Genomic DNA, 225,044 nt, shown 5'->3' with positions numbered 1-225,044 from the left:
GTAGTTCATCTTTGCCAAACCACATGTACTCTGTGCACAGAACAGTCAATCCCCTGCTCTAACCTTAATGGGGCAGTTTCTCTGGGAATGGGGGAGGGAAGGGAGAAATACCCTCCACGTGATTACAGCAGCTGTTTCAGCAGGTGCTGTGTCTTTACTTTGCTATCCCATCTGCTGATCGCAAAGGTGCTAACTTGACAGACAGACTCTGCATCATCTCCAACCAGCATTTTGAAGACTTTCTTTGGGGTTCTGGCTGGAACACTGGCAGGATGCTGGCAGCACCACATGCACCAGGATGGAGAATGTGACACAAAGCTCCCATGGGTTTCCCCAGGAGCACTTTGGTTGCAGAGCCGTTCACCTGTTCTGTATGTAAGATACCGAGGTGAAGTCTCAACTGATTTATGGGCCAGAAATGCACTCAGACAGAAGTCTATTCCATTTTAGCTCTTGGCCAGCAGGACATAGAGCCCAGTGAAGTCTGGGGGGTAACCTGGGATGGCTGAGGGAAGGAAGAGGGAACACTTCTGAGAATTAAGTGGCGTGTGCTTGATGCTGGCGGTTTAAGGTAGCTTGAACTATTAAGTATCCCTCTTCTTGCATGAAAGAGGTTCTTCTCCAAGTCATGAAAGGATAGGACATCAGAGACCATTCCCTCTGACAGCTGGAGTCTAAAGTGATTGAGGACTAAGATCAGATCTCTTGACAACTACAGAAACCCCATGCAAGATGGGAAATGGTCCTGCTCCCAAGTACGGATGTCTGTGTAAATTTTAATGCACCCTTGCAATGGACTTCCACTAAAAAAAAAAACCCCAGGTGGGTTATGAGGAAGGGAGGGATGAATAGGAGCAATACAGCCTATTTGGGGGGCAGTATCATTCTCTATATGACACTCTAATGATGGACATATGTTGTTATGCATTTGTCCAAACCCACAGAATGTACAACATCAAGACTGAATCCCAAAGTAAACTATGGACTTTGGGTGGTAACGATGTGCCAGTATAGATTCACCAACTATAACAGATGTACCATCTTGTGCGGGATGCTGACCATGGGAGAGACTATGCATGGGAGAGGGCGTACGGGAAATCTCTGTACCTTCTGCTCACTTTTGCTGTGAACCTGAAACTGCTCTTTAAAAATTGCCTTTAAAAAAAAAATCCAAGGGAAAACCTCCATGCACTAATTCAACCTACAGATGTCTTTTGCTTGGAAAACCACATTTTTTCTCCTCCCGTCTCTGTATACCTAGCCTACTGCTTCTCACCGCCACACCGTGGGTGATACGCTAAACCAACCACATTTTCCTCTGTTCACTTAGCCCCGAGCATGAGTTGCCTCCCGCATCCTGCTACTGTAAGCGCCACAGTAACAACGCCCCCTACTGGTTAGTCGTCAGTACCTCATCCAAGTCAGGACAGAATGAGTAACAACCACTTCGTAATTACACCGGGATAAATGGCATAAACTCGGAGGGATGGATCTGTGCAGGAATTTGGCTACACACCCAGGAATGGAATTATTCAAAGTTATACACAAATCTGATCACATGAAGTGCTGCCAGGTACTACTCCAGAATGGCTGAGCAGACTTACAGTCTCACTGGGACTGCTCAGGGGTTCCCACTAGGAAGGTGGGCTCTCCTTGACAATCTTACTAACCACTGAGTTCTCATCTTCAGGAAATTTCCTGTTCATAGACTTTGCTCATTTTCCTGGTCATTTTTCTGGTTTCTCTCTTTCTTGTTGATTCACACAGGCTCCTTTATTTTGCTCGATATTCATTTAGACCTTATCGGTATCTTCTCCCAGTCTGTCATCTGCTGTTAACTTTGCCCATGGTGTCTTGTCTTTACTATAAACACTCCATCTGAATGCGGTCAGATCCACTGCTCTTTTGACGTACAGTCTGTTTTGAAGGTCTGGTTAAAATAGCCTTCCCTACTCCCAGGCTACAAAGAGGGCCTCCTATATAGCTTACCCTTTACACTTAGGCATTATCCATCTGCAGCCTACTTTCACATCTGGTATAAGGCAGGGGGTCCAGTTTTGCTTTTCTCCAGATTATGAAACAATTTTCCTGACTGTGGCCTCACTATTATTATCTATTAGGTTTCCACAAACACGGATCTGTTCTTGATTCTTGCCCTCTCCTCTCTGTTGATTCCCCCATACTATCCTGTCAATGTTAACATTTTAGAATTAGTGACCGGCATTTTAAGAAGTCTGCATTTCAAATTTTTCAAGACAAGTCTGATTTGACGGTGATGAGCCCACGTGTCTTTGGCCAGCAATCAGCTGCAGCAACAGATTCCCCCTTTGTAGGGGACACATGCCCTCCTGTTGCAGCAAATCTGGTCTGCATTCATTTACAACACAAGCCTATTCCTCTTAGAGATATGTCAGGTATTAAAAACATATCCAAAGATACAGGCCAAAAGAAAACCGCACTAAAGAAGACATTAACTCACTTCCAGATCTTTAGTTACATCCTTGCTAATGAAGATCACTTGCTACTTGATACCTGACACCATGTTAGCTGCAGTTAGAACAGGAATGGGGCATGGGAAGAGGTAGACGGAAGGAATGGGGAGATAATGAGAGAAACAACACCTAATCTATTTGCTCCTGGTAAACACAGGGAATGACTACCCAAACAAGTGGGAAAACATGCCACATTGTGAACTATAGATCATAAAAGGACTTGTCACATTCCAGTACAGGTGCAGGCTAGCACCTGTGGGGAACCCTTTAAGGGAGGGAGTATTAGAGCCCATCTAAGAAGAGAAGTGGGCTTTGCAGCAGAAGGAAAAGAAAGAGTTGGGAGTGGGGAAGGTCGGCACAAATGAGTCATTTGGGCAAAGCTAGTCTAAATATTCTGTTATACTGGAAAGGTTTTAAAGTCCACTTCGGGCTCTCTAGATTAGGAAGGATATAAATGTCCTCTACTTCAAATCAATGGTCATAACTGTATCTTTAAGATCTCTCTTGGTACCTTTTAATCCTATAGACTCTAAATTGACCTGCCCCAGAGGGCTGCCTTGACTTTGCTGAGACTCATACTTCCAGAAGACTTAAGAGCCAACTCTCTGCCACTCAGGCTCAACCTATCCACTGTTACCATCCACAGCTCCCAAAAGACGCAAGAGAACCCAGCCAGACATTACAGACGGGCAGAGACAAAAGAAAGAACAATTTGGGAAAACATGGCATCGAATCAGAGCGACTTGTTTTATGCTGTTCCATGTCTCCTAGCAAAAGACCACTAAGTAGTGGCTGCATGTGCCATGAGCCGTACTATGAGCCCACAGGCATTCTCGTTCTCAACAGATTCTAAATGCCCCCTTCCCAGATGAAGAAACCTGGGCTTAGGGAAATTCAGGTACTTTGCCCAAGATTACACAGCCAGAAACTTATACAGCCATTAACAGGAAATCTGCAAGATGGAATGGCTCTACTGATTCTTTGCTTTGTGACTACTACCCACCTATTTCATTGAAAAGTTGTGCTGTTGCCTCCAGTTCCATCAAGGTTTCCATATTGACTCAAATTTACTAATGAATGTCCTTATTTTTATAAAAGTTTTGAACAGTTTTACTGGGATACAATTCACCCATTTGAAGTTTACAATTCAACAGATTTTAGTATATGCACTAGTATGCACAAACATTAGCACAATGCTAGAACATTTTTATGACCTCAAAAAGAAACCTATACACTTTAGCTATCACCCCTTACATGCCTATCCCCCCTCAACCTAAGCAACCACGAATCTTTCTGTCTCTGTAAATGTCCTTATTCTTGACTTTGATCTGAATGGAATCATAGAACACTTGTTATACGACCATGTCTTGATGCAGAAATAGTATTAAGATTTCCTAGTAACCTTAAAGGTAGCAAAAACTATGATAATAATTGGCTCAAAAGGAGCTTAATTAAATTCCTGAATAGACTCATTTAGAGTGACCCCTTATTTTACTAAAGAAGTTACTGCTCAGTAAATTCAGGCCAGGAAGAAATAATATTGTCCTTTTATTCTGTCACACCAAAACCTGTAGAAGTAAACATAACATTTCTCTGGAGGAACAGGTCTTAGATTAAATCTCATCAGTCCTAAGTCTCAAGTTATTTCTATAACTTCATATACTTTCCAGTATATAACCTGAAATAATCTACTTTCCTTCCTTCCTTTCTGAATAATTCAATTCGATCCAAAAGATGGGGCAAGACACATAAAAATTCATGCCTAAGGTGTGGGTGGTAGAGCCCAATGCTGAATCAGAACCCATGTGAGATGAGGGGCCATCCATAAGGTAAGAAGGGAAGGCAGGAGGGTCAGAGCCCAAGTGAGGCGAGGGAGGCACCCACATGGAGCAGCAACAGGAGACGGGGGGAGGGAGGGGAGCAACTAAGTAATAAACATGTTGAAAATAATGGGAATCAGATTTCTCACTATTAGAGAAGAGGGGGAACGTAGCATGAAACCGGTGTTTAATAAGAATAAGTATAGGTGCAAACTCATGGTTTTCTACACACACACATAAATGGTAAAGAAGTGAATCTAGATTTAGGGGTGTGTGTGTGTGTGTGTGTGTGTGGTATATCAGTATATATATACTTTATATTCCCTAATTCTGTCCACTGGGAGGGCCTGGGAACAGAGATACCCCAACAGCAATGAGATCTCACAGAAACCAAGATCTAGGTTCTAAATACAATTCTTCTCTGAAAGGAACCAGAGCCGCTTGGTCCAGCACTGAGGGAAGGAAAACAAGAAGAATTTGATGTCTGCTTCAACCAGAAAGTAAGGAAATACTCAAGATAGATGGAGACATCTTTATATTATATGGCCGTTAACAGGAAAAGACACATAAAAGCCAGCTGTAAGGGGCCCCCACTGGCCAAATCAAGGATAATTCAAGCATAAAACATGATAATATTGAATTTAACCTATTGAATAGAAATCTATGAGTCCAGATGGACAGATGGATGGATCGATGGATACATGTACGCATGCATGCACAAATGCATGGACAGATAAGAGAGAAAAAGCTCTTCTTTACAGTAAAATGTCAAGCAATAAATATATTCAAAGTGATGTAATTAGGAAGTTGCTATCTGACAACCATTCAAAGTTTTAAGTCAGGCAAGAAACATCAATAATACTAGACATAGTAGATAAAAGTTTGATGAGAAACAGTGGACTTAAAGTCTCAAACTATGTCCCTGTAAAACATTTATTAATTGCACAGAGAAAAGGGAGTTATTTCACAAGGTTGAAACCTAATTAAGACACCATCTTTATCAAGTGACCGAAGTTAACATCATTAATAATAGAGTAAATCAAAATCGTGTACCACTGAATAACGTATTATTCAAGATGTACTCGGCATGGCTTCTGCAATAGTCCCAACAAAGCTCTGTTATGTGAATCTAACCATAAGGAAATCAGAGAAACCCAAACTGAGGAACATGCGACAAAACCTGGTCTGTCACCTTCACAAGTGGCAAGGTCATACAAGTTCAAGAAGATATGAGGAATATTCCATACTGAAAGCAACTAGAGAAAAAAGGCAAAACCAAATACAAGCCATGACCTTAAATTATCCCAATAAAACTTGAATGGGGCCTGTAGATTGTATGGTAATGATGGATTGGTGTTAATTCCTTGAGAGTGATGATTGAACTGCAGTTAAGCACATGAAAAGAATGCCCTTGATGTATAGGAAATGCACCCTGAAATAGTTGGGAGCAATTGGAGCATCATGTCTGCAACATATTCTCAAATGACACATGAGGGAAAAGCTCTTAGAACTATTCCTGCAGCTTTTCTGTAGGCTTGAGAAAAATAACCTGACACAGCAAAGATAACATGATCAAAAAGCAAAATAAAGAGATGATAGAAAGAGACCTATGGGTGACCCAGTAACTCCAGTATGACACAGACTATATGCATAACATGTTTGCTTAATGTGGTCAAGGAAATGGGACAAGGTAAAGAATTTTGGCAGAGAAACAGGAACTATAAAAAGGCACCAAACTGAATCAATGAAAGCAAGAGTTGGTTCTTTGAGAAAATAAACAAAATAGATAAATCCCTAGCCAGACTTATCAAAATAAAAAGAGAATCTACACACATAAACAGAATCAGAAATAAGACAGGAAAAATCACTATAGACACCACAGAAATACGAAGAATTATTAGAGAATACTATGAAAAACTATATGCTAACAAACTTGATAGCCTAGGAAATGGACAACTTTCTAGAAAAATACAACCTTCCAAGGCTGACCCAGAAAGAAACAGAAAATCTGAACAGACCAATTACCAGTAATGAAATTGAACTGGTAATCAAAAAACTACCTAAAAACAAAACACCAGGACCAGATGGCTTCACCACTGAATTTTACCAAACATTTAGTGAAGACATAATACCCATTCTCCTTAAAGTTTTCCAAAGAGTAGAAGAGGAGGGAATACTTCCAAACTCATTCTATGAGGCCAGCATCACTCTAATACCAAAACCAGGCAAAGACACCACAAAAAAAGAAAATTACAGACCAATATCCCTAATAAACATAGATGCAAAAATACTCAAGAAAATATTAGCAAACCAAATTCAAAAATACATCAAAAAGATCATTCATCATGATCAAGTAGGATTTATTTCAGGGATGCAAGGATGATACAACATTTGAAAATCCATCAACATCATCCACCATATCAACAAAAAGAAGGACAAAAAAACACATGATCGTCCCCATAGATGCTGAAAAAGCATTTGACAAAATTCAACATCCATTCATGATAAAAACTCTCAACAAAATGTGTATAGAGGGCAAGTACCTCAACATAATAAAGACCATATATGACAGACCCACAGCCAACATCGTACATAACAGTGAGAAGCTGAAAGCCTTTCCTTTAAGATTGGGAACAAGACAAGGATGCCCACTCTCCTTCCTTTTATTCAACATAGTACTGGAGGTCCTAGCCACAGCAATCAGACAACACAAAGAAATAAAAGGCATCCAGACTGGTAAGGAAGAAGTTAAACTGTCCCTGTTTGCAGATGACATGATATTGTACATAAAAAACCCTAAAGAATGCACTCGAAAACTACTAGACCTAATATCTGAATTCAGCTAAGTTGCAGGATACAAAATCCATACACAGAAATCTGTGGCTTTCCTATACACTAACAATGAACTAGCAGAAAGAGAAATCAGGAAAACAATTCTATTCACAATTGCATCAAAAAGAATAAAATACCTAGGAATAAACATAACCAAGGAAGTAAAAGATCTGTACTCTGAAAACTACAAGACACTCGAGAGAAATTAAACAAGATACCAATAAATGGAAACGCATCCCGTGCTCAAAGATAGAAAGAATCAATATTGTTAAAATGGCCATCCTGCCTAAAGCAATCTACAAATTCAAGGCAATTCCTATCAAAATACCAACAGCATTCTTCAATGAACTAGAGCAAATCATTCTAAAATTCATAAGGAACCACAAAAGACCCTGAATAACCAAAGCAATCCTGAGAAACAAGAATAAAGCTGGGGGGATTACACTCCCCGACATCAAGCTCTACTACAAAGTCACAATAATCAAGACAATTTGGTACTGGCACAAGAATAGACCCATAGACCAATGGAACAGACTAGAGAGCTGAGATATAAACCCAAGCATATATGGTCATTTAATACATGATAAAGGAGCCATGCATTAAAATGGGAAAATGACAGCCTCTTCAGCAACTGATGTTGGCAAAACTGGACAGCTACATGCAAGAGAATGAAACTGGATTATTGTCTAACCCCACACACAAAAATAAATTTGAAATGCATCAAAGACCTGAATATAAGTCATGAAAACATAAAACCACTCTTAGAAGATAACATAGCCAAAAATCTTCTGAATATAAACATGAGCAACCTCTTTCTGACAGCATCTCCTTGAGCAAGGGAAACAAAAGCAAAAATGAATACATGGGACTACATAAAACTAAAAAGCTTCTATATGGCAAAGGACACCGTCAACAGAACAATAAGGTATCCTACAGTATGGGAGAATATATTTGTAAATGACATATCCAACAAGGGGTTAACATCCAAAATATATCAAGAACTCACAGGCCTCAATACCCAAAAAGCAAATAACCAGATTAAAAAATGGGTGGAGGATATGAAGACACAATTCTCCAAAGAAGAAATTCAGATGGCCAACAGGCACATGAAAAGACACTCCACATCACTAATCATCAGGGAAATGCAAATTAAAACCACAATGAGATATCACCTCACACCAGTAAGGATGGCCATCATTGAAAAGACTAAGAACAACAAATGCTGGCAAGGATGCAGAGAAAAGGGAACCCTCCTACACTGCTAGTGAGAATGTAAGCTAGTTCTACGATTGTGGAAAGCAATATGGAGGTTCCTTAAAAAACTAAAAATAGAAATACCATTTGACCCAGGAAGTCCACTCCTAGAAATTTACCCAAAGAAAACAACTTCTCAGATTCAAAAAGACATTTGCACCCCTATGTTTATCGCAGCACTATTTACAACAGCCAAGAAATGGAAGCAATCTAAGTGTCCATCAGTAGATGAATGGATAAAGAAGATGTGGTACATATACACAATGGAATATTATTCAGCCATAAGAAAGAAAGAAATCCTACCATTTGCAACAACATGGATGGAGCTGGAGGATATTATGCTCAGTGAAATAAGTGAGGTGGAGAAAGACAAGTGCAAAATGATTTCCCTCATTTGTGGAGTATAATAATGAAGCAAAGCTGAAGGAACAAAACAGCAGGAGACTCAGACTCCAAGAAGGAACTAGCGGTTACCAAAGGGAAGGGGTTTGGGGGGGCGTGTGGGGAGGGAGGGAGAAGGGGATTGAGGGGTATTACGATTAGTACACATGGTGTGGGGGGTCACGGGGATGACAGTGTAGCACAGAGAAGACAAATAGTGACTCTGTGGCATCTTACTATACTGATGGACAGTGACTGCAGTGGGGTATGGAGGGGACTCGATAATATGGGTGAATGTAGTAACCATATTGTTTTTCATGTGAAACTTTCATAACAGTGTATATCAATGACACCTTAATAAAAAAAAAGTTACAAAACTGGAAAATTAAGCAACCCAGCTGATATTAGACACAGGTAGAAAGAACTCATGAACTAGAAAAAGAGAATGAAGTCAAAATAAAGCACAGAAAAACAACAGCTGAAGATATCAGATAGAGGAAAGGAGAGAGAGAGTAGGATTCAGTTAAAAAGTCTAACACAGGTTTAACTGTCATCCCAGAAAGACAGAAAAGAGAAAATGGGGCAGAAGAACTATCCGAAGACATTGTTGATAATAATTGGAAAAACTGACTAAATTAAGACAAGAAATTCAACAAACCCTAAGCAGGATAAATAAAAAGAAAATCACACCCAAGCGTATCACAGTGATATGCTAAAAACCAGAATCAGAGAAAGTATTAAAAGCAGCTGTGTGGGGGAAAAGAGAAGTACTAATTTATATCAGACCCTGGTAAGACAAGACTGCATATTGTGATCTCTAGTGTCACCACAGAAAGTAGAGTGTATGGTCACCAGACCATGGAGGGGAGAAATGAATATGAAAATATGAATCCAAAAGACATTGAGAAAGAAGAGAAAAAGGAACTTTAAGGAAAGCTGCTGTAGCTGTTACTTTCAGACACAGTAGGCTTACAGAAAAAAAAGCAGTTCCAGCAACCAAAAAGATCATTATTAGGAAGGCATTAACAAAATCATCAATTCAAGGAGCCTCCACACATAAAGCAAAAGACTAATGAAGTGAAAAATAGGAAAATTAAACAAAAAAAGCAGAAAAGGGACAAGTTGAACAACTGAGCTATTGACCAATAAACATATAGAAATTGCTGTGACCAGCAATGCTGAATATATTTTTTAATGCATATTGCAAAAATTGTCCCTATGCCAGACTTTAATTCAAGTTGCAAAAATATATCAAAGGAATAAAAACAAACTTCCTTTATCTGATAAAAAAAATGGATATTAAAAGACCCACAGACAGCGGTGTGTAAGTAGAACGCGGATGATTTTTTAGGGCAATGAAAATACTCTGTATGACAGTATGTTGTATATGTGTCATTATAAAGTTGTCCAAACCCACAGAATATACATTACCAAGAGTGAACCCTGTTGGAAACTATGGACTCTGGGTAATGATGTGTGTGTAGCTTCACCAGTTGTCACAAATGTCCCTTCAGGAGGAGGATGCTGACTGAGGCTATGGATGTTCGGGGGCAAAGGGCATATGGGAATCTCTGTACCTTTCTCTCAATTTTTCTATGAACATAAAATTGCTCTAAAAGTTAAAGCCTTTTTTTTTTAATCTAACCAGTCTCCTACCAGCCAGAACATAGACAAAAAGAGCCAGAAAAAATTAAAAGGTCACATATTCAACTCAGAAAAAAAAAAAAAAAGCCCATAGGAAACATTATAACAGTAAAACATTGAAGTTCAGAAATGAGATAAGAATAATCACTCTCATCACTTCTAGTCAACATTACACTAGAAGTGAAAAAAAAAAATGAGACCTGAGGTTTGAAACTGCAAAATAAAATTATCCCTATTTGCACATGGCAAGATTGTTGTAGAAAATCCGAATAGAAAAATCTATGAATTATTAAAATAAATTCAGGGAGGTTGTTATATTTAAGATATTTATAAAAGAGTAAGTTGTATGACTACATGTGAAACAAAGGAAAAATTTTCAAAATAGCCTTGAAACATATCCAATAACCAGGAACGAACCTAAGGAAACTACTCTACAGGAAACTATTAAAGGTGGAGAGAAAGTAAAGAAACCTAAACAAATGAAGAGCTGTACCACTGAGCCAATGGATTCAATGATTCAATGTTGTTAAGTTTCAATTCTCCCCGAACTGATCTATACATTGAATCTGATTAAAATTTGAACAGATGGTGAAAAATTTTTAAATGTTCCTAAAATTTAATTGGGAAGGCAAAGGGCCAAATCTCTGGAAGAAAATCACAAAAAAAAATGAGAGGACTTGCTCTGTTAGTTGAGCTAGACAGATTATTTAAGCTTCACTAATTAAAGAGAGTATGATATTGGCCCAAGGCTCTACAAATGGACCGACAGATGAGAATAACTGGGCAGTGGAGACGTTCAGTGTTGCTCAACTGGAAATCCATACGGGAAAAAAAGTGAAATGGGACCCCAAACCTCACACCACACACAAAAGTCAATTCTTAGGTGGACTGTAGATTCCATGTGAAATTAAAACAAAACTTCTTGACAATAATACAGAATATTTTCATGACCTTGGGGTGCGCAATGACTTCTTAAACAGGACCCAGAAAAGTACTAGCCATAAAAGAGAAGACAGATAACTAGACGAAGCCAAGAACATCCCCCATTCTGTGGCTTGTCTTTCCACTCTCTTAATAGTGTCTCCTGATGAAGGGAAGAATTTGCATCGTCTAGAGCCAAGAAAATATTCCTACTCCCTTTATACAAAGAACTTCCTCAAATCAGTAGGACGAAGAACACAAAAACACAGACAAAAGACTTAGAACAGCACTTCACAAAAGGTGGTATTTAAAATGGGAAAAGCAAATTAAAACTACAGTGAAATACTAACACATATCCACTGTAATAGCCAAAACTTAAGACGGTCAAATCCAAGTGTTGGCAAAGGTGTAACACAAGAGGAATTCTCATACACTGTGTATGTGTGAAGCGGAGCAAACACTTTGAAAAACTGTCTGGCATTACAACTGACCCTCAAACAACATGGGTTGGAAGTTGTGCAGGTCCACTTTTTTTTCAATTCAACACAGTATGATACTGTAAATGTATTTTCTCTCCCTTATTATTTGCTGAATAAGGTTTCCTTTTCTCTAGCCTACTTAATTGTAGGAACACAGTATATAATACACATAACATACAAGATACATGTTAATCAACTGTTATGTTATCGGAAAGGAGTCCGGTCAACAGTAGGCCATTAGTAGTTGAGTTTTGCGGGCACCAAAAGTCATGCCTATCATTTGTGTCTGCACAGGAGGTTGCTACCCCTAAGCCTTACATTGTTCAAAGGTCAACTGAGTATTAAATTTGGCCATCCATCTATTTATTCTGTGACCTAGAAATTCTACTGCCAGGTAAATACGTAACCAAATGCAGGCATGTGTACACCAGCACATTACCAGAATGTTCCCAGGAACATCCACTGTTCACAACGACCCCAAACTGCAAACAGCCCAGATTTTCACCAACAGAAGAACAAGATAAATGAGGATATTCCTCTAATGGGATAAATGCAGGAGTGAAAAACAAATGCCGTGCAGCATGGATGCTTTCTCAGGGCTGAAAGGGAAAGCCAGACACAAAATACAAGGTGGTCTTGTTTAGGTTTGTCTTGGGGGGCTTCATATAATCATGGGCACGAGGGGTCTGCGTAGCGGTCCTCTTTAAGGAGGAGGGAGAGGGGTTGAGTGGGGGAACCCCAGTGGGACCTGGGGGCTCTCACACCAGAGCTCCGTCACGGATTTTGTGCTCTTGCTCTGGCCGTTATACTGCATCAGAGGTCACCTTGCAAAGTCTGGGCGGATCCGCACTTGACAACTCTCACCCTAAAGCAGTAGGACACTGGAGGGGACTTTCATTTTTACTTCAAATTGTCTAGAACAAAGTTGTGATTTATAAAATAATTAAACACCGAGTTGGAGCGATAAATTAGCTTTCACCAAATAGGTTTCCTATTCCCCAAACACTGTTACTGGAGAAAAGCTTAATGTCTGAGAAGTGAGCTCTTAAGTGAGAGCGAACACTCCTTTATCGGAGTGAGGCCTTTGTTCCCTCTTGTTCTACTTCAGCTTTTTCCTAAGTACAATGAAGACTCCAATATCAGTTTCTAGGACGTCTGTTGGCCTGATTTTAGAAACAGTGCCAGACATGGACAGGCCCTCAAACATTAATGGGCAAATGGGCAGTCTGAGATTTGGTGGATTTTTTCCTAGGCAGGATTTGTCTAAGGGGCCTGTGGGGAGCAACCGCATCAAGTCCGGGCTTCCTTTTCTCAGCCCTGTGTCACTGCAGCAACCGTGTCACTTTTTTGCCCATATTGGGGCCCTTGAAGGTGAAAGGGGTGCAGTCTACAAATACATTGGCCCATCAGCATAAACCAGGACCATTCTAAGTAAACTGGGCTGTAAGGTCGCAAACCAGCTTGGACTGAGAGAATTCACTGGCTGGAAAAACCCGAAGACATAAAGTAAAGCAAGGCTCCTCCGGGATTAGAGCTGTGCCATCAGCCTTGTTATTAAAACAGGGTAATTGTGTTGTTCTCCTGCTTTCTACGCAGCAACAGCGAATGCTATCGGCTCTGAAATAGAAACCTGTGCTAAATGCATCTTTTATGAGACATGCAGCCTTTTGTACTTTCCCTGCCTTATTCGCAGGGTGCCAAATACCGTTTCTGGGAGGAAGATGGCCTGGGGCAGCTTCACCTACGTCACGCAGGCATGCCGAGACCGAGACCTAACCTTTGTTCCAGTTGCCTCTCTCAGGCTCTTCCAAGTCAACATGTGGGTTGAAATTCTGGATGAAAGGCCAGGAGACTCCATGGCTCACTGTAGGCATTTAATAAACGCCGGTCCAAGGAGTCAGATGGCACCATGGTCTTTCCAGGCTTCCCCCTGGCTACGGCCCCTCCAAACATCTGCCTTTTGCCCCTGCTGCTCTCTCCCTCCCCTCTGTCACCCAGTTAACGCCCTCCGGCCCTCAGCGCCCATCACTGCCTTGGGAAAGCCGTCCAGGCCCCCTGCGTAGGTCAGGTGTCTCTGTTACACAGCACCCAGATCTTGATGGGAGATTTGATGATCGTAGCTTTCTCCGGGGCCAGAACGAGGGTGAGGCAAGTAACGCACTCGCCCACGTGCCAAAGTTAAGGAGGCGCCAAAAAAACTCTGCGGTCAAGACAAATAATACATCTTACGGTGTACTTTTTTGACTGAAAATCAAAGTGAATGTAAAAAAATTCACAATAAATGCAACATCAAATTTTAAAATAACGGCAGGATCACAAGACAGGGCTTATTACAGTAGAGACTGCTGGATCCCACCCCTGCGGTTCCAACCTGGGAGGCCTGCAAAGTGGGATTTCCCACAGGTTCCCAGGTGATGCTGATTCAGGTGACCCAGGGGCCACATTTTGAGAACCACTGTTTTAGGGTATGTTCACCCCACTTCCCACCTTCCCCTCCCCCATATCAAGGTATAGAAACATGATTACCTCTATGCCATGAGCAGAAATGGGCAAAAAAGCAGCCATTGTACTAAAAAATAGATACATACCTTTCAGGCTAACCCCCTGTAGTAGACTGAAGGATGGCCCCCCGAAGATCTCCATGTCCTAATCCCCATAACCTGGGAACATATTACCTTGTATGACAAAAAGGACTTGGCAGATGTGATTAAGTTATGGATCTTGAGATGGAGGAACTATCATGAGGCCCCAATATAATCACAGGGTCTTAATAAGAGAAGCAGTGTGAGAACAGAAGCAGAAATCGGAGTGATATGCTTTGAAGATGGAGAAAGGGGCCACAACATTCCTTTTCACTAGAAGCTAAAAAAGGGAAGGAGGATTCTCCCCTCAGAGCTTCCGGAAGGAATGCAGCCCTGCTGACACCGTGACTTTACCCCAGTAAAACTATTCTGCCTTCCAAAACAATAAGAGAATAAATAGGTGTTGTTTTCAGTCGCTACAGTGGTGGTCCTTCTGTTACAGCATGTTTCTGAGCTGTGGGGTTAACCATCAGTGGAATGAACCTCCCCATCTAAAACAGCGTGGCTCAAGAGTAATAGGTCTGCTATGGGAGAATGCATCTGAGCCAGGCTTTTCCTGTCCATTATCACTAATTTTCCCAAGAACTCTGCAAGAAGGTTATTTTGGCTCCATTTCACAGAAGGGAAAAGTGAAACACAGTCCAGCCCCATGCAGCTAGCAAATCAGGGGCAGAGACAAGGTTGGTGACATCTAAGCCTCCTTCACCGTGTAACATCAACATTCAAACACTTGGTACCAAGCCCAGAATTGAGCCCTTCACATGCGTGGTCTTATTTAATCCTCACCACCATCCTGGGTGAAATGACTTTTCATCCCATTTTACACATGAGAAAACAGTTTCAGAAAAACAGTGACTTGTCCATATTTTCACAGCTTATAGAAAGGGACTTAGAATCAAATCCAGATTTTATGTCAGAACTAGTAGTACATTAATTAATCATAGGCCACACTAGTGTCTACGGGAGGAGATGATGTTGGGTTTTCCATGGTAGAGACCACCTGGTTTGCACTCACATTGCACTCTGACTAATCCTCGTGTGCACCAAACTCTAAGGGTGGCCAGCTGGTAAGGCTGCACCTGATGCTTCCCTTGAGATCTATTTCTGGAACAAAACCAAGAACCAACATGTGCACATAACATAGACACTATCCATGTAGCAACACTTCCCAGGGCAGGATGATGGTCCTGTCCTTCCTTTCAAGAATCTGATGAAAAACATTAGCCTTTTTCAGAGAAACACACACAACTTTACATAGGTTCTCAAGGACTGTATGCAGTCTCCCCACCACATCATGCTTCTCAACCCAATGCCACTGCCCTGTCCTCACCCGGCCCCAAGCCTTGTGTCCCCTTAGAATGGTGGGAGAAGCTACATTCACATGGGGACCCTTTAAGCACAAACCCAGAGTTCAAAGCAAGGGTCCTTCCTCACCACACCACAGTGACATCCAGTACTGCAATCATGTTATAAACCCGACACCTGGGGACACACTGAAAAAGGCCATTCTGAACTGGGCCACAAGGGCAAGGAGGGTTGACAACCACAGAGAAGACACTGCATTCCCAGCTGACATCACTACTATCTCATTTCTTTGGACCCTTCAAACACCCTGTGCCCTTTCCTACTCTTGACCCCCTCTGCGTGCAGCTCCCTGGAGCCAGAGCGTTCATGCAGGACTCCAGTTCCTGGGCTTAAACACGAATCTCTCCGACAGTGAGAAAATGGAACAGTACCATCCCTCCTAGGACATGGCAGTGAGAAGGGAAACCCGTGTCACCAGAGGCTAGAGCAGGCACCCTACAGAGATGTCTCTCAGGCATTCAGGTAGACGCCAGGCAACAACGACCCAGCTCACAAAGCTTAAACAACAAAGAGAACTTATCACATAACCAGTTCAAGGTAGGTTAGGGGTTGAACCATTCCCCTTCCCCCCCAAAAAAGTATGTATGTTGAAGTCCTAACCCCCAGCACCTCTGAATGTCACCTTATTTGCAGATAGTAAGTCTTTATAGAAGTAATTAGGTTTAAGTAAGGTCACTAGGTGGGCTCTCATCCAGTATGACTAATGTCCTTTTAAGAACAGGCAGTGTGGACATAGGCGCACACACAGGGGAAACACCATGTGAAGATGATGGTAAAGCTCAAGGTGATATGTCAACAGGCTAAGGAGCACCAAAGATTTCCAGCAAACACCAGAAACTAGGGGAGAGGCATGGACAGATCCTCCCACACATCCCTCAGAAGGAACCAACCCTGCCAACACCCTGATCTTGTACTTCCAGCTTCCAGAATTGAGAGACAACAAATTTCTGTTGTTTAAACCGCCCATTTTGTGGTACTTTGTTTGGACAGCCCTAGCAAACTAGCACAATAGGTTCATTCCACTGATGGTTAACCCCACAGCTCAGAAACATCATCTGGGACCCATTCCTCCACTCTGTTCTACCCCCTCAGTGAGTCAGCTTTGCCTCATGATCACAAAACGGCTGCCACAGACTGGTGTGAGAAGGTCCAGGAGAAGAAGGGCTATTTCTCCCTCATGTACATCATTAAAAGAAAAGAAACCCTTTCTAGGAACTTCCTCAGAAACTTTCCCTCACCTCTCACTGGATAGACAGCATCTCACAGCTAAGATCACAACAGGAACACTTTCCCCAGAGCAGATCTCTCCATGGAGCTGAATATGAGTCATCCTTCCCTAAAGAAAGTGGGTGAAAGGAAGACACAGCGCCAACTTATCCATTTAGCAGAGTAAACACACGACCTAGAGCCAACAATACTTTGAGAGGCCCACAAAAATATTTTACTTCTCATAAGATACATACTTCAAGTGTCATTTATGTAATTTTTTAAAAAGCTTTTATAGAGGAAGGGTACTCAAAGGGAAAAGTGCCTGACTCACAAAGGTCTCAGCTCAGCCCTGAGTGGACACCTCTGCCAGCAAAGGACAGAGGTAAAAGGCTCCTGAGTGGGCAGCCAGCTGGCTTTGCTACAATTCGGCGCATGGCAGAGAAGACCGCCAATCATCAGTGATAGCATCTCGCTCTGGCGTGGATTTTTCAGGCAGGAATAGGGTCAGAGGTGACTGTACAGCTGGTAAAACTCCTCTCATTGCCCGATGACTGGTACCCCCTGCATAGGGGTCAACAATCTCTCTCATCTTTTTGGTTTGCAATTTTCTCATTGTTATGGATGGAGTTGTGTCCCCCACAGGGTGACTATATGTGGGGACAGGACCTCTAAGGACATATAAGATTAAATGAGGTTGTAAGGATGGGGCTCTAATCCAATAGGACTGGTGTCCCTATAAGCAGGGGGAGAGACACCAGGAGCGTGCGCACACAGAGGAAAGGCGCCGTCTATAAGCCAGGAAGAAAGGCCTCATCAGAAACCGACTGCCAGCACCTTGAACTTTGGACTTTGAGCCTCTAGAACTGTGAGAAAGTACATTTCTGTTGTTGTAGCCACCTGGTCCATGGTATTCTGTCATGGCAGTCCAAGCCAACTAATACGTTCCTCTGGTTTGATCCTCTCATTTTACCAGCAGCAACCCTACCAGAGAGCCGGCAATTTGTCCAGGTTTTAGCAGAGCGGCACCATCCAAGCTGGGGCCTGTCTGCCTCCCACGCTCGGCTGAGAGGCACAGTCACGTAGGCCGTGCTGCCGCTTAGCTCATCAACCACAGCCACCAACTGCGCTTCTTCCCACGCTGGGCTGGGCGCTCCAGCAGGTCCAGGTGTTATCTCTGGGCTTGCTTCATCTGAACTTGGCCTGTACTGGAGAGGCCAAGTGTTCCCTGAATGGAAAGGCGGTCCAAACTCCTTCCTGCAGCTCCAACAGTCATCGTTATGGAAGGAACAACCTCATGATGGTGGGGGGAGGGGAGAAGCGAGCAAACCCTTCAGCTTCATCAGAGAAACAGTCTGCAGGCCAAGTGCTAATTTATCAAAGCACAGCCGACGGAGACATTCACTTGGCTCTCAGAAGCAACTGAGCATAAGAGGTAAAGAACAACCGCTCCATCCGAGGAACGCCTGGGGGAGTAGATTTTTCGCATGAACACAAGGGAGCTGATTGATCAAAGACAGTGAATAAAAGCTGCTCTAAGCCATTAACAAGATCTAAACGGGATAGTGTTTTTCCACCTTTTCCAACTTTGGGCCCCCTCTACCGTCAGCATGAAATGCAGCAAGAGCAGGTTCTCACCGAGGCAGCCGCCCCGCCATCTCAGCTTCATTCCTTTTCCTGAATAATCGATATGTGGACCTCAGCTGCTATAAATGCCAAGCCATAATTTGTGATCACACCAGGGCAAATCCGTTCCGGCAGCTCATGACCCAAGGCCTCACCGCTCTGCAGCCACAGTGGAATAAAAAAAAAAAAACGTTCAAGGCTGCAGCCACATTTTTCTCCTGAGCAGCTCTCAGTACAGGAGGGCTTGAGATTTTATTTAATCCTGCGGACGGATTCCTTGGGAAGGAGGAAATCATAGCCTGAGGTTTTCTATGATGTTCAGCTGACCCTGGGAAGCTCAAGGATTCCAGGGGAATGGGGAAAGCATGGGCCCTGATCTTTAAAAGCACAAGTTCTTGAGAAAAGTGACCTGTGTCACTCTGGAAACCAACAGGGAAGAGCTGTTATCCAGTAGATAAGGTACCTACCCCTGCCTCCGGGCCTGCGCTTCCTTCTTGCCTACGGTCAATAGCTGTCATTCTGGTTTCAGCTTACTTGTTTCTTCCTCTGGGGAATCTTTCCTGACCTCTGGCTGGGCTGGACATGTTCCTCCGTGCTACTATACTTCATGGCACATGGACTTCTGGTTTTCACTTGCCCACCAGCACTTACCCCTTCTTCCAGTAACAGAAACTCGGTGTCCTCTGGGAGGTCCCCTCCACCACTGCACACAGCCTTCGTGGGCTGTCAATCCAGAGTCCTACCCACTCGAGCCACAGGAGTGGGCAGAGGACCAACGTCAAGTCAGATTCTCATGCCTGGGCAACCTGACGTTGCTCAAGGTGAGGAAAATGGTGAGGACCAATTTGTGCCAAAGACATCAACCGCCTGTATCCCCTGCCTCTTAGACCCCTAGACACTGCTGCCCACTCCTCTCCTTTCTGAGCCCAGCTGTGCAGCGTATCATCAGTCCTGTGAACCCCCCTGCAGCCCCTCGATGCACTGTCTTCAGCTAAGGTTAGCTAGAGCTGGCTTGTTGCTTACAATCAAAAACCCCTGAGGTCCTCCTATGTCCCACCCATCACCCTACAGTGACTACCGAAGACCAGTGTTTGTCACTCATTTACATATCCTCAGCACAGAACAAGGCTGGTACCTGGCAACTGCTCCCTGGCTGACTGAGTGCAAACTCCTTGCACGAATCACTGTTAACACTGCTTTGATCGGCTGTGTCAAGAGCTGTCAGTCTGACGTGTAATGCGCGCTGATGAAGCTGATCAGGGATGCCAGCACTGCGAGAACAAACGTGACAGGATAGAAACACATCAGCCTTCTGGGCACCCATCTGATTTGGATGCCAACCTCAGAACCTGCTGGGTGTAACTCAAGGGCACCGAGTTGGCCAATCAGTCTGCATCCACAGCCTTATACTCGGCACCTGGGCAGGTGTTCAAGAAGTAAGTGGGTCTTAGTGGGCATCACCTGACACCAGACTCTCACCAGCGCGTCTTATGAGGAAGATGATGTCGTGTCCCTCTCCAGACTACTGAGGTTCAAGTTCAATACCAGGAAAAACATGCAGCATGGTCAGTGTTCAGTGTGTATCGATTCCTTTTCTAGTCAGAGGGTGTATCCAACCTTCGGCTTTTTCCCCAAGGCATAACTGAAGTGTGCAAGGAGAACCTTCATTTAAATCTGCTGCCCAGCCCCCTTCTAAGTTAGCTCATCTAAATAGAGGAGAAGAAACATTTTCCCTCTACCCTCCAAGCTTGTCCAGCAGGGGCCCCTGCAAATGAGATGGGCGAAAGCCAGATTAACAAGAGAAAAACAAGTTTCTTAATACATGCTGCACACGTGCATGGAGGAGAAACTCAGTGATGAGTAATGCAAAGGGGTAGTTAGAATTTGGAACTCATACAGCATCTTAACAAAGAGCAATACATTTGTAGAGAAGTGCCACGATGAAGAAAAAGGGCTTTAGGCTTTTAGGGCAGCAAAGGGTGGGAAGGTAAATATGGAGAAGAGGAGCTAGTGGAAGAAAGGGTTGTTTCAGTAAGGTTTGTTATGTGGATTCTTCTGGTGCCACCTCAGGACCCTGGGCACAGTACCCGGGGCCACGACGACCCACTGGGAAGAAAGTACATAGTGACTGCAAAGAATGTTCCAGAACAATGCAGATAAGTGAATACATAATTCAATCGATCTGGCTTTGTATCTAGCTGCCCTTCTAATGCGTTCTCTGAAAACTGTCCCATCTCCCCCCACCTCCCAGAAGACCCGAGGAAGTCAGTCTTGTCTGGAAAAGCACTCTTCTCCAACTAGATCAAGAGTTGGCAAAAGTTTTCTGCAAAGGGCCAGATAATAAATACTTTAGGCTCTGCAAGCCTTACACTCTGTCACAGCTGCTCATCGCTGCCATGGTAGCGTGAAAGCAGCCATAGGCGATATGTAACCAATGGATGTGACCGTGTTCCAATAAAACTTTATTTATAGACATGGGAATTTGAATGCCATATCATTTTCTTGGGTCACAAAGTATTATCCTTTGTTAGATTCTCTTTTTCAGCCATTTCAAAAATTAAAAAACATTCTTGCTCAAGAACTATGGACCATTTGACCCACAGGCCAACATTTGCTGATCCCCCTCTAGATGGGGGTTTAACTGCTCCTTCATGTCACATGATAACCACCAGGAGCTGCTCACTGCCTTCCCAACTAAAGCAGTCCCAGGAACCTCCACAGCAGGACGGACCCTGCAGGGGAAGCATGGAGAAGAATACGACCAGGAATAGGGGGAGGGGAGCATGGCTGCAAGCTGTGGAATTAGACCCAAGACAGAATTCTATGACTCCTGCTTGCTATTTACCTAGCTCTGGGCAGTTCAGTTAAATTTTTCTAAGCCTTGGCTTTCTCTTACACAAAATGAGTATATCCTACCTCACAGGGACGTGGGGCTTATGTTGTTTCACATAAGCACTTAGCAGATAGCCTGGCACCAAGCTTAATGGTGGCTGCTCACAACAGGAACAAAAAATTCCCATTTTCTTAAATGCCAATTAGCCCAAAACATGCCCATACACTTGAGGAGTGTATGTGCAAAACAAAGTACATACAGAACAAGTTTGCTGAGATACTTTAAAGTATAAAGATAAATTGTGTTTGATCTCCTGGATGAGAATGACATCCTCAGCTATTCACGGAGGTGAGAGGAGATGGTTTTCAGAGGGCACATCAACAGGACAAAGAATACGTACTGGGGGAGAGTCCGGTGACTTCTGTGCTTCAGCAGCAGAAACGCAGCCGTGTTTTTTCCCCTAATATCCCCTTTCTATTTCCTAACTATAGGGAGGCTTAGCTCTCATTCAGACAAAGGGTTCCCTGAATCCCTTTTACGTTGCCCTTAGTGAGAATCTTGGTCTGCAACCTGCAATACAGCCCTCCATGTCACATGGAGCAGATGGACACAAGCCTTTAGGGACATTTTCATCTTTTGGGACAAGTTTGGGACAATAGAGCTGGTTCACACAGATCACCCTTGAAATGGAGATCAGTGATCTTTAAGGGATATTTCACTTTCAAGAACTACAACTATCTAAGTTGGGGAAATCCCACTTATAGATATATTGTAGGAAGTTTTAGAATTACCCATAAAAAGAAAGAGTAGAAGGGGAGTCTAGTGATGGACCCCCAAGCCCTCCCTTCCAGGAAGGAGCAGCTGTCCCCAGTGCAGCTGGTGTTTCTGGCCCCACAGGACTGCCTGAGCTGCAGGGATGCCCCAGGCCAGGTCCTTCCAGGGCCAGCCACCTCCAGGGACCCATGACAGTGGATATATGAAGGCCTGGCCATTCTGGCTCAACGTGGACCCTCTGATGGGTCATTTCAGCTTCCAAGTGTAGGGGAGTAAAGACACTCTTTTTCCCTCTACCCATCTTAGGTTCCGTGGCTGCATCCCTGCAAATCAGATTGACAGAAGACAGGGTAACAGGAGAAAAACAGTTTATTCATAGTGTATCACTCAGGGATGAGTAACTCAAAGGGGTGGTAAGAACTTGGGCTTGAATAGCCTCTTGGCAAAGGAACAACACAGCTTTAGAGAAGCGGCCAAAGGAAAGGGACTCAGTTTCTCAGGCAGCAGACTGGGGGAAGGTAGTCAAGTTTGTTACGCAGATTCCTCGGGGGCTGTCTCTGGTAAGGGCCTGATAAGGGTCCAGGGTTCTCTCCTGTGATTAACTCTGTCCTTCCTGGTAGAAAGGGGAAGCAGGGACACCTTTACAAATTTATGTCCTCTTTTTAGGCAACTGGGAAGAGAGCAGAGAGCTTTTCTTACGTCTGTTTCTTTTCAATTGTCTTCAGTTTAAGAACATCAGTACGCCAAAGTGGTATATTTGGGGTTGGCATATTCTGCTAAACTCCACAAGCAGCCCATGGGTCAGTGGCGGCTTGGGGCAGGACTTCTCCCCATGTCACATCCTTATTCCACCTACTCCGCTCCACCAGTTTGGGCCATTCAGTAAGAAACTCTGGCAACCTTCCCAGGCCTCAACCTCTCACCTAGAAAATAGTCTTTTAATGGTGTAACTATGACAAACACTCAAGGTTTTCAGTACAATGCCAGACCCTGAGAAGAGTAACTGCTGGTAATACCAGGATTCCAGGGTCTCTGGGGTCACAACACATGCCTCCCGGATTTGCCCCTGAGAGATGGGACATCCCATAGACCTAAGCAGGGAAGGACCTAAAACAGCCACAGGGCTCAGAATATGCCACCCAAAAATATACCCATGTGGTGAAAGGACTATTGTGAGCTGAAGGCAACTGAGAAACAGCAAACCAAAAATAAAGTTCTCTACCCTCCCGCTATTTGCCTAAGTGGAGCGTAAATTTCCCTTTGTGAAGGCACCTCCTCTCCCCACTTCTCACACCAGGAAGCCAGAACTACTCTTAATCAACCAAAGAGAACTCCAGGTTATCACCTGGGAGAAGGCTGAAGCATATGCCTAACAATTACTAAAATAAGCCCAACTTCCATTATTTTCCCCCATCAATTCATCTTCCAATACTTCACTGGGTCCACAGGCCCTTGTCCTCTACCCTGTGGCTTCACTAGTGTATCTATCGCTCTTTGTTAAAGTGGGACATAAGCCTCCAGGCTCACCACTCCTTGGCGGTTTTTGCTTCATGTCTGTGACGCTCCCCCCATGAGTATAAAATAAGCAACCTCCCTGTTAATCTGTCTTCTGTCAGTTTGATTTGCAGGCCTCCAGGAACTGAACCAGAGAGAGTAAAGGAAAAAGGGACTTTTTTCCTCCCCAACAACAGCATATGGAAAAATAGCCCCCTGTGGGCCTGGAGCAACAGGGAACGTGGTGCCTGCTCATGCTTATCTACGGTTTGAGGTCGGCTTCCGGCCAGCCACAAGCTGGTGTATATAAAAAGGAAGAATGCAGACGTAACACACAAAGGAGGGAAAGGCACACGTCTTTTTTCCCCAGTGGCTTGTACAAGGCCCAGCATATAGTGGGCACTCCCATATGTAATGGGTAAATAATTAACTTGGGAGAGAGGAGGGATGATGGCTAAGCCAAGATCAATTTATTCAAATATTTGAGCCCCTCCTCTTTGCCAGGCCTTCTCCAAGGTACATGGGGTATGCCTAGGCACAAGGTGGCCTATGCCATGGAGCTTGTAGTCCGATAGGGTTGACAAACAGGCACTCACAAGTGACAAGTACCACACTGAAAAATAAAGGGTATGATGAGTCTCACAGGGGGACTCAACTGATCAGTGGGTCAGAGAAATGTTTAAGTCAAGAATATGGGTAACACCATAGTAATGCGTAAATTAGCGGGTAAGGGCACAGGGGGCAGTGGAGTGGGGAGCACATGCTAAGAAGAGGATGCGGCAAGTGTGTTCTAGGAACCGAAGGCCCCGCTGTGGCTGGAGCGCAGCCAGGTGCAGAGCAGCAAGAGATGATGGCTGGGACAGAGGCAGCAGCCAGACCACACGGGAGCTGGTGGTACCCAAGTCTTTGGAGGCTTGTCTTACGCGTGACGGACAAGGTTTAGGCCAAGGACTGTCCTGGTTTAAGTTCGAGAGAGATGCCCTGGTGTAGAGCACAGGACAGGCCCCAGGAGGCCAATGGGAGGAACAGGGAGACCCGTTTGGCTGTTTTAGGCATTCAGAGAATGGTAGCTTAGGCTGCGTGGTCAGGAAGCAGATAGGAAGGTGGATACACGTGGCACGTATTTCATAAGCAGAATGAAAGAGGGTGAAGAGAGAATATTAAAATGACTTCCAGGCTTACAGAAAATTCTAGAGCTATGTAGTGAGGTGGGAACATTGAGGAGCTCAAACAATGGCCAACCCATGGAAGAATATCCCCCCAAATTCATGTTCACCCAGAGCCTGTGACTGTGGCCTTATTTGGAAACAGGGTCTTTGCAGATGGATTGAAGTTAAGATGAGGTCATACTGGATTAGATGGCCACATTCACCCCCCATCCACACTGGGATACACCTCATCCAATAGCTGGCCCTGTTGTAAGAGGGGAATTTGGAGAGACACACACGGGAAAAGGCTGCGGAAGACAGAGGTGGAGACTGGAGCGATTCCGCCACAGCCAATGAGCACCAGGGGTCGCTGGCAACCACGAGAAGCTGGCAAAGACTTCCAGAGCCTCTGGTGGGACATGCATGCTGCCACACTGATTCAGGGTGCCCAACCTCCAGAACTGTGAAAGACTAAATTTCTGTGGTTGTAAGCCCCCCAGTTTATGGTCATTAGTTATGTCAGCCCCAGGAAACTAGCACAGCCTCCACTAAGGGTCAGAGGAGTAGCTAGCCTCTCCTGCCCGGTCCCCAGGTAGGCTTGGCCCTCAGCCATCTCTCCAACACAACGGGAGCTACTACCTAGGCAGGCAGCAACTGCTTGTGCTTTCTGAGTAACCTAGAGCCCTCCAGTTCCAAAAGCCTCCCACCCAGCCCTTTACTCACATCACACTTGCCAGGCACTGCGGGTCTGTTGATGAGCTGAGCCCCCCTCATCTCAGGAAATTCAATCTTATAAGGCGGGGCTGGGGGTGGGGGTGACATTACAAATAACACAGGGTGGCAGGCAAAGTGATGGCAGTTTGAGAAGCCGGGCCAGGACACCAAAGTTACTCTGCGGAGCCCTGGGAGGACCCCCGGGGAAGCCAGTAACAGGCACCTTCACAAAATGAAAAGGAAGGGGAGTTAGCCAGGTGGAGGGGGCCTCAGGAGCAGAGGGCCCAGCATGAGCAAGGATTCAAAGGGGAAAACCAGCACAGGAGGCTGAGAGCGGCAGGATGCCGTCGCGCCGTGGTAACAGCACAGACTCTCTGCAGCCGTGCGGGGAACAGGACCTGGTCAGCTGCTCATTCAGAGGCTACACAATGGTACAGTCTAGTTCTTTCTACTTGATGCTGTCCCCTTTGACCTCATTTTCTGCTACATTCAGTGGGAACTTGGGAGGTGGGCCGAGGAGGATCCCAGGTTTGTTTTTCTTCTGCTTTGGCTTCAATTTTAGCACAATACTCCCAACATGGCTGCTCAGCACTTGTCCCCAAATGCCCTAACGCTTCATCTCTTCACACTTAATCCTTAACAGGGTGCAAAATACCAGGTAAAGGGAACTAGAGGTAATTGTGCACGTCTTCTCCCATTACTCTAACCTATTACTATAACTAACCCATTATTCTATTACTATAACTAACCCAGTACTCTAGCCTTTTACTATAACTAACCCCTCTAACCTATTACTATAACTAGCCCATTACTATAGTCTTTTACTATAGGACAATAGATGAACTCAGCACCAGCTTTTACCCACCACAGAATTAGACATGGTCCTCAGTCCAGCAGAAGAGGCCGAATAACTCACTTAGAAGCGCTACGACATTATTGATGTCGGGTGTATATGGAGCCAAAGCATTACATACAAACAGGCAGTTATGTACCAAAACGCTCAGTCATACCCACATTCAGTGGCGACCCAAGACAGGCCCTTTTCAGCAGTCCCCAACTTAATAATAGGTTTAGTATTAGAAGGTCCATTTTTAACAGCTTTTTTGAGATGTAATTCAATTGCCACAATTCACTCACCTTAAGTAAACAATTCAGGGGCTTTTAGTAAATTGACAGAGTTACATAACCATCACCACTACCTATTAATTTTTTTAAATTAAGGTATCATTGATATACACTCTTATGAAGGTTTCACAAGAAAAACAATGTGGTTACTATATTCACCCTTATTATTGAGTCCACCCCCATACCCCATTGCAGTCACTGTCCATCAGTGTAGTAAGATGCCACAGAGTCCCTATTTATCTTCTCTGAGCTACACTGTCTTCCACATTACCCCACACACACCATGTACAGCAATCATGATAGCTCTCAATCCCCTTCTCCCTCCCTCCCCACCCGCCCCCCCACACCCCTCCCCTTTGGTAACCACTAGTCCCTTGGAGTCTGTGTGTCTGTTGCTATTTTGTTCCTTCAGTTTTGCTTCATTGTTATACTCCATAAATGAGGGAAATCATTTGGTACTTGTCTTTCTCTGCCTGACTTATTTCACTGAGCATAATGTCCTCCAGCTCCATCCATGTTGTTGCAAATGGTAGGATTTGTTTCTTTCTTACCTACACATTCACTTTTAAGCAGCTTAGAATTCAGGGAACAAGTCAATGACAATTTGGGGGGCTACTGTAACCCCTGTGAGCTGCTGACAACCATAGGCCCTCTTCTTCAAAAACACAGGAACATTTTGCACACTCGCTTCAGTGAGTTCTCGTCGCCCATCGCTGGCTAAGTCTCCGTAATCTTATCTAGTAGCGTGCAAAACGGCATGTGTTCATTTTCAGGTGAAATTGCCTCCCTGCCCCCACAAGGAGGAACTCTTTGATGAAAAGTAGTGATGCCTGAATGTGCCAAATCCGAATGGATCGGCTTCACCGACTCCATCCAAGTGCCAGGGCTTTGGCTCAGTACCGGACGCCTCAACGCAAACAGCTAGCACCTGGGCCAGGAACACGGATACTGTTCTTCATGACCAGTTCTCTCTACACTGCTCTCAGTAAAAGACCTATAACATTACAGTCAAGCTGATGGGCCAAGAACAAATTGGGAGTCTAGACTTTAAGGTTCCCAGACTTGTAGGATGTACCAACAAACAGAGTTCATGTGGGAGCCATGAGACACACTTTAGTTAAAGATCTCTGCATATAAGATTCAGGATTCCGGATAGGCAACAAAGAGCATGTATTGGAAAAGAAGCCGGGAATTTGCAGAAACCACACAAAGGCGGGGAACACCTGTCACGGAGATCAGCAGTACGGTGGGCTTGCCCCTTTTGGCTGTCTAGAATCCGACTTCCTCTCTTCTTCTGGGGCAGTTCCCGCCCTGTGTAGTCTTAGCTACCTCTTCTTTAGCTAGGAAAGCCAAAGGAGGTGAGGGGATCTTCCTTCTCCCCTAGCTCCTGTCTATCAGTGGGCAGGTTTGTGACCCGGCCTTGTGAACCCCACCCTCCCAACTAAGATTTTGAATCTGGAAAGAGCAGTAGAGACAAAGGGACAACTAGGAGTAACTCCAGGGCAGCTACGGAGAGGGCAACCTGCTGACGTACCAGCATGCCTCAGCAGCTGTGTCATTTGTTCTGGTGAACGGTGTCTACTAAAATGTGATTTTCATGCTTTCTATTTCTTAACCCTCCGAAATAGCCTTGGTCAGGGCCCACGTTCCAAATCTGGACCTCCAGCCTCCCACAATACCTAGCGTCCATATCCTCCCTTGTTCTGCTCTTAAAAAAAAATCCACAGTTCATTCTATAGCTTGCAAACAAAACTCTGCAATACGAGAGCATCCAAGACATCTCCGAAGACTTGGAAGGAAGGACTGGGGAAGCCATATCACAGGTATCTGGTTCAGGAAACAACAGCTGAGATGCATGACTGCCATTTCTGCCATTTCTTCCCGGTGTTTTCTCAAGTCTCAACAACGGCATCTAGTGGGCGCAGCCTGGGTGCCCCACTCACCCGAGGCTGTGCTAGGGTGCTGAGAGCAAAGACAGGTCCCCTCAGCGACTGAACAGAAGCGAAGTGGCTGCACCTGTGTTCACTGAACCAGCCACGTCGGGGAGCAGTTGCCCCCCAGAGCATTCGGATACAGTCAGGAAGGAGCACAGGAGCTAAGCCGCAGAAAGTGCCCAGGCCCATCCCACATAATGAAGGTTCACCCTCTGAAAGGAGATGAAGCTGTTTTCAGTTTGTAGTCTCCAAGCCCAGACTGGCACTGTATCCTCCAGGTACCTCTGTTGAATGTATGCTTAAATAACGACAGCATGTTAAAACGGATCTCACATGCAAATGGGACTCCAGGCACCTACGACACCCTCTGCTAGAAACAGGTTCCCGAGGGGCCTGACTGGAAAATGGAAAACCTGGATGAGGTGGAATTCTCTAATCCTCACTTGCCTCGTCTTCTCTTTCTCCCAGATCAGAGTCAGTCATTTTCTTCCTTTTCCAACAGGGAATGCAGACTTCTCCATAGAGGTGACAGGTGACTGTCACACAGCAGGCACTGTGCAAAGCTGCCATTCCTAAATGCCTCTCATTTCTGTGCCTTATTTTTCAAGGCATCTTCATTTATATGCTTTGGTTGTGATTGTTTTAAGGATGAAGGAGTAGTTTAAACCTGACATATTAAACATGCATTTATATCAACTCTTTCCCAGAACTCCAATAGAAGTATAAGTTGTTTTAAAACGTATAAACCCACAGGGGCCAAGAAGAGAAGACACATGATAGAAGACAAAATGCCAACCAACTTCAGAATGAGGAAGAGAGCTGTCTAGGAGAGGGGCGCACCTGCCGCAGGGTGGCAGCAGCCGGGAGCGGAAGGCAGTCAGCAGGAGGCCGTGAGCCGTGCCATGGAAATCCAGAAAGCCCCAGGAATCGGAGGTGCCAGGCGTCTCTGAAGGTAAGGGGTGTGGGGTTGGGCTGAAAGACAGGAAAGGGGGTTCAAATTCTGTAAGAAGCACTTAGATTGCCTACGTCCCCTCCTGTAACACAGCAGAAAATGACAAGCACATTCCAGAGAGCAGTTGAACCACAGAGTCCCTGGATGCATGAATAACAATCACAGCTGAAGGCAAGAGAATGGACTGACATGACAGCAGCGAGATTGAGGGAGGCTACACTCTCTCTCTGCTCTATTTCCCCCTCAGCACTAGGAGTGCTGGAGCCAGACTTTCATCATCCTGACACATACTGTCCCCAGGATTCTTTAAGGAAACTAATCATCCCAAAGGGAAAACCTACAGGTAGCGGCTACAGATAGTCCTCGCAAACGTCTAGTCCCAAGCAAACACCCTGGGAGAGGCCCAGAGCAGACAGGCATCGCCCATGCACCTGGGGCTTCTGTCAGGGGCGGAGCCTCACCGAGCATGACAAGGCAGCTCAGAACCAGCTGCCCCCTGCGGGAAGCATCTAATCCCTAACCAGAGTGGGCCCTGGAGCCTGGGGCCAGCTGAAGGAATCAGACAAATGACTTCATATCATCCTATAATACCTATCTCATAGGCAGAGGATTAAGTGGGTATACACTTGTAAACCATTTGGAACAGTGCCTGGAATATAAAAACTATATTATGTCTAAATAAAACTCAAGAAAGCAGCTCTGTAGAGGCAGTGTATTACGTATATGACACTCCAAAAAAAAAGGTGAATTAGAGATAATTTATGTACCTATGAAATTCTGAGGTACTAAAAAAAAAAAAAGCATAGCTTTTAAGAATTAAAAATAAAGACATATAGAGAAGACATGATACCCATTCTCCTTAAAGTTTTCTAAAAAATAGAAGAGGAGGGAATACTCCCAAACTCATTCTATGAAGCCAACATCACCCTAATACCAAAACCAGGCAAAGATCCCACCAAAAAAGAAAATTACAGACCAATATCCCTGATGAACATAGATGCAAAAATACTCAACAAAATATTAGCAAATCAAATTCAAAAATACATCAAGAAGATCATACACCATGACCAAGTGGGATTCATCCCAGGGATGCAAGGATGGTACAACATTCGAAAATCCATCAACATCATCCACCACATCAACAAAAAGAAGACAAAAACCACATGATCATCTCCATAGGTGCTGAAAAGCATTCGACAAAATGCAATGTCCATTCATGGTAAAAACTCTCAATGAGGGGGTAGAGCCAAGATGGCAGCGTGAGTAGAGCAGCGGAAATCTCCTCCCAAAACCACATATATCTATGAAAATATAACAAAGACAACTCTCTCTAGAATAAAGACCAGAGGACACAGGACAACATCCAGACCACATCCACACCTGCAAGAACCCAGTGCCTCACGAAGGGGGTAAGATACAAACCCCGGCCCGGTGGATCCCGAGCGCCCTTCCCCCCAGCTCCTGGTGCAAGGAGAGGAGTCAGAGCAGAAGGGAGAGGGAGCCCAGGACTGCTGAACACCCAGCCCCAGCCATCTGGACCAGAGCGCACACACAGTGCATGTGCGGGGCCCTGGATACTAGGGAAACAGGGCAGCAATAATGGTGAGCAGGTACCGGAGGCCAGTGCCGGAGGACAAAAGGAAAGCGAGCGGCCATCTTTTTTTTTTTTTTTTTTGTGGTCGTTGTTTTGTTTTGGCGGGTGCTTTTTGGAAGTCTTAAAGGGGCAGGGCAGGACACTTAGTCCAGAGGTAAGGAATCTGGGGATCTCTGGGCACTCTGATCCCCTGGGCTGCAGGGAGCACAAGGCCCCTTATGGAGATAAACAGCCTCCCGGTCTCTCCCCCTCCAACGCAACTCCACCACTTTGGAGCTGCAGCCCAGCCAGGCCATGCCCACAGCAACAGCAGAGATAAACTCCATAGCAGCAGGCAGGAAGCAGAAGCCCTGTCTGCGCACAGCTGCCCAGCACAAGCAACTAGAGGTTGCTATTCTCCCAGGAGAGGAAGGCCACAAACCAACAAGAAGGGAAGCTCTTCCAGCCGTCACTCATACCAGCTCTGCAAACTATCTCTATCACCATGAAAAGGCAAAACTATAGGCAGACAAAGATCACAGAGACGCCAGAGAAGGAGACAGACCTAACCAGTCTTCCTGACAAAGAATTCAAAATAAAAATCTTAAACATGCTGACTGAGATGCAGAGAAATACGCAAGAGAAATGGGATGAAGTCTGGAGGGAGATCACAGATGCCAGAAAGGAGATTACAGAAATGAAACAAACTCTGGAAGGATTTATAAGCAGAATGGATAAGATGCAAGAGGCCATTGATGGAATTGAAACCAGAGAACAGGAACGCATAGAAGCTGACATAGAGAGAGATAAAAGGATCTCCAGGAATGAAACAATATTAGGAGAACTGTGTGACCAATCCAAAAGGAACAATATCCGCATTATAGGGATACCAGAAGAAGAAGAGAGAGGAAAAGGGACGGAAAGTATCTTGGAAGAAATAATTGCTGAAAACTTCCCCAAACTGGGGGAGGAAATAATCAAACAGACCACAGAAATACACAGAACCTCCAACAGAAAGGATCCAAGGAGGACAACACCAAGACACATAGTAATTAAAATGGCAAAGATCAAGGACAAGGAAAGAGTTTTAAAGGCAGCTAGAGAGAAAAAAGTCACCTATAAAGGAAAACCCATCAGGCTAACATCTGACTTCTCGACAGAAACCCTACAGGCCAGAAGAGAATGGCATGATATACTTAATGCAATGAAACAGAAGGGCCTTGAACCAAGGATACTGTATCCAGCACAACTATCATTTAAATATGATGGCAGGATTAAACAATTCCCAGACAAGCAAAAGCTGAGGGAATTTGCTTCCCACAAACCACCTCTACAGGGCATCCTACAGAGACTGCTCTAGATGGGAGCACCCCTAAAAAGAGCACAGAACAAAACACACAACATATGAAGAATGGAGGAGGAGGAATAAGAAGGGAGAGAAGAAAAGAATCTCCAGACAGTGTACATAACAGCTAAATAAGTGAGCTAAGTTAGGCAGTAAGATACTAAAGAAGCTAACCTTGAACCTTTGGTAACCACGAATCTAAAGCCTGCAATGGCAATAAGTACATATCTCTCAACAGTCACCCTAAATGTAAATGGACTTAATGCACCAATCAAAAGACACAGAGTAATAGAATGGGTAAAAAAGCAAGACCCATCTATATGCTGCTTACAAGAAACTCACCTCAAACCCAAAGACAGGCACAGACTAAAAGTCAAGGGATGGAAAAACATATTTCAGGCAAACAACAGTGAGAAGAAAGCAGGGGTTGCAGTACTAATATCAGACAAAATAGGCTTCAAAACAAAGAAAGTAACAAGAGATAAAGAAGGACACTACATAATGATAAAGGGCTCAGTCCAACAAGAGGATATAACCATTCTAAATATATATGCACCCAACACAGGAGCACCAGCATATGTGAAACAAATACAAACAGAACTAAAGAGGGAAATAGACTGCAATGCATTCATTTTAGGAGACCTCAACACGCCACTCACCCCAAAGGACAGATCCACCAGACAGAAAATAAGTAAGGACACACAGGCGCTGAACAACACGCTAGAACAGATGGACCTAATAGACATCCATAGAACTCTACATCCAAAAGCAACAGGATACACATTTTTCTCAAGTGCACATGGAACATTCTCCAGAATAGACCACATACCAGCCCACAAAAAGAGCCTCAGCAAAATCCAAAATATTGAAATTCTACCAACCAATTTTTCAGACCATAAAGGTATAAAAGTAGAAATAAATTCTACAAAGAAAACAAAAAGGCTCACAAACACATGGAGGCTTAACAACATGCTACTAAATAATCAATGGATCAATGAACAAATTAAAAGAGATCAAGGAATATATAGGAACAAATGACAACAACGACACAAAGCCCCAACTTCTGTGGGACGCAGCAAAAGCAGTCCTAAAAGGAAAGTATATAGCAATCCAGGCACACTTGAAGAAGGAAGAACAATCCCAAATGAATAGTCTAACATCACAATTATCAAAACTGGAAAAAGAAGAACAAATGAGGCCTAAAGTCAGCAGAAGGAGGGACATAATAAAGATCAGAGAAGAAATAAACAAAATTGAGAAGAATAAAACAATAGCAAAAATCAACGAAACCAAGAGCTGGTTCTTTGCGAAACTAAACAAAATAGATAAGCCTCTAGCCAAACTTATTAAGAGAAAAAGAGAATCAACACAAATCAACAGAATCAGAAATGAGAATGGAAAAATCACGACAGACTCCAAAGAAATACAAAGAATTATTAAAGACTACTATGAAAACCTATATGCCAACAAGCTGGAAAACCTAGAATAAATGGACAACTTCCTAGAAAAATACAACCTTCCAAGACAGACCAAGGAAGAAACACAAAAGTTAAACAAACCAATTACAAGCAAAGAAATTGAAATGGTAATCAAAAAACTACCCAACAAAGCACCTGGGCCGGATGGATTTACCTCAGAATTTTATCAGACACACAGAGAAGACATAATACCCATTCTCCTTAAAGTTTTCCAAAAAATAGAACAGGAGGGAATACTCCCAAACTCATTCTATGAAGCCAGCATCACCCTAATACCAAAACCAGGCAAAGACCCCACCAAAAAAGAAAATTACAGACCAATATCCCTGATGAATGTCGATGCAAAAATACTTAATAAAATATTAGCAAACTGAATTCAAAAGTATGTCAAAAGGATCATACACCATGACCAAGTGGGATTCATCCCAGGGATGCAAGGATGGTACAACATTCGAAAATCCATCAACATCATCCACCACATCAACAAAAAGAAAGACAAAAACCACATGATCATCCCCATAGATGCTGAAAAAGCATTTGACAAAATTCAACATCCATTCATGATAAAAACTCTCAGCAAAATGGGAATAGAGGGCAAGTACCTCAACATAATAAAGGCCATATATCATAAACCCACAGCCAACATTATACTGAACAGCGAGAAGCTGAAAGCATTTCCTCTGAGACCGGGAACCAGACAGGGATGCCCACTCTCCCCACTGTTATTCAACACAGTTCTGCAGGTCCTAGCCACAGCAATCAGACAAAACAAAGAAATACAAGGAATCCAGATTGGTAAAGAAGAAGTTAAACTGTCACTATTTGCAGATGATATGATACTGTACGTAAAAAACCCTAAAGACTCCACCCCAAAACTACTAGAACTGATATCGGAATACAGCAAAGTTGCAGGATACAAAATTAACACACAGAAATCTGTAGCTTTCCTATACACTAACAATGAATCAATAGAAAGAGAAATCAGGAAAACAATTCCATTCACCATTGCATCAAAAAGAATAAAATACCTAGGAATAAACCTAACCAAATAAGTGAAAGACTTATACTCTGAAAACTACAAGTCACTCTTAAGAGAAATTAAAGGGGACACTAATAAATGGAAACTCATCCCATGCTCATGGCTAGGAAGAATTAATATCGTCAAAATGGCCATCCTGCCCAAAGCAATATACAGATTTGATGCAATCCCTCTCAAATTACCAGCAACATTCTTCAATGAATTGGAACAAATAATTCAGAAATTCATATGGAAACACCAAAGACCCCGAATAGCCAAAGCAATCCTGAAAAAGAAGAATAAAGTAGGGGGATCTCACTCCCCAACTTCAAGCTCTACTACAAAGCCATAGTAATCAAGACAATTTGGTACTGGCACAAGAACAGAGCCACAGACCAGTGGAACAGATTAGAGACTCCAGAAATTAACCCAAACATATATGGTCAATTAATATTTGATAAAGGAGCCATGGACATACAATGGCAAAATGACAGCCTCTTCAACAGATGGTGCTGGCAAAACTGGACAGCTACATGTAGGAGAATGAAACTGGACCATTGTTTAACCCCATATACAAAGGTAAACTCAAAATGGATCAAAGACCTGAATGTAAGTCATGAAACCATTAAACTCTTGGAAAAAAACATAGGCAAAAACCTCTTAGACATAAACATGAGTGACCTCTTCTTGAACATATCTCCCCGGGCAAGGAAAACAGCAGCAAAAATGAGCAAGTGGGACTACATTAAGCTGAAAAGCTTCTGTACAGCGAAAGACACCATCAATAGAACAAAAAGGAACCCTACAGTATGGGAGAATATATCTGAAAATGACAGATCCGATAAAGGCTTGATGTCCAGAATATATAAAGAGCTCACACGCCTCAACAAGCAAAAAACAAATAACCCAATTAAAAAATGGGCAGAGGAACTGAACAGACAGTTCTCTAAAAAAGAAATACAGATGGCCAAGAGACACATGAAAAGATGCTCCACATCACTAATTATCAGAGAAATGCAAATTAAAACTACAATGAGGTATCACCTCACACCAGTAAGGACAGCTGCCATCCAAAAGACAAACAACAACAAATGTTGGCGAGGTTGTGGAGAAAGGGGAACCCTCCTACACTGCTGGTGGGAATGTAAATTAGTTCAACCATTGTGGAAAGCAGTATGGAGGTGCATCAAAATGCTCAAAACAGGCCTACCATTTGACCCAGGAATTCCACTCCTAGGAATTTACCCTAAGAACGCAGCAATCAAGTTTGAGAAAGACAGATGCACCCCTATGTTTATCGCAGCACTATTTACAATAGCCAAGAATTGGAAGCAACCTAAATGTCCATCGGTAGATGAATGGATAAAGAAGATGTGGTACATATACACAATGGAATACTACTCAGCCATAAGAAGTGGAAAAATCCAACCATTTGCAGCAACATGGATGGAGCTGGAGAGTATTATGCTCAGTGAAATAAACCAAGCGGAGAAAGAGAAATACCAAATGATTTCACTCATCTGAGGAGTATAGGAACAAAGGAAAAACTGAAGGAACAAAACAGCAGCAGAATTACAGAACCCAAAAATGGACTAACAGGTACCAAAGGGAAAGGAACTGGGGAGGATGGGTGGGCAGGAAGGGATAAGGTGGGGGGAAGAAGAAGGGGGTATTAAGATTAGCATGCATGGGGGGGAGGGAGAAAGGGGAGAGTGGGCTGCACAACACAGAGAGGACAAGTTGTGACTCTACAACATTTTGCTAAGCTGATGGATAGTAACCATAATGTGGTTGTTAGGGGGGACCTGATATAGGGGAGAGCATAGTAAACATAGTATTCTTCATGTAAGTGTAGATTAAAAATTAAAAAAAACAAAGAAAGAAAGAAAGAAAAGGGGGATTACTCCTTGATAGGATAAAACTATTGGTAAATCAAAGATCAACGCATGGTTTAAATATCCTTAATGTTGATCACTTAAAGGGTGTCAGATGATCAGCTATGGAGGTACTCTTTTCTGATAATATTCCTTTCTCTTAATAAAAAATTTAAAAAAAAGCAGTCCCTGTGTGCTGACCTCCAATGAGTTCTGCACAGTGGTATAGAAGGCATGTCAAAGTGTGGGCAAAGGGTCTGTTTGCTTCTATGCAGAAGATCAAGGCCTAGCTTGGATACCCAGAAAATGAACTAAGATACGATATGAGGAGGAGCTTCCGGCATCAGCACTCTCTGGAGGACTCGTGCCGGGGGATGATCATCAAAAAAGCTTCCACAGGGATCCGGGCGATGCTGCGGTCATGGCTGCATCCACCCCACCGTTTCCTGGACTTGCCATTGGAATGAGGAGGGAGATGTCTAGGCTGGCATGTGCATACAGTGAGACAACGAATTTGACCAGATCTGTACTGTTGGAACTCAACCAGGAGTTGGGAGGGGTGCAAGGTGTAGCACTCCAAAATCTCATGACTATAGACTATCTACGGTTAAAAGGACATATGGGAGGTGAACAGATCCCAGAAATGGGCTGCTTTAATTTGTCTGATTTTTCTCAGACTGTTCAAGTACAGTTGGACAATATCCATCATATCATAGACAAATTTTCACAAATGCCTAGGGTGCCTAAATGGTTTTCTTGGCTTCACTGGAGATGGATGGTAATTATAGATTTGCTTTGTTTATGTCACCGTATTCCTATTATGTTAATATGTGTGTACAAATTAGTTAGTAGTTTAAAACCTATACATGCTTAAGGTACTCTACAAGAAGATATGTCAAAGAAATAATCAATCCTCCCATGTTTTCTTCCATATGCTACCTCTATAGCTTTTCTTCTTCCTTCCTAATTACAACCCTTAAGTAGAATTCGTGCCTCATATTGAAGTTACCGAGTATCATAATTCCTCCAGGTGGTAAAGATACCTCGAGACAAGTGCTGGGCATAGAAGCCACAGGGCATAAATCTGCAAAGAAGTAAAAAGCTAACCTTTTCAAACAATATGGCTTCTCTCTCACTTACCAACTTTACATTTCCCTGTATGGCCCCGGAGGATGACTGGTTAGCCAGAGACGGGTAAGATTCCTCAAGGGAGGAACAACCTAAGACAGGCACAGTCGCAGGGGGGCCATCAGGTGAGAAATTGGGGATCAACAGAGGTGAGGCTCAGACCTCATCCCCCCTGCTTTGAGAGAAATCTTCTGCATCCGTGGATGGTTTATTGCCCTTGTCTAGCTTGGATTAACACATAGTCTACAGGCACACACCTGATCATCTACAATTGCTCTCCTACAACACTAAACTATGTTTTCTACCTTTATCTTGCATCTACCTACCACTTCAGCATTTTATTAAAAATAAAAATAATAATAATAATAAAGGGAGAAATGTGGGATCAACATATAAATCAAGTACAAAAATCAAACGAATATTCATATTTGACCTGATTGTTTATAGGTCATAATGTGTGATCAAAACCGAAAGTTTCTGTGATGACTGCCCTTGTACTGTTCACCATGTAAGAATTTATTCACTATGTAAGAATTCATTCACCATGTAAGAACTTGTTCGTTATGCTTCAGAAGATTGGAGACTGACAAGAATTAGATTTGAGATGGATTAATGATTGTACATTAAACATTGACCCCCCCTATACTGAATTTTATTGTTGTTTACAACCATTTGATCAATAAATATGAGAGATGCCCTCTCAAAAAAAAAAAAAAACCCTAAAGACTCCACCCCAAAACTACTAGAACTGATATCGGAATACAGCAAAGTTGCAGGATACAAAATTAACACACAGAAATCTGTAGCTTTCCTATACACTAACAATGAACCAATAGAAAGAGAAATCAGGAAAACAATTCCATTCACAATTGCCTCAAAACGAATAAAATACCTAGGAATAAATCTAACCAAAGAAGTGAATGACCTCTACTCTGAAAACTACAAGTCACTCTTAAGAGAAATTAAGAGGACACTAACAAATGGAAATTCATCCCATGCTTTTGGCTAGGAAGAATTAATATTGTCAAAATAATGGCCATCCTGCCCAAAGCAATCTACAGATTCAATGCAATCCCTATCAAAATACCAACAGCATTCTTCAACAAACTGAAACAAATAGTTCTAAAATTCATGTGGAACCACAAAAGACCCCGAATAGCCAAAGCAATGCTGAGAAAGAAGAATAAAGCAGGGGGGATCTTGCTTCTGAACTTCTAACTCTACTACAAAGCCACAGTAATTAAGACAAATTGGTACTGGCACAAGAACAGACCCACAGACCAGTGGAACAGAATAGAGAGTCCAGATATTAACCCAAACATACACAGTCAATTAATATACGATAAAGGAGCCATAGACATAGAATGGGGAAATGACAGCCTCTTCAACAGCTGGTGTTGGCAAAACTGGACAGCTACATGTAAGAGAATGAAACTGAATCACTGTCTAACCCCAAAAACAAAAGAAAATTCGAAATGGATCAAAGACCTGAATATAAGTCATGAAACCATGAAACTCTTAGAGAGAAACATAGGCAAAAATCTCTTGGACATAAACATGAGCAACTTCTTCATAAACATATCTCCCTGGGCAAGGGAAACAAAAGCAAAAATGAACAAGTGGGACTATATCAAGCTGAAAAGCTTTGTACAGCAAAGGACACCACCAATAGAACAAAAAGACATCCTACAGTATGGGAGAATATATTCATAAATGACAGATCTGATAAGGGGTTGACATCCCAATTATATAAAGAGCTCATGCATCTCAACAAACAAAAATCAAATAATCCAATTAATTAATGGGCAGAGGATCTGAACAGACACTTCTCCAAAGAAGAAATTCAGATGGCCAACAGGCCCATGAAAAGATGCTCCACATCACTAATCATCAGAGAAATACAAATTAAAACCACAATGAGGTATCGCCTCACACCAGTTAGGATGGCCAACATCCAAAAGACAAACAACAAATGTTGGCGAGGATGTGGATAAAGGGGAACCCTCCTACACTGCTGGTGGGAATATAAACTAGTTCAACCATTGTGGAAAGCAGTATGGAGGTTCCTCAAAAAACTCAAAATAGAAATACCATTTGACTCAGGAATTCCATTCCTAAGAATTTACCTTAAGAATGCAGCAGCCCAGTTTGAAAAAGACAGATGCACCCCTATGTTTATTGCAGCACTGTTTCCAATAGCCAAGAAATGGAAGCAACCTAAGTGTCCATCAGTAGATGAATGGATAAAGAAGATGTGGCACATATATACAATGGAATATTATTCAGCCATAAGAAGAAAACAAATCCTACCATTTGCAACAACATGGATGGAGCTAGAGGGTATTATGCTCAGTGAAATAAGCCAGGCAGAAAAAGACAAGTATCAAATGATTTCACTCATATGTGGAGTATAAGAACAAAGAAAAAAACTGAAGGAACAAAACAGCAGCAGAAGCACAGAACCCAAGAATGGACTAACAGTTACCAAAGGGAAAAGGACTGGGGAGGAGGGGTGGGAAGGGAGGGATAAGAGCGGGGAAAAAGAAAGGGGGCATTACCATTTTCATGTATAGTGCGTGGTGGGCACGGGGAGGGCTGTGCAACACAGAGAAGACAAGTAGTGATTCTGTAGCATCTTACTACACTGATGGACAGTGACCGTAATGGGGTTTTAGGGGGGACTTGGTGATGGGGGGAGTCTAGTATCCATAATGTTGCTCATGTAATTGTAGATTAATGGTACCAAAAGAAAAAAAAGAAAAAAAAGAATTAGAAATTACTAAAGTTAAAAATAAATGGAATAACAGTAGTACTAAGAAAGTCTCCAAAATATAAAGCAAAAGAATCAAGATCAAGATTTAAAGAATAATGAAAATTAGAAGATCAATCCAGGAGCTAAACATCAAACAATGGAAGTTCTGGGAAGAGAAAAGAAATACTTACTTTTATAATATTAAAAAAACAGGAAAGTTTCGAACTCCCAGCAGAGTACCTAACAAGTGTAACGTATGAAAAAGGGAGGCTTGCCTAGACCCTGTGAAGTTTCTGAGCATCAAGGATAAAGAGAGGATCCTAAAAACTTCTGACAGATGAAAACAGGTATGAAAAACAGAGGACCATCAAGCAACATGATACATTATCGAGCACCTGGTACATGAAAAGATGCTCATCACTGCTCAGCCGGAAGATGCAAATCAAAACCACAGTGAGGTATCATCTCATACCTGTTAGAAGGGCTTTTATCAAAAAGACAAGAAATTACAAATGTTGACAAGGATACGGAGAGAAGGGAACCCTCATGCATTGTTGGTGGGAATATATATTTGTGCAGCCACAATGGAAAATAGTATGGAGGTTCCTCAAAAAATTAAAAATAGAACTACCATGTAATCCAGCAATTGTGCTTCTGGGTATATATCCAAAGAAAATGAAATCACTATCTTGAAGAGATGTCTATCCCCCCCATGTTCACTGCAGCACTATTTACAATAATCAAGACATGGAAACAACCTAAGTGTCCAATGATGGATGAGTCGTTAAAGAAAATGTAGTACACACACATACTGAAATATATTATGTAGACAGTGGAATATATTTATCCCCAAAAAGGAAAATTCTGCCATTTGTGACAACATGAATGGACCTTGAGGGTATTAAGTGAAACATGTCAGACAGGGAAAGGCAAATACTGTATGATCTCATGTACACTTGGAATTTAAAACATGCAAACTCATAGATACAGAGAAGATTGGTGTTGCCAGAGGTGGGGGCGGGGGGACTGAAATGAGTGAAGGTGGTCACTAGGTACAAACTTCCATTTATAAGATAAGTAAGTTCTGGGATGTAATCTACAACATGCTAACTATAGGTGACAATAGTATATACTTGATAGTTGCTAAAAGAGTAAATCTTAAAATCTCCATCACAAGAAATATTTGGAACTATGTGAGGTGATAGATAGTAACCAAACTGATGGTAGTAATCATTTTGAGATATATATACACACACATATCCTTTGTACACCTTAAACTAATACAATGTTACATGTCAGTTATATCTCAATTAAACTTTAAAAAAAATAAACCTTAACAAATATAAAAGAACTGAAATCACATCGTGGATTCTCTGACCAAATGGACTCAAACTAGAAATCGATTAACAGAAGATAACAGGAGAATCTTCAAGGACTCAGAAACTACGCAACACATTTCTAAGTAACTCATGGGTCAAGGAGGAAGTCTCAAGAGAAATGAAAAATACATTAAACTGAATTAAAATGAAAATACACATATTGACATTTCTGGGATGCAGCTAACACTGAGAGGGAAATTTTTAGCACAAAATGAATATATTAAAAAAAAGAGGAAAAGATCTCAAATCAATAATCTGATGCCACCTCAAGAACCTAGAAAAAGAGCAAAATAAACCCTGGGCAAACAGAAGGAAGAAAACACTAAAGAACAGAAATCAGTGAAACTGAAAAGAGAAAAACAATATGGAAAATCAATGAAACAAAGAGCTGATTCATTCTTTGAAAACATTGATAAAATTGATAAGCTTCCAGCAAGAAATAGAAACATCAAAAATGAAACAGGGGATGGAAAGGAAAAGGGACTCTGAGAAACTACATGCACATAAATTTAACATCTCATCTACAAACACAAATTACCACAACTCACCCAATGTGAAACAGATAATTTGAATAACCCTATAACTATGAAGGAAACTGAATTCATAATGCAAAATCTCCCCAAAACAGAAATCTCTAGGCCCCACTTGAGAATTCTACCAAGAATTTAATAAAGAATATTAATTCTACACAAAGAAATAAAAGGCATAGATATCAGAAAAGGAGAAATAAAACTGTCCTTATTTGCAGATGACATCATTGTCTATATAGAAAATCCCAATGAATCTACTAAAAACTCTTAGAATTACTGAGTTCATCAAAGTCACAAGACATAAGAGCTACACACAAAATCAACAGTATTTTCTTAAATTTGCAAGGAACACATGGACAAAGTTAAAAATATAATACCATTTGTAATCATTCAAAAAATGAAATATTTAGGTAAAATTTAGCAAAGCACGTCCAGCAGCTTTTATGCTGTAAACTACACAAGCAAAACAAATCAATTTATCTAAATAAATGGAGAGACATATCAAAATCATAATTGGAGGATTCAACACAGTTAAAATGTCAGTTCTCCCCCAAATTGAGATACAGGTTAAACATAGTTCCTATCAAAGTCCCAGCTAGATTTCTTTCTACACAAGAGATTATTCTAAATGTTAAAAGTTATTGTAAAATTACATGGAAAGGCAAAGGAACTATAATAGCTAAACAATTTCGGGGGAAAAAAAGAATAAAGCTAGAGGAATTAGTCTACCTGATTTCAAGACTTATTGTACAGCTACAATAATCAAAACTATGTGAAGCTGGCACAGAGTCAACTGTCATAAGAAGGCAGGAAAATGATAGCACATAGATCAATGGAACAGAATAGAGAATCCAGAAATAGGCCCACTCACACAAATATGCTCAGCTGATTTTTGATAAGATGCAAAAGCAATTCAATAGAGGAAACATAGTCTCTATAATAAATGGTGCCAAGATAAGTGGCTATTCATAGGTGAAGAGAAGACCCTTGACCTAAATCTCACACATTATACAAAACTAATTCAAAATGTATCAGCACCTTAAATGTACAATGTAAAACTATGAAACTTTTAGAAAAGAACACATAGGAGAAACTCTTGGGTACCAAGGGCTAGACGAAGCGTTGTCAGACTTGACATCAAAAGCATGATCCATGAAAGGATAAATTGGTAAACTAGAAATCATCAGAAATTCTTGAAAACATTTGTTTTGTGAAAATCCTATTAAAAGGACAAAAAGACAAGCCACAGACTGGAAGACAGTATTTGCAAACCACATATCCAACAAAGGACTAAATTCTCGACTATATGATGAACTCTCAAAACTCCATAGTAAAATACAAGCCATGCAATTAAAACATGGGCAAAACACATGAGCAGGTATTTCACCAGAGGCTATACAGATGGCAAATAAGCACATGAAAAGATCTGCATCATTAACCATTAAGGAAATACAAATTAAAACCACAATGGCTAAAATAAAAAATAGTGACAATACTATATACTGTCAAGGATGCAGAGAACATGGATGTCTCAGACACAGAAGAACATAAAATAGTAAAGCCACTTTGGAAAACAGTTTGGCAGGTTCTTAACAAAACCAAAAAAGGCATACAACTCAACAGTTGCACCCCAAGGATTTACCCCAGGAAAATGAACATTACGTTCACACAAAATCCTGTACAGGGTCTATGGCACCTTTATTTACCATCATAGCCCAAAACTGGAAACAACCTAGACTCTTTTCCGTGGGTGAAGAGTTAAACAAACTGTGGTATGCCAATACCATGGAATACTACTTAGCAATAAAAAGGAACAGACCAGAGATATATGCAACAACCTGGATCAATCTTCAGAGAATCATGCCAAGTAAAAAAGAAAATTCCAAGAGATTACGTAGTGCATGATCCATTTTTATAACTTTCTAAAAATGATAAAATTAGGGAGATGGAGGGACAGATAGCAATTGTCAGGCATAAAGGAGGAGCCAGGAGGAGGGAGGAAAGTTGGTATGGCAACTAACTACACAGGGACTCTGGTGATGGAAATGTCCTGTATCTTGATCTCTAGGTCAGTATCCTGGTGGTGGTATACCACTGGGCGAGGCTGGGCAATGGGTACCCAGAATCTCTGTATTAATTTCTTACAGCTACACATGAATTTACAATTGATCTCAAAATAAAGAGTTTAATTAAAAATAAAAAAATACAAGGAAATAATTCCTATGCAGGTCAGCACAGTGGTTACTTCTGGAGGGAGAGGGCGGCTGTGATTGGTTCTGGGTGACTGGCCCTGTTCCATTCCTGTCCCAGGTGGTGTTAGGAGGGAGTTAACATTATTCACCAAGCTATACATTTGTTTTCTATGATTTTTTTGTATCTGTGTTTTGTTTTACAATAAGTTTAAAAAAAAAAAGGCAGCTGTTTTGTTTGTCTCAATCTAGGAGTTAGGGAATGTAGGAAAAGTGTTCCCAGCCAATCCACAAAGTGTAGTTTGAACAAGAAATAAGTTCTCAGCACCAGCAACTAAGATTTTGTTTGCTACCCCAGCATAAACAGCCTGTCTTGTAGGATGCATACATGGCAGGAGAGTACCCCAGGACCCAGACATGGCTTAGGAACAGTGACCCTAGCAAGGAATGGCAGTGTGTCTTTAGGGAGGGCTGGGAGGGGACACTTGATCAAGTTAATAAGGCAAAGACTCACCCATTTCCTGCACACACCCCAAGGCCCACACCTCCTTGGTGTGACTTAGCTCTCTTTCATGAACTCCCTTGTAATTTCAACTGGATAGAAAAACATCAGAATATTCATATTATGGACTGAATTATGAGTATAATGGACCACATTCATATGTGGAAGTCCTAAATCCCAGTACATACCCAGTTTGTGACTGTATTTAGAGATAGGTAACTAAAGTTAGATGAAATTATAAAGGTGGGCCCTAATCCAACATTACTTGTATCTTTACAAGAGGGAGAGACACCAGGGGTGGGTGTGCACAGAGACAAGACCATGTGAGGGAGGACACAGATAGAAGGTGGCCCTCTACAAGGGAAGGAGAGAGGCCTCAGGGGAAATCAACATTGCTGGCACCTTCATCTGCGACTTCCAGCTACCAAAAGAGGCTGGGAGAAAATCAGTTAGTTGTTTCAATTCCCCAGACACTTTGTGGGAGCAGCCACACAGACGAATACACTCCAGAGCAGAAGGTGCCCACTAAACCATCAGAAGGTGAGCATGTGCCCTCAGCAATAGGTCATTACATTCAGGCAGTGCCACCCATCCACTGAGAACACCCTATGTGACATATGCCAACCAGAATGTTTTGTGTGCCTACTCTCGCTCCTTAGATCACCCCACATGAAACATGAGAATCAGATGTGGGTTCACTGGGCAAGGCCAGGCAGGGGCAGAGCTGGGGGTAGCGTAGGACGACCCAAAGCCCAGACCTTAACCACTCTGCTGCCTGTGAGCCTCTGACAGGAGAGATGGGGGTGGGGCTACATGGCACAAGCACTATGCATTCATCAGGATGGTGACACTATCAGGGGCGCTGGAGCAGGCAGTGGCGCACACCACTGTGGAAGAACACTTCTGGGAATCCCTGGGGCAGGGGTTCCACCTGCAGAACCACCTCCACCATCCCCAGTCCCCCCTCACCCTCACCCTGAAGAAGGGGTGAGCTGCTTCCCACAGTGGTGATGAGCAGGTATGGCCCCAAGCAGCCACCTGGTTCCCATGTCAGGGTCAGAGGGGCTGGCATGCCTCCCACCCACAGCCTTCCAGACAGGCGTGTTCCAGAGTCCTTCCTGGAGTGGGGGCCACTCAGCCTGCTCGGGCAAATCTCAAGGGTCCTGAGGTCTCCCTCGGTCTGGGGAGGATATTCCAGACCTAGTCTGGGGAACAGTCTCCTGTCTGCAAGCACAGAAAGGACAGCTTCCCCAGCTCGCAAAAAGGACAGCTTCCCCAGCAGAAAGGACATCTACTCGCTTCCCCACCAAGTCTCCCCATGCAGACCCGTCTCACTTGTCCAGCTGATGGGGAATGCACACCTTCACAAAGGGTCCTTTCACTTTTCATTTGAAAGCATCCAAAATGTAAGAAACATGTGACAAGCACATAGGCTAAAAGAGCCTGATATAAACAAAAATAAACAACAAAACCCATAAAGTCTTACAAGAACTGCAAGTAGCTGCGGGGTCTCTCCCCGCTGCTTCTGGGGAGCCTGGGCAAGGCCCAGCAGATCTGGGATTGAACCTCAGCTCCACCCAACATCCAATGGCAGGCAGGGCTGATCCCCATCACAGATGGGCCATACAATGGCCCTGACGTCTGTGCAGCATCCCAACAGAAAAGCTCTACATTATGACCAGCTCATTGTAAAGACCTGATCACAGCATATTTTTTAATTAAAAGGTAATCAAGCTTTCACATTAGGCAAATCTGTTCCCTTGCATGTTCAATGCCACAGGTCCTTGCCCTGCCCTGAGACCACACCTGGAGTTCTAATAACTGGGGCAGATATCTTAAGCATTTGGGGACAATCATATCCTCCTATTGCCCTGAGCACCCCTCCTTGCCTGTGTGAGACCACCACAACCTCTGGCTCTCCACGTTAGAAAGACCCACTTCCTCCTCTGAGGACCAGGGGTTCACCGTGAGGCTGCTCCTACATGGACCGTGTACTGACGCCGCCACCGGACCTACAGGGGGATGGTGCTCAGCAGAGAGGTTCCGGACAACAGGCCTTGTGTCTGAGGAGGGGACGGAGCCGAGGTGTGCATCCATTGGCAGGGAAGGGACAACCAGAGTCCTCTCTTGACCACTGGCTCAGCTCAGTCAAGTGAAGGACGGTGTCACCTGGAAAAGCACCCCCCGGAGCAGTGAGTCTGTGTTGACAGTATGGATGGAAGCTGAAACAAAGCAAGCAAACCTGGTGCTAGCCATGGAAGGAATGGCTCCTGTCTCCTGCAGGTTCCCCTCCTCTTTGACATCCACCCTGACCAGCGGCTCTGCTCCCCAGCAGGTACCTGCACGGCCACGCTGAGCCCAGAGAGTTTTGTTAGACCTTGGGTCTGCCAGAGCAGTGGGTTCACAGAGCATGGAGCTGGAGCCAGAAAAGCCCGCCTGGACACCTGGCTGCAGAGGCCCATTGGGTCCTGCCTGTCAGTGGAAGAGAGAAGTACGCCTATGCCAGCCCCCAGCATAGAGCTCTCCTCACACCCCACCCCAGGTAGCTGTTCGGTGGACAGAGGGCACTTTGGTAAAGATGTAATTTCCACAAGACTGCAGAAGGAAGCTGCTAACAGACCTCAGGGCAACTGGTTTTCACAGGGCCTTGCCCTGTGCTAGGAGGCCCGGCTCTCTGACACTCTCGAAGCCTCTCTCTCCCTCTCCCAGCCGGAGTCTGGGAGCATCCTCTGATTTGGAAGCCATGAAAGTGGGGACCTTGGGTGGCACCAGGCAAACCACAGAGCCATAGGAAGCCAGGAAAGAGGCTCGGGCTGCAAACATTTGCAGCGACTGTAGGATGTCCCATGGAGATTTGGACACAGGACACCCTCCACTTGGACCTTGTGTCACAACTGATCAATTCAGTGACGCTGCAGGATACCAAATCAATACACAACAATCAGTTGCATGTCTATACACCAGAAAATGTGATTAAGAAAACAATCTCATTTACAATTGCATAAAGAAGCATAAAATAGCTAGGAATTAATTTAACCAAGAAGGTGAAGACCTGTACACTGAAAACCCTAATTCACTGATGGAAGAAACTGAGGAAGACACAAATAAATGGCAGGATATTCTGTGCTCACAGATTGGAAGAATAATGTTCCATGTCTATCTACAGATTCAATGCCACCCTATCAAAATTCCTATGGCATTTTTCACTGAAATAGAACAAACAATCCTAAAATTTGTACAGAACCACAAGAGACCTCAGTCAGGACAGCAATCTTAAGAACAAACCTTGGAAGCATCATGCTTCCCAATTTCAAACTCTATTACAAAGCTTTAGTAATCGATAAATGTTTAGACAAACATTTAGGTCAATGGAATTGATTAGAGTTCCAGACATAAACTCACACATCTATGGTCAATTAATTTGTGACAAAGAACCTGTATATTACAGCGAGGAAAAGATAGTTTCAACAAATGGTATTGGGAAAACTGGACAGCTGCATGCAAAGGAATGAAACTGGAGCACTGTTCTGCACCCCCGCCCCCAGGAGGCTTGGTCCCCCGTTTGTGACCTAAGGCTGTTTCCTCCTTCATGAATATTGGAGCAGTAACGGAGCCTATTTCCCAGAGCTTGGTTTGTGGTATGGATTCAAGAGGGATTAGCAATTATTGTCCTTCCATGTGGCCATTCCACCTCCATGCTAAAAAAGAAAAAAATCATACTGTGAGCAAATACAAAGATGTCCAGTATCCACGTGATAACTTAGAAGCAATGCAAATGCTGACTATATTATACACCCCGCCACCACCATCATTAAGGGGGATGTAGAAGTAGTAATAAACTTAAAGCATAAAAGCCTGGTAGGAATGCCAACGTAACACTTACCATCCAGCCCCAGAGCTGGGCACTGTTCTAAGTGTTTTTGATGTAGCAATCAACTTAATTTTCCCAACAGCCTTTGAGGAAGGTCTATAATAACCCCACTTTACAAATGAGGAAACTGAGGCATGAGGCGTTTCAATAACTTCTCAAGGTCACACAGAAGGTTGTGGCACCGTCAGTAGCTAAATTTGCTTACATAACCTGAAGGATTATACACTAAAGAGTGCATTAGTAACTGGGGATTTCTTTGGATTTTCTCTGCTGTTTTCAGGTTACTGCATTTTCTCATTAAAATATAAAAAACGCAGTGTCTAAGGAATCGCACAAGAATCAGCCCTGTCCCTTGGTGCTAAGGCAGACCAACGGGTCAAGCACTCACAAGAGGCTGGGTATACCGCAGGCCCACGGCAGCACAGAACGGCCGGATGGCCCACGTGAGGACCGCCCTTCCCGGGTGCCCCGGTGTGCATTCACACGCTCCACCCCCTGCCTTCCCTCTGGTGGTGCCTCAGCCAGGGCCTGCTGGCCCCTGGGTACGATGCAGCAGATGTGCACCACACGACAGCTGGCTTGGAAGGGTCCACCCAGCCTGGCCTTGGGAGGGGAGAGGGGCAGCTGTTAGGGTCTCTTCCTTGCCCAAGAGTGATGCCATTTGGCAACATGCAATCAGCCGATGCCAAAACGGGTTCACTTGTTGGCCCCTTAGTCTGGGAATCTCTCCCATCAGATGATAAGAAAGGCAAGATGGCTTTTTCTTTTTCTTTTAAAGAGATCTTATGCATCAAGCAAAAGCCAGAACCACAACCCCAAGACATAAGCAGGCATCAAGAGCCACTTGAATACTCTTTAGAGTCCTCAAGGCCCCACTTGACACTGGTGACCTTCACATCCAAAGCACAAACTGCAATTAAGAGCAGGGGAGCCGCTCGCTGTCCCAGCTGCTGGGCTGGGTGCCAAGCCTGGCTGCCAAGTGCCCAGAGTGACCAGCTGGAAACTGGCAACATGTCCCAAAGAGAAGGGCACTGCTGAGGGGCTCAGCCCTCTGAAGAGGGTTGCCAGAGTTAGCAAATAAAAACACAGAACCCTGAGTTACATTTGCATTTCAGATCAACACAGGTTTTTTTAGTGTTAAGTATGCCCCGTGCAATATTTGGGACATGCTTATACTTAAAAAAAAAAAATCACTCATTCATCTGAAACTCAAGTGTAACTGGCCATGCTGGACCTTATCTGCCAGCCCTACCTCTTCAGCAGTGACATTTCAATAAACACCCCCTCACCTCCCTCTCTGGTCATGAAAATGGCCTGCACAGACGGACTCCTGTGCAGCACACCATGGTTGACAACTGGGCAGAACGTGCCACCCAGCTTGGAAGCTGCAAGCCAGCCATTTTCACAACAGCTGCATTCGATTCCCAGCTCCTCCAGGGCCCCTGGGGTAGCATCCCACCCAGGGTGCGGGATGTGGCCAACAGGGGGACAAACAGATAAGCTCTGTCTGCTGCCACGGGGCTGACATTCCAGAGAAGCTCCGAAACTAGAAAACCTCAGGTAGTGAATAAAATCAACAACATGAAGTGACAGGTGACAGGGAGGCCACTTTAGACCGAGTGGTCAGGGAAGCATGCTGAGGAGTCAACACTTCAGCTGAGAGCTTCGTGGCTATTGGGGGAAAGTTACCATAGGCAGAGGGATTTCATTCACACAAATGTCCTGTGGCAGAGGAGAGATTCCAAAGTCCAGGAGCAAAAAACGACAATCCCCATGGCTGGAACGGAGAGGTTAAGGAGGGGAATGGCGGTGTGCGAGATGAGACTGGGGCCAGAGGCGTGTCTAAACCAGGGAGTCAGGTTTTTTTCTTAGAGTACAGGTAGTCCTTAGAGGGTTTTTAGAGTGATATGATGGGATTCAGAGATGTGCACACAGCCCAGGGAAACACAAAGCTTCACAGGCTGCCAGGACCAGGGCTAGGAGACACGCGAGGAAAGTTTAGGGTGCCAAACTGAAGACCACCCTCACTGTTAGCTTCCTGCAAGGGCTGACTACGTGGCCCCAGCCCCCTGCCCCAGGCCCTGCGTGGCGTTCAGCTGACTGGAAGGCACAACCAGTAGTGACCCTCCCCTGACTTGCCCTCCCAGCAAACCTGGCCCTTATCTGACTCAAGCTGGGACTTCATGCGTCAGGCCACAAGCTTATGGTAAAGAAGGGGCAGCGCGAGGCGAGCTCGCCCTCTCGGAGCACAGGTCTCCTCCCCCTGAAGGTGAGCAGCTGGCCTTCGCAGCCAAGCAGCGACAAGGCAAAGCAGCTGGGGCATTCTGAAGCTTCTAGTCACTTACCTAGTGGGCTTGCACCCTTATGACCCAGGGGGTCAGAGGGAGCTGGCCACCCGACCCGAGACCAGTGTTTCTCTGCCTTCACCGTCTTCACCTCGATAAGGAAAATATCCAACCTCACTCTGAGCACGCAGCCAAGCAACCTCTTCAGGACGGCGAGCTCGGGGCCCTGCCCCCCACCTCCTCTATTGTAAGGCTCCTTTTGACCTTTATGGCGTTAACCAGGGGCACCTGGCTCATCCACAGGCCCCTAGAGCCTCGGCTCCTGGGAGGACCGAGGGGCATGAGGGACGCGCTGTGACTTGGCGCGACGCTGCTATTGACCTTCTGACACAGAGCAGGAGGATCATCTGCATCCGGGGCGGGTCACGGGGGGTCACAGACACCGCGAAAGCAACCGACCCTGTGGATGGGGGGACGCATGTGTGATCACTGCCAGACCCTGCGGAAGCCCTCGTCTCCCCGCAGCCCCCCAGCCCCTCCGGGGTTTTAACACCCCTCGGGAATTTGAGGCAGCCTTCATTCCACCAGCGGTGGCCACAGGGCTCCGTGGGGTGCCCTGTTCCCTGCCCCGTCTCCTCCTGCTTCTCCACCGGATGCAGGGGGCCCGGTTTAACAGGACTGGGAAGCATCTGGAACGTGGACGTTCCTGGAGCTGCTCCCCTCTCCTAGCAGTGACCAAGCGCCAGGTACAGCCTGATGCTCAGAAAAATCACCAGATGAGGCTGAAGATAATGCAGACTGCAGACCCACTGAGACACCCCTAGTTAGGTGGGCTGCCTGAGGCTGGGAATGTTTATTTTCAGTCACCACTATGGCCATAGTCCCCAAATTTAGAGGGGATTAAATTTGGTGGGCCATGCAGAGCTTGTGGGCAACGGAGATGGAGGCCAGGAATCTCTCATTTAATGATCAGCCAGGTGATTCCACAGGCAGGCAATTGAATGGACCTCATAGAGACACAGTTGTTGCTAATTTATGACCTCTCCAGGACATGGGGGGGGGGGGGCGGGTACAGTGCTGATTATCTTGAACAAACAAGTGCCCACCCAAAAAAGGCAAAGCTGTAAAAGGATTGGTTGTGCATATTCCCGGCTAGTGGGTAGCAGGGAGGCGGTGCTTAGGGGTTGTAATCTAAGATCATAGATTCAGAAGGAAACCCGAAGTCTGTGCAGAAAAGGAGAAAAAGCTAATTAGGGCTTTTAAGACAAAAAGGTGAACCCCCAGGGGGCTTCCATGAGTCGTTTTGAAAGAATTACCATTGGCTAAAGCTATTGAAACCTACACTTAGCTACACCTAAGTGGTTACTCAGGCTGTTCACTAGGCAAAAAGTCCACTTTGTTGCAGGCAGCCGGTGTCTGTCCAGTATGTTTATGTTTTGAGAATACAAAGTTTAACTTCAGAGAAGAGTCAGTTTCAGAGACCAGGTCATGGGGCCTAGACCCTATTTCCGTAACGTTTTATTTGAATACACTCCAGGGGAGGAGCTGGCCAGTCAAGGTGGACGCCTTGATCTCTTAGGCAGGAAGCTTGTATATTGCATTCTGGCTAGGAGGCGCCTTTTTGACGACAAGCCAGAGTTACTGGATTGATGGGTCTTTCTATGTAGCCATCCCCCTGGGTGAGCATGTCCTTTCCCCGTGCTGAGGTGTGATTTGGGCAGTTCTTAGTTCCCTTCCATTGTGCCCCGGTTGGGAAGGAAGTTATCTCCCTGCAAAGCCGCTGTTGTCTTCACATGGGACCCTATGTGAAGGGTCCTTGACAAAGTTTGAGCAGCTTTTTCTTTGAACTTTATCTTCCCTTTTTTGGTTGCTTATGTCTATCTTTCTACCTATCACTTCTTGTATGGTCACACATCTGTGATGCAGCAAAGTCCAGCAGCTGATTGCTGTGTTCTGGAAGCAGGCAGGAAGGAGGCCTGACCTCTGTCATGGCTCAGGAGCCGCAGGAACCAATAGGGTGACAGTAGAGGGAGCAGTGAGGGCCAGAATGGATGGGGAGGAAATTTTGAACTTTGGGCCTACAAGTCCTGAGTGCGGTTTCTGATCCACACCAGCTGTGTGACCCTGGACAAGTTGCTTAACATGTCTGAGCCTCGAGTTTCTTCACCTGTGAAATGGCTGGCAGGTGTCCATGCTGGCAGGTCTTGCTGTGAGAGGGAATATGCAGGAACTCTGGCAGGTGGCAGGGCTCAGTAAATGTTACCTGTGAGTAACAGGCCTGGGCTTGGAGTCAGGGGCTGGCTCTTCAGGTACCGCTGGGGTTGAGCAGGTGTGACCCCAGGGAGTCCCCGGCCCAGCTCCAGCGGAAGCAGAGACATTAGACCTCCTTGCCTACCTCAAGGCTTACAAGAAGAATGGGATGGAATCACATGTGTGGGAGTGTCTGCTAGGCTGAAAAGCAGTCAATTAATTAATGGGCATTCGTGTTACCATCTGAATTCCAGGCTACTCTGAATAACTAAGAAAGCGTCATGAATCTTTTTAAGACCCAATGTGGAGATCAGGTGAGGAGACCTGTCAGGGTCTACAAGAGTCCTCTGTGAGTTCTCTCCTCCTCCGGGAAGCCTCCCAGTGCCCCAGACTGGATGAGGGTCCCACCCCTCTGCTCTCAACGCACCCCAGGCTGGCCTCTGCACCAGCCCCTTTCATTACCCAAAATGGTCTCCTTTCCCTTCCATCTCCTCTCCTGCCTCCCCCCTACCAGTGAGTCCCCAGAGTGGAAAGTTAGATGTGAGGGTTAATTTAGGGTCGACTTGACTGGACCAGGATGCCTGGATTGAAGGTCATTTCTGGGTGGCTGTGATGGTGTTTCCTGGTGAGATTAGCATTTGAGTAGGTGGGATTGTAAAGTAGATTGCCTTCCCCGTGGTGGCTGGGCCACATGCAATCCTACCAGGTCCTGAACAGACCACAAGTCAAAGGAAGGAAGAATTGCCCTTTTTCCTGCTTGCCTGTTGAGCAGGGACACCTCAGCTCATCTCCTGCCCTCAGACTTGGATTTATACCATCAGCTCCTCTGGTTCTCAGGCTTCTAGACTCAGAATGAATTACAGCACCAGCTTCCCTGGGGCTCCAGTTTATAGAAGGCAGATGGGGGACTTCTCAGCCTCCACGCTCACATTGCCGATTCCCATGCTATATGCCTATATATAGGTTCTGTTTCCCTAGAGAATGCTAATATCACATCTTTATAGAGGAAGCATTTAAATGAAAAGACAGAACTTTGGGCTCTTCTTCCCAGTCCTCTGCTGTATTTGTATGTGTGCAAAGATTATTATAGAGGCTTTTACCATCTACCCACCCCAAACCCAAGAAAATGCTTGTCTCTCACCTCCCATCAAAATTCACCTGTCCTCATCCCTATCCTCTCAAGGTATCTAACTCTGCTAGGATTTGTGATCAGAGGGATGGCTGGCCCTTCAAAGGACTTTATTTGCATTCACACCCACAAGGATGACAAAAATTTAAAAGACAACAAGTGCTAGTGAGAATGTGAAGAAATTAGAATCCTCGTCGATTGCTGGTGGGAATGTAAAAAATAAATCACTTCAGAAAATAGCTAACAGTTCTTCAGAATGTTAAATATAGGTTTACCATATGAGCCACTGATTCCCTCCTAGCCATATGCCCAAGGAAACCTATGTCCACACAAAAACTTGTACAGGACTGTTCATAGCTGCATTGTTCTTGATAGCCAAAAAGTAAAAACAATTCAAAAGTCCATCAACTGAAGAATGGATAAGTAAAATGTGATAAGTCCGTACAAGTGGGGTATTTGACCATAAAGACAAAAGCGAGACATGCTTTATCCTGGACGAACCTTGAAAACATTGTGTGTGAAGTAAGAGAAGCTTGTCCCAAAAGACCATATACTGTATGATTCCATTTATATGAAATGTACAGAACAGGTCGATCTACAGGGACAGAAAGCAGATTTGTGGTCGCTGAGGGCTAGGAGCTTAGGGAGAAACGGAAGTGACTGCTAAAAGGAATAGGACTTCTTTTGAGGGGGCAACTGAAAATGTTCTATAATTGTGATGTTTGCACAGTTCTGTGAATATACTAAAAACTATTCATTGATTTATACAACTAAATGGGTAAATTGTGTGGTATGTGAATTAGAGCTCAATCAAGCTGTTTAAAGACAAGAATCTATTTGCAATCCCAGGAGGCCTTTCTGGTCTTAGTGAAATGGCTTCGCTTACTGGCTGGCAGGTGGGAGGGTGACTTGAAGGCACAGTAACCTTGCTCACCAGGTAGGCTATTTCTACACTGAGCTTCCTCCAAACCTTAGCTTTGGTTTCTCTTGCTGCTGGAATGGAGCCTTCAGGGACCCCTCCCACCCCACTGGCACAGAAATCACCAGAACGGAAGACACAAAACACAGAAACCAAAATGATCACTCCATGCTTGTTCTTCACAATCGTGCCTCACAGTTTTATTAATTTCTTCACATGGCAGATACAGAACCGTCCTCTTCCGCGATCCAAACCCATGCTCAAAACCACCGCTGCCCAGAAGCCACTGCTCTTCAAAAAAAACACCCCCCTCCCCTTTTCATGATTGGAACACTCACAGCCCTTGTCCCGCTAGTCTGGGAGCAGTCAGAGGCTGACCAGCACGTTTGCACATGCAAAAAATGAGTGTCCTCCAAAGCCCACAATGTTTTCTGTAGTTCACCATTGGTGGAAGGACTTTTGAGGCTGTGGGTTCACGCGCCTTTCTTGCTGCTGGAAGGGGAAACCCTCAAGAACTGAGGGGCTGCAGCACAGTTCACGAGTGCCGACGTTTATGGGGCAAAACCGTATCGATAGGAGAAGGAACAGCCACAGAGTTTCATGCTTGTGGGGGCTAATTTTAAGAGCAGGCAAAAGGATTCCAGCTTATGGAAATTTAAAACAAGCAAGTTTTTAGCTGGGTGGGAAATAGGAAAAACTGTGATGTAAGCCAACGATTTTTGTGCCCATGTGAGAATCTCATGAGACCTTTCTCCTGGACCATGGTCAGACCCCACCCTGCAGCCAGTTGACTGATCCATTAAATAACACAAGTTATAAAACTCTAAAAATGGGGCATTTACAGTCAGGGACATAAATACGTGCTTTTAAAAGTGTCTACATACATATTTACAAAGTTGCAAGATGAACCACAGTAGTAGCCCTGAAAAAAAGTCCCTTTTTTGTGTGTGGCCACGCGCACTCTTCAGAGCTCCCGCCTTCCACTTTGGGTTCCATAAAATCTCTATTGAAAATGGAGCTGAGAAAACAGTGCCAAAGCGGCCTCAGATATCCTCGTCTGGGGTCTGCCCCAAAGGCACAATACCCACGACCCACACAGAATGGGTCCAAACTCCTAGCTCAGTTCACCCGTTTCTCCGAGACATGGACTGCTCCGCCCCCGAGCAGGGCCCAAGCCATTGCTCCCTGGCAGGCGACTGATGGCCTCTGGAAATCTCTTTTTCTCCCACCCCTATGTTTCTTAATCCTCCAACTTATTTTTCAACTGCTGTCTGTTTCCCTTTTCATTTACGTTGAGAAGGTCAGGTGCTAAACGTGTTGATGGTCCACCAAGTAAGGCAAGGACGCACACGGAAGCCGTCCCCTCCCACACGCTGTGCCCCCCCTGCCTCTCCCAAGGGAGGAACCCACGCTATAAATGGGGATGAGGACTTTGTCCAGATGCACGCAGACTGACTAGAATTTCAAATCTGGAAATAACTCAAGAGCCAGCAGCTCAGATTGCTCCGGCAAAGGGGGTTTTCCAAGTGTGCAGGCCAAAGGGTCCAGGAGCAAGGCTCCAACGTGTCTACAGGCTGTTGATCCCCAGAGAGGGTGGGGGCGGGGGAGGCGGGGCCTGGAGTTGACCCCTGAGCCAGACCAAAGTCCCCACCAGGCAAAACATAACTCGAGAAGTGAAAAGCAGGATCAAGGAGCTCTTGAAAAATTGCATAGTAGGAGAGGACTGCCCCGACAGGAAGGCCAGGCTGCACAACACCGTTCTGGGGGCTGCACCCAAGTGTCCATGGTGTGGAATCAGCTGCCTTCCCACCTCCCTGGGGTTCAGCACCCTGGTCTGAAGACCGCACACACGTGCACACACACAGGCACACGCACGCCCTTTCTCTCCCAGGTCACAGAACTGGAATAGGTTGGTACTCCCTGCAGGGCAGAAGGCCAGTCCCTTTGGCTTCACTGATTCCAGGTCACTTCAGGTGCTGAGGAGAAAAAGGAAAGAAAATATAATATAAAAATGGTGCCCACGAATTCAGTGCCTCCTGGGGGCAGTTCAAGCATTATCCCACTTCATTTTTCTAATTAAACTTGTATTAAAGTGTGTCATACATACAGAAAAAAAGCACAGCTGGAGGAATTTTCACAGCAAACACTCCGAGTAACCAGCACCCAGATCAGGGCACAGAACATGACCACCCATCCCTTAGCCCACAGCCCATGGCCGCTGGTAGGGTAAACCCTAACCCTCACCCCCAGAATAACCACTGTCTGACCTCTCTCACAATAGATTGATTCTGCCCCATTTTTTTTTTAACTTAAATGAATGGAATCAATCAGCACACATCCTTGTATGTCTGGCTTCTACCACATTACGTGGTCATGGAGATTCATCCATTCAGAGTGTGTGGCTGGAGTTCTTTTATCTCCTTGCTGCAGGACTCCTGTAGGCTCATGCCTAGTCCACCAGCAATGCACAAGGGGATGGGTGCCAGTCTGGGGCCATCAGGAGTGCTGCTAGGACATTCCTACATGTGTCTAGGTGCACACATGTACATATTCATACCAAGTGGAAGTGCTGGGTAGTAGGGAGTGCACTTGCCAACATTCTCATGTGTGTTTTTCCTGGTGCACACATGTACACATTTCTGCTGAGTGTATCCCTAGAGTGTAATTGCTGAGTCCCAGGGCATGCATATGAGTTCAGCTTCCATCAATACTGCCAAACATTTTTCTGAAGAAGTGACACCATCAGTGAATTTCATTCAGTCTCACAACAACCCTTGTGGCAGGTGACACAGATTGCCATTTGACATGAGAGATCTAGAGGCTCAGAGAGAAGTCTTATAAAGTCAGGCTGATGACGAGCAGCAGAGATGGGACTTGAATCCAGGTCAAGCCCACTGCAGAGCCTGTGTGTGTTTCTGTTAGGGTGAATGGTTAGCCCACACGATTCCTCCACAGAAACCCTGTCCACAGTATGGGGCACAGAGCCAGGCATGTGAGTGGTGCCTGCAGTGTTTGCTCCACTGGGTTGTATACAAGCATGGAATTGGGCTGGGCCACGTTCAGGGGTTCAGTTCTCTCAGCCAGGACCTGGTCACCATTGCTATTCCTACTACCACTGCTAACTACTACTATTATTATTATTACTACCATCACTAACATTAACTCAACTCAATGAGAATAACACTAATAGCAGTGCTGATTCACAGAAAGCTTATTACATACCCAGCACTTCCCTACATGTTTTTCAGGTACTAACCCATGTAATCCTTACAATATGCCCACGAGAGAGGCATTGCCTTTATGAACCCATTTTACAGATGGGCAAACTGAAACACAGAGAAGTACCTGGCAGGACTATGGGAGCCATTATTCAACTCCAGAAACCACCACATTCTATGTCAATTCCAACCTTCTTGCCAGTCTCACACCTGAGAAGCAGCTCTCCCAGGAGGGGACCCCAACAGCAAGGGCTGGGGCTGGAGCTAAGGGGAGGCTAGCAGAGGTGGAGCCAAGGGGAGACCCTCCACCCACCCCACTCCCAGACCCCTGAGGGGCCAGACTCAGGGAGCCTTAGCTGAAGGAGCAGTGGCAGCCAGGCGGGAGATCACGGTGGCAGCTACACAAGCGAGAGTGCCAGCCCGTTCCCCGGACCTCCCTCCCCAGACCTGCGGTTCTAAGTCCGGCCAGCCCTGTGGACTGGAAAGAGATGGAAGCGAAATGGGATGAGCAATGGAAATTCACACTGGACTAGGCACTTTTTACACCTAAAAGTGAATAGAACACTTGGGGCTTTGCGTGAGATGTCATTACAGCCCAGAAAGGGGAGGTGCAACAGAGGACAGTAGCAGGCAGAGACTGGGGAACAGCCAGGCACCTCTGTGTCGGTTCCTCCCTCAGCTCAGACTGTCCAGTAAACTGCTCCCTGGGCCTCCAATCTGGCAAAGCAACAGGGCGAAGGGCAGGCCCGGGCCCTGTGTGATTTAGGATGCCAACTCTTGCTCAGAGCAAAGCCCCATGCATGCACAGTTTTGCATATGATTTCACGGGTGGGCACAGACCTCATTTCTGCCACTTGCCCCTGTGTCTGTTTCCCTCTCTACACAATGGGACTGATGAACTACACACGCCATGCTAAAATCCACTGCCGTGGCAACTTACAGATCACCCCGGAGCTGCTGTGGACTGAATTGTGGGCACCCCCACCCTTCACAATTCAAATGTGAAAGCCCTACCTACCCCCAAGTGTGATGGTATTGGGAGGTGGGCCTCTGAGAGGTGATCAGGTCTAGATGAGGTCCTGAGGGTGGGGCCCCCATGATGGGATTAGTGCCCTTAAAAGAAACAACACCAGACCTTCCTCTCTCTACCCTGTGGGCACACAGCAAGGTGGCATCTACAAGCCAGGAAGAGTCCCTGCCACACCGGACCACGGCAGCACACTGATCCCAGACTTCCAGTCTCCAGGACTGTGAGAAATAAACATCTGTTCTTTAAGCCCCTCCGCCTGGGGTATTCTGTTACGGCAGGCCAAGCTAAGACAGGCAGTGGTGGGGGAGATGTTTTTTCAAAAAGTCATTTAAAGAAAATAATATAAGTAGCACATGCTCGTTGTAAATATAAATTTTAGATTTTAGAAAAAATTTAAATACAGAAAAAGTTTGGCAAGACCTTAAGGGATATATTTCAGTCACTTAGAAACTAAAGTGTTGAGTTCTGAACGTTCATTGTAGGTAAGCAAATAGAAGGTATTAGCTGCAGACACAAATTAAGTTGGGCCTCCATTTATGTGAACCCCTAACTTGGGAAGCTGGATGTGTTTGAAAATAAGAGAAAAGAATGCATTCACCTAGGGCCGTGGCCACACCCAGGGAGAGCCTGGATTTAGCAGTGCTGAGCATCGCTGAGACCCCAGCAGCCACAGAAATACCCTGGTCTATACAGGAAATCAGTCCAGCTGTTCCAGGCTTTCCCTCAGGCTGCCAAGAACACCTGCTTGGGGCTGGGCGCTGCCAGGAGGTCCCCACAGCAGCTGCCCCCGCACGGAGGGGCCTGGGACACGCTTCCCATCCTCTGAAGGAGTCTAGCCACGCCCCTGCACTCCAGGCCCTAATCTTTCCATCTGTGAAATGGAACAGGGGAGGGATAACCTTCCCAGCCTTCCAAGTCTGTTCTTTGTGTCCATTTCAGCTTTGCTCCACAGCGTTCCGGCTCAGGGTCATGGCCTCCCTCAAGGGCTGGTTCCGGACTCACTTCTGGCTGCAGACAATAGCCTCACTAGGGAAGGCAGACATTGTTTTCATTCCTCTCCCTAACCTCCAAAGAAATAAGGCCAAGCCCAGAAACCCCAACTCCTTAAGGGAGGGAGGGGTGAGCAAGCTATGCAGGTGGGAGAGCAGGTGGAAGTGAGGAAGACCTCGGACATCCAGAAGTCAGCCCATTCTTGCCTTAAACTACTGCATTCTCACTCCAAAAAACCCTGGCTACATTAAGCAGGCATCCCCAAACTTCAGAATGTCCCAGAATCCCAGGGCCACCTGCTCATGCAGAGTCCCAGGCCTTCACACCAGGATGCCTGTTTAGTAAATTTGCAGTGGGACCTCGGGGTCTGTATTTTTAACCCGTGCCCCAGTGTACTGGTGCATGCGGTCCTGCAGTCATGCTCAGATGCTGGTCGTGAGGACACAGTGAAAGAGGACCAACAGGGAAGCCCACACCTGCTCCAGCACGCTGGCAAATTCCGGCACCTCTGAAGATGAAAAGTCTGGCTTCTATGAATGAATTCGGTTTTACCATCAGAAAATCTAGAAAAAGACTCCTGGCTCAATACACATTTAAGTTTTATATTTTACAGATTAGTATTACTTTTACTTTCAAAAAAGTATGGGAACCGGGACTCCATAATCTTTTCTGGGCTTAACATCTTGGAAAGTTTCAATTAAGTGCTGATTACTATTGTATGATTATTATTACAATAATGATAGCTAATGCTGACCTCGTGCTTTATGCCAGACACTGTTCTAAGTGTTTTGCATATTTTTGACACTTATCATTCTCAGAACCCTATAAAGTAGGCATTAATGCCATCCCCATTTTATAGATGTGGAAACTGAGGCTCAGAGAGATTGAGTAACTTGTTGAGTGCCTGCAGCCAGTAAGCGGCAGAGCTGGGATTGCGACCCAGGGTGGCCCAGGGGCTGCACTCTCAGCCACTATGTGCCCCCCCTTCAGAAAGGCCCCAAGCCCAACTGGCACATAGGGGGTGCCCCCAAGCCATGCCCACATGCTTCCCTTCTTCCCAGCCACCCCACGACCCCCTCAACCCCCAGGGACCCTAGAACATTGCCAGAAGCTGCTCAACCCTCCTCGTACCTGTCAGGGAGCAGGCGGAGTGTCTACTCTTTGAAGATAGGTCCCTGGAACTGGGGTGCGGCCATGGCCTTGACATTCCTACACTGCCTGGTGATGTACGGCACGGCCGGTGGAGCGCATCGGGATGCCAGGCGGAGGCTGTAGCTGTGCGGGGAAAGTAACAACACACATTGTCACCGGGGGCCCAGACCAGACCCCAGACCATGCCCGGGAGGCCTCAGAGTGCTGAGACCCTGCACAGAGCAGGACAGCCGGAGGACCCCCATGGACAGGCAGGCAGGCAGGAAGGAGCCCTGGCCACGCAGTTGGGGGCTCTCCTGTTTGCTCCCCTCGGCAGCATCTGGGAGGTTTCTGGTGCCAAGTGACATCCATGGAGGACTACACGGGAGAGAGGACAGAGGGCTGGGTCCCGTCCAGGCTGGTAGCTCTGCACGTGGCCCCTATTCTGCACTGAGCACTTCCACGTGGAGGACCTCCAAGCCAGTAGAACCCAGATGCTGGCATGGTTGGACCCTATTTGCTACGAGAGTCCATTCAGTTGGATTTTTTTTTTTTTTCAGGAAAGCATTCCACCCCTTCCTTCACCCAACTAACTGGTGCTCATTTTCCAGTCCTGGCTGGACCACCACCTCCTCCAGGAAGCCTTCCTTTAACTCTCGTGGGAGGTCTCCCTCCTGCAGGCTTCCACTACCCCCTCGTACTTCCCCATCATGGTACTTGTTACACTGAATTGCGACCACAGAATAACGGGGCTACTGCCTTGTGAACTGTGATCCCAGGGTTAGGGCCTTTGTCTTGTCATTGTTGCATCCCTGGCTCAGCACAACAAACAGCACATACAGCCTTTACTACGTGCCCAGAACTGGGCTAAGCACTTCACATACATCAACTACCTCACTCTACCTACACACGACCAAGGTGGAAACTACACTGGCCTGAATTTACACATAGGGAAATGGAGGCACAGAGAGGTGAAGTAACCTGTTCTGAGTCCCAAGTCCGCCTCTCTAGATGGAAGAATGCGAGTGGGCAGGCCTTCCAGCCAGGAGTGTGGGAACGCGGGAACGGGGAACACGTCTGGGGGTCTCAGCTGCTGCAGGTGTGGGCCCAGAGCCAGCTCTATCTGGGGAACGGGGGACAGGATGGGGGCCAGGCTCAGGGCTGGAGCATCAGGGTTCAGGCGAGTGGTTCCCCGCCAGGGGACGCGTGTGGCTGCGTGTGGAGCCATTTCTGGTGGTCACGTCTGAGGGCTGGGCTGCTGCTGTCTGCATGGAGACAATCCCCCAGGGGTGCTGGGGGCCGTCCCAGTGCCCAGGAAGCCCCCACGACAAAGGACGATCCAGCCCAAAATGTTAGTAGTTGAAAAGGTAGCTCTCAATAAATAGCTGTTAAAATTAATGAAATAGGCGAATGTTTAAACAGACAAATGAGGGCCTGGCTTCCAGGCAAGGTTCAGCCCTGTGCCCGTGTGAATTCCTCCCCACGCTGTGCAACCAAGGGCAGCTCATTCCACCTCCTGAGCAAGATTCAAGGCAAAAAACTGAGCCCCAGCAGCAAGCCTGTGCCCCTCAGGGCCCCCAAGGCCTGTGAGGTGACCTGTGGGACACCACGGGCTGACTGGTACCCCCACCGGGCATGTTCCTCAAACCCGACCCAACTGCAGGCTGCGACAGCCAGCTGTGAGGCTGCCTGGAATTGAGGAAGGCCTGGTCACCCTTGTCCTGGGGAAGAAGGGGCAGTCCTGGCATCACACATCACCCTACACTACCCCCCAGGAACACTGTCCTCTGGGGCAATGCCTCCAGCCAACGTGGCAGGACGGGCAGCAGCTCTGGAGAAGGACAGGCTCTGTGCCGTCAGTCCCCGGCTTCTCCCTCTCTGTCACCATCACTATACATCTGTTACGGTGCAGAAACCAGATCAGGCCCCCAAAGATCAACAGCCCTGACTCTCCAGGACCCCCCGAGTCCCCAGGCAGCTCCACTCCTTCGGGGTCTCTTCCACCCTCAGAATCCTGCAGCCGCTTTCAGTGGGGGGCGTGTGTTCCCGCCCCCACCCCACCCCCAGGCCCAAGTGGGTGGGCGGGGCAGTTCCCTCCCCCACCCTCCGCACATCGCCTGGTCCAGCGGAGGACAAGCCCCCCGACATGCACGGAGCCCCTGTGATTCCCAAGCACTTTCTCAGCTGTTATCTTTGGACTCTCCCAGCAGCTCAAAAGACAGGAAGAACAGTGATTTTATACCCCTTTCACCGATGAGGAAACTGAGGCTCAGACAGATGCAGAGGCTTTCCTGGAGGAGCAGGGCCCAAACCTTCCCACTCCATGGGCACAGTTCTGGGGGAACAGCAGGTCAGCGCCCGGACATCTCCTGTCAGGACTGGGGCAGTGATGTCTACCAGGACAGTCTCCTTCCTCATCATGAGACTTTCTCTGTTCAGAGAAGTCTTGAGACCCAGGGGGGCTGCCTGAAGATGCTCAGGGCTGAGGAACAGTGCCTGTGGAACCAGATACTTATCCAGTCCTCAGCATGGCAGTGGTTACTGTGCCAAGGCCTCCCGATTCTTGGTCGCCACTCAACTAGCTGTGTGACCTCAGCAAAGCTTACACCTCTCTGAGCTCCAGTTTCACCATCTGCAAAACGGGAATAGCAATTTCATAGGCTTGTTGTGGCAATTACGTTTAGAGAGGGCTCGCAGCGCGGTGCCTGCTGGCACTCCAAATCTGTTATAATGCAAGGGGTGTGGATTGTGGCAATCTGCGGGCAGAGGGGTAGGGGGACTTGCTAAATAAAAGGATGCTAGGTGGTACCCCAGGGCAGGCAGCGTGACTGTTAGAGACCCCAGTGCAAGTCCCGATCCTCATACTGGCTGGCTGTGTGACCCCCAGGCAGGGTCCGCCCTGCCTCTCTGACTCACCACCCCAACTCCCTTCAGCTTATTACCCCAGCCACGCCGGGCTTCCTCAGCACATCCACACAGAGCCCTCCTCCTGGTGGCCTTCAGCCCCAGCTACTCACTAGATGCACCCGGGAAGGCCCAGGCTGCAAGCCAGACCCGTGACAGCAGCATCTCCGGGGGTGGCACCCGGCGCCAGTATTTCCAAGTTCCCCGGTGATTCCAACATGGGGCCAAGGACTGCTCCCCAGGCCATCCTGGGGTTCACCCCTCCCTCCCTCAGGCTCTTGTTCAAGCGCATCCTTCCTGTTGAGCCTCCCATCCCAGGCCACTCCATTTGAAATGCAAACGCCCTCCCTAAAGCACCCAGTCTCCAGTCGCCGTTACTTTCTTTCTTGTATTTCCCACAGTCAGTATTTTCTGAACCAAGTCGGTTATTTGTTCACTGGCCCCTTGGAGACTTCTTGTCACTGACACGCCCGCAGCACCCAGGCTACTGCCTGGCACACAGGAGGGAGCCTCGTCCCTGTGGGCGCTTTGCCAAGGATGCTTCGGGGAGGTGCCGAGGTGCCTCTACGTGGCCCAGAGAGGAAAACGGGGTCTTGGAGGGGGCGTGATGTGGGTGTGAGGTCACGTTCTCAGTCAGACCCCACTGGGTCTGGTAAAGGAGACACGGGGCTACCCCGAACTACCCACGAGAAACAAGATGGAAGGAACAGGAGCGAAGGCCCCAGTCGGGGAGAGAGGGTGGGGCTCCTAGAGCGGGGGCTCCAGGTCAGAGAGCACCAGGGCCACGGGCCTAGCTGGCTGGCTGGTGCTGCAGGCACGGGGAGGGGCCGGGATGGAGGCGCACCCACCTCCCGGCGCCTTCCTGCAGCCCCGGCACCACTGGGCTTGCGGAGTCGGGAGAAGGTGACGTCCCGGGGCAGCGGCCACACCTGAGCCTCTCATCTCCAGAGCCTTCCTGTAGCAGGGGACGCTGGGGCCAAGGGTCTGGACTGAGGTGAGAATAACAATAAATAAGAGTGGGCAAGGCTGTGCAATCACTGAACAGACAGCTTAACACCGTGAAGAGGCAATTCACAGAGGAGCCAGGGAGTGGGAAAGCTGCCCAGCGGCCCTGCTGCTGTCCGAGAGCACGTCCACACGAGAGGCTGCTGGCAGAGGTCAGTGCCATCGGCGTGGCACCTGCAGGAAAGGGAATGTGACCGGGCTGATGACTGCCTCCAGTTCCTGGCCACCCTCACCTCCCAAGAGTCCCTTCATCTAGTCTCTGCAGTTGAATAGGTTCGGTGCTCAGCATGGTGTGAGCACTGGAGACAGAGCAGGGCCCAAGACCACATCCCAGGGGAGACAGTGAATGCACGAGCCAGTAGCACATCAGGTGCAGCGATCGCCATGGAGAGCACCGCAGCGGAGGAGGGGGCTCAGGAGTGCCTGGTGGAGGCGGGCAGGCCTGCAGGTGGAAGAGAAAGACCTCACAGACACACGCGAGCCCAGACCTGATGGAGGTGGGTGGTGGATCCACTCACACACCTGGGCCTTGGTGTTCTGGGTGGTGCGGACAGCATGTGCAAAGGCCCTGAGGGGAAACTTGCCTGGGATGCCAGAGAGGTAAGGGGGACCAAGGGGAGGGTCTAGCAGGCCCCCAAGTGAGGTTGGAGCCAGATTGTCCTTCCGGGCAGTGGCGTGGCATGAGCTGACATGACTGCTGTGTTAGGCATGGACTGTGGGATGACAAGAATGGAATCAGGGCAACCAGTTAGGAAGTGATGGCCATCAGCCAGGATAGGGGTGATGGCAGATTGGGCCTCAGGCCAGCTGAGGAGGTGGGGCAGAGAAGTGGCTGGATTCCAGAAACACTTTGAAGTGGTGCTGACCAGGTTTGCTGATGAACTGGATGCCACGCAGGGGCCACAGGGTGAAAAAGAGACAGGAGTCCACACTGACTCCAGGATGGGACGGCTTGCCTTTAACCGAGATGGGAAGACGGCAGGAGAAGGCCTCCTGCAGAGATTGGTTGGAGGAGGGTTAAATTTGAAAAGTTTATTAGACCCAAGGGAGATGTCAGGTGGGCAGGTGACATGAAACCGATGAATCTGGGGATGGTCAGCCTCTTGCTGGACTGAATGGGCTCACCAAGGGGAGGCAGACAGAGATGAGTCCAAAGCCGAGGACGGGACGCACGGGAGCACCTAGCGATGAGCCTCGCCTGGAGAGAGTGGCGCCAGGTGGCAAGAATTTCAAGGAGGAGGGAGGGTCCACAGTGCCCAACCCTGCCCACGGCCAAGGGAGAAGCTGAGAACCGACCCCTGCGTTTAGCTGCACAGAGGCTGCGGGTAACCTTGGTAACTGCTTCCGGGATAAGGTGCAGACAAAGGCCTGAAAGAAGTGAATTCAAGAGAGGAGGGGAGGACAGGAACTGGCGCTGGGGCCCAGAGCTCCATCGGGGAGCTTTCCCATCAAGGTGGGCAGAGAAGGGAGGGCCTGGGGGGGAGTTGCCATAGGCCCCAGGACAAGCTCTCCAGGGCTCTCGGGTCCCCCCCACGGGGCCGAGACACCTTCACATGCTCCCTGCCAGGCTGCTGGGGATTCGAGTCGAGACCCCTACCCACGCTGTCCCCTCCTCCTGCACACGGAACACGATGCCCAGAGCTGGCTGGGCCACACAGCTGCCGCAGCAATCTGACACAGTTCTCCGTGACTTCTCAGAGGGCAACTCATTTGAAACCCGTGTCTGACATTCTGCACTTTTGTTGGAAGTAAAGGAGAAGTAAAGGGTGCGGAAACTGTGCCAAGCTGCAGACAAGCTAAGATGCTGAAGTTCCAGGAGGCCAGGTAAAGCCCCTTGGGCTGCAGCAGCAGGAGCCTCCTCCTGCACCAGCCCCCGGCCGCTGCCAGAAATGGTCAGCACCTAAAGCTGGCTCCACCTTCTCTAAGTGGGCAGCCCTCCTGCTCCAGGTAGGGTCTTTCTCACTCAAATGAGGCCCCCAGGCTGGGGGTCAGGGGTGGGAGAAGCAGCACAGCACTGGGTGCAGGAACTAGGAGTTTCAGCCCTAGATCCACGGCTGACTTGCTGTGTGACCTCTGGAAATGCCTCCACCTCTCTGAGCCCAAGTGGTCTCTCTTGTGAAATGAGGATGTCAAGCGAGGAAAAAAATGTGCCTCCTGTGCCCTGGGAGCTATTCTGGTGCTTCACGGGAGCCCCTCAAGTCCTCCCAGCAGCCGGGAGGCGGGGTTGATGAACTGCACCCCTCTTTGAGATTTGAGATGAGGCAAAGCAGCCTGGTGCCCATGTTCTCAGCCATGATCTGAGTCCAGGACCATCTGACTCCAAACTGGGGTTCTCTTCCCTGACACAGTCCTTGTTGTGATGGAGATCAAAAAAACCTCTCCTCAATATTCCAAAAAGCCAGTTGGGATTGACCCTTTGCCCACAGAACGGCCACACAAGCCACCCACAAGCTGGGCGTCGGCTCGGAGCCAGGTCCGTGTCAGCTCAGAGGAGCCCTGGCGAACTTGGACGGTTTGCAATCTCACGTCCGCTGGAGTGCCCACAGAACAAGCCCGATGCCCACTCCTCCGCCTGCAGATCCCGATTAGCTGGTCTGCATCCCGGGCGCTGAGAATTTAAAAGCCAATTTGAGAGCCACTGGTCTACATCCATCTGCACGGAGTGTGGTCTGCAGACCAGCAGCATCGCGGCCCCTGGAGGCTCGTGAGAAATGCTGCTGCTTGGCCCTCAGCCGACTTTGGGAGTCAGAATCTGCATTTTAACAAGATCCCTGGAGAAGCACCTAATCACCAAAGTTGGGGGAACACAGCGCTCAAGGACACCCTCAGCAGACACTCAAGTGCAACACCCTAGGTGGCTGTGTGCCTGCCAGAGGGGCCTGGTTCTGAAGCCTGGGGAGGGCTCAGGGGGTAGAAACGGAAGGTGTCCTTGGGGGCCACAGGCAACTGGACACCCATTGAGGTTCCCTCAGTGCAGATGCTGGGGGCCGGGGTGCTGGCAGAGGCAGGGTCATGCCCACAGCTCGCACACGGTGGGGACAAGGTGGCTCTGGTCGCATTTTCATTTCCTCTTCCCTTTACCCATGTGCGGTATTGTGCCTTTTTTATGGATGAGGGGACAGTAGCACTGAGAGGCTAAGCAACTTGTTCTAGGCAACACAGAGAGACATGAAGGGGAGGGAAAGAGAGAGCAACGGAGTAAAGGAGGGAGGGAGCCGGGACTCACGCGGGTCGGACTGTCCTTCCCTCCTGTCGGCGCTGAGGGAGGTCACGTGCACAGTGCTGCCTCCTGATTCGGCCTCCACGCATCCAAGACCCATCACATCCTTGCCTTGTGGGGCTCTTCACCAGGCTCTGACGTCCTCTGGAAACCATGAGTTCCCCAAACCTGTCTGGCTTGAACTGCAAGCACCCAGCATGTGGCAGCTCATAACACCATCCAGGCGACAGGAAGGCTGACCCAGCCTGCGATGAGCTCAGCCGAACAAGGCTGCCAGCAGGGGGATCCCTGCCGGGGCCACCGCCTGCCCTGCCAGGACTGGGGAAGGGCAGGGCACCCCAGAGGCCATACCAAGCCGCCCTTCACCCTTAGGCAAGGAAAATGAGCCAGAGTGAGGCCACTTGCTCAAAGACACTCAGCACCTTGTTCTTGGGAAGGAGTAGGGGGACACAACTGGGCTCACTGATTAGTTGGGGACACTAGTGATGGGGAGTTGGGGAGAGGACCCACAGCAGGCAAGTGTTCTAATTGCCTCTTGCATCGACTCGACCCAGAACACAGTCTGAGTCCATTCACTCGTCACCCACCCACCGGCCCACCACCAGGCCTGACTCAAGGCGGTGTTCAGAGAATATTCCTTCAACAACAAACAGCAAACCTGGGGCCAGGCTCCTGGTGCAGTTCAGCCCCCAAGTGTGCCCCATCTCTGCTGCTCAAAAACCATCTCATACAAGAAGTGGCTTCCAGAGGGTTTCTGTCAGTGCTCAGCCCACTCAAGCCACGGGCCCAGGTCCCCACTTTCATGACAGACAGTCCTTTGAACCCTTCTCTGCAGACCTCAGGCCTCCCTGCTGCCCTCAGGGCAGCGGCTCAAGCGCCGAGAATGGCCCACCTGCAGGAAACAGTCACCCGCCTGATGTGCCCAGCCTGGCAGGAGCCATGCTCCTTTCCGCACTGGCGCCTCTCGTGCACTTCTCTCCTGCAGCCACGCAGGTCTGGCGTGCCCCACACGCTGTCCCTTTTTTTCCCTTCTAGCTGAGCTGAAACAGTCTTTTTTCAAAGGAAACTTCTAAGAATGGGAGGGAAGCCAAAAAGAAAACACAAACAAATTCAAGTGTGTCAAGACTGATGACTGCACACAGAGCATGCCCAGCTTCAGACAGAAAGGGGCTGATAGACGTCCCCCGAAGGGCCGATGAAAAAGCTTTTCTAAATGGTAAAATTGTGTTATGGTGCTAAGACTTAATAATTATGACCACTCTGCCAAAGACGTTAAAAAGATTAAGTCAACTCCAGGGGCAAACCCTGGTTTGGAGTTACAGGGACTGAGAGTCTCATAAGCCCTATGGGGCATCTGCCCCGGTTACAAGATCTCTAGAACTTGGTATCTGCTTCCTGTCCAAGGATACTAATGACAAGGGGCCGCTACCTTGAGAAAGACTTGTGGGTGCTCAGGACTCCTTTACTACCTGAGGCGTTTCAACTAGCTCGTCTTGGACAGCCTGGGTATGCCTGGCTGGCGGCGTGTCCCAAATGCAGGGTTGACACTGCCATGGGAAAGACATGCTTGCGGCGTGCCTCTGCAGGGCGTCAGCAGGGTGATACCACTGCCTGAGAGGCACGGCACCATGGGCTGTGGGCCTGGAGGCCTCAGCCTCAGAGGGTGCAGGGTTTAGAGAAGACTCACAGGCTGTAGGGTGGCCAGGGCTGGGACAGTCCCACCCGTTTTACAGCTGGGGAGGCAGAGGTGGCTGCTGATGCTAAATGACTTGGACCCAGGCCAGCTGCCTCCACTCTGGGCTGCTTGGGCCTCCCCAGGATCCTGCACCCTGTTGGTTTTGGAACTGCTCATCTGCTATGTGGAGGCCTTACGGACAGGCTCCCTCCATGTAGGGGACAGACACCCTACCCAGCCAGAGACTACAGGGGTGGCCATGGAACACAAACCGTCCCAAAGTCTCTTACACATTATTGGCATTTCCCAAACTGAGGTTTGGTGGAACTAGTTCCCCAGATGCCACAAGTGTCACCCTCATTATCACTGCATGCCAGCAGCTACCATCTCTGTGCTCAATACATGTTGAGTGCTGTATTTGACATGGAAAAAACAGATTTTGTCTTCACAAGACCTGTATGAAACAGGTACTTCATTTTATACGTGCAAAAAAAAGGCACAGAGAGGTTCAGCAGCATTGCCCAAGAGTGCACAGCTAGGATCAAAGTCCGAGCCATTAACCTCCAGAGCATGGGCCTGGGAAGCCAAACAGGCATGTCTCTGCAGGAATTCTGAGCCTCCAGGGTGCTGACAGGCAGTGCAAATTCCCAAGAGGAGGGCACAGGCTGGCATTTACCTTAAATGTATTTCCCCCACTTACCTGATAACTCTTAACTGACTGCTTGCCCTGTGCCAGGCACTGTGGGACACAGCAGAGAGCCAAGCAGACATGCTCTCTGAGGGCACGAGACCTGTGCCCAGAGATAGCTTTGGTCTATGCTGAGCCTCAGGGTCACCCTTAGCGCACCCCCAAAATTTTTCTTAATTTAGCTTTTGGACAGAAATTTTCTAAAATCAGCCATAGAAGCAATGTGTCTTGAATTTGATTTTGGTATTCTCTTCGGAAGTCAAGATGTCCAGTTCGGCACGCGTACCATCGTGTGCCATCGTGGGGAGATGTCCAGGCATTATCATGAGTACTATCAATACTGATCAATCGAGAGCCTATTATATACCTGACCCTTGCTAGGTACTGGGGATATAGCAGTAAACCAAACAGACCTGATCTCTGGCCTCATGGGGCATGTGTTGTAGGAAGAGAAGATCATTATTTGCACAATACATAAGTAAATACATAATTACAAAGTGTGATGTTGGTTATTAAGGAGGAAAAAGAGGCTACCAGAGCTCAGACCAAGGGACCCATGCGTAGGCGCGCGCCTGCATGAATGCGGTTTCCGTTCCCACCGCAAGATGTGAGGTCCACAGAACATATGGAATACATTTCAGGATTTGCGGCACTTTACCATGTTGTCTTGGCTCTTTTATGGCGAAGGGGGAAGGGAAGAAAAAGGAAGCATAGAATGTATAACTTACTTTACCCTCAGGAAGGAAAGACACAGGATTTTTGGATATTACTTTTGTCCCTAAAGGAGACTTGTCAGGTTCAGAGCAGGCCCCTGTCACTACCAATTCTCACTTCCAAATCTTTCCTGCCCTTTTTTTTTATCTGAACCTCAAAGCAAGTTCACACAAGAGGATATGGGGAATTTGCAAACTGGAAACAAGACTCGGGTAAGAAGTCGTCAAGTCTCTTCTCTAGGCCTTTCTCTGAACTGAGCAACAGATCTGGTTACACCAGGTCTTTTGCTTTTTATAAGCAGCAGTGGAGGGCAGGCTGGGCATTTTGGATGGGGTCACACTTGGCTTGCTGCAGAGATGGTTTTTCAGGTGGAAACAGCCTACCCCCTGGAGAAAAGGCAGGAAAGTTGGGGATGACTGTGGTTGAGCTGTCTCCCCCGAGTCTATGGTGGTGGAGAGAAAAGCTCCTTAGGCCTGTAGAGCAGACAGTGCCTGCTCAGGCCCAGGAGAGGCGCCTCCACGCACCAAGGCCCCTGTCTGAACCCGCCACCGCCTCCATGAGGTGTCACATCGGCGGCCCGTTTCACACCCCTGGGCCACAGCGCCTCCAGGCTCTTCCAACTCTCCCTAACCTCTCAGCACTGGGACATCCCGGGCTCGTTTCTCGTCTTCTTTTCAGCCACATTCACCCCCTTGGAGATGCCAATCTCACACTTTACATATGGTGGGCACTCTGAAGACTCCCGAATTTGTGCCCTTTCCTCTGAACTTCAGACTTGCATGTTCAGCTACACCTTCCACATCTCCCTTGAATGTCAAATGGCATCTCAAACTTAGCATGCCCCAAAACGAATGCCCAGCACACACCCCAACCTCGCCCCAAACTGGCACGAATGGGACTTCACCTTATCACTTAACGACAACTCCACCCATTCACCGATGGATGCATGGGGGCAAAAGACCCTGTCATCCCCTCTGACTTCTCCCATCCAACCCTCATCCAAATCTTGTGGCTCTACCTTCAAAACAGATTGCCGATTCCGCTGCTACTCACCACCACCGCCACTGTGCCCAGTCCGGCCACCCCCGTTTCTCACCTGGGATACTGCATCTGCGTCCTAGTCTGTATTTCCACTCTGGGCTCCTTTCAGTCTATTCTCACATCAGCCAGTGTGATGCTTTTACAAGGCAAGTCACATCGTATTCCTCTCCCCTCAAAACTCTCCAGTGACTTCCACTCAGAGGAAAAGCAAGGTGTTCACAGTGGCGGCGGCAGCCAATATGAACGGGCCTCTGGTTGCCTCCCTGACCCACGTCTCCTACTGCTGTTCCCTCCCCCATTCCCCTCCTTGACCCCCGAGCAGCCAGCTGATGCTTCCACCTCAGAGCCCTTGCACCTGCTATGCCTCTGCCACGTGCCTTCCTTCCTTACGTCTGCAGCTTGCTTCACCTCCCAGGCTTTGCTGAAATGCTCCCTCAGCAGTCAGCCTTCCTTTGGCCCCTACATTTACAGTGGCAGCGCCCATGGTCCTTCAGAACTCCGTCCCCTTCTCTTTTCCTTCTGTCCACAGCATTCATCTCCCGACATTTGGCAGAGTTGTTTGCTTGTCATCTACCTCCTGCCATGAGAACCTAAGCTCCGTGAGGGCGGGGAATGTCCTCAGCTTTGCTCACTACCACATTCTCCTAGCACAGGGCCTGGCGCATGACAGCAGATGTGGGCACCACATTCATATCGAATGGGTGGATGAATAGATGAATAGTGGATGAAGGGCCAAGATCTGCACTGTTTTTCTTGAATAAATTACACCCGAAATGCATCACCTATGATTTCCAGTTATTGTTTAAAGTGGTGTAAGATAGTTATAAAAAGCAGTCTGAGTGCAAAATCTTCCTATGTCTTTATGCAAGTCTTTGTTTCTCACCCACATCTAATTGGAGGGCAGTTTTTAAACAAATTACTAAGAGCCTTTCTATGCATTTGACTTGTTCAGAGACAACTCTTTGCTCATAATTAGGTCATATAAATACAATAAGAAATGCAAGTGGCATAAACAGGCATGGGAACAAATACAACTGACCTTTGACAGCATTTAACTTGACTCCTGGGAACGAGAGCACACGGGGCTCTCCCTGTGAGGCGTGAGGATGCCCCCCAGAGGGGATGAGGCGCATCCGTGAATATGGCAGGTTGGCTAAGTGAAAATCAACTGAGCTCCAACTGTATTTCATTTTACCCACAGTTGGCGTTCTAACAAAAGGTCAGAAAGACTTCTGGTGCCTTCCTAACCTCCCAGGCTCTCTGCAAAATGTTCTCACATCAGGTATTCCTTATGCAATGGTGACACTCTGGACTTGATGACTGAGTCATATGCAAACGACAGACCCCTGGGCTTCCTTCACAAGTCGCTGTGCACTTCCTTTGCAGCCATCAGCTAGCAGGGTCACATTACACAGCCGCTCTGACCTGCGCGTGCCATGGAGAGATCACCCAGGGGAGCGATGTGTGCTGCAGATCCAGTTTGGGGAACGGCCTTGTTCAGCTCAGCCCAGTCCAGTGCATGTGGCATCATGAAATCTAGCAGCTTTTAAGCTCAAAGGGGAAGTAACTTGTAAATTTCGAGCAAAAAATAAGATAATATGCAAGTCAGGTCATCTGGTCCCATGTATTTTGGAGGCTCCAAAGAGAGGGACCCTTTAGGAGGTGTCAGGTAGCAGGAAGCAGAATAAAAACTGGTGACAGAGGGAGGACAACCCTGTTTTCAGAGCCAAAACAATGGGAAAGAGTAACTGGATAGTCCTACCCCACGTTCAGGATGCCCCATTCTAGTCACAGCCTGCGAGTGCCTGCGAGTGCAGGCATAAATTGGTGGGAGAATACAATTTCACTATCTTTGAATTATTGCACAACTTCCTTCTGGCCTCTGTGGTTTGCTGATTGCCTTTCCTGAGCTTTAGGAGCCTGCAGGACAGTGCCCGAGGCTGTGACCCTACAATACCGATTGCAAGGGACCAGCGCCAATTAACCAACCTGACTTAAACTGATCATTGACTCATCCAAGTGACACTTGCTATTCCCTTGCTAAAAATTGGTTGTCCCCAAATTCACACTTTAAGCCAAAAAGTCCTGAGTTAGGGTCAGGTAAGTCAGTCTCAGAAATAATGAAGAGGTAAGTAGCTTTGCCTCTAAAACTCCAGATTTCTTCCTTTTTCAAAAAACATTTTTTATTCCACCCATACAAAGTACCTACTATGTAGGAGGTGCTGCAGGTGCTGGAGCAGAGTGAACACAGGCAGGGCTCTGGGTGGCGCCAAGCTCATCTTAGTCAACAGCCAAAGGCCACGTGAACCCCCCCAGGGACACACACAGAGGAACAATGCACATGGCAGGGAATCCTCTGTCCCCCCTCAGCTGCCACTTACACGCGCCCCCAACTCTTGAGCTGCCTCCGCTCATCTGTCCCAGGGTAATTATTAAGATTAAGAAGAAATAGAAGTGTTCTGAGAATTGAAGAGTGCTAGCAATGTATCAAAAAGATTGTTAACAAGCAAAGAAAAATAATTACAACAAAAACCGGAAGCAAACTAAATGACAAAATGGGATGATGAGCACGTTACTTCTTTTATTTTTAGGACCCAAAGGAGAACTGTGAAGTTTGGGTCGGACTCATTTGAGGAGCTGATAGAAAAAATGAAGACTTCAAAGACCTACCCTCAGAGACTACAGTTTAAGCCTCCTGGGTGATCCACTACATGAAAACCTGGTGAGATTAACCCCAACAAGGGTCCCTTCACACACCTGGGAACACAGACAGGAAATGTGTGGCCCCCAAGCTGAGATTTACAAGACAATACTTACTGGACCAGCAAAATACTCTCCCCTAATCTCAAGTACCTGTCCAACTCCATTCAGGACAGCACCTTACTAAAACACCTGCTGCTAGCTGGCACTAATGGATTCTATGATTTTTATAAATAGTTTTAAAGGATGTTAACATATTCATTGTAGTAATGAAGTAATTTAACAGAGCATATATTTCAAAACTGTAGTTATCTGACACCAGTTTATTAAGGTGCACCAAATTGGTCTGGAAGGCGAGGTTAACATACATTTGTTTTCCCCACGCTCATAATAATTAGCCATAGGAGTCTAGTTCTGAGTGAAGAAGGTAAGACGTGAAACACCTATGAACCTGTGCACTGGTTATCAGAGAAATCCTGACATCTGGAGTAATACCCGGCATTAGAGAGGAAAATCAAATCCAGGCACCGTCATCAGCCTGTACTCTGAGTAATGAGATGGATTCACGCCAGGTACTTCCTTAGAGTCCACCACTTGTTAGCACTTGGCACCAAAACACTCATTCTAAGCAGACTAAAGGGCAGAGGCCACAGGTAAAGAGAAAATTATGGCTTCAGAAGTGAGGTGTTTCCACCTGGCAGGCACACCTTCACTGAGGAAGACGGTGCTCGCTTTACCCAACCTTCCGTTCATTCTCTCCATAAGTCATGTAACTCACGTGTTTTAGGAGCTTAAAAGAAAGCAGTCTGTGTTTTTTATACTTAATACTGTCCTATCTAGAGGTCATTTGTCCAGCAATGTCATCAGCAAACAACCAGGAGCTAAGAGATGTTTGTAATGAGTAAGCAAATCATGCCAGGAAATCCTCGAGCTGCTACTAGTGCACTTTGCATACAAGGGAGGTCCTCATGGCTGCCACCTCGGTATTTACACACCATTATTACCACGACGCTACCTGGCTTCCTAGCGCACAGACGATGACTAGTCTATCTGAAGGGTACCCAGGAGTGCAGACAGCATCTATAAATGACAGATGAAAGAGGAAACAGTGAGTACAGCCTTCTCAAAAAGTTTCAGGATCCTGGGTGCTTGCATGATGTCTGAGGACATACCTTTTCCACAGCAGAGTATTATTTGATGGTTATGAGCCTTCAAGGAAAGTGTAGCTTTTAAAAGCTGGGAAGGGGCAGATACATTTGACCATGGACAGCAAACATCTGGTATTGTACAGCTGCCCCCTTGTGCATCCAAAGCAGACACGGAGCCCTCAGGCCGGCCCTCTTCCTGACCGCGAGCCCACCTCCAAAGCCAGCTCCAGGCAGCACCCAGGTTGCTCCCTGCACGCATGCGGAAACCTACTTGCCAACCGTGGATTCAAAACACTTCCATGAAAACAGGAAAACAAAGACAACCTCAGGAGCAAGGTCTAATTGCCAGGACAAGTCAGCATCTGGCTCTGCTCCTTCCCTAACAGAGCTATGCAGGACAGGTGCTGGTGCGTCATCTCACAGGGCCTGGCTGAAAACTCTCTGGTTCGGTCCCCAAAGGACATACAAAATGGATGAGGCCCAAGGAGGTGAGACCTGTGTTCACCTCCAGCACGTTTTAGTGCCTCCAAATTAGCTAGGGCTTCTTGGCCACACTGGGGGAGCTACCTACTAAGAGCCATACCTCCCGGCTTCTTAAAGGGGATGCTGCAAGGAAGAACTGCATGACTAGGGACTTCTCGCCCACATCAGCAGATGAGGCAGGGCAGATCCAGGAGATCCGGACACACTCTGCCTGGACCTGCTTCCCGGCTCCAGACTTACTGGCTGTGACCTCAAACAATGGCTTAGCCTCTTTGTGCCAGTTTCCCAATCAAGAGAATGGGAGAACATAAAACTTCGTAGGGTTGTTTTAATGACTAAACAGGGTAATAAAAAGTTCTCAGAACAGTGGCTAGCAAGCACTTTAAAGTTACCAGCCATTCTAACATTATTTCAAAGAATCTGAGCCTCCTTAGAACGAGGACATAGTTCCATAATTTTACCAGCTAATGTTTATGAAATGCTTTCCCCTGGCAGGCAGCACGTGCGATCCTCACACTCATCTGTCATCTTTACGTTAATGAAATGTTTCCTTCTGAACCTAGCTTTTTAAATTCAGAAACAAGAGAGAGAATTAAATGGAGGGGTTGTAGGAAGTAACCATCTTTTTCCTCACTTTGATTTGAAAACAGGTTTCCTGTTTCAGAGCTCATTCTCTTTAGTCCTGATGGGTAGGAGCGCCTCAAGCAGCAAGAAAGCAGCTATGGCCCATACAGGAACAGCTTAGGCCTGAGACACAGCAAAGGCCCTGGGGTGACCGGCAGCAGAACCAGGAGTCACAGGCCCCTGGAGAGTTTTTCTCTCTGGGCAGAGGGGAGAGAGAATGAGAGAGTGTTCCGGCTACAACCTGTGCTGTCGTGAAATCTCGTATGTGGTCATCAGCGTTGAGCACCAGCTATAACTTCTACTCTCATTCAAGTTGAGATTCAAGAGGACATCGTTCCATAATTTTACCAGCTAATGTTTATGAAACGCTTTCCCCTGGCAGGCAGCATGTGCGATCCTCACAGACTTATCTGTCGTCTTTACAACTGTCCTCTGTGGTCAGATATTGCCATTTTACAAAAAAAACGGGCTCAGACAAGTTACTTATCCAGCTAGTTACTAGTTACTAGCTAGATCTAGTTAAGTGAAAAGGCCAGGATTCAAATGCTTTATTCTTTCAGCAAATGTTTAACAAGCAGTTACTACCTGCCAGGCACTGTTGTAGATGCTGGAAAGGCAGCAGTGAACCAAAGCTCCTGCCCAGGTAGGACTGTCATTCTAGGAAGGGGGGCATGTAGTAAACAAACACGACAAATCGGTAACAGAAGGTATGGAAGTAGTGCCTCCAAGAACAGTAGAGAGGAACAAGGACAATTATTTCAGGGAAGGCTTCGTGGAAGAAGTGACAGCTGGTCAGGAGCTCCAGGTCCACTGCCTTTAATAAAATCTCAGCAACACCTCAAGATTTCTTTTGTGGAAAGCAAGATGCTGTCAATAAATTCTGAACTTTGAATTCCCTGCTGGCAGGATCACGGCAGGCCTCCCTGAACCCAGGCTTCATGTGGACCCGCACTGCTGCCACAGGAGCCCCCGGAAGGGCAGGCAAGGGCCACTGGCCCTTCCATATCCTCTGTGTGCCCTGCTCATCCGCTTCACTGCCCAAATGGAGGCAAGGAGACCGTCCCGGGAGCCTTCAGGAATGTTTCTAAAATTCTGACCAAAGTTCTCTCCTCATCAAAGGCAGTAACCACCCATTCTGTGAAACTAATGTAAACTGGTAGTTTTCAGTTGCTACAACGGAATTTTTTTTATCTTATGATCTTTAAAAGCACCAGCAATTCCTTCAGCAGCCTCTTCCAAAAGTTCATCAGTATTGTCACCTTCCAAGTTCTGCCCCTTTACCCTGGGGGCGGTGACTAAACTCTCTCGGTTTCCTTAGAAGGGCCTTCCTCCGTCTGTCACTGTTAAGGACTCAAGCTTCTGACACCACACAAATGTGCATGGTGGTTACCATCAGCACCACAGCCTTGAGCTACTGAATCCTTCTGCAGCACACACGCCACCTCCTTTATACAGCCACTTGCAGATGAGGCACGGCCTGCCTCAGTCAGAAACAGTATCCAGGGAATTGAAACCCAGATGGCTAGGCGCTCAGACCAATGTTTATTTCCACTATGCTGTACCACCTCTAGGGAACAAAACCCCTTCTGCGGTGATGACATCAGCACCAGCCATCTGGGGGACACAAGAGCTGTATATGAAACCCATGGGCACAGTGACCTGGGTGGTTTCACAATGCAATGAAGAGCGTGGCCCTGGAATCAGAAGGATTGGGTCTGAGGTCCCCACTTAAAGTTGTGGGACATGATGCAAGCGCTGCCACTTGACTCAGTTACCTAAAAACGAAGAGTGCCGCCCCCCTCGGGTGGCGGGAGAGCTTCCAAGGAGGTTAAGCCAAGCCATGTAAGGCACTCAGAACAGTGCCCCAGCGCTTAGGAAAAGCCGGGAGCATCTTCAGCTCCCTCCAAAGTGGCTGGCTCCATCCCAGGGTCCCCAAAGTCCCAGTACACAGGGCAGAGTCCATCAGATCTACAGACTGACACCTTTACAACCCAGACTGACCATGGAGAGGTTTTCGGAATAGCTGACCAACTGAATCACTACATAATGTGCCTGAATTTACAAGTCCAGTAAGAGCTTGGAAATAGAAGCCATCTGAAAATGTTCCTGAACTCAAAGCTGCGTGGGCAAGGGCTGGATGTGTTTATAAAAAGCAAGTGAGAATATTACTGCAAGGAAAATTGAATCCATATGAATTCCGAGTAACTTCATTCAAGAATTGTTATAATATTGTTATTTATGGCAATTATTGAACACTAAAACAAATACAATTATTCCCAATTGAAATGGTTTTATTTAAAAAATTTTAAATGCCACAGCTGTATTCCCCAGGCCTAAATCCTTTTGTTATTAACTTACCTGTGCAACAAATTCCAGGTCTTTTTAATGCAATTATTTTAAAAATTATGAAATTCACAATTAGATTTAATTCTAAGACTCGGTAGTTATCAAGTGGAATTCCAGATTATACAGTAGGCTCCTGTATAAAGGCTGATACAGGAATATACTTCAGTTGAGTCCTGATTCAGGGCATAAACCCGTACTTTAAAAGCCACCTGTGGCTTTCCATCATTACTGACATGACACCCCAGTTCCCTCCTCCCTCACTGGGCAACTCAGGTTAACACCTGTCAAGGGATGTTTAAACCTGTGGGTGGCCTGGCTTCCTGCTGCGGGTTATAAGCTGGACATGGGAAGGAACACTTAGGCACTAACTTCTTCCATTAATTGTTTATATGCTCTGGAATATCCGCCTGAATTTTGGGTCACTTTCTGTAAAAGATAGTTGAAGAGGAAGGAATCCAGCTGGTGTTAAGTGAGGCAGAAAACGGGAGCAGACAAATGCTACTGCCTCAAGAGCTCAAGTTTGACACAAGTATTTCCAAGCCCCCCTTAGGGGCTCACCACAGAATGCATTTTTTGCAACTCCAAGTACTTGAATGCAGTTATGATGGTTTTTCCTATTTTTATTCTTAATCCAGGAAGTAAATGAAACCTGCACCTACCCTCCAGGCTTTAATTTTACACTTTAACTTACTATTGGCAGAAACTTAGCCCTTTGTTGCACGTAATGCACTATGTGCTCCGCTGGGAGGGCAAGCCCTTATCTTTTGGTGGCGGGCGGGGAGTAATATCAAACACCCAACAGATCAAGATTCTTTAGTGAGGATACTCCTGATGACCCCAGGCCTCTTCCTAATACCACTTCTTCCAAAATCAAAGGATGTTATTATAATGAGCTCAATTTCTATTAATCAGACCTCTGTTGGCTAACCAGGCAGCTTGCTAAAGCCAGTGGGACGTGAAAGTCTCTTCCAGGGGTACAAGCACATTCCAGTCAGGAATGAAACGAGCCCTGGTCTCCAAGGAGCACCTCCTCACTAATCAAGTCTTGTAGCAGGAAGATTCCGTACCCACAAAATGATGACTCTACTTGTTCACTAGTGCAATAAAGCCCTTAATAGAGAAGGTATCGAGGCCTGTATTCACAGAGGAAATGAGGCTCTAAAAAAAAAAGTATAAAAAATGATTCACGGGATGGCGTAGCTTGGAGGCGGTTCAAATCCCAATCTGCCACTTCACAGAGTTGTGTGACCTTTGAACACGATCATTCCCCGTGCTCCCCCCCACCCCCCGAGTCTGTTTCCCCATCTGTATGTAAATGATACCAACCTCATGGTGTTACTGCCAAGTTTGAAAAATGCTTAGCACAGTATTTCGCAGACAGAAAGCACTCGGAAGCTATGTCAGACTCACCCAAGAGCTTATCAAAATTGTTTCCAAAACCACTTGCAGAGCGGGAGCACAAGGGCAGGAAGGTGGGAGGAAAGCCCGGCATGCACAGGCGTGGCTGCAGGCAGGGAGGGCGTGCTGGGCCAGGGCCCTGGGGGCACCCAGGCAAGGAGGCTGGGATGTAGGTGAACAGACCAACCAATGGACAGTTAACATTTTTCCTGAAGTCCCACCCACTCAAATCTCGTTTTACTCAACTTTGTTACTGTATTGTCTTAAGATTTAACAGTGATATGGGTGTCATCCCAACTGGAATTTTCTCCTGTTTTTCATCCCATAGGACTACATATTTAAGGGACTGTATCTCATAGGCAGGTGGGGTGGGGGTGGGGGCCTGGACTTGGAATAAACCTGTTGAGAAAGGAACGGCCCAACAGGCCAGCTGTTTCTCTTCCTGTTGAGGCCTGTCACGTCTTCCTTCCATAAAGCAAACACCCCTGTCCAGAGCCCAGGGCTCAAACTGGCTTCAGAGTGGCCCTTCACCTCCCACCCACCTGATGACTGCCTGGCCTCTGGGAAAATGGCAAACGGACAGCACCTGTCCGCAGGGTGACTGGAAGGCTTCAGTGTGAGGCACTGGTGCAGAAATGAGAATGCAAGTACTTCAATGAAGAACTATGAGTTTGCTATCATTCTCCCTACATAAATCCATTTATTCTTGAGTGCACTGAAATTAGCTGGGAGCTTTAAACTACAGACTACAGGCCCACCACCAAACAGTCATACTTAAAAGGTTGGTGGTAGGGCCTTGGAGTTGGAAGCCTGACCACCCCTCTGGGATCATGGAAAACCACAGCAGGAGAGAGCAGGGCTGTAGCTCCTCTCTGCTGGCAGCCAGGGCCCGTCACCCAAGTGACAGGTCACTTCAAACTCTCCCAAGTGTCTCAGGATGGCCTGACCACACTCTCCAGGCTGCTGAATACAGCCTCAGCATCACTTCGCCAGGACGACTGCTGACAACAGACCCAGAGGCAGCCGCAGTTGGTGCCAGCTGGGAGGAAAGACATCTTGGTGCTGTTGGGCCTCCAAAGAACATGACAGTAATGACAAGCCATTTTCACAACCAGGCTGGTCTCTGGAGTACTGTCAATGCTGCCTTTATACCTGAGTCAACCTTTTCCATGCCCACCTGTACTCCAACCCCCTTTCAAGGTAAATTCCCCTTTATACATTCTCTTAACGATATGTCACTCCACTTATAGAGGTTTGGTATCAATCAAAATCCATATACATATTGTTTGGTATCAATCAAAAAATCCACATACATATCAAACACATTAAATGAGCTGTTAAGTTTGGTAGAGTCATTTTAAGTATTAAGTCTGTAGTCATCTAGATGGCTGTCCTCAAATGCTAAGCTAGAAGCATCTTCTTGATCACCTTGGGGGATCTGTGACAAAAGTGAGGAGGGTTTTGAGTATGAAGAAAAAGGGAGAAAAGCCACCAGCAAATTAAAATTCCACAAGGGTGGAAATGTTTGTCCACTGATATAACCTAAGCATTTAGAACATAGCCTGGTATATAGTAGATGCTCAGTGAATTCATGTGATTCTGCAGAACGCCTTGCTAGGAAGTACGTGTTAACCAACCTAAAAGCCTAGACAGGGATCTGTAATCAGAAACACTGTGATATGCTTCAAAATAGCATTAGAGACAAATGGGTTATTTGTCGGCTTAAAATTTTTTTTAATGTTTAACTCCATAAAGAGTAAAAGCAACCCAACTGGGTGATATTTTTCCTGGCAAGATGGGAGTTAAGTGACTTCTTGGGGACTCCAGTAAACATCTGAGTGCCTGGCATGTTCATGCACCACTCAGTACAGGGGGCCCTGTTGGGCCCACTGAGTCTGTCAGCATCCACAACCAGTAAAAGACCTTCGTCTAGTCCATTCCCCACTTTTGGCAGACTGGGAACTAAGATTCAAAAAGCAAAATAGGTTGCCCAAGGCTCACCCACCAAAGACAGGGACCCAGAAGGTACCTGTTGGATGTCTGGTCAGTGTGGCACGGAGGGATGGATGGCGGAGAGGCATGCAGGCGGGCCTGGACAGAGGCCCACTCTTCCTTCCCTCCCTTGTCAGCGCTCTCAGAACGTCTCATCCTTAGAGAGCGCTGTGCATGGTCAGCACCCAGTTAAGAAGAGTATTTAAAACGATGAATATCAGCCATTCTGAAACTCCACCCCCACCTCCCACCTTCCTCCTCCTTCCCCTGCGCATTTTTCTAACAGAGGAATGTGAGCCAGAAATGGGACCATTTGGCCCAGGGAGGTTGATCAGACCTTCCACTCTGGCCCCTTCCCTATAACAGGGTGACATAAATGAAAAGTATGAGAACAACTGCTACAGTGTGGGGCTTGATGAAACTGCTAAAATTCAACCCTTTTGTAATTGTAAAAGATAGCAATTCCATATAAACTTAATTACACATTACAATTTCTGTGTTCCACTCTTTGGCGATCCATAAGGACAACAATCCCCAAACTAAGCTATTATCAAGCACAGAGGAAGCTGAGACCCCACACAGGAAGTTCTTTATTTCACTCTTAACAAAGCAAGTTCACAAGGCACTTCTTCGCACCACTGTCCGACAGCACGTCCACCCTCTCAGCAGTAAAGAAACAATTTGATATAACAAATTTCAGTAAATATCAAACCAAGGAGGGAAAGGAGGTGGTGGGCCGGACTCTCCTCGCTGCACCTACTGAGTGCAGCCTTTGGACGCCCCTCCCACACGCCCCTTCCCTTTCCCTCACCTGCTGCCAATGATGTACAAAATGCAGTCCTCTCACAAGGGTTTACAAAGTGTTTTTATTGGTTACAATTATATAAAATCGTTTGAATCCCCCAAGTTATTAAGTGCTTGCTAGCAACAGCATAAAAAAAAAACTTTTATACATCTGACCACCCCAAAGGATTTATTTATTGGAAGGAGGGGAAAGTAGCAAACACCACTCTCAACTTGTCCGTCTAGCATTAACCCCTCTCTCTCTCAAGGCTACATTGGTTAAAATCAATGGACAACCCCTTTTGTATGTCAAATTGTAAATTTTAATAGTTCTCATGAGAATAGTCTTTGATATCACTGTCCAACAACAATAAAATAACTAACAGCAAACTTCAATACAAGAACACTCTCCAGGTTAACAACTCAAACAAAAATGTAAAATGTAAATCACATATAATACAATTGAAGCGCCCAAAACAATTTAAATAATTTTAAATATTTTATTTTTAACTGCTACAAATGCTTTATACAACATTTCAACATAAAGTCCCCATAACAGAAATGTAACACAATGGGAATGGTAGTGAAAGAATTAAAGTGGCACAAACTCACCAAACAGGTGTTAAACTACAGACTTTAAGAGGTAGATTACTTTTAAAGTTGAGAACAAAAAAACAACACGAATAAAACCTAGCCATTTTCCACCAACCCAGTCATTATTTAGGGGAAGGCATATATAATGCATGGAGAAATGATACTAGCTACTCAGGAAGAGGCCAATTTGTGGTTTTTAATCTCTGTTTGAGACTGAGGTGTAAAACCTGGCAAGTGTATTCATTTATACTTACGCGTACAAACACATCTATGCAGGCCTGTGTTGCGTCCTGGGCACTGGTCTATCACTAGTCTCCGATAATACAACAGTTATAAATTAGTGCCAGATAATAATCTGAGAGGACAATGTCCATTTGGATACTTAAACATGATACAGGAGGAGGCATTAAAAAAAGAGTTCACATCCAATCTGGTTTCCTCTCCATTATGCTGGCAACTGGCTTGTGATAAAAAAAAACAGGCTAAGAGAGAAGCTAAATGCCTCCGTCTACAATTCACTTAAAAGAAAGGCATCAAGAGCTGGTGTGTGACCAAAACATTTTAAAATGAGTGCATCAGAATTTGTCGTCCCTGAAATCTACAACCAACTACTTGGTAAAACAGAGAACTTGCTTTGCAAGGTTAAGTTCAAATCATTCCTTTCTCTGCTATGTGCCAAAACCCAGGGCCACACTCACATCTGAATTACCAGTCCTGTGACGAGAGCCAGGCCATCTAGCCCGTCTTACGGCGCCCTCCTCTTTGCTTCTCAGTCACTTGGAGCCCAGCACACATGTTGGGCACCAGCGAAGAAGCAGATGCCTGACTAACAGGGCAACAAGAAGCCTGCCGGCAGTCAGCTGTGTGTTAGGATTTTTGAGTCAGCTTCAACTGGTCTTGCAAGCTTGGTAGATTTCGTATCCTTTGCCGTAGTGCTTATGATAAGTTGAGCATGCAATATCTGTATTTAGTCAATTAAGGTTTGTTTTGTTTGGGGGGCTTTTCTACAGGAAGTTCCTAGAAAATAAGAAAACTGAAGATAAATGACAACATAATGTAACCTTATATGAACTGATCATGTTAAAGAAAAGGTGAGAGACCACAGGATGAATGTTATTAAGATGGCAACAGAATGAATGGAGGTGTGCAGGAACGTGGCTGCCCTACTCCAGAAACACACTGCAAGAGCCACAAGCAGGTTTGGGGTGGTGTGGCAGAGATGAATGGATCTGGGAGAAATTTCCTTTTTTTTTTTTTAAATCAATTCAAGGTAAATGGGAAAACTTGGTCTGGAATTTCATTTTGCTTCTCTGTCTTTAGGTGTTTCTAAACCAGCTGCAATGGAAACATATTATTAAACAAAAATTGCTCAAAAAGAAGCATTAAAGAATGTAAACCTCCTTGGAATTTACAAAGACCAAAGATGGGTGAGAGCCGGGTAGAGAATGTTAACTCTCTTGCCTTTTTGTCTCGTGATACGTGGCAATGAGCCCTCAGCAAGAGATTGACCAGGAGCCCCACAAATGAGCCACAGGCGGGCCCCCACCATGACTGTGGAGAGTAAGCCCAACACCGGGGCAGCTGGGTGATGGGCTTTAACAGGAGAATCTAAAGCTGGCCAGTGTGCCTGGTGTCCTCTGCTCCTTTGTCCTAAGAGAAGGATTTGGACCACATGTCCTCTTTACACCTGACTGGCACAATACTTGTGCTCCAGGAAATGACCAAATGGCAAATTCTGCTGAGCCCTCAGTGTTAAATGGAAAACTGACTTCATTCACACTACTGATTGCAAACATACACTTGAAGAACTGTGGAATCCTAAACTGGCTTCAAATGTAAAACAGCTGGATGTTGGGGACTAGTTCTTAATCACAGTTTGTTATAATGAAATACACAGGGAAAGGATGTGCTGCCAGCTCTGTGGTAAGTCCTTGAATACACAATGGGGAAAGCAAGGTAAAATCACTGAAAAGAGAGCACACGTGCACTTCTTAACATGTGCCATGAAATCATCCCTGGATAAAATTCCCAAGTAGAAATATACAGAAAAGGGAAGAAGACACTATAGTTAAAGCAACTCTTTACCCACGTAACAAATGGGTTGGGCGTCCAACAAATACATACTGAGGATGAGGCCTCCTCTCTTTTAAGAGCCCTGGGAGAGGCGAGACCTGATGAGACACCGGAACCCAGGCCTGAGCTTTGAATCCCAAGGTTTTATACCAAATGCACTACATGGTAGTAAAAGGAGACCGTGACAAGCTTTCTGAAGAAATGCTTGCTCTCTGTGTCCAGATAAAAAAAAGTACGATGTCCTGTTAAGCGTTTGTTTTTTAATTTCCAAAGCTTCTTCACAAATTTACAGTCACTCATAAGTGGACCTCTAAGACATCCTTCAGGTGTGAACACAGCAGTTCCAGCGACTCACACAAACGGGAGCACAAAGGGGAGAACGTCTACTGCTACCACCTACAGTTAGAACAATATCAGCGTCTCTCTATCTGACTCTTTGTTTCCTTTTAGGCCAATTTTCATTCCAGCAATATAACCCTCTGTTAACTATCAAACAAAGCAAAATAATGAAAATTAACTGGAGCAAAGAACAGAGACAAAATTTTATTAGGCACTTTGGTCTTTTGTAGTTTTAAGGGCTCTTCAAAAAGCACTGGATGAGTGAAGCTAACTGAACTTCACAGACTCATGGTTACTCAGAGAACTTTCTTCATAGGACTTTACTTTTATTTACAGTTATTTTTCAGATAAATTTTGCCCTTGAACTGCATTAATGGGATACAGGACAAAATGATTGTTTCTTTCAGATAATTTTGGAGACAAAAGAGGTACCCAGAATACATCCTAAAGCATCAACCACCGGAAGATGTGTTGTAGTACCGTCTATAAAAATGATGCCACAGTCTGGTTCTTGAACCTTGAATGTCCTGTTGTGGAACTTCCACAAGGCAGACTGAGCACAAACAGGCACACAGTTAAACTGCTACAGGCAGGCAGCTTTAGCAGCTGATGGACAGGTACTTATTTTCAGCAGGGCCAAGCTTCAAGATGCTGTATGCAAATGCCATGGCCAAAGACCAGACACTGAATAAGTTGAACTATAGTAACTGATTATTTAGTGCATTAGGAAAGTAGGTTTAAAAAAAAAATCAAATCCTGAATCATTCCAACCAGCCCTGGCTCATGATTGTTCTCTGCATCTTTGACCATGACTCAATGCACACCAGCCCCAAGAATTCTACTTCATCAACTGTGCAGTGACAACAGCACCTCTGAGGCCTCACAGCCTCTCTCAAATAGCCACCCTGCACTTAACTTGACTTGGTTGCCTAAAACACCAAAGAATTTTCAGACACTGTTAAGTTATAGACAAGAGGGCCTCGATTCAGGCAGCTAACACTGAAATGACAAGATATAAAGCATTCTGCAGAAATTCGGTGTGATGATGAACAATCCACATGAGACTGACCTCCAGGCATGATTCAGGGACCAGGAGGAATTCCAAGAGTACACATCAACTCAGGCTACTGAAGTAACTGAGGAAGTTTGAGAAGTCCATACAACAAATTTAACTGCTGCCCTGTTTTCACGTTATCACTAAGAACAGTTCGGGAAGAACAGAGAATAAAACAGTAAAATCACTCAAATCTAAGGTGGGTTCCTTACATCATTGGTGGGGAAGCCAAGACCCTGACAGGAGAGGGACCTGCCCTGCGTTACCATGTGCACCTGAAGGAGCCGCCAGGGTCTGGCCTCTCCACATGCTTCCCTGCACCTCTCTGTTCCTCCTCTGCAGTTTGGCCTGTTCGTTATCCTATGCCTGGAGACAGGAGGTGGTGGCAGGACATAGGGCATTTTTAAAAGAATATGGCATGTGTGCTTAACTGATGAGGCAAGTTTTTAAAAATGAAACAATAAAAGGAAGCATGAATAAAAAAAGCAATCTCAGTTACTATAACTATGCTAAGTCACAGAAATATTAAAGAAGATCACAGTGTAGTTTAAATCAACTCAGTGATCCCTGTTGACATAAGAAATTATCTATGATCCGGAAATACTACAAGTGAGACTGAGATATTACCCAACATATGAACGAAGTTTGGGAGAACTCCATCTTTTCATAACTGAGTACTTTCGAGTGCTGTTCACAGTTTCAAATTCAATTCACAAATGGCCCTATTGAAGAAATGGTACCACTCGGATGTGTGTCCCAGGTCTGAAACAAAAGCCAGGTACTCATCTCTACAGCAGCCAAGGCAGTGACCTTCTTTAGGCCTACAACTTAGGCAACAGCTATTTCCTTTAAATGCTTATGTCAAAATTATACAGGAAACAGAAAAAAAAAGCCATTGGGCAAGTATATTGCTTTTTTCCAACCGTCCTTCCCCCCGCGCTCTTGAGCTCTGAATTCCTCGGGCCCTGCAGACGCGGCTTACCTGACGTCCTTCAGCTCCTGCTTGCCACTGCTGTCCTCCCTCCTGTTTTCACCTGGGTCGGCAGCAGCTGCCAGCTGGAGGCTGCGGGTGACAGGTCCCCCACTCCTTTCTCTAGATTTTACATTGAACCGGTCTGTTCTTTTCTTACTGGCCAAAGCAGATTTGCTTTGTAAGATGGCTCTGCTTTTCTGCACTCTCACATGCAGGCTCCGGGACGCCTTGCTTGAGAGCTGAGCAGAATGATTCTTGGCCACAGCTTTGGATTTTTTCCCCTCGGCATGAGTTATTTTGGCCATTCTTATCGGGCTCGAGTTCCTCAAAGAGGAGCTTGGTTTTTTGGATTTAACCGAAGCTGCAAATTTGACATTCTGCTTGGACCTGAACGACGAGGAGGGCAGGGGGACTTGTGTGGGGCCTGAGCTGCGGGCTCTGGTCTTGCCCAAGGGAGCCTGCATGCTTTGCATTTTAATCTCGGCATCCGCTGTCCGTCTGCGGTGGCTACCACTATTGTTTCTGTCACTACTTGCAGGTAATGAGTGTCCGCCTTTCTTGGAGGAATAGAAAACTTTTTTTTTGGAAGGAGACAGAGGCTTTTTGGGACAGCTGAAAGCGGCGTGCTTGTTCAGGCTTCCGATGTACGTGAACTCTCTGTTACAGTACGGGCAGATATGTGAGGAAGACGCAGAAGCATTTTTTAAGTCAGCCTTCTGCTTTGCCAATTTGTTTTTTTGCAGGATTGCTTTCTGGACAAGCTGGTTTTTTTTCTTCAATGCACTTAACTTGAGCTTATTTGATGACATTTTGCTGAGCTCAACCGTGAAGTTCAGTCTTTTGGGCTGTCCCATCCGTCTGAAGGCATGCTGCCCAGAGGCATCTAAAACCACCACACCATTTCTGGGTTGCACAGTTTGCTTCAAGGGGACTGGATTTTTCTTAGGGGTATACCTCTTCTTGTCACTAGCAGAAGCACATGCCAGGATATGTTTGTGTAACTCAGGCATATTGTCGACACCTTTCCCACACTTTGTGCAGCGAATGGCGGTAGTGAAAGTCTGTGGAATATTGTGTGTAGTGAAATTTGTGGCGGTCACACCGATACCCATGGGGTTTCTGTGATGGTACTGAAATGGAGGAGGTTTAAAGCTTGGGTAATGTTGATTGAGACCCAATCGTACATCTGGATCTTTCGTCTTAATTCCTGAAGCCATTATTTTTATGGTCGTGTAAAGCTCTTCGGAGGAATCATTTAGTTCCTCTTCTTCCTTAGACGTTTCTAAAGGATCTTCTGGCAAGCGCTGCATATGCTCAATGTGGGCCTTGCTGGGATCTGTGAAGTTCTGAGGCCTCAGGGTGCCACTTTCAAACTCATGGTGTGTGCACGCCTTATCTGGGTGGAGATCTCGCTGGTGCTGCTGCAAATTACACAAAAAAGCAAATTCTTTTTTACAAACTGAACACACAAAGATATTTCCAACTCCGTGAAGCAAAAAGCGATGTTCTGACAGGTCAGTTTTAGCCTTAAAAAGCTGCACACAAAATTCACATTTGAAGGGCCAGTCTTCAGCATGAATGGATAAATGTTTGGTTAGATCTTTAATGGAAAGAAAAGGTGATTCACAGACATTACAGACAAAGCTTTTGTTGAACGTTTCCTGAATAATATCCTGTTCGACTGCAGGCTGGGGTTCACCCCTGGGTTTCAGCTCTTCACTCTCTAATTCCTCCTGTTTGAAAGATATCATGGGCAGAGAAGCTTCGAGATTATCCCCAGAGGAAACAACAGATGACACTGCTGAGAGAGGAGGGGGCGAAGGGGAGGAGGAGGAGGATGAAGAGGAAAAGGAAGATGAGGAAGATGAGGAGGAAGATGAGGAGGAAAGTGTTGGAGGCCCAGGTGAAGCAGCAGACATAAGAGGCTCCACAGACGGAATGGGGGACGGCGAGGGTGACACCGTGGGGGAGAGAATTGGCAGTGGGGATTGGGCCGTAGCATTTGAGAGTGGAGAGGGGCACTGGTGAGGAGATGCGCCAGAAGAGGGGGCTGGGAGAGGGACAGTAGGGAGGAGCGGAGGGGGTGGTGTGGCTAAAGTCAACACAGGAGGGCAGGGTGGAGGGGACGAGGCATTTGTGGGGATCAAGAGAGGAGGCAGCTGCCCCGCAGAAAGGGAAGATGCCTGCAGGGCAGGTGACGAAGGAGAAACATCATGCGGGGACTCGACAGTGGGGTCAGAGAGAGCAGAGTCCGGACCGAGGCTAGCATCTGGCTGGGGATCTTGGGATTTACGAGGACTGGGGCTCCCGGTCACATCCGGAGTGTTTTCTGTAGGTACATCGAGGCCGTTGTATTCATTGAGAAGAACCTTCTGTAGCATGCAGGTGGTTGGTTTCTTTTTCTTAAGAGCACTGCCAGCTGATGGTACCAAATGATTTTCTCTGAATTCCTTGCCTTCAGAGTCACTGCAAGGCTTTTTATGCACACTGAGATCTAACACAGATTCCCACTGGACTGGAGTCCTGCCTGTTCCCTCAACCTTCTGTTTGACACCGCTGGATAAATCCAGTGGCTGTTGGTTGCACACACTGCTAAAAGTAGAACTGGCTGCCCACTCTTTAGGTAGTTTATATTCATCAAAGCTTGGTGGGCTGACGGTTTCCCTCTCATCTCTTCCAGATAAACTCCACACTGGTGAGTTGCTATGACTTTCTAATTTGGGTTTTTTGGAACTCAGAACTGCATCAGCCCACACTGCTTTCCCATCGCTTTGCTTTCCAAAGTCTCGAAGGGCAGGGCTGTGTTGTGGAGAGCTGGGAGGAGAGCTGGTCCGCCGCTTAAACCGACTGGAGGCCACAGGGAGCATGGATGCAGGAACGGACACACAAATGGGACCTAACTTAGGTATTTCAGTTGCTGAAATCCCAGCAGGAGGAGTTAGTTTATCCTGGGTTTGAAGAAGCTGTTTAAGCTTCGATGACAAATACACACTCTTCTCCTTGTGGAAAGATGCTGCCTCTGCGGTCGATATGCTAAGAGGCAGACTTAAGGAGCAGGAAGGCGCACCAGGGTCAGACCCTGTTTCAGCTTTAACTTTGGGCAACACAGGCGGGCTAGCAGTTCTCCGCTTCTTGGACTCAACGTTTGTGCTGCTGGAAGGCTCTTTAGGAAGGTCATCCGTTATGGGGACCTGTGTAGTCTTTACATTTTGAGTAATTTCCACTGTAACTGGAGTAAGCAGACAATTTATACCATACAAGTCGGCCGAATTGGATTCCATCTCAATCACGTCACAGTTACTAGTACTGCTGCTGGTTTGGATTTTACCATCAATATAGTAATTTAAGTTTTCAGAAATATTGCTAGAAATGTCCATGATGTACACATCATCTGCCTCTCCCTCCTCCTCTGGTTCTGTGCTTGGTACATACACACTCTGGACGGGTTGGGCCTGCTCTGCCGGAGGCTGTGGCTCTTCGAGGAGGCCTCCTTTTCGCCGTACACCTTTGGGAATCAGATGACGTTCGTGAACTCTACGCTGATGCCGTCTCATATTAGTATGAGTTCCAAAAACCTTCTTACAGTATTTGCATGGATGAAGCTCTTTGACTTCTCCGTTCTCTTCTACAACAGAAGAATTTACTATTTCTTGGGAAGCTTTCTCTGAATTTAAGATCAGACAGTCTTGCCCAAGACTGGGAGGATTTGCGTCGTCTTTTGGAGTGACACCGTCTCCAGACACTTTGCCATCAGCTGGGTCTTCCGATGGCTGTAGTGCTAGGCTGGGCTTTCGCTTTAACCCTGCCTCGTGGCGACGCTCGTGCCTCCTCCTGTTAATTTGAGTGCCAAATGCTTTCCCACAGTACTTGCATTTGAAAGCATGGTTGACTGTAGATATATGGATGTGCATGTGACGTTCAAGTCCCTGTTTGGTTGTAAACTTCCTTTCACAATGCTGACACGGAAACATAAATGTTTCAAATACATCACCATTGGCCTCTTCTTTAGTTTTAGGAATTCTGAGAACAGGCATTACCTCTAGAGAGTCTTCAAGGGTTTCTTTTGAAGTATTTTTTGGTTCTTCTAATAAATCCTCTAGCTTCTCATCACACCGTATTTCTGGCTCTTTCATAGAACTTTCACTTGGCACATCAGCTTCTTCTTCCCCTTCTTCTTCCAGCTCATCATCTTCCTCCTCCTCCTCCTCCTCCTCCTCCTCCTCCTCATTCATCTCACCAGGCGCTGCTTCTAGCTTCTCCTCTGGTTCTGTCTGTGGCTTACAGGCAGGGGGAGGGTCTACTAGCTCTGGAAGCACTTCCTGGCCGACGAGCTCCTGAAGCACGGCTGTCTGCTCAACCGCTGAAGCCACAGGCTCCTCGTCCTCTTCTCTGGGATCTAGAAAGCACAGGGAGGCAGAAGCACAGAAATGAGGGCAAAAACTAGCCTCTTTATGACCAATTCTTATTATTCAGGTTGTTTCTGTCATGTTAAAATGTGTAAGAGAGATCATGACTAACAAAAGCTTTACGCTTTCACCTATGCAGCTGTACTGGATATGAATCCATTTCTTTCTTTCTTTCATCATTCAGCAAGTACTTACAGAGCACCTATACGTAGGAACACCAGGCAATTACCGTTGCCCCCAGTTAAGTCCACACTAATTTACAATGTACTGCTGCCTGTTTTAATTCCTTCTTCTTACTTTTAAGGCTATACCAGGCAACCTTATGCTGTGCCAGGCAACACTCTGGGCAGTGAGGATACATACATGAACAAAGAGCTTAGGTTCTTAGAACACAGAGCTTAGATTCCTTTCTGTGCTTAATCACACCCATATTAATACATTTTTGTTACAGAAATTAGAGAACTTATTAGAACTGTTGGGAGTAGCTGACACTGAGTTTCAGGAGACTAGCTGTAAATTCCAGTATCTCATGATTCCAAACTGAAACAAGGAAACTGCTAAACGTATTATCAGGTTAGATTCTCAGTAGTTTGTCTTGAGTAGAATGATTCTCTTCCTCCTTCTTGACCAAAACTATATTATTTAGAGGCCTGAACATTTTCCAGAATCATGACATCAGTATTCTCCAGTAAAAGAACTTCGGCAATCACCTCCTCCAAGCCTAATCAAATCATTAAGAACTCAGGAGTATCTCAAGAAGGAAATGCAGATCTGAAGTCACTTCTGAGTCTCTATGTCCAGGAGAAGCCCAGCCTAAACTGAGGTAATGGTAGTGGTCAGGGAAGGGCTCACCAGTAATGTGACAGCTGAGCAGAGACCTAAAGAAAATGAGTCATGCAATTATCTGGGGAATAGAAACGGTATTAACAGAGGAAACAACAGGTGCACAAGCTCCGAGTCAAGAACGTATTAGATGTGTTCAAGGAATAGGAAGGAAGTAGGAAAAAGTGGGGGTTCTGGGGGAAGGGAGGGAGAGAGCAGGAGATGAGGTCTGAGATGTAAGCAGAGGCCACCCACACCAGGTCATGTGGGCTTGCTGGCCTTTACTCTGAGTGAACAGAGGAGCCACTGGAAAGTTCTAACAGACCAGTATGTAATGACTGACCTATAATTAAGAGAATCACCCCAACTGCTCTGAGTAAGGTGAAAAACAAAATGCTAGATGAGCAAGGGTGGCAGCAGGGAGACAAGAGGAGAGCCAACTACACCCACCAGGAGGGCAGGGTGGGGAAACTGGGGTGGCTTGGGATGTAGGGCAGTGGTCAGACTGGATATAGCCTGGAGATGGAGCAGACCAGACGTGCTTGTTGGCTGGCTGCGGTAAGAGGGAGAGAGAAGAGTAAAGGGAGATTCCACAGCAACTGCAATGATCCTACTTACTAGGAGGCTGAGGAAAAGCAGGCTTGGTCTGTGTGTGTGGAGAGCGTGGGGGGATCAAGAGTTACTCTGGATGTACAGTTTGTGGCAGCCAATATAGAGCAGAGACACTACGTAGTAAGTTATACATAAGTCAAGTTCAACAAAGAGGCTGAGCCTAAAAATGTCGAAGTCCACAGACTAGAAAGGGAAGTTGGAGAACTGGACTGGACAAGGTCACCTGGAGAGTGAATGCAGACAGAAGAAAGCAGGTCCACCAGGTGCCTCCAGCACTGAGAGGTCAGAGGAATGGCCAACAAGTTATCTGGAGAGCCAAGAGGGTGGTGGCCCTTAGCTAAGGAAGGAAAAGGTGTGAAGGAGCAAGCAATCAGCTATGTCCAGAACTGCGGAAGGGTTGGTATGATGAGGACCGACCTGAACATGGGATTCACCACAGTGATGACAACAAGGGGCCTAGTGGAATAGTGGGGACAAATGCCTAAGGGAGGACCTGAGAGAATGGAAGGAGGGAGAGACAAGGAGACTGTAAGCCACTGTTTCAAGTTTAGGTATAAAGGAAAGCAGAGAATGGAGTAGCAGCTGGAAGGAAACAGGGAAAGCAGGGCACTCTAGACAGGAGCTGTCACAGCACATCTAATGCTGACAGCAGGGGTCGTCCACAACACTGCTTTCTCTACAGAACCCCCCGAGTCTCTGCTGAGTTAGGCCCCTTCTACTGCACCCACTACATGACAGTATGAGGTGTACAAGACTATCAAAATCCTTACCCTTACAAGCCTCACTTTAACAGGAGCTACATACAAGCAAGCAGGCAACAGTACTATAATTAATGGTTATGCTTGTGGAGGTACAGGTTGCTGCGGAAGCGAACGGGGGGAACATCTAATACAGCTTGGTTAATCATGGAAGGCTTCTCAGAGAAAGCACTGAGCAGACTGAACCTGAAGGTCAAGGACAGAAGAGAAACAGGAGGAGGAGTTAAAATACATAGCAAATTATAACTTAGTATGGACTAGGAGATCCATTGAGGTATATTAAAGCAGGAGACTCCACTTGGGAGATTTGCTGCAATGTAGATTAAGGGATTGGGAGAAGGAAATGATCGGATGCAGAAGACCAATTGTGACACAATGGTATGAGAAGGGAAATGATGGCTACCTGCACAGAGTTGGAAATGGAGAGAAGCAACAGAGATAAAAAATGTGGCCAGACTGTTGACACAGCAGAGGCCTCGTAACAGACCTGGTGACCACCCAGATACAGGGTAGAAGAGTAAAAAAGGCCAGCTGTTTCAAGCTCTGCATATGCAAGGCCTTACAAGACACGCTTAATCATTCAGCCCTAGACATCATGCAGTTTCCTAGGAATATCAAGTCCTTTGCATCTGTTACTACATTTACTAGCAATGAGGTTACTGCCTCTAAATAGAACCAGGCTTCCCTTCCCCTGGACAAATTTCATAAATTCCATGAGTTTCCCACAAACTGGGAAACCAGTCATTTGATGGTCGTAATGTATTTCAAATTAGGAGCTAACTCCCTTTTCAAATATTTTCAACAAAGACCCAGCATGTTGATAAAAAAGTTGAAATGAGATGAGACAACAGAAAATCAAAATAACATCTCTAAGGCTCAGAATTTTCTTAAAGAGTTCATTTTTAGCCAAAATCTGTGGCTTCTTTTAGTTGGAAAAAAACTTTTCTTTCTCTGGATTGTTAAACAATTCCAGATTTAATTATGTCCAAAGTAATATGAAGCAAACAAGCACAGCTCTATTAACTAGTAAGGCCCACATCAAAGGATACCCACATTCAATGAGGTCTCTTGAGTTAAGATACAAAGGGAGGATTGGGAAATGCAAGGAGAATCTGGACCGCTTGCTCAGCATACAGACCACTGGCTGAGGACCATGCAGAATATTCAGGAGAGGCTCACAACTACATTGTACAGGACCAATCATGCTTTGACCAGCTATTCCACAAATAGGTAAATGTTAGGTATCTTTTTTCATAGGACCTGATGTTTTATCAGGAAAAAAGTAACTGTCTTGAATCATTGAAAAAGAGAGGGAGCTTTGGGTTTTCTTTCTGACTTCAGCTACTAAAGGCAGTGAGGTTCGGTACTATTTTGTTGTTTAAACAAATGTCTTACTTAGCAAATCTGCTATTAGCAGGCAAAACTTAGTTTTATAAGGCTCTGGGAAATAAACTTGTCTATTCGTGCTTCATAAAATGCCATGGGAAATTATAATCCTTTGTGTCATCACCACAAGCAGTTCGAAATAAAACCCCTTAAAAGACATCCAAAATATTTCGTTGGTTTTTTTTCTCTACAAGTATTTCTTGAAAGTCACAAGCCTATTTTTTAAATTTGCCTATTTGGTTGGGTCACTGTGAACCACTCTTGAGCAAGCTCTAGTCTCTGAATAAATTTGCCACGTAACACAAATTAAGACACCTTTCCTTCATTTCCAAGGTCAGAAGTCTCCATATGGTGGCTCAACCGTAATGAGCACAGGGCAATCTGCCTTTCTGATTAACTTCAATCCATGCCTATCTGACTTCAGAGAGGGCCAGAATATTAATCCTCAGAAAGGACTATAGAGGAAATTTTGTAGGGAGAAACAGAGCAATGAAATAGGATTTATTCTAACAAAAAGAGAAACACTTTTCATTCTGATATATAGTATCAATTTTTTCAAGTAAATTTTTAATTGAAATGTAAACCATAAAGTATATAAACAGTAAGTATACAGAACAAGACAAAATGTTTGCAAAGTAAATACACTGACACAACACCCACCCCACAGTTCAGTGACGGACTAGTTAAAAGGTACTAGCACCCAGAAGCCTCCTCATGTCCCCATCTGTCTGATTTTTATCACCACAAATTTGTTATGATAGTTGTATGTTTCATCTTATTTTTAACCAGATAATAACCCTTTTATTAAGGAAGGTCTTCAATAGTTTTTTGAAGGGGAGGTGGGATGTGGAAGGCTCCATTCATCATAATAAATTTAGGCAGCCTTTTTTGCTATTTTAACCCTTTGTAATTCTTAGATAATTCTCAGAGGGGCATTCCAAGGAGACACAAAGTTAAAGTAACTGGTGATACACACCCGCATCACGCAGTCCTAATATCCAAACTTACCTCCTACAGAATCCCTCATAGCTGCAGAGGTGCAATCTGGCCTACTTGTCTTCAGCTGTGTATCTTCGGCTTTGTTTGCTTTGTTTTTATTTTCCTGTGATTTTTTCTTCCCTGAAACACAATATTTACTTATTTATTTATTATTTATGCATTCACTCATTCACTATTACCCTGAATTCTTGAAAGAAACAATTACAAATCCAATCACAGCAAACTGTATATTTTTAGGCTATTATCACTTCAGACTCCTAAATAAAGGAATGGATGATGAATATGAATACTTTGAAGTCATGTTAGAGAAAAAAATACAGAAATCCTGTTATTTTGGGGCATCTTAGGGATTAGCTCTCTTCATAACTATAAGAGCTATCAAACTAATAGATAACAAATTCTAGAAAAGTTAGTAATCTGATGTCAGAGGAAAATTAGATAGTAGCACTGAGTTTGCATACCACACAAAGGAACTGGCAGAAGTCTAGTTATTTGTAAGATGCACATTATCAAAAAACATATGGAATATATAACTCAGGGCCCCTAAAGTATGATTATTCATAATCGTCAAAGTAAAACAATCAGAAGCAGAGACTGCAATCCACTGAACTATAAGGGATACACACGCACAATAGCTCAAATACCAAATGAAGAGTAATTATGAATAATTCACTGTGAGCCACCATGGCGCTCTGAGGGTCCTCTGGGACTTGACTCTAGGTCCAGTACAACTCAATATTCCATTAACAGTTTGGAGAATGGAATTCAGAAAACACTAACTGCATTCCAAGTGATGCCACAGTTCAGAAGATAAGATTAAAATGCAACACATTTCTGACAAGCTGGAACAATGAACCCAAGTCACCAAAATATTCCATATGGATGAACAATTCGGTTAAATACTAATATGGAAGGTTCAGAAGCTTGGTTCCTTTGGGATTTATTTAACCAGAATTGGTGACCCTTCTTTTCCATATTTTACATGCTAAGTTTCTTATTCCTGGTAGCTTTTGTTTTTCAGTTTTCAGATTCATAATAGGTTCTTATTCATCTTCCCCAAACATTTCCCTCCTTCTCTTTCTGCAAAGCTGTCCCCAACCAGGCCTCAAAACCTCCTCCCGGAAGCTGTCCTTTCTCTTTAGGAACAAGTCTCTTGCCACCTTCACCTCTGAGTCAGTAAAATGACAAAGCAGAAACAATTCACAGCTTCAGGAAAATGGTACTCTCCATAACAGAGAATCACTACAAAGGAGGATAATGAACTAAAATATAATAGGCAACAGATGAAAATGAGGTCAGACACACACAATTATCATCATTTAAAAGATCATAATGGTTAAAAAAAAAAGAGAAGCATCAGTTACAATACAAAGCAAATACTACTCCTAAATAACACACCACCAGTTTGGTAAGTATTTAAGAGCTACAACAAGAAGAAAAAAGTATAAAGTACTTAAGAATCAGCCATTTACTTTGTTAGTCTTAGAAGGCAAATTCTAAAATACCATTTTAAATCCCTAATTCTTCAGCCTGTAAAAAAAACCTCATTTTCTGCAACTATATTAGAGTTTATTCAAATAACTGGAAACATGCCGATCCCTTCATTTCCAAAGGCAGCTAACATGGAACTCAGGAACCAAGTACGCACTTCAGCAGAACCACATCTGTTGGTGGGAACAGAAGCCAAGCATCTGTGTGGAGACGGATTCAACTCTCCAGGTGGAAGGATTATAAACCAATCCCCTCCACAAGGGGCAAAGACATAAAAACACCTTTTTTTCACACTGCAAGTAACCTTTTAAAAATTCTCTCTCCCCCTTTGTAAATGTGACAGCACTTAGCCTAAATCTGATGAGGACAAAGGCTCTTGTTGAGGAATCCAGGAGTGTTACCTCTAACCAGTCTTCTTACCTTCCCTAGGACATATGTTTTCCCCTGTGTGTGATGCCCAGTCCCTATCAGATTACTGGTAGCAAACAATGCAAATATAAATGATTGCCTGGCTACTAATAAAACTGCTCTAGCACTGTGGTTCATAACTGAGATCACATAAAGAGATCCTGGTGCCCTCAGATGCTTATTTTCAAATGTTATATCCAGGAAAGTTTCTCCCTGGAACAAAACCACAAAACCGTGTAAGGCATCAGCACCTCACTTACAAGCAGACCAAGGAGTAGACTTTTTTTTTTACTGACCTTACTTTCTACTTTGTACAGGGATGAGCTTTTGAAATAAAGATGGAGATATAACCTAAACCTTGCTTCCTATATATAAACTTTACATACATTAAAAAATCACACTGTAAAATTTAATAGAAAAACAGATTTCAGTTTGTTGTAAAATAATCCCTTGCAAAAGCAATTCAAAGATTTCCTGCCATCTCTCAAGTGCTATACCAAGCTAGTCAGCAGGCCATACAAAAAGAGTAAACTGACTTATGTATAAATATTAAGTCAAACTTCTAAATTTATATAATAATAAAACAAAGCACAACTTTAATAATACCACTCATTAATATGGACTTAGATCAAAATCATGTAACTATCTAAAAGGTGAAAGTATTATTTTAAGTTTTATTCCCTACCTAACAGAATTATCAGAACACCTAGCTGATACTGAATGTCAAATGTCTAATGCCTATTTTGGGATTCTCCAAACCTAATCAGTGAGCAGTGTTTCCTCTCCCCTACCTCCCAGATGCTCTATTTAAAAGCCACAACCAGGAAACTCTGATCCCCAGTGGGGAGAAGCCACCTGCAGTGAGGACATCTATATCCTATTCAGAGGGCTAACAGGAGCATCCTGGCCTGTAGACCAACCACTACAGGCTACCCACGAGCTTCTTACAAAGACATCAGGGGCCAGATGATTCTCTTGTTGGGAGGCTGCCGGACACAATGGAGGGTGCTCAGCAGCATCCCTGACCTCCAGCCACTAGATGCCAGTAGGTGCTTCCCCAACCCCTGTGGTGAGAGCAAAACGCGCAGAAGTCTCCAGACATGGCCAATGTCTGCAGGAGGGCAGGGGGGTGGGGTGGGGTGGGGTGGGGGGAATATCTCCAGGTTAAGAACCACTGGGCTAAACCAATATGATGTTGGTCACTGTAGACAAACAGGGCTCTGCAGTCTACATGTTTATTTAAAAATTTCAAAGCTTCTGAATGACACTAATAAACTAGTTCAAAGAACTAAGGAATGGAAAAATTATATTTACCTAAAAAGTATGTTTGGTGAACCCTGAAAGACTTAGTTTATGATGGAAATGAGTGTATAGTTAATCTCATCATTCATTCATGGAACTGAGATTATCTGACACACGAAGTGATTTTCTCAATCTTAATCAGAACTATCTAGCACCGAGTTACTTCCATTCACATGGTGGACTAGAGATGAAGGGGCTATCAAAACTACCTGCCCTACTTGCTATTCTCAGAGAAAATAAAGGCCAGAGCCCCAGAGGAACTCATCAGTCTCCAGGAGAAACTAAATTAGGACCCAGATGCCCTGACTCAGTTACACATGCTTGGTGTCAGTCCCAAAGCCAAACACTGCTAAAAAGGTGGTGAAGCCTGCTGCATTTCCTGAAATAAGTGTTTTCCCTGACAGATGGTTTCTGTTGTATTTCTAATCAAAATAAAGGAAAACCAAAAACAAACCTATAACCAAAAACAAACTATAGTAACTTTTACAATGGAGAGGGGACTTGTTAGTTTCTAACTGGGATGTTAGTTTCTAACTGGGAGGCGAGTGGCCCCTCTAGCACCATCCGGCAGAGCCCGCTGGGAGCCTGGTAAGTACACATGTGCACTTACCATCAGGTTCCTGAAGGGTCCTACATAGAGGCTACTGCCCGCTGCGTGCTCCACTTGGTCTAAACAAGAAAGATACAGGAATGAAACACAAGGAAAGTGAAATGGAAATGATGACAAAGAACATAATGAAGGACAGGACAAAACTTCATGTACATGAGGAAAAAAGAAACACAAGGTTATGAAAATGAAATGAAACAGAAGGAAAACAGCCATTTGCTACTGCACCAAGATCGCACACACACAACATAGGTTTAATCTTTAACTGTACCCTTAGTTGCCAACAGGGACCAATGCGGTATACTTACTTTTAGGCCTGTGTCATGCCCATGTTATATAAAATGGATGCTCTTAACACTTACGTACCATTCTGCGAGAAGACCTGAAAGTTCCAATCCATGCCTCTCAGTTTACAGAGACACCCAAGGACCAGGGACATAAAGTCATCTCCCAAGGTCACACAACAAAATTAGCTCTAGAGCCAGAATTAAAACCTGACGATTATGATGTTAAAAGTGCTCTTCCGAGCACATTTGTTTCTTAAGACCAAGAATGGCACAATCAGAATACCTGATTTTTTACCATGCACTTAATACCTGTTAATTCACTCGGTTTCTAGGGCAAATGAAAGAAGAGAGGTATGAAGACTTTCACTGCATTTATAGAAAAGGAACAACAATCAGATTGGAATGTAGATTTCTTCCCCCATTTCGATTTTATGCCAGAAACAAGCATCAGTCACAGAACCCCAACCTAAACAAATGATTCACCATTAAGTATTAATAAAACTGGATTTTCTAGTAAAATAAGGTACTACATAGAGACATCCAACAGTCTTAATGCCTGCTTTTTAAAGACAATGTGTAGCATTATACCCGTGGTGCCAGGGATGCAAGTTGCAAAACCAAAACAGCCTAAAGCATCACATGAATAATTTAACCTAAGTCTGGACTACATTCTACTATTCTAATAAACTGGACAAACACTGGGAAATTCTAGAGAATAATGAATCACTTAAAAATGTTCAAGCACCAGAGAATACAAAACTCTAGAAGGCTTGTTCAAGTTACACTGAAAACTCATCACAACAACAAAGGCTCATGCATTTGGTGATTTAAATGAATTAAATTTAAACTTGTACGTAACTTCGTGTGCTGCCTCCTCACCGGGGAGCTCCCCAGCTCTAAAGTGTAAAATCACAAGTCAGCATCAGTGATCAGCGTACAGAAGCAGGTTTCTCAGACCTTTGGGGAGCTCACCATCTTACTCCGTGCATCAGGTAGATGCACAGGTGAATCCACACCGTCGAGGCCCATCTGTGGGTTCCACAAGGGTAAAGGGCACTGAGGACACGAGCTGCCCTGAAAAGGAGCTAGGGTTGGACTCCCCCTGGGGGGATGTGCCTGCTGCCTCCAGTCCTCACCGCTCTTTCAACCCTCCATCCCCACAACTGAACTTTCATGCTCTCCCGTCTGCTGGACTCCTCTCTACAGTTTCTCCGCAGTTACCACTGATCTCCTAACCACAAATCCAAAGTTTCTGTAGGCTTTATTTGCCCCTAGTTTCTCCTTCAAGCTTGACACTTTGATGGGTCTTACATTCTTAAAATTCCTGTCCCCAGCCTTAGGATGCTACCACTAGACTCTCCTCTTTCATGACCATTCTTTTGCAAAATCCTCTTCATCCTGCCCGTATATGAGAGGGTCCCTCACAGGAAATCTAAAGTCTGGAAGTATGCTTCCATACGAGGTTGAAGAAAAGCTTCAATTAAGTACAGTTTCCCCCTGAACAAGGGCTTGAACTGCCTGGGTCCACTTACATGAGGATTTTTTCAGTAAACATATTGGAAACATATTTGGAGATTTGCTACAATTTGAAAAAACATTTTTTCTCTAGCTTACTTTGTCTTAAGACTATAACATATAATGCACATAACATACAAATACATATTAATCAACTGTTTATGGTAAATCAGTAAGGCTTCTGGTCAACAGTAGTTACGTTTTTGAGGAGTCACAAGTTACATGAAGATTATCGACTGCATGGAAAGGTTTGTGCCCCTAACCCTTCATTATTCAAGGGTCAACTGTAATCAGTTAAGCTGAGGGTAGTCCTCAGAGGATAGCATGGAATAATGAATTAAGAGAGAACTGAGTTCTAATTTCATCCTTAACAAAAAGAATTAACAGCGCCTAACCACATTTCAGGCAAGTTTGAGAAATTCATCATGATGTTAGTATATAACGTTTTGAATTTGTGAAAGGCGAGGATCTAAAAAAAGTCACTGTCAGGTGAATTGAGAACCCTGGGCAGCAGGACTGATGAGAAAAAGTGCCTGAGAAACTTCAACCAGACAGGTCTCCAAAAGGCCAACAGTTTTACACAGAGGAGATGTGTTGGTTAGATGGTCAGGAGTGGCCTAACATCTGGCCAAGGTGAGACCAGCTGGCAAAACAAGTCGCTCAGAACCTAGCCCCGTTGGTCCACTGTGTTTGAAGGAGAGAAGTCAGAAAAGCAGTAAGATGCTTCAACAGCTGGTTTTTATGAAAGTAATACACTATACATTTTCCATAGACTTATTTTACACTTAAAATAAGTTTGAACTGTACCTGATAGTAAAAAATTCTGTTAAGCTCCTTGGGCATAGTTTCAAATCTTTTTCTGTAGCTAACCTCGCCAAGAGCTGTCCATAATCCTGGAGGCAAATCGTAAAAATAAAACCTCTCTGGTTTTAAGTTGCTCGTGGTATTAAAACAGGACTCTAGGCTTTGCTTCCAACAGAAACAATGGAAAAGTTCTGGATTTTCAGTGCTGCACATCACAATATAAATTCCTGGAATACCTATGTCCCGCCAGGGGGTGCACAGCCTTTCCACCGTGGAGGCTCTGTCCCCCAACCCGTCCAAATGTCAGGCTGATGTAAGAACAGCAAAGATCACACTGGAAGGGAGTTTTTAATTTCTCTAAAAAAGGCTTTTTAGTGCTTTTGACTGGGTAATTCCAAATATTAGAAAAAGCTCCCTAAATACACTTGAATAAATTCAAATTAAGAAAGCTTCCTCATACTCTTCAGAACCTCACAGTCTTGTGGTATGAAAAAATGATCTTAGAGACTCATTAAATACCTCTGAAACTTAAACAAGCTGCCAGCTTGTTTTACTTTAACATTATTTTAATTTCTAGCATTATACTTACAGATCTTCAGTAGCTTTTATTTTACAGGGAAAAAATGTGAAGTCTGATAATCCTGATATGAAAAGTGAACTGGCAACTACAAAGTAAATAACTCAATTCAAGTTCAGGTGTCAGTCCCCTGAGGTCAAACAAACAAGCCTGGGAGCTATGCAGGGAGATGGTGTGTTACCTGTGCCTGGCAACCCCCTGAACAGTGAGTGGACAGTCACTCCCTCGAGAACTGGTTATTCTCAGATAAAGGGGAAGTCTTTCTTTTTTCCTTTCAAAGCCCATGATAAATTTTACAGTACTATACCCTGATGAATTAACTTTAAAATTTAGATTGAGTATTTTAGGAAGTAAAATATCTAGATATAAATCTGAGACAAAATTAACAATGGTCAAGTATTATCACTAATTACAAAAATCAGGCCACCATGTATCATAGATGTAAAACAAGAGACTCTACTGAGGGTAACAGGTGGTTCCCAGGGATGAGATTACTGATGAGAGTATGATGCCTGTCCCTGTTTGCATTTTCTCATTTTTCTAGATGAATAGCTACATTACGCAAAGAATCAATACACGAATTTTTAAAAAGAAGCACCTACAAAAGCAGAATTAACGAGACAACTACAAATGTCTCTACTGGTTAGATTTAACACATGCAATTTTACAACAGGACAATTTAGAAAGGGACTCTATCTACTCTGCCTGCACAGCAAAAAGTACTTAAGCGTCTCTGTTCTCCATCTTCTACTTGTATGCCTTAGAATATGTGCAGAAGCAATGGCCCCAAAACATTAAATTCAGACACAGTTATAACAATTTGAAGGTGATTTGAAATATTCCTGAAGGATCATATTAAACAGCCAAAACTGCTTAAGCATTCAAATTACCACCATGAAGTTTCTAGCATACACACTTCAACTCTTTTTCCTGTCCATCATATTACTTCAAACAAAAAATTAGTTTGAATCTCCCTTTTGAGCAGCCATACACCTGTATTCTTTTTTTGTTCCACTGCAGGTTACTATGCCCATCATTATTATTAAAACCACTTTAATCACAAATCAAATTTAAACTATCATGTTGAGTGCCTCCTAGGATACAAGCTCAGGGTCAATACTTCCACAGTCAACTGTGGTAATCATCAGAGAACTGTATTCTAGCTTTTACTTTTGCTTTTCCTAAAAATGCAGAATTTGGCAATGGCATCTGAATATTCCACATTTTGGTAGAGATTTAGAAATATGTTTATAAAAACAAAGAATTAACAGAGATACTAAACTACTAGGATCTACCATGATATGAGGCACTTTCATTCCAGCATAATTTTTAAGACTCTTCCATCACTATTGTTAAACCATCTCATTCGCTTCTATCCAAGATCTCAACTGTCTTCTGGCCTCTCACACCTGTAGATTGCCTCGATCGGAATTTACAAACGGAAGCATCATCGCTGCTCCAGCGAACAGAGCTCAGCCCTCTTAAGGCTTACGCAAGCACACAGCGTACACCTTCTCCCATCTGATGAACTCCCAACTGCCAAGGTTGTCTTTCAGATCCAAGAGTGAGAAAAATAACTAAAATATATTCTTATTACATTTAAATTAAATCCCAGGGTCTTTTTCTTTTCTTATATAGACCTCCATCTAAAAGCAAAATCCTACTAGCCTATTTAACAACACATCTCAAGTCTCAGGTGCAGTAATCTCTATCAGACTACTATTCGAATTTAGCCCAAGCTCATTATTCTTGCTAGATCAGGATTTTTTCCTTTACATACTTTGTAAAGCTTCTGGAATAATGCTGAAGTAGAAGTCCTTTGATAATTTTCTTGGGTACCTATTACCTACAAAGCACTTTGTTAAGAGCTATAGGGAATACATATTGCTGCAAAGATGTCTTCCCTGAAGGAATTTAAAATAAAAGTTACAAACTTTGTGAAAAGCAAGCACATTTGTAGAAAGGTCCTACTAATGTCAACAAGAAGCAAATGTGGAGTCGGAAAGATGTTCAAGAGAACCTGAATTTCATTAAAAATAAAAAGGGAAAAGAAGGAAGAAAGCAGACAGACAGGAAGAGGAAAGGACAGAAGGTGGGAAAAGGAGGGAGAGAGAAAGAAAGAGTGTGGGGGGCGATGATGTACATTTCCGCCCCGTCCAGGGAAAGCAAGGCCCACATGTGGCCTTCCTTAGGAGCTCAGCCAGGGGACTCCAGCTTTCTAACAGGCTCCAGCACTGAGATCACAGGCTTTTAGAAACACTCAATCTTCTCAGAGCTGGTCTCCCAGAATTATCCCACTTTGTTCAGAGTTGATGCCTCTTATACTTTTTGCCAATATAGGAATAAAATAATGCCCCCAAGAAATAAAGGAGCCTGGAAAGTGCTCACAAGGGACTAGGATTTGAAACAGCTGCCTCTGAGGCCAGTACCCACGGCTGGGAAAAAGGATCTCACTTTCAATCCAATCACTCATTTCACCTGCTCCCAAAAGGTTCTTCTGCCCCAAGGTCACACATCCCTGCAAATAACTGACCCCAACAAAAGTGAGACACTCTACTGGGCTTTCTTCTCCCTCTCTGGTGTTGGGGTGGCACTCTGAATAAAACAGGTGGTCAAAGGACAGAAACACACAAACTGAAATTCACAAAACAGAAACTATACTGGGCAGCCCTGGGCCATGATTTGATTAATGAGAAATAATCCTGTTCAGGACAAATGGGAACTAAATATGATACATACTGGTGACAACTATGTGATACTGTCATCAGGAGGAATAAATGAGATAATGCATAAAAAGAACTTTGCACAGTGCCTGACAGACTCAATAACTGTTATCAATTATAAGAATTATCCACAGTAGATTCTACTAAACAAATTACAGAAATCCCACGCCTACAAGTCTAAATTGTCAGCATATGTTCCTTCTTATGAAGACAATGACACACTGCTTCCACTAACAATTCTGAATTCATCCATTTGTTTTGTTCATTTGTTCTACACTGATTCATAAGATCCCACTCTGATCTTATGGAAATGTACAAGCCCAAAGAGGACAAAAGTTTGAGAGAATAGAGAATTCTATCATCACTAACTTCTCCATCAATATATATATTAACACTCTAACAACATAAATTGTGAGTACATTTGTGTCTCGCCAATGGGTCTCAGCCCCAGGCGAGTTCACTATGGATTCAGTGTGACCAAAAAACAAATGACAGTAGAATGCTCTTGGGGTGAAAGAGTTACACCCAACTTTATTTCCACGGTGGCAGGTCTATTACTAGAATCCTGTCCTTTCACAGCGAGTCTGCACGCAGCAAGCCGGTCTGTGCCTCTGGGACTGCCCGCAGAGCCGTCCTCTGGGCCTCTATCCTTGGCGCTGCCACCACTCCTGCCTCTGCACTGCTCTCCTGTGGCCTTGCAGCCCTACCACCTTGTTGCCCAGAGCATTGGGCGGGGGGGAGCTCTTTATATAGAGTCAATAACAATGTATTGCCCACACGTGTGTAGTGAGCTAGCCAACTAGGGCCAGGTGAGAATCCTGGCCATAGGAACCTTCACTTTATCCATAAAGTTCCACTGGATCTTCTGCAGAAAGTTCAGGAAGATAAAATAAAGTTCAGTTAGTACCACAGTACTTTAGAGCTAGACGACATTGTTTTCACATGGTGAACTGCCCTGAGGAAGATGAGGTTTAGAGAAGTTAGAAGACAAACTCAGCAAGTGGTACAGCCTCGGGTAGGGGGCAGTTCTGCCTAACTCCCAGGCACTTAAGATGTTAACTGATAGTCCCAATCCTATCTCTTTTAATAATATTTAATATTTGAAAGCTAGAGAGACTCAAATTTCTCTTATGCTTCATATGGCATAGACATGAGGAGAACTGAAAGATACCTGTGCCTTATGGCTACTCCGGAGGCTTAGACTTTTTTAATACTGTGAGCAGCAGCCAACCCACAGTCCCTGCTGTCTGACGGGCACTCTGTCTCTCAAAAGACCTACTTACTATATACCAAGGGCTATTCCTACTGCCTCAGGTATCACCTCCACTTGCCTCCAGTCCTGGGGTGGGGCCCAGCCCCCTAGGAGGCAAGTCACCTCAGACCACATACCCACTGGGGGACAATCCACTGTCTCCCTGGTTCACAGGGGCAGCCTGTCTTTTTCTTTAGTCACACTGAATCCATACTGAACTTGCCCAGGGCTGAAACCCTTTGGCAAGACAATTTGTAAAATCTGTAATCTATTTATTTTATTGCTTCTACCCACCTATCTCTGCTTAATTTTTAAATTAAGCATACTAGTTTACTTTAGTGGTTCTTAAGTCTTTTGGGGAGGAAACCTCAGGTCTTTTGAAAACCAGGACACACCTAAGGCACCCACCTCTCCCCAGACAGTCATAAACAGACATAAACACAACATTTAGGGGCCCAGAGACCTCCTATGTTATTACAAAGTCAAACTGTAAGTTTATGCAAACGTGCCTATTAGCAGAAGGAGCACACCTATGTGATCCCTGAAAAAGAACCCTGACTCCTCAGACTGCTAAGACAGCTACTCAGATAATACGTTTCGTTAAAACTGATATAACTTAATCAAGTAACTTCTAAGAAAGGGGCTCTTACACACTTTTGTTTTTTCCTGATTTCCCATCCAGAAACATGTAAAATGACAGATCTCCTAATCTGTAATATACAGAACTGAAATTGCTCCCACAGTATTCTAAGAAATGTATCCAAAATTCATCCAAAACGTCACCTGCATTGGTGGTAACAGCACAAAAGAATTTTGAGTGCTGTGGACCACATACAGGCAAGACAGAAGAACAGGAACAGAAGAATAATTAGTCCTTCATTTGGGCAGAAAACAAACAGTAAAACGCTTACTTTTGCCCAGGCACATGCAACAAATCCAATTCCTAGAGTTATCTACTCCCCCAACCTGTGTAAGCACAGGTGTCCTTGTTTGGGGAACGAGTGAAAAAAAGACTTCTCTTTTAATAAAGAAGGTCTCTTGCACATGAGGAATTCTCCAGCGACGTGGTTATCTAGCTGCAGAGCCAACTAGTTTTAACTTCCCTAATTTGCAACTTAATTCACTTCACATCACCAAAGAAAAATACAGGACATGTTCGAAGATGTTGAAATGTTTCCCGTTTTTTTTTAAATCCAGAAATGTTATGATAAGCCAAAGGATGGGCAGAGTCACCACAGAGCTAATTCTACCAGTGCCCACCAATTACAATGAAATGGACCGAGGTTGCTGTGCTGTTCATGCTCCTGAGGTCTCACTCTCACAGCAACCCTGCAAGGTAAGTCTCATCCCTGTCTTACAGATAGGTAAACTCAAGATCCAAAACATGTAAAGTAACCCACACAAAGTCATACTTATTAAATGGTAGAGCTGGAATATGAACCTGGCCTCACAATCCAAGGCTATGTTCTGATATGCCATAATGGAGTCCAAATATTGTTTGGACTCGAGGTATGGCTGGGTCAGCAATGTTTCCCTTCTGTCCTCCACCTAACATACACACACGTTTTAGGCTTATTTTAAACAAGTTACCCATCTCCAAAGCACTGATTGAGTTGTATTTAAGACACAGGCAATAGTGAAGTATACTTCATGCGCTTTAAGCACAGAAATTCAAATTGGTGTGTGTGGGGGGGGAGGCACCAACACTCATTATGAAAACAAAGTTCACCAATTCCATGGACTTTTTGACAAGTGCCATGGGATTTAGACAATTCCCCCCCCCAACCCCCATGCTAAAACTGAAGAGTGACAGAAATAGCATTGGGTAAGCATCACTTTTTCTTGACATAGTATTTCTCTACCCTCACTGCTTTTTCTTGACTTAGTATTTTTCTACCCTCACTGCAACCATGAATTAAGTTTACCTTGGCATACAGCCAGTAATTTACATTATTTTCTATCCTGAATTTGTCATTTTGATGGGACCAAAACTGCGAACAGACATTAAGCTTAACACTCAATTTGATCTTGTTATCAAATACTCCTACAATCACATTTAGATACTTCCTATAATACACTTAGCAGCTAATAAAACTTCTAAAAACAAGCACATTTGGAATCTTAAGCCCCCTATTCAAAAATCCAAGATTGAGACTACTGAGAGTTATTCCTTTTTATTATTTGTTACGAATGCCAATGAAAGGGAAACTGTAATTCCAACTCCAGTGTTAATCTTACAAAACTCACAGTCTATGATGTGTAAACAGATAGGGAGATTACTCCTTGTGTGAAAGATCAAAACTGTAACTAATCAGCACGGCGTTGCTGCAGCATAAACCTGGAAGAGATGAAATGAGGCTCAGGTATCCACTGATGCCAACATTAACTTGCTCACAATGAAGATGCCCAAGCAGGAGGTGGAGGGCAGCAAAGCTCTCATTCCTCCCAGGGACCTCAGACATGCTTAAAGCCAGAAGTCACTTTACTGCACAGAAAAACACAGTCTGTCCCAGGGACCTCAGACATGCTTAAAGCCAGGAGTCACTTTACTGCACAGAAAAACACAGTCTGAAAATCTCACACATGAAAAAAATACAGCCTACAGAACGAGAAAAGCATATTCTATACCCCAAAGTGGCAACAGAACAAAAACTGGAAATCTAAGAAGTCAAACAGTAGAAAAAATAACAAAAGGCCCAGAAACTGCATTGTTGTTCATTCTAAACAGCATTGCAACTGCAAACACTGCACATAATTTGGTTTGGGGGTTCTAAACATGGGTGAGCAAACCAGTTTGCCTTCATTTTTGTGGCATGTGGTGGCTCTGGAAACCTACAAAAGACTGCACCAAGAGGCAGGATTTTAAGTACAAGAGAAAAAGATTGTTTATCACTGTAGCTTTAATAGAAATGGGGGGATGAGGGGGTTTATTGCTTTTCTTTTTAAGCAAAGGAAAGATAATCCTCTGCAACTATGTGTAACTGGTAACATACAGCTAATTCATTTAAAGTGAAATTAAGTTTTGGTCATTTGGATGCTGATTAAACTAGTAAAAACATAAAATGGGAAGTTTTTAAAAGTATCAAATTAGCAAGGACTTTAGATGTCAATCTTACTTTAGAAAGTGGTATTTTTATATACCACACACATAAATATCACTAGAATTTTGCCTCAAACTATTAAAATATTCTTGTATATTAAAAATAAATATATTAATAAATAATATTTAAAGTAGCTACACAACATTTACCAGCTTATTAGGAAAACTTCCATCAAAAATATTTAAATTTCAGGGAAAGAAATAACTACAACAAATGAATGCTTCAGAATACTGAGAATTTTCTAGTCTCTTACCCACAATCCCTCAGAACTGTTTCTTTTTAATATTACATGCCAAGTTGTAACCTTTCAAATAACGTCCCTCCTATTTTCTAGAGAAAAGGCAAAGCAGAAAGGATAATGCTTAAGAAACTGAAAAACTGAAAACCCAGATTACTAAGCAGCAGCAGTTTTGCCTGTGCGCGTGCACATGTGTGTAATGGAGGTAGGGGACTAAGAATTTACTAAATATTTAAAAACAACTAAATAAAGTACTCTCAGTAAAGGTTTTACGTAGAAAAGGCCATAGTATACTTTGTTATTACTTCAGGAAGTTTTAAAAATGTTATATGCACACACTTACTCTAAAGAGTCTATTGCGGGATAAATATAATTAAGCCATCAACTCCTGCTCCTCATTAGGAAAACTCAAGAGTGCACACAGACAGGTCAGGGCAACTCCTTTCTCGTTCTTGTTTCTTTTCACGCTTTTCCTCCAGAATGAGTCAAGCCACTAGAATAGGAACAGCTTTATCAGCGAACAATACCTCTTAGGAAGGTACGGCTTCCTAAAGGACAGGCTTCTCCTGAAGGAAAAAGGAAAAAGCTACCCACCCCAAATAAAATTTTGAAAAACAAAATCCTTATCTTTCATTGTTGTCACATCATAAGACACTCAACGAAACAAACAACGAGCATGTTTAGCTCAATTATATCCACAAACAAATCAGAACTGCACTTACAGTTTCTAGATTTAAATTTTAGAGTGTATGGTACTGAAAACATGATCTATAACACTCAGCCTAAGAAACCTTGTAAAATTATATTTGATTCAGTGGAATAGTCATTTTCAACAAAAGAACAAGGACGCAGATAAGGAAGTTAAATATCATCAGCTTCTTGCTATCATCAGTAAGACAAAATGAAAGAGCTCTACAATTCTACCTTCAATCCTCTGCCATCTGCACTGCACAGGGAGTTAGGCCAAGGTGACGTCTCACTCTCTTCTCATGGTTTCTAAACTGATTTCAAAAATAATATAAAACTTAAGAGAAAAGAAATATTCACAAGAAGACCAAAGCAACAAATACATCATTAAAAAAATACTTACTATGGAATTACAGAACCCAAAAATGGACTAACAGGTACCAAAGGGAAAGGAACTGGGAGGATGGGTGGGCAGGGAGGGATAAGGGGGGGGAAGAAGAAGGGGGGTATTAAGATTAGCATGCATGGGGGGGAGGGAACAAGGGGAGGGTGGGCTGCACAACACAGAGAGGACAAGTAGTGACTCTACAACATTTTGCTAAGCTGATGGACAGTAACCGTAATGTGGTTGTTAGGGGGGACCTGATATAGGGGAGAGCATAGTTAACATAGTATTCTTCATGTAAGTGTAGATTAAAAATTTAAAAAAAAAAAAAAAAAGAAAGAAAGAAAGAAAGAAAAGGGGGATTACTCCTTAACAGGATAAAACTATTGGTAAATCAAAGATCAACGCATGCTTTAAATATCCTTAATGTTGATCACTTAAAGGGTGTCAGATGATCAGCTATGGAGGTACTCTTTTCTGATAATATTCCTTTTTCTTAATTTAAAAAAAAAAAAAAAAAAAAGCAGTTACTGTGTGCTGACCTCCAATGAGTTCTGCACAGTGGTATAGAGGGCATGTCAAAGTGTGGGCAAAGGGTCTCTTTGTTTCTATGCAGAAGATCAAGGCCTAGCTTGGATACCCAGAAAATGAACTAAGATACGATATGAGGAGGAGCTTCCGGCATCAGCACTCTCTGGAGGACTCGTGCCGGGGGATGATCATCAAAAAGCCTCCACAGGGATCCGGACGATGCTGCGGTTGTGGCTGCATCCAGCCCACCGTCTCCTGGACTTGCCATAAGAAGGAGGAGGGAGATGTCTAGGCTGGCATGTGCATACAGTGAGACAACGAATTTGACCGGATCTGTACTGTTGGAACTCAACCAGGAGTTGGGAGGGGTGCAAGTTGTAGCACCCCAAAATCTCATGACTATAGACTATCTATGGTTAAAAGAACATATGGGATGTGAACAGATCCCAGAAATGGGCTGCTTTAATTTGTCTGATGGTTCAAGTACAGTTGGACAATATCCATCATTTCATAGACAAATTTTCACAAATGCCTAGGGTGCCTAACTGGTTTTCTTGGCTTCACTGGAGATGGATGGTAATTATAGATTTGCTTTGTTTATGTCACCGTATTCCTATTGTTAATATGTGTGTGCAAATTAGTTAGTAGTTTAAAACCTATACATACTTAAGGTACTATACAAGAAGATATGTCAAAGAAATAATCAATCCTCCCAAGTTTCCTTCATATGCTACATCTATAGCTTTTCTTCTTCCTTCCTAATTACAACCCTTAAATAGAATTCGTGCCTCAGATCGAATTTACCGAGTATCATAATTCCTCCAGGTGGTAAAGATACCTCGAGACAAATGCTGGGCATAGAAGCCACAGGGCATAAATCTGCAAAGAAGTAAAAAGCTAACCTTTGCAAACAATATGGCTTCTCTCTCACTTACCAACTTTACATTTCCCTGTATGGCCCCGGAAGATGACTGGTTAGCCAGAGACGGGTAAGATTCCTCAAGGGAGGAACAACCTAAGACAGGCACAGTCGCAGGGGGGCCATCAGGTGAGAATTTGGGGATCAACAGAGGTGAGGCTCAGAACCTCACCCCCCCTGCTTTGAGAGAAATCTTCTGCATCCGTGAATGTCTTGCTGCCCTTGTCTAGCCTGGATTAATACTTAGTCCATAGGCACACACCTGATCATCTGATCATCTACATTTGCCTTCTTACAGCACTAAACTATGTTTTCTACCTTTATCTTGCATCTACCTACCACTTCAGCATTTTATTAAAAATAAAAATAATAATAATAATAGGAGAAATGTGGGATCAACATATAAATCAAGTACAAAAATGAAACGAATATTCATATTTGACCTGATTGTTTATAGGTCATATTGCATGATCAAAACCGAAAGTTTCTGTGATGACTGCCCTTGTACTGTTCACCATGTAAGAATTTATTCACTATGTAAGAATTCGTTCACCATGTAAGAACTTGTTCGTTATGCTTCAGAAGATTGGAGACTGACGAGAATTAGGCTTGAGATGGATTAATGATTGTACATTGAGCGTTGACCCCCCTATACTGAATTTTATTGTTGTTAACAACCATTTGATCAATAAATATGAGAGATGCCCTCTAAAAAAAAAAAAAAAAAAAAAAAATACTTACTAGACAACACCTAGGAAGGGATAAATATGTATGTTAGTGCTTTTAAAAACTGTTTAAGGCGCTCAAAGGAATACAGTAAACCTATTCAATCCATAAACCCCCAAAGCAAAAATTACTGAAGGCATTAGTTCTCACCCTAACTTAGCTTTTCAATACCAAAGACTTCACCTTCACTTAATGACATTGCATTATTCAGGATTAAAATGGGCAATTCCAAAATGAGTAGCGAAAATCCATTTGGCTAATTAATTAGCAAAACCTTATAAAACACTACTACTTATTCAGTATAACTGTCCTACTTAGAAGCATTATGAATAAAAACTGGATTTAGGTAAGGCATAGCCAAATAATTTAGCACCTGGGTGAACTTGAGCAAATTATGTAACCCCTGAGCATCAGTTTCCTCATCTACAAAGGTAGATAATGATCCCTACTTTGCAGGGCTACTAGGAGGATCACCAATGATGTATATGGAGCACAAAGCAAAGCAGGGCACAGACGAGACATGCTACGAAACAAAAGTAACTGCTGTCATCATCACCTTCGACAGAAAGCAGCAATCCATCACATAATGACGTGAAGTGCAGGTAGTGTCAAATCGTGAGATATGTCCGTATCAAAATACACTGTAATGAATGAATTCAGCCAAGAACTCTTGTACAAATGTCTGACAATGGTTTAATAATCTGAGTGGTAATAAAAAAAAAAGCTGCTTTCAGTATTTATCTTTTTCACTTTGAAAAACAATTGTAGTGTTTTCAAATAACTCATGTTTCTCCATGTCATTCAGTTCCCTATACTCTATCAACCAAATTATTAATATTAATAAAAGCAAACTTGAGAACTGTGGTTGGCAGCAGGTCAAGCATGGATAGGTAATGTGCGTGCCGACCAAGAACCAAGCCAGCTATCCGAAACTGCAACTCCCAGATCTCCACACAGCCTTCAACGGAAAGACAGATTAATTTCTAACCTGCAGTTAGTGGAGTATTTATCCAACTCCTCAGTTCATTAGAGGAACCTTCAAATATAAAACTACACTCTTCTCTCTATACAGAGTAATTATATTATGTATATTTAAGCTCACAGATTGTTAACAGCCTATCAGTAAACCAAAAGGTGAAACTGACTTTAAAAAAAAGGGAACAATGAGCTTTAAAAACAAGAATTAACCCATAATTTAGAAAAAGAACCTAGTATTCATATTTAGGGAAAGCACAGCAAATTGGTTTACTTTCAAATTACAACTGAAGACTTAAAAATCACCTCAACTATTTTAAACTCACTACCTTAAGGGTTTTGTTATTTTTTTACCTTTTAGAAAAATTAACCACAATCAAACCTTTTTCTGTATTAGGCAAGTCTCACCTTCCAACCTAGCTTAACAGAAGAACCAGAATAACAACTTAAGTACAAACAAAAAAGCCTATTTCCTCATACACTCAATTATGATGTTGAAGTAATTTTTAATCATGGCATATATTAGGATTTTTATGAGTTCATCTAAATTTGCAGAATGCTTTGAAAAATTTTCATTGAACCACATAATTTCCCTATGAACAAGGTTATATCTAGCAAGAATAAAAGGCACAAAAATACTAACCAACTTATTTACCTAAATTTGGAGCAATAGCAGCTCTCCAAAGTAGAATTAGGAAAAAAAAAAAAATGCCCTGACTCCCTACTGTTGAAAAAATATGGAACCCAATGCCCAGCAAAGGCACCACTCAGCTAGAAGGCAGCAAGAGCTACAGTGGGGATCCACCCAGGACACTCATCACTTGGGTCCAACGTAACCAGCTTGTAAGCCATACTGCATTTAATGCTGGGGTCACATTTCCACAAACGTCACCACCTCCAACTGCCCCCAACCCTGCTCCCACGCCTATCAGTAAAAACTACAGATAACTGCACTGTAAGTGGGCACAGGACCTGCCCATCAGGAACCCAAAAGGTTCTGGGCCCACTGGCCATCATTCTGAGGCACCGCAGCCGGGCCTCCACCTTTCAGCTTGGCTAAGGAGCCTCACACAGAGCTGTCTGGGTCAGGCAAGGTCAGGACATCAAAATCCACTGCAGCCTACCTGTTCTCTGCTTTTATTAAATGCATTACCTAATTTTAACTTTAAATGGAACCAGTGTTGTCATTTCTACTGCTGCTGCCCACTGCCTGGAGGAGTGAACAAAAAGCAGCACATTACGTAGAGGAAAAGACATGGAAAATCTGCGTTCAAGTTCTGACTGACACTCATTGGCGAAGCTATACAACTTTAGTAAGTGTCCACTTCCTCACTGGGAGCTTGCACAAATCATGGGGACGGTTTGCACACCACAGGAGAGGGCAAACAGGAATGCCATGGCATGCCCCACACCGCTCAAGGCCCCTAGCTGTCCAGTGTAGCACTCACTGTCCACACTCAACCCACGAGGCTCCGGGTCTCCAGCCAGGCCTTCTGCTACACTGGTTTTCCTCCCACTGTCTGGCGGTGTCCTGTAACCTCCCACCTACCTCCCTTTGAGTTCTCTCCCCAACTCACATGTCGCCCTTTCGTCCCTCCCTCCTCAATATCCTTCTCAGGAGACCTTCTCAGTGTGCTTCTCTCCCCGAGGGCTCCTGCCAACCCCTGCCTATCCTGGACCTCAAATACATGCCACCTAGAAACACTGAGGAAGCCTGACCAGCACTGGGCTGCGATAATAAGGATGATTAGGTCCTCCCTGGATGTTTTACTCATCGCTCTCACCTTCCCTACCAATCCAGCCAATAAGGGCAGTGCCCGGTAAAAAAGGGGGCCACATGTCCATTTGTAAAACTGAGACTCATGATGCAAAACATTCATGTGAGTTTTTTGGTAGCCCACTGAAAATAATGCAGCACCCCAGCAATAAGCTTCCCAAATCGCTAAACATCCAATTTGGTTCCTCTTCCTCAAAGTCTCAGCCCCTAGAACTTGGCGGGACCCACCTGTGTCATTCATGTGTCAGAGCCTCCTTTTAAAAGGCCACCTCTGGCTACCCATCCACTGCCACTTCTTACCTTACCCCACCTCCTCCCCCAACACACTTTGTTAACATTATAAAACTTGTCTTGTTTATCTGTGGGCAGTCAGCCCCTCACTCCTCAGAATGCAAATTTTCTGAAAGTGGGGACCTTGGTCATTTTAGTTCTCTGCTGTAACTTCAGCACCTAGAAGAGTGACACAGACACAGAAAATACTTGTGAAATAATGGGGTGGGGGGACATCCACACATTAACAACTGTCTCTGGCCTGCTGACAGTCCCCCCCAAGGCTTCCCTGGGTGTGTCCTCCCTGCTCCTTCCGTCTAGGTTCTGAAATGCCGCCCCCACCCCCGCCATCCTTTCTAAACAGATTCCCAGCCATCCCAGCCCAGAACTCCCTTTCCCTTCTCTCAACTTAAAGTCCTCATGCCTATACAATAAGTTTAACACTTTCTTTGTTGTTTTGTTTGGTTTCTTTCTTTCTTTTTTTTTTTTTTAAACTGCCTCAGACCAAGCTATTTTGCATGCAGATCTCTAACCTCTCTAAATTGACTCCAAGTTCCTACAGGCTCTGTCACCTTTGGAGAAGAATCTGAAATACGTGCAACTTCAAAATATTTGCGTGTTCTTCACAATACCAAGGTTTTATTTTAATGATTTTTGATTGTACAGACAGATAAAACATTTCCTATTCAGGCTCCTTCTATATTCAACTGTTCTGTGGTAAGTGACTGAAAGTCACCTAGATAAATACTATAAACTAGTTGAGGCTACAGGTTTTAAAAAGCATTATCTGAACCTGTTAAGTAACCTTAAGGAACTGTGCTCTTCATAGTTCATTACTGGCTTTGTTATAACTTTCTATCTTCTTTATGTCCAGCTATCAGCTATGAACTACTTGCTGCTATAAATAATTCCTTTTTCTAATTTCCTCCTTCTAACTTGCTGTGAACAGGATAGTCAATAAGGTTAGAAGTAGGACTAAAATAAGGATGCACTAACACAGAGTGAGGTGCTGCTACGGGAAGGGAAACAGGAAGGACCCACTGCTTATTTTGAGCTTACGGTGCTCCATAAATACCGACTGATGAAAGGAGCCACAAACTCAATCGTTCCTCTGTGAGACCCATGTAAGTAACTGTCAGTCACATTCTGCCAGGGGCACTCATAATACGACAGACCCACACCTGCACAGACATGTTCCTTTTTATTATCTCGTTTGCTCTTGGCAGCAACCCTGTGAGGCTGGATAGCACAAGGGCCATTCCATGCTACGACACCCATTTGAAAGCTATGGAAACTGTGCTCCAGAAAGGTGACACGATTTGCCCAGCCACACAACTGGTAAAAACCCAGGGGTCCCATGTTTTTCATTCCTTCCACTACCCGGTTGTTTCTGTAGGATAAAAGAACTTCAGGTAAGGCTCTGAAGTACCCAAGAGAGAGCAGGGCAACAATACAGTTATATTCCACATTTTCAAAAAACATTTGCTAACAGTCTCTGTTTATTGCTAACAAACAAATTCAATCTCTCATTTCTCAAAGTAATAAATTGGGGACAGAAATCAAGAAAATGGTATATACTTCTAAATTTGGCCTTTCTATGTCACTTCACAAATTACAATAACCTGAAACACCCAACACTAAAAATTCTCCCTTCCTCTCTCCTTGAAAAGTCTAATCTACCCATCCAAGGTCCTTCTCATGTTCAGTCTAATTACAGGGGATACTCAGACATTTAAGAAGTTAGGTTGAATTACAATGCTGATAATCCAAAATCCTAGTTGGAAATGCCTAATGTATGTACACCTCTGGCCCATGGCAAAAGAGCATGCTCTCTGGTCAGAAACAATATGAACTGTGTTCTCACAGCACTGTGTTCTTTTCCTTCATTACAGGTTTCTGTGAGTCTTTGTTTGCCAATCAACGAATATTTATTGAGGGCCTCTTCCATGCCAACCATCTAGGTGCTGATCAGCAACTTACTGTTTTAATTTAATGTTTGTCTCCCCCACTGGACTACAGGCGCCATGAGAAGAGTTATTGCTGCTTTGCAGCTCACCACTATGTGTTACAACCTAGGAGAGTGCCTGGCACATGACAGGGACTTAACAAACATGAGTTGGATGAATGAATAAGAGACAGAGAAAGAGACAGAGAGGGAGAGAGACGGGGCCACTTTGTATGTAAAGGAATCAGGGCTTTTCACTGCCCAGAACACGCCTCATGATCCTCAAGCAATCTGATGAACTCTGAAAGGCACCGCATGCCACGCACAGCTGTAGGCACAGCAGCTGTCATACAAAGGAGCTGAGCCCCAGAACTATGAAGAATTCATCCCTTTGTCTTTCTCTGCCTGCCTCCAAACCAAAATGAAGTTGGGTCCACTGTCAAGCTACCTGTCAGCCACATGTCTTCAACATCTGGCTTTCAGAAATACTCAGTTAACATTACTATTGAATGAAATCTATGTTGATTTTCTCTCTGACATCACTGCCTGAAAAGATATTTAAATATCTGAGGGCACACATAAGACCTAAATAGAACTAAGTTAATATAAAAAGTTCTCCATTTCAGGTCTTTGTAAGGTAAGCTATAAATTAGCTTTCAGAGTATTTAATTTAAAAACAAAAAAGGTTTGTGACTTATTAAACTTTCCAAACTTAAGGTCATAAAGAGCAAACAAAACTCTACCAGTAAACTGTTCAAAACAGACTGCTGAGTTCCAAGCCAGAGCTCCATGCAAGTATTTTAAACCTAAGATCCAGTGGGTTATAAGCTGCCCAAAGTAGTTATAAAAGTAATAGGATAATAAGAAATATGTACTACTTAGCAGTATTAAGACCCAGCAGTGTGGACAGGTATAAAAATGAAGATTTGTAAGTTCATGTATCAGTAATAAACCAAAAAGTCTATTTTCAATTTTTTTCTCTGCCCAACTGAATACAAAAATTAAAGGGTAAATTAAAAAAAGAAAAGCAAAATTAATGAAATGCGCACGGAAGTATGCTGAAAAGAGAAAAGCCTTGAAGCGAAGTTACAATAAGCTGTCAATGTACTTAAGATTTATGAGTTGGTTATGGTTAGTGGCACAGTAAAGATTTCCCCTTCCCCCCAAACTCCAGCCTTTGCAAATCACGACTTACCGACTTACCTGGAAAGGCTGGTGGCATTACTTACAAACAAAATGAACACTAAATAAAAGGAACAAGTTGAATATTTATATAAAGAGTTTGCAAACAATTATGCACCACCCATAACCAACAAAATCCTAATACTCAGTTAAAATCGTAAGCCAAAAAAAAAAAAAAAACAACACGTAGGAATTTTCTAAACCGTGATCATCTGGTTCAGGATCAAAGGATCATTTAATGACCAAAACAGCAAAAAAATTCACATTCAATAAAGAGAAAACATACATTTAGTAAAAGGCTGACTAACCCTCCCTTGGATGAGTTTATTGTACTTGCATTGCACTGTGAAATACAAAGATATAATGGAAAAATCAGAACAGACTTCCTGCCTACATTTTAAAATGTGATTTTTACGTTTTTACAAAATAAAATTTACATTATCATTTTATTTACAGTTTGACTTCCACAACCCACTTCACAATGCTCTGAGTAAAGGACAAACTCGTATTTCGGACGACTCCAAAAACTTACTTAAGACTAGGGCAGACCAAAAAAAAAGGGATTTATGTTGGTAAAAAACTACCATACTGTGCCTTGGCATATATTCAAACTGGGCTCTATGAAAGATTCACGAATTCACATTAAAATTCTCTATTAAAAAAAAATTCCAACATGTCAGAATGCCAGTGGGAATAAGCTATATACTACCAAACTGATTTTCTCAGCTAGAAATGAACCCCTCCCGTTTTTAAGGGTAACTACGCTTTACCTTTTGTTTGAAAACATTTAACTACTGGAGTTAAGTCAGAAGTGACACAAACACCACACACTTCAAATTCCATTTTGCTAATTGGCCTAATTTTGAGAAGATCTGCTGCGCTAAGACCTTCGCCCACCCTGCAGAGTGTTGCAACCGTGTGCGGCCCGCCTGGCCTGAGTGGACTGCACTGGAGTGGGGCGGCCGTGCCCGGCCCGAGTGGGGGATGGGGGTGGGGCGGGACAGGAGTGGAGCGGTCCTGCGCGGCCCGGCCCGGCCGTGCCCGACCCGAGTGCAGCAGAGCGGCAGGGCTCGCCCGGCCCAGGTGGAGCCGCAGGCCCGCCCGACCAGGGTGCAGTGGAGCAGCCCGGCCCGCCCCGCCGGCCCCTCTGCCTCGAGAGGGACAAGCGCACCGCCGCGGAGCGCTCGGCCCTTCTTCCCCGCGGCCCCGGGTGGACACGAGGCCGCCGAATCTGCGGACCTGGACATGTCAGTCTAGGTACACATTTCATGACGCGGCGGCTGGCGAACTGCACAAAAAGCTAAGAATACACCGGCGGGCACGGCTCCGAGGGCGGCCGCGGCTCGCACCCGCAGGTCCGGCCGCTCCGAGGTCGGAGAGCGCGGTGACAGGCGGCCCGGCCGGCCCGCTTGCCCACGCCGCGCACTTTTCCGCCCGGCTCCTCGGCCCAACTTAGGAGCCCAAGCGCGGCGGCCGGAGCCGTGATTCAGCAGGGGCCGGGGGCCCGAGGCTGGGGCCGGTCCGGAGAAGGTCACGAGAGCCGCGGCGCCGTCCGAGCCCGGCCCCGGCCCGGCCGGGCGGCGTCTGGGGCGCCGGGGCGGCGGCGGCTCCTACCTTTCCTGCTTTTCGGGGAGCTCCGCTTGCTCCGGGCGCTGGCTCGCTCTTCCTCAATCGCAGCTGCTATCTCGGGGTTGTCTTCCCCATTGTACCAGACCAGGAGCTCCTCGCCCGGCGCGATTGGCTGCGGGGAGAGAAGAGACAGGCGCCGGGCCAATCAGAGCGGCGGTTGTTGGTAGGGCGGGGCCGGCGAGCGGAGGCCAGCCCGGCAGGAAGGGCTCCTCCACCCCGGGCCCGGTGCCGCGAGACGGGCAGCGCGGGCAGGGACCCTCTGCTGGAGGGAGGACCTCGCTCCCGGCCGTCCGGCCGTCGGGGGCCACACCGGCGGACGTCGATATCTGACAGGAGCGAACGCTTTAAACGCAAACTACCATATGCTACCGACTCTTTCTGTTCAAAGCCTCACGACTACCCACGCGGAAGGAGAACTAAAAACACGGAACCATTTTGCCCACGAAAGCTGAGTTGATGAGAAATGGAAATATGTAAAAGTACCAGGCACTTTGGAAAGTGGAAAGCTAATGCTGATTACCAGCGCACGTTTCAGATTCCAAGGGCAAGTTAAGCATAAGGAAGACGTGTACGCCAGTGCACGTTCCTAAACGCGCCGCTAACTCGAGCACAGAAATGCCAACGGAGGCGGCGGTGCGGAGGACGCGAGCGTCCTGGCGGGATTCTCTCTGCACGGCCACCAGCCCGCCCCGGGCCGCGCGGAGAGAGGCCACCGCCTTGCCACTGTACCAGACATATGTCACAGGTCAACTTTTTCACTTAGAAGGAAGTGCCTAACATACCTCACATGTATTATGCTCCTAAAACATTAATTCTTAACAGCCATGTGAGTACTGAGGGTTTATACCACCATCACACTGTTAACACCTAGAACAAGACCCTTAAGAAAAAAAACACTGAGTTGTAAATAGTACTCTCCTAAATGGAAACTAAGGAAATGACAACTGGTTTCTCTTACAGTGACTCATCTGTTCAAAAGTTCCAAGAGTACCCGCACAAGCACAGTTCTTCCTAAAACATGAAAGAGGGACAAGAAAGGAAAGCTCTTCCTTAAGTAGATCCCAACCAATGAAAAATAAATAATGGAATCAGAAAACCATCAGTTGGCAATCATCGCAGTAATAATTGGTTTGTCAATAGATGCTGAAACTACTAGGTGAAAGTTTGAGGAGTAAATGGAATACTTGCAGAGTCTCAAAATATCCCCCAATAAAACATTTACCAATTACAAAGGGAAAACAGTGTCTTTATAATGAGGCCAATGCACATCATGTGCCTCCTGTTAAGATGCAGAAAAAAAACAGTGCATCAGTCCTGGAGATTTCTGCCCAAAATAAATACAATTTAATCATAATGAAACCTAAGAGAAGTCCAAACCGTGGGACATTCTACAAAAAAATTGACCAGTTCTGTCAAAACTGAAAGGTTATAAAACCCAAAGACTGAGGTATTGTCCAAACTAAGATTGATGAGACATTACATCTGAAAGCAGCTGAGTTTTCTTCTCCTACAAGGACATGACTAGAACAAGTGACAAAATTTGAATAGGTATACGTGTACAAATCAGCTCATAAAATCCCAGGGCAGTGTTAGCTTCCTCGTTTTGAGCATTGCACTATGGTTATGGAAGAGAATGCCCTGAATTCCATCTAAGATGTCAGTTTAGAAGCAGCATAGTCCTCACTTCAACATACCTTTTAATCTAGATAAAGCCCTTGAAAGTAAATATTATTTTGTTTCATTCTCTGCAGAACTCACTGTTTATATAGTCCAAATTTTAAAATATTCTAAATTCTTTAAAAGAACAAGCCACTGTTTCCTTTCTCCCCCAAAGATGGCTAAAACTTGCCATTTTCTTATCTTTAAACCCATGTATCATTTCCCTTCTGGAATCAGTTGCCCTTAAACCAAAAATACCAACCTAATATGTAAGATTTTAATGAGTTAAAATAGCCATTACAGATGTCTTTTGGCACTCTGATGAGCTAACCTGTTTCTGTTGAAGGAATATGCTTTTTTTTAATTAAGTAAATGATTTCTAATTCCATGTGTGTAGTTTGCTTTTCTATTTTTTGTTATAATCACATTTATGAAATGGTGGTATGATATTTGAAATTATTAGGTTTTCATAAATATGTAGTCCTAAATAAAATCAAAATTACAAAAAAAAAAAACATGGAAAAGAGTGAGGAAAATGTATTCCCAATTTATTCTAACCCTAACAGCATAACCAGGACCCTAGCTAGAAGACACCACGGGCTGTGTTCAAGAGCCCTCCCAGATGCAGAGCTTAAGTGTCCGGGTACATTCCTCTACAATCTTCTGCAGGGTACTGATGTATCAGCGACGGAGTGAAGTTAAATATCAGCACAAGCTCTTTACTTATTAGGAAGGTATACTTTTGTCAGTGCAAAACACACAATATAAAAAAACATACCAGAACCAGTTTTTACTCAAATCTAATATAAAATTTTTAAATGGCTAATGAGCTGGTAAACTGCCAGACTAAGAGCAACCTGATTCGTTAGCTATAAAACCACCTGCAAAACTGCTAGTAACAGATGATTATTACCCTACTGAGCTATATACTTTCCAACTTCAAATAAACAGCTACACAAATAACAGACCTTTATGAAGAGGAAAATAATATATCTTTTTAAATCAATGATTGTTTGCTTCTGTGTGGTACTGTTTATCTTCTGTACTGCTTAGCACATTTAAGATTTTTTAAGTCAACTTTCAGAAGAAAAGAAAAATTATGTCCTTGAACACAGGAAATATAAACCCACGTTTTAAAAAATGAGTCAAAAAGCCCCAACAACCTCTTTTTTATATATTGTATTTTGATGTTTAACAAAAAATAACAACAAACTTTAAGCTCTTCCAACTTTTCCTTTGGTTTCTGACAGGCTTACAGAACCCAGCACACTTTCTTCTCTAAATATGAGTAAATATAAACTTGAAAATTTTACCAGACCAATTAGGAAGAGGCAAGGGTTCCAACAAATATTCCTGACACCAGGTCAAAATAAGAGAAAAACTCCAGAATTATTATAACACACAAAGTATATCCACACTTGCCCATCTACAATCTATTCCCCAGCATGATCTTTTAAAAATCACAAAAGAGCCTCAACTCTCAAATGGGTACACTGCATATATACTAAAACTCCCACTTCTCCCTACAGACCACTGGGCATCACCTGACCTGGCCCCTGCCCATCTCCCCAGCCTCATCTACCACTCTCTCCTTGCTCCAGTCATAATGGCCTCTATTTCTTTAAAATATATATATATATATATTATCCCCACTTCAAGGCCTTTGCGTCTACCCAGACCTGCCTTTCTGGACTGCTCTTCCCACGGAGCTCTTTTGCATGGCTGGCCCCTTCCCATGCACGTGGGGGTTGGTATGTTCTCGTTTTCCCTGACCCACCCAGGGCTGATGCAGCCCTCCCCATACCTAGTCACTCTCTACCACATTTTTTGGTCTTCAAAGCACTTATCACTATCTGAAATTGTTCTGTTTACTTATTCTCTTGTTATCTGCCTCCTACCATATAAACTGGAGGCTCCATGAGACAGATACCTTGTCTGTTCTGTTCACTACTATAGAAGAACACGTGGTACACAGTACACTGTCAACAAATATCTGTCGAACTAATGAAGAGATGAGTAAACGGAGAGCAGGCTAACAGTTAACTTTCAGGAATTTAAAATAGTTTTTAATCATATTACAAACAAAGCCAATGTGGAAATTTCCCAATTATCTTGGTGATAGTTGAGAAGGTGATACACAGCCCAGAAGAACATCACATGAAATTTATTTACAAAACCTAATATACAGGAAGCTTAATCTAATAGAGTATATAGTTACATAATCCCTCGTAAGGAATCTGAAAGGTCTTGTGCATACTTGAGCAAGCATCAAAGGTCAGGATGGGGTGCCTGCAAAGATTAGAACTACATTACTTTGGACAAAGACAGGTAAAAATAATAGTAGTAGTATATAGCTAGGTAAAACTGTCTACATAGGTTAGACTAGGAACTGCTTAGAGAACCTTACACCTATTAGTTTGTTTAATCATTAGAACAGCTCAATATATTAATTTTATTATCCCATTTTTTACGAATGAGAAAATTAAAACAAAGAGAGTTTACGTAAATTCTCATGGTCATACATCCAGAAGCCAAAATTTGCTCAACAAAGCATCTGCTCCAGAGTCCCAACTCCTAATTACAACACAATACTGTCTCACCAAAAAAAGCTATCATTTATTTAGCACTTACCAAGTGCTAGAGCTCCCTCCCTAACTGTCATGGTAACCCTATGAAGTCAGCACTAGAATAATCTGTATCATCTTACAAACAAGGGAACTGAGGAACAGAAAGATGACTTGCCTAAATCTGCACTGCTCATAAAGTCGCAGTGGCTTGTCATGAGTCACACAGCAAGCCAGGATTTAATTCAACAGTCTGGCTTCAGAGTCTATACTCTCCCAAACACTGTTTCTCAATGTTTCTCAGATTTGCTATCAGAGATGAGCATACTTTAACCTGCAGTCTAATGAAGGAACTGCAAAGTGTCCTAATATCTCCCTGGGCTTGCTCTTCTTTCATTGCCCCATTCTCATCTCCACCAGGATTCCTGCCTCACTGATCCAACCATATACAGTTCTCATGTTAAACAAATTTGAGGAACATAGCGAATTCTTGAACCAAATTTTGAATCCAATTTCAAACTCACATAACAAAATCTACAGTAATACCTATCAGAAAAGCATACTATTATAATTCAGCAGAAAGGAAATGGGAAAGAAGTTTTAAATGAGAATTTAACTATTCTCACACACAAATATTTCCTATGGGGACTACAAGCAAGGACATGGGTAAAAATGAGGTAAAGGGCAGTTCAACTGGCTACAGATGACAGGAAAACTACAGCAAAGGAAAATTAAACAGCATGTGTTACTTAAATTTCCAAAAGTCCTAATGCTGCTGCACTGGCAAAATTCCGCATTCTGCAAAACTGACCAACATCTTAAATACTTACTCATTAAGTACTTTCACTTCCATGGAGATATTTTTCATGGACTGTCCCTCAATCTTTGACACTATTTAATGGAACTAAGTGAACAAAGAGAAATTTGCCTGACAGTGATTTTAGCAAACATCTATTCCAAAAAGGAACAATCACCTATCTTTAGAGCCTCAAGACTCCACCTTAGAGAACATTTCCAAGCACTGTGAGTACAAATCTGCCTTCTGGGGGAACATGAAAATGAGGCAGACACAAGCTTGCTTATTGCAGAAATGCAGCGGCACTCAACACTTCCTAACACTAATTTATCTGAACGTACTCAGCCACCTCTGACCTCACTACAAACTCTAACAAATGACTTTCCTCTTCTTTTCATCTCAGCGATCAGTGTCTCCAAATTAAAATTTGGCGGAAATAAGACACGTTAATTTTTATTCTAGGGAAAAGGGAAGTTAATCCAAAGATACTTCACACTTAAGCCTAAGAATGTGTTTTCAGTTAACCCAGAACCGCCACACCTATTGATAGTTTCTTAAGCTGGTTAAACCTGCCAGTCAAACAGTTTCTATGGCATTTGTGCTGTAGGAGAAGGGAAGTAACTGCCACACACTTAACTCATCAGTATCTACAAAGATGCAGTGTGTAATTACTTAACACGATCTTCATGCTTTAGTGCCCATACACACATGAGACAATAGCAACCGTGTATTTAAAACAGAACTTTACAAGTGTTGATGAACCACTTTCAAATATAATCCTTTCAAGGGCTGCAAAGTTGTTATTTTCAGGCACAAAGCATTTGCAAAAAAGCATGCAGAGTAACTAACAGCAGACTAACTCCGATGCTCTTACCTTTAAAGTTTTATAGTAAATGGCCCTGTTGATTTCCAGCGGAAATAAATTTTGCTCTTCACCTGAGCAAGCCCAATTCACATATCGCAGCCAGTTCCCCTTCTCTGGATCAGTGGCATCAATGCACATCCAACCCAAGTTCGGGTAATACACCTTTGGAGGGAAAAAGTACCTTTGTTAAGATAGCAGCATCTTAAAAATGTTTCCACTTTCAAATTTTAAGATAATTATTTTTCATTGTATGCATGTATTCTGTAAGGTATGTCACAGAAACAAAATAAATAAGCAACAGAGAAAAGAAAAATGAAAGATGAAAACTGAGATCCAAAACTGTATAATCCTCATTAGTTATTTTTCTATTTGAACTTGTCTGAATAATTTTTTTCTCCTAAATTTAAAACAGCTATAGTAAACACGCTCAATGAACTTCAAATGCTTCGCAAATACACAGACAAGTGACAATTCTACTTCCTAAAGTACAACTCGGGGAAAGTAAGCTAGCAGTGGTATTACTACCCCGCACACAAATCCCCTGGGCTTTCTGGGTTGTTCTACAGGTGCAGGGCAGGGCCCAGCCCCACTGGGCTACACAATTCAGCAGGTCCCTTTACTGCAAAACCGACCAGAACTCCAGTCAGTGATCATGCCGTGTGAACCTCTACGTGTGTGACGGGGTATGATGCTTTTGCAAACTCTGCTGACTTCTCTATCCAGAGGATCTTTCAGGACTAAGGTGCTATGGAACACACGCTGGGAAATATCAGCATCCTACAAAAAACCCAACCCCTCTCTCAGGAGTCAGAGCAAATCTACTCTGGCAAGTCCTCAGGAAGTTTCACCAGGTGCTTCCAGCACTTTTCATTCCTTCATTTTAAAGAATATCTATTGAGCAACTATTTTTCACTTTACCTTTGCATACCCCCAAACTAGGTTGTAAAACATTTGATTTAGCACTGATACAGAACTGCATAATCGATTGGTAACAGACCTGTCGAAAACAAAGCAAAAGAAATAAGTCTTTTACTTTCTCTTTAGGAAGAAAGGAATCTCATCAATGCTTCCATTTCTTCCCTATACATACACAGTCGAGACTCCCTGCCCTTCATTTCTTTAGCCCCCAACCATATTCGATACTCTGCTTTACTGCAGCTTTCCTTCTGGAACAAAGTGCCACTCTCCACTCTTCCGGACAGACCTGAGTCTCCAAGCCTTTGACTGCCAGGAGGCAGTGCCCACCTCACTGGGTACTAACCACACTTTCTTCCTGTTGCGAGTTAGATGACAGGCAATATGGTACATGCTTTCTGTATGATCTCATTTAACCTTATGCAGCAGCAGGTTCATTACCATCTTTTTTTAATATTGAGGGAACCGGGGATCAATAGTTTTCTTTCCCCAAATCACCCACTTAATTAGTAATAACGATGGCTTTAAAACTGATCCTCCTGACCCCCACAATACTTACCAGTGCCTTCCTTTATCATGCTAGTTAAAATTACAAATCCTCTCTTCCCATCAACATCCCCGGTCATCCCCCCACTCAATTCATCTTTCTTCAGAGCACTTACACTCTGTTCAAGTATGAGATCACCTTCTTTCTGATTTTACTAGTGATTATCTCTCCACACTGGAATGCTAGCTCCATGAGAAGACATTTGAGCCTTTTCATTCACTGCAGTACCTCTGATACGTTGGCCTGCCTGTCACAGAGTAGGCTCTCAATAAATGACTATGGAATGAATGCAAGGACATTTGTTTTACGTGAATGGTGAACTGCCATCATTGAATGGGAACCTCCTATGTGACAGATACAATGCTCTGTAGTTTTATTATTATTTATTTATTTATTAAATATCATTGATATACAATCTTATGTTTGTTTCAAATACACAACAGTGGTTCGACGTTTATGCATATTGTATTAAGTCCTTACCGCTTCCAGTGCAATCACTGTCCATCAATGTAGTAAGATGTTACAGAATCATTAACTGTATTCTCCATGCTGTACTACCGTCCCCAAGACCAACCTATATCATGACTGCAAATTACTGTGCCCCTTAATCCCCTTCCCGCCCTGCCCCCCAACTCCTCCCCTTTGGTAACCACTAGTCCCTTCCAGGTGTCTATGAGTCTACCTGCAGTTGCTTTATTTAATCATCATTAAAGGCAAAATTTTCACTATTCTCTAAGTACTCCCATTGAGTTTATTCAAAAACTGACTGTTTGCTGAAACACCTATCTGCACCATTCTGAAGAGAGGTTACCCATGTCACATAGAGTCCTCATTGTCACACTCACCCTTGGCTCATATACACACACATGCACACACTCTCCCATCTTAAAAACAAGGACAAACAACATCCCCCAAATGGTATGTTATACAGAGACAGCATCAAATACAAAATTTCAAGTTAAGCTTTATACATCAAAATAACATAAGCTGCTTTAAGAGATATTTTTGTCATGTTTGCCAGCATGATAAAATAAGGAAAGTGAAATAGTTGGCCCTTCCACATTGTTGGCCTATATATTAGTTACTTTTTACTAACGTAGGGATTAAGTCTTGCTTAGTTTATCACAGAGGATGGCAGAGGCCCATTCACTCCCTACACACATACTGGCAGAGCTACAGACATCAATGGGCCAAATGGGATGGAGCTGGAAACCCCACAGTTAAAGGAGACAGCTGGGCAGAGGCAGCAAGAGCCTATCCACCAAGCTGAGATAACAATGAGACCAGAACCATGGGTTTAGACAGAGGAGGGTGAAGGCCTTGGGGGGTGGGGGTGGGGGTGGGGGTGGGGGAACAAAGCAAGATAATCCAGGTGCTGCTTTTCTTCTTCCAGCCCTAAATAAATGATTTGCAACCTGGGCAATGTAGCAAGCAAGCCCAAAACAAGTAGTAAAAACAGGAAGGATTCCATCTTGAAAATAAAATTGCATTTTAAAACCCAATTAGTTAAAAAGTAAGTTTCTTAACATACTCTTTAACAGACAGTAACTCAGCCCACCTTTGGAGGAAAGCAGGCAGTCTTAGTAATATGCTCCCAGACCGGGAAGCTGCTATCCTGGGAGGAAATCAGAGCAGTAAAATTCTTGTAAATAACCAGGAAGCCTAATAAGAAACTTCATGTCTCTTCAAAGATAAATATTTTGGGACCACTTAGCAGGTGTACATCCCTAGCCCTTTGTCTCTCAACTGCCTATAAAACCCGTAGACAATGCACCACCCCGGGACTCTCTTATACCCTCCTGGCCTGAGCCAGGAGCTCTGTCCTCTAGCTTTATCTCTAAACAAAAGTCTCGGCCCTGCTCTCCTACCTGGAGTGTTTGCGAAGTTCATTCTTCAACTCTGCAAATAAGAAGGCCGGCGTTTACAAGACTGCTTTGGCAGAATTCCCAGGCTCCAGGGCCAATACACAATTTGCAGTAAGGTGTTTCACTTAAGTGAATTCTTTATGTGGAACTCATTTTGTTTCAAAAGGAACTAAGGCATCTGCTAAGTCAATTCCTCCACCCCAGCCAGGTGGAGGAATACTTAAATACTTAGTTTTATAGAAAAAGATAAACACTCCAATTTTTTAAAATGTGCAAAAGCACATTAATTCACAAAGGAATATATGTAGTCAAAATCTTGTGGGGGAAAGAAAATTTAACTTACCAACTAATAACTTCAAACTAGGTAATTTTCACTTATCAAACTGGTAAAACTTGTTTTTTAACAGGAAAAAAAACAAGATTAGAAAGCAGACATTCTCCAGATGAAGCTGATCAGAAGAGAAACTGATGCATTTTTTGGGTGAAATTTAACAGTATTTGACCAAAAAAACCCAAAAAACTTTAAAATGTTCACACTTTAATCAGCATACATGCTTGTAGGAATTTACTCTCATGTGATAACTGGATAATCATACCAAGATGTATGCACAAGGTATTCATAGCAGTATGGCTTACTACACACAGTTTCCAACTCACTACCCAATGGAAAACACTACAGGTTAGCTCACTAAAACAATCCACCCATACAGCAGACTGCTAAACCAACACTAAAAAGTTCTATTGTGTAAACACTTAATTGGCTATGTGGAAACTTCTATTTTGTTATATTTCTGTATTCCTTAAGAATTTTTCTAATAAATACATTATTTCTATAATTAGAAGAAAACAAGGATAACAAGAAACTATGGAAACATATCAGTACAAAAGATAACCACAGAACCCAGAAAGAGGGCTAACTGAAATGGAGATCACCAATCTTCTTAATAAGGATTTCAAAACAAAAGTCATAAACATGCTCATGGATTTAAGGAAAAGTATTCAAGATCTCAGAGAGGACTTCAACAAAGAGATAGAAGACCTTAAAAGAAGCCACTCAGAGCTGAAGAATACAGTATCTGAAATGAAACATATAATGCAGTGACTTAAGAGTAGATGAGTGCAGGTAGAGGAGACAGTAAATGAGATGGAAATTAGGGAAAAGGAAAACAAAGAAGCTGAGGAATAGACAGAAAAAAGGATCTCTAGGAATGAAAGAATGATAAGAAAGCTATGTGACCAATCCAAATGAAACAATGTTTGCATAATAGTGATACTAAAAGAAGAAGAGAAAGACAAAGGGACAGAAAATCTCTTTAAAGAAACAGTTGTTGAAAACTGAAGGAAATGGACACTCAGGTCATGAAAACCCCTATCTGCACCATACCTAACAAAAGGAACCCCAGGAAGACACCACTAAGACATATAATAATTAAAATGGCAAAGATTAAGGACAAGGAGAGAGTGTTGAAAGCAGCCAGAGAGAAAAAAGATTAATTTATAAAGGAAATCCCATCAGGCTATGAGCAGAATTCTCAGCAGAAATTCTACAGGCCAGAAGGTAGTTGCATGATATATGTACTGAAACAGGACCTCCAACCAAGAATCCTCTATGTGGCAAGATTATCATTTAAATTTGAAGCAGGTATTAATGAACACTATCCAGATAAATAAAAGTTAAAGGAATTCATCATCACTAAGCCAGCCTTACAGGATATGTTAAAGGGACTGCTGTAGTGACCCTAAAGTTAAATAGCTTTCACTAGTGAAAATAAATCCACAGTGAAGGTAGTAGACCAACTAATTACCAAGCAAGTACAAAATTAAAACAAAACAAAAGCAGCAAAATCAGCTATACACAGAATTAGTCAAAGGATACATAAAAAGGGCAGATTATGACATCTAATATGAAAAATGTGGAGGAGGAAGAAGGAAAATAAGAAAGTACCTTTATATTGTGTTTGAAATAGAGTAATCAGAAATTTAAAACATTACTATATAGTAAGGAAATTATCCTTTAACCTTTGGTAACCACAAAACTAAAGCCTACAGTAAATACACACAAACATACATACATACATACATAAATAAAGAAATTCAATTACAAAACTAAAGAACACCATCAATAACAAGAGTATCAGAGAGGAAGAAAGGAACAAAGAGGAGCTATAAAAAAACAGCCAGAAAAACAATTAAAATGGCAGTAAGTACATATCTATCAATAATAATCTTACATGTAAATGGACTGGGTGCACCAATCAAAAGACACAGAGTGGCAGAATGGATACAGAAACAAGATCCATCTATACGCTGCCTACAAGAGACTCATTTCATACCCAAAGAAATACACAGACTAAAAAATGGAAGGAAAAAGATATTCCATGCAAATAATAGGGGACAAAACAGGATTAGCAGTACTTGTATCAGATTAAATTGATTGCAAAACAAAGAAAGTAACAAAAGACAAAGAAGGACATTACATAATGATAAAGGGATCCATCCAACAAGAGGATATAAACATTATAAATATCTATGCACCCCACATAAGAGCACCTAAATATGTAAAACAAATACTAACAGAATTCAAGGGGGAGACAGATTGCAACACATTCATTTTAGGAGACTTTAACACACCTCTCACATAAATAGACCAACCAGACAGAAAATAAATAAGGAAACAGAGGGCACTGAACAGTACATTAGATCAAATGGACTTAACAGATATGTACAGAACACTTCAACCCCAAAGCAGCAACATACACATTTTTCTCAAGTATACATGGAACATGCTCTAGAATAGATCACATAATAGCCACAGGAAGAGCCTCAATAAATTAAAAAAGACTGAAATTATAAAAGCACCTTCTCAATTTGGGGATCAACAGAGGTGAGGCTCAGAACCTCACCCCCCCTGCTTTGAGAGAAATCTTCTGCATCCGTGGATGTTTTGCTGCCCTTGTCTAGCTTGGATTAATACTTAGTCCATAGGCACACACCTGATCATCTGATCATCTACATTTGCCCTCTTACAGCACTAAACTATGTTTTCTACCTTTATCTTGCATCTACCTACCACTTCAGCATTTTATTAAAAATAAAAATAATAATAATAATAAAGGGAGAAATGTGGGATCAACATTTAAATCAAGTACAAAAATCAAACGAATATTCATATTTGACCTGATTGTTTATAGGTCATAATGCGTGATCAAAACCGAAAGTTTCTGTGATGAATGCCCTTGTACTGTTCACCATGTAAGAATTTATTCACTATGTAAGAATTCGTTCACCATGTAAGAACTTGTTCGTTATGCTTCAGAAGATTGGAGACTGACGAGAATTAGGCATGAGATGGATTAATGATTGTACATTGAGCATTGACCCCCCTATACTGAATTTTATTGTTGTTAACAACCATTTGATCAATAAATATGAGAGATGCCCTCTCAAAAAAAAAAAAAATCTTCACACAAAGGAAAAAAAAAAAAAAAGAATCCCATTGTCGGGGGGGGGGGGGACTTGGTGAAGGGGGGGAGTCTAGTAACTATAATGTTCTTCATGTAATTGTAGATTAATGATAATAAAATGAAAAAAAAAAAGCACCTTCTCAGAGACCACAGTGATATGAAACTATAAATTACACAAAGAAAACAAAAAGCCTATAAAGACATGGAGACTAAACAATATGCTTCTAAATAATCAATGGATCAGTGAACAAATTTAAACAAATACAGCAATACATGGAGACAAATGAAAACAAAAACACAACAGCCCAAAATCTGTGGGAGGTGGCAAAGGAAATTCTACGAGAAAAGTACATAGCAATACAGGCCTACCTCAAGAAACAAGAACAATCCCAAATAAACAGTCTAAAATCACAATTAAAGAAACTAAAAAAAGAACAAATGAAGCCCAAAGCAGTAGAATGAGAGATATAATAAAGATCAGAGCAAAAATATAAGACACTCATGAGAGAAATTAAGACACCAAAAAATGGAAATCTATCCTGTGATCATGGATAGGATGAATTAATATTGTCAAAATGGGCATCCTGCCTAAAGCAATCTACAGATTCAATGCAATCCCTACCAAAATACCAACAGCATTCTTCAATGAACTAGAGCAAATAGTTATAAAATTCATATGGAAACACAAAAGACCCAGAATAGCCAAAGTAATCCTGAGAAGGAAGAATAAAGCTGGGGGGATTATGCTCCCCGACTTCAAGCTCTACTACAAAGCTACAGTAATCAAAACAATTTGGTACTGGCAAAAGAACAGACCCATAGATCAATGGAACAGAACAGAGAGCCCAGATATAAACCACATATATATGGTTAATTAATATATGATAAAGAAGCCATGAATACACAATGGGGAAAAGACAGCCTCTTCAACAACTGGTGATGGGAAAACTCGACAGCTACATGTAAAAGAATAAAACTGGGTTATCGTCTAACTCCATACACAAAAGTAAACTCGAAATGGATCAAAGACCTGAATGCAAATCATGAAACCATAAAACTCTTAGAAGAAAACATAGGCAAAAATCTCTTGAATATAAACATGAACAACTTACTTCTGAACACATCCCCTTGGGCAAGGGAAACAAAATAAAAAAAAGTGGAACTACTTCAAACTAAAAAGTTTCTGTAAGGACACCATCAACAGAACAGAAAGGCAGCCTACAGTAAGGGTGAATATATTTGTAAATGATTTATTTAATAAAAGGTTAACATATAAAATATATAAAGAACTTACAAGCCTCGACACCCAAAAAACAAATAACCCAATTAAAAAATGGGCAGAGGACCTGAACAGGCACTTATCCAAATTAGAAATACAAATGGCCAACAGGCACATGAGAAGATGCTCCACATAACTAATCATCAGGGAAATGCAAATTAAAACCACAATGAGATATCACCTCACACCAGTTAGAATGGCAACCATCCAAAGGGTAAGAAACAACAAATGCTGGCAATGATGTGGAGAAACACAAACCCTCCTACACTGTTGGTGGAAATGTAAATTGGCACAACTGCTGTGGAAAGCAGTATGGAGGTTCCTCAAAACTGTAAAAATAGAAATACCATTTGACCTGGTCATTCCACTCTTGGAATTTACCCAAAGAAAACAAAATCCCTGATTTGAAAAGATATATGCACCCCTATGTTTATCATCAACACTATTTGCAATAGCAAAGATATGGAAGCAACCTAAGTGTCTATCAGTAAATGAATAAAGAAGATTTGGTAGATACACAATGGAATATTATGCAACCATAAAAAGAAAAGAAATCCTACCATTTGCAATAACATGGATGGATGGAGCTAGAGGGTATTATGCTCAGTGAAATAAGTGAGGTGAAGAAAGACAAATACCAAATGATTTCACTTAGTTTTGGAATACAGAAACAAAGCAAATGAGAAGAAACAAAACAGCAGTAGACTCAGACACTGAGAAGTGACTAGTGGTTACTAAGGGGGAGGGGCTAGGACAGGGGAGGAGGGGGATAAAGAGGCACAGTAATTCACAATCACAATATATGTTGATTTCAGGGACCATTGAACCACTGCCATGTACATTTGAAACAAACATAAGATTGTATATTAACGATACTTTAATAAAAAAAGTCACAATACACTGATGATTGTATAAAGCCATTTATAGAAAGTATGACTTAGGTACCATTTTTGTTTTAAACATACGAAAACACGAAGAAAAAAGAATCTGAGCTAAACACATTTAATTGTTAATAACGGTTTTCTCTGAGAAGTGGAGTTATCCATAATTTTAATTTGCTCCCTGCTCATCTGAATTTCTACCTGTTCTCCACTAATTTAGTATAATCTCTAAGTAAAAAAGGTTAGGTGGGAGGGGAGGGCAAGTCTTTGGCAAAAAATCCTAAGCCTGAATGAAGGTAGCAAAGGTCTGCTGAATGCCAAGCTGAAACATGCCTCCTCTCATCAGCATCATCACACATACACATTTTTCTTTAAAGTATGTAGCTTTCTCATGTGTATGAAGAATCTCAACTTATAATTAGAAACTGGGATGAAAATGTATTTCTGTACAATTCGTACTATTTTAGGTGGTCAAACCTTGGTTACTAATCTGAATTAATTTCAGTGATTAACACATAGAAACTAATCTTTAAAAAGGTGGCAGGATTTTGCTTAATGTAACTACAAAGTACTAGACTGCCAAAACACAATCAGGCTAGAGTGGTAGAAAGACCATGGAGAACCAACTAAAATCCCTTCCTTTCGGACAAAAGGAATGCAAAGCCAGGTAGAACTGCCCAAGCTCAAATTCAACAGATGATATGTAACAACTCAATTTCCAAGCCTTTACAATGACCAAGTAATACTCAGCTGATTTGATCCCAAGAAGAAATATTTCCAAATAATTATTTTCCTGATCCAATCTAGAAAATAGTCCCTTTTAATAAAGCAAGGGTACCTCATTATGTATTATAAGACAATTTTTACACATTAATCTTCAAATGGAAATTCCCTGTTTTGAGAGAAAGAACTGAAGAAAGGGAAGCTCCTTTGGCCAACCACTGGACTAGATGCTTTATGTGTTATTTTACTTAACCCTTACAAGAACCCTATGAAATACTATTTAGCCCCTTTTAAAAATGAAGACCTTAGGTTGTTAGAGTACTGAAGTCCATAAAAGTCAGAGCCAGGATTTAAAACTGATTTTTTTCATTTACTCATCCATTCTATTTCTCCTCTTTCCAAATCCCTTCTCTCATCCTTAACTTTCCCCAGGTTATCCAGGCCTGACCTCCCTTTTGGCCTCTACTATCAGAGACTGGGTATTAACTCTTTGTCAAACAGAACATAATTTTCATACCACCCAACTTCCATTCAATTTAATCCAGAAGCTTTGAAATAGTCATAAAGTAAACTAAACTTAAAATTTAGAACACACTCCAATTTAAAAACACCTTCAAAATTAAATCCCCATAACATACAGGGAAAGGTTTGTAAAAAACAAACCAAACTGTTAAACATACCTAACTCACAGGTTGGGGGTGAGGGTTTTAACTTATATCCTTATCATTTACCTGTTATACTATATACGCATTAATTCAAATTTGTGAATTTTTAAAAACTCTCATTCAATTAATGTAACCATTCCATCATTCAAATCCTCGGCTGTTTGCCTGTGAGGTCCTTGCCCACTCTCAAGGTACAGTACCCGAGTTACTTTGACAGAAATCCTTCCCAGGGACTTCAATACAGGACAGTGAAGACGCCTCCTCCCTTCTGTACCTATCAGCTCTCATGCAGAGTTAAATCTTCATTCAGCCAGATCAGCCCACAAAGGTAGAGCCGCCAATAACAGAGCCATTCCACCGGCTGGTTCTCTGCATTCCCTCCAACTGCACATGACCTAGAGCTTGAACACATTCGTGACAAGAGACAGAATCTCTCCAAGGTCCAAGCTCCACTGCAGTGGCTCTAGTTTGCCAAACTGCCAGGGGCTCTTCTTCATCTTTATTTCTATGGGGATCTAGCTTGTTAAATTGCCAACACTATGATCTACACACTTTCCCACCTGCTCCTGGAAGACAGACAGCATCTAATTAAATGGCCACTTGTTTAAGACAACAAATGGAGTAAAGGGGAACGGGGCTCACAGCTTCACTGGCCACCTGCACAGCACACCTCCAGTGCATTTCCGTAAATAACGACTCAGTGAGCTGTCAGAAGTCCATCCCAGGATCTCCCCCAGAACAATACTCTAGTTTCTTTGGCTTAAAATACAGCCCATACTCACTAACATTAGAAGAGAAAGAGATTCTCAGAAAAACTGAAGACTGGTCATCTTTGCAAAAATACTCAAATACCAAAAGAAATGTTTTTATCCTCTAAATGATCATTCAAGTGTTTTTCTTTGATGTTCAGGTTCAACTGGTATTTAGTGAGCCGGAGGCAGAGCCAGAGGCATCTGTATCAACTAACTTCAAATACATCATCTCATTTGTAGCCAAAAAAATCTATGAGGAGCTTGTTTTCTCATTTAAAAGTGAGGAGAAAAAAAGAATGACCTCATTTTTGTGTAAGAGCATTGCAGTGAAAAGACTTAATAAAAGTGTTACCTTCGTAAGTTATAAAGCATTTCATTAACACTGCTACCTAGAAACTACTATACCTTCTTGGTATGTTCACATTCCAGTTGTTCTAAGTTACAAAACTAGATACCTGGAAGACTTGGTAGGGATCGTACAACTCCAGTCCACAGAAATAACTTGCCAGAGAGGCTAGAGACAAAATGGATTTTCAGTATCAATCATATCACTCCTCAGATTGCTTTAGATAATCTGGGGCTTCTTTTAAGAGCTATTCAAATGCATCACTGGATCTGAAATATTCTGAAGATTTTAGAATAGAGGAAATAGAAGAGAATCTAATAGGCAATGGCACTTTACTATAAAAAGCCAACTAGTACGCAATTCTAACATACGAGTTTTAAAAATTATCAGCTGGGCCTCTCAAGCCTGCAAAGCCCAGTACCATGGCCATCATTACCAAAGCCCTGCACTGACTGTTCCTTGATCCCCCCTTTTGAAATTACTTTGAGTTACCTATAACTACACAAATGTTTCTGCAAAATCTCCCAACAGATGCTCAACAAATATTGACAAATTCCTAGCTGGACCCCAATCAATATCCACTGGATGTACTTATTCTTAAATTAGAAATTTTGAAAACTCCGGACCATGGATGTTTAATAAGGTCACATAACCCTAGAGATCACATGCAAAATTTTGTGTACATATGTGCATTTGTGTATTTTCTGGCGAGATTTTCAAAGGGTCCACAAAACAAAAAAGGATTAAGAGTCTCTGGGCTCTGCTAGTAGGAAGAGCGCTGAGCTGGCAACCAAGAAACTTGGACTGAAGACCTGATTTGGGACTAAGAGCTCTAAGAAATCAAGCAAGCCACTTGGCACGCAGATTTCTCATCTGTGGAAAGACTGAGGGTATTTCCAGTATTTCATTCCACAAACAAAAATCTCCATGGAGTACTGTCAGAAGTCTATACAAAGAGCACAAATGTTATATGCCAAGCTTGGTGCTCCAGAACTTAGGATAGTGCCCAGCACATGGCAAAAGCTTAACAAACGGGTTAAATCGGTGAATAAATAAACTCTCAAAGAGATTTTTTGCACCAGACCAAGCTGCCAACCTGAGTAAAAGTTAACTTATTTGGGAAGATCACTTGCTTCTCGTACTTCACTGTCTTCATCTGTCCTGAAGTTTCCAAGAGAAGAAAAATGTGATTGGTCTAGCAGTTTCTATGACAACCAACAGCACAGCTAGCCCTCTTTTAAGAACCAAGTTCAAAATCTCTGCATTGCTATTAACCACAAAGCTTCACAGTAAACGTAAGACATCAGACATCACCACGCTCACTCCCATTGCTTCTCTTCTCCACATTCTGAGATTAGGGATCAGCAAACGTTTTCCATAAAGGGCTTGACAATAAATGTTCCCAGTTTTGCAGTCTGTGTGGTCTCTGTCACAACTGCTCAACTCTGCCACCGCAGGGCAAAAGCAGCCACGGATGTGTAAACGGGTGAGTGCTGCTGTGTTTCAATACAAGTTTCTTCATCAACTGAAATTCAAATTTCATATAATTTCATGTGTCACAAAACATTTGATGTTTCATTTAAAACTACTTAAAAGTGTAAAAACCAATCGTAGCTCCAGGACTGTAAAAAACAGGTGGCAGGCTGGAGTCCTGCTATGATCTAGGTTCTCTTCCCATGGGACTACTTTGGTGCGGTTTCCTTCCTAGAAAGGAGCAGAAGAGCTGAGCAGTACTTTCAGAAAAAAGATTCTCTTGAATCAGCTGGTTAACTTCTCTCTTTTTCCTTTTTTGCCCCTATTTTTCATTTAGAAATAACTGAAATTAGAAGAATTGAGGCAGCAAAGATTATGAAACAAATGCATCCATATCTAATCGTAGCAATGCTGACTTATAAAATGTTTATTTTCACTTCTTTAATAACTGCATTAGTCTTCTCATTAAAGGAAAATTTTTTCTCTATCATTTTTTGTTGAAATGCAATTCCACATCTTCCCTCCATCATCCTGACTCAAAATTGTTGCTTGAATGAATAACATGCAAACAGAAGCAGTGAACTATCAGTTTTCCCCTCTAAGAATAGGAGAAAAAACTATTAAAAAAGATTAATGACACTGGGTTTTTAAAAGCTAGAAAGAAATATGTACTCTTGGTGCCTATGTAAATTAGTACAATCCTTCTGGAGGTCTGTTAGGCAAAATTTACCAAAGATTAAAACATACATACCTTTTGACTTGGTAATTTACTTCTAGGAATTTATGTTAACAAGATAACCAGACAGGTCAGCAAATACGCATATGCAGTGAGTTTCGGACTTTGAAGAATCATTAGTATCATGAAAACATTAAAACTATTTAAATGTCCAACTGGTTAAACAGTGAAAGGATACAATGGAATTCTAAGAAGCCACAAGAAATAATGATGTGGGTAAGTATTTGAGATGGATATGTCGACAACATACAGAAAGAAAAAAGCACACTACAAAACTCCATGATCACAACTGCACAGTGTCTATGTCTGGTGCTTGTACACACACCAGTATGTACGAGAGACAGAAGGAAAAGAGAGGCAGAGAAGCGGAGTTAAAAGAATGTTCACCAAGAGAGTCACATATTAACTTTTATTTTCTTGTTTATAGTTTTCTGTATTGTCCATATTATATTGCAATGAGCATGTATTACTTTTAGCATTTTAAAAAGACTTGTTAGAATGTCCACAAGAGTGAACCCTCCTGTAAACTATGGGCTTTAAGTGATAACAATGTGTCCGTGCAGGTTCATCAATTGTAACAAATATCCCTCTGGGGACAGTATGTTGATAGCGGGCAAGTTGCAGGGGTGGTGGAAGTATATAGGAGGCTCTCTGGACTTTCTGCTCAGTTTTGCTGTGAACCTACAATTGCTCTAAAAAATAAAGTCTGGTTCTTAAAAAAGACTTACTAAAACAACTTTTATGCAAACAATTCAAAAGTCCAGTTCATCATAAGCAACTTGAACCCCACAGAAATGAATCTGAAAGGCTTTTATCACAAGCAGTTTTAGAATACTGCAGATTTCTCAGTCTGGGTAGAGGTAGTTAAGGAAGTACTACCTAAGTTCCCACTTCAGCAACCAAAACTCTTCACCAGAAACTGGTCAAAGAATGCTTGCCTCTCTCTGAGGACCTGTTTTTGTGCTTTCACCCTGAGGATCCTTACTGTTTCTCTCCAGTAATTTCTGATTTAATAGAATGTTTTCAGTGAAAGCTTAGGGTATTTAAGACTGTGTTAGATAATCAAGGGCTCAAGAAAAGCAATTTAATACTTTGTCTTAGATTAGCTTTAAAATGGGGGTTCTAGCTGGGGCAAAAGAGCTGGCTGCTAAAAGATAAGCTGGTTTTAAGGGGCTTTAATGGAAGAAAAAATGCCAAGATGAGACTCTAATGGTAATCAGTTTGTTACATTAATAAGAAGTATTCTGATATAAGTCTGAGGATAAGACCAAGGTTGGAATAAATTAATAGGCAAAATACTGAATTCTACCTGCATTTTTATTTTCTTCTTTATAAGAAATCTGTACACTATAATTTATGCTTCCTATACTGTGTGTGTGTGTGTGTGTGTGTGTGTGTGTGTGTGTGTGTGTGTGTGTGTGTGTGATATGTATCTACTTTTATTTTAACAGAGCAAAAGACTTAATGTTTTCTGTCTGGAATATATACCTTGCACGGACTACCTGAATAACATACAGATTTTTTTGACCGCAGGAAGGAAAAGCCAGCCTCAACATGAACTAAATCATTAAACCTGCCTAACAAGAACTGGCAATGTCGTAAGGACTCACAAACTGCAGCAACGTTATAAGTACAAGTATTTTAAGTTAACAATGGGATGTTAACAATTTATAGGAGAAACAGAATCCCTAGTATGTCATGGCTCCAAATTACAATTTTGACCAAACTACTATGAATTCATATTACGTATGAATTTCAACACAGATGAAGCTTACTTTACAAAAGGCCCTATTAGTAGTTTACACAGTATGCCCAACAATATCAAATCATTATGTTAGGTTTATTAAAACTCAGCTTTAATACTAACAGCATTTGTTCAAGCTTAAGGTGATACACACAGAATTAGAAGCAGCATTTCCTGATTCCCTGAGGTGATCCTAAGATTAGTGCTAACCTGGTAGAGTATATTTGTTAGTTTCCCTTGGGAAACTACTAAAATTCAAACTGCAGTTTATTTTGGAGCATAATTTTGTGGTCAAGACATTTTTAATCATTCAGGCATTATCTTGAGTAATTAATATTTTTTGGCTGGGCAATTTTCTACACAGTGCTCTTTTATCTAAAAAATGGTGAAACAGCATACTGTAATTATTCTCAAGGTAAATCCTCATTTCCTAAGGCCCCTTGGATTAACTGTCATTAGATTTATTATAAGGGATTTAGAACAAGCAAAGAAACTCAAAATTACTGAGAAAAACTGTCCAAATTCTGAAATCAAGAAACATTGCTTACTGCATGAGGGAAATAGCAACACACCTCAAATGTAACAAAATGCCACAGAACTCAACAAAAGTGCCCAACATCTCCTAGGCATACTTTATTTTTAAGCTTTCATGTGTTTGTGTGTGAAACGGACACCATTAAACTTAAGATGCTGATAGGAAGGCTTTTCCTCACCACCAAAGAAGTTCACTTGTTTTAAATTTAAAAGGGAATCATGCCATTGAGTTCCTATAAAAGTATGAGGAACTTCCCAAGGGCACCTGATCTGAACTAAATCAACATAAATGCTGAATTTACATGCAACTCCAAGAAACCGTAACAACACATTTATCTTCAGAGCAACATTCATTGCACATTGAATATTCTCCATTTCTGAATTAAGGGCTTTAGGACTCAGAAGTTAAATATTCTGCCCAGAGTCACAAAGCTAAAGGTCGGATTTGAGCCCAGGCAATCCAATGAAACATAAAGCAATTGCCTCGCTGTCAGACAGGAGGCATAGGTTCTAGCTCTGCATCGAAGACATTCTCAACATGGGGGCTCCACAGGGAGGAACAGTTCACCTCTACAAGGAGTGGGCTGTCTTCAAGGATCATTGTGAGAACAACAAATGAACAGAATGAAAGCCTTTTGAAAAGTTCAAAGCACTACGTAAGCCATGTGCTAAATATATCCAACTCTGAATATTCTAGCAACACAGAGATTACTTCCTAAAATATAGAGAAAATGCCAACAGTGTTTTATTTGTGGCCACCTTGGAGTGTTTTTTTTTTTTTTTAGGATGTCAATCTGGAAGCCTGTAAAGTGACAGACCAAAGTATTGGCAGCAAAGCAAAATGCCCTGAACAAGGCAATATAAAAGGTGGATTTGACATTTATTGTTGAGGACAGCCAAGCAGTTTCAAAACACGAATGTCAACAGTAGTCTGTATCCAAGGAAACACATTTTTTCTCTAATAAAAATACTCTTGGTTTTAGAGAACATATTAAGATGATTGTTTTAATTACAAAATGTCAAATCCCGAGAGAATAGAATTTCTTAACATATGTATTTAATACTCATAAACAAAGAATCAGAGTTCTTCCTTACCTCCCACATGTATACATTATTCTTAACCTGAGATCTCTTTTTCTTATCACCAACAAATGGCCCAAACTTTCTGCCTTTTAAAATTGGTTTAGTGGCCCAGACACCTAGAAGATAAAATCAGTATTTTTATCTTTTTGTGGTTATTTTAAAGATTGAAGCATTAAAATCAATTCTATTTCACAAAATAGTTAAAAGGCTAGACAACCTGAAACAAGATAATGTTAAATCAACTAAGATCAAATTGAATCAAGACTTTAATGGGGATTTTAATTTTCTTCTTTATCTTCTCCTGATTTTCCAAATAGCCTGTAAAGAACCTGTATTGTTTTATGTTGGAAAGGCTGTTACTTCTTTTTTATTTTTATGCATAAGATTACCCAGACAGGCCAATCACAAATACTTGGAGAAGAGCACAACCACAGTTAAAGATAAAAAAAACAGAATATAATGAAAGTACAAGTAATTTTAAACTCTTCGTCCTACTTTTCTACAGAATTTCAAATTGTCTCCAATGAACATTTGCTTTTATAAAGAGTTAGAAATAGAGTTTAATGAATAAGTATTTGTGTAATTTGCTCAAAGCGGAAAACCCTTTTCTCTCTAGCTGAGTTTCCTAAAAACTTAGTTCCCTAAAGCTTTAGTTTAAAAACTTAGTTTCCTAAGTTTTTAGTTTACAAAAAACTTAACTACTGGATCAACTCACTCTTCAGAGTTTTCAAATAGCGAAGATTTATGCTGCTCTGGTGTTCTTAGAGGTATTTCTGTTTTCTCTGCACTGACCGTGAGGCAAACAGACAAAATGACAAAGCCATGGGTTAACATGGCAGGAGACCACCCCCGAATCAGGGGAACCAACACCCAGTTACTCTCAACGACAACATCACGCTGGACATGTTCCCTCGTCTTCTGGCCTCAGATTCCTCATATCCAGGGGAATGGAGGATGAGCCAGGTCTATTTGTATAGGATGTATGAATTCCACTTATCTGTACATCTGTTGTGAATCCCATTTGATAACACACTTAATAATCAGTTAATGAAGCTATTAAAACTAACCACTTTCATGTGAATGAAATAAGTGCTCAAATTAATGAATAACTTTTTCAATGTGAATTAGGAAAAGCATTTATTAACAATTTAGTCACATAAATATACACATCAACTAGAATATCAAGAACATACTTAAAAAAAGGAAATAGAATATAAACATGATCTATTCCAAGACTACACTTTGACTAAATTTTTATCATTTCCTTCCTTTGCCTTCTGTCTAAAGATTAGAACACAAAAACAAGACCAAGTACACAAAAGCTTGGCTTGTATCCAATGAGAAATCCCAGCCAGAAGCACTCACATAAACTCAGAACGTCACTCACTCAAGTATTTACTGAAGTCCATAAAGTGTCAGGTACTAGAGACATAAATAAGAAATGAACGTACTCATAGTCAATGACAGGAACAGATGTGACAACAAATACAAAATAATGAAATACATATTAAGAGCATAATCACACTCAAGACACGGTGAAATAAGAGAGGAGGGAACAATACATTCCATGGGAAGAAGAGTCCCGGAAAGACACAGAAGAAGGGGGACAATGAGGCTGAGTAACAAAGGATGGTGGGGGGGGGGGGTGTTCTGGTTTAATTTTATAATCTATGTCTACCCCAGATTCTAGACTGGAAAGATGCATGAACACTACATAATCTTCTAAGCTAGGTGTAAATCTATTGCTTTTATGGTGAGCTTCCTTCTTTAAATGCCCCAAAGGATGCCTTGCTGCAGCCCACTCTCCCTTCCCCACCTCCTTCTGTGACCCTCATACCCACCAATCCGGGTCTTGTCAACAGCAGATGGGAAAAGTCTCACTTCCTCTGGAAGTCCTCGAAAAACATGCTCAGGTACCTCGGCCAGAGTCTCAGTGGCTACCCCAGGCTCAGTAGCGTTCTGCGAGTCAAGAAACAGAAGGATCAGGAAAACAAATGAAGAGAACTATGACAGAAGACATGAGAGTCTAACACTGAAGACTTTTCCCAAATCAGCAATTGCATTCTACATATGCATGCATGCACACACGTGTGTGTGTGTATACATATATACTTGATTTTATAAACTTGATTTTGGGGTGTTGGAATGTAAATATTTAGGTTAGGGAAGTCAAGATGATTCCTCTGTTTTCCCCATTTGGCAATAGAGCAACTGGTACAGATGCTCACTTAACTTTCAATTGCTTATCTGCTACATACAGATCATTCATGTATTGATTCTACAAGTATACATTGTTCTTGAACTGACCTCAACTAACTTGGCTGTTCAGCTATTGTCAGGTTCTGTGGTAGCTTCCAGAGGTTAAATGTTTTAGGGGTTCAGACAAGGATGCCCACTCTCCCCACTTTCATTCAACATAGTTCTGGAGGTCCTAGCCATGGCAATCAGGCAACACAAAGAAATAAAAGGCATCCAGATCGACAAGGAAGAAGTTAAACTATTCCTGTTTGTAGATTATATGATATTATACATAAAAAACCCTAAATAATCCACCCCAAAACTACTAATATCTGATATCTGAATTCAGCAAAGTTGCAGGATACAAAATTAATACACAGAAATCTGTTGCATTCTTATACACTAATGATGAACTAGCAGAAAGAGAAATCAAGAAAACATTCCATTCACAATTGCATCAAAAAGAATAAAGCACCTAGGAATAACCTACCAAGGAAGTGAAAGACCTATACCCTGAAAACTACAAGAAACTCATAAGAGAAATAAAGAAGATACCAATAAGTAGAAACATATCCCGTGCTCATGGATAGGAAGAATTAATATTGTCAAAATGGCCATCCTGCCAAAAGCAATCAACAGATTCAATGCAATCCCTATCAAAATACCAACAGCATTCTTCAACCAACTAGAGAAAATAGTTCTAAAATTCATATGGAACCACAAAAGACCCCAAATGGCCAAAGCAATCCTGAGAAGAATAAAGCAGGTGGGATTATGCTCCCCGACTTCAAGCTCTACTACAAAGCCACAGTAATCAAGACGATCTGGTACTGGCACAAGACCAGACCCATAGACCAATGGAACAGAGTAGAGAGCCCAGATATAAACCCAAGCATATATGGTCAATTAATATACGATAAAGAAGCCATGGGTATACAATGGGAAAATGACACCCTCTTCAACAGCTGGTGTTGGTAAAACTGGACAGCTACATGCAAGAGAATGAAACTGGATTACTGTCTAACCCCATACACAAAAGCAAACTTGAAATGGATTAAAGACCTGAATGTAAGTCACGAAACGATAAAACTCTTAGAAGAAAACATAGGCAAAAATCTCTTGAATATAAACATGAGCAACTTTTTCCTGAATGCATCTCCTCAGGCAAGAGAAAGAAAATAAAAAATGAACAAATGGGACTATATCATGCTAAAAAGCTTCTGTACAGCAAAGGACACCATCAGCAGAACAAAAAGGCATCCTACAGTATGGGAAAATATATTTTTAAAGGACATATCCGACAAGGGGTTAACATCCAAAATACATAAAGAACTCACAAGCCTCAACACCCAAAAGGCTAATAACCCTATTAAAAAATGGACAGAGGATATGAACAGATATTTCTCCAAAGAAGAAATTCAGATAGCCAACAGGCACATGAAAAGATGCTCCACATCACTAATTATCAGGGAAATGCAAATTAAAACCACAATGAGATATCACCTCACACCAGTTAGGACAGTCAACATCGAAAAGACTAGGAACAACAAATGCTGGTGAGGATGTGGAGAAAGGGGAACCCTCCTACACTGCTGGTGGGAATGTAAGCTAGCTCTACCATTGTGGAAAGGAATATGGAGGTTCTTCAAAAAACTAAAAACAGAAATATCATGACCCGGGAATTCCCCTCCTAGGAATTTACCCAAAGAATATAATTTCTCAGATTCAAAGACATATGCACCCCTATGCTTTTTGCAGCACTATTTACATAGCCAAGATATGGAAGCAACCTCAGTGTCCCTCAGTAGATGAATGGATAAAGAAGATGTGGTACAGATACACAATGGAATACTATTCAGCCATAAGAAAGAAACAAAACCTACCATTTGCAACAACATGGATGGAGCTAGAGGGTATTATGCTCAGTGAAATAAGTCACATAGAGAAAGACAAGTACCAAATGATTTCCCTCATTTGTGTAGTATAAGAATGAAGCAAAACTGAAGGAACAAAACAGCAGCAGACTCACAGACTCCAAGAAGGGACTAGCAGTTACCAAAGGGGAGGGTTAGGGGAGGGTGGGGGGGGGTAGGGAGAAGGGGATTGAGAGGTATCATGATTAGTGTACATGGTGTGTGTGGGATCACAGGGAAGACAGTGTAGCACAGAAAAGACAAGTAGGACTCTGTGGCATCTTACTACACTAACGGACAGTGACTGCAATGGGGTTTTGTGGGGGGACTTGATGATAAGGGTGAATGTAGTAACCACATTGTTTTTCTTGTGAAACCTTCATGAGAGTGTATATCAATGATGCCTTAATAAAAAGCAAATGAATAGTGTTTTAGGGGTTCATAAGACACATCCCACATCCTGGCCCCTTGGTGGTTACAATCAAACCTAGACTAAGTTCTGACAAACTATATTTATTAATAATAGGAATCAAAACATCACACAGCCTGTTCTTCTAAGCCTGGGGCACTCTTTCTGTCCTCAGGAGACCCCAACAGTTTCTTGCATGAACAGTTCATTCAAGGCATACAGAACAGAATTCTGACTGTATGACTAGCCAACCTTCCATGGAATCAGGCAACAGAGACCCAGATTAAGTGACAGGCCTGGATCCTACAGACCAGCAGACATTCCATGAGAAGATGTGAAGTGCCAAGACCTAATCTCTTTAGACACTGTGCTCATCTCATGTTCTGGACACTCATTTCAGCGGCAACCAAACAGTAGTTTTGTTTTACAAGCATATAAAACCCATCTATGCTAATTAACCAACTCTGGTGTAGATCAATAATGATGCTTGATGTGCTAAAGAACCTACTCTGGATGTAGGTACCTGATTACAGTACTTCAAATACTAACTACTGTCTCTAAGTTATAGATTAAATTTATACATAAACACTGTACAATTTTCTAATTAAAATACCAGGTAAATATTAGACCCCTGCTAGACGTGACGGACTGTGCCAGGTCCTGTGTGCACAAGATGAGCAAAATAAGAAAGTAAACACTCAAATTAATATAAAATTGAACTCTGGTAAGACTAGTTAGGGTGCTGGTGACCTCTGAGGCAGTGAGATGGGATAACAGCTGAAGAAAAGGAAAAGGGATTGATTAAAAAAAAAAGACTAGCTGCTGTCATTGGGTGGTGAATTTCCTTCGTATTCTTCTCTTATTTGGGGGTTTTAGGGCAGGAGGTTGGTAAGCCCACATCGAGGAGTTGTGGGTCCAGAAAAGTTAAGAGTAAATGCAGAGAAGTCCCACAATGCTTGCTACTCAATCCTACCTCCAGCATTCCTTCCATCACATAGTCTGTGCTTCAAGGTGTCTTCAGAATTTTGAGCTCAAGGTTTAGTCAACATTCTTGGTCAAACCAGTTACTGTTTTGTTTTGTGTTGTTTTCTGGCCAGTAAGCAAATATGCAAAAAAGTCACTGAAACCTGAAGCTGGCAAGCCAGACCAAGGGAACGATGTCAAGCATTTCAGGAGCTGCTCTGATGCTTGTTCATGAGTCTCCGAAGGAAACCACTGCAACCTACAAGCAGATCTGGGTCAATCTATTTTGTTCCAGCCACTTGTGGCCATTTTCAAAATATGTAAATCTCTGGTATATTGTTTTAAACCCCCACAGAGAATCTAGACACAAAATACAGCTTAAAGTTACTTTTAAGTCAAAGGTTACCCTCAGCATTTTAGAAAATCAACACTGTATTTAAACGAATACCCCTAGCATATATGTAAAGGCCATGCCAGCCAGCCAAACCCCATCCCATCCATGCTTTCATCCCTCTAGCAGCACCACCTCGTTGACAGGGGCTGGAACATTCCAACCAAGAACACTAAAAATTATTCTGGCCTTCGATGGAAGTGCAATTTTTCCAAGAAACAGTACTTTATCATTGTATACCAAGTTACTAAACAGTAGAATCCCCACAGTATTGCACAGTCTCTAAGAAATGGAGAATTTTATACAATTCCTAACTGAAAATTATGCTACAATGCTCTATAATCTTAAATAAGATTACTATTAGATGTGTATGTAAGGGAATGGGAAGAGGGGATTTGAGCCAACTGGCAGAATATGACTATTAGTTTAAAAATAACTGTAAAACCAAAGAAAACTGCTTATTAATTGGTACCACATATGCCCTAAGGAACTAAACGGACATATCATGACACCACTAAGAATGAGGAGTTTTATAGTCTGCATGTTTTTTTATTTCCCTGCAAAGAGAAACATTTCTCAAGGACTTTCAAAGAAACCAGCATGGGCAAAAAAGCAAACTCCAAACTAAAAAGATTAATTTTTCCACAACAATGAAGCTCTTTGAGTTGTTAAGAATGTTTTGCATGAAGAAAAGAATATCATCCAAATTTACTCCCAGCATTTCAATTTTTAAAAAAATATCAATGGCTGCTTGAAGAGAGAGAAATGCCACAGAGATGAGTAAGTCCTTATGAAGGTCTACCCTCCGGCCTGCTTTGAGTTGGAAGGTGCAGAAGGGGGCACCAAGAGACTAGGGTTCATTTCTTGGACAGCACAAAACTGACAGTGCATATACTTCAGAAGCATAAATACTCTGATCCTGCTTGATTTACCCCTTGGTACTCATAATATCACCAAACACAAGTTAAATGCCTCCCAGAACATGGGAATATCAAAATTATCCCAGAAAATGGTCTTATGGTATTTTTAATTAGCTAAAGTGTGAATAAATTTAGCACACAAATGTCTCACTTCTAAATACAATGCCCTCATTTTTAAAATTTTTATCTGTAAACTGGAATTTGGGAAACAATGAATAATTTTTTTCCAAAGGGGGAAAAGGTATTAAGTTGGTAGTTGGTATCCTAGGCTACATAATAAGTATTTTTTAACACTGATAAATTACGCAATACTAACAAGTACTCCCTAGAGTTACGCGTCCCATCAGCACGTGGCCATTTAGCAGAGCAGGAAGGCGTTTTCTTCCCCTTTCTCAGAGGGGACCCAAGGTTAAGATTTAAAAGAATTTGACACCATTTAACCTCCAGAGTAGCTTTAAAAAGACTGTGTGTCAGCTAACCTAAATTGATACTTCCAAGCACTATTACATTAAGACTGAACTGAGAACCTCCTCCCGGCCTCGGTGCATTGGCACCGTGCTAACCATCTTACATGCATAACGGGGATGACTCCAAACAAGATGCATAAGCATCAGTGCTCCCCGCAGCTGCCCTCCCCACGACTCACACGTGCGCCCGTGGAACAGGAAACCAATGTGTCAGGAAGTTGTTTTAAGTTGCTCATGGCTGGGATTTGAACCTGTCTGATCCCACAGCTCAAACGCGTAAGTACTGTAGTGTTTCAGTTAAGATTCTGCTGGATAGGGTCTGAGGATGTAATGTAAAGCACTGTGACTTCAACTGACAGCAATGTATTACATAGAAGTGAAATTTACTAAGATAGTAGAATGTAAAATGTTCTCACCAAAAAAAAAAAAAAAATGAAGATAAATATGCAAGGTGATGGATGTGTCAATTAACTAGATGGAGGAATCCTTCAACTGTGTGTACATACATCAAATCACCAAAATGTATACTTTAAATATCTTACCATTTTATTAACCAATTATACCTCAACAAAGCTGGAGGAAAAAGATTCTGCCGGAATATCATCTGAGAACCTCTGCCTTAAAATCCCCAAACCTCCAGGGAAATGTCAGCGGGAGATGGAGCCCAAAGCAGCAGTGGTCATTTCCACAGGAAATCTGTGACCGAGTGTAAGCTGGAGACCATGTGTATTAATATCTCTGAAACACCTGTGAAGGTAAAGGACCTCAGCAGAGCTACCACAGGGAAATTCCTATGCATTTATTAACCTGCTTGCCCAAACCCATTATTTTTAATTTAGGCTCATTTACCCAGTAGAGAAAAGATTTTAGTATCCTTTACGCTACAACCAAACTCAGGTAAAACAAGGGGGTCTCCAGCCACAGCAGGCCATCCCCACGCCAGCCAGCCCCAGGGCCATGCCCTCAACTCCCTGGATGTTGGAATCTCCACTGCAATGGCGATGGCCGGAAAGCGCCTAGAACTTTTTTAGAAAATCAGTGATTCGAGAAGTAGAAGGATGGTGGGATGGATTCCCTAAACGGAACCACCCTCAGCTTCCTTCTTCCTTCACAGCTCTTCTAACAATTTTGAACAATTACTTGTGTAACTATGTCTTGATGTATCTCTCCTGTCAGACTTCAGTGAAGAAAAAAAAGTGTTGCATTCCTAATGCTTAGCAGGAGACACGAAATGTTCGTTGTCACTTAAATACTTGAATGAGTAAATAATTCTTGTAAGTTAATTTAAACCTTTTTTAGAAAAAGGAGGGCTAGAAATAAAACAGCAGGGTCATCTATCAGAAAGCATTTTCTCCATGTGTACTTGAATTCCTTGAATTTGAAGTAGCTGTATTTCTAGGTCAATAAAGAATTAGTTTTTAGAAAATGTGACAGGCTGTCAATGCCAAGTAACCAATACACAAGTAAACTTTTGGAACAGAAGAACACTTAAAAGATTTCTCCCCTACCCACAAATTCATGAACTGGGATGTCTTTTCTGTATATATCCTTATACTACTGGATGTAATATAATCTAAATATATATATAAAACATAAATATAAACACCTAAACAGGATCACCTCTATTCATACACGTACTAATAATCATATACTACAGAACACATATATACTGAAGAATCATCCCAGTACTTCCCAGATTGATTTTGTCTAAAATATATTGCACCATCAACTCAATTTATTAAAATATTTCTGAGTCCCTTCCATGGGCCAGCAGTGTTTTAAGATCACATTTGCCTTAATGTGTCACTCCACTGAGGAAGAAAGACAAAATCAAATGAAGATAAACAATGCATGGCGGTTATTGATGCTCTGAAGAAAAGTCAAGCCCAAGAAGGGGACACAGTGATGGAGAAGAGGCAGGGTGCTAGTTCAGATGCAGAGCCTAAGGCAGGCCTCCTGGAACAGGAGGGGAATCGTGTGATGAGTGGCGGGGGCGGAGGCACATGCCAAGAAAGGGAATCAGCACGGATGCTTGCTGACTTAGGTGGAAGCTTGGCGAGCTGAGAGAACAGACAGGCAAAGAGACCACTGTGTCTCCAGCAGGAGTGAGAGAAAAGCTTATTTAGAGCTGCAGTGGGAGAGGTAGGCAGGGGAGTGCCTTCAAAGAACCCTATTGCGATTTGCTGAACTATGCAGATGAGAGGGGCAGAGGGCACCCAACCAGAGGCCAGACTGTGAGCTCCAGGACAGAACCCTGGAGCTCCTTCTTCAGGAACCCCGACAGCCTCCCAGCACACCATCCTTGCTTGCCCAGAATACGAGGCACATGCCCATTGCACAGGTGTCTGACACTGAGTACTCTGAGAAGGACGGAGGATGTTATGAGGACTTCTCCACTTTCCTATAGGTAACAGGGAACATAAGAACTCTTTATTTCACTGCTTAATGAAGCCTACTCTCCATGTACCTATCAGTGAACTGATCTGGAACTGTGTGTATTTAATATAATGTATTATTTTAAGTTAATACAAGATACTTATTAACTATTAATTGATCCCATTAAATCAATGTCTCCAACTTCCTAGCTCAGACTCAAAATCAATATTCTCTCTCTTCCCCAATTAATAGCCACATTTGTCTCTCCTTCATTCAGTTCATCATTCAACCATTAATACACACTTCCTCTGCACCTGCTCTGGGCTGGGACAATGCTGAGCAGTACAGATATAATGGTTAATAAAACTGACCCAGGCCTCCTCCTCCTCAAGCTCACTGGACCACAGGAACTGCTCTTTTCCTAACACAGGACACCTTACAGATATTTTGATTCTCCAACTCTGACCTTGCTGCAGAACCTCATAAAGAGGTCTTTCTACTGCCTTCTCCACTTGGGCCCAGATGCCTGTCTCCTGCTGAATGGTGGGGGAGCTTAGGGAGTGGGGCATTTACTCCTTCCTCCAGGCCAAGCTCTGTGCTAAGCAGTCCTACTGCATTACATCACTGCAGCCTCTAATAGTCACAGGTAACACTGGCGGGTGTCCAGGAGACCCATTCAGACACTAACCCAGAGCTCTTCCTGTCTCACCTTGTTGAATCTTTGCACTACCACTGTGGCTGGCTGTGGGTACTTTGAGGGCCCTCATTTTACAGATGAAATGAAAACCAGCCCACAGTCACAGCTAGGACACGGCAGAGCTAGGATTCCACCCCTGCAGGCAGGCTTCCTGACCTGGATTCTGACCGCTACCACAGAGTACCCCGTCAAGTAGCATTCCCGAACTACATGACTTTAAAGTAGTGGAGACACGATAAAATCCAGACAAGACTCTAGAGTCCACATTTTAACCACTAGGCCAGTGGAGTCTCCCACTATTATCTGAGGATGCCTGGCAAGTTCCTTTGGGGGTCCATGAGATCAGTTATTTTTATAATACTAAGATGTTTACTGCCTTTTTCACTCTCAGGTGAGTACAGGGAAGTTTTCCAGAAGCTATGATATGTGATGATATCATCATTCCACTGACTAATGAAATATGTGTTTCATCTTGTGTTATTAAATTTCTGATTGATATAACTACTGGTTTTGAGTTCCCTGATTTTGGCACTGTAGGAGAGTTAAGTGAGATGTTACCACTGGGGACAGCTGAGTGAAGAACAGTAGTACACTGGGCTCTCTGTACAATTTTTTCAGCGTCCTGTGAATCTAAAATTACTCCCCCAAAAAAAGCTTAGAAGTTTTGTTTCAATTTCTCATGGTGAATATCCAAAGACATACTCCACATGAACAAAAGCTTGAGAACTACTCCCCAGGGCTGAACTGCCTCTGCTCTTCCAGTACCTCTGTCTCAGGACAGAGAAGCAAAGAGGAGAGGTTCTTAGAGGCCAAAGTGCCGGGAGCGTGGTGATCCGAGGATGAGGAAGGAGGGCTGGATATACACGCTCGGGTCCCACCCAGATCCTTCTCAACCACAACTGCAGAGACTGCTCCCCTACAGGCTCAAGGGGTTTTTTCATTTTAAGAATCTCCCTGCAAGTCACTAAAGGAGAACAAGCAAAATAAACTAGAATAAACTGCAATTAAGTGGCTTCAAAATAGTACAGGCAAATTAGTTGGCAGTGCCGCTGTTTGGGCTCCTGCATGGATGGGAAAGAACAGCAGAAGAGAGTTCCTGCCCTGCGGTCTAAGCCCCAGGATGCTGAGGCTGAGACCCCCCACCAACCCAGGCATGAGGATTACCTACGGGAGCCGACCTGCTGCTGTGTTTGAGCCCTGCAGGGCCCGAGGAGGCCTATCCCCACTGCCCAACACAGAAGGACTACCCCGAAAGCCCGCGTACTACGCTCCTCACCGCTCCCAGCACTGTGCACTGCGTCAGCACTTACTGAGTGGCTTGTTTAACGGCCTCTCCTCTAAGGGGAAGCTTAGGTCACAGACACACAGGGCAAGATCTCTTTCACTCGCCGCCACATCTGGTGCCTAGCAAGGGACATCTAGCTCAGAGCAGTGGTCACTGTGAACAAACAAGTGTCTGGTGGTCATGTGTCAAAAGGTCTGGGCGCACAGAGATGGTTGTAAGAGTGTCCAGACTCAAATGGTAATGGAGTCCAGGTGAGACTGGAGAGCAGAGAACAAGAGAAAAGTATGTGAAGCCCTCAGGACTCCATTATCTAAGAGGAAAAGGAGCAACAGGGGAGGCGTAGAGAGCAGCACAGTGGCAAAAGGGGCAGCAAGAGGTAGTGTCAGAACGGCTGGGGCTCAAGGAAGGCAGGGAGGTCAACGGAGCCAAATGCTGCCAAGCCCTCAAAATCTGCTGTATCTGAACCCTGTCTCCAGTGCCCACGGCCACCATCCTGAAATAGCACAGCAATCGCTACTCGTCCTACAAAAGCCCAGTGAGTGCTCCACATGCTGGCTCTGTGTGCTGGCACCAGGCTACCTAGGGAGGCGGCAGCAAAGAGGAGACGCATCTGCAGTCCAGAGGTTAACGTGGGGGACTGACAGTGTTCCCACCGGGACCAATGAAGTAACGAGTGTGACATACAGAGGAAAGAGGGAACACTGCTTTAGTTCAGATAGCTGGGAGTGGGGCAGGGGCATCTTAGAGAAATGACACAGAGACTTGGACTTGAAAGATGGAAACAAGCTGTGTGTTAAGGTCTGAGCATTCCAGGGAAGCATCCCAAGGAGACAGAAGCCTCGGAATGTTCAGGGGAAACAAGGCTGCTGTGGGTGGGTCAGAGCGAGCCAGGGAGAGGGCTGAGCCTTTAGAACCTTGAAGGCTGGGTACAGACTGGCCTGCACCTGGACAAAAGAGACACCACTAGAGGGCTTGGGCAGGGGAGAGACATGATGTGAGCAGGTTTTCTGGCTTCTGGTCTATTCTATGTCCAACTTCAAACCCTCTGGCTTCTTGATTAATCATCCTATAAAGCATCTGGTTCAAAATTCTTTTTTAAAACATTCTAAATAGAACACGCTAGTTACTCTCCTGGTTTTAGAGATTTTCAAGGTTCAAGAGAAGTAATTAGGTACCTGAGAGCTTTCTCAACCTAACACACCCCTTCCCCCTGTCCAGAAGATTCTAATACAGGGTGGGAATCAGGTGGTTATGAGCAGAAGGAGCTTTCTGCTTCCTCCAGGGAGTCTGTTACTGGTAGGACTGAGCTGCAACATTCCGACTAACTCCATCCAGGACAGCAGACTCTGGAGCTACAGACTTTCAAGTCAGATGGAGCCACCCTTGGGCTCCTCCCCTCACCGGACTAGGTCTTCTTACTCCTCTGGGCTTTCACAATTCAGGCTTTCAGCTGTTAATGACCCCAGGCCACTGGTCCTCCTGGCCCTCAATTCTTCTGACCAGTCAACATCCTCTACATCCTTCCAGGTCAAGTTCAAATCCCCATTCACCCATGAAGACATTCCAAACAACTCTTTAGGATTGTCTACTTTTCTGATTTCCTATATGGTCAGTTTTATGTTGTATAAAAAAACAGTACTCAAGACACATGGGGAATGGTCCCACAGGGAGAGACTGCCCACAAAACAGCCAATTAGGAGGTTTCTGTAATAGTCCAAACAAGGGATGCTTGGATCTGAACTGAAGCAGCAACAATGATTGAAAGGTATTTTATAGGGCAGAATCAACACTTGGTTACTAGGTGACAGTAATGATGACAATGATGCTAATAATGACTTAAAGAGTGCTTCCTACATGCCAGGTGCACTGGCCTAAGTGCTTTACGGTCATTAACTCACTTATTCATGACCATAACCACATGAGGTAGGCACCACTACTATCCCTTTTTAACAGGTAAGAAAGTAAACACCAAGAAGTCAAGTGACTTGCCCAGTGTCACAGAGCTGAAGTGGCAACACAAGGCGTGAAGGTGGAACGTGAGTCAGAGACAGCAAAGGGAAGGCGGAGCTAAGTTAGTCCATGATCATCTTCTTTACCAAAGCATTAACACCAGAATAACAAAAAAATGTATATGCCTGCTTGCCACAGTTACGTAAAGAAGTATTATTCAAGTTGCTAAATTTTTTTCAAATTTCAAGAGTATTCTAGTATTTTCATTAAGACAGTGTCCCAGATTTTATAAACACTATTAATTTATGTAATAGAAGGCATGATTCAAAATGAGATTTCAGTGCCAGAAATTACTGAACACATTAATTTCCTAGACTACACATTCATTATTTGAAGTTTAGGTCAAAACAGAAAACACCTTATCTGGAAGTCTTTTTTTTTTAAAGTCTGAAAAATCAAATCTGTATTTATCATTACCTATAAAATAGAATTCCATTATTAATCATATGCTAAAACAGAAAAAGTGGCTTTCAATTTTCTTATGCCATGTATATATTTAGGATTAGAAAAAAAGGGGGGTGAGATACTCAGGCTAAAAGACAGAAAGCCATCCCAGGCTGTCATCGTATCTTTAGAAATACAATTATGAACAGATTTATCTGGATATCTTTGATATCTAGTTATCAGAACTAACACAGATGGTCTCCTATAAAACATCTTCTGTAAAAGCAGTAAATACTGGTATGTACAGCAAATTGAATTAATCTCAGAAACATGCTGATCAAAGGCAACAAACACAAAATAGCATGTACTGTATGAATCCACTTATAGGAAATTCTAGAACAGGAAAAAAAACAATCCACAAGGGCAGACAGGCAGTCAGAGGTGGCCAGAGGCAAGGGCTGCTGGAAGGACTGACTGCAGAGCACCCAGAAGGAACCTTCTGAGGTGATGGAAGTGCCCTAGATCTTGAGAGCAATGGTAGTTACATGACTACAGATACTTATCAAAACTCAAGACTACACACTTCAAGCAAGTATATTTTACAGCACATAAATCATACCTCAAAGTTGATTTTTAAAGTAAAATAAGTAAATGGGCCCCACACTCTCTTTAAATCATGTTAAAGTGAAACTTCAATGCTCCAAGAAAATAAAGGACAAATATACAATGCCCTAGAAAATACTTTTTTAAAATCAAAGTTCTTTTCGAATCCAACTTAAGCATCCCTCTGCTCAAAACCTTCCAACAGTTTCCCAACTCCCTGGGTAGTCTACTCTGGTCTTTAAAATTACTACAGAGCGGACCCCCCACCTCTCTGGCCACTCACTCCCCCCTCAGCTGCTCTTCTCGGGCACACTGTAGCCTCGGAACCAGCCTGCTCCCTCCCAGTCCACTCCCCGCTCCCCACATTCTTGGATAAATATTTATTGGAATTAGTAAGATAACTCAGCTATACAGCACAGCATTGGCATTATTAGCTGCTGCTACATAAGGCTGCAATGACTATCTGACATAGGCAACATGCACTAATGTTTTTATTTTTAAAAATAAGCAAGTTTCACAGGTATTTCACTTGAATTTATATGAGTAATTCCTTTTACACATTCCACCCAGAGACTGATCATAAATTATTATAAGTTTTAATCTATTTAATTAAAGTACCTACTTTCTAAAATACGATTTAATCAAAATTGCTCTAACACTGGAAAGCAATAGCAGTGGGTGGTGGAAAAGGTTAGATCTGACACTGCTTCATATTAAGAATATGTCAATATGAATGGATTCAAGACGGCAGCTTGAGAGGTAAGACAGAGAACTCCTCCCAAAACTACATATAATATGAAAATATAGTTAATACAACTAATCCTAAAAGAGCAACAGGAAAGAAGGCTGCACCAGAGTGCATACATCTGGAGAACAGAACAGAAGTTACAAAACAGCATAACGTACCAAAGCCTTGATCTGGAAGGACCCAAGCCCTTCTCCCACCCCAGCTCACCGGCGGGAAGAAGAGAAATGGAGTGGGGAAGGGGTAGAAGCCTATGACTGCTGAACACCCTGCCCTGGAGATCTGCTTTGGAGCACAAACTTACATTGCATGGTGCTCTGGAGATTAGTAGGGTTGGAAAGCTAAAACAGGCGGAGTGCTTAAGAGGCTGAGATTCTAGCTGTTTGTGGAAGACAGGGATCCATACCCGGTTGCTCTGGGACAAAGGAAAGGCAGGCGGTCTGAGAGGGTTTCTAGCAGGGAGAGGGCTGCTGAAGGGGCAGGGTTTGCACGGAGCCTGCTGCACAAGGGAGAAGGGAAAGCTGGACTAGGTTGTCTGGGTGCGCTCTGCCCAGCAGGTTGGGAACTTTGAGGAGCTTCAGGCACTCCATCCCCCTGGCTGGCTACTCAGCTCCAAAGCCCCCCACTGTGATACGCAGCATGCCAAGCCTTCCTCCTGGCCTAAGAGCACCAGCTTGCAAACCGGCAGTCACTGCGCTGGCGTCAGGCCAGCCAGAGGGAGGTCCTGCCTAAGACAGCTACAGACACAAAGCACAGAGGCTGACACCTGTGAGCTCCGCCCACTGGCTCTGACACTGGAGACAGGCACTGCAGCCAAGAATCAGGAAACAGCTCTTTTCTCCCCCAGGCACCAGCGTCACTCCTCTGCAACTCCCCACCTCACTCCAGGGGCTGAGAAGCTCCAGAGACTAGAGCTTCTGGGCACTAGAAATATGAAATGTCAAAGGAACCTGGTTCAGACCAAAATCTCACAAACCCCAGACAAAGGGCCAAATGAAACTGACCTCACCAATCTTCCTGAGAAAGAGTTGAAAATAAAAATCATAAACATGCTCGTGGAGGTAAAGAAAAATATTCAAGAACTCAGGGATGAATATAGGACAGAGATTCAATCATTAAGAAATTCCATATCTGAAATGAAACACACAATGGAGGGATTTAAAAGCAGATTAGATGTAGCAGAAGATAAGGTAAATGGAATAGAAATTAGAGAAGAGGAATACAAAGAAGCTGAGGCAGAGAGAGAAAAGAGGATCTCTAGAAATGAACGAATATTGAGAGAACTGTGTGATCAATCCAAATAGAACAATGTTTGCATCATAGGGGTACTAGAAGAAGAGGAGAGAGAAAAAGGGATAGAAAGTGTCATTGAGGAGGTAATTGCTGAAAACTTTCCTGATCTGGGGAAGGAGATGGTCTCTCAGGCCATGGAGGTGCACACATCTCCCAACACAAGGGACCAAAGGAAGAAACACCAAGACATATAATAATTAAAATGGCAAAGATCAAGGATAAAGACAGACTTTTAAAAGCAGCTAGGAAAAGAAGATCACATACAAAGGAAAACCCATCAGGCTATCATCAGACTTCTCAAGGGAAACCTTACAAGCCAGAAGGGAGTGACATGATATATTTAACATAATGAAGCACAAGGGCCTCAAACCAAGAATATTCTACCACGCAAGAGTATCATTTAAATTTGAAGGAGGAATTAAACAATTTTCAGAAAAGCAAAAGCTGAGAGAATTTACCTCCCGCAAACCACCTCTACAGTGCATTTTGGAGGGACTGCTATAGATGGCAGTATTCCTAAGGCTAAATAGCTTTCACCAGGGGAAATAAAACCACAGCAAAGTAGAACAATTAATTACTAAAAAGATGCAAAATCAAATCAACTACCCCCAAAGTCAATCAAGGGATAGACAAAGAGTACAAAATATGACAACTAATATATAAAGAATGGAGGAGGAAGAAAATGAAGAAAAAAAAAAAGAACCTTTAGGTTGTGTTTGTAATAGCATATGGAGTTAATTAGACTGTTAGATAATAAGGGAATTACTCTTAAACCTTTGGTAACCAAGAATCTAAAGCCTGTGATGGGAGTAAGTACATACCTATTGATAATCACCCTAAATGTAAATGGTCTGAATGCACGAATCAAAACACATAGGGTCACTGAATGAATAAAAAACAAGACCTGTCTATATGCTGCCTACAAGAGACTCACTTCAAACCCAAAGACATACACAGACTGAAAGCAAAGGGATGGAAAAAGATATTTCATGCAACTAACATGGAGAAAAAAGCAGGAGTTACAGTACTTGTATCAGACAAAATAGACTTCAAAACAAAGAAAGTAACAAGAGACAAAGAAGGACATTACATAATGATAAAAGGGGTCAGTCCAACAAGAGGATATAACCATTAAAATATCTATGCACCCAACACAGGATCACCTAGATATATGAAACAAATACAAACAGAATTAAAGGTGGAAATAGAATGCAAAGCATTCATTTTAGGAGACTTCAACACACCACTCACTCCAAAGGACAGACCAACCAGGCAGAAAATAAGTAAGGAGACAGAGGCACCGAACAACATATTGGAACAGATGGACCTAACGGACATCTACAGAACATTCCATCCAAAAGCAACAAGATACACATTCTTCTCAAGTGCACATGGAATATTTTCAAGAATAGACCATGTACTAGGTCACAAAAAGAGCTTCAGAAAATTCAAAATGATTGAAATTGTACCAATCAGCTTCTCAGTTCACAAAGGTATGAAATTAGAAATAAATTACACAAAGAAAATGAAAAAAGTACACAAACACATGGAGGCTTAATAACATGCTCTTAAATAATCAATGGATCAATGACCAAATAAAAACAAAGATCAACCAATATATGGAGACAAATGACAACAATAATTCAACACCACAAAATCTGTAGGACACAACAAAGGCCATGCTAAGAGGGAAGTATATTGCAATACAGGCCTATCTCAGGAAAGAAAAACAATCCCAAATGAACAGTCTAAACTCACAATTAATGAAACTAGCAAAAGAAGAACAAATGAGGCCCAAATCACTAGAAGGAGGGACATAATAAGGATTAGGAAAGAAATTACTAAATTGGAGAAGAATAAAGCAATAGAAAGAATCAATGAAAGGAGCTGGTTCTTCAAGAAAACAAACAAAACAGATAAATCTCTAGCCAGACTTATCAAGAAAAAAAGAGTCTACATACATAAACAGATTCAGAAATGAGAAGTGAAAAATCACTACTGACAACACAGAAATACAAAGAATTATGAGAAAATACTCTGAAAAATTATATGCTAACAAACTGGATAACCTAGAAGAAACGGACAACTTTCTAGAAAAATACAACCTTCCAAGGCTGACCAAGGACGAAACAGAAAATCTGAACAGATCAATTAGCAGCAACAAAATTGAATTGGTAATCAAAAAACTACCTAAGAACAAAACCCCTGTACCAAATGGTCTCCCTGTTGAATTTTATCAAACATTTAGTGAAGACCTAATACCCATTATCCTTAAAAGTTTTTCAGAAAGTAGAAGAGGAGGGAATACTCCTAAACTCATCCTACGAGGCCAGCATCACTCTAATACCAAAACAAGGCAAAGACACCACAAAAAAAAAGAAAATTATAGACCAATATTCCTGATGAACATAGATACAAAAATACTCAACAAAATATTAGCAAACCAAATTCAAAAATACATCAAAAAGATCATCCATAATGATCAAGTATGATTTATTCCAAGGATGCAAAGACGGTACAAAATTCGAAAATCCATCAACATCATACACCACATCAACAAAAAGAAGGACAAAAACCACATGATCATCTCCATAGGTGCTGAAAAAGCACTCAACAAATTCAACATCCATTCATGATAAAAACTCTCAACAAAATGGGTACAGAGGGCAAGTACCTCAACATAGTAATGGCCACATATGACAAACCCACAGCCAACATTATACTTAACAGTGAGAAGCTGAAAGCTTTTCCTTTAGGATCGGGAACAAGACAAGGATGCCCACTCTCCCCACTTTTACTCAACATAGTTCTGGAGGTCCTAGCCATGGCAATCACACAACACAAAGAAAAAAAAGGCATCCATATTGGCAAGGAAAGGGTTAAACTATCCCTGTTCGCAGATGACATGATACTGCACATAAAACACCCTAAAGAATTTACTCCAAAACTACTAAATCTATTATCTGAACTCAGCAAAGTTGCAGGATACAAAATAAATACACAGAAATCTGCTGCATTCCTATACACTAACGATGAACTAGCAGAAAGAGACATCAGGAATACAATTCCATTCACAATTGCATCAAAAAGAATAAAACACCTAGGAATAAACCTAACTAAGGAAGTGAAAGACCTATACTCTGAAAACTACAAGATACTCATGAGAGAAATAGAGAAGATACCAATAAATGGAAACACATTCCATTGTCATGGATAGGAAGAATTAATATTGTCAAAATGGCCATCCTGCCTAAAGCAATCTACAGATTCAACGCAATCCCTACAAAATACCAACAGCATTCTTCAACGAACTGGAACAAATAGTTTTAAAATCCATATGGAACCACAAAAGACCCCGAATAGCCAAAGTAATACTGAGAAGGAAGAATAAAGCAGGGGGGATCTCGCTACCCAACTTCAAGCTCTACTACAAAGCCACAGTAATCAAGACAATTTGGTACTAGCACAAGAACAGACCCATAGACCAATGGAACAGACTAGAGAGCCCAGATATAAATCTAAGCATTTATGATCAATTAATATACAATAAAGGAGCCATGGATACACAATGGAGAAATGACACCCTCTTCAACAGCTGGTGTTGGCAAAACTGGCCAGTTATACGCAAGAGAATGAAACTGGATTATTGTCTAACTCCATACACAAAAGTAAACTTAAAATGGATTAAAGACCTGAATGTAAGTCATGAAATGATAAAACTCTTTAGAAGAAAACAGGCAAAAGTCTCTTGAATATAAACATGAGCAACTTTTTCCTGAACGCGTCTTGTCGGGCAAGGGAAACAAAATAAAAAATGAACAAATGGGACTACATCATGCTAAAAAGCTTCTGTACAGCAAAGGACACCATCAGCAGAACAAAAAGGCATCCTATAGAATGGGAGAATATATTTTTAAATGACATGTCTGACAAGGGGTTAACATCCAAAATATATAAAGAACTTACATGGCTCAACATCCAAAAAGCAACTAACTCTATTAAAAAATGGGCAGAGGATATGAACACACGCTTCTTCGAAAAAGAAATTCAGATGACCAACAGGCACATGAAAAGATGCTCCACATCACTAATTATCAGAGAAATGCAAATTAAAATCACAATGAGATATCACCTCACACCAGTTAGGATGGCCAACATAGAAAAGACTAGGAACAACAAATGCTGGCAAGGATGAGGAGAAAGGGGAACCCTCCTACACTGCTGGTGGGAATGTAAACTAGTTCAACCATTGTGGAAGGCAGTATGGAGGTTCCTCAAAAAACTAAAAATAGAAATACCATTTGACCCAGGTATTCCACTCCTAGGAATTTACACTAAAAATGCAGAAGCCCAATCTCAAAAAGACACATGCACCCCTACATTTATCGCAGCACTATTTACAAGAGCCAAGAAATGGAAGCAACCTAAGTGTCCCTCAGTAGATGAATGGATAAAGAAGATGTGGTAGATGTACACAATGGAATATTACTACAAAAACAAATCCTACTACCATTTGCAACAACATGGATGGAGGTAGAGGATATTATGCTCAGTGAAATAAGCCAGGTGGAGAAAGTCAAGTACCAAATGATTTCCCACATTTGTGGAGTATAACAACAGAGCAAAAACTGAAGGCACAAAACAGCAGCAGACTCACAGAACCCAAGAATAGACTAGCAGTTACCAAAGGGAGAGGGCCTGGGAAGGGTGCGTGGGTAGGGAGAGAGAAGGGGAACAATGGGCATTACGATTAGCACACATAATGTAGGCGGGGCACGGGGAAGGCAGTATAGCACAGAGAAGACAAGTAGTGACTCTATAGCATCTTACTACGCTGACTGACAGTGACTGTAATGGGGTATGTGGTGGAGACTTGATAATGGGGGGCATCTAGCAACCACAATGTTCCTCATGTAATTGTATATTAATGATACCAAAATAAAAATATATTTTTTTCATTAAAAAAAAGAATATGTCAATAGTATATTCATACTCAGATATATATTATTGCCACAACAGACTAATAATAATCACCATGGTCATTATTGGTACAAGCAAAAGACATCCAAGAACCAGTGTTAAAATACTTTAAATCTATCAACAGCTCTTTTATTTAAACTTGTAAACAAATACTCACAGCTACTATTCTGGGGACAAACCATGAGGGAAAAAAATCAAACAAGCTTCAGTTTACTGAAATGTCACTAAATTGTATTTGGTTAAGGAAAGAGTATGAGTGCAGTAACAATAAACAGATGAGGAAAGAAAACAAGAAAATCTATACCATTTTTGGAAAGGAATGATAGTCAACATATAAAAAAGTACCCTCTTTTAAAAGGCTGGCAGGTCCATTAACTTATCCAACTGAAGAAACTGTCCTGTAATACATGTTAATCTCCACAGTGAAAACATATTATGGCAGTCTTACCCCTTACAATCTGGTCTGCAGGGCACAATAAGGAAATCAGATTATGTCACTGTCCAGGGGCCTCCCACTGCACTTAGAAAAAATACAAACCTCTTTCCACAGCCCTCAAGGTCCTCTAAATCTGGCCCTTGCCTCTCACCAACTTGGTCTCGTCCCAGAGTCCCCAATATTTTCTAAAATCCAGCCCTGGCCTGGTCTCTGTTCCCTGAACAAGAGAATTCATTTCCACCTCAGGGCCTTTGCACCCCTCTCTTTGCTCACTCTAGGTAGAATTTTCTTTCCCTAGTTCTTCATATAGCTGGTTCTTGGTTATTACTTGAGTCTCTGTCTTATTATTAATTACCTCTTCAGAACAGCCTTCTCTGACCTTGTAATCCAGAGAACCTGCCCCGCCTTCCTCATCATTCTCTATCACAGTACCTTATTTTATTGTCTTCACTGCACTTTTCACTAACCGAAATTACCTTGTCTTCTTGCTTTTTTCACTGTCTTGCTCTGAGTATGCAATCACAGAGCCAAGCCCTTGCCTATCTAGTTCTCTGCGGAACCCACAGCACAAAGAGATGCAGTCTATGAAGGATGAATGAGGGAATAATGGATGCTCAAAACAGTTAAGATCACTGAATTAAGGATGGCTTATCCCAATACACAGGGTTGCATCTGCAGCATCAAGTGATTAAAAACTTGTTATTTCACTACACAAAACATTAAGACAAGTTTGGAAGGCTAAATTGCTAAGTTGCTTTGTTATTCGTTACTGACAATATCAAAGATTACTGATCAGGATGTGGAGAAGATGTAATCATAAACTACTGAAAGTTTCAAATATTAGAACAATTTGTTATGCAAACATTCCTTTTAAAAAAAACCCTAAGTGTGATTCAGTAAATTAGAAATAAAAGTAGTTATATTAAGTCATCAGGGCTAAAATTTATACAATGTTGTCAATTATATCTCAATAAAGCTGGGGGGAAAAAATTACAGGGACTGTACCCAAATATTAAAGTTCTCCTCTCCTCCCAGGGACCTGATGGGAGTGTACTACCCTCCCCAACCAAAGCTTTAAGATAGATGTGGCCATATGACCAACTCTGGTCAATTAAATGTGAGTAGAAGTAATGTGTGATGAGACAAAGCCTCCATCATCATTAGTTCTGAGCAACTACAACAGCAGATCCACAATGAATGTACAGCAAGAATAAGAAATAAACAGCTACTGTGTTAAGCCTTTGAAATTTGGGAGCTGCCTATTTGTTAGGTGCAGCCTAACAGCCTCTCCTGACTGACCTAGAGTAGTATAGCATGGTGACCGAGAACCTAGTTTTGGAATCTGACAGGCCTGGGTATGAATCAGAACTCAATCACTTGCTGTTTGAGTGATCATGGACAAGCCATGACCACTTCTCTGGGCCTTAATGTCTTTATACATAAAATGTTTAAAATACCTATACTTCATAAAATGGTTACAGACTGAATTAATGAGAAAATGTATATGCAATACTTAACAGAGTGCCTGGCTTGTTTGTTAAAGCACACAACACAATATATAGGAACTGGCATTAAACTCTAGCATATCCTCTTTTAAGCCACTATAAGCATACTCATATTAAGGCACTTTGCACACCTTTGATAAACTCTATTCAATTAGAGAGTCTCTTATAAAGTTCTGGATCTTTCCTAGATACATGTAAGAAAAGGAGTAGGAAAGAGTGGAATATCTCAAAAGTTAAAAAATGTTGGGATGGCTGTAGAATGTTAATGAAGCAAGCAAAATATATCTATGACTTGAAAATGGAAAGAAAAGAAAATGGAGAGCAAGGGGAGGAAATAGAGTGACTGCCAACCAGGCCTGGATTCATCGAAGGAACAAAGACTCACTTGCAAAGCAAGCTGGGTTCTAAGTTGGGATGATAAGAGGCAGTAGAAAGGGGTAAGGTTGAATGGAGAACAGGCTGGAAAGAAAGAAGGACATAAATGTGGATCTGGGGCTTGGCGGGCCGGGGTTAAAGGACGAGCCTGGCAAGCTACCACACCAGGACCGCTGGGACACACTGCTGAGCCTGCACAGTTGAGAACGCCACTTCAGGAGTCAGTCCTTAGAATACGGAGGCTTTGGAGCCTATCATTTCTTCTGAAGGGCTCGCTTGCAAACAACATTAGATGCTCACCTAGGATCCTTCAGTCCCTAAAACTCTACTACATAGAAATGAATTCATGACCACACGTATCTTAAGAGATCTGACAGCTAAATACATCAAAGCAATGCTGATCAGTCCCTGGGGAGAATAATCTGACCCTAAAATCACCACCAAGATTTTAATTAAAAATCAACCTGTTTCAAGCTAAAACTTCAAATATCTGAATTTTTGTGTAGTTACTTCGAAGTGTTTCAAGCATTTACTGGTCATTTTCCTTGGTTCACTTCCACAGGAGAATAAATATAAGAAGGAAAAACATAAAATGTCCTGAAACAATGCTTAACTTTTAAAAATTACTGAGACAATTGTTGAAAACCACTCATATTTTGTACAATGATATAATAACTAGGTCTAATTGTCAAGCAACTAATATTCCTCAAATAGTGAAAATATAACTAAAGATGCTGAAAATTTTACTCATAAAAAGTGGACAATTCTTTACAACCCAAATAAAACTTTCATTTCCTACCAGATCACTTAAACCACACCCAGATCAGAAATGTGCTAACCATTAGAAACATAAGGGGACATTTTTCCATTGGTATCTGGCATTTGCATCAAAGGCAATCCTCTGCAGATCTGTTATTAAAATTTGTCAAAAACAAAATGAAATTGTAGAAGAGCCAAAAAAAAAACAGTTATTGCTACAACTCTTGTGAATGGCATGAGGACTTACCCTAAAAACAAGTTTGTTTGATATAAATAGAACATTAAAGCAAAAGTGTGACATGTCACCCAGGTCTAAATACATTAGAAATAAAATATTAGTACCCTAATAACAATTAAGAGCGTTATCAAGCCTAAGGTTAAAACTGTAGCCACCTGAAATGAACTGACTGATGAACAGTGGTGTAACAAAGGCAATGTCAATATTTATAGATTCCACTTTGGAAGCTTTCACAATCATTCTAATTCAGACCCAAGCCTCCTCTAACAGCTCAGAGGCAATGGAAAAGCAAGTTCCCTTGGGTGACCAGGTTCACATTAAGGACCAGTCTTAAAATAGAAGAATAAATGAAATCTGTATGCATATGACTTTGATGGACTGTGACTATGAAAATCCACTCTGTTCTTTCCCCAACCCCATCTCACTATTTAAAAAGTAATTTGCCTTCAAAAGCCTGTCAGTAAATCTGCAAGTTTTAAAATAATAGAAATCATGTGCCCCATGTGTTACCCAGATTCATTTTTTATGATGTATGGTCCTCTGCATTAAAATAAACATATTTTTGATAAAGAAAGTAATGAAAAGAAATCAAAAGAATCCATTCCAAAAATTTCACCTCTCAATGCAACATAGGACTGAATTTTCAAAACCTAGTCAACTAAATGAAACTGGACTTGTAATCTCCACTTAGAAGCACCTGTAAATAAATGATAAAAAGGTGTCTGAAGTTTCAGTTGATGAGGGATACAAAATGTTTTCAAGTCTGATAGTTTTAAGCGCAGCACTAAAAATTAGACTTCATATTTTTAAGTTGTCCTTTGTATTTAAAAAACATTTATGATTTCAAGAGTGTTTCTAACACTCATAAATTTCTATAACTGCAAGTGAAATAATATTAAGATCAGAAAATAAGAATTCTCCTTTACCCTCTTGTTGTAACTATGAACAGGTTTTCCAGGGCAGAATGCTTGAAGTTTCTTTCCCTTTGATCAGTTTCTGTCTCTAAAATAACTTGCCATCTTCCCTCTTCAACCAATGTATAATCACAAATAAAAAGTATTAAAAATGAAAGCTTAAGAAGCGTCAAAGCTAAAACAAAAAATTAACCCTAGAGTGTGGCAAGGGAAAGGCTGAAATAAAGAAAGTCTGAACTAAGATCTGTAAGAATGAATCAGTCTGCTCAGGTCCCCTCAGAAGTGCCGGCCAAAGCCCAAACGGCGCACAGTCCACTCCGCGAGCAGATGCGCACTCTGAAAGCGATGGACTGAGCAATGGTATTAAGAAACAGAAAGGGAAATCTGGGAGGAATGAATGTGTGTGTGACTATCTTTTAAAAATCAAGAACTGGTCTAACATCTAGGTAATGTATTTGTATAAATTCTTATTTTTAAACTCACCTGATTCATTTTCAATTCCTTTTGTGTTCTGAAAAGATACACACAACAAAGAAACTTCTTTGATTACATGAGCCCTAAAAAGAAAAACAGACAATTGTAATATGTACCTGCCTACAAATTTACAGTGACTTAAAACCACATACAGAACTGTAGAGTTTGCTCAAACGGCTATTCATAAAGCAACTCCATGCGAGATCAAACGGCTATTCATAAAGCAACTCCATGCGAGATCAGTATCAATCTATACTGAGAGCTTACCTCACAGCTTATCTACAATAAAACAGATTTCTTACTAGGGCTTCATTGTACTCTACAACTGAAAGTGGACCCATTAGAATGACATCAAGTTTTTGCTTTGGAATTTCATCATTCCTAAGAAAAAAATTGATTAGCTTTGTTAATAGTCAGAAACTCAAAGCCCTGCTGAGTCACTTATTATGCAACATTATGTCCTCCTTTTGCTTATACCCACACTGTGTTGAATGCAAACACAATCAGATCCCCTTACATTATTTTGTTTTTCAAGTTCCTGAAGTAGAAAGGTGGATACACTAACATTTCCATGAGGAATTCTCTTTGAGGAACAGAACAAAAAACTCAGAGCAAAATGCAATGTTTTAATAAAAGCTGTTTGGAGAGAACTACAGTTATTCCTTTCAAACTTTGTTTAATATATTCACAGTATAGTAAAGTAACAGGACAAAATCATTTTTTGTAAATGAATATGACACAACTTGTTTCTAAATGACAATCTATGAGGATGGTCCTTTCTGGCACATATGTCCTAGGAGTCATTTGTAGTAATTCATAATAATGAAGATTGTGCCACCTTAAGTAGCATTCCCACAATACCATTCTAAATGTTTTCAGCATGTAATATATACACCAATAAGCATAATTCTCCTATTGCTTTATAAACTTGCTTTAAATTATATTTTCTTCCTACTCTCATAAGACATAATACTCTGCTCACATTGTACCTTTATGTTCTAATTGTTAATAAACCAAAGAATGTGTTAACTTAATGACATTCTTCATATAGTGCCTGCCCACTATCATAAAGGATAGCACCTTGTCATTTTACCCCAGTTCATTAATAAGGATAGTTTTAGGTTTTTTTCCCTTGAGCTAATTTAATCACACTAACTTGGTTACCTTTCAAAGGCACTATTTTTAAGTTAGGGGCTGGTCATCTGAACTAGTTTTTATTTGTAATTGGCACAGGGAATATATTTTATAACTTGCATCTTGTTAGAGAGCTCCGTGCTAGCCAAACCAACACAAACTCTTAGTGCTCAGTGAATACAATTTCAGGTAACTGGAGGTTAAAACCCATGAAGTTCATTCCTTTAAATTTGAATACTGAGCATCTTTCTATGCACATTTTGCATGACCTTCCTTAGTATATTGAACATAACCAATACTTTTCTATAAGATTTGAAATCATTATGAAGTTACAAATGCGTATTTGGGTGTCAAGCAGTGAGGAGGGGTTAGTGGCCTACAGTGTGCACATCCGACCCTACCACAAATGCCTACGGACTGCCACACGGTTCCACAAGGAGGACTGTGTGACACCTTAGGTGCCCAGGAATGAGTAAAATGTCAATAAGTAAAATGTCCTCTTACTAAGCTTTTACAGGTGGATTTATCAATATTGGGCACCAGGAATTCTCATGGAGGAACAGAAAAAAAACGCTGCAGTAAAACGCAAATGTTTTAATGCAAGTTACTTGTAAAGAGCTGCAGTGATTTATCATTTCCTTTGGTTTGTCTTTTCCTTCTCACAAGAATCACTGCTATCATCATCATAACTATAATTTATGAAGCTTCTTCTAGAGGCAGCAACACTAGTCATAATAAATGAAGATCATGCACTGTGCTACCCTCACACCCATCAGCTCAGCTGGTCTTCACGCAGGGAAGCACGAGCATTCTCCACTAACAAGACACAGATTCATAGAAGTTAAGAGAACTCAGCCACAGACTCATACTTGGGTTTCTGCTACTGCTTCTTAATCATACTGCACCATCATTTTACTCCTACCTCTCCTAAGCACCTACTATGTGTTAAGCACAGTTTTTGAGTACTGAGCAGAACAATCCCTGCCCTCTGGGGAAGGAAACCCTCAATACACAAATAAACAGAAATTTTTAGTACATCAGATAATGAGAGAGAGTGCTTTGGGCAGAAATAAAGAGGCCATAGGGAGAAGGACCTAGGAAGACAGGAATTACCATTTCTGTCCCTGTCTTTATGCCTGTGAGTCCAAAAAGAATGGTCAGAGAAGGCCTCACTGAGAAAAGGATGCCTGCATAAAAGTCAAAAGGATAAGAGCTGAGAGCCAGGAAGGTCTGCGGGAGGAGCAGCCTAAGGTGGCAGGAACGTGGAGTGAGAAGTCCCACAGGGCTTGGGCACTGGGTGCCTGGGTGCTGGGGGTGGAAGGAGCACAGACCAGGGCTGGTGCCCAGGGAGTGCGAGGGCAAGGGGTGAGGTCAGACGGTGTGTGGGGCGGGGGGACGCAGATTAAGTACGGTTTTGCAAGGTAAACACTGCCCGCCAGAATGACTATGACATTTCCACCCAGAGACGGAAAGCCACTGGGAGGCTCAGGGGCAGAAGCTAGCGAATGTGACTCAGATTTAAATAGAGACTGGGTGGAGGCAAGCCGACCTCTCAGGAAGCTGATGCTCCAATCTAGGCAAGAGAGGATGGCGACTTGGCCCGGGTAGTAGAAGAGATGTGCGAACTAACCGGAGCCCGGATGTACTTTAAAAATACAGCCCCCAAGATCTGCCACCAGATGAGACGTCAGGTATGAAAGAAAGGAAATCAGGATGAAGCCAAGGTTTTTATCCCAAGGACCTGGAAGGACGGAACTGCCGTTTTCTGAGATGCTGCCTCCTCCTTTCCATCTGCTTTTCATTTTTTTTTCCCACTCTATTTATACACCCTTTCCTCCTTTCTTCTTCCTCCCCTTTTGGAGTTGCTAGCACACAGGCACAATTCAAAAACAGAGATACCCCTGACATCTGACACCAAATAACTAAAATATTAAAGTTGTTGAAATGTTTTCTTTTCATTTTAACTCAATGAATCTCACATTTTCTTAATCAAGTGTTATCATTTAGGTTGTTACATGATTAATAATCTTCTCCCTGACTTTCTACACTGTCTTGTCCAAATAGGAATGCCCTCATCATTTCTTTCTGGAGAAAAGGAGGATCTTAACATCTTTTTATGCTCAGACCACTTATATGTATGCTTGGACCATCCTCTCTATTGCTTCTAATCCTAACTGCTGAAAACCAGACCCTCATTTTTTCTCTTTCCTTCTTGACTCACAACATTGTCAAATTATGTATCTCAAATATTTAAAAATATCAAAAACATTTATTGCAAATCTGACACTGACTTCTCAAATGATATTTTTTTATTAAATTCTTTATTAAACTACACTAAAAATAAGGGATCTTACAATGAGAGGATTGAGACAGTAGCAGTGTCCTCAGTAGACCACACTGTTTTGGGCTGGGCAACTCTTCTTGTGGGACACTGTCCCTTCCATTAAGGTCACTTAGTGCTACTGTCTTGTGCAATCAACACCCAGCAGTGCCTCCCATCATTTTGACAATCAAAAATACACACACACACACACACACACATATCCCCAAATACCCTCCCAGTTGAGAACCACTGAGCTGTAGTGGTAATCACGTGACTCGCTGCAGTATGCTAACGTATCTTAAAGCAACTATAGTCTCTACAAGTTATGACTGAAGTAACTTAACCTCCAGCACTGCAAAACCCTTGTGCAAGGGTGATGGCAGTCCCACACAACTTCCATAGTCAAGTGTTGGCTTCAGCACTACTGTTTCTACATACCCACTCAGCTAATAAAGGCACCTCAAGGTCAAAGTTTAATCAAATTTGAGAACTTGAGCAATCCCACCAATGTAGAGGCAGAGAGGAATCTTTCCATATATATCACTGAAACTTAACAATTTTATCAAAAATTTTTTTAAATGATAAACAACTAAGTGCCTCTGGTTTTCCAACGGCAAATACTGAAAATCTCAAAATCCCTAGGACTTCTCCAACCCTGGCTTATGCCTCAGTTTTTTCGTTTTTGGATTTCAATGCTTGACCAAACCTTGTAGAATACTTTTATTCATCCATCCATTCCATATTGGTGACATTTATCAGATAGAGTACATTACATAGATATACAAATTTAGAGCATGTGAATTTTTACACCCATCTTTTACTAATATCATACACTCCTGGAAAAATAAAAGCTTGCTCTTGGTTTTACATATCCAAGATTTTAATAATATATATATACTTAAGTTTTTAAGATACTGCTTCCAAATTCTAGGACAAACCATCCTTAGAAATATTTAACTTAATATCATAAATGTGATTTGATTATACATGTCCAGTATCAATAGAGCAACAACAAAATAATTAGGATATTTATTGAAATACTGGTCCCTCAAAGTGTCAAGGCAACCTCAACAACTGTTAAGCTGCTGTCATCTGATAAGGAAGCCCAGACACCAGGGAATCTAGAGATATGTGGGACACCCCCCATTCCTGGATCAGACCAGCCCTGAAGCCCCAGCTGTATCTCTGTCACCCATCCTATAAGAAAAGGCCAAAGACAGACACAAAGGAACATTAATGCACCACATACAACAGGTTTAGTTGTTATGTCTGCCCTGTGCAGACCGTACTATCTGTAAAACTCTGAGAGACACAGTAAAAGCAATAGCAGATTCTTTTAAGATTAGCTTAAGTCTGAGAGAGGGGAGAAAATTAGGAAAATAATTATTTGATTTGATTTGCATAATCACCCAGGAATGACTGATATTTTACATTTATTCTTTTAGATCAGCTTAAATATTTTGGGGTTAATTGGAAAATAATTTCACTCAGAGATCACTAATATTAATTACTTTATAATTGCTTTAAGTTACAACAAATTTCACATTAAAACACTGAAACTCAGAAGAAACTAATTTTGAAGACTCAGAAAGCAACATATAGATTATGGACAAACAGTAAAACAGAAATAAGAGAACTAGTATGGTTGTATAAAATAGACATAAAGGATCATAAATGCATTAAAACATGAACTAGATGTAAAGAAAAGTTTTAGAAATACCACTTAGTGAAAGGAGTCTCAGACAGTTTATGGCCTCCATAAGAAAAATATTCTAAAACTAATCACTACATAAAGAAAGTCTTTCATGGTAAATAAATATCATTGTAGCAAATACAACGATGACTAAGCTTTAGTGGAGGAGAATTACAGTGTTTAACACTGAACTTACTCTGACCACAAGATTCTTGCAATCCAGTAACTTCGAGAAAAATAATAAAAATACCTAAACTATACAAACTTCTAAATGCAGTTTTTGTTAATTTACAGTTAATGTACTCATTATAAAAAAGTACCACTCATAATTCCTACTGACATAAAAAGAATCACCAAATTACAACCTATAAACTTCAGATACCCCGTGAAACCATTTAGCACCAATTCATTGGATTAAGCGGAAGCATGTAATTTATAAATAGTGAACCTGCCCAGGAATTTACTACATGAAAAATCACTCATTTTCCTTTTCTAAAATAACTAAATTTCACAAGAATAACCATCAAGAACATCCAGATTCACACTAAAAAATACTGGTTGCTCATGTCTCTCACCTTCTAGAATGATTTCTACCCAAGGTGAAAGGCAATGGTATCACACAGAGGAATTTCTCTACCTAAAAACTATATGAAGAGATATTTTGGGGCAAACTGGAAAATAATTTCACTCAGAGATGACTAATACTAATTACTTTATATTAATTATAAGCAGCAAAGAATGACTGCTTACAATAAAATCATTAATTTCTCCCATTTTAATACATCGGTTTCCTCTATCAGGCCCAGAACACCATGGACAAATATCCTCGAGTCTCAGCAGAGTGTCCTGACATAAACCTAAAAAGGGAAGCAGGGTTCAGTGAATTTACTCCAGGTGGGAGAATTTGATACTGACAACACAGTTTCCACATAACAGAGGGGGGAAAAAATGGGTCCACTGTTCTGAACGGCTTTAGAGCTGCAGAGCTGCAATGAGAAAATGAAACCGATCAGAGCTGTTGTTGATACATGTAAGTTAACCAACACCATATTAGAATGTTAAGTAAGAGATCTGCAGATATGCTAGGGAAGTGCTATAGATCCAAATTTAGATTATGGCACGTTAGGGGTTTTTTCCTCCCCTTAGAATATCTCTCCTTTACTTGGTGGGGGGAGGGGGAAGAGTCGAGGGAAATTTTCCAAAAAAACACTGCTCCAAACATCCATCAAGAAAGAGCTAGCTTAGCAGGAAACGTATATAGCAATTGCTGATTACTTACCATTTACCTGGTGGTTGTTATGGGCAGCTATTAATAGATGCTCTCCCTTATTCATTTGATTACATTTATACATGTATATCATTATATATAGCACTACACATGTAATTCATCACATCACAAATTTCAGATTTTGTTTATGGTTTCTACAGTAATTCCCTCTAACCCCACAACTTAAAATGTCTGGTTTCTCTAAAGAAAAGCAAACATATCACTCAGACTTTATCAGTAGGATATTCCTCCCCATGGTACTACAAACAAAAGTACTGTGAATTTTCCTGGATGATGTAAGTCTAACCAAGCAAAATGCTTCATTTAAAGAGTTAATTTCCTTTCCTTATTTTAAAGACTAATTGCCAAAAAATATCAATGTAAAAATCCACATGAAGGGGTGTGTGGTTAAGAAGACAAATGCTTCCCAGTGCTAACGAGAACTGTGCCACACATTCATGGTTTTTATTATAACTCCCACCTCTCCTGGGGAAAGTACGACTGAACCAACTGCTGACTGTTTATTCTGCAAAACAGCAATAAAATCAAAGAAGTTCCTATAAAATGATACTCTTCTGACATTTTCCCTATAGTAGATGTGCAAAAACTTTAAATTATTATAAAAGGAAAAGCAAGTTGATTCCTCGGTAGCACTCAAATGCCAAGCTTCCAACTCAAACACAAAATTTCTAAAGCAAGATACCACATGATAGGTCATTTTACAATTCCCAAAACAACACAAATTCTCAGTTGACCCCTTAGAGTTACTGGTTTTCTAATGCACATGTTACTTTTGTGATGAAACATTCAAAACACAGATATTTTCAGGAACTGGGAAGAAAGCTTCATAACAAGACACACTGATCCTAGCCTCAAGTATTCATTTTCTCACAAAAAGACTCTCTGAGTATTAGTAGAGTCACCTTCAAGTGGCTGCTCAGAGCGTTCATGGTTTTCCTACAAAAAAAAATACATAGGAAAACTCATCTTTCACAAACTACACATACATGACAGGGAGGCTTCCTGAATTCCTAAAGTAAAATCCGAAGCTATACCAGGTAGGGTGACAGACTGTATTTTGCTAAGATGCCAGGCACATGTATGTCACTACAAGAGTCTCTAAGTTTTCTCCCAAGAGTTTATTAGGCTGTTTATTTTTTTGCTAAGGCATGACTCTTCTACTTTAAATAAAATCTAAGGCTTAGAATCCATCCTCTAAATATGTAACTTTCTGTTCTCAAAAGCATTTTGAGATAGTAGCAATGCCTACTGTTTGCAGAGCAATGTTTGTGTATTGCTCTACAGTTTAAGAATCTCTTAACAAACATGAGTTGTTTTTTTTTTTTTAAAGAAAACATTCTCTCAAAATAAATTACTTGGAATTCTTATTTCAAGGGAAAGATAAATGCCTCCCTATTATGATGAAAAGGATAAAAGACTGTCTCTTGGTGCTATTAGCTGTGCAAACGAACAGTGAGACACAGGTGAGGGTCTATGCAGAGCAGTTAACAGACCCGGACGGGATAGTTCTGAGGGGCTGGAGTTCCAGGTTAAAGCAAACCTGACCCTGTGGGTAGGGCTCCCCAGACATTGTGTGAGGAGTTGTTGTCCAGCCGCCCTCCCATCAGACCAACTCCAAAAGCCCAGGCTGTCGAGGAATTAGGTAGAAGCAGAGCCCTGAGCAGGGGCAGGCGGGCGGCCAGGGAAGAGCCTAGTTTCACGGCTGCCCAGCAGGAAGGCCGAGTAAAGGCACAGGCGGGGAGAGGGCAGCCAGAGACACCGGGACCGCAGCCTGGTTTGGAATGCGAGATGACAAGGGATAAGGGCTTGAGCCACAGATGACAGCTGAAAAGAAACAAAAAATATGACCGACACCTCAGAGGAAGAATGGGCAGAATGTGTTTTCTAACTGAACAGGAGGTAAGAAGAGATGGTGAAGATGAGTCCAAAATTTGGAATGTGACTGACTGGAAGAATGAATATATTTTAAAGATAAAGCAGCCAGGAGTAGGGATGGTATTAATGTAGAATATGGTGAGCTCCGTTTTACAGACACTTGAGGACAAGCCAGACGTCCACATGGAAAGCTGCACCCGGCAAATGGAAAAAAAGCTCTGAGCACAGACTGCCTTTAAGGCTGGAGATGGAGATGTAGAAATCCTCAGCTGCAACAGGACGCCTAGGGCAAGGGGGTGCCAAGCGGATGCCCAGGGACAGAGTAAACCACCAAGGGAAAAAAAATGCCAAGAGAAAGAAGAGGAAGGACATGGCTTTGTGAAAGACACGAAAGGGACTAGAAAAAAAGTCACCCCCTCGAGCATGTTCATCCAGTGGTGGGAGGAAGAGGTGGGCCAAAAAACTTAAGGACTTGGAGATAACCTGGAAGGGCTTCTCTTGACAATAATTGTGCCATGTTATCCCTCAAGACCTACTGTACTAAGAGAATTATCTAAGCAAAGTAGTTTTGAAAAACCTGAAGTATCTCAAATTGCTTGCAGAGTCTTCATCTATTCATCTCAAAACATTCCAGTGAAAGAAAAGAAGTAAAATCATCGCCCCTGCTTTACAAACAGCACGAGGAGAGAACCACTGCCCCACCCCTGCCACTGCCAGAAAGAGCTCGGTCTCTGCGCTTGACCTGTGATGTGGTTCACTCTGTACATTAACTGAGGAAGGGTTCAATTAAATTACAGTTGACCCCTGAACACCACAAAGGTTCGGGGCACCAACCTCTGTGCAGCTGAAAATCCACATACAACTTTTGATTCTCCAAAAACTACTAACAGCCGACTGTTGACCAAAAAAAAGCCTTGCTGATAACATGAACAGTCAACTAACACATATTTTGTATGTGCATTATATACTGTATTCTTACAATAAAGCTGGAAAAAAGAAAATGTTTTTTCAAATTGTCACAGACCTCCAAAAATTTTTCTAATATATTTATTGGAAAAAATCCACATATAAGTGGACCTATGTAGTTCAAACCCGTATCATCTAAGGGTCAACTATCTTGGGGGGTTACACTGATATAATACTTATCTCCCAAAAGAGGGGAACTAACCTGCTCAGTGACCTCTAACAATTGGTAACAGAGCTTCCCAATTAAGAATCTAAATTTGTCAAAAGAGCCCTCTTTTTTAAAATTCCTACTTTCAGATGTACTTTAAAACTAGGTCTTTCAGAATTATAGCAAAATCCTTAAAATAACTGTCACAGAGTAAGAAACATTTACAATGTCATTTTTCTATTGGTATTCCAAATTAAGCTTCATTTTTACTGTCTTAATAAAGTCCCAGGTAAGCACAGGATTCATACTTTGGTATAGAAGAGTTTGGTGAATCTCACAATTCTTTTCAAATTTTTATGGTATCATTTCAATTATTTGAATTTTAAAGAGAATTTTCCCACTGGAGTTTAATATAGTCTTGGTGGAACTACTTATAATTACATGTAAAATGGGTAGGTTTTACCGATTTCTAGACAAGCTGCTCACCATAATCAAACGAACAGTTGCACTTAGCTTTACATATTTCAGACAAGCTGTGCCAAGAAGTAATTTAGCTCTTTCAAAGCAAAACCTATCATGATTTATTGCAAGAGCTACAAAATACTCTTTTCACCAAAATGGCTGGCATATATATACATAATTCAGTGAAACCTCCTTTACCACATGTTCCAAAAGACTAATATATGAAAGCACAGCATAGATATGACATGAACCAAGACTCTAAGAATAAATACTATGCACTATTGAGAAAAAATATTATAAGCATATTTCACTCCAAATGCACTAGATTTACTATATACAATAACTCTAATTCATGCTTCAGGGAGAGGGGGTGGGGAATGAAAGGCATTCTCTTTAAGAAAGAAATATAAATAATGTATGCATTCATTCCAGTGAAATTATGCAGGTATAATTCAGAAAACCACCCCATCACCAAATGTGGCCAACAGCAAAACTCCTCTTTTTGTTTAACTTACCAGTAAGCTCTAACTAAAGAGTAACTTATACCACAATAAAAATTCTATCTATACTATCTACATTTTTAAAGATTTGACAACTGACGTTTTTTACAAGGGGAACTGCATTGATGCTGCATGTTTACCATGAAGATCAATACACTATCTTTAAATTTTAAATAATAAGTTAACATTAGGTAAGCACTTCAAATATAAACTTCAGGTCCTCAGGACAAATTAGTCTCAGTGCATCACCCTGAACTGGTTGTTGAAAGAAAGAGAGCTCTTAGAAAAACCAGTTCGGCTTCTACCATCAATCTTCATGGGGTTGCTTCACCAAGTCTCATTTTCCAGGAGAAAAGACAGCTACTGTTTCTGTACTATTCAGAATAATAGACTACAAGCCTAAATTATTCACCATGCATCAACTTTATGCATTTTATTTACATTTCATAATAATTTAATCTACATATTGGGAATGCTGCTCCTGTGTCATGAAAACTCCTTCAACGTCCTTGGGTTACCTGGCATTGCTTTACCTCTTGCAGCAAAACTGCTCATGGTGACAGTTCAATAAAGTCTTCAAACCACATGCAGAAAAGGAACTTCCACAGGCCAGTAAATGCATTTCCTAGCATCAAAGCAGACTTCATGTAAACCATATAGTCTATTCTTTCAGTTCTTTGACTAAAGAGATTCCATACACTGCTCCTATGATTCAACCATCCGGTCAGATGGGCCTTCCTTTACTGTAGTGGTTGAGAACTGGAGTGATTTTGCCCCCCTAAGGAGATCTGGCAATGTCTGGAGATTTTACTGGTTGTCACAACTAGGGAGAGGTGCTGCTGGCATCTCATGGGTAGAGGCCAAGGATGCTGCCAAACATGGTACAACGGAAAGGCCAGATCCCACAACAGGGAATGATCCAGCCCCAAATGTCAGAAGTGCGGAGGTTAAGAAACCCTGCTTTCATGGAACCTAATACTGCTTTCAGTAATGGAGTCCATAGCTTTCAGTTGGTCCACAAGGATGATTTTAACAGCTAACTATAAAATTCTAACTTCAAAAGGAAAACCAGAACACTCTCTCAGCCCTCTAACCCAATGCTGTGAGGAATGGCAGCATGACTTATAGGCACCATGCAAAATGCAGGGCACTAGACACCTGTCAGCAGTGTCAGTAGTAAATGTCAGGTTACGTCCTCATCATCTGGAAACTCCCTGTATTTATACATTGCCACGCAAATTTGACAATCCCCCCGCCCTCCACAGTCCACCTACATCTTTTTCGCTCCCCCCTAGGGAGCTTGCTAGTGCAACCCACAGGCTTTTCCTTCTGCATGGGTATTAAAAATAGCATGAAAAGCAAGTTGGGAAGAAATGAAAATAGTAAATAACCTAAGGTGCTTTCCATCCTGGAAACTCTACGATTTAACAGAACTTAGAAGGTTTGTAAATCAGATCTGGAGCCTGAAGAGGGATCAGCAGCTTAAAGAAACAGTCCCATGAATAAATAAACATCTAACATAAAATAATCATCAAAAGAATACGTCTGCAGATGTACGTATGTAATTGCACAGACCTGGGGGAGGGAGACAAAAATACAAGGGACCTGAAATTGAGTGCTTCTTCTTGTAACTGCACTGGCAGGAAAAATGCAGATTTAGAGACTAAAAACAGAATTTCTTTTTGCATCTATCTCATGGAACTTTAATATGCACAATAGGAAAACCTTTTAAACGCATCTTAATGAAAAGAAAATATCAGGCTATAGAGACCTCACTGATCAATATGGAATTGATAAATAAATTACGGCCCATTCATGTATTACATAGCCATTAAAATCATATTTAGGAAAATTTACTGACATAGATACAAGCTCACAATAAAGGGAAGACAAGTTGCAATATACACAGTATGATACCAATCCTATATAAAATGTAAATATGTAGAAAAGAATAAGTACATATAAGTAAAGAAATACAAACATGCACACCAAGAGAGACAGGAAGCGGAGGTTTGCCAAAATGTTGACAGTGCTTATCTGAAGAGTGGGAAGGTTATGGCTGACTTCTATTCCTTTGTGCTTTTCTCTTATTTTCAAATTATCCTCAGTGAGAATCTTTTGTCATTTTGTACTTACAAAACAAATATATTATTACAAATTTAAAGCGCATTGTTTCAGGATCTGTCCACAAAATGAAATGAAAAAAAAAAAAAAACAAATCTGAATATACAAACTTTTCAATTAAAGAAACCACCTTCAGAATCAACAAGAGTGAACTCACTGAACATTATTACCATGTGCCTGGCACTTTTCTAAGCACTTCAAATGTCTTAACTTACTTAAACCAAAAAAGATGTATAAAGAGAGCCTGGACCACTGTGAATTTCAGTATTTCCATAGCTTGAAATGAGGGGATTTATTAAGATGATCTTTAAAAGTCCTCTGAAAGCTACACTGAGATTCTACACGTACAAGAATGTGGTCAAATAAAAGTATTCGCAAGGAAGCTTCTAGAGAATGAGGGGCAACTGCATGCCATCTCAAAAACAAAACCCTAGTGAAAAACAACACGTTTATGTCTCAGTTCCTCTTCCGTATTTGTACAGCAAATTTCAAAACATTAAACGTTAAAAAATTAAAATGGCCTACAATATCCCAATTTTGGATGTAAGTGATGCAACCTAAATGAAGCCTGGTAAATTAGTAGGCAAGACAATCATGGAAAGGTTCAGTTTGTTGTTAAACGTTGTGTCTACCTTTAACAATAAATCTGTAGTAAACAAAAACTTGAAGGAATATTTTAATCGCGTTCTCGGTATCATCACTGTAGTGTCGGATTAAAAGGACCTAAGGACCTGCTGGGATTCCCCAAAGGGCATCCCACTTCTGAAATAAAACCAAAACCTCAACACAACACTGAATAGAAAATGAGGGGCCAGCCGGAACCTCCCCCTCTCTGGAGGGAAAGGCAGCTGCCCGATATTGGGAATTTCGGTTTCCCGGTTCAATGTCGGATTGTTCCCGCCGAAGGTGGCCAGTCATGGTTCACTGGGTCACGCGTGGGTCAGAAGGGGCCACGGAGGTGTGGGAATAACACTGACCTGTTCCGTCTACTTCGTGTCTCACTTGCCACCATCAAAAATAGGTTAGTGGGTATTTTTAGTAACAAAACGAACAATACATTTTGTGCACGTCTGTTAAAAACAAAAGCTTTGGTGGATCTGTGGAAATATCCAGGGAGACAATTTCCAGGTTTAAACTACACAAAAACTATTTAGGAAACACAAAGACGCAGGACACAAAACAAATTAAGGATGCAAGTGCGAGACACACAGGGGGTCAGCACAATAGAGGAAAGGAAAACGACTGCAATCGGACAGGCCCTGGGACCCCAAGTGAGCCCCGGCGGTGCGGGGCCAGGGGTCCGGGGGGACTCGCCGCCGCAGCCCAGACGCGTCCCCCTCGCGGGGCGCGCGGCAAACCAATGGCGACAAAGCGAACCCCACAACTTCACCGCGGCGAGCCCCGAAGCCCGGCCCGGCGCTCGGCACGGGAGGGACGCCCCCGGGCCACCACTGAGCTGCCGGCGGCTCGCGCCAGGCTCGGGGCGCCCGCCGGCCCGGGACGCCGGCACCTCGCACGGGGCGCGTCCCACCCGGCCCTGCGCGCCGTGTCCCACCGTGTCGCCGCCGCCGCCGCCTCGCTCATCGCGGGCAGGGACGGGCGTCCGGGCGCAGAGCCCGCAGCCGCCCCGGAGGTCGCCCGCCCCGGCCGCCTCTTACCTGCGCCCGCCGCGCCCACGCCTCAGAGGTCCGAGAGCCGCCGTCCACGCCGCCGCCGCCGCCTCTCCGCCCGCCTCGGCACCCGCGGCCGCGCCGCCGCCATCTTGGCTCCGGTCGGAAGTGACGTCGGGCGGCGCCGGCAGCTGCCTCGGGGGCCCGCAGCGCCCCCGGCCGTGCGTGCGCCGACCACGGGAGCGCGCCCCGACGGTCCTAGGCCTCTGGGACCGCCGCCGCACCCCGACCTCGGTTCTTGTGGGCCCCGACGCCCCGAGGCCGTCCCGACGACGGGCGCCAGCCAGGCGGCTCTCGCAGGGACTCGCGGACTCCACGGGTGGCGCCTCCGAAAGAAAACCTCCGCGGCCGGGGCCGCCGATCGCCGCGGACAGTCTGCGCACCCCGGGGCTGGAATTCCGCGGGATTAAAGTTTACTACGAGAATCCCCAGCCTTTAATAAAAAGCGGAGGGCGAAGGAAAATGGGTTCATCACTAAGTCCCTGTCAGGTGAACACACAGACCCCATTCTTCGCTCTTCTCAGAAGGTTCAGTCTAGCCTCAACCAAAAAGATCGAACTCCAAGACAGCAGCTGCAGCTTCGTTAATTTGCACATTCGTCACGAACGAGTGTTTACTGCCCGCCCGCCAAGTGCCTCGCACTCTTCTGGGTGTAGCTGCGACACAACACGACACTGGCCTCGTCCTTACGGAACACGCACTATTTAGAAACGAAGATGCAAGTAGATGGCCTGGGAGACGAAGAACAAAACTCATGTGGAGATGAACTGGGCTGAACTGGAACTAGTCCCGCTTGTCTAACTAGGATTCAGTCTTCAGGAAACATGATACATCAATATGTATCACCTTAGAGACTGCAAGGGGATGCCACGGCAGCTAATGACCTGCTCAGGTACAGTGAACAAATGAAGATAACCTCATCGGTAAATTGTATCAAGCCCAATGAAAAAAAAGAAATTGAACCTCAAGAGTTCGCTTATTTCCTCCGCTATTCAAGAGAAAGAGACCTTAGACCAGGGAGATGCTGGAGTGCATGTTACTAAAATAGTGCACTCTGTCGTGGGTTGGAGGAGACTTCAGATTTTTCCAACCTTTTCCCAAATCATCCTCCCAATGTGATCCATCAAAATCTGGAGTACCTGCAAAGAGAAAGTCAGGGACATGCCGTTGTCCCATCCACAATCAAAACACTGCCATACAAATCAAAAATTTTAAAGAAAAGCTATCTGGCATTCAATAGAATGCAAAGGAAAATAAAGATATGTTAAATTATAAGTGACAGAGTAAACCAGATCATATTCTAGATAACATCTAACTGCCAAGAGATGTTTATCCTCCCTGTCATTAATTTAAAATGGGTGGAGATACTAGCTTCCTGTGGCTCTTTCAACAAATTACCACAAACCGGGGTATTCAATACACCAGAAATGTATTCTTTCACAGCTCCTGGGACCAGAAGTCCAAAATCAGTATCACCAGGCCAAAATCAAGTCATCAGCAGGGCCATACCCCCTCTGGAGGGTAGCAGAAGATAGTCCCTTGCTTCTTTTAGCTTCTGGTGGCTGTCAGCATTCCTTGGCTTGTGGCCACATGGTTCCAATCTTCAAGACAGCATCTTTAAATCTCTCTCTGCTCCATTTTCCTATCACCTTCTCTGGGTGTGGCCAAATCTCCCTGTCTCCCTCTTAGAAGATTACATGTGATTGATTGCATTTAGGACCTTCCGGATAATCCAGGATAATCCCCTTATCTCCAGATCCTTTGCTTAATTATATTTACAATGACCTTTTCTACATGGGTATTAGGATGTAGACAAGTCTTTGGGAGTCATTACTTAGCCTGTCAGACCAGGTATATCCTCAGCCATTTCTAAATTCCTCCTGATCAGCTGATGTCTATTTTCATCTATGTGTTTTTCTTGAACATGTTTATATTTTCAACCTATGCCGTTTCTCAGGATAATTATATGTATTTATTAATTTCATCCAAAAAAGATATGATCTATTGAAAATATAGTGGAATTTCATTTGCGCTTATTATCTGTCTGATACACTAAATATTACTCTTTTGATTTTGCCTCTTTGAGAAGGTGAAACATTGCGAAAGGATGAAGGAAGGAAATTCAGACATCACATCTCACAGGCCATTTCCGTATTAGGGGATGGAAGTATAAAATGCTCTGTCAGGTATAAAATTTGAAATAAATTCTACAAAGAAAACAAAAAGGCTCACAAACACATGGAAGCTTAACAACATGCTTCTAAATAATCAATGGATCAACGAACAGATCAAAATAGACATCAAGGAATATATAGAAACAAATGACAACAACAACACAAAGCCCCAACTTCTGTGGGATGCAGCGAAAGTATAAGCGAAAGTATAAGAGGAAAGTATACAGCGATCCAGGCCCACTTGAAGAAGGAAGAACAATCCCAAATGAATAGTCTAACATCACAATTATCAAAACTGGAAAAAGAAGAACAAATGAGGCCTAAAGTCAGCAGAAGGAGGGACATAATAAAGATTAGAGAAGAAATAAACAAAATTGAGAAGAATAAAACAATAGCAAAAATCAATGAAACCAAGAGCTGGTTCTTTGAGAAAATAAAAAAAATAGATAAGCCTCTAGCCCAACTTATTAAGAGAAAAAGAGAATCAACACAAATCAACAGAATCAGAAATGAGATTGGAAAAATCACGACAGACTCCACAGAAATATAAAGAATTATTAATGACTACTATGAAAACCTATATGCCAACAAGCTGGAAAACCTAGAAGAAATGGACAACTTCCTAGAAAAATACAACCTCCCAAGACTGACCAAGGAAGAAACACAAAAGTTAAACAAACCAAGTACGAGCAAAGAAATTGAAATGGTAATCAAAAAACTACCCAAGAACAAAACCCTGGGGCCGGACGGATTTACCTCGGAATTTTATCAGACACACAGAGAAGACATAATACCCATTCTCCTTAAAGTGTTCCAAAAAATAGAAGAGGAGGGAATACTCCCAAACTCATTCTATGAAGCCAGCATCACCCTAATACCAAAACCAGGCAAAGACCCCACCAAAAAAGAAAATTATAGACCAATATCCCTGATGAATGTAGATGCAAAAATACTCAATAAAATATTAGCAAACAGAATTCAACAGCATATCAAAAGGATCATACACCATGACCAAGTGGGATTCATCCCAGGGATGCAAGGATGGTACAACATTCGAAAATCCATCAACATCATCCACCACATCAACAAAAAGAAAGACAAAAACCACATGATCATCTCCATAGATGCTGAAAAAGCATTTGACAAAATTCAACATCCATTCATGATAAAAACTCTCAGCAAAATGGGAATAGAGGGCAAGTACCTCAACATAATAAAGGCCATATATGATAAACCCACAGCCAGCATTATACTGAACAGCGAGAAGCTGAAAGCTTTTCCTCTGAGATCAGGAACTAGACAGGGATGCCCACTCTCCCCACTGTTATTTAACATAGTACTAGAGGTCCTAGCCACGGCAATCAGACAAAACAAAGAAATACAAGGAATCCAGATTGGTAAAGAAGAAGTTAAACTGTCACTATTTGCAGATGATATGATATTGTACATAAAAAACCCTAAAGACTCCACTCCAAAACTACTAGAACTGATATCGGAATACAGCAAAGTTGCAGGATACAAAATTAACACACAGAAATCTGTAGATTTCCTATACACTAACAATGAACCAATAGAAAGAGAAATCAGGAAAACAATTCCATTCACCATTGCATCAAAAAGAATAAAATACCTAGGAATAAAACTAACCAAAGAAGTGAAAGACCTATACCCTGAAAACTACAAGTCACTCTTAAGAGAAATAAAGGGAACACTAACAAATGGAAACTCATCCCATGCTCATGGCTAGGAAGAATTAATATCATCAAAATGGCCATCCTGCCCAAAGCAATATAGAAATTTGACGCAATCCCTATCAAATTACCAGCAACATTCTTCAATGAACTGGAACAAATAATTCAAAAATTCATAGGGAAACACCGAAGACCCCGAATAGCCAAAGCAATCCTGAAAAGAAGAATAAAGTAGGGGGGATCTCACTCCCCAACTTCAAGCTCTACTACAAAGCCATAGTAATCAAGACAATTTGGTACTGGCACAAGAACAGAGCCACAGACCAGTGGAACAGACTAGAGACTCCAGACATTAACCCAAACATATATGGTCAATTAATATTTGATAAAGGAAGCATGGACATACAATGGCAAAATGACAGTCTCTTCAACAGATGGTGCTGGCAAAACTGGACAGCTACATGTAGGAGAATGAACCTGGACCATTGTCTAACCCCATACACAAAAGTAAATTCAAAATGGATCAAAGACCTGAATGTAAGTCATGAGACCACAAAACTCTTAGAAAAAAACATAGGCAAAAACCTTTTAGACATAAACATGAGTGACCTCTTCTTGAACATATCTCCCTGGGCAAGGAAAACAACAGCAAAAATGAACAAGTGGGACTATATCAAGCTGAAAAGCTTCTGTACAGCGAAAGACACCATCAATAGAACAAAAAGGAACCCTACAGTATGGGAGAATATATTTGTAAATGACAGATCCGATAAAGGCTTGACATCCAAAATATATAAAGAGCTCACACGCCTCAACAAACAAAAAACAAATAATCCAATTAAAAAATGGGCAGAGGAACTGTTCTCCAAAAAAGAAATACAGATGGCCAACAGACACATGAAAAGATGCTCCACATCACTAATTATCAGAGAAATGCAAATTAAAACTACAATGAGGTACCACCTCACACCAGTAAGGATGGCTGCCATCCAAAAGACAAACAACAACAAATGTTGGCAAGGCTGTGGAGAAAGGGGAACCCTCCTACACTGCTGGTGGGAATGTAAATTAGTCCAACCATTGTGGAAAGCAGTATGTAAGTTCATCAAAATGCTCAAAACAGACCTACCATTTGATCCAGGAATTCCACTCCTAGGAATTTACCCTAAGAACGCAGAAATCGGGTTTGAGAAAGACAGATGCACCCCTATGTTTATTGCAGTACTATTTACTATAGCCAGGAATTGGAAGCAACCAAAATGTCCATCAGTAGTTGAATGGATAAAGAAGATGTGGTACATATACACAATGGAATACTACTCAGCCATAAGAAGAGGGCAAATCCTACCATTTGCAGCAACATGGATGGAGCTGGAGGGTATTATGCTCAGTGAAATAAGCCAAGCAGAGAAAGAGAAATACCAAATGATTTCACTCATCTATGGAGTATAAGAACAAAGGAAAAACTGAAGGAACAAAACAGCAGCGGAATTACAGAACCCAAAAATGGACTAACAGGTACCAAAGGGAAAGGGACTGGGGAGGATGGGTGGATAGGGAGGGATAAGAGGGGGGAAGAAGAAAGGGGTATTAAGATTAGCATGCATGGGGGGAGGGAGAAAGGGGAAGGCTGTACAACACAGAGAAGACAAGTAGTGATTCTACAACATTTTGCTATGCTGATGGACAGTGACTGTAAAGTGGTTTATAGGGGGGACCTGGTATAGGGGAGAGCCTAGTAAACATAATATTCTTCATGTAAGTGTAGATTAAAGATTAAAAAAAAAGAAAGAAAAGGGGGATTACTCCTTGATAGGATAAAACTAACTGTAAATCAATGATTAATGCATGCTTTAAATATCCTTAATTTTGATCACTTAAAGGGTGTCAGATGATCAGCTATGGAGGTACACTTTTCTGATAATATTCCTTTCTCTTAAAAAAAAAAAAGCAGTTCCTGTGTGTGACCTCAAATGAGTTCTACACAATGGTATAAAGGGCATATCAAAGTGTGGGCAAAGGGTCTGTTTGTGTTTATACAGAGGATCAAAGCCTAATTTGGCTACCCAGATAATGAACTTAGATACGATATGAAGAAGAACTTCCAGCATCAGCACTCTCTGGAAGAGTCATACCAGAAGATGATCATCAAAAAACCTCAACAAATATCCAGGCGATGCTGCAGTTGTAGCTGCATCCATCCCACCAGTTCCCTGGACTTGCCATTGGAATGAAGAAGGAGATATCTAAGCTGGCCTGTGCTTTCAGTAAAACAACAAATTTGACTGGATCTATACTGTTGGAACTCAACCAAGAATTAGGAGAAGTGCAAGTTGTAGCACTCCAAAATCTTACAACTACAGACTATCTACTGTTAAAAGAACATATGGGATGTAAACAGTTCCCAGGAATGGGTTGTTTTAATTTGTCTGATTTCTCTCAGACTGTTCAAGTACAGTTGGACAATATCCATCATATCATAGACAAATTTTCACAAATGCCTAGGGTGCCTAACTGGTTTTCTTGGCTTCACTGGAGATGGCTGGTAATTATAGATCTGCTTTGGTTATGTAACTGTATTCCTATTATGTCAATGTGTGTGTGCAATTTAATTAGTAGTTTAAAACCTATACATGCTTAAGTTACTCTACAAGAAGATATGTCAAAGAAATAATCAATCCTCCCATGTTTTCTTCTGTCTGCTACCTCTATAGCTTTTCTTCTTCCTTCCTAATTACAACCCTTAAATAGAATTCGTGCCTCATATTGAATTTACCTAGTATCATAATTCCACCAAGTGGTAAAGATACCTCAAGACAAATGCTGGGCATAGAAGCCACAGGGCATAAATCTGCAAAGAAGTAAAAAGCTAACCTTTTCAAACAATATGGCTTGTCTCTCACCAACTTTACATCTCCCCGGATGATGACTGGTTAGCCAGAGACGGGTAAGATTCCTCAAGGGAGGAAGAACCTAAGCCAGGCACAGTCACAGGGGGGCCATCAGGTGAGAAATTGGGGATCAACAGAGGTGAGGCTTAGAACCTCACCCCCCTGTTTTGAGAGAAATCTTCTGCATCCGTGGATGTTTTAATGCCCCTGTCTAGCTTGGATTAACAGATAGTCTACAGGCACACACCTGATCATCTACATTTGCTCTCTTAAAACACTAAATTATGTTTTCTACCTTTATCTTGCATCCACCTACCACTTCAGCATTTTATTAAAAATAAAAATAATAATAATAATAAAGGGAGAAATGTGGGATTCACATATAAATCAAGTATAAACATCAAACGAATATTCATATTTGACCTGATGGTTTATAGGTCATAATGCGTGATCAAAACCGAAAGTTTCTGTGATGAATGCCCTTGCACTGTTCACCATGTAAGAACTTGTTCACTATGTAAGAATTCGTTCACCATGTAAGAACTTGTTCGTTATGCTTCAGAAGATTGGAGACTGACGAGAATTAGGCTTGGGGTGGATTAATGATTGTGCATTGAGCATTGACCCCCCTATACTGAATTTTATTGTTGTTAACAACCATTTGATCAATAAATATGAGAGATGCCCTCTCCAAAAAAAAAAAGAATGCTCTTTGTCTAAATCTGTAACAGGAAAGAAATTCCACTCTACACAGGAGTGTCCAGTACAGGTCCTGGCTGATTTTTGTACCTTGGCAGGAAGTGCCATTACAGAGGGCATCATTGTCATTTGCTACAACATCCCAGGACCCAGAACTGTCTGGCACATAGTAAGCTCAAGATAGACATTTTTAATGGGGAAAAAAGTCTTCTTCCTGGCTTTCCTGATGTGACTAGATTAGAGCAAATATGGGGGGGCCAAAGACATTGTGCATTTAAAAGACAGCATCAGTTGTAATAGGAACCACAGCATTACAGCCAGAAGACCTACAGCATTGCTCCCAAAAGGATGAAAGATTTTACACCAAAATTAAAGAATTTACAACACATTGCCATTGGGAATGTAAGCGGGTTTAAAGTTTCCTCAAATGGGGGGATAAAAGGGCACAATAATTCACAATCACAATAAAAGTTGACCACGGGGACTGTTGAACCACTGTGATGTACATTTGAAACCAACAAGATTGTATTGTATATGAATTATACTTTAATAAAAATAGTAATAAATTCCTCAATTGATGGCAGAACTTATTCTCTACTGTCTTCTCTTCTAGATATCTTACACAGACTATCTAATTAATCCTCATAGCAACCCTATGTGATATGCACTATCCTATTTTACAGCCAAGAAAACTGAGACAGGAAAAAGTTGAAAAAGTTGCCCAAATAGTAACATAACCAGGTTTTGAACCTAAATAATTTAGGTCCCTAGTAAACTGCAGGCTTAATAAGTAATCTATATTCCCTGGACACACACACATTGAAAAGCCTGAGAGCTGTTACAGGCCACATCGCCGCTACATGTGCACAATTAGTCATTCCTCAACTGAGATACATGTGTTAGGAATTGAGCAGTATTTTTTTTTTAATATTTGCCTAAAGAGACAATCCTAAATACTCTCCCTGGACTCTCAGACAAGAACATCTCATGGTCAGGAGAAAGAGGATTGAGTGTCTAAGGGCAACTACACCAAATGAACTCACATTTTGATCAAATTACATGACTGACTTTTCAAAAATATGCAGTCCCTTACCATGTGACTGCAAACTGTGTTCAGTGAGATGCGGTCTCTTCTCTCAGTTTCTTCCTCTCAGCCTCCACACTTGCCATCCCTCTGCCACATCGTTTACCCAAGCAAGGAATGACATCTGAGCAAGCACACCAGCAAACAAAAGATCTGAAGCTTGGATTCTGGGCTCGCATTAGAGTCGAACAAATGAGGTTCAAAGACAGAAACTCTGGGTGCCAAAGGTGCATCTATTGCTTTTTGGACGTGTAGGTTGCAGAATTTTAGTGTGAGAATTTCCACATCCTCCAAGTGAATAGAGGCATCTTGGCAGTGGTGAGATTGAGCGGTTAAAGAGGGGAAAGGAGGTAACCTTTATTGAGTGCCAGTCTGCGCTTCTCATGTAATCCTCACAACAGCAACAATGCCAGCTGCTGTTTTACAGATGACGATTGAGGCGCACAGCTGGTGAGTGCCACGGGCAGGATTCAAGGGCTTGTCCGGTGTCAAAGTCCATGAGCTGTCTACTGGCCACACTGCTTCCCAGTCATCGAGTGCTCTTACAACTTAGGTGCTCTAAGCTCTAAGGAGAACCCAAAGGGACAAAGATGCCACCCCTGTCCTCCAAGAACTTAAGATCTAGTGGAGCAAAGTGGGTTTGCTCACAAAAGCACACCAGGGCACAGCATAAGACTACAACAGCATCTCCATGCTCCTTCCATGCTCCATGAGGGTTTACCCCCTTGCTCCAGGCAGCCTACTGAATGGGAGAAAATATTTGCAAATCGTGTATCTGATAAAGGGTTAACACCCAAAATATATAAAGAACTCATACACCTTAACAGAAAAAAAAAAACTGATTAAAAAATAGCCAAGGATCTGAATAGACTTTTTCCCAAGGAAAACATGCAAATGGCCAACAGACATGTGAAAAGATGCTCGACATCACTAATCATCAGGGAAATGCAAACCTTAACCTGTTAGGATGGCTATTATCAAAAAGATAAATAACAGTATAAAAATCAAACGAATATTCATATTTGACCTGATTGTTTATAGTTCATGATGCGTGATCAGAACCAGAAGTTTCTGTGATGACTGCCCTTGCACTGTTCACCATGTAAGAACTTATTCACTATGTAAGAATTTGTTCACCATCTAAGAACTTGTTCGTTATGCTTCAGAGGATTGGAGACTGACGAGAACTAGGCTGGGGGTGGATTAATGATTGTGCATTGAGCATTGACCCCCCTATACAGAATTTTATTGTTGTTAACAACCATTTGATCAATAAATACGAGAGATGCCCTCTCAAAAAAAAAAAAGATGTGATGCTGTTTTCCAATATCATCTCAAAAATGAGTTCCAGTTTTTTGAAACTTCAAACTTAAATGCCAAGAGTTACCCATAAAATGAATGTGTGGTCTAACTAAGTCTAAAAATAAAAAGTGAGAGAACTCAAAAAAAAAAAAGATAAATAACAAGTGTTGGCAAGGATGTGGAAAAAGGGGGGCACTTATGCATTGTTGGTGGGTATGTATAAGTCGTGTAACCTCTACAGAAAACAGTATGGAGATCCCTCAAAAAATTAAAACTAAAACTACCACATGATCCAGCAATTCCACTTTTGGGTATTTATCCAAAGAAAATGAAAACACTAATTCAAAAAGATACCTACAAGCCCATATTCATTGCAGGATTATTTATGAGAGTCAAAATAAGGAAACAAGTATCCACCACCAAGTCAAGTGGATAAAGAAAAAATACACACACACACATACAATTGTGGTGTGTCTAGCAATCTTTTCTGAATTGGAACAACAAATAATCATGCAGAAAGAAAAAAAAGGGAAGAGAAAGAAAACCCACTTCAAGATTCTAACATTGCTAACCAATTCAAATTCATGACTCCAAAAATAAATGTATCCCATCCCATAAGAAAATATAGAGCGCTGTTTCTAGATTATTTTCATTGCACTTCTTACGCTGTATTTTTAGAACCAAATACATTAATAAATCAGTTTAGAAGCTCAGGATTTCCCGCACACATAGCCTTTGTGGCAGCATTTACTCCTCTTCCAGAACCAAAGGCCAACGTGGTTTTGTTCTAGAGAATACAAAGGTAAGTTTATTGAAGTCCTCATCTTCTTCAAAGTCAGAATTAATTCACTAATACACCATCATGGCAGCATGAATAAAACATATAGGCTGGCAACAAAGGCATGCAATGAAAGTATTTTTCAGCAGGAGATAGCAAGTGGTGTGGAGAAGGAATAGAAGATAAATCAGACAGCAATGAGGTAATAAAGCACAAAGGCTATTTTTGTTTCCCCAGATTGGAAGCCCCTGGGTGTCCTTTACAGGGGTGTCTACAGACAGGATGGCCCACCCTGGCTTCCCAGGCAAGGCTCAGTCACCATCAACACTAACTGTCTTACCTGAGCCCACACTGCTCACCACCCCCTCCTATGTTCTGGAAAGTCTTTGCTCTCTGCTTTGCTTCACCATGCTTGTCTAGAATTCACTCATCACCCCTTCACTCCTTTATTCAAATTTTGCCTCATCTTAGAAGCCAGCATTCTGATGAAATCTTCTCTTGGGAGTTGTATTAGCTTCCTCTGGCTGTCTTAACAAAGTACCACAAGGTGAGTGGCTTAAAACAACAGAAATGTAGTTCTCTCCAATTCGGGAGACAAGAAGTCTGGAATCAAAGTGTTGGCAGAGATGGTTCCTTTTGGAGCTCTGATGGAGAATCTGTTCCGGCCCACTCATCTAGATTCTGGTGATGGCCTTGCCGTCCTTGGCTTGTAGACACATCACTCCAAATCCATCTCCATCTTCGCATGGCCATCTTGGGTGTCTCTGTCTTCACATGGCCTTCTTATGAGAACATCAGTCATTGGATTTAAGGCCCACCCCAGTCTAGTATGACCCCAATTTAACTTAACAAAATATATCTGCAAAAACAATATTTCCCAATAAGGTCATGTTCTGAGGTTCCAGGTGGACATGAATTTGGGGGAAACCATTATTCAGTCCAGTACAAGAGTAGACCCCCCACTGCTGATCATTCCCTTGCTTGAGGAATCCCCACATATGCCCATCAGCAGTTACCCATGTGGTCCATCTCAATCACTGCATATGCATGTCTAAGTCCCAAACACATTTGAAGCCCCTTGAGAGTGAAAACAGAGTTGTACGTGTGTCTCCATTATCCCAACAGTGGTAGGCACAGCATTCTCTCAACCATTACTGGGAATTGATAAAGACCTATGCACTGTTTTGTAATTTAAATGGGCCCTGTGAACTAGGAACACTAGCTGTAGCTTAGCAAGAGCTCTGGGCCTGCACTTTGAATTCACTTTTGTCCAATTTAATTTGACTATGAGTCCCTTCTCCTCCACCCCTCCTCCCCAATTTAAATGCTGTTGTCATCACAAGAGTCTTGGGCTAGCAATAGAAATAATAATGCCTTCCCATAGCCTCACAAACAGGGTCAGAAGGCATGGCATTTCTTTGTCACAGAGGCCATCATTTAAACAATGTAAGGCAGTCATACAAGTGCCACCACCAGGACAGCACCTGCCTATACCTGTCAGGGCTGAGACACTGAGCTGGGTTTATAAGCATTGCAATCAACCTGTCTGAGCCTCTACTGGAAACCTACTCATTGGCTGTTTGAACTAATTATAGAGCAGTGGTTCTCAACCCAGGTGAGATTTTGCCCCCAAGTGAAAATTTCACAGTGTCTGGAAGATGATTTAGGTTGTCATAACTCAATGGGGACACTATTGGCTTCTAGTGGGTAAAGGCCAAAGAGGCTGCTAAACATTTGATGATACACAGGACACAGCCTGAACCACAACAAAGAACTATTTGGCCCCAAATGTCAAAATGTTTGGAAACCCTACTGTGTATAATTCTGCATCTGATATTCCAGTCTCACACTTTGTACATTTGTCTGCTCAGTTAGAGTGTGGAACAGGAACTTGCAAGAAAAAGGAATATTTCTTAATCTTCTGTTTGTTACCTCCCCCACCCCAGAAGCCTTTATAGACATTTTCCCCCAATTGCCCCTCCCCTACCATGAAATTTTAATATATGTTTATATTTAACATCATATATCTGTGTATGTACTGTATGTATATCTGTGCTTTATATATGCTGGTGACATTCTATGGGTATAGTTACTGAGGAGCAAACAAATATTTTAGCAGGGAATAAACTAACCTTTTATGTAAGGCTATAAATAGGTTTTTTAAAAACTGTAACAAAAAAAACAACATGAAATTTGCTATCTTCACTATTTTTAAATGTACAGTTCAGTGGTGTTAAGTACCTTCACATTGTTGAGCAACCATCACCACCATCCATCTCGAGAACTCTGCATCTTGTAAAACTGAAACTCTGCACCCATTAAAAAATAACTCCCTATTCCACCTCCCCCACCAGACCTTGGGAACCACAATTCCACTCTCTGTCTCTATGAATTTGATTACTTTAGGGACCTCCTATAAGTGGAATCCTCCAGCATTTGTCTTTCTGTGACTGGCTTATTTCACTTAGCATACAGTCCTCAAGGGTTCATTCATGTTGGAGCATATGTGAGAATTTTTTTCCTTTTTAAGGCTGAAAAAATATCCCTTTGTATGTAGATACCACATTTCACTTATGCATTCATCTGTCAATAGACTCGGGTTGCTCCCACCTTTTGGCTACTGTAAATAAAGTTGTCATAAACATGGGTGTACAAATGTATCTTCATGATCCAGCTTTCAATTCTTTTGGGTATAAGCTAGAAAGTATGATAGCTGGTTTGTAATTTTCTGAGGAACTGGCGTACTGTTTTCTGTAGTGGCTGTACCATTTTCTATTCCCACCACCACCACACAAGGGTTCCAACTTCTTCACATCCTCGCCAACACTTATTTTCTGTTTCTTGAATGGTAGCTGTCCTAATGGGTGTCAGGTGGCATCTTGCTGTGGTTTTGATTTTCTTTTCCATAATGATTAGTGAGGTTGAGCATCTTTTCACATGCTTATTAGCCAGTTTTGTATTTTCTTTGGTTATAAAAGATATAAAACTTTATAAATAAATAAAAATATATATAAATAATCTGGAATAAGCCCACTGTCAGATACATGATTTGCAAATATTCTTTCCCAATCTTGAGTTGCCTTTTCACACAGTTGGCTGTGTCTTTCAATGCACAGAAGTTTCAAATTTTGATGTAGTCCAATTTTAACTTTTGTTGCCTGTGCTTTTGGTATTATATCCAAGAAATCATTGCCAAATCCAACATCATGGAGCTTTCTAAAAGTTTTATAGTTTTAGCTCTTAGGTTTAAGTCTTTGATCCATTTTGAGTTCATTTCTGTATATGGTGTAAAGGAAAGATTCGACTTCATTCTTTTGCGTGTGGATAACCAGTTTTCCTAGGAACATCTGTTAGAAAGACTGTCTTTTCTCTTTTGAACGATCTTGGCACCCTTGTTGATAATCATTTGACCATATATGTGAGGATTTATTTCTGGGCTTATAAATGATTTATAAATATAACTGTTGCTCCCATGTTTCTTCTTAAAATATCTGTTTCAGCTTTTGAAAACTTTCTGCTGTTTCGTTTTGGTTTAAAGATTTATGGCTAAGAATTTTTAATGTTTTAAGGATAAGACTTTTGCATTCCCCCAAGACCCAGTTTTTGCCCCTGTTGAGAATGCATGGACCCTGACAACATTCTGATTAAGGGAGAGAAAGTTCATTAGCACAAAGTTTGAATGCGGTGATCAGAACAGGGATGTCATACCCATAATACAGCATTCTCCCAGTTATTTTAAATAATGGACACTGTCCATGCCAAATAGTGTCCAGTGTAAGTAAGATCAGGACTGCTTTGCAGAGCCAAAGAGGCAGATGCCCAACAACTACTTAAAACCCCCCAACAGTGAAAAGACTGAAGCATCACTTCCTCATACTGTGGTTGCCTAAGCTAAAAATAATCAACAAACTCAGGTTCCATTTGGACTGGAGAGGCACCTAGCTTCTTTCTAGATGTATTTCATGATGCAAGGCATAAAAATGGTGGTGTGGAAGGCTTTTTATATTAATAATATTCTTTTTATATATTCTACTCTGAGAGCAAATGTCAAAAAAATTTACTCACAAGACTGGAGCCTCATTAACATCCTTCAATGCCAGTGAGATTATTCCTACTTTCAGTAAAAGGAAACTGCACGTCCTGGGCAATGTATTTCAAACTCTCTTTTCTGATATGATTAAAATTAGCAGTAGGCAGTCCTATGATTTATTTCTTGTTTACCCAGGTGGCACCACAGGCCACAATACCCCAACCAGTTTCTATAGTTGGCTGTGATGAAATATTATGCCTAGAGTTATAGGATAGCAAACAAGTATTTTATGTGAGTTTATAAATGGCTCTTACATATAAAAAATTGACTCCTTTGTTTCTTTTTAAAATATTTGTTTCAGCCTTCAAAAACTATGTTAGTGGGATTTTTTTGTTTTTAAGAATTTGTGAGACTTAATATTGTAAAAGTGGCCATCCTGTCCAAATCAATTTACAGATTCAGTGCAAACCCTATCAAAATACCAGTGGCATGTTTCAATGAACTAGAGCCAATAATCCTAAAATTCATATGGAACCATAAAAGACCATGGAAAGCCAAAGCAATCCTCAGAAAGAAGAACAAAGCTAGGGGTATTATGCTCCCTGACTTCAAGATGTACTGCAAAACTGGTAATCAAAACAGTATGATGCAGCCACAGAAACAGACCCATAGATCAATGAAAAGAATAGAGAGCCCAGAATAAACCCACAGATAGAGAGCCAATCAGTACATAATAAAGGAGCCATGAATATACAATGGGGAAAGACAGTCTCTTCAACAACCAGTGTTGGGAAAACTGGACAGCTACATGTAACAGAATGAAACTGGATTACTGTCTAACTTCATACCCACAAGTAAACCCGAAATGGATCAAAGACCTGGATGTAAGACATGGAATCATAAAACTCTTAGGAGAAAACACAGGCAAAAATCTCTTGAACATAAACATGAGCAATTTTTTTCTGGACACATCTCCTCAGGCAAGGGAAATGAAATGAAAAATTAACAAGTGAAACTACTTCAAACTAAAAAGCTTCTGTGCAGCAAAGGACACTATCAACAGAATAGAAAGGCAACCCACAGTATGACAGAATATATTAGTAGATAATTTATCTGATAAGGGATTAACATCTAAAATATATAAAGAATTTATATGCCTCAACACCAAAATAAATAAATAAATACAATAACTCAATTAAAAAATGGTGAAGGACCTGAACAGATGTGTTTCCAAAGAAGAAAAACAATGGCCAACAGGCACTTGTAAAGATGCTCCACATTGCTAATAATCAGGGAAATGCAAATCAAAACCACATGAAGATATCACCTCCCACCAGTTAGAGTGGTTGCTACCCAAAAGATAAGAAATAACAAGTGTTGGTGAGGATGTGGAGAAATGGGAACCCTCCCATACTGTTGGTAAGAATGTAAATTAGTGTAGCCAGTGTGGAAAACAGTATGGAGGTTCCTCAAAAAACTAAAAATAGAAATACCATATGACCCAATATGCCACCTCTAGGAATTTACCCAAAGAAAACAAAATCCCTGAATCAAAAGATATATGCACCCCTATGTTTACTGCCTCATTATTTACAATAGCCAAGATATTAAAGCAACCTAAGTGTCCATCAGGAGATGAATAAATAAAGAAGATGGGGTACATATACACAATGGAATGTTATTCTGTCATAAAAATGAAAGAAATCATGCCATTTCTGACAACTCAGATGGACCTACAGGGTATTATGCTAAGTGAAATAAGCCAGGTGGAGGAAGACAAATGTCGTATGATTTCACTTATCTGTGAAATATAAAAACAAAATAAAATGAGCAAAATATCATTAGACTCATTGTCACTGAGAGGTGACTGGATAGGGGAAGAGTTGATGTGGGTGGGTGGAGAGTGTGAGGGGGATAAAAGGGCACAAAAATCCTCAGTCATAGTATCAGTTGGTCTCTGGGATAGTAGTACAACATGGAGACTATAGCCAGTGATTCTGTAATATCTTCCTATGTTGACAGGTAGTAACTGTACTCATTGGGTGGTGAGGATTTAATGAGTAACTATTGAACCACTGTGTTGTATACCTGAAACCAATATAAGATTGTATATCAACTATACTTTAATAAAGAAAAAAATAATTTGTATGACCTGTATTATGATGCCTAATTTCTGGCTTTTATATCTGTAAAATTAAGAAGTTTGACCAAACCCCTCAGATCCCTTCTAGTCCTAAAATCTATTATTCTTATTGTGTTTATATAAAGGACTCCAGGAAAGTTTCATTATAAAAACTGACCCAGTAATATTTCACAAGGGGAGGTCTTTTGAGTTAAAAGTGGAATACTTGGGATATCCCTTACTTGGCGATAAACGCTCAAAAAAATAAACATTCATTTTTTAAACTTTTGGCATTTTTCACAATAACAACTATTTAAGTAAAAATCAAATGCCATTCACCTTTTAATTCAGGTAACATGGGAGAAAATGCAAAACAAAGAAAGTCATAATATTGTGTAACTTGAGACTTCACATTGCATCCTCTTGAAATGTCACTATGGTCTTTGGATATTTGCTGTTAAACAGGAACATTCTTCCAATGGAAAAAAAACCTCATTACTTTATAACATATGTATGGGAACATATAAAAATATGTACATAGATATATACATTACATAAAATGTAGAAATATATAATATAAAATCTATAATTCAAAATAGACAAATATATATATATAAAATGTATAATATACTATATAGGACATTATTTTGAATCAGAACAAAAAGACTGTCACTTATGATATATTTTTTCACAGTAATAAGCACCCTTATTTTTTTATTGAGATATAATTGTCATAACATCAGATAAGTTTTAGGTGTACAGCACAACATAATATATTTTTTAATTTAAAAGATTATTATGTATTCTTTCCCAGAATTGGAAGATTACTGAATAGTAGAACAAAAGTTGAATTTAATATAGCAAGAAAGAAAAATCTTCTCTAAGTTTGTAATGTGTATTTTAACAATTAGTTACAATTCTAAAGCATATAAGTATGATTATAGGAATGATGTATATGAGACTAATAAATATTTTAATGGTGATGGTGTTTTAATCCTTTCTGTTTCACTGAAATTTTTCTTCAAAGATCTCTGAGCAATATATACACAAAGGAAAAGTCACTAATGTATTCATTTACTTATTTCTATTATTTCCACTTCATTCTTAAAATAATACATATGGTTGACAAACATGCATACAGTACAGTAGGATAAAAATAGGCAATGAAAACAAAGTGGAAGAAAAAACTAAAAAGTGTGTAAAACAGAAGTTTCTATACATGTCCCTTAACAACCTCCTTATAGCTCAAACGTTGTGTCCTACACCTGATTCTTATAATGTCCCCAAGCTGGGGCATAACAACAAAGTATAAATCAGAGAAAAGAGTTCTGCAAAACCTAAGATTGAAATTACATCAAGATTGTATTAAGGTTCTTCAGAGAAAGAAATATAATATGTATGTATATATAACCAATTGGAGATATATATATATATATATATCTGTAAATATCTGTTATATATATATATATATATATATATATATATATATATATATGTACAGATAAAGATCCCCTTGCAGTGCAGGCCAGAAGGCTGGAAATCCAGGACAGTCTGTGTTCTGGATGAAATCTGAAGACAGTCTGCTGAAAAATTCGCTCTTGCTTATGGAGACCAATCTTTTTGTTCAATCCCATCAACTGATTGGATGAGGCCCACCCACATTATGAGTGGCAATCTGCTTTATCCAAAATTTACTGGCTTAAAATGCTAATCTCATCCAAAAACAGCCTCCAAGCTGATGCATACAATTAATCATCCCAAAGGTCTAGTAATACTATAAAACAGCATCTGATAATACGTAAATTTAACAGAAATGTAGATTGGTACTTAAGCATTTTATAGTAATATTAATTTAGATAACAGCATATTCTGATAGAATTCTCTTTTTCCAACAGTGATTTCTGTATTGAAGGCCATGAAAACATGCCTGCACACAAACTCAATTTTTCACAAATCTATACTTCTTAAAGGGTAGCAGTAAATACTTGCTGCTGAATCTTCTGCACTTGGCCACAGTTTGTTTTTTCTCCGTGAATGTGAACTTCTGAGTGAAGATAATTCCTGTGAAAAGAGAAAAAAAAAAATGCAAAGAAAAGACAAGCTTGATCATGTTTCTAGATCTTTTAGTGTCTCCATGTCTTTGCCTGCAGATTAACATGTGGCATTCAGACAAGTCTTGACATGAGGGAGTTTCTGTTACTGCTACAGTGCTATTGTATAACAAGTTTATTTATTTTTAATGTACACAATTTATAGAACGTTATCAACCAATAGAAAGAAATGTATTTCCATGAAAGCACTTCCAAAATTCCTAAAGGAAATTAAGTTTTTGTTTCAGCATGCGTGCACATGCATGTGTGCCTCCCCCACCACATGGAATGTATTCGGTAAAATGTTATATGAGATTAAATCTAAAAGCAAAAATAAGAATATATATAACATCAAGTGTAAAAATTATTTGCTCCCTAAACAACCCTCTTCTCTGGAGACTTCTATAGGAACAGAACCTGATGAACCTTGTCCCATATTGTTCCTTTCACCTTGCATTCTTTACCTGTTGTTATGTCATTGTTCATGTTTAGGTTAATTAGGACAGAGTTGAGACAAAACTGCTATCTGTATCATTAGGGTGATTAGGTGTCAAAGTAAGGTTCAGTTAGTCCAGATTCTTTTGTTCATAGCATAGATTTTTTGAACACCAAGCAAGATTCAGATTTAGTGTGAGCAAGACCAACCTTGGCCCTGCCTTCATGGGATTGGGATTTACAGACTGCTGATTAAAGCACAACCCACCGGAAGTCAAGGTGGAGCATGCTATCACATTAACTTACAGTTCAGCAACATCTGCCTTTATTTCCCTCCGTTCCCTCTTTGCCCCTTTCATCCTGGGTTTTCTGCCTCACTTCTCTCCCAAGAAGCCCTTCTGACCCCATGTCCACATCTTATTCACTCTTTATCTGCCTCTTTGTGAGTCATTCCCTAGTCCTTCCTCATCCCGTGGGAAATCCTCCCAACTCTAAACTCCCTCTACTCCTAAGTACATCGCCCTCTTTTACAGCATCTAAAACTTTCTACCTTATTTACATACATGTTCTATCTCCCCCGCTAGACTGTTACTTGCCTCTGGACAGGGTCCAAGCCTATATATTCCTGTCACCACAGCATCCTGCACACAATAGATGTTGCCTATGGAACAAATAAATTAATGAATTAATGATATGTGTGGGCAAATCACATATCTCATTTAGTCTGATTTGCAAAATGGAGCGTAAATGTTTTTGCAGTGACAACTTTTCATCCTGTTTTCCCGTAACTAATTAAGGTTCTGATTAACCATATCGCAGTCACTAGTAGAAGTCTGGCTCTGTGACTTTGAACTGAAAAAGGGCACAGAGTCAGCTTTCCTGGTCCTTGGTCCCTCATTTCTCCAGATTCCCCACCCACCTTGAGGCAGACAATAATGAAGTAGATGCCAGCCTTGATGGTTGTCTTCCCTGTGTGCAGAAATCTATCCCTCCCATTTCACTTCCTTCACTCAAACTGTAACCTTCTCTGAGGCTCTGCTGATGGCTTTCTGCTCACAGATCTGTTCCCACCTCCCCAGCCTATGATCCTGGCACACCAGACATTTGAATTACAGTTCGTGACTCTGGCGGCTGTACTCTTCAGAATGCCCTTCCCTCTCTCTCTGCTTTGTAATAGAAGCAGCTGTCGAGATTCAGCCTCCTGCCTCCTTCACAAAACACTTGCCTGACCTCCAGTGGAGGCCCTTCTTGGATCTCCTGGAATGTGTATCTCATTTCAAGCTCCTTCACATTAAGTCACTGGCTAGATGCCAGGCTGTTCCTGGCAGGGTAGGGACTGTGACTCATTTACCTTGGTAAAACTGAGAGATGGTTCAGCTTCTTGGGTCACTTTTGGACTCTGTAGTCAGTTAGTCCTGGGTTTGAATCTGGGCTTGATTACTCACTAGCTCTGTGATGTTAAAGTAGTCACTAAACCTTTCTGGGCCTCGGTGAATAGCAATAATAAGACCAAAGTTATAATAATGATCATACTTGCCTCAGCAAGGATGTATGAAGTTAGAGGTCATGTATATATATAAGGTACTTCTAATGGTGTCTGTCACAGGAGCAAGATGCTCTTTAAACAGGAATATCATTTCTGTCTGCTCTGTGTCTGTCAAGTGCCTTACTGTAGCAGGTACTCAAAAATGCCTGTGGAATAAATAAGTGAAAGATAAGATGATGAGTTTGGTGTATTGTAAAAATTGCATCTCTTAGAATGTGAACCTGAAGAACATCCCTCACTCTGGTGCAGAATAAGGAGCCAGACAAGGTCAAAGCGGAGGTGGATCTTGCCAAGGTAATAAAAATAAGGGAAAGCATTTAACTTTTATTACCGCTCTCAGCATTTCACAGAGAAACCTGTTTTACGATAAAATTATTTAAAAATAAAAATCTCAAGAATCAAAAGCAAATTGCCAATTTGTTATCGCTGACACAGCTACTTTCTTTTCCATTTAGAAACCGGTCGGGGTAATCCCAAGCCACACTGACCTTTTCTGAATATCAATTAAGACAGAGCAGAATGTGGGGTTTTGTTTCTTCCAAGGATCAAGTTATATCCAAGGCTTCTGAGGGACAATTCTAATTTAGGCAGCTCTGGCATGATGGTTAGCCCTGTTTGTTGATGAAAGAAACTCAGGAATACACAGTGTGCTGTTTGAGGGCAGGTGCTCTGGGTCAGAAGACTTATGTCTGGCTTCTTATTGGTAGTTATGTCACCTCAAGTAAGTGACATTTTCTCTGAGCCTCCATCCCTTGAACTGTATGTTGAGTGTGGTCCTGGCATATGGACAGACATAGGTCAATATAATAGAATTGAGAGTCCAGAAATAAATGCAGATATTTAAGGTTAATTGATTTTTGACAAGGGTGCGAGGCAATTCAATAAATTTTGTATCCTTACTTCCCTGAGCAGACATAGAAATTAACTCAAAATGGGTCAAAATACCTAAAGGTAAGAGTGAAAACTGTAAAACTCTTACAAGAAAACAAAGGAGTAAATCTTCATGACCTTGAATAGTCAATGGTTCCTTAGATGTGACAACAGAAACAACTAAAGAAAAAAGTAGATAACTTGGACTTGATAAAAATTTTAAACCTTTGTGCATCAAACAATATTATTGAGAAAGTACAAGGCAGCTCAGATAGTGGGAGAAAACATTTACAAAGCATGCATCTGGTAAGGGTATTTGGTCTCCAGAATATATAAAGAACTCTTACAACTCAGCAATAAAGAGAAAAAAAATGAATTTTTTAAAAGGGCAAACGATTTGAATATACTTTTTCCCAAACAAGACATGCAAATAGTGAACTGAAGAGGTATTCTACATCATTAGTCATACGGAAATTAAAATAAAAACCACAGTGATATAACTTCATTGGCTATAATCAGAAAGGCAGACAATAACAAGTGTTGATAACGAAAAATGAGAACAACTGGAACCCTTGCACTTTGTTGGTGAGAATATAAAATAGTGCGGCCTCTTTGGAAAATAGTCTGGCAGTTCCTCAAAAACACAGAGTTACCATAGGGCCTGACAATTCCTCTCCCAGATATATGTCCAAGAGAACTGAAAAATGTCCATGCAAAATTTTTGTACAAATACTCAATATAGCATTATTTATAATATGCCAAAGTGCAAACAACCCATCAATTGATGAATGGTTAAACAAAATGTGCTATAGTCACGCAATGATATATTATTCAGTCATAAAACAGAGTGAAGCATTGATTCATGCTTCAGGAAGAATGAACCTCGAAAACACATTATCCTTGACGTAAGAAGGCAAACACAAAAGACCACATGTTGTATGATTTCTTTTTTAATAAATACTCAGAATAGGTGAATCAAATCTATTAGACAGAAAGCAGATTAGTGGTTGCCAGAACTGGGAGGAGAGAGGAATGGGGGGTGAACATAGCAAGTGATTTCAGGATTTTATTGTGGTGGTGATGAAAATTTTCTGGAATTCGGTACTGGTAATGGTCGCGCAATTTTGTGAATATGCTAAAAATCACTGACTTGTACATTTTAAAAAGTGAATGTTATGGCTTGTGGATTACACCTTAATTGTTTACATTGTAAAGACAAATCTCTACCACAAAATCACATACTTTGTGCATAATGTGAAATGAACGGAGCAGTAAGTACGTGCAGAAGTATCTGCCTGAAGTTTCACAGATGACTCTGAAAAGAAAGCTGGGGAATACATTTCTCCAGTCTGAGAAATGACTTCTGACTCCTGTCAAAATGGCAAACGGTACAAGCTGCTGTTTCTTTTCTCTCAAAAGTCAACCTTGGAGAAAGTATTCAAAGAAAAAGTGTGGCTTCCATTAAGTAAGAAAATCAGAAAAGAATGTTAGAAACTCTACCTAAAAGCTGTCTTGATGTGAGTGTGGGAACACTGGTGAGGTCAGCCTGGGGGGGAAGCAGCTGGATGTGACCCCGGGAGGTCAGGTTGAAGGAAAAATCTTAAGTTTTCCTCTTGCTTCTTTGACCCAAATGCCTTGAAACAGTTATTATCTCTCCCTTCACCACAGAAGGTCACTGGTATCTGGGGCACCTCACGTCCTTGCTGGGCTATGGAGCTGATGTTGGAGTTAATATCTATTATATGTACGTATATGCAAACGTACATATATAACATACATGTGCATATATTATATTCACATATATACATATAATACACACACATTTTCATAGCTTGGAATTTATTAATTATATTTTTCAGATTTTCAGGTCTTCACTGTGTATAATATACATAGTAAGAGAGAGGAAACTCTATACCAAAAAACAGAACGCACCATCTTTTTCTGCACATTTTTGAGTACATGTGGAAAAAATATGCACAAGTAGATCGTGAATTAGGCCATAAAAGAAACTTTAATAAATTTCAAAGGATCACATATGCCATATCGACCATGTTCTTCAGGTATAATCCAATAAAATTAGAATTTAAATACAAAAGGGAAATTGAGAAATTCTTAGAACCAAATGGTAATGAAAACATTTCTCCGTAACATTGATAATCCAATAAAGATCACGTCTGTCATGACCATGCTTATGGCATATGTCACAAGCTGGAACTTCTCACTTGAGGGTGAAATTACATGTTTTTTTTAAACATTGAGTCCATAAGGGATTTGTATTTTTAAAGAGACCAAACTCTGGCACACATGGTCCAGTCATTACAAATTTGCATTTTTCCCTGAAAACCAATACTTCTCTTTACTTAATAAACAAAGAACTTGATGTTGTTGGGAATAATCTTTAACACCACATCCAAATGCTTCACATGAGGAGAAATGCTTTCCAGGCCAACAGAAACCAAAGAGGCAACTGGACTTCACACTCAGCTTCCCCTCCAAGTGGGAATAGAAACTTCCAGAATGAGTGTGACATGCTGGTTAGGGTAGAGCCTTGGAAAGAGACTTCCCTGGGAGACCTGCCCATCATTTCTGGTCTTTGTTCTCACTGCATATTCATAACTCTCTGAGAGCCACCAAATGTTTGCTGCCATTCTCAATGACACAAACTGTTAATGAGAAATTTCTAATTAGCATATGAAGTAGATAAGTGTTGTTTTTCCCTGCTCGACATTATGCCCCGCTTCTTTTGACAACAGCATCCTAACTTTTCTTTGGGAAATCGCCCCTCTCTGCTCCCAGGCAGCGTGGTCCATGTGGATGCCATCCTAAGTCTGAAGGATGGGTACAAGTCCAGGCCTGTCCAATGGGTCCAGCATTCCCTGGGCATAGTGATTGGTTTAGATCTGGAAAGATGGATCTGTAATCAGTCTGCCCTTTAGGAGGTTTTTCCAGACTTTTTGCTCAAAAAGACACTTTCTGTCCTTTTGAGGGTATAGGTAGTAAGGTATGTAACTCTGGAATAGCTTAGAGTCATCTTGCTACCATGTGGGCAAGAGGGCCTAGAATGAAGGCATCTCATAAAAAAAAAATGGGATCCAAGAGATGAAGAGGGACACGCTCTTGATGACATTGTTTGCACACCTAGATCCAGCCATGCCTGAAGTTAGAGATATCCCTGAACTTCCTGATTATGCAAGCCAGTAAATTCTTTCTTTAAGCTAATTTGAGATTTATCACTTGCAGGAGAAAGCACTGGCCAATGTAGCAACAGAAATAAAATCAAAACCAAACCAACTGGATTTTCAACCAGACTTTGGGCTTAACTGATCCATCATCAACAAACCATGGATACCTTCTTAAAAGAGAAGGAACAGCATTATCCTGTTCACTCATAGAAACAGCTATTATTCTCAATTTTCAAATGTGTCTTGTTTATGTAGCAAAGAACTTTAATCAATTTTAAGATATATTGAATCTTAAAATAAATTAGGGAACTGCCTGAATTGAGACCCTGTTAATACTTGACAGCTGCGGCTAGTTTGAGAAACTCTGATTGAGATTTTTCCTTCCTTCCCATCCTTCCTTCCACAGAGGATTTCCAGCATTCCAGTTCTGCATGGAAGTGTGTCTTCTGGACTCTTTTTTCAGAAGCCTGTTGAAAGAATTTTAACCAGACAGGTAAATGATGAGACCTTCCCTTATGCAAACATATTGGCTTATGGGGAGTTTTTGGGGGTGCACTTCAGGACTGCCATCTTGAAATCAACCATAAATCACAGTCTTTGCTCCTTTGAGAAGAGCGTTATAAAGAAAAGAACGCAAGACTTAGGAAAGGAGCAGAGAGCACATGTATTAAGTTCTGAGCCTCTTTGCATGTGCAAGTGATTTTTGACAGGGCAAAACCAGATTACATACCAATATTTACACTAAAAGAGCAAAAGTACCATCCAACTTAAAGAGAATTTTAATCCTGTTCTTGCCATCAGTCTCATTTGCACTTGAAAAGAGCTGTCAGTCAAGGAGTTTTTTGGGGGAGAGATGGGTGTGCTGGAGATATTCTCTTGCAAAGCTGTGTTTTTCTTTTTTAGGCTACGACATGCTTCACAACTTAGAAGTGTTCATTCTCGAAATCACGTGGGCTTCGTTTTCCGAGTCTTGAATTAGAGGGATATTGCCCTGAGTAAAAATATATCCACGGAAAGGATTATTGCAATTCAGACATGTTAGCCTAATTTATGTGGTGGCAGCTGAATAATCTGGGACTGATATAGTCAGTTCTAATCTATAGTTTTAAAACCGTAATTGTTTTCAGTTAAAGTAATGTGAAGATGAGTCCTTTTCCTGACAGCTCAGCAGGTCTCCCAAGCTGGGATTGTCAAAAATGGTAAGACTGACCAAGAAGATCAATTCTGGCTCATAGTGAAACGTGCTGTCGAGGTTATCTATTAAAAAAGAAAGAGGAAAGAACACACGAGGCCCGGGACTGCTGAACTCACCTGTGAGGTGTGAAAAGCAGCAGAGAAATCCAAATCAAACTGAATTGGAAGTTTTCTCTCCTAAGGGAAACCCTCCACCCAACCACTGCCACCCTTTCTGAACCATTGTGCATCTTCTGCGCCAACCCCCAGGCTGAGACACGTATTCGCTCATCAGTAGAAATGCCCTGCTCTTTCTTTTCCTTTGCTTTAACGAGCATTGCCACATGATCCTTCCCTGTGGGCACTCGTGGTATTTCAGTCCTGAGTTTAGGTGGGGTGGCGCAGCCAGCTCCTTTCGGCAAGAAGCAGTGGAAGGTGGTTTGTCTCCTGGCATATGTGCAGTCCCACCTGGCCCTTCTCCCCAGGTTTCCACTTAGGACTCCCTGGTTAGTTCTCCCCCTGAGGAGCCTTGAATTCTCTGCCGAAATCACATTTGCTTTGCTCTCTGGGCTCCGTAGCAAGGCTCAGCAGTCTCTGCTCTCAGCTGTCTTGGAAATAGAATTGCTGGGAATCCCTGCCTCCCCATCACACCGGGGCAGGGTTGGGCTCATGCCCCACCCAGCCTCCTGCTGGTGTCCGCACTGCGAAGAGGTGTCCCCCACCCCACCTCGGTTCCCCTGATGGGCCTGGACCGAGATCTGTCTGGTTAGGCATTGTCACGGGACCTTCCCTCACCCACCCCGGCCGTGGGCCAAGTTTGTAACGCTCCCATTTCACAGTTCTTCAAGATAATATGGTGATGTGATACAGTGCAAAGCTGGTGGTCTTTGAAGTTGAAGTTTCACCCAGTTTTGTGACTTTTTGCTACTGAAGTACCCTTCCCACTTTACAAGGTCGTCCGAGAATGAAGGATATAAGGCCTTTGGGAACCTGGTAGTACTCAGAACGGAGGGTGAGTTTCATAAACTGTGTGCGGGTTTAGGGGCAGAAATGACACTGACGTGACTGTTTCTGTTTTCACCCCTCAGATACCATCTCTCCGGGCCCCCTGGTCCAGCATATGGGAGAACGCGCCTCCTCGTGGCCGACAGGAGAGTAGCAGTTAATTTTCGTTTCATTGATTTTTTTTAAAGGCTCCAAATTGCTTCCTGACCTAGACTCTGGGAGGTGGGTTAGGAGAGGGTTGAGGTCACAGTAGATGAGATATGCAGGTTGCCTTCAAGGAGTTAGGGTAATCAATCTTACGGGTTTGCCCAGGGCTGAAGGATGGCCTGGGACCTGGATTGGCAGTGCTGAAATCCAGCAAGTGCTGGACAAGCCTGGACACTCTGGTCCAACTAGGCTTATCCCCTCTTGCTGTGAGGAGACCAGGCTTCTACAGGGGTTAAAATACAGGGTTGGCTGTTTAATGGGAACAAGGACTGAGAAAAGCCTGGAGAATGGTGCAATTTCCTGAAAGGGCAGGTATAAGCAGGGTATCAGATCAGAGACTGGAGCAGGGGCTGGGCAAGTTGGGGGTAGTTATTAACATGAGGGCACTAGGTCCTTCAACTGTGTCTAAACAGCAAAGTGCTGGACACTCTGAGTGGCTTTAACCCAGTTCCTCCAGGGCTGGTCTTCATCAGAGAAAGTCCTATGCAGATGTATGAACTATAGGGTATATGTTCTCTTGGCAGGATTACTTAAAAGAGGCTTCCCTCCCCATGGTTACATCACACAGAGCTAAGCAGGGGAACTCAAATTGCCCTTTTCATCCTCCAGTGCTTTTCCAACTTAAACATAATAAACAAATCACAAATTAATATCCCCTAATCGCTAGAAGCTAAGAAAATAATCACACAGTGCAGAGCAGAAGAAAGCCACCATGTGCAAGAGAAACTGGAAGGAAAACTGAGGAACGTGGGCTGCAGTCACCTGGGCTGGAAACTGGTTCAACACAGTGAACACTCACTACGCAGGTGCAGGTGTTTGAATGAATGAAACACAGAGACCCTCCACCTTTCCAATCACTTTTCAAATTACCCATGTGCCACCCTCGCTGGTCCTTGGAGGTACCTCTGCAAAGACTTGCCCAGTTCAGTCCCGCCCAGTGAATCAAAGCTGCTCAAATTACACGATAAAAGGGCCAGGGTGTTCACTGCAAGACTGCGAGTCTCCTCTCTGGGTAATGCTGCAAATAGAAATCGCTAAGCTTGTCGTACAACAGCGGTTTTCACCTGGGCATGATTTCATTTCTCCACCTCTTCCCTAGAGGTGACAATGTCTGGAGACATTTTGGTTGTCCTGGCTTGAGTGGTCCTGGCATCCATGATGGGCCAGGGCTGCTGATGAACATCAGACAATGACAAGACACAAGGAAGTATCTGCTCCAAGTCAGTCTTGCCGAGGTTTGAGAACTCCTGCAGGGCAGCATAGAACACTCAGGTTTTCCCTCCAAGACGGAGGAAGGGCAACTGATTTTCATTTTCGTATCACTGCAATGCAATGGCATCCATGCCTTTCCAGAAATGTTCAATAAAAGCAGGACATAGGATATGGTAAGCAGGATGTTAAGAGTCTGATAATCCATCAGTTTAATTGGGCAACACGGGAAGGACTGAGCTAACTCCATTACTGTAAACTGGTGCTGCTCAAGGAATTAGGTCAAGGGTTCAAGTCCAAGATCGTAGCTTTGTGGTCAAATCAGAGGACTGTCAGCTCTATCCCACAGGTAGGTGGAAACAGAAATAAAGTACTGTGGGACTCAGTGGGTAGCTGCAGATCTGTGCTAATTTACACATGGTGGTTTACAAGTCACTGATCAAATTAATAGTATCACTATAGCTTTTTTAAACAGCTAACAAGGAAATTTACAAGATGAGATTGGAGCATCTTGTAGTGTCAGAAAGCAAGAAAGTGCTCAAATAAATTTAAAAATACAGTGATAGGGATATGTCAAAGGAATACATGAGCAGCCCACTGCAAGATCTCCCAGTGGCCAAAGCTGAAACACTTTGACCAACAAAATACAGAAGGTAGTACTGGGTTATAAACCAAAGTATAACACAACAATCCATGCATCCATACTAATATACATACGTGGGAGAGAATAAATAAATATAGTCTGGGTTGGAGGATAAGAAAATTACTTAATTTTATTTTTTTAAAGATGTCATTTAGAGATGTGTTACTAATGTAGACTCTGGGATCTGAGTGATTTCCTGTCTTATCCACTGCTTCTAGCATTTTCATCTTGGGCAAATTGCTCATCTCTCTGAAGCCTCATTTTTTTTTTTCATATATTAAGTGAAGACAGTAGGTATCCACCTCATTGTTGTGGTGAGGATCAAATGAGATAACCCCTGGAAATCTCTTCACTGGGTGCTAGCACAACTCGGGAATTTAAGAACTTTTATTTTCCATTCTGTGTACTCTGTGTCATTTGTCAGTCGGCATCTCCTCACCACTCAGCTGTGAAGTCAATAAGGTTGGGTCCTGGGTACTTTATCCCTGAAACATCAGCATCCCCCACGTAGCCATTTTAAATGGGCCTGTGTAGAACAAGTGAGTGGACCAGTGAATGTAGGGATGTGTGAATGCGATCAGAACCATGGCCCTACTGGCTGCAGACAATGCGTCGATGAACTCAGAGTTCTAGTTTTGAGCACTGGGGCTGAGGAAGATGGGGAGGCGTGCTGGTAAAACCCCTTCATTGGACAGAGTGCTGGGTTTGGGTCTGAGCACATTTAATTATTCTTTTTATTATTTCTGTCTTGGAGGGAGGCACTCAGCGTGAATCAAGACTTTAACATCTGTAGGTCATATAAACCAGTCATTAAAAGTATTATTGTAAGATAGTACAATATTATTGACTAGTTTTGAGAGATCACTGAATCCTCACACAACAGTCAACAGTAGTCAACAGATAGTCAAAGGATAAAGAGGTGCAGGTGTCCAATTATAAAATTAATTAGTCAAGGAGACAAAAGTACAGCACAGGGAATATCTAACTGTAAAATACCAGTAACATTTTTATTCCTTGATTATGATCTTTTGAAATGTCTTTTTAACTTAAGCAAGATAATACTTATTTCTGGGGTTTTAGTCCTAAAGGAAACTTCCCTAGATAATGTGTATTTTCCAGTGTTTTTCTTTTTTAGCCACAGAAGATAGCCATTGCATCCAGGGTCCTGCCTCGTGAGCATCAAGAATTAGTGCCATGTGGACTTGTGTGGACTCCCTGGCTTCTCTCGGTACATGGATAGTAACAAAAGTCAGTCACGCTGACGGTGGCAGAGCAGGCTAGTAACAATGTCAAATTCACCACCAAAGTCTTTAATTCTCTGTTTAGTCTGAATAAACCCGGCAAGATATTGTCAGAACTGGTTCAGAATGTGATTGGTGAGTCTATCACAATCATTTTCCATCACAGAGCGCTGGATGTGACAAATGGGCTGGGGTCTGATGGTTAGTAAACGATGTCAAGGACAGCTAGAATACCCTTCAGGCTGAATTAGGGCGAAGTACCAAGAACCTGCTACATACTCATAGGCCCCGTGAAAGCTGTATATTTTTTTCCAAATACAAAGATTCTTCATTCCCTTCTTTTCCTACCCCACCCTCAACTCTCTCACAAGATTGTGACAATGGTGTCAGGCAAATCGCTCATTAGTTTTTTTGGCTAAACAGCACCCTCTGGCATTTTAAATAAAGACCTGGTGGTTGCCATGGGGGAGAGGGTGGTGGGGTGGGCCAAGTGGGTGAAGGGGATAAAGAGGTGCAGGTTTCCAATTATAAAATAAATTAGTCGTGGGGATAAAAGTACAGCACAGGGAACATAGTCAGTAATATTGCAATCTTTGTATGATGGCAGATAACTATACTTATCATGGTGAGCATTCAGTAATGTATGTAATTGTCAAATCACTATGTTGTACACTTGAAACCAATATAATATTGTATATCAACCATACTTCAATAAAAAATAAAATAAAGATGTCTATACTAATTAATCAAGAGGATAACAAATATGTGCTGTGGGAGGTGTCTAAACAGTGGATGAGAAATTAAGATGTAAGATTTCCTTAATGTATATAAAAAAGCTGTTACAAATCAACCTCTTAAAAAACCTGGCAAAGGATATAAATAGACAGCTCATGGGAAAAGAAACACAAATGGCTTCTGAACATACGAAAAATTCTTAGCCTCATTCATAATGGAAGGAATGCATATTAAAATGATACTATAAAACAATTTTCTACCTGGTAAAAATCCAGAAGTCTGATAACACAGTGATGGGCAATGTCAGGGGAAACGGGTTTTCACATTGTAGGGCTAGTATCAGTTGATACAATTTCTATGGAGGTCAGTATTACATTATGTCACAAAATTACAAGTGCTCACCCCTTTTCCCCCAGAAATCCACCTCTAGAAATTTATCCTACAGATTTACTCATACATAGAAAATTACTTTGGACTTTGTCGTAATGTTTGTATTAGCAAAAGTTTGGAACCATCCTAAATGTTCATCAGTAGATAAGTATTTAAGTAAACTGCAGTTCAGCTCTGCACCTGAATAGAAATAAAAAAGAATGAGGAAGTCTGTATTAAATAGAAAATATTACCAAGATAGGTTGTTATATGAAATAAAAAAGAAAAACAGTGGTGTAGAATAATGCAAACTCCTGGGTTAATAATTAGACTTGTTTTCTTGAATATACAAGTAAACTATCTCTGGAAGGATAAGGATCTACTAACCTTGGTTGCATTTAAAGTAGGGAACTGGCTGGGGAGTGGAGGTGGTAGAGACTTTTTGTTGTATACATTTTTTACATTTTGTGAGTTTTTAACATTGTACATACATTATATTCTCACCAAATTAAATAATAAAAAAATGGGCAGAGATTGAACTGGAAATTCACAGAGCAATAAAATCAATTGACCAATAAAAAAAAGATTTCCTTAATGTAAATATTCTATTTTTCCTGGCAAGTAATGTCTTCATTAATTCTTGCCACTAGCTGGTGCTAGGATACCACTGGGTGAGCATGCAGTTATACGGAACCACTGCTATTAGTCACCTTAAGTGGGTCATTCCCTTTTGTTTGAGGTCATGCCCTTATGTCATTTCCATGGTCTGGCTTATCAACGTGGAGCAAGCAGTTCCCCGAAACCTGCCTAGCCTGCCTGCCACCCTACAGCTGCGCTTATAAACATCAAAGAGATTCCCCTTTGAATGGGGTGATCTTTAAGGTTTCTTTCAACACCAGAATTTTCTGATTTTATTGTCACTTCCAACACAGAAACTTAGCTTTATTTTCCTGGAATCTTACAGTGTAATATACATGGCACATTTTGGGGGCTAGGGATTTTAAAGACAAAGGCATTCTAATAAAAATCCTAATCCCCAAATTTGTGTTGTTAAAGTCCTCCTTAAAGAAAGCAACAGAGCTGGACAGAACTCTTTTAAGTTCATAATTTTACATTGAGACATTTATATATAATGTAATAGTATATGTTTGTATTGTATAGAATTGATATGTGTATATAATGCATATATATATTTGTGTATATATATATATAATAAGTTGTATATTGCACATACTTGTATATTTTCCTATGAATTCACCATTATGCTTTCAATCCGACACCACAGGGCTCTTTTCATATTCCACATCTATATTTTCCTGATCCCCTATTTTTTTCCTTTTCTTGTCTTACTGTTTTCCCAGTCTCCCTTACAATGTTGAGTGGTAATGATAAGAGCCAATATCTTTGTCTTGCTCCCAGCAGCTGCAGGTTTTTCGTTTGCTAAGCTTTATCACAAATACATATTGAATTTTCTCAAATGCTCTTTCCCACTCTGTTGAACCAATCATATGATATTTCTCCTTTACTTTCTGAATATTGTGGATAACATTAATTAGGTTTTTAAAGGATAAATCAACCTGGCATTCCTGGTACAAAGCCATCTTGGTCGTCATTATATGTTATCCATTTTGTACAACACCAGATTTGATTTGCTTTTTTTTTTTTTTTGCCTTTTTTTGCCTTATTTTTTTGGCCTCCAGGTTTACATGTGAGATAGGCTGGGTTTTTCTCCTTGGCTGTCTTCATTGGGTCATGGAGGTTATGAAGGTTATGCTAGACTCACACATAAAGAACTAACTAACACAATAGGGTAGGGGAATTCTCTCTTCTCTGGGAGAGCCTGGGTGTAAGATTAGAATAATGTCTTGTATGAACATCTGGTGATTCACCGAGATGGCCGAGTGGTTAAGGCGTTGGACTTAAGATCTAATGAACATCTGGTGAAAGTCACCAGTAAATCCATCTGAGTCTGGAATTTTTAAAAAAATTTTTATTAAGATATTATTGATATACACCCTTATGAAGGTTTCATGTGAAAAAACAATGTGGTTACTACATTCACCCATATTATCAAGTCCCCACCCATACCCCACTGCAGTCACTGTCCATCAGTGTAGTAAGATGCCACAGATTCACTATGTCCCTTCTCTGTGCTACACTGTTCTCCCCGTGACCCCCACACCATGTGTACTAAATATCATGCCCCTCAGTCCCCTTCTCCCTCCCTCCCCACCCACCCTCCCACACCCCTCCCCTTTGGTAACCGCTAGTCCCTTCTTGGAGTCTTGGAGTCTCTGACTCTGCTGCTGTTCTGTTCCTTCAGTTATGCTTTGTTGTTTTGCTCCACAGATGAGGGACATCACTTGGCACTTTTCCTTCTCTGCCTGGCTTATTTCACTGAGCATAATGTCCCCCTGAGTCAGAAATTTTTAATGGGAAAAAAATTTTTAACTACCAATTAAATTTCTTCAGTGGTTTTAGAAATGTTCAGGTCTTCTATTTCTTCTTAAATCAGTTTTGCTCAGTTATTTTTTTCTAAGAATTTGTCCATTGTGTTTAAATTTTCAAATTTATGGTCATATAATTGTTTATTATGTCTTATTTTCTACTTGATGTCCATGATATCTATTGCACATCCCCTCTGCACTCCTGGTGTTGGCTATTTGAGAATTCTCTTTCTGTATTTTTTTTTTCTAAGCACAGAGGTTTGTCAATGTTGTGATTTTTTTTTTAAAGAACTAACGTTTGGCTTTCTGGAGTTTCTCTATTGTATATTGTTTCCAATTATTTCTGTTCTTTATGTCCTTCCTTGTGAGTTTTTGTGGGGTTCTCTCTTTACCCCACTGCTAATGTCTACTTATGAACTGATTACCATTTCAAAATAGTGATCATTTTACTGCTAATAAATAATAATTGCTTAATTTTAATTCCATAGCTGGTTTGGTTGATTAGAACAGAGCACAAATTAGGCTACGGTTGAAATTTTGACTCTTCCCTGGGCTGATGAACCCTTCTAGTCCATGGCTACAGTTCAGTCACTTTAGAGGCTTTTAGTCAAAAGCCTCTGCAAATGTGGGGTCTCACAGGACATTGGAAAACAATAGAGAAGCTCATTTCTATGTCTTGCTGTCTCTTGTTTACTCCTGTTATCCTCGACAGGTAAAGAACAGCAGATTCCATGACTTAAAAACCGCAGAAGAAAAGGTTCATCTGTTCATAAAAACATGCTGACAATTCCATTTCTGGTTGAGTTTGAGGCAGGTAGATAGATAGATGATAGATAGATAGATAGATAGATAGATAGATAGATAGATAGATAGATAATAAATAGATAGATAGATAGATAGATAGATAGATAGATAGATAGATAGATGATAGATAGATAGAAGATAGATAGATGATAGATAGATGATAGAAAAATAGATGATAGAAAGAGATGATAGATAGATAGATGATAGATAGATGATAGATGATAGATAGATAGATAGATGATAGATGATAATAGATGATAGATAGATAGATAGATAGATAGATGATAGATAGATGATAGCTAGCTAGCTAGCTAGCTAGCTAGCTAGATAGCTAGATAGATAGATAGATAGATAGATAGATGATAGATAGATAGATCGCCCTTCAAAATACTTGAGAATTTCTCACAAATTGAGGTATATTTTATCATACTATCATCCTTACAGATTCTGCTTTTAAAGATCATTAAAGTCAATCAAATATAGCATTACTTGCAAGTAGCATATTTATCTAAAGTGTCAGCTCTGCATTTCTAAAAGTAACTTAGAGTGATTCCCCCTAATGGGGATCAAGGACAGAAAGTGTTCTCATTGGCAATGTTTTGTGATGCCTGTAAGCCAATGTATTTGTCAACAGCAGCTGTTAGAGTCTTCTATTCCCAATTATACTTGGCATATAATAACTGCACTGGGATGGAAGGGGAAGAGGACAGTCTGCCAGCTCTGCTGAGGAGAATAGTAGACCCTTCCTGGCTTCCTGTATAACATAATGCCTTGCACTGATACTGAGATAGGAATGTGAGTGGTACAGTTAGAGAACTTTGAGACAACAGGCTGAAAGAAGGTAGCAACTATTTCCTATAATATTGACTTACAATTTGTAGAATATTCTTAAGTTTTAGCCTATCAATGACAAGGTACTGAAAATGAGATACAGATATCATCTTACTTTAAGGATATCTAATGAAACAGAACATCAATCATTTCAACTGAGTTGAAAACACAATCACAGACATTTGGGAAAAAATTCTATCTGTCCCTCATACCGTATGTCAAGATAAATCCCAAGTGGATCAAAGATCTAAGTTTTATAAATGAAATTATATAAGTACCAAGAGAAAAAGTGGGTGAATTCCTGGGTAATGTAGGAGTGGAGAAACACCTTATTGATTATGACTTGAAATCCAGAAGCAATAGAAAAAAAAAGATTGAGAATTCAACTACCAAAAGCAATGGCCTTTTAAATGGTGAAAATACTATAAGCAAAAGCAAAAAATAAATAATAAACAAGGAAAAGTATTTGCAACTTACATCATAAATAACAAATTTACAGAGAGCACTTCCAAAAGCTGAGAAGAAAAAAGTGATTTTTTTCCCAGTGACCGAAAGCTAAAGTTCATAGAAAATAAAAAGCAAATGGTCTTTAAAGGTACGAAAAAAATGGTCAACCTCACTCATAATAAGAGAAACAAGAAAACCACTCTGAGATACTATTTTCACCTATCAGCTTGACAAAAATTCAAGACTTTGACACCAAAACACTATGGGTGAGGATGTGGGGGGGAAATGAATTTTCATACTTTATTGGTAAGAATACAAAGTAATATAATCCTATAGAAGAGAATTTGGCAAAATTCCATATGCATTTAACCTTTGATGCAGTAATCCCATTTCTAGGCACCTATCCCAGCGATACATTTGCAAACAAACACAAAAAATGACCTATTTGTAAGTTATTTATTGCAATGTTATTTGTAATGGTAAGAGATTGGAAACAACCCAAATATCCATCAATAGGGAAATGGTTGGATACAGTGTGAAAAATCCACACAACGGAATACAAGGTGTCATAAAAAGGAGTGAGGAATATCTCTATATACTTCTGTGGAGTGATATACAGGATATATTGGTTGAAGAAATGAAAATATCACCTGTGAAATAGTGTATATAGTGTACCACCCTTTGAGTAAAGAAGGGGAGGAAATACTAATACACACACAGACACACAGACACAAAGACACACACACTTTCTCATATTTTCAAAAGGAAACACAAGAAGGATAAATCAGGGGGAGAAATAATGGGAAGAAAAGGGAGAGATTGAGAGGTAAAGCAGGAATGGACATGAGACCGTTCTGAATATATTTTGCTGTAATGCTTTGACTTGGAATCCTGAAATATTCTACGTATTCAAAAAAGAAAATTAAATCAAAAGGAGGGGAAAGAAGCATTCCTGAAAATTTTAAGACAAACCAAAACAAGTACTAAATTATATGCCAAATTGATGTTGTACCACAAAAATAAAGAGTTATTTCAAGTTACTTCTGGGGGTATTTGGACTATTCCTCATTAGTGGGATATCCTATGGTTGAAAAGAACTGCAAAGAAAATTTGAATTCAAGTCTTTTTGTTAGTAGCAATATTGGCATTGCCATTTTGAAATTATTGTATGTGTATTATAGGTTCATAAGTCATTACAGCAAGAAAAATTACTGCTAGGAATCAAGATTTGTAGGATAAAAAGACACACAAATGCTAAATAAGAGAAGTGAAAATCCAATGATGTTAAATATGAAGCAGAATATTTTAGGTTTATTGTCTTTGAAAAATATGCATTTTCCAAATCAACTAACAGA

The 225,044-nt window shown here is 42.3% G+C and overlaps 1 protein-coding gene across 7 annotated transcripts; it reads right to left on the bottom strand.

Annotated features, from left to right (window-relative positions):
• Positions 1-57,411: 57,411 nt before the first annotated feature.
• PRDM2 (PR/SET domain 2) lies at positions 57,412-187,812 on the bottom strand. Of its 7 annotated transcripts, XM_036999607.2 has the most exons (10): positions 187,673-187,810; positions 173,511-173,584; positions 148,968-149,085; positions 147,139-147,242; positions 130,129-130,281; positions 124,221-124,347; positions 98,914-99,024; positions 89,931-94,317; positions 62,168-62,311; positions 57,412-57,774 (listed from the first exon to the last, which is right to left on the bottom strand). In XM_036999607.2, exons 2-9 carry the CDS (start codon positions 173,517-173,519, stop codon positions 62,191-62,193), a joined length of 5,130 nt encoding a protein of 1,709 aa, XP_036855502.2. In that variant the 5' UTR covers positions 173,520-173,584; positions 187,673-187,810; the 3' UTR covers positions 57,412-57,774; positions 62,168-62,190. The 7 variants fall into 7 exon arrangements, with proteins under 7 accessions (XP_036855502.2, XP_073089331.1, XP_036855505.1 ...); XM_073233230.1 differs by lacking the exon at positions 62,168-62,311; XM_036999608.2 differs by lacking the exons at positions 57,412-57,774; positions 62,168-62,311 and adding an exon at positions 84,958-86,499 and having other exon boundaries at positions 187,673-187,809.
• Between the last annotated feature and the right edge of the window lie 37,232 nt (positions 187,813-225,044).

This window comes from Manis javanica, chromosome 4 (assembly GCF_040802235.1).
Source record: "Manis javanica isolate MJ-LG chromosome 4, MJ_LKY, whole genome shotgun sequence".
Taxonomy (NCBI): Eukaryota; Metazoa; Chordata; class Mammalia; order Pholidota; family Manidae; genus Manis; species Manis javanica.
This window is presented reverse-complemented; position numbering and strand designations above follow the sequence as displayed.

Bases quoted from the DNA above. Each gene is read 5' to 3' on its own strand.
- PRDM2 (XM_036999607.2), bottom strand. The intron at 147,243-148,967 runs GTGGGTATGAGG...TTTATCTTCTAG, and splicing joins TGTTGACAAGACCCGGATTG to GTGTCTGGGCCACTAAACCA. The intron at 124,348-130,128 runs GTAAGAGCATCG...CTCTCCCCGCAG, and splicing joins TTTACTATAAAACTTTAAAG to CCAATCGCGCCGGGCGAGGA.